This window comes from Phyllobates terribilis, unplaced genomic scaffold (assembly GCF_046119375.1).
Source record: "Phyllobates terribilis strain yellow unplaced genomic scaffold, ASM4611937v1 Scaffold_9__5_contigs__length_417890890, whole genome shotgun sequence".
NCBI classification, from domain to species: Eukaryota; Metazoa; Chordata; class Amphibia; order Anura; family Dendrobatidae; genus Phyllobates; species Phyllobates terribilis.
In genome coordinates this window covers 84,050,995-84,304,935 of record NW_027362769.1, presented here as the reverse complement: position 1 = coordinate 84,304,935, position 253,941 = coordinate 84,050,995, and the positions used below count along the sequence as shown (strand labels likewise).

The 253,941-nt window shown below is 44.1% G+C and overlaps 3 protein-coding genes across 17 annotated transcripts; 2 read left to right on the top strand and 1 right to left on the bottom strand.

The window, feature by feature from the left end:
* Positions 1-45,880: 45,880 nt before the first annotated feature.
* Positions 45,881-106,462, bottom strand: RAB17 (RAB17, member RAS oncogene family). The gene is made up of 7 exons (XM_073646678.1): positions 106,344-106,462; positions 104,029-104,169; positions 92,743-92,894; positions 86,095-86,220; positions 81,546-81,639; positions 71,983-72,107; positions 45,881-46,152 (listed from the first exon to the last, which is right to left on the bottom strand). Exons 2-6 carry the CDS (start codon positions 104,165-104,167, stop codon positions 71,986-71,988), a joined length of 633 nt encoding a protein of 210 aa, XP_073502779.1. The 5' UTR covers positions 104,168-104,169; positions 106,344-106,462; the 3' UTR covers positions 45,881-46,152; positions 71,983-71,985.
* On the top strand, positions 54,884-71,776 carry PRLH (prolactin releasing hormone). Its single transcript, XM_073646679.1, has 3 exons — positions 54,884-55,031; positions 57,569-57,610; positions 69,299-71,776. Exons 1-3 carry the CDS (start codon positions 54,884-54,886, stop codon positions 69,463-69,465), a joined length of 357 nt encoding a protein of 118 aa, XP_073502780.1. The 3' UTR covers positions 69,466-71,776.
* Positions 106,463-119,139: 12,677 nt separating the features above from the next.
* On the top strand, positions 119,140-238,631 carry LRRFIP1 (LRR binding FLII interacting protein 1). 15 transcript variants are annotated; one of them, XM_073646676.1, is made up of 27 exons: positions 119,140-119,862; positions 180,885-180,971; positions 185,579-185,596; positions 188,759-188,806; positions 190,571-190,615; positions 192,230-192,280; positions 196,139-196,195; positions 196,423-196,485; positions 201,670-201,753; positions 204,784-204,828; positions 204,957-205,016; positions 206,527-206,604; positions 208,309-208,413; positions 208,656-208,691; positions 209,383-209,508; positions 211,487-211,558; positions 211,752-211,922; positions 213,250-213,342; positions 213,639-213,731; positions 215,012-215,104; positions 215,948-216,059; positions 228,007-228,056; positions 230,688-230,787; positions 232,403-232,477; positions 234,640-234,719; positions 236,611-236,715; positions 237,440-238,631. In XM_073646676.1, exons 1-27 carry the CDS (start codon positions 119,773-119,775, stop codon positions 237,548-237,550), a joined length of 2,148 nt encoding a protein of 715 aa, XP_073502777.1. In that variant the 5' UTR covers positions 119,140-119,772; the 3' UTR covers positions 237,551-238,631. The 15 variants fall into 15 exon arrangements, with proteins under 15 accessions (XP_073502777.1, XP_073502778.1, XP_073502771.1 ...); XM_073646677.1 differs by lacking the exon at positions 232,403-232,477 and having other exon boundaries at positions 119,141-119,862; XM_073646670.1 differs by lacking the exons at positions 228,007-228,056; positions 230,688-230,787; positions 232,403-232,477; ... (1 more) ...; positions 236,611-236,715; positions 237,440-238,631 and adding an exon at positions 216,892-220,692 and having other exon boundaries at positions 119,153-119,453.
* The last annotated feature ends 15,310 nt before the right edge of the window (positions 238,632-253,941 follow it).

Sequence of the window (253,941 nt, the reverse complement as noted above, 5' to 3'; positions counted from 1 at the left end):
GGCTCAGTCACGAGCAAGGGACCAGCACCGCCATCGAGGAGCGGAGGCTATCAGAAGGCCCCAAGTCACCAGCCATACGGGTGAGCACCACACGGTACACTCAGGGACGTGGGCTACGTCCACTCGCTTACTGCAAGGTAGCCAGGAAGAGTGCAGATAGACGGGGAGGCCTACAACTCCACCTGGCCAGGGGAACTCCAGTTTGGTCACAGACTGACCAGGCCTCTTATGCTAGCCAGTACTCCCGGGAGGGTCTGCCCTATCACCATCAGTAAAGACCCTGAACTGCACTGCAAAGCCTCTGAGTCGTTCCTGCTGCGCTCGTGCACCATCACTCCCATCATCCACGTTCCCTGCCCTGAGGATATACTCTTCCCGTGGGGAGTTATCCCATCCTTTGCTGCGCACACCACACCAGCCTCAGCGGTCTGCCTCGCAGCGGCGGTACACCCTGACCGCAATCCACGGGTGGCGTAGTCGGACATTAAACCACAAAAACCCTATAAAGACTGCCACTGGTTTGACCACCCTGAGCCACGGGACCGGGTCGCCGCCACGGAGACTCCAACCCCCAGAGACCCGGCTCCGGGTAACCCACACACGTGCACACGCGGCCAAGGGGGCGCGTCATATATAATACACACAATTCATGGAAGAAGGGTAGTGTATACACCCTGTATCGGGTGTGTATTCTAAATTACCATTACATTTATTCACATACTAAACACTACCATTAATGGACTAAATAGACCCCATCGTCAAAAGGACATGAAGAGCACATAAGGAAAAAGGAAAGACGATAAAGGGGCCACTGGATTTGAAAAGATTATAGCAAAATTTATTTATTATAAATAGTTAGGCACACAACAGGGGTAAGTGCAGATACAATAGGTAAAGCTTTAAAAACAACCCACTCCACATGGCAATCTCCATAATAAGCCCTACATTATAAAAAATTAAGTCATTAGTTTCAGATATATAGGAACAAAGGGGATGTCACCATGGGGAACAGCAACAGGTAGCATCTCTATAAAAAATTCACAAAATATTATATTATAGTGCCCTTACAACATGGATGAAGTGATAAATTAATTATTACTATCACTCACTAGGTCTTGCATATATATATTCCCCAGAGCGCTCTCTGTATACATACCAGGGAAGTCAGACCCACGTCACGAAACCGTCAAAGGGCAGTCAGGATTAGAGGGACTAATTAGGAGGGCGCATATGTGGAGCGAGATGCCCCGACGCGCGTTTCGGTCTCCCTTTGTCAGGGGGCATGTAGGTAAGACAGATACATCTGATTTTATAGGCGCCAGGCGGCACCGTAAACAGGAAGTGATGCTGGTGTCACCATGAAAATCAAGACGCCGGCCGGCGTCCACGTGAACCGGAAGTGACGCATGCATCACCATGGAGATCAAGATGCCGGCCAGCGTCTGCGTCACATGATATCCGGCGGCGGGGCAACAAGCCCCGACGACGCATACCAAAAGAGACATAGAAAGCTGGCAGGCGCCGAGAACCCCACAGCATGCATGCGTGCCTTGTCCCAGCATTCCCCTACACGCAAGTACCAAAGCAGATAAAACTATTCAAAATTGTCATATGTAATTAGGATAACCAAGGATAAAGAGAAAGCACACAAGGGGGGACATTGAAAACACTGGTAGATCATGACATATTATATCCAGAGGATCACAGATGACATGATACAGAGAAGTTACATAATCAATTATGAATCCAATCAGGCCAAGTATATCATTTAGAACGGGCAGATAGTTGTAAACCCCATATGTTTATAGATATATCAAAAAGATGGATAAAGAGATAAATATGTACTGGGTCCCACTATCAATGAGAACACAGGATGACATATAGGGATAATAAATTAAGGGGCCACATAGAGCGACCTGGCTCAAGCAGATTACAAACATCTCTATTTTCCTGTGGATTACAACAGTATGCATTATACTAATCCGCAGGCATTTACATTAAAACACATAGGAATGCCATACAGAAATTAAATATAGTATACAAATATAAGTATGCATTATTCATTTCCATCTTAACATATCACATATTTTATTATATTGATATTAAACATCAAAAATATATATAATGTACACCATACCCACGCATAAATATATATGCAAACAACACAAAGCATAAATGCACACTGTTCTTTTAAAAATGTTCTTGTAGTATATGATCTTTTGTGGACTTTTTTGCAGATGGAACATTGTATATTCACAAAACCAGTGGAGAGGTCCCCAGTGAAAAGCGGGTAGGGGACAACCAGGAAAGAAGAAAATCCTAGATGGTGTACAAAAGAAAGAAAGCAAATAAGAATCAAAAAGGTAAGTAAAACAAATTAAAAACAAAGTATAAAATCAAAAACGCAGACCTATTGAACCAATTCAGATGAAATTGTATAAACGTGGTGGCAGGTCAGAGAAAGGGAGAGTAACTTATACTTTCATTTAATCCATTGGGATGTAAGGTGTTAACAGTCCAGATCCAATGGGACTCCAATTGGGTAAGTTTAAGCCCCACCTTGCCACCCCGTATATTGGGTACAATGCAGTCAATACCCCTTACTTTGAACAACGAAGCATCACAGTTATGATGGGTCTTAAAATGGCGTGGTATGGTTTTTAAAGTGGATGTGTCCGTGTGGTCAGCTGCAGCAATAATCCCCAACACATGTTCACGGATCCGTACTTTAAATTGACGGGTGGTCATACCCACATATATAAGTCCACACGGACATGTGGCAAAGTAGATCACATATTTTGTAGTACAAGTAATTGATCTATTAATTTTGTAAGTCTTGGACCCATCAGATTTAAAGAATGTGCCACTCTGTTCGACGTTTGGGTATGCTACACACCGACCACAGGGGACACATCCACTTTTCTTTGTCTGCCCATCCAAGAATGTAGTAACTAGTGTTGAGCCACCCCCGTAGTGTTCGAGTTCGGTTCGGTTCGTCGAACACCCGTGTGTTCGCCGAACTGTTCGTCGAACTGTTCGTCGAACACCTTCGAACACCGTTAAAACCAATGGCAGGCAAACAAAAACACATAGAAACACATAGAAAACACCTTCAAAGGTGTCCAAAAGCTGACAAACTGCTCAGAAGACACAACTAACACATGGAAAAGTGACAAGTACATATAGTCATGCGAAAATAAAAGAGGTGGAGGAGTAAAAGGAGGGGGAGACACAGATATAGGCATGTCATGCCCTTCTAAAATCCAAAAAGTGAGAAGCCGACACGGCCAGTCCGCTCCTGCCCGTGCCACCTCCGTGTCGCCGGGTTTGTGCCAGAGCCGCAGTGAACCCTGATGGCCAGCCCCCCTCTCCCAATACTGGTGCCTGTCCGCTGGTGGGTCGAGCGAGCCCCCCTGTGGTGGAGGCAGCTCTAAGCTTTTTAATTTAAATTGTCTCTCTAATTTGAATGAATACACTTTAAATCCATTTACAAGGATCTATTGGAGGGCAAGTCTCATGCCAGCAGCCGCGTAATTCCAGCTCCAGTAGCGTCCACTAAAGCTGCTGCAGTTAAAAAGCTTTTATAAGGATCGAGCTCGGCTGTCCACCGCAAGGCATCCTACTGCCAGTCCCAGCCCCTATGCCTTGGGGTGCCTCCTGATGCTCTTCACTGAGTATCCCATGGTCCCGAAGCATTTCCTTTGAAAAAATTAAGTGTCTAAACTACAGGTGGTGTAGCTTGCTTAACAGCCGGGATAATCCGCTGACTAGCAGACACTGCTACTAGGCACAAAGTATTTCCTGGGCTAGATGCAGTTAAAAATTTGTAATTAGATACTCTCGTTGGATGCTGAGAAAGCATTCCATAGAGTCTCCTGGCACGCCATATATGATTCTCTTAAAAAGCTTGGGGTAGGGGTCTAGGGGACCCTTTTATAGCCAAAATCACGGCCCTGTATCGCAATACGTCACCTAGGCTGAAGATAAATGGAACTGTAGCACCCTGAGGGCTCGGTTGCTACAGACGTATTGCACCTCACCCAAAGGTGTGATATCTCACTCTCAGGTAAGGATGGAGTGTGGATCAGGACCCGACACCTGCATGCATTACACCACATTGCCGTGGGGCAGGGCGACCAATATGCCCCTGAGATGGGCACGACAGTCCCTGTCCCTGGCTGGAGTGGGGGGAGGGAACACTGAGGAAGGGGAACCCTGTAGTGCAGGAGCAGGGAGGAAGCAGTTCCTGGGTGCATTGAGAAGGGAGTATAAAAGGTGGGCACCATCTTAGTTCAGTGCAGAGAAGTCTGAGCAGAAGTGGCAGGGAGCAGGGGCTCTGCATGAGCTCTGCTCCGGAGGCGGGCCTAGTAACAGAGGCCCAGGCCTGGAAGAGGGAGAAGGAAGGAAGAGGAGCGGAGAAGGCTCCAGGAACGAGGAATGAAGGGATCCCAGGGGTGCGGACGGGCGAGTCGCCACCGCACGCCCGAATCCACCTGCGTGGAGGGGTCAGGCCAAAGGGGGAGACCGGTCCCCGAACTAGTGGAGGCAGGAAACGACCCTCAGGTAGAAACCGGAGGCTCTGACATTTTATGTGGCGCAGCCCCTCGCTACACCCGCTAGGAAGGCACCACATAGGGTCAGGGAAACTGGCGCTAAGTTTACCAAGAGGAGGCCCGAGGCAGCCGGACAGAAGTGTTGGTAAGAAAGGCCAGACAAAGGACACACAAAGGGGGTCCTGTGAAGTGCTCCAAAGTTATCTGGGAGTTGTCTGAGCCCCTCACCTGGTGAGCACAGTACGACGTGGGCAGCCGTTACCTGCAGACGTGGTCTGGATAATAAGAACTGTGAGTAAAGGCCCTGGACTGCATCACTGACTCCGTGTCGTTACTGCTGCTGCCCTGCACCATCACCCCCATCCTCCGCATACACTGCCCTGAGGCTATACTGCTCCCGTGGGGAGTTATGCTACGCTCTGCTGCACCCACAACACCAGCCTCAGCGGTCTGCCCTGTAGCGGCGGTTCACTCTGACCGCAATCCACGGGTGGCGTAGTCGGACATTTAAACATCAAAACCACATAAATAGTTCCGCCACTGGTTTGACCGCCCTGAGCCACGGAACCGGGTCGCCGCCACGAAGACTACAACCACCAGCATCCACCAAAAAGGGTCCGGCTCCGGGTGTCCCAAGGCCCAGGGGGTGCGTCAGAACATTTTCATCACCTTTCACAATCACCAATGGGACAAGGCAGGGATGTCCTCTGTCCCCTCTCTTATACATCCTAGTGATGGAGCACCTGCTCTCATCAATTCGCCATAACCCCAATATTAGGTGGATTGAGGTGGGAGGCACCGAGTACAAGTGCTCTCTATTTGCTGATGATGTCCTAGTATATATCACTCAATCAGATATATCCATCCATGCTGTTATGGCTGAAATAGATCACTTTGTTACATGGTAAAATTTTAAAATCAATGCAGCGAAGTCTGAGGCCCTCGATGTCTCCCTCCCTAAATCCATATAGGATTCCATCCAGTCCAACTTTCCCTTTGCCTGGCCCTCACAGGGTATCAAATACTTAGGAATTCCTATTCATAGAGACCTCTCCCATCTATGTTATCTTAATTTTGGGCCCTTTATTGAACAATTCCATACAGACCATGGTTGGCAAGTTAGAACTGTAAGATTCACTACGTGAATCACTGGTGTTTTGTGGAAAAGCACATGTACACCGCGTTCCAAATTATTATGCAAAAAGTGTTTAGGAGTGATAAGGGAAGAATTTGTTTGTTTGTCAGTTAAACTCATTGATGGTGATGTGTGTCAGGGCTCTTTATATCACTTTAAGCAATTGCAGACACCTGTGCTAATTAGTTTGGCAGGTGTGTCCAATGAAAGGCAAGACTACTTAAGAAGGCTGTCTCACATTATTAAGCAGCCTACATTTTCTGCCAAAATGGGAAAGAAAAAGGATGTGTCGGCTGCTGAGAAGCATCCTTAACAAGAAGGTGGGCACTGCTATGAAATAATAAATGTTATGGGGTGCTATAGTAACCTGATATAGTTACATAATATAAGAAAGAAGAGAAAAGACTCAGGATATACAACCATGCACACCCAATATTAGAAAAATGAAAAAATCTTTATTACATGATTACAGACTGACAACACAGAAAAATAAAAACAATTAAAAACAGACAAAGCATAGCAATATTCATAGGGGAGGAATAATGTAGTGTTCCAAAGTAATAAATCCCCCTAAAGCCACAGGTATCATTTAATATAATATATTTACCATCTCATAATACAATAAGGCTTATTGACCAAGCTATGTCACCCTAATGAAGGGTGGCACAGTACCACTAAACCAAATATGAATAATAAACCACGTACTCCCAAATAATCGGACCATACATGATAATAAATAGATCAAAGAATAGAGGAATGAGTGGAAGTAGTAGTCTGCTTACACTAGGGGCCCTTGTAATATCAGCGTATGTCAAAACATATCATCCCACCTGGTATACGATATGGGATCATAAATGAAGGCCCTATATATAACCAAGCAGACACTCTTAAGTGGTCAAAGGAAAAGGTCAAAAATAATAAAGTGACATAGTTACCTGTTGGCACCAGAGACCCTACGCGTTACGCTGCTAGACCGCAGCTTCGTCAGGGCTGCTGAGAAGCAACAAATTGTGGAGTGTTTAGGTCAAGGCATGACTACAATCAACATTGTGCGATGATCAGGATGAAGTGTCTTGGCAATCAAGAAGTATGTAGCTGATTCACAGTACACACGTGTGCGTGCTGATAAGGGCAAATTGAGGACTCTTTCCTACAGGCAATTACGTCAGGTTGAAAGAGCAGCGGCAAAAAAGCCTTGTCATAGCAGCAGACAAGTTTTTGAAGCTGCTTGTGCCTCCAACGTCCCCCGAACAACAAGATGCAGGGTCCTTCAGAGGTTTGCAGCTGTGCATACGCCATCCTGTCGACCTCCTCTATCCACTTCACACAAGCAGAATCGGCTCCAGTGGGCCAAACATTACATGAAGACTGATTTCAAAACTGTTTTGTTCACGGATGAGTGCCGTGCAGCGCTCGATGGTCCAGATGGATGGAGTGGAGGATGGCTGGTTGATGGACACCCCACGCAAACACGGCTACAGCGCCAACAAGGAGGAGGTGGAGTAATGTTTTGGGCTGGAATCATGGGGAGAGAGATTGTCGGCCCCTTTAGGATCCCTGAAGGCGCTAAAGATGAACTCCATAATGTATGTGGATTTTCTCAAACAGCACTTCCTGCCATGGTTCAAGAAGAAGAACCGTGTATTTCACAGCAAGATCATTTTTCTGCATGATAATGCACCATCTCATGCTGCACATAAAACATCTGCATCTCTGGCTGATATGGGCATAAAAGGGGACAAACTTATGGTGTGACCCCCATGCTCCCCTGACCTCTACCCCATTCAGAACCTTTGGAGCATCATTAAAAGGAGTGTCTATGATGGCGGGAGGCAGTTCACATCTAAGCAACAGCTCTGGGAGGGTATTCTGTCCTCATGCAAAACAATTGAAGCAGAAACCATCCAAAACCTGACAAATTCAATGGACGAGAGAGTTCAGAAGCTCCTTTCGAACAAGGGGTCCTATGTGAAAATGTAACATCACCTAGAATAAAGTTTTGAGTTGAAAACTGTTTGATTTCAGTTTCTAACAACCTGCTAATGCTTATAATTTCAAAAATGACCATTTTTTTGGTCTTTATTAAAATGAAAAGGTTGATCGAAAAGTTTGGGGGATCTAAGAGTGTGGCAACCCAGTAGTCATGATTACTTCGAATTCTGACAATATGAGGGTCATGCTGCAGGTAGTGCAGCAAGAAGGCACTTATGTGTCTTGCGCATCTCGGAGCCCCAAAATTATTTTCCGGGCTAGATGCAGCTAAAAATTATTTTTAATTTTAAATCTGGTGGAGCTTATTATAGATGGCCTAATAGGATCAGTGCTGCACACTGCTACAAAGCCCAAATTATTTTCCAGTCAAGATACAGATAAACATGATTAGTAATTTGAAAGCTTAAAACGTTTGGTAGGGTGATTTTAACCAATCATCAAGCTTTTACTCTCCCCAGGATGACACAGGGGTAGAAAAGTCGTTTCGGATCCATGATTTGTTCATCTTTATGAACGTGAGTCTGTCTACATTATCAGTGGAGAGCCGCGTGCGCTTATCTGTCAGCACACCACCAGCAGCGCTGAACACACGTTCAGACAGAACGCTGGCTGCGGGGCATGACAAGATCTCCAAGGCGTAAGTGGCTAGCTCCGGCCATTTATCCAGATTGGAAGCCCAAAAAGAGCAAGGGTCCAGTGACACAGTCGTGGCTTCAATGTTTACTTGGAGATACTCCTGTACCATCGTCTCTAGGCGTTGACTATGTGTCAGACTTCTTGTCTCCTGTGGCCTTGCAAAGGATGGGCTAAAAAAGTGGTGAAATGATTCCGCAAAATTGATGTTACCAGCAGATACTGTGGTTCTGTTACGGTTTGAGTGCTGAACACTTGACGGTCCCACGGTTGGCAAGTTGGAACTGTGAGATTCACTACGTGCACCACTGGTATTTTGTGGAAAAGCACATGTAAGATTCTGCAACAGTCTCTGCTGATACTCCTGCATGCGTGCATCCCTTTCTATGGCAGGAATAATTTCTGCAAATTTACTTTTGTACCGGGGATCTAACAGTGTGGCAACCCAGTAGTCAGGATTATTTCTAATTCTCACAATTCGAGGGTCATGTTGCAGGTAGTGCAGCAAGAAGGCACTCATGTGTGTTGCGCATCCAGGAGCACCAAGTCCCTGTTGTGTTGGTGGCGAGGTAACAATCATGCTTCCTTCCTCTGTCCTCTCCCCCCAACCTCGCACAACAGAAATGTGATCAAGGTCTCCCTCATCTGATGAGTCTTCCATCAGTTCGTCCTCCACTTCTTCCTGGGCTCCTGCACCTTCCTCACTAGTTTGGCTGCTACCATGCGTCCTGGTAAAACCATCTCCCCCACCCTCACATGCCTGCCGCCTTGGTGCTGCCGACCTTCTGGACCTTGCAGATGTTAGCCCTTCCGCATACAACTCCTCCTCCTCTACTTCCTCCACCTCCTCTTGTGCCACCACCTGACTCTGAATTCTGTTTAACATGTGCTCCAGCATGTAAATCACCGGAATAGTCATGCTGATAATGGCATCGTCAGCACTAAACATCTTCGTCGCCATTTCAAAACTGTGCAGAAGGGTGCATAGGTCCCTGATCTGAGACCACTCCTCCAGCGTGATTTGCCCCACCTCTGAATCTCGTTGGCCCAGGCTATACGTCAGAACGTATTGCACCAGGGCTTGTCGGTGCTGCCACAGTCGCTGCAACATGTGCAGAGTTGAATTCCACCGGGTAGGCACATCGCATTTTAGCCGGTGAAGTGGCAGGCCCAACGACTTCTGTAGAGATGTAAGTCGCTGAGCTGCGGGATGCGAACGGCGGAAGTGAGCACACAGCGACCGTGCCCTCTGCAGAAGGCCATCTAGTCTGGGATAGTGGGCTAAAATTGGTGGACAACCAGGTTCAACACGTGAGCCATACAAGGCACGTGTGTGACATTGCCCCGGCGAAGGGCCGCACCCAGGTTTGCAGCATTGTCGCACACGGCCTTCCCTGGTTTCAGGTCCAGTGGAGACAACCATTCATGAAATTGGTTCTCCAGAGCTGACCACAACTCCTCAGCTGTGTGACTCACATTTCCCAGACATTTCAATGTAAAAACCGCCTGATGACGTTGAGCCCTACTGCCAGCATAGTAAGGAGGTGTGCAGGATCCCTTCTGCGCAGTTAGAAAGCTTGTGGCATGACCAGACAGGCTTTGGGTGCAGGTGGAAGACCGAGAGGAGGTTGAGGAGGCAGAAGCAGTGGAGGAACTTTGACATAAAGAGGATTGACGCACAACTCGTGGGGACGGCAAGACTTGGACAGCAGCCCCTTGTCCTGCTGTCACCATAGTTACCCAGTGCCCAGTCAGCGACATGTAACGCCCCTGTCCATGCCTACTCGTCCAAGTGTCTGTGGTGAAATGCACCCTGTCACACACAGAGTTTCTCAAAGAAGCGGTGATGTTGTGTGCGACATGCTGGTGGAGCGCAGGCACACCTTTCTTTGAGAAGTAGTGCCGACTGGGCATCTGGTACTGGGGCACTGCGACGGACATAAGGTCTCGAAAATCCTCTGTGTCCACCAGGCGGAAAGGCAGCATTTCTGTAGCCAAGAGCTTGCAGATGGTGAAATTCAACCTCTTAGCTTTCTCATGGCTAGGAGGAAATGGTCTTTTACTTGTCCACATCTGAGGGACCGAGGGCTGGCTTTTGTGCTTAGACGGGGTTGATAAGGGTGTCCCCGGCAAAATGCCGGTCTGTGAGGAAGATGCAGGCGGACATGTTAGGTTGCCTTAATCCAAAGGTGGTGCTATCGATGTCGGACAGCGCTCAACACCAGCTGGTGTTACCACCTCCAAAGAAAATGATGACCTGCCAATCACGCTGGCTGTTGCGGGTAAAGAGGTGGCAGGTCTGCGCCCCAAAACAGGTGTGACTGCTGTCCCCCCAGTCACAGAGGATGAAGAGGCCGCGGATGCACAAGATATGGCAGACGGTGGTTGGCCCGGCCGGCTAGGCCGCATTGTAGCACACTGAGCTTCCCACTGCAACTTATGCTTCATGTCCATGTGCCAGTTCATGCATGGAGTACTCAAACTATGTATTTTTTGGCCTCTACTTAGCTTTTGCTGACAAATGTTACAGATAACACGAGTTGGGTCATCTTTATCGATCTGAAAAAATGCCCAGGCTATGCAAGGCTTAGCACCCATGCGACCTGAAGAGCCACCACGACTTGTGGTGAGAGGCAGAGTTGTGTTTGAGGATGCAGTTGTTGACGTGCTTCCAGTACTACGTCTCTGTCCAGGAAGGCGCAACCTGACCTCGTCGTCACTAGCATCTTCCTCCACCTCCTCTGCTGACCTCATCTCTTGGCTGACTGTGGGTTGACAGTAAGTGGGATCTCCGACCTCATCATCATCACCCTGTGCGTTATCACACCCGTCGTCCTCAGAGCCAACCTGTTCCTGCCCTGACAAAAAACTAAAGTTGTCGCTCCAATCAGGTATTTGAGTCTTATCATCGTCTTCCTCATTGTCTCCACCAACAGGAGTTACAGTTTGGGAATGAGGGTCTACATTATGGTCAGAACCTTCTGCGTCTGGTCCTGGATCCGACTCATAAAGATTCTGGGCATCAGTGCAGATCATTTCCTCGTCTGGATTCACAGAAGCGCTGGAGTCGACCTCTGATTCCCAGGCTATAGTATGAGTAAACAGCTCTGCAGACTCAACCATCTGTTCTACCTCATACTCAGACGGGCAGCTGGAGATTTGGGAGCTGTGAGGAAGCAAGTGCGATTTGGGTGACACCTTTGAGGACTGGAGTATTTGTGATGTTGAAGTTGATGTGGAGGAGAGCCCACTTAAAGGAGCACTTGATATCCGTTGAAGCACCTGCTGTTTTTGTGCCTCATCTGGAATTTGTAGCGATTGGCGTGGCCGTAAGAAAGGGATCTTATCACATTGTCCGCTAAAAGAAGTAGACATTTTAGTTTGGCTGGAAGATGGTCTTTCTTCTGCAGATGTTACTGTTGCTTTAACACCTACCCCACGGACACAACCTTTTTTCCCCTTCCCAACACGCCTATTCCCCTTTCCACCAGCAGCAGGCCTTTTTCCACTCATTTTGGTGGTTAACTAATTCACAACTCTGGAGTTGTTTGCACAAAAAAACAATGGATGGTAACCGAGCAGAGCTGAGTGGCCAAACTGTGGTATTAGGCCAAAACTATTGGCTGGGTTAGATGCAGAAAAAAATTATTTTGAATTTGCAACCTGATGGAGGTCAGTATAGATGGACTAATAGAGAAAGTCCGACACACTACTAGAAGGCCAAATATTTTTTCAGAGGTAGATGCAGAAAAAAATATATTCAGTTTGCAACCTGATGGAGGTCAGTATAGATGGATTAATAGAACAAGACCCACACACAGCTAGAAGCCCAATATTTTTTCAGAGGTAGATGCAGAAAAAAATATATTCAGTTTGCAACCTGATGGAGGTCAGTATAGATGGACTAATAGAACAAGTCCCACACACTGCTAGAAGCCCAAATATTTTTTCAGAGGTACTGTAGATGCAGATAAAAATTAGTTTTAATTTGCAACCTGATGGAGGTCAGTATAGATGGACTAATAGAGAAAGTCCGACACACTACTAGAAGGCCAAATATTTTTTCAGAGGTAGATGCAGAAAAAAATATATTCAGTTTGCAACCTGATGGAGGTCAGTATAGATGGATTAATAGAACAAGACCCACACACAGCTAGAAGCCCAATATTTTTTCAGAGGTAGATGCAGAAAAAAATATATTCAGTTTGCAACCTGATGGAGGTCAGTATAGATGGACTAATAGAACAAGTCCCACACACTGCTAGAAGCCCAAATATTTTTTCAGAGGTACTGTAGATGCAGATAAAAATTAGTTTTAATTTGCAACCTGATGGAGGTCAGTATAGATGGACTAATAGAGAAAGTCCGACACACTACTAGAAGGCCAAATATTTTTTCAGAGGTAGATGCAGAAAAAAATATATTCAGTTTGCAACCTGATGGAGGTCAGTATAGATGGACTAATAGAACAAGTCCCACACACTGCTAGAAGCCCAAATATTTTTTCAGAGGTACTGTAGATGCAGATAAAAATTAGTTTTAATTTGCAACCTGATGGAGGTCAGTATAGATGGACTAATAGAGAAAGTCCGACACACTACTAGAAGGCCAAATATTTTTTCAGAGGTAGATGCAGAAAAAAATATATTCAGTTTGCAACCTGATGGAGGTCAGTATAGATGGACTAATACAACAAGTCCCGCACACAGCTAGAAGCCCAAATATTTTTTCAGAGGTACTGTAGATGCAGATAAAAATTAGTTTTAATTTGCAACCTGATGGAGGTCAGTATAGATGGACTAATAGAGAAAGTCCGACACACTACTAGAAGGCCAAATATTTTTTCAGAGGTAGATGCAGAAAAAAATATATTCAGTTTGCAACCTGATGGAGGTCAGTATAGATGGACTAATACAACAAGTCCCACACACAGCTAGAAGCCCAAATATTTTTTCAGAGGTACTGTAGATGCAGATAAAAATTAGTTTTAATTTGCAACCTGATGGAGGTCAGTATAGATGGACTAATAGAGAAAGTCCGACACACTACTAGAAGGCCAAATATTTTTTCAGAGCTAGATGCAGAAAAAAATTATATTCAGTTTGCAACCTGACGGAGGTCAGTATAGATGGATTAATAGAACAAGACCCACACACAGCTAGAAGCCCAATATTTTTTCAGAGGTAGATGCAGAAAAAAATATATTCAGTTTGCAACCTGATGGAGGTCAGTATAGATGGACTAATAGAACAAGTCCCACACACTGCTAGAAGCCCAAATATTTTTTCAGAGGTACTGTAGATGCAGATAAAAATTAGTTTTAATTTGCAACCTGATGGAGGTCAGTATAGATGGACTAATAGAATGATGCTATGCCCAAAAGATTTTACTTCACTAGGTGCAGTAAAAAAATTGGTATTCTATACACAGGTGGTATATCTTGCAACACAGATAGGCTACTCCACTAACTAACACACTCTGCAATAGGCCAAAAAGGATTAGCTTTGCTAGATTCAGCCAAATGCTGTGAAAAAAACTTGCACAGCACTGGCACAGACCTGCCTGGCAAAAACTGATAGGAACTGATGTAACCTAGTCCTGAAAAGGACTGCAATTACAATTAGTCTTTACTCCCACAACCTATCTATTTAAGAGCACAGACCTCCCTGATAAAAGTCGTAGGAAATGCTGTAACCTAGTCCTTAAAAGGACTGCAATCACAACTATTCCCTACTCCCAAGCTATCTGTATATTTGTGCGAAAATTGGCTTGAAATTAACAAGGTATAGCGCACACAGCAACAGCGGTGCCGTCTAACACGCAGCTGCAGCAGTGAGAAAATGGTGGCGACGGGGAAAATGGCTTGGTCTTATAGGGCAAGGACATGTGACATACACTGCCAATGACACATGCCCTTGCTTGTGTGAAAAAAAGCACTTCGCTCCGTGTGTGCGCTGCTGATAGGCTGACAGATTGCACCTCCCCACTGTAAATGCGGGAAAGAGAAAAAAAAATGGAGATCTTCATTGTTCCTGCAGAGATCCATCCCCTGCCCCTCCCCCCACCCCGCTGTACACTCAAACTGCGTATTAACATTAATTTTCATCATTACTGAGAAAAAATCCAGTTATGATTTTGGTGCACGAACAGTTATCGAACATAACCTCGAACAGCCGAATTTTTCTCAAATTGTTCGTGTTCGCCGAACGGCTCGAACACCGCCCAAAACAGCTCGAATTTGAGATTGGCGAACAGTTCGAGTAGAACAACGCTCATCTCTAGTAGTAACCGCCGAACCCTCATAGTGTGAACGCACCAGGTAATCACGAAGATTCCTGGAGCGTCTAATAGAAATGGACGGCCTATCTGGGATAAATCGCGATATAACATTGTCAGCTTTGAGAATATGCCGTGATCGGGCCAGAATGTTTCTCATATGAGAGAATTGACAATGAAAATTAGTGACAAACCGCACTTGTTCACTATCATCTCTTCTAGTTTGGCTACCATGTATTAAACTGTGTCGAGAAGAGAATTTTGCCCTATTATATGCCCTCTTTATCATGCGACGGCTATAGCCTCTAGTGTAGAATCTCTCTTTAAGTTCTGAGGCTTGCCTCTCAAAGTCGGCATCAGTGGAGCAGATCCTCTGGATTTCCATGGTGACACCAGTTTCACTTCCGGTTTACGGTGCCGCCTGGTGCCTATAAAATCAGATGTATCTGTCTTACCTACATGACCCCTGACGAAGGGAGACCGAAACGCGCGTCGGGGCATCTCACTCCACGTGTGCACCCTCCTAATTAGTCCCTCTAATCCTGACTGCCCTTTGACGGTTTTGTGACGTGGGTCTGACTTCCCTGGTATATATACAGAGAGGGCATATATATGCAAGAGCTAGTGAGTGATAGTAATAATTAATTTATCACTTCATCCATGTTGTAAGAGCACTATAATATAATATTTTGTGAATTTTTTATAGAGATGTTACCTGTTGCTGTTCCCCATGGTGACATCCCCTTTGTTCCTATATGTCTGAAACTAATGACTTAATTTTGTATAATGTAGGGCTTATTATGGAGATTGCCATGTGGAGTGGGTTGTTTTTAAAGCTTTACCTATTGTATCTGCACTTACCCCTGTTGTGTGCCTAACTATTTATAATAAAAAAAATTTGCTATAATCTTTTCAAATCCAGTGGCCCCTTTATCGTCTTTCTTTTTTCCTTATGTGCTCTATATATGTATATATCAGGGGAGCCCCGATCCAAATCTTGCACTGGGCCCATCAGACCCTGGTTACGCCACTGAGTGTCAGTGAAGTCGCCAAACAGGTGAGCGCACATTCAACTCTCCTGTCTGTGCACAGCTGAGTTTTGAGTTCAGACATCGTTGTCAATTAGCAAAGGCAAAGGGGAAGAATGGGTCAATGAAAGTTTAGGCCACACCAAGAGTGCATGGAACACCAACATTTGCATAAGGGTAAAACATCATTTTCTGTATAATCAAAGCCAAGAAAACTGAACAAGTGGCATGATTTTTGCATTGGCTAGTTCTCCTATATGACCATCTGATTAGTTTAAACTGACTTTTGGGCATGACAAACTCCCTTTAATGATTTTACCAATGACTAGATTCAGTCAGTGGCATAACTAGAGTCCTATGGGCCCAAGGCAAAATTTTAATTTGGACCCCCACCAGGATGTTGGTCAGATGTATAGGCCCCTGTAATAATATCTTCCGTCCTGACTCCTATCTTGTAATAACGCCCCCGTTTCAGGCCCCTATATTGTAATAATGTCCCCCTTCCTGTAATAAATTCCTCCATCCTGTAATAATGTCCCTAGTCCTGTAATAATGTCCCCCAGCCTAGGCTCTATCCCGTAATAATGTCCCCAGTTCTTGACCCTTACTGTAATAATGTCACCTGTCCTGACCCTCATCCTGTAATAATGTCTCCCATCCTGGTCTCTTCCTGTAATTATGTCCCCTGTTCTGGCCCCATCCTGTAATAATAATCTGGCGTTTTTCTCCAACACATTTAAATAAAATAAAATGATTCTTCTTATATGCTCACACTCCTGCAGCAAGCAGTGTCCTTTTATTACTCCACAGCCAACGGAGGAGGGTGAGGTAGCATATAGCAATGATGTCATGCACCACCCGCTGACATCAGCTGCCAGCCTCTGATTGAATAGCGGCCTGTATAGCTATTGCAGTGCAGGGAGCCGGTGGCACTCTGAGCTGCAAAACATTCCAAAGAGGTACTGTACATTCAGCTCAAAAGGCCGCTGGTGTCAGCAGGTTCCCTGTGTTGGCCAGTCATGGTCACACACTCTGTGACTGCGATCGTTACGCTCATGACTAGATTGTGGAGAAACTGCTCATTTGCATTCCATTTGAAAACGTCTGTACTAACAGTGGTTTGTTCACATTGTTACCCTCTTCCTTGTCTGAACTGCCAACTGTTGACAGCAGCTGTGCAGATGTGTTTTGATAATGGCAAGAATAGACTGAAGTTCAAACACAAGCCCAAAAACTGCAATTTAATTTTTTTCTATGATGTTGCTTTATTGACCCAGTGCACCAGGAAACTTCAAATAGGATTTAATTCATCTATAATATAACGCTAAAAGCGTCCCTCTGTGTGAAGCCTTTATAGACTGCGCAAGCGCAACACGCCTGCGCAGTCTGGCTCCAGACAGAAGAACGCATGGAGCCGAAACAGGTAAGAGGAGTGTGTGTGGCGCTGGAGATCGCGGTACGCGTAGACACTGAACGCATACCACGATCTCCGGCGCTATACTTACATACTTACCTGACCGGGAGGAGCGTTGCCGCGGCGCTTCTCTTTTCGCCGGAGACCGGGGCAGGAGTGAGGCGTCGGAATTAGCGCATGCACATAGCATTTGCAGTGTGTCTTCAGCAAAGTGGCGCCGGACAGCGCGGAAGGGGCACGCGCGTACTCCGGCGCCGCACTCCTCTCCCGGCCTCCGGCAGAACAGGACACAGCAATGCTAGAGCACAGGGAAGAAAGGTGAGTATAAGTGTTTTTTTGTATGTGTGCAGCATGAAAGGGATGAGGGGTGCCATACATACCAGGATTGGGGGGTGAGGGGGCCACACATACCAGGATTGGGGGATGAGAGGTACCATACATACCAGGATTGGAGGATGAAGGGTGCCATACGTACCAGGATTGGGGGGTGAGGGGTGACATGCTTACCAGGATTGGGGGCTGAGGGGACCATGCATACCAGAATTAGGGGGTGAGGGGTGTCATGCATACCAGGATAGGGCTGTGAGGGGGCTACACATACCAGGATTGGGGGATGAAGGGGCCACACATACCAGGATTGGGGGATGAGGGGTACCATACATACCAGGATTGAGGGGTACCAAGCATACCAGGATTGGGGGGTGAGGGGACCATGCATACCAGGATTGGGGGGTGAGGGGTGTCATGCATACCAGGATAGGGCTGTGAAGGGGCCACACATACCAGGATTGGGGGATGAGGGGGTCAGACATACCAGGATTGGGGGATGAGGGGTACCATACATACCAGGATTGAGGGGTACCATGCATACCAGGATTATGGGGTGAGGGGACCATGCATACCAGGATTGGGGGAATATGGGTGTCATGCATACCAGGATAGGGCTGTGAGGGGGCCACACATACCAGGATTGAGGGATGAGGGGGCCACACATACCAGGATAGGGGGATGAGGGGTACCATACATACCAGGATAGCGGGATGAGGGGTACCATACATACCAGGATTGGGGGATGAGGAGTACCATACATACCAGGATTGGGGGATGAGGGGTACCATACATACCAGGATTGAGGGGTACCATGCATACCAGGATTGTGGGGAGAGGGGACCATGAATACCAGGATTGGGTGTGAGGAGACCATGTATACCAGGATTGGGGGATGAGAGGTACCATGCATACCAGGATTGGGAATGACGGGTCATCATGCATACCAGAATTGGGATAAGGGGTCACATGCATACCAGAATAGAGATGAGGGGTGCCATGCATACCAGGATAAGTGATGAGGTGTCATGCATATCATGATTGGGGGATGAGGAGTTCCATGCATACCAGGATTGGGGTTGAGGGAGCCATGCATATCAGGATGAGGGATTGGCTGCCATGCATACCAGGATTGGAGGATGAGGAGGCCATACATACCAGGATTGTGGGATAAAGAGGCCATACAAACCAGTATTGGGATGAGGGGTACCATGCGTATCAGAATAGGGATGTGGCGTACCATGCATACCAGGATAAGGGATGGGGTGCCATGCATACCAGGATTGGGGGATGAGGAGGCCAAACATACCAGGATTGAGGGATGAGGGGGCCATACATACCAGGATGAGGGATGGGGTGCCATACATACTAGAATTAGGATGAGGGGTGCTATGTATACCAGAATGAGGGGTACCATACATACCAGAATAGGAATGAGGGGTACCATGCAAACCAGGATAAGGGATGGGGTGCCATAAATACCAGGATAGGGATGAGTGGTACCATACATACCAGGATGAGGGATGGGGTGTCATGCATACCAGGATTGGGATGAGGGGTGCAATGTATACCAGATTTGAAATGAGGGGTGCCATGCATACCAGGATTGGGGATGAGGGGTGCCATGCATACCAGGATTGGGGATGAGGTGTGCCATACATACCAGGATTGGGGATGAGGAGTGCCATGCATCCCAGGATTGGGGGATGAGGGGTACCATACATACCAGGATTGAGGGGTACCATGCATACCAGGAATGGAGGGTGAGGAGACCATGCATACCAGGATTGGGGGGTGAGGGGTGTCATTCATACCAGGATAGGGATTTGAAGGGGCCACACATACCAGGATTGGGAGAAGAGGGGGCCACACATACCAGGATTGGGGGATGAGGGGTACCATACATACCAGGATTGAGGGTTACCATGCATACCAGGATTGTGGGGTGAGGGGACCATGCATACCAGGACTGAGGGATGAGGGGTGTCATGCATACCAGGATAGGGCTGTGAGGGAGCCACAGATACCAGGATTGAGGGATGAGGGGGCCACACATACCAGGATTGGGGGATGAGAGGGCCACACATACCAGGAATGGGGGATGAGGGGTACCATACATACCAGGATTGGGGGATGAGGGGTACCATACATACCAGGATTGAGGGGTACCATGCATACCAGGATTGGGGTGAGGAGACCATGCATACCAGGATTGGGGGATGAGAGGTACCATGCATACCAGGATTGGGGATGAGGGGTGCCATGCATACCAGCATTGGGAATGACGGGTCATCATGCATACCAGAATAGGGATGAGGGGTCCCATGCATACCAGAATAGAGATGAGGGGTGCCATGCATACCAGGATAAGTGATGGGGTGCCATGCATATCATGATTGGGGGATGAGGAGTGCCATGCATACCAGGATTGGGGTTGAGGGAGACATGCATATCAGGATGAGGGATTGGCTGCCATGCATACCAGGATTGGAGGATGAGGAGGCCATACATACCAGGATTGTGGGATAAAGAGGCCATACAAACCAGTATTGGGATGAGGGGTACCATGCGTATCAGAATAGGGATGTGGCGTACCATGCATACCAGGATAAGGGATGGGGTGCCATGCATACCAGGATTGGGGGATGAGGAGGCCAAACATACCAGGATTGAGGGATGAGGGGGCCATACATACCAGGATGAGGGATGGGGTGCCATACATACTAGAATTAGGATGAGGGGTGCTATGTATACCAGAATGAGGGGTACCATACATACCAGAATAGGAATGAGGGGTACCATGCAAACCAGGATAAGGGATGGGGTGCCATAAATACCAGGATAGGGATGAGTGGTACCATACATACCAGGATGAGGGATGGGGTGTCATGCATACCAGGATTTGGATGAGGGGTGCAATGTATACCAGATTTGAAATGAGAGGTGCCATGCATACCAGGATTGGGGATGAGGGGTGCCATGCATACCAGGATTGGGGATGAGGTGTGCCATACATACCAGGATTGGGGATGAGGAGTACCATGCATCCCAGGATTGGGGGATGAGGGGTACCATACATACCAGGATTGAGGGGTACCATGCATACCAGGAATGGAGGGTGAGGAGACCATGCATACCAGGATTGGGGGGTGAGGGGTGTCATTCATACCAGGATAGGGATTTGAAGGGGCCACACATACCAGGATTGGGAGAAGAGGGGGCCACACATACCAGGATTGGGGGATGAGGGGTACCATACATACCAGGATTGAGGGTTATCATGCATACCAGGATTGTGGGGTGAGGGGACCATGCATACCAGGACTGAGGGATGAGGGGTGTCATGCATACCAGGATAGGGCTGTGAGGGAGCCACAGATACCAGGATTGAGGGATGAGGGGGCCACACATACCAGGATTGGGGGATGAGAGGGCCACACATACCAGGAATGGGGGATGAGGGGTACCATACATACCAGGATTGGGGGATGAGGGGTACCATACATACCAGGATTGAGGGGTACCATGCATACCAGGATTGGGGGTGAGGAGACCATGCATACCAGGATTGGGGGATGAGAGGTACCATGCATACCAGGATTGGGGATGAGGGGTGCCATGCATACCAGCATTGGGAATGACGGGTCATCATGCATACCAGAATAGGGATGAGGGGTCCCATGCATACCAGAATAGAGATGAGGGGTGCCATGCATACCAGGATAAGTGATGGGGTGCCATGCATATCATGATTGGGGGATGAGGAGTGCCATGCATACCAGGATTGGGGTTGAGGGAGACATGCATATCAGGATGAGGGATTGGCTGCCATGCATACCAGGATTGTGGGATAAGGAGGCCATACAAACCAGAATTGGGATGAGGCGTACCATGAGTATCAGAATAGGGATGTGGCGTACCATGCATACCAGGATAAGGGATGGGGTGCCATGCATACCAGGATTGGGGGATGAGGAGGCCATACATACCAGGATTGAGGGATGAGGGGGCCATGCATACCAGGATGAGTGATGGGGTGCCATACATAACAGAATAGGGATGAGGGGTACCATGCATACCAGGATAAGGAATGGGGTGCCATACATACCAGGATAGGGATGAGTGGTACCATACATACCAGGATGAGGGATGGGGTGTCCTGCATACCAGGATTGGGATGAGGGGTGCAATGTATACCAGATTTGAAATGAGGGGTGCCATGCATACCAGGATTGGGGATGAGGGGTGCAATGCATACCAGGATTGGGGATGAGGGGTGCCATACATACCAGGAGTGGGGATGAGGAGTGCAATGCATACCAGGATTGGGGATGAGCTGTGCCATGCATACCAGGATTGGGAATGAGGGGTGCCATGCATACCAGGAGTGGGGAAGAGGGGTGCCATGCATGCCAGGATTGGGGATGAGGGGTGCCAAGCATACCAGGTTTGGGGATGAGGGTGCCATGCATACCAGGATTGGGGATGAGGGGTGCTATGCTTACCAGGATTGGGGATGAGGGGTGCCATGCATACCAGGAGGGGATAAGGGTTTCCATACATACCAGGATTGAGGGATGAGGGGGCCATGCATACCAGGATAAGAGATGGGGTGTCATGAATACCAGGATTGGGGGATGAGGGGTGCCATGCATACCAGGATTGGGGATGAGCGGTGCCACACATACCAGGATTGAGGGATGAGGGGGCCATGCATGCCAGGATTGAGGGATTGGGTAACATACATACCAGGATAGGGGGATAAGGGGTGCCATACATACCAGGATAAGAGATGGGGTGTCATGCATACCAGGATTGGGATGAGGGGTGAAATGTATACGAGATTTAAAATAAGGGGTGCCATGCATACCAGGATTGGGGATGAGGAGTGCCATGCATACCAGGATTGGGGGATGAGTGGTGCCATGCATACCAGGGTGAGGGATACCATATATACCAGAATAGGGATGAGGGGTAACATGCATACCAGGATGAGAGATGGGGTGCCATACATACCAGGATAGGGATGAGGGGTGACATGTATACCAGGATGAGGGGTACCATAAATAAGAGAATAGGGATCAGGGGTAGCATGCATACCAGGATGAGGTATAGGGTGCCATACATACCAGGATAGGGATGAGGGGTACCATACAAACCAGGATGAGGGATGGGGTACCATGCATACCAGGGTCGGGGGATGAGTGGTGCCATGCTTACCAGGATGAGGGATTGGGTACCATACATACCAGGATTGGGGGATGAGGGGTGCCTTACATGCCAGGATGAGAGATGGGGTGCCATGCATACCAGGATTGGGATGAGGGGTGCAATGTATACCAGATTTGGAATGAGGGGTGCCATACATACCAGGATTGGAGATGAGGGGTGCCATAAATACCAAGATTGGGGATGAGGGGTTCCATGCATACCAAGATTGGGGATGAGGAGTGCCATGTATACCAGGATTGGGGATGAGGTGTGCCATGCATACCAGGATTGGGATGACGAGTGCCATGCATACCAGGATTGGGGATGACGGGTGCCATGCATACCAGGATTGGGGATGAGGGGTGCCATGCTTGCCAGGATTTGGGATGAGGGGTGCCATGCATACCAGGATTTGGGATGAGGGGTGTCATGCATACCAGGTTTGGGGATGAGGGGTGCCATGCATACCAGGATTGGGGATGAGGGGTGCCATGCATACCAGGTTTGGGGATGAGGGGTGCCATGCATACCAGGATTGGGGATGAGGGGTGCTATGTATACCAGGATTGGGGATGAGGGGTGCCATGCATGCCAGAATTGGGGATGATTGGTGCCATGCATACTCTGATTGGGGATGAGGGGTGCCATGCATACCAGATTTTAAATGAGGGGTGCCATGCATACCAGGGTTGGGGATGAGGGGTGCCATGCATACCAGCATTGGGGATAAGGAGTGCCATGCATACCAGAATTAAGGATGAGGGGTGCCATGCATACCCGGATTGGGGATGAGGGGTGCCATGCATACCAGGATTGGGGATGAGGGGTGCCATGCATACCAGATTTGAAATAAGGGGTGCCATGCATACCAGGATTAGGGATGAGGGGTGCCATGCATACCAGGATTGGTAATGAGGAGTGCCGTGCATACCAGGATTGGGGATGGGGGGTGCCATGCATACCAGGATTGGGGGATGAGTGGTGCCATGCATACCAGGATAAGGGGTTGGGTACCATACATACCAGGATTGGGGATGAGGGGTGCTATGCATACCAGGATTGGGGATGAGGGGTGCCATGCATACCAGGATTGGGGATGAGGGGTGCCATGCATACCAAGATTGGGGATGAGGGGTGCCACACATACCAGGATTGAGGGATGAGGGGGCCATGCATACCAGGATGAGGGATTGGGTACCATACATACAAGGATTGGGGGATGAGGGGTGCCATACATACCAGGATGAGAGATGGGGTGTCATACATACCAGGATTGGGATGAGGGGTGTCGTGCATACCAGATTTGAAATGAGGGGTGCCATGCATACCAGGATTGGGAATGAGGGGTGCCATGAATACCAGGATTGGGGATGAGGGGTGCCATGCATACCAGGATTGGGGATGAGGAGTGCCATGCATACCAGGATTGGGGGATGAGTGGTGCCATGCATACCAGGATGAGGGATTGGGTACCATACATACCAGGATTGGGAGATGAGGGGTGTCATACATACAAGGATGAGAGATGGGATGCCATACATACAAGAATTGGGATGAGGGGTGACATCTATACCAGGATGAGGGGTACCATACATACTAGAATAGGGATGAGGGGTACCATGCATACCAGCATGACAGATGGTGTGCCATACATACCAGGATAGGGATGAGGGGTGACATGTATACCAGGATGAGGGGTACCATACATACCAGAATAGGGATGAGGGGTACCCTACCTACCAGGATGAGGGATGGTGCGCCATGCATACCAGGGTTGGCGGATGAGTGGTGCCATGCATACCAGGATGAGGGATTGGGTACCATACTTAACAGCACTGGGGGATGAGGGGTGTCATACATACCAGGATGAGAGATGGGATGCCATACATACTAGAATTGGAATGAGGGGTGCCATGCATACCAGGATTGGGGGTGAGGGGTGCCATGCATACCAGGATTGGGATGAGGGGTGCAATGTATACCAGATTTGAAATGAGGGGTGCCATGCATACCAGGATTGGGGATGAGGGGTGCAATGCATACCAGGATTGGGGATGAGGGGTGCCATACATACCAGGAGTGGGGATGAGGAATGCCATGCATACCAGGATTGGGGATGAGGGGTGCCATGCATACCAGCAATGGGGGATGAGTGGTGCCATGCATACCAGGATGAGGGATTATGTACCATACATATCAGGATTGGGAGATGAGGGGTGTCATACATACCAGGATGAGAGATGGGATGCCATACATACCAGAATTGAGATGAGGGGTGACATGTATACCAGGATGATTGGGGGATGAGTGGTGCCATGCATACCAGGATGAGAGATTGGGTACCATACATATCAGGATTGGGGGATGAGGGGTGCCATACATACCAGGATTAGAGATGGCGTGTCATGCATACCAGGATTGGGATGAGGGGTGCAATGTATACCAGATTTGAAATGAAGGGTGCCATACATGCCAGGATTGGGGATGAGGGGTGCCATGAAAACCAGGATTGGGGATGAGGAGTGCCATGCGTACCAGGATTGGGGATGAGGAGTGCCATGCATACCAGGATTGGGGATGAGAGGTGCCATGCATACCAGGATTGGGGGATGAGTGGTGGCATGCATACCAGGATGAGGGAATAGGTACCATAAATACCAGGATTGGGGGATGAGGGGTGTCATACATACCAGGATGAGAGATGGGATGCCATACATACCAGAATTCCGATGAGGGGTGACATGTATACCAGGATGAGGGGTACCAAACTTACCAGAATAGGGATGAGGGGTATCTTGCATACCAGGATGAGGAATGGGGTGCCATACAAACCAGGATAGGGATGAGGCGTACCATACATACCAGGATAAGGGATGGGGTGCTATGCATACCAGGGTTGGGGGATGAGTGGTGCCATGCATACCAGGATTGGGGATGAGGGGTGCCATGCATACCAGGATTGGGGATGAGGAGTGCCATGCATACCAGGATTGGGGGATGAGTGGTGCCATGCATACCAGGATGAGGAATTGGGTACCATACATACCAGGATTGGGGGATGAGGGGTGTCATACATACCAGGATGAGAGATGGGATGCCATACATACAAGAATTGGGATGAGGGGTGACATCTATACCAGGATGAGGGGTACCATACATACCAGAATAGGGATGAGGGGTACCATGCATACCAGGATGACAGATGGGGTGCCACACATACCAGGATAGGGATGAGGGGTGACATGTATACCAGGATGAGGGGTACCATACATACCAGAATAGGGATGAGGGGTACCATACATACCAGGATGAGGGATGGTGCGCCATGCATACCAGGGTTGGGGGATGAGTGGTGCCATGCATACCAGGATGAGGGATTGGGTACCATACTTAACAGGACTGGGGGATGAGGGGTGTCATACATACCAGGATGAGAGATGGGATGCCATACATACTAGAATTGGAATGAGGGGTGCCATGCATACCAGGATTGGGGGTGAGGGGTGCCATGCATACCAGGATTGGGGGTGAGAGGTGCCATGCATACCAAGATTGGGGATGAGGAGTGCCATGCATACCAGGATTGGGGATGAGGAGTGCCATGCATACCAGGATTGGGGATGAGGAGTGCCATGCATACCAGGATTGGGGATGAGGAGTGCCATGCATACCAGGATTGGGGATGAGGGGTGCCATGCATACCAGGATTGGGGGATGAGAGGTGCCATGCATACCAGGATGAGGGATTGGGTACCATACATACCAGGATTGGGGGATGAGGGGTGTCATACATACCAGGATGAGAGATGGGATGCCATACATACTAGAATTGGAATGAGGGGTGCCATGCATACCAGGATTGGAGATGAGGGGTGCCATGCATACCAGGATTGGGGGTGAGGGGTGCCATGCATACCAGGATTGGGGGTGAGAGGTGCCATGCATACCAAGATTGGGGATGAGGAGTGCCATGCATACCAGGATTGGGGATGAGGATTGCAATGCATACCAGGATTGGGGATGAGGGGTGCCATGCATCTCAGGATTGGGTTTGAGGGGTACCATGCATACCAGGATTGCGGATGACGGGTGCCATGCATACCATGATTGGGGATGAGGGGTGCCATGCATACCAGGATTGGGGATGAGGGGTGCCATGCATACCAGGATTGGGGATGAGTGGTGCCATGCATACCAGGATTATGGATGAGGGGTGCCATGCATACCAGGATTGGGGATGAGGGGTGCCATACATACCAGGATGAGAGAAGGGATGCCATATATATCAGAATTGGGAAGAGGGGTGCCATGTATACCAGGATGAGGGGTACCATTCATACCAGAATAGGGATGAGGGGTACCATGCATACCAGGATGAGGGATGGGGTGCCATACATACCAGAATAGGGATGAGGGGTACCATACATACCAGGATGAGGGATGGGGTGCCATGCATACCAGGGTCGGGGGATGCGTGGTGCCATGCATACCAGGATGAGGGATTGGGTACCATACATACCAGGATTGGGGGATGAGGGGTACCATACATACCAGGATGAGAGATGAGGTACCATGCCTACCAGGATTGGGATGAGGGGTGCACAGTATAGCAGATTTGGAATGAGGGGTGCCATGCATACCAGCATTGGGGATGAGGGGTGCCATGCATACCAGGATTGGGGATGAGGGGTACCATGCATACCAGGATTCTGGATGACTGGTGCCATGCATACCATGATTGGGGATGAGGGGTGCCATGCATACCAGGATTGGGGATGAGGGGTGCCATGCATACCAGGATTGAGGATGAGGGGTGCCATGCATACCAGGATTGGGGATGAGGGGTGCCATACATACCAGGATTGAAGGATGAGGGTGCCATACATATCAGAATTGGGATGAGGGGTGCCATATATACCAGGATGAGGGGTAACATACATAACAGAATTGGGATGAGGGGTGCCATATATACCAGGATGAGGGGTAACATACATACCAGAATAGGGATGAGGGGTACCATGCATACCAGGATGAGGGATGGGGTGCCATGCATACCAGGATAGGGGGATGAGTCGTGCGATGCATACCAGGATGAGGGATTGGCTACTATACATACCAGGATTGGGGGATGAGGGGTGCCATACATACGAGGATGAGAGATGGGGTGTCATGCATACCAGGATTGGGATTAGGGGTGCAATGTATGCCAGATTTGGAATGAGGGGTGCCATGCATACCAGGATTGGGGATGAGGGGTACTATGCATACCAGAATTAAGGAAAAGGGGTGCCATGCATACCCGGATAGGGGATGAGGGGTGCCATGTATACCAGGAGTGGGGATGAGGGGTGCCGTGCATACCAGATTTGATATGAGGGGTGCCATGCATACCAGGATTGGGGATGAGGGGTGCCATGCATACCAGGATTGGGGATGAGGAGTGCCATGCATACCAGGATTGAGGATGAGGGGTGCCATGCATACCAGGATGAGAGATGGGGTGCCATGCATACCAGGATTGGGATGAGGGGTGCCATGCATACCAGGACTGGGGATGAGGAGTGCCATGCATACCAGGATTGGGGATGAGGGTTGCCATGCATACCAGGATTGGGGGATGAGTGGTGCCATGCTTACCAGGACAAGGGATTGGGTACCATACATAGCAGGATTGGGGGATGAGGGGTGTCATACATACCAGGATGAGAGATGGCATCCCATACATACTAGAATTGGAATGAGGGGTGCCATGCATACCAGGATTGGGGATGAGGAGTGCCATGCATACCAGGATTTGTAATGAGGTGTGCCATTCACACCAGGATTGGGGATGAGGGGTGCCATGCATACCAGGATTAGGCATGAATGGTGCCATGCATACCAGGATTGGGGATGAGGGGTGCCATGCATACCAAGATTGGGATGAGGGGTGCAATCTATACCAGATTTAAAATGAGGGGTGCCATGCATACCAGGATTGGGGATGAGGGGTGCCATGCAAACCAGGATTGGGGATGAGGGGTGCCAGGCATACCAGGATTGGGGATGAGGAGTGACATGCACCCCAGGATTGGGGATGAGGAGTGCCATGCATACCAGGATTGGGGATGAGGGGTGCCATGCATACCAGGATTGGGGGATGAGTGGTGCCATGCAACCCAGAATGAGGGATTGGGTACCATACACTCCAGGATTGGGGGATGAGGGGTGCCATACATACCAGGATGAGAGGTGGGATGCCATATATATCAGAATTGGGAAGAGGGGTGCCATGTATACCAGGATGAGGGGTACCATTCATACCACAATAGGGATGAGGGGTGCCATACATACCAGGGTCGGGGGATGTGTGGTGCCATGCATACCAGAATGAGAGATTGGGAACCATACATACCAGGATTGGGGGATGAGGGGTACCATACATACCATGATGAGAGATGGAGTGCAATGCATACCAGGATTGGGATAAGGGGTGCAATGTATACCAGATTTGGAATGAGGGGTGCCATGCATACCAGGACTGGAGATGAGGGGTGCCATGCATACCAGGATAGGGGGTGAGGGGTGCAATGCATACCAGGATTGGGGGTGAGAGGTGCCATGCATACCAGATTGGGATGAGTAGTGACATGCATACCAAGATTGGGGATCAGGGGTGCCATACATACCAGGATTGAGGGATGAGGGGGCCATGCAAACCAGGATGAGGGATGGGGTGCCATACATACCAGAATAGGCATGAGGGGTACCATGCATACAAGGACGAGGGAAGGGGTGCCATACATACCAGTATACGGATGAGGTGCCATGCATACCAGGATAGGGGGATGAGTGGTGCCATGCATACCAGGATGAGGGATTGGGTACTATACATACCAGGATTGGGGGATGAGGGGTACCACACATACCAGGATGAGAGATGGGGTGTCATGCATACCAGGATTGGGATTAGGGGTGCAATGTATGCCAGATTTGGAATGAGGGGTGCCATGCATACCAGAATTGGGGATGAGGGATGCCATGCATACCAGAATTAGGGATGAGGGGTGCCATGAATACCCAGATTGGGGATGAGAGGTGCCATGCATACCAGGATTGGGGAATAGGGTTGCCATGCATACCAGGATTGGGGATGAGACGTGCCATGCATACCAGGATGAGGGATTGGGTACCATAAATACCAGGATTGGGGGATGAGGGGTGTCATACATACCAGGATGAGAGATGGGATGCCATACATACTAGAATTGGAATGAGGGGTGCCATGCATACCAGGATTGGAGATGAGGGGTGCCAAGCATACCAGGATTGGGGGTGAGAGGTGCCATGCATACCAAGATTGCGGATGAGGAGTGCCATGCATACCAGGATTGGGGATGAGTAGTGCCATGCATACCAGGATTGGGGATGAGGGGTGCCATGCATACCAGGATTGGGGGATGAGAGGTGCCATGCATACCAGGATGAGGGATTGGGTACCATAAATACCAGGATTGGGGGATGAGGGGTGTCATACATACCAGAATGAGAGATGGGATGCCATACATACTAGAATTGGAATGAGGGGTGCCATGCATACCAGGATTGGAGATGATGGGTGCCATGCATACCAGGATTGGGGGTGAAGGGTGCCATGCATACCAGGATTGGGGGTGAGAGGTGCCATGCATACCAAGATTGGGGATGTGGAGTGCCATGCATACCAGGATTGGGGATGAGGAGTACCATGCATACCAGGATTGTGGATGAGGGGTGCCATGCATATCAGGATTGGGTTTGAGGGGTACCATGCATACCAGGATTGGGGATGACAGGTGCCATGCAGACCATGATTAGGGATGAGGGGTGCCATGCATACCAGGATTGGGGATGAGGGTTGCCATGCATACCAGGATTGGGGATGAGGGTTGCCATGCATACCAGGATTGAGGATGAGGGGTGCCATGCATACCAGGATTGGGGATGAGGGGTGCCATACATACCAGGATGAGAGATGGGATGCCATATATATCAGAATTGGGAAGAGGGGTGCCATGTATACCAGGATGAGGGGTACCATTCATACCAGAATAGGGATGAGGGGTACCATTCATACCAGGATGAGGGATGGGGTGCCATACATACCAGAATAGGGATGAGGGATACCATACATACCAGGATGAGGGATGGGGTGCCATGCATACGAGGGTCACGGGATGCGTGGTGCCATGCATACCAGGATGAGGGATTGGGTACCCTACATACCAGGATTGGGGGATGAGGGGTACCATACATACGAGGATGAGAGATGAGGTACCATGCCTACCAGGATTGGGATGAGGGGTGCAATGTATACCAGATTTGGAATGAGGGGTGCCATGCATACCAGCATTGGGGATGAGGGGTGCCATGCATACCAGGATTGGGGATGAGGGGTACCATGCATACCAGGATTCTGGATGACTGGTGCCATGCATATCATGATTGGGGATGAGGGGTGCCATGCATACCAGGATTGGGGATGAGGGGTGCCATGCATACCAGGATTGGGGATGAGGGGTGCCATGCATACCAGGATTGGGGATGAGGGGTGCCATACATACCAGGATTGAGGGATGAGGGGTGCCATACATACCAGAATTGGTATGAGGGGTGCCATATATACCAGGATGAGGGGTAACATACATACTAGAATTTGAATGAGGGGTGCCATGCATACCAGGATTGGAGATGAGGGGTGCCATGCATACCAGGATTGGGGGTGAGGGGTGCCATGCATACCAGGATTGGGGGTGAGAGGTGCCATGCATACCAAGATTGGGGATGAGGAGTGCCATGCATACCAGGATTGGGGATGAGGAGTGCCATGCATACCAGGATTGGGGATGAGGGGTGCCATGCATATCAGGATTGGGTTTGAGGGGTACCATGCATGCCAGGATTGGGGATGACGGGTGCCATGCATACCATGATTGGGGATGAGGGGTGCCATGCATACCAGAATTGGGGATGAGGGGTGCCATGCATACCAGGATTGGGGATGAGGGGTGGCATGCATACCAGGATTGGGGATGAGGGGTGCCATGCATACCAGGATTGGGGATGAGGGGTGCCATACATACCAGGATGAGAGATGGGATGCCATATATATCAGAATTGGGAAGAGGGGTGCCATGTATACCAGGATGAGGGGTACCATTCATACCAGAATAGGGATGAGGGGTACCATGCATACCAGGATGAGAGATGGGGTGCCATACATACCAGAATAGGGATGAGGGGTACCATACATACCAGGATGAGGGATAGGGTGCCATGCATACCAGGGTCGGGGGATGCGTGGTGCCATGCATACCAGGGTCGGGGGATGCGTGGTGCCATGCATACCATGATTGAGGATGAGGGGTGCCATGCATACCATGATTGGGGATGAGGGGTGCCATGCATACCAGAATTGGGGATGAGGGGTGCCATGCATACCAGGATTGGGGATGAGGGGTGCCATGCATACCAGGATTGGGTGATAAGGGGTACCATACATAGCAGGATGAGAGATGAGGTACCATGCCTACCAGGATTGGGATGATGGGTGCAATGTATACCAGATTTGGAATGAGGGGTGCCATGCATACCAGCATTGGGGATGAGGGGTGCCATGCATACCAGGATTGGGGATGAGGGGTACCATGCATACCAGGATTCTGGATGACTGGTGCCATGCATACCATGATTGGGGATGAGGGGTGCCATGCATACCAGGATTGGGGATGAGGGGTGCCATACATACCAGGATTGGGGATGAGGGGTGCCATGCATACCAGGATTGGGGCTGAGGGGTGCCATACATGCCAGGATTGAGGGATGAGGGTGCCATACATACCAGAATTGGGATGAGGGGTGCCATATATACCAGGATGAGGGGTAACATACATACCAGAATAGGGATGAGGGGTACCATGCATACCAGGATGAGGGATGGGATGCCATGCATACCAGGATAGGGGGATGAGTCGTGCGATGCATACCAGGAAGAGGGATTGGCTACTATACATACAAGGATTGGGGGATGAGGGGTGCCATACACACGAGGATGAAAGATGGGGTGTCATGCATACCAGATTTGGAATGAGGGGTGCCATGCATACCAGGATTGGGGATGAGGGGTGCCATGCATACCAGAATTAGGGATAAGGGGTGCCATGCATACCCGGATTGGGGATGAGGGGTGCCATGCATACCAGGAGTGGGGATGAGGGGTGCCATGCATACCAGGATGAGAGATGGGGTGCCATGCATACCAGGATTGGGATGAGGAGTGCCATGCATACCAGGATTGGGGATGAGGGGTGCCATGCATACCAGGATTGGGGATGAGGGGTGCCATGCATACCAGGATTGGGGATGAGGAGTGCCATGCATACCAGGATTGGGGATGAGGGGTGCCATGCATACCAGGATGAGAGATGGGGTGCCATGCATACCAGGATTGGGATGAGGGGTGCCATGCATACCAAGATTGGGGATGAGGGGTGCCATGCATACCAGGATTGGGGGATGAGTGGTGCCATGCATACCAGGATGAGGGATTGGGTACCATACATACCAGGATTGGGGGATGAGTGGTGTCATACATACCAGGATGAGAGATGGGATGCCATACATACTAGAATTGGAATGAGGGGTGCCATGCATACCAGGATTGGGGATGAGGCGTGCCATGCATACCAGGATTGGGGATGAGGAGTGCCATGCATACCAGGATGGGGGACGAGGAGTGCAATGCATACCAGGATTGAGGATGAGGGGTGCCATGCATGCCAGGATTGGGTTTGAGGGGTACCATGCATACCAGGATTGGGGATGACGGGTGCCATGCATACCATGATTGGGGATGAGGGGTGCCATGCATACCAGGATTGGGGATGAGGGGTGCCATGCATACCAGGATTGGGGATGAGGGGTGCCATGCATACCAGGATTGGGGATGAGCGGTGCCATACATACCAGGATGAGAGATGGGATGCCATATATATCAGAATTGGGAAGAGGGGTGCCATGTATACCATGAGGAGGGGTACCATTCATACCAGAATAGGGATGAGAGGTACCTTGCATACCAGGATGAGGGATGGGGTGCCATACATACCAGGATAGGAATGAGGGGTACCATACATGCCAGGATGAGGGATGGGGTGCCATGCAAACCAGGGTCGGGGGATGTGTGGTGCCATGCATACCAGGATGAGGGATTGGGTACCATACATACCAGGATTGGGGGATGAGGGGTACCATACCAGGTTGAGAGATGAGGTACCATGCCTACCAGGATTGGGATGAGGGGTGCAATGTATACCAGATTTGGAATGAGGGGTGCCATGCATACCAGCATTGGGGATGAGGGGTGCCATGCATACCAGGATTGGGGATGAGGGGTACCATGCATACCAGGATTCTGGATGACTGGTGCCATGCATACCATGATTGAGGATGAGGGGTGCCATGCATACCAGGATTGGGGATGAGGGGTGCCATGCATACCAGGATTGGGGATGAGGGGTGCCATGCATACCAGGATTTGGGATGAGGGGTGCCATACATACCAGGATTGAGGGATGAGGGTGCCATACATACCAGAATTGGGATGAGGGGTGCCATATATACCAGGATGAGGGGTAACATACATACCAGAATAGGGATGAGGGGTACCATGCATACCAGGATGAGGGATGGGGTGCCATACATACCAGAATAGGGAGGAGGGGTACCATACATACCAGGATGAGGGATGGGGTGCCATGCATACCAGGATAGGGGGATGAGTCGTGCGATGCACACCAGGAAGAGGGATTGGCTACTATACATACAAGGATTGGGGGATGAGGGGTGCCATACACACGAGGATGAGAGATGGGGTGTCATGCATACCAGGATTGGGATTAGGGGTGCAATGTATGCCAGATTTGGAATGAGGGGTGCCATGCATACCAGGATTGGGGATGAGGGGTGCCATGCATACCAGAATTAGGGATAAGGGGTGCCATGCATACCCGGATTGGGGATGAGGGGTGCCATGCATACCAGGAGTGGGGATGAGGGGTGCCATGCATACCAGGATGAGAGATGGGGTGCCATGCATACCAGGATTGGGATGAGGGGTGCCATGCATACCAGGATTGGGGATGAGGGGTGCCATGCATACCAGGATTGGGGATGAGGGGTGCCATGCATACCAGGATTGGGGATGAGGAGTGCCATACATACCAGGATTGGGGATGAGGGGTGCCATGCATACCAGGATGAGAGATGGGGTGCCATGCATACCAGGATTGGGATGAGGGGTGCCATGCATACCAAGATTGGGGATGAGGGGTGCCATGCATACCAGGATTAGGGGATGAGTGGTGCCATGCATACCAGGATGAGGGATTGGGTACCATACATACCAGGATTGGGGGATGAGTGGTGTCATACATACCAGGATGAGAGATGGGATGCCATACATACTAGAATTGGAATGAGGGGTGCCATGCATACCAGGATTGGGGATGAGGCGTGCCATGCATACCAGGATTGGGGATGAGGAGTGCCATGCATACCAGGATGGTGGACGAAGAGTGTCATGCATACCAGGATTGAGGATGAGGGGTGCCATGCATACCAGGATTGGGTTTGAGGGGTACCATGCATACCAGGATTGGGGATGACGGGTGCCATGCATACCATGATTGGGGATGAGGGGTGCCATGCATACCAGGATTGGGGATGAGGGGTGCCATGCATACCAGGATTGGGGATGAGGGGTGCCATGCATACCAGGATTGGGGATGAGTGGTGCCATACATACCAGGATGAGAGATGGGATGCCATATATATCAGAATTGGGAAGAGGGGTGCCATGTATACCAGGATGAGGGGTACCATTCATACCAGAATAGGGATGAGGGGTACCTTGCATACCAGGATGAGGGATGGGGTGCCATACATACCAGGATAGGGATGAGGGGTACCATACATACCAGGATGAGGGATGGGGTGCCATGCAAACCAGGGTCGGGGGATGTGTGGTGCCATGCATACCAGGATGAGGGATTGGGTACCATACATACCAGGATTGGGGGATGAGGGGTACCATACATACCAGGTTGAGAGATGAGGTACCATGCCTACCAGGATAGGGATGAGGGGTGCAATGTATACCAGATTTGGAATGAGGGGTGCCATGCATACCAGCATTAGGGATGAGGGGTGCCATGCATACCAGGATGAGAGATGGGGTGCCATGCATACCAGGATTGGGATGAGGGGTGCCATGCATACCAGGATTGGGGATGAGGGGTGCCATGCATACCAGGATTGGGGGATGAGTGGTGCCATGCATACCAGGATGAGGGATTGGGTACCATACATACCAGGATTGGGGGATGAGTGGTGTCATACATACCAGGATGAGAGATGGGATGCCATACATACTAGAATTGGAAGGAGGGGTGCCATGCATACCAGGATTGGGGATGAGGCGTGCCATGCATACCAGGATTGGGGATGAGGAGTGCCATGCATACCAGGATGGGGGACGAGGAGTGCCATGCATACCAGGATTTAGGATGAGGGGTGTCATGCATACCAGGATTGGGTTTGAGGGGTACCATGCATACCAGGATTGGGGATGACGGGTGCCATGCATACCATGATTGGGGATGAGGGGTGCCATGCATACCAGGATTGGGGATGAGGGGTGCCATGCATACCAGGATTGGGGATGAGGGGTGCCATGCATACCAGGATTGGGGATGAGCGGTGCCATACATACCAGGATGAGAGATGGGATGCCATATATATCAGAATTGGGAAGAGGGGTGCCATGTATACCATGAGGAGGGGTACCATTCATACCAGAATAGGGATGAGGGGTACCTTGCATACCAGGATGAGGGATGGGGTGCCATACATACCAGGATAGGGATGAGGGGTACCATACATGCCAGGATGAGGGATGGGGTGCCATGCAAACCAGGGTCGGGGGATGTGTGGTGCCATGCATACCAGGATGAGGGATTGGGTACCATACATACCAGGATTGGGGGATGAGGGGTACCATACCAGGTTGAGAGATGAGGTACCATGCCTACCAGGATTGGGATGAGGGGTGCAATGTATACCAGATTTGGAATGAGGGGTGCCATGCATACCAGCATTGGGGATGAGGGGTGCCATGCATACCAGGATTGGGGATGAGGGGTACCATGCATACCAGGATTCTGGATGACTGGTGCCATGCATACCATGATTGAGGATGAGGGGTGCCATGCATACCAGGATTGGGGATGAGGGGTGCCATGCATACCAGGATTGGGGATGAGGGGTGCCATGCATACCAGGATTGGGGATGAGGGGTGCCATACATACCAGGATTGAGTGATGAGGGTGCCATACATACCAGAATTGGGATGAGGGGTGCCATATATACCAGGATGAGGGGTACCATTCATACCAGAATAGGGATGAGGGGTACCGTGCATACCAGGATGAGGGATGGGGTGCCATACATACCAGGATAGGGATGAGGGGTACCATACATACCAGGATGAGGGATGGGTTTCCATGCAAACCAGGGTCGGGGGATGTGTGGTGCCATGCATACCAGGATGATGGATTGGGTACCATACATACCAGGATTGGGGGATGAGGGGTACCATACATACCAGGATGAGAGATGAGGTACCATGCCTACCAGGATTGGGATGAGGGGTGCAATGTATACCAGATTTGGAATGAGGGGTGCCATGCATACCAGCATTGGGGATGAGGGGTGCCATGCATACCAGGATTGGGGATGAGGGGTACCATGCATACCAGGATTCTGGATGACTGGTGCCATGCATACCATGATTGAGGATGAGGGGTGCCATGCATACCAGGATTGGGGATGAGGGGTGCCATGCATACCAGGATTGGGGATGAGGGGTGCCATGCATACCAGGATTGGGGATGAGAGGTGCCATACATACCAGGATTGAGGGATGAGGGTGCCATACATACCAGAATTGGGATGAGGGGTGCCATATATACCAGGATGAGGGGTAACATACATACCAGAATAGGGATGAGGGGTACCATGCATACCAGGATGAGGGATGGGGTGCCATGCATAACAGGATAGGGGGATGAGTCATGCGATGCGTACCAGGATGAGGGATTGGCTACTATACATACCAGGATTGGGGGATGAGGGGTGCCATACACACGAGGATGAGAGATGGGGTGTCATGCATACCAGGATTGGGATTAGGGGTGCAATGTATGCCAGATTTGGAATGAGGGGTGCCATGCATACCAGAATTAAGGATAAGGGGTGCCATGCATACCCGAATTGGGGATGAGGGGTGCCATGCATACCAGGATGAGAGATGGGGTGCCATGCATACCAGGATTGGGGGTGAGGGGTGCCATGCATACCAGGATTGGGGGTGAGAGGTGCCATGCATACCAAGATTGGGGATGAGGAGTGCCATGCATACCAGGAATGGGGATGAGGAGTGCCATGCATACCAGGATTGGGGATGATGGGTGCCATGCATACCAGGATTGGGGATGAGTGGTACCATGCATACCAGGATTGGGGATGACTGGTGCCATGCATACCATGATTGGGGATGAGGGGTGCCATGCATACCAGGATTGGGGATGAGGGGTGCCATACATACCTGGATTGGGGATGAGTGGTGCCATGCATACCAGGATTGGGGATGAGGGGTGCCATACATACCAGGATGAGAGATGGAATGCCATATATATCAGAATTAGGAAGAGGGGAGCCACGTATACCAGGATGAGGGGTACCATTCATACCAGAATAGGGATGAGGGGTACCTTGCATACCAGGATGAGGGATGGGGTGCCATACATACCAGGATAGGGATGAGGGGTACCATACATACCAGGATGAGGGATGGGGTGCCATGCATACCAGGGTCGGGGGATGTGTGGTGCCATGCATACCAGGATGAGGGATTGGGTACCATACATACCAGGATGAGAGATGAGGTACCATGCCTACCAGGATTGGGATGAGGGGTGCAATGTATGCCAGATTTGGAATGAGGGGTGCCATGCATACCAGCATTGGAGATGAGGGGTGCCATGCATACCAGGATTGGGGATGATGGGTGCCATGCATACCAGGATTGGGGATGAGTGGTACCATGCATACCAGGATTAGGGATGACTGGTGCCATGCATACCATGATTGGGGATGAGGGGTGCCATGCATACCAGGATTGGGGATGAGGGGTGCCATGCATACCAGGATTGGGGATGAGAGGTGCCATGCATACGAGGACTGAGGATGAGGGGTGCCATACATACCAGGATTGAGGGATGAGGGGGCCATGTGTGGCACCCCAGGGGTCTGGTTTCCACAGTAACAGCAATGTTATGTCTGAGAGCAGGTGGGAGGTCTCTTGGTCAGGAATCCTATGCATGCCACACCTCCTGCCCAGTCCTGGGAGGGGAAGAACTTCCCCTATATAAACCTGGGGCTGAGGCAGGGTTAGAGAGTTCAGAGGGAGAGTGCAGCCAGGAGGGCTGACAGGGAGCTGTGGCTCCGGCTGGGCCCAGCTCCTTGGCCATGCCAGGAGTAGAGAAGAAGTAGAGAAGAGAAGCAGCATAGGAAGAAACAACAGGAGCTCTGTGGGAGCAGTGTTACAAGGAGTCAGGGGCTGGCAGCTGCAGAGCTCGCCCTGACTGAGAAGATTTCTTACCGGACCCGGAGTCCGAGGCTGTGGGGACTAACTCCTACCCAGCAGCAGAATCCGTCAGGCAGGGGATTTCAGGTCCTCTGGCCAAGAAACCCGAAGGCACGGTCACACGCATGGGACCAGCACCGCCGTCATGGAGCGGAAGCTACTAGAAGGCCCCGAGTCACCGGCCATACGGGTGAGCACCACACGGTACACTCAGGGACGTGGGCTACTTATACCCGCCTCTAGCAAGGTAGCCAGAAGAGTACAGTCAGTTTGGGAGGCCTACAACTCCGCCTGGCCAGGGGAGATCCCATCTGCTCAAGGACTGACCAGGCCCCGATCGCTAGCCAGTACTCCGGGAGGGTCTATCTTTGTCACCAGTAAAGACCCTGAATCACACCGCATCGTCTCTGAGTGATTCCTGCTACCCCCATCATCCACGTCGGCTGCCCTGAGGCCATACCCCTCCCGTTGGGGGTTATACCATCTACGCTGCACTATCCTACCACCGGCCTCAGCGGTCTGCCCTGCAGCGGCAGCTCCATAGCTGTACTCAACGGGTGGCGTAGTCGTCCAACATCTACTGCTAATAGACTCGCCACTTAGTCTGACTCCCTGGGCACGGACCGGGTCACCGCCACGAGACTACAACCCTCAACAGATCCGGCTCCGGGTAAGCTCCCGCGTGCGCAACGCTGCGCGACACAGGCCCAGGGGTGCGTCACATGCATACCAGGATGAGGGATGGGGTGCCATACATTCCAGAATTGGGATGAGGGGTGCCATATATATCAGGATGAGGGATAACATACATGCCAGAATAGGGATGAGGGGTACCATGCATACCAGGATGAGGGATGGGGTGCCATACATACCAGGATAGGGATGAGCGGTACCATACATACCAGGATGAGGGATGGCGTGCCATGCATACCAGGATAGGGTATGAGTGGTGCCATGCATAACAGGATGAGGGATTGGGTACTATACATACCAGGATTGGGGGATGAGGGGTGCCATACATACCAGGATGAGAGATGGGGGGTCATGCATACCAGGATTTGGATTAGGGGTGCAATGTATGCCAGATTTGGAATGAGGGGTGCCATGCATACTAGGATTGGAGATGAGGGGTGCCATGCATACCAGGATTGGGGATGAGGGGTGCCGTGCATACCAGGATGAGGGTTGGGGTGCCATACATACCAGAATAGGGATGAGGGGTACCATACATACCAGGATGAGGGATGGGGTGCCATGCATACCAGGGTCGGGGGATGTGTGGTGCCATGCATACCAGGATGAGGGATTGGGTACCATACATACCAGGATGAGAGATGAGGTACCATGCCTACCAGGATTGGGATGAGGGGTGCAATGTATGCCAGATTTGGAATGAGGGGTGCCATGCATACCAGCATTGGAGATGAGGGGTGCCATGCATACCAGGATTGGGGATGATGGGTGCCATGCATACCAGGATTGGGGATGAGTGGTACCATGCATACCAGGATTGGGGATGACTGGTGCCATGCATACCATGATTGGGGATGAGGGGTGCCATGCATACCAGGATTGGGGATGAGGGGTGCCATGCATACCAGGATTGGGGATGAGAGGTGCCATGCATACCAGGATTGAGGATGAGGGGTGCCATACATACCAGGATTGAGGGATGAGGGGGCCATGCATACCAGGATGAGGGATGGGGTGCCATACATACCAGAATTGGGATGAGGGGTGCCATATATATCAGGATGAGGGATAACATACATGCCAGAATAGGGATGAGGGGTACCATGCATACCAGGATGAGGGATGGGGTGCCATACATACCAGGATAGGGATGAGCGGTACCATACATACCAGGATGAGGGATGGGGAGCCATGCATACCAGGATAGGGTATGAGTGGTGCCATGCATAACAGGATGAGGGATTGGGTACTATACATACCAGGATTGGGGGATGAGGGGTGCCATACATACCAGGATGAGAGATGGGGGGTCATGCATACCAGGATTTGGATTAGGGGTGCAATGTATGCCAGATTTGGAATGAGGGGTGCCATGCATACTGACGCGCCCCCTGGGCCATGTTTGGGGAATACCCGGAGCCGGATCTGTTGGGGGTGGTAGTCCTCGTGGCGGTGACCCGGTCCGTGCCCAGGGTGTCAAACTAAGTGGCGATGTTTTTAGTGGCAGATGTGATATTGTTCGACTACGCCACCCGTTGAATGCGGTTACGAAACCGCCGCTGCAGGGCAGACCGCTGAGGCCGGTGGTACAGTTGTGCAGCGTGGGTAGTATAGCCCCCAACGAAGGGGTATGGCCTCAGGGCAGCGGACGTGGATGATGGGGATGGTAGAATTGCACGCAGGCACCAGGAACCACTCAGAGACGGTGCGGTGTAGTTCAGGGTCTTTACTAGTGACAATGATAGACCCTCCCGGGAGTACTGGCTAGCGGTCGGGGTCTGGTCAGTCCGTGAGCAGACAGGATCTCCCCTGGCCAGGCGGAGTTGTAGGCCTCCCCAACTAACTGTACTCTTCTTGGCTACCTTGCTAGAAGCGGGTAAAAGTAGCCCACGTCCCTGAGTGTACCGTGTGGTGCTCACCCGTATGGCCGGTGACTCGGGGCCTTCTGGTAGCCTCCGCTCCACGACGGCGGTGCTGGTCCCTTGCGTGTGACCGTGCCTTCGGGTTTCTTGGCCAGAGGACCTGAAATCCCCTGCCGGTCGGTTTCTGCTGCTGGGTATGGAACAGTCCCCACAGCCTCGGACTCCGTGTCCGGTGAGATCTCTTCAGCCAAGGCGAGCTATCTAGCTTCCAGCCTCTGGCACTCACTCCTGCTCCTACAGGGCTCCTGTTGTCACTTTCCCTGCAACTGCTCCACACCAGACCAGACTGTGTCTCTGTCTCTGTCTGTGTTCTTTTCTAACCCCACCTCAGCCCCAGTTTATATAGGGGAAGTTCTTCCCCTCCCAGGACTGGGCAGGAGGTGTGGCATGCTTAGGATTCCTGACCAGGAGACCTCCCACCTGCTCACAGACGTAATATTGCTATTACTGTGGTAACCAGACCCCTGGGGTTCCACACATACCAGGATTGGAGATGAGGGGTGCCATGCATACCAGGATTGGGGATGAGGGGTGCCATGCATACCAGGATTGGGGATGAGGGGTGCCGTGCATACCAGATTTGATATGAGAGGTGCCATGCATACCAGGATTGGGGATGAGGGGTGCCATGCATACCAGGATTGGGGATGAGGAGTGCCATGCATATCAGGATTGGGGATGAGGGGTGCCATGCATACCAGGATTGGGGGATGAGTGGTGCCATGCATACCAGGATGAGGGATTGGGTACCATACATACCAGGATTGGGGGATGAGGGGTGTCATACATACCAGGATGAGAGATGCGATGCCATACATACTAGAATTGGGATGAGGGGTGACATGTAAACCAGGATGAGGGGAACCATACACACCAGAATAGGGATTAGGGGTACCCTGCATACCAGGATGAGGGATGGGGTGCCATACATACCAGGATAGGGATGAGGGGTGACATGTATACCAGGATGAGAGAAAAAAAGCAAAGGGTAGAGCAGGCACCAAGCATAGTAAATAATGAAATATAGAGGCAGTGTATTGAAAACATTGTAGAAATTTTATTATAGAAAAGACATACAGCACCACTTAATTAAAAAGTACAGTTAAAAAACATATAAGACAAGAAAAAACAAAAAAAACGCATGGACAAAAATAACCCTCTAGAGAGTTCTAACATGTGAATCCAATATAATGTGCATACAGATATATACATCAGAGAAAATATGGCACAAATATAATGTGAGATCCAATGATCCTGGTAGTACAAACAAACTGCTATAATAAGCCCTCTGGATGATCTGTATGACGTAGGTATAGTATAATATAAGATTCAATGCGAACAGATTACTATGATGAGCCCTCTAAATAATGAATAGAAATGTCACTATAATAATGAATTCTAACCTCAGGGAAGAATATACCCTCCCAAAAATAAGTGCATATCTATCAGAAAAAAATCTAACAGAGAGGCTACATGAATCAATCAAAAAGTATGATACTAACCATGTAGGTTCACACTGGAATACAGGGGATGTCGCCGATGCGTAACCCTACGCGTGACGCCATTAGGTCCTGGCTTCCTCTAGGGTTACGCATCAGCGACATCCCCTGTATTCCAGTGTGAACCCACATGGTTAGTATCATACTTTTTGATTGATTCATGTAGCCTCTCTGTTAGATTTTTTTCTGATAGATATGCACTTATTTTTGGGAGGGTACATTCTTCCCTGAGGTTAGAATTCATTATTATAGTGACATTTCTATTCATTATTTAGAGGGCTCATCATAGTAATCTGTTCGCATTGAATCTTATATTATACTATACCTACGTCATACAGATCATCCAGAGGGCTTATTATAGCAGTTTGTTTGTACTACCAGGATCATTGGATCTCACATTATATTTGTGCCATATTTTCTCTGATGTATATATCTGTATGCACATTATATTGGATTCACATGTTAGAACTCTCTAGAGGGTTATTTTTGTCCATGCGGTTTTTTTGTTTTTTCTTGTCTTATATGTTTTTTAACTGTACTTTTTAATTAAGTGGTGCTGTATGTCTTTTCTATAATAAAATTTCTACAATGTTTTCAATACACTGCCTCTATATTTCATTATTTACTATGCTTGGTGCCTGCTCTACCCTTTGCTTTTTTTCTCTCATTTATTTCTCAGGGACTTTGGCACAGGTGTATGTCTTATCATAAGGTGGTGCTGGGTCTTATATATTTTTCATGTATACCAGGATGAGGGGTACCATACATACCAGGATGAGGGATGGGGTGCCATGCATACCAGGGTCGGGGGATGTGTGGTGCCATGCATACCAGGATGAGGGATTGAGTACCATACATACCAGGATTGGGGGATGAGGGGTACCATACATACCAGGATGAGAGATGAGGTACCATGCCTACCAGGATTGGGATGAGGGGTGCAATGTATACGAGATTTGGAATGAGGGGTGCCATGCATACCAGCATTGGAGAAGAGGGGTGCCATGCATACCAGGATTGGGGGTGAGAGGTGCCATGCATACCAGGATAGGGGATGAGGGGTGCCAGGCATACCAGGATTGGGGATGAGGGGTGCCAGGCATACCAGGTTTGTGGATGAGGGGTGCCATGCATACCAGGATTGGGGATGAGGGGTGCCATGCATACCAGGATTGGGGATAATGAATGCTATGCATACCAGGATTGGGGATGAGGGGTGCCATGCATACCAGGATTGGGGATGAGGGTTACCATGCATACTAGGATAGGGGATGAGGGGTGCCATATATACCAGGATTGAGGGATGATGGGGCCATGCATGCCAGGATGAGGGATGGGGTGCCATACATACCAGAATTGGGATGAGGGGTGCCATGTATACCAAGATGAGGGGTACCATACATACTAGATTAGGGATGAGGGGTACCATGCATACCAGGATGAGGGATGGGGTGCCATACATACCAGGATAGGGATGAGGGGTACCATACATACCAGGATGAGGGATGGGGTGCCATGCATACCAGGATAGAGGGATGAGTGGTGCCATGCAAACCAGGATGAGGGATTGGGTACTATACATACCAGGATTGGAGGATGCCATACATACCAGGATGAGAGATGGGGTGTCATGCATTCTAAGATTGGGATGAGGGGTGCAATGTATACCAGATTTGTAATGAGGGATTCCATGCATACCAGGATTGTGGATGAGGGGTGCCATGCATAACAGGATTAGGGATGAGGGGTGCCATGCATACCAGGATTGGGGATGAGGGGTGTCATGCATACCAGGATTGGGGATGAGGGGTGCCATGCATATCAGGATTTGGGATGAGGGGTGCCGTGCATACCAGGATTGGGGATGAGGGGTGCCATGCATACCAGGATTGGGGATGAGGGGTGCCGTGCATACCAGGATTGGGGATGAGGGGTGCCCTGCATACCAGGATTGGGGATGACGGGTGCCATGCATACCAGGATTGGGGATGAGGGGTGCCATGCATACCAGGATAGGATGGGGGGACAGGATAGGGGCAGCACAAATACCAGGATGGGGGGCAGCACATACCAGCATGGGAGACTATATACCAATAAAAATGCTAGCCACCCGGGCGTAGAACGGGTTCAATAGCTAGTTAATGTAAGAAGATGGACATAATGCCTTGTTCTCCCTTGGAGACATCAGTGCTGTGTACAATGTAAAGTGTATTGTGTGAGGGTTATGTGTAATGTGAATTGTGTTGTCATGAATTGAAGTGTTTTGCACTGTACTGTTAGTAAACTGAGTTCTGCCCAGCAACAGATAGTGAGTAGGGTAAGACATAGTTAAGTGTTGGTGTGGAGGTTTCACCAATTTAGGATACACTAGGTAACTGCTCTCCTCTAAATTAAAGATGTCCGAGTGCATGCATTGAAGCTAATTAACCAAATCTGCTAATCTGGTTGAAAAACTTCTCTCAGAGACTGAACCATCAAAATGGCATACTTTATTACGTATACATGGGGTTATATAGTATTCTTCTTCTAGGTGGGATTAGTATAATTCATTGCTCTTTCTGATAACTCAGCACACTGCAATTTGCTCATCCATGTATCTCTTGGTCTCAGTAACGCCTTAGGAATTCCGATGGGAGGGGTGAGTTTGTCTCTCAGCGCCATCTTTGCCAACTCAACACAAATCTCTCTGTTATCAGCCATGCACATGGATACGTCATTCCCAGGAAATCATTTAGTTGTTCGTGTCTACAATAAAAACAGAAGCTGTTAGTTATATATTCATTAACTATTAACATAATTCATGTGCAAATACACATTTGCATACATACATACACATAGATTATTCCATCATCTCTATATTAATTCACACTGATTAGGTAATCTATTAAAAGAAACTAATTGATTTTCTATAATATATATATTTTACCTTGACATTGGTACTAGCCCAGAGAGGGAGGGTCTATATAGCAGGATGAGAGAGGACTTCCTGGTAGTGACTCAAACAGGGCCTAGCTTGCCGCCAGAGTAGGCATTTGGTTTGGTCTGAGTGCTCAGAAAGGCCACATGCAGTATGTGTTTTGTGGTAAGAAAGAACGGAGATTCAGTCGCAGAACCACAGGAAGTGGAAATGACTTTCACAGACTGTACTGTGGTGTTAAGCTGGTTAAGGTGGTGAAGGAAATGAGATCAGTGGAGGCAGGAATGTGTGAGGCAGAGGAAGTAATGAGACTGTGTATTGAGATACTTTGTATTAATGAAAAAGTGTACAAGACATTTGTTACTCGCTATTCTGTGTACATAGTTGCCACACAATGGCTGCTAAGTACAGCTTCATTTGTTAAGAACATCTAGTCCTGGCAAACCAGCGTCATTGGTTACATGCGGCCTGCATGGGCGTCCTGCCCCTATGACAAGTCCACACACACAGCCAGGTCCTTCATCTTCATGTAATGTGCCAGTGCAAAACAGACGAGTACTTCACCCACGGCTACCGCCCCGCGCCACGTTCAATGTGCACCTACCAAAGCTGTCGTCTTCTTTGTTATCAAGTAGGAAACTACCCGTCAACACTACAAACTGCCTCAAGAAATACTTAGCACCTGACTGTGCAAATAACTTCTTCAGTGACGAAAAGGACAGGAACTCTTGTGCTACCTATTGGATGTAGCAATCCTAAAAGTCAATATCAAGTCTAAAGGGCCTTGCACACACTTAGTTTAAGAAACCAAACCAGAAACTCCATTTGCAGACGTGTTTTGAAGTGTTTGTCCCTCATTTGCACAAAGTCGGAGGTCTGCTTTGACTGGGTGAGAGTCCCTCTGACAAGGGGTCTAAGGAGTGAAGTTTCTCCTTGACAAGTTGGTAGCAAAAGGAGTAGTGATGAGCAAACATGCTCGGATAAGGGGTTATCCAAGCACGCTTGAGTGCTAACCGAGTATCTTTGGCATACTCGCAAAATAGGTTCACGTCGCCGCAGCTGTTAGACTGCTGCAACACATGCAGCGATTGCCTGTTTGTCAGGCAATCCCTGCATATCTCGCAGCTGAAAAACAGCCATGAATCATGCAGCTGCGGCGACGCAGAAGAAAGAAGTACAAGAAAGTACAATCCTAAAAGTAAATATCAACCCTTTAACAGGCTTTGCCACATGACTTAGAATACGAAGCCAAACATGTGGTAGCTTCAAGCAACTTTTTTACGTTTCTCTACTGCTGGATTTGCAGCCACACTGCTAAGTACTGCTGTATAATATCTGATACTTCTGTCTGTGTGCTACAGAGAAAGAAGAGCAGCACCTAATCTCTCTAGACCTAGATTTATAATAAACTTAGAAGTTACCATTACCCAAAGCATCAATCCACAATCCACAGTGAAGGAACCTGTTACACACCGGTTCTGGGGTTTAGGTTCTTCTTACACCCCAGTCCACTGAACTTTCTTGTGCTCTACATTGGGCTTTGCAAGTAGCCTGGCTTCTCCCATGTGTTGAACTAAGTAGGCCTATATAAGGCCTCCCAAGGCACACTCCTGTGTCTTGATATTAAGACTTTCTAGTAACACTTTGTTTGTCTGTGCACAGTTCCTGTCCACAGGCTTCAGGATGTGTCCTGGCTGCCTGTGGTTTCCAGTCCCTGAGTTACTTGTCTGCGACTTTCAGTACCACTGCTAGCTGGCTAGTTTCTCCTGGATATCTCCTATCTGCCTGCAGCTTCCATGATTTTCAGACTTTATAGTTACTCCGGAGGTTTGCTATCTGTTGCCTGTTTTCTAGGACCTCTGCTGCATGTTTGCCGGCAGTTTCCAGGATGTATCCTAGCTGCCTGCGGCTTCAATTATATTTAGACTTTCTTGTTACTCCGGAATTTTGTCTGCTACCTGTCTGCGGTCTCCATGATGACACCAGTTTGTCTGCAGCATCCAGTCCTTAACTCTGCAATCTGCCTATGGCTTCTAGTAACTCTGCTGTCTGCGGTTTCCCAGATGTCTCTGGTCAGCCTGGGGCTTCCAGTAACCCTGCTACTTGTCTGTCTGTAGTTTCCAGTTACTAATTCACCTGTCTGCTGCCTTCAAAACCTCTGCTAACGGTCTCCTGTCTGCTATCTGTGCGTGCAGAGATGTATCTAGGTCTTCTAGCACCCGGGGCAAGAATTCAGTTTGGCGCCCCCCCACAAGCACATATGCGATTTGCACACTTAGTCACATGGCGAGGAGCTGCTCTCCCTAATTCTCTCTGAAAGAAGCAGGAAGAGGAGCTAGTTGTCATGTGATCGTCAGTATGAAAATCGCATATGAGTGAAGTGGCCATGTGATGACTGATGGAACCTGCAAGCAGAGCTGAGTCCTGACAGTGAGTATATTACACTTGGATTGGCATGCTACAGGGCTTCATTTTATAATTAAAGGGCTTGTCGAGGTTTGAGATGAAAGTCTGCAGTCACTTAAGGTGACTGCAGGCTTCTGAATTCTCACAGCACATGCACTGCACACTTCTAGGATTCTCCCTTGCCGGTGGCAAGAGTGGACAGTCACGTCAGCACAAGTATGCGATTTGTATACTTCTGGCCACATTCCGACTAGACGTGTCCAGCCTAGCTCAATTCAACTTCATTGAGTGAGGCCACGCATGTCTAGTTGGCATGTCAACACATGTATGTAAATCGCCGGCACCAGAGAATCCTGACAGCGTGCAGTGCGCACTGTGAGAATTCAGAAGCCTGCAGTCACATAGAATGACTGCAGACTCATCACAAACCTGGACAACCCCTTTAATGCTCCTAACATAAATAAAAACATGAGTATTAGTCAGGAACACAAAAAAAATTTCCATCCAGGTACGTGATAGATGAGGTCTCTAGAGTCGTTCTCTTTCTTCTTCATCTTGTCCAGACACCATGATGACTTTTCTCATCCACAGCCCATCTCTGCAGACTTCCATCTTTTCCGGTCTTCTGCAGCACATCCCCACGCGATGACGTTAACCCCTTTATGACCTTCATTTTGCTACCCTTCTTTCCAGAGCCAGAACTTTTTTATTTTTTGTTCAATATGGCCATGTGAGGGTTTATTTTTTGTGGGACGAGTTGTACTTTTAAACACCATCACTGGTTTTACCATATCGTGTACTGGAAAACGGGGAAAAAAATCCAAGTGCGGTGAAATTGCAAAAAAAAATGCAATTCCACAGTTGTTTTTTTTACCACGTTCACTGAATGCTAAAACTGACCTGCCATTGTTATTCTCCAGGTCATTACGAGTTGTACATACCAAACATGCATAGGTTCTTTTTTATTTAAGTGGTGAAAAAAAATTCCAAAGTTTGCTAAAAAAAAAAAAAAATGGCGCCATTTTCCGAGACCAGTAGCATCTACATTTTTTGGGATCTGGGGCCAGGTAAGGGCTTATTTTTTGCACGCCGGGCTGACGTTTTTATTGATACCATTTTGGGGTAGATCCAATGTTGTGATCGCCTGTTATTGCATTTTATTGCAATGTTGCGGCGACCAAAAAAATTTAATTCTGGCGTTTGGAGTTTTTTTCTCGTTACACCGTTTACTGATCCGATCCGATTAATTCCTTTTTTGTATTGATAGATCGGGTGATTCTGAACGCGGAAATACCAAATATATGCATGTGGGGTTTATTTTTTATTATTTTATTTTGAAGGGGGCAAAAGGGGGGTGATTTAAACTTTTATATTTTTTTAAGATTTTTAAAAACATTTTTTTTTACACTTTTTGCTTGCTTCAATAGTCTCCATAGGAGACTAGAAGCAGCAATTACCTGATCGCCTCTGCTACATAGAGGAGATGAGCAGATCGCCTCTATGTAGTAAGAATGCTCCTGTGCTATGAGCGCCGACCACTAGGTGGCCCTCATAGAAATCTTTACATGACAACCACAGGGGTCTGCTGCAGACCCCAGGTTGTCATACCCACGCATAAGTGACCCACGATCATGTGACAGGGTCACCGACGGGCGGGGTAAGCAGGGCCGGCATCAGCACCCGGCGAACCCGGGCAAGTGTCGGGGCCCTGGACCATCAGAGGGACCCACTCGCTGTTGGGGCCGGGCTTCTCCCCTGGCATCTGTGCAGCCAGGACCACCAGCACTGCTTGATTGCCGGCACTTTACCAGACATGGCTGCGCGCAGTGCTCTGTGCGGCTGTGTCTGGTACTAATGACAAGGCAGGGGCGACACTGCCCCTTTAATTTTGCTTGTGTGTCACCCCTGTCGCATCATTGGTAGCAGACACAGCCTCACAGCGCACCGCCATGTCTGAAGTGCCGGCAATCAAACACCGCCGGAGGTCCTGAACAGATGCGGGGGGAGCACCCCGGGCCCCAACGGCGAGTGGGCCCCCCTGATCATCCAGGGCCCTATGTCTGTGACACGCCAGCGGCCCTGCACAGATGAGGGAGAGCAGCCCGGGCCCTGACAGTGAGTGGGCCCCTCTCTGATGGTCCAGAGCCCTATGTCTGTGACACGCCGGTGGCCCTGCAAAGATGAGGGGGAGCAGCCCGGGCCCTGACAGTAAGTGGGCCCCTCTCTGATGGTCCAGAGCCCTATGTCTGTGACATGCCGGCGGCCCTGCACAGATGAGGGGGAGCAGCCCGGGCCCTGACAGTGAGTGGGCCCCTCTGATGGTCCAGAGCCCTATGTCTTTGACACGCCGGCAGCCCTGCACAGCCACATGGCAGAGGAGCTCAACTGGAGACAGGACCGGGGGCAGGTGAGCGAGGCTTGTTGCCAGCTTTCCCAATCCCCATATTAAAAATATTTCTAATGTGTGTGTGTATGATGTAAATGTCTGTGTATGTCAGTATGTATGACTGTGTATATATATTTATGTCCGTTTTATATATGTTTTTAAGAATTTGTTTTCAAATATGTATGTATGTCTGTATGTGTATATGTTTGTGTATGTGTGTGTCTATATATTGTATGTGCGCATATCTGTGTACCATGTGCATGTGTGTATGTGTGCATATCTGCGTACTGTGTGTGTGCGTGCATGTCTGCATATATGAAGGAAGAGGGGACAGCTTGTGTTAAAGGGGCCCACTGAGACTCTTTCGCCCAGGGCCCATGAAAACCTGGAGCCGGCCCTGGGGGTAAGTGACGAGCTTCCGGCATTTAACTAGTTAACAGCCACGGCTTGATCGCGCTTCCACCCGCGGCTGTTGCGGGCACATGTCAGCTGTATAAATCAGCTGACATGTGCCCGGTTCAGTGCGGGCTAAGCGCCGGAGCCCGCGCTGAACAGGGGGTGCCGACATGGTGCGTAGCAGTGTCATTATAATGCTCCTGAATAAAAATATCTGCCCTGCGCCGAGTCCCTGAACAAATAATTGCCACTCACTATATTCCCTGCACAAAATATGACCCACACAATGCTGTCCCTCTTAGGATATGTGCAGACTATCCGGAGCTGACTGCGGAGGAGCCGCCTCCGGCTTCAGCTCATTATGCAAATGAGCGCCGGCCTCTTTTTTTGTTTCTCACATGCAGACTTTCCCCATAGAGATTAGGTCTATGGGGAAAGCCTGCATGCGGACCCGCAGGAGTAATTGATATGCTGCGGTCTGGAAAGACGTGCCGCATGTCAGTTTACATGGGTGTGCCGCGGACGCATAATGGACATGGGATTTGTAGAAATCCCATCCACTATGCTGTAACATCTGGACGCCGCGAATTGCACGTGCAGATACCCTTATTGTACATGCCCTCCACACTGCCCTCTCCTTTCCATACTAGGCCCCCTCTTCACACTATCCTCTCACACTGTGTCCCCCTATAGGGCCCAGTCTCTATACTGTGCCCCCTCATCATGCTCCCCCTCCTGGCTGTGACCTTACATTGTCCCCCCATGCTACCCGCCCCACTACTCAGTCTTTATTCTGTGCCCACTCACACTTTTCTCCCCTATACTTTTTCCTCACACTATTCCCCTCAATAGTCTCCTCTTACGTCCCTTCTGCTAACCATACTGTCTCCTCACATATTTACCCCCTCGCTCTCCATACTTTCACTTCACCCATCGTCCGACTCCCCATACAGTGTCTGCACACATCCCATCACCATCGCCGCTCCCCATACTGTGTCTGCACACGTTCCATCACCCTTGCTCCCCATACTGTGTCCGCACACATCCCATCACCCTTGGTCCCCATACTGTGTCCGCACATGTCCCATCACCCTCACTCCCTATACTGTGTCCACACACATCCCATCACCCTTGGTCCCCATACTGTGTCTGCACATGTCCCATCACCCTTGCTCCCCATACTGTCAGCACATGTCCCATCACCCTTGCTCCCCATACTGTGTCAGCACATATCCCATCAACCTTGCTCCCCATATTGTGTCCGCACACATTTTTCCCCTTGCTCCCCATACGGTCTGAACCCACCCCCCACTTGCTCCCCACAGAATAAATTTCCCCCAACCACACAGAATAAATCCCCCCCTTCACACTGAATAAATATCCCCCCTCCACACTGAATAAATAATTGCTCATTAATACCATGAGATGAGAAAAGACCTGGCCTTTCCCTTTCTTTATTAAGAACTAAATGGAACTTGAAAAGATAAGAGTCATATGTGAGTCATTAAAAGACACTGCTTCAGTTGGTTAAAAAAAAAAAAATTAACATAATGGATTTCAGGCACTAGGTAGGTGAGGGGAGGATGCGAGTGCTGATAGAGGGGCAAGGGGCGGCTACTGACGTCAAGCCACACACAGCTAATATAACTAGATTAGAAGGAGAACAGGCACCAGAGAACAGCTGGGGAGAGAGTCCCCTGCCACGAAAAACTGTGAGTATAACGGATTACCACTTGTCTCATTGGAGGGCATGCAGTCATTTTTACCTATATAAACATTTACCAATACTCTATGAGTTATTCACTCAGATAAAATAGCAACATTGGTAATAATAAGTTAATAACATTAATATTTAAATCTGAATCAAGTTTTCTTATTATCATTTCATCCAGTGCATTTAACCACTGAGCCGGTTCTTTCCAATGTGTGATGAGTAGGAAGTTACCAATCTGACTGAGTATGTGATGAGCAAGAGACCAAAGAGAGGATTCTAACAGTTGATACAAACTACGCTTGGCACTGAAACTGCTAAACTTTGCACTGTACAGCTACTTGAAACGTCTTCCCTGTGCCGAGATTGTGTGAAGCATCACTGTATGGATGTATATGTTGTTATGCACATGCATATGTATATAGAGTGCTGCGAGTGGGTTCTCACATCTGTATTATTTAATATGTAATTCATCTCATTCATTTTTATATGCTAGGAAATAAAAATTCAGACGCATGCAGCTCCATAATAGAAATGTAGCAGCTGAGAAAAATGTTTATACCAGTGGGAAAGCCACAGGCTGACCCTGATATCAAGAAACAATATTTATTATTTATTCATTTTTGTTCATTTTAATTATTTATTATTACAAACATATTTGACAGAGCCTTACAGACAGACATTATCAATATCTACACAAACAGTTATAGGTTGCTTATACTTAATGTATATTCTCAAAATCAGTTTCTCCACAACTTCAACATATACTTATGTGAATTATCTACATCACAATAATATGATCAGTATGAAAGATTTACAAACCACGTTAAGGGCTCAGACATCAGTGACATTTCCCCTATGCAAAAAAACAGCCCGGATATTAACAGTCTTTTTGTTCAGAATGTGAACACAGTTTGGTCAGTGTCAGATTTTACCATCAGAATTTTGTAAGAGTTTCCTCAGTTTTTCTCGGATGAAAAAAAATTGATGGAGGTTTCTCTAGCTTCTACCAAACAATCTGTGGTATCTGAGCGCTGTCCGATAATTTCATGGATCCATACACTTGCATTGGCGAGTTTGATCCTACACTTAGATCAATTTCGGACAAGTCTCCATGCTAAGGAAAAAAATCGTGAGCTATCCCATAGGCAGTGTTTTCCAACTCCAGTCCTCAAGAGCCACCAATAGGTCATGTTTTCAGGATTTCCTTAGTACTGCACGGATGATAATTTAATCACCGGGGTAATACTAAGCAAATCCTGAAAACATCATCAAATGGGGGCTCCTGAGGACTGGAGTTGGGGAACACTGCCGTAGGCAATCATAGGTTAGAGTCCTATCCGTTAAAAACACAGATAACACTCATACAAGAAAACCTGATGCCTGCTTGAGCCATACCTGGGAGTAAGTCTCATCAGGTCTTCATGGAATTTACTGTATAAAATATATATAATATATTCTTCATTTGACCCACTGATACATTTGTAGAACATGCATATTGCCAGTGTATGTCTCTAGTCTCTAGAATATGTATAACGACAATGTTGAGTGACATTCAGATCTGCTGCTGGATTCATTTATGATACTTCTTGTGTGTACTAAAATCTAGAACAAGAGTCTGTATGTGATCTAGAATTGTATTCCCCTTGTAGACTGCCTTATGCCCTGCTTCTCTTCCCCAGCAGTCAGTGGGTTCAAGAAACATAGAATGAAACTGGTGTGTGCCTCTATCTCCTGCTTGTTGCTGCTGTGCTTGGCCATACCCGAGACTCACAGCCGAGTACTGCAGCCGTCCCTCGACATTCGAAGTGAGTATCCACAATAAGATGAGGCAGCTGTATGCAACATGGTCTGTACTAATATTATGAGATTATTATACTAGTTTAAAAAATCTTAAAGGGAACCCGTGTTTGAAGCATTTGATCCTCTGCTCTTTCTGGGATTTTCAGTCCAGCGGGCGGTCCTATCAGTGACTGACAGCCATCTCTGTGTGCACACTTCTTCATAGAGAGCCGTCAGTCCAGATAGGACCACCCACTGGACTGAAAATCCCAGAAGGAGCAGAGCTTCAAATGCTTAAAACACAGGTTATACTGAATCTTTTCTCACAAAACTAAATATCAATCTACTCAGATCCCTCTGCTACATAATATGATGCCTGCAGGTTGGACTGCATTTTCACAGTGACAGATTTACTTTAAACTATATCTGATTATGCCACAAACAATTTGATAACATTTTAAATTGCTTTCACTGTTCATTGATTGATGATGATGATGATGATGATGATTGCACACCATCAAGTTGAAACTATAAAAAAAACATGCTATGTGAAAAAACGTGCAATGTTTAGGTTTTTTATAGACCATTATTAGTGATGAGCGAGCGTGTTCGTTTAACCATTTCACCGAGCACGCTCGGGTGCTTTCCGAGTATCTTCGGCGTGCTCATATATTAAGTTCGAGTCCCTGCGTCTGTATGACTTATGACTGTTAGTCAGCCTCAACACATGGTTGTCCCTAACAAACAGGCAATCTCAGCATGTGTTGAGGCTGACTAACAGTCGCAAATCATGCAGGCACAGGAACTCGAGCTTAATATACGAGCACGCCGAAGATACTCGGAAAGCACCCGAGCATGCTCGGGGAAAGGGTTAAACAAACACACTCGCTCATCACTAATCATTATCCAAAAGTTTAGCAGAGTATTGGTTTCATGTGATATCCTAGTAACAAGTATATAATGATACTTTATGCTACTTTACCATAAATTTGGTTTTAACAGTTTATTAAGCATTCATTTCATTATAGACCTGGGCTGGGCATTACTCCTCTTTGCATTGCACCCTATGCTTAGGGAGCCCCTTGCTAGAAATGAAGTCTAGGTAATGACCAGGTACCACCAGAAGAGTGGTATCCTAACAGCGCTGCAGTTACTGCAATGAAAGCATATCATCAAATAAACCATTTTGTACGCATGTATAAATGTAAGGACCGAAATAGCTCACAAGTCTCGATTTATTTGCTGATTTTCATTATCTTACAAGAATCTGGCAGGCTAGTAAGCAGACACCTTGAACAGTCTTCTGTTCTGAGATTTGAAAGAAATTCATAACATTTTTATATGTAGCTGGTTTGAACTATTAAAGGGAATCCTGTATACAAATCAAAGAGTTTGTATAGAATGCAGTCATAGCAGCTTGTACGTGTTCACGTTTGCTTCATCCCATTAGGCTGAACGGGTGCTAAACCATTTTTGTTTCTTTTTAATTAAAAACTGACCATGTAGCTCTGCAGGTGATAAAGCAGCAATAAGACATAACTAATTTAATTTTCAAATCTATTCCACCATTGCCCCTAAAAAAAACTTAGTTACAATATGCAAATAATGATGCACAGTGCACCCTTGGTGTGGCTAAATGTCTTGGTGCTTTGTTTTACCCACTTATTTAGCATGCCACGGTCTTCTCTGTTGATTGACAGCAGTGTTTTTCCCACAGCCAGTAGTGTCTGATGATAAACCTCCACTACGTGCGTATGCACACATCACTCTCTCCTCTCTGCTGATATCCATCTAGTGCAAAAATGAGTCACACATCACACTCTCCTCTCTGCTGACATCACTGGTACACTGGGGAGTAGGAATACTAAGCACCCCAATTTACACATTGCAAAAACAGTTCTTTTTGTTGCGACGAAGAAAAGGATTTGAAAACTCAGAATTTTTTTGTTGCTCCATTCCCAATGACACTATGTGGTCAGTTTGAAATGAAAATTCAGACTCCCTTTAAGGAACTATATTGCAGGCAGAGCATAAGGTGCAAAGATGTCAGTAATGCAGGAGAGCAAGTTTTCTATTGCTTCTGATATCTTAAGTTTATGCCCAATATCAAAATGAGTTACCCAAGTTGGGGTGGCAAGGGCCCTCCAGTAACATTCACTATAGAGGCCACTGTTCACTTACATGAAAATATTACATTACACTCTATTCAGAAATTTCCCTCTGCTTCTATATATTAACAAACTAGGTAGTTTGTAAAATGAATGATGAGATGCTGTTTCTATATATATATATAGCGAATCAAATGTATTGAGCCAACTACTGTTCATATTTGGGGGTAAGTGGCTTACACATGCACGGAGGCACACCAGATTCATCTGTCCCCCGGTGGGCGGCCTGTCCAAGCCTGCCCAAGTTTAGAACGTATGTAACTAACATGATGATGCATTCTCCATGTTGTTCTTATTCACTCCTAGCCATGCTACTTATTAGCAAAGTGACAAGTGATATTCAGAACTCCGCTCTGATTAACCATTATTTCTAACTAGATTTCTAACTTCCATAGGTCTATTCCCTAAAATGGCCACAGCTGCACACAGGAGAAGTGGTATGTCTGTTCATATATGTGTGTTTGTGATGCCTGTTAATGTATATGCTTTTTTTCTGTATTTGTTGCAGGTATTGCAGATAAATATGACACCTGGATGTGGATTATGTGTATATTATGAATTGACAAAAAGATCAAAACTAAATGAAAATTAAATATCTATATATATAATTGTCTTATCCCGTCTGTCTGTCTGTCTGTCTAGGAAATCCCGCGTCGCTCATTGGTCCGGCTGCTGTCTGTCCAGGAAATCCCGCGTCGCTCATTGGTCCGGCCGCGGCTAATCAGTGACGCGGGATTTCAGTAAAAAGATGGCGGCCGTTAGCGGCTCATCTGCCGGACGGAGTTCAGCGGCGATGCAGCCGGGAGATGAGCGGCGCTAGCAGCAGAACTACCCCAACCGGCGGCGCCGCGGTCCTCCATGCGGCTAACGTCGGGAGATCAGCGTCTAGGACCGCTGATCTCCCGACGGCAAGTGTGAATGGAGGACCGGGGAGCGGCGCTGACGGTCGGGATACTTCTGCTGCGAGCAGCTGCTCATCTCCCAGCTGCTCGCAGCGGAAGTACCCGCACAGGCAGCGTCGCTCCCCGGTCCCCGCTAATACGACGCTGATTGGTCGCAGCTGCCGGCCGCGACCAATCAGCGATATGGGCGGCAAATTTAAACGCCACTCTGCTGATTGGTTGCGGCCGGCGGTCGCGACTAATCAGCGAGATTGGCACCAAATTTAAACAACGCTCTGCTGATTGGTCGCGGCCGCGACCAATCAGCTAGATTGGCGCCAAATTTAAACAACGCTCTGCTGATTAGTCGCGACCGCCGGCCGCGACCAATCAGCGAGATTGGCGCCAAATTTAAACACCGCTCTGCTGATTGGTCGCGGCCACCAGCCGACCGCGACCAATCAGCGAGATTGGCGCCAAATTTAAACACAGCTCTGCTGATTGGTCGCGGCCATCGGCCGACCGCGACCAATCAGCGATTTTGGCGCAAAATTTAAACACCGCTCTGCTGATTGGTCGCTGTCGCCGGGCGCAACCAATCAGCATTATTGGCGCCAAATTTAAACCCCGCTCTGCTGATTGGTCGCGACCGCCGGCCGCGACCAATCAGCGATATTGGCGCCAAATTTAAACACCGTTTTGCTGATTGGTCGCGGTCGCGACTAATCAGCGATTTTATCGCCAAATTTAAACAAGCTCTCCGGTCCTCACTAACACAGTTAGCTGATTGGTCGCGGGTGGCGACCCGCGACCAATCAGCGATTTTGGCGCCAAATTTAAACAACGCTCTGCTGATTGCGCCCGGTCGGCCGCATACATATTCTAGAATACCCGATGCGTTAGAATCGGGCCACCATCTAGTAAAAATATAAATGTAATTAAATATAATAAGTTTGGAAGCACAATAATTGCACTAAACTGAACCATCGTGTTTCCAGGTAATTTTTCCCACAAAATAAATGCAGTAAAAACAAAATTAAGCAGAAAAAAATGAATATTTCCCTGGTCACTAAAGGCATATTGCACTTTAAGAAAACTGGTCCCCCAAATGTTCCATGACTAACTCACCCTCCCTAGGTCCAGCGCTAGCTCTCCACTGCTGTTCTTGTCTCTGTGTGTTGGCAGCAGTGGTGATGACACGCCCCCTGGGCCTGTGCTGAGCAGGGGATACCCGGAGCCGGATCGCTGGGGGTTGTAGTCCTCCGTGGCTGTGACCCGGTCCGTGCCCAGGGCGGTCAAACCAGTGGCAGTCTTAGGTAATAACAATGTCCGACTACGCCACCCGTGGATTGCGGTCAGTGGGGACCGCCGCTGCGCTGCAGACCGCTGAGGCTGATGTAATTTGCGCAGCCGAGTATGGAATAACTCCCCACAGGAGAAGTATTGCCTCAGGGCAGCTAATGTGAGATGATGGGAGTGATGGTGTAAGCGTCCCAGTACTGATGGTGCTGGTGCGGCGATGAAACACAGAGACGTGTGGTGCAGTTCAGGGTCTTTACTGATGGAATAACGCAGACCCTTCCGGGAGTACTGGTTAGCAGTAGGGGCCTGCTCAGTCTGTAAGTGACGCGCCCCCTGGACCATGTTTGGGGAATACCCGGAGCCGGATCTGTTGGGGGTGGTAGTCCTCGTGGCGGTGACCCGGTCCGTGCCCAGGGTGTCAAACTAAGTGGCGATGTTTTTAGTGGCAGATGTGATATTGTTCGACTACGCCACCCGTTGAATGCGGTTACGAAACCGCCGCTGCAGGGCAGACCGCTGAGGCCGGTGGTACAGTTGTGCAGCGTGGGTAGTATAACCCCCAACGGGAGGGGTATGGCCTCAGGGCAGCGGACGTGGATGATGGGGATGGTAGAATTGCACGCAGGCACCAGGAACCACTCAGAGACGGTGCAGTGTAGTTCAGGGTCTTGACTGGTGACAAAGATAGACCCTCCCGGGAGTACTGGCTAGCGGTCGGGGTCTGGTCAGTCTGTGAGCAGACAGGATCTCCCCTGGCCAGGCGGAGTTGTAGGCCTCCCCAACTAACTGTACTCTTCTTGGCTACCTTGCTAGAAGCGGGTAAAAGTAGCCCACGTCCCTGAGTGTACCGTGTGGTGCTCACCCGTATGGCCGGTGACTCGGGGCCTTCTGGTAGCCTCCGCTCCACGGCGGCGGTGCTGGTCCCTTGCGTGTGACCGTGCCTTCGGGTTTCTTGGCCAGAGGACCTGAAATCCCCTGCCGGTCGGTTTCTGCTGCTGGGTATGGAACAGTCCCCACAGCCTCGGACTCCGTGTCCGGTGAGATCTCTCCAGTCCGGACGAGCTCTACAGCTTCCAGTCCCGGACTCCTTTTATCACTGCTCCCACAGAGCTCCTGTTCTTATTTTCCCTGTAACTGATCCACACCAGACCAGACTGTGTCTCTGTCTCTGTCTGTGTTCTCCCTAATCCCACCTCAGCCCCAGTTTATATAGGGGAAGTTCTTCCCCTCCCAGGACTGGGCAGGAGGTGTGGCATGCTTAGGATTCCTGACCAGGAGACCTCCCACCTGCTCACAGACGTAATATTGCTATTACTGTGGTAACTAGAACCCTGGGGTGCCACATTCCCCCCTAGTAAAATTTAGTACTCCGGGACTAAACATATTTTTGAAAACATAACAGGGTATAAACAGGAACAATACAATAAGGAAAAACACGTTAGGGTGGTTACGGAGTGTCCGCAACCGGGTGCAATTTTTGAAGCAAAAGGGTGTCCATTTCACCAAAGAACAGGGAGCCGTAACCAGGTAGGGGTCTGTTCTGCCCCGAGTCTTTAACAGTCTTTAGTCCGTTCCTGGGTTACGCTCCAAACATATATACAATAAAGTTCTAGTAAATCCACAAAAGATACCTATAAAATAACTGGAAAAACATAATTATTTACAAGCAACAGTAAACAGGTAAATACCAATAAAACAGTCTAAATCACTTTAAATCCTCCAACGTACGGGCAACTGGCCTCTAGTGGCCATAGTAGACCTACGGAGCTTACTGACCAGTCCTGAGCTACAGGGTGTAGGAGCTGTTAAAGGTAAGCTGGGCAGCTGTCTACGGACTCTTTGGCTCACTAGGGGCACGGCAGGCTCATTATAAGCAGAGGGTCGATTCTCCTGGTCTGCTTGTGTGGGGTCTTCTGCCTCCTGGACCGGCTGCTCTTCCAGCTCTACCTGTTTTTCCGTAGGCACTTGGGATGCTGGCTGGAGGAAGGTGAGGACGGGTACCACAACAGCGCCATTTACCTGTGTCCAAGACCGAGGGAAGTCTCCGAGTACAGTACTGACCATCTCTTCCCTTTCCTCTGCGGGTCGAGGGTTTTCTTGATCTTCTTCAGGGTTTCGTAGCTGCTCGGGACACTTCTTCAGGTGATCTCGGGAGACAATGGCTGTGGTTTCTCCTCCATCCTTACTGATTGTGCAGACTTTCGGGTTTTCATGGCTTGAGGGCAGTACGGTGTACGGGTCCTTCTCCCACTGGTCGTCCAACTTGTGGAGCCGTCTTTTCCTCTTCAAGACCTGCTCTCCAGGTACCAGGGGAACAGCGGGAGCATACTGGTTATAAGTCTTCTCCTGTCTTTCTCTTGCTTGACGGAGACTTCGCTCAACGCTCTCCTGTACTTTCCGGTACTGCTGCTGCCTCTCTGTGTCCCAGTCTGCTTCTGGTGAAGTGTCCTCGGGTGTCAGGACTCCCATATCCAGATCAACAGGCAGCTTACCAGGTCTTGCTCTCATTAGGTAAGCCGGGGTACAGTTGGTAGAACCTACAGGGATGTGGTTGTATAGGTCCACCAGATCAGGCAGTTTCTCAGGCCACAGACTGCGTTCTTCCAGGCAATGTTTTCAGAAGGTCTATCACCACCTGGTTCATCTTCTCGCAGAGTCCATTGGTTTGCGGATGATAGGGTGTTGTTCTTATCTTCCGGCAGCCATACAGAGTGCAGAACTCCTGGAAGACTTCCGCTTCAAAGGCAGGTCCTTGGTCCGTCAGCACCTGCTCTGGGTATCCGTGTGGACGGCAGAAGTGCTTCTGGAAGGCTCTAGCTGCTGTTTGAGCCGTTAAGTCCTTGACGGGGACTACAACCAAGAACCGGGAGTAGTGATCCACGATGGTTAACGCATAGACGTAGCCACTTCTGCTGGGGGTCAGTTTTACATGGTCCAAGGCTACCAGTTCCAACGGCTGCCTGGTGACGATGGACTGCAGGGGGGTCTTCTGGCTGGCACGGTCCTTCCTTCTTAGGTTGCATGGGCCACAGTCTCTGCACCACCTCTCGATGGTTCCTCTCATGCCTACCCAGTGGAACCGCCCGCGCAGCAGGAACTCCAGCTTCTTCCATCCGAAGTGCCCAGCTCCGTCGTGGTATGCCTCCAGTACCATAGCCGCGTCTCTTCTTGGCACCACTACTTGCCAGATCAGTTCATGCGTCCGGGAGTTAACCATTCTGCGGCACAACTTCCCCTTGTAAAGAAACAGTCGACTCTTCTCAGCCCACAGTTGCTTGGTCTCCTCCGGAGCGTCTGGGTCAAGGCGGGCATCTGGCTGAGTCAGCATCTCCTTCACCCGTCGGACGGCAGGGTCACTGTCTTGCGTTTCTGCCCAGTTGTAATGAGGTAAGGGGTTGAACGTAGCGGATTGCTTACCCCTTACACGGTGGGAATACTGGGTAGTCCCATGACGGTGAAACGCGGGGAGTTCAACTTCTTCCAGTTCTCCTGGATCTTCCCCTACGTCCGGTAGGTTTGGCATTCTGGACAAGGCATCCGCGTTGGTATTGGAGCGTCCTGCCCGGTATTTGATCGTGAACTCATAGTTGGACAGGTGGGCCATCCATCTCTGCTCCAGGGCACCGAGTCTTGCAGTGTCCAGGTGTGTCAACGGGTTGTTATCCGTGTACACGGTGAACCGGGAAGAGGCGAGGTAGTGCTTAAAGCGTTCGGTGACTGCCCACACCACTGCCAGGAACTCTAGCTTGAATGAGCTGTAATTCTCAGGGTTTCTTTCGGTGGGTCGCAGTTTTCGGCTGGCGTAAGCAATTACCCGTTCTCTCCCCTGCTGGATCTGGGACAGTACGGCTCCTAGCCCGATGTTACTTGCGTCAGTGTAGAGGATAAAGGGCTGGCTGTAATCAGGGTACGCCAGGATTTCATCCACCGTGAGGGCCATCTTCAGCTGGCGGAAGGACTCTTCTTCCAGCTTCTCCCATCTGAAGGGCGGCTTCTGGTTCTTGGCCTTCCTGGACTGGCCTATCAGGAGGTCCTGCATAGGAGCTGCCTTTTTGGTGAAACCGGGAATGAATCTTCGGTAGTAGCCTACCAACCCGAGGAACTGCCGCACTTCCTTTACGCTGGAGGGTCTTGGCCATTCCTTAATCGCGGTGATCTTATCAGGGTCGGGAGCCACTCCGTCAGCACTCACCACGTGTCCCAAGTACTGCACCTTTGGTTTTAGCAGGTGACACTTCGACGGTTTCACCTTCAGACCGTAGTTTGCCAGGGCTTCAAACACTTCCGCCAGGTGTTTCAGGTGGTCCTCGTAGGTTTTGGAATAAACTATAACATCGTCCAGGTACAGCAGGACCGTCTCAAAGTTCCGGTGTCCCAGACAGCATTCCATCAATCGTTGGAAGGTTCCTGGTGCGTTGCAGAGTCCGAACGGCAGGCAGGTAAACTCGCTAAGTCCCATCGGGGTGGTGAATGCGGTCTTCTCCCGGTCCGCCTCTGCTACATGAACCTGCCAGTACCCGCTAGTGAGATCCAAAGTGGAGAAGAAGTTAGCAGATTTTAAAGCAGCCAAAGACTCCTCTATCCTTGGTAAGGGGTACGCATCTTTGTGTGTGATACGGTTGATTTTCCGGTAATCTACACACATTCTCATAGTGTTGTCTTTCTTTTTAACCAAGACTAGTGGAGCTGCCCAGGGGCTACAGCTATCCCTGATTACCCCAGCCTCCTTCATGTCTCTAAGCATCCCCTTGGCGTGTTGGTAGTGTGCAGGGGGTACGGGACGATACCTCTCCTTTATGGGAGGATGGTCTCCCGTGGGGATGTGATGTTCCACTCCCTTCACTCGCCCGAAGTCTAGCGGGTGTTTACTGAACACTCTCTCGTATTCCTGGAGCACCCAGTAGACTCCCTGCTTTTGGTGAGCGGGTGTGGAGTCAGTACCCAAATGCAGTTGCTGACACCAGTCCTCCATTTGTTGTTTAGAGCCGTTACCTTCCTCTGGATGAGATGGAGGCAAGGGTTCCACGGACTGTACAGAATTTTGGTTGATGGTATACAATTTGGCTAGCGTAGCATACCGGGGCAGGTACACTTCCCTCTTCCCGATATTTATTATGCGAACGGGCACCCTCCCATGGCGTACATCAACCACCCCCCGTGCCGTCAAAATGGTGGGCCTACTATCTGAGTAGACTGGTTCTACCATTGCCTGGTAATCTCTACCTCTCAGACCAATAGCTGCCCGGCACCAAATCATCATTTCACTTTTCGGGGGCATGGCAATAGGGAAAGGGTCACACATTCTCACGCTACCAATCTCACCACCGGAGAGTTCCACTTGTTGCCGTCGCATCAGTGCCCGGATCTCTTTTTGGAGCACTCGCTGCTGGCCGGAGCTGGCGTTCTTGGCAACCTGCTGTAAAATGAGAATCACCTCTGCAAGACAATTTTCAATCACATTAGTTCCTAGAGTTATCTTTGGGTGACTCTCGCGCTTGTCAATGTCTACAATGATCAGTCCCTGTGCTGCCAGTTCGACTTTACCGATTTTAATGGTCATCTCTTTAAATCCGATCTGTGGCACGGGCTGACCATTGCTGGCGATGATACTCAAGTCGTCGTCTGGGTAGCGGGTTATATCCGAGTCATTCCAGTACTGCTTGAAGAGCACGTACGGGATGGTGGTGACCTGTGACCCGGTGTCAAGTAGGGCACTCATAGGAATGCCATCCAGTACTACAGGCAAGACTGGACGTCCTCCCACGTATTTGTCACGCCAGTTCGATGGGCCTGGTGATCTTATTCCTAGGGGTTGGCCCTCTACCCCAGGTTGTGCCAGTTTAAAGGACAGTACCTTGCCATATGTCCGGGTTGATTGCAGCGGCGGCAGATGGGTTGTCCGTCCTCGTTGTATCGGTCGCTGGGTCTTCCTCTGGCCGGTGGGGTCCTCCTTGGTCGGCGCCACGGGATATCCTCCGGTCCGGATGCCAGCTGGATCTTCCCTGGAGTAGAAACCTGTAAAGACTGCACAGTTCGGGTTAGCGCGGCAACGCTTTTAGTTAGCTCTTGGACCTGATGGTGCAGGTCTGTAGCCGGGTCATTGTTTAAAGCCTGCGCATCAGCTCCCACAGGCCCTGCCGACAAGGGTGCCGCCTCCTGGTGGTAAGTGGTAGCAGGGCGTTTGTGGGTCACAGCGCCACCTGGTGCCGGTTCTCGGAGCACCCGGATGGCTCTGTCCTTGAACTGTGCAAAGTCCAGATGAGGGTCCTGTAAGGCCATTGCTCGCAACTGGGTTCGGTGGGCATTGCAATGTAGACCCTCTATAAATTGTTCAGTCAACAACTTGTCTTCGTTTCCCACGCCGTCAGGGTCGGCCTGCTTAATGGCTCTCAGGGCCTCTTGTAGGTTTAGTGCATAGTCCCTTATATTCTCATGTGCTCGCTGCTTGCACCCGTAGAATCTAAGCTTGATCTCGGCTGAGGTACGGGTATCAAAGGTGTCCTTCAGCCGGGCTAGTATCTCTGCGACAGTCCTCCTCCTCCCAAGTGGCCAGGACTTTACCTCCCTTTGGGCTACCCCTGTTAATTGAGCCACCAGGATGCTCACTTTTTGCTCTTCTGTGAGGGGGTACACCTGGAAGAGGCTATCCAGCCTTTCTCTGAAGTCATTTAGGGTATGTGACTCCCCTGAGTACTGGGGTAGCCAGGCTGCCCCCGGGATGTAGGGCATGGTGAAAGGCATGACCGCAGCAGCGGTGGTGCTGGCGGTGGCTGTAGCAGTGAAGCTCTCCTCCGTATCCGACATCCTCCTCCCCCCTAGTGGACCGTGGCCTACCTTGCGATGATCCTCTTCCGTAGGCCGCGGCTCCGCAGTGGATCATCAGGGTTGAGGACCTTCCGTCGCGCTCCTGTGACGTCGGCGTCTGCTGGGCTCCTTCCAGGACCTTACGCAACGTCCGGAAGTGAGGCAGGGCTTCAGTTCTCGCGCGCTTTCGGAGTCCACGCCCCTCTTCTTCCCGCGCGGCGTCCTCGAGATGGCGTCCAATGGCGGGAAAACTCCACGGATGGCGGGAAGAAGGCAAAAGATGGCGTCGGATGGCGGGAAAACTCCACGGATGGCGGGAAGAAGGCAAAAGATGGCGTCGGATGGCGGGAATCTTCACCACAGGTAAGTTTAACAGTCTTTTTCAGGCACGCAGTACCCGGTGGTTGCGGGCACGGGATCCTGCCGACTACGCCAAAAGTTGACGCGCCCCCTGGGCCTTGTTTGGGGAATACCCGGAGCCGGATCTGTTGGGGGTGGTAGTCCTCGTGGCGGTGACCCGGTCTGTGCCCAGGGTGTCAAACTAAGTGGCGATGTTTTTAGTGGCAGATGCGATATTGTTCGACTACGCCACCCGTTGAATGCGGTTACGAAACCGCCGCTGCAGGGCAGACCGCTGAGGCCGGTGGTACAGTTGTGCAGCGTGGGTAGTATAACCCCCAACGGGAGGGGTATGGCCTCAGGGCAGCGGACGTGGATGATGGGGATGGTAGAATTGCACGCAGGCACCAGGAACCACTCAGAGACGGTGCGGTGTAGTTCAGGGTCTTTACTGGTGACAAAGATAGACCCTCCCGGGAGTACTGGCTAGCGGTCGGGGTCTGGTCAGTCCGTGAGCAGACAGGATCTCCCCTGGCCAGGCGGAGTTGTAGGCCTCCCCAACTAACTGTACTCTTCTTGGCTACCTTGCTAGAAGCGGGTAAAAGTAGCCCACGTCCCTGAGTGTACCGTGTGGTGCTCACCCGTATGGCCGGTGACTCGGGGCCTTCTGGTAGCCTCCGCTCCACAACGGCGGTGCTGGTCCCTTGCGTGTGACCGTGCCTTCGGGTTTCTTGGCCAGAGGACCTGAAATCCCCTTCCGGTCGGTTTCTGCTGCTGGGTATGGAACAGTCCCCACAGCCTCGGACTCCGTGTCCGGTGAGATCTCTCCAGTCCGGACGAGCTCTACAGCTTCCAGTCCCGGACTCCTTTTATCACTGCTCCCACAGAGCTCCTGTTCTTATTTTCCCTGTAACTGATCCACACCAGACCAGACTGTGTCTCTGTCTCTGTCTGTGTTCTCCCTAACCCCACCTCAGCCCCAGTTTATATAGGGGAAGTTCTTCCCCTCCCAGGACTGGGCAGGAGGTGTGGCATGCTTAGGATTCCTGACCAGGAGACCTCCCACCTGCTCACAGACGTAATATTGCTATTACTGTGGTAACCAGAACCCTGGGGTGCCACATAAGCAAGTAGGATCTCCCCTGGCCAGGTGGAGTTGTAGGCCTCCCCGACTATCTGCACTCTTTCCTGGCTACCTTGCTCTATGCGGGTAGAAGTAGCCCACGTCCCTGAGTATACCGTGTGGTGCTCACCCGTATGGCCGGTGACTTGGGGCCTTCCGTTAGCCTCCGCTTCACGATGGCGGTGCTGGTCCCTTGCTTGTGACCGTGCCTCCGGGCTTCTAAGGCCAGAGGACATGGAATCCCCTGCAGGTTGGATTCTGCTGCTGGACCTGGATGTTCCCACAGCCTCGGACTCTGTGTCCGGGTTTAGTGTCTTCAGCCAAGGCGAGCTATCTAGCTTCCAGCCTCTGGCACTCGCTCCTGCTCCTACAGAGCTCCTAGTTCTTGCTTTCCCTGTGTCTGCTGTCCTCCAGACCTGACTGCGTCTCTGTCTGGGACTTCAATCACTAGGCTCTGACTGCTCTGCTTGTTCTGCAGGCTCTGTCTGTCCTAATCCCGCCCCAGACCCAGTTTATAAGGGCAGATTCCTCCCCTCCCAGGTCTGGGTGGGCCGTGTTGCATGCTTAGGGCTCCTGACCAGAGAAACCTCCCACTTGCTCTCAGACATATTTCTATGACTGTGGCAACCAGACCCCTGGGGTGCCACAGTGACATCATGACTACAGCACACATAACCGCTGCAGCCAATCACTAATCTCAGTGGCTCTGTCAATATAGTTGGCACAGGTCTAGAGCAGCTGCGAGGAACCATCGCTAGACAGGGGGAGGGTGAGTACTATCTGGCTTTGTAATTTTACAAGTCAGCAAAACATTTGTGGACTACTTTTCCTAAAGTGAAAAACCGGAGTTAACAAGAGCTGCAGTTAATTGTAGAACTGTTTCCTACGTCTGAATGTCATGGTCAGGGGTGCCAGCGAGAGTCACCAGAAAGCCATCTTGCCTTAGCCAAGGTATGGCGACAAAGGGACAAGGCAATGAACTTTTGCTTCGGCTAAAGGAAAGTCTAGGTGCCGCTGTGTTCATAGTTCTAGAGATATTTGGCAAGGGATGATTAATCAATTTCCATAGTAAATTCCAAGGATTAGTGTTAGTCCAATTCCTCTGGACACATTTATTACCCATCTAATATCTTATTTAGCTACCGGCTAAAATGAAACAATAAATGACATTTGGGCATGCAATGGTTACTTTTCCCCACTATCATTTGCTATTACCTCCATTCCCTTTCAGAAATAATCAAATGATTAAATGACTTTTAAGGATAGAAACTAGAAATGTTCTTTGTTATGTCCTATAACTGGTATTTTGATTTCAGTCTAGAAATAAGTTCAGTTTGAAGAATGGCCTGGGATCTATGATGTAACAATCGTGCATTAGGATAGATATTCATTACTCCCAGCTTTTTGCCTTCCATGTGCCTAATGCTGCCATGTCCGAACAATTGGAACAAGACTTATCAAGTCAATATATGACATTGGGCATAGTTTTGGATGATATAAGAACTTTGGTCACCATAAGTTCCCTTCTTTTCCATTCATTTTACATTTCCCATCATTACTCCTATAACTATTTCTATATGATCAGGGACATTCAGAATCTCACCTATTATACCACATTAAACTTACTGAATGCATTGTTTGGAACATAAAATGTTCTTCCTAATTTTTTTCTGCAGACCCCGATATTGACCCATCATGGTACACTGGCCGTGGGATCCGTCCTGTGGGCCGGTTTGGTAGGAGGGGCACTACCTGGGAAGACACTCAGAAGTCCATGTACAGATCACTGGGACAGACGTGTGTCCCGATAGAAGACAGCGCTGAGCTGAATGATGACATGTAAAACTGCATGTGTGAGGACGTCATATCACCTTTCACCTATGTACTGTATATATATTTAGGAGTTAAAATCTATCTTTCAATTGTTCTATCACCCATTAGACGTCTCTGTCAGAGGCATCTACATAACAATTTGGAAGCATATATCCATATTCTGGGTTAGTTTAGCTTTTTGTTACCAACTAATTTATAGAATATTTATTAGTTTTTTTAATTACCGTAATAACTTAGAGGGAACCTGTCATTTCGGCAATTGATTCTGATCTCAAGGCCAGATGTTATAGAGCGGCTGGAGCTGATCAAATTGATATTCATTTTTGTGGGAAAAGTTTCAGTAAACCATGCATCTTATTTATTGAAATCCCTGGTGTTTGCACACATGTGAGTCCAGTGGGCGGTCCTACTAGTGATTGACAGTCTTCCCTTTATGACGGTGTATGCAGCTGATAGCTGTCAATCACTACTAGGACCTGGGATTTCAAAGAATAAAATACAAGTTATACTGAATCTTTTCCCACAAACCTATATATCAGTCTGCTCAGATCCTTCTCTATACCAGGCTGTCCACAGATTGGATTGCATTTGACAGGTTCCCTTTAATAACCCAGTATCAATAACATAATAAAATAGTACAGAGAATTTAGAAGACCTATGGGAAGTGGTACACTATATACAGATATTAAAATATAGATATGATTGGAAATATACTCACAAATTAAACCTGATAGACATATATTCCAATCATAATATAAAAGCACTAAAACCTATGTCAGGTTATTAATTATGTCTAAATTGTATTAAACTAATGCAAGCCCCTAGCTGGTTATCTGTGCTACAGTGTACATACATGGCCTCATGTGGTCTTCCCGCCTGTGATTGATAGAGAGGCTTTTATAACTTTCATCATCTCAGGATCAGGATCCTTCTTATATTCGTATCACACAATCCTATACAGGTAGAATTTGTGCCCCGATTAATCATCCTTGTTTCTCCTCTTTTCTGGAGTAATTTCCTCTTTTTTAGTGGCTTTTGTATTTTTGCCTTATTCTATATACATTTCTCAACACTTTTTAAGTCATCTTTCTTTTTTTTATGTATCTTTTTTATTTTTCCTCGACAACTTTACTTATCCAGATGTTTTAGACAGATTCATTAAATGCAACTTTTTCCAAATATATCCTTTTTTCCCCGTATCTCACACCAGCGTTCCAACAGAGTAAGGTTTCTGGAAGATTTTTCGATTTGGCGTATTTTTGCAACTTTTTAAAGAATTGCAACTTTTGGGGCTAAAAAGTTGCAAAAACTGGTTAAGGGAATATGAACACATTGCAGTTCTGCTGCATTTTTATTATGATTTTTTCTGTGCAGATTTTTCACAAAACCTGAAGGATTTCCTGATGCCAGCAAAGTGAATGAGAATCCGGAAATCTCATGCACTCGCTTATTTTTGACTTGCAGCATGTCAATTCTTTCAGTGTTTTTGCTGCAGATTTCACCCATACTAATGAGGGGGGGGGGGATCTGCAACAAAACGGCATGTAAAAACGCATCAAAAATGCATAAAAAATGCACCTATTTTACGCTACGTAAGAGATGTAGAAATAGTGCAGAAATTTCTACACCGAATACTTAATGAGTGCACATACCCTAAAGATGAAGATAAAAAAAATTTAGATTTTTCTTCCAATGAATCAGATGCGCCATTTTGAAAAATTTGGTGCCAAAAATTTCAGCAAATACCACAAAGCAAAAAAAGAAAAGTGACTTAAATAAATTACAAATGATGAATTGGGGCCTTAAAGTTTATCTGAAAAGTTAAACAGTTTCTCAACTGCAGGAAAGCAGCATAGAAAGTCACAGGGGCCTGAGAACATAAACCTACTTTGTACCTTTAACCCAGGTTTTATCAAGCATATGAATATTTTACAGATCATTAGGATCTGAGCCTTCGCCTTCTTAAAGGAACCGTGACAGCTAAACATAGAAAAAATAAATTCTGCAGTCACATTGACTGGCTAGTATTAGGGTCCATCAGGTTTCTTACATGGTCCTCGTAGATCTGAGGACATTATAGACTACTTTATTGTTGGCCGTCACAACCACAGGAACCTCGATAGAACACAGAATAATGCCAATGTGAACACAGCCCTTGGCTGAAGTCTATAGCTGATTTCTCAGATTGATATGGATGTACCATAGTCTTTTCCATACATTTTCTATTTTTCTCACATTTATGAAAATTGTAAAAATAAATGCACTCGGTTTTTTCCTTTAAAATGGAATATTTTATAAAAAATAAATAAATTGATTTAAAAGACAGGTTTTAATGGCACTATGGGTTTTCTGCTGATGTTAGTTGAGATGTTTCTGTCTCTTATTATAATATAATCTCATATTCTCTAGAAATTAGATTTTATGTTCTGGTTTCTTATTCTACTTCATCTTCTTATTATATACATGTATTCTTTAATACTTGTTTTGGCTACAGATACTATGTCACTTATACGTTGCTGCGACTGACCTTTTATTGGAAGTCGCAGCATCTTTGCCTTACACTGGTGGGATGTGTTTCGACAAGAGTAATGTGGGAGTCCCTTCGGTGTTGCTTATCCTCCTTTTGTTGCTCCAAAGTCAGTAGTTCGTTGGCTGCAGGTAGATAAAATAGAAATTGGATCAGTAAGATTACAGGAAGCATCTGACCATTAAATATGAATGAGCATTAAGTGGTAACATCACAGAAAACAGGGGAGTGTAGAGGATGTGCTTGGCGTGTAATGTATGAAGAGATCCTGTGCAGGGACATATAAAGTGGAGAAGTGAATGATGGAGCTTAAGATTAGAGATAAAACGTCCCTGAGGAATGCAGTATAACATCCATCTTATCATTCCCTCCATTACACACCACAGTGATCGCTGCTATCATGCTCTGTTTAATGTTATACCACACAATGTACAACTGAGTATAAAGAGAAAATGCAAAGACTTCTAAAAAATTATAAATGAATAGTATAATGTGTTGTTAAGCTCCAAAAGTAAGAACTGTCAATATACAGTGCAAAAGTCTTAGGCAGGTGTGGAACAAAAACTGCAGAGTAAGATGCTTTATAAAAAAAATAAAAGTGTTAATAGTTTATTTTGATCAACTAATGAAATGCAAAGTAGATGATCAAAGGAGAAATCAAAATCAAATCAATATTTGATGTTTCAAACATCTATGAGAACTAACCACAGATCTTCTGTGGATGTAGGATTGCACAAATTCTTCTGTCTCTTTGTGTAATCCCAGACAGGCTTGATGATGTTGAGATCAGGGAAATATCATCACTTCCAGGACTCCTTGTTCTTCTATATGCTGATAATAGTTCTTAATGACTCTCTACTTCTGTATGCTTTGGGTCGTTGTCCTGATAGAAAATACATTTGGAGCTAGTCAGATGCTTCCCTGATGGTATTGTATGATGGATAAGTATCTGCCTATATTTCTCTCCATTGAGGACATCAAAAAATGGGCGACGTTAAGATAGTAGACAAGTGGCCAGCCAAGAAAACAGATGAAAAAGGTATCCTGCTTACTTCCCTTTTGAAATTGGAAGACGCCCAGAAGAGTCATCAGCTCAGAACAGGCAACAACCAATGGGACCTAGTTACAATCCACTATTGTTTGGACAAGTCTGGCCAGAAGTGGTCTTCATGGAAGAATTGCCACCCAAAACCACAGAAAAAAGTGACTCAACTATGCACAAAAACATAGGAACTGGTAGGCAGGAAACTGCCAGAAAATGCTATGAACTGAGGAGTCAAAATGTGAAATGTTTCACTGTAAAAGAAGGCAGTTTATTTGCAGAAGGGCTGGAGAGCAGTATAATAATTTGTGTTTGCAGGGAGCAGTGAAACATGGTGGAGGTTACTTGCAAGTTTGGGGCTGCATTCAGCAAATGGATTTGGAAATTTGGTCAGGATTAATGGTGTCCTCAATGCTGAGGAATACAGATAGAAACTTATCAATTATGCAATAGAATCAGGGAGGCGTGTGATTGGATCCAAATTTATTCTGCAACAGGATAATGACGCCAAACATACAACCAATGTCATTAAGTACTATCCTCGCATAAAGAAGAACAATGAGTCCTGGTCGTGATGACATGGCCTCCACAGAGGCCTGATCTCAACATAATCGAGTCTGTTTAGGATTACATGAAGAGACAGAAAAATGTACTCAAGTCTACAACCACAGATGATCTCATATGTTTGAAACAACCTCCCAGCCGAAATCATTCAAAAACTGTGTGCAAGGGTACCAAGGAGAATTGCTGCAATTTGGAAGGCAACAGAGTGGTCTCTCAAAATATTGACTTGATATAGATTCTTTTTTTTTTTGCTCATTCGCTTTGTCTTTTCTTAATTGATAAAAATAAGCTAGTAACCAGGGGCATAACAATCGCGGTCACAAAGAGTGCGAACGCAACCCGTCCCGTACTGGAGGGGGGCCTGCCGACCCCGGGGCCTACTTCAGCTGGATATACGTCTGATTACGCACATTCATGTGAAATGTATTGTGGCGCAGAGATTCCTGTGCCATAACACACACCACCAGCCAATCAGAGGCCAGAAGCTGATGTCGGCTTGCCAGGTATTGGCGTCGCATGGCAGTGACGTCATGCGTCGCCCTAGCAGGCAAGTCGATGTCAGCTGCCGACCTCTGCGCTGGACACAGCAGAGAATGCCACATGTCGTGGGAGCGGAGGAAGGTGAGAATGGGTTTTTTTATGCCGAGGCAAAACAGAGGATATATATACCAGGAAGGGGCCCAGGATGGAGGACATACATACCAAGAAGGGGAATATATATACCTGGATGAGGACATATATAGCAGAAAGGGCCCTCAATGGGGGACATTTATATATCAGGAAGAAGCCCAGGATGGGGGACAAATATACTAGGATGGGGGACATAAATACTAGGATAAAATACATATATACCAAGAAGGGGGACATATATACCAGGTAGTGGCCCAGGATGGGGGACATACAGTACAGACCAAAAGTTTGGACACACCTTCTCATTTAAAGATTTTTCTGTATTTTCATGACTATGAAAATTGTACATTCACACTGAAGGCATCAAAACTATGAATTAACACATGTGGAATTATATTCTTAACAAAAAAGTGTGAAACAACTGAAAATATGTCTTATATTCTAGGTTCTTCAAAGTAGCCACCTTTTGCTTTGATGACTGATTTGCACACTCTTGGCATTCTCTTGATGAGCTTCAAGAGGTAGTCACCGGAAATGGTTTTCACTTCACAGGTGTGCCCTGTCAGGTTTAATAAGTGGGATTTCTTGCCTTATAAATGGGGTTGGGACCATCAGCTGTGTTGTGCAGAAGTCAGGTGGATACACAGCTGATAGTACTACTGAATAGACTGTTAGAATTTGTATTATGGCAAGAATAAAGCAGCTAAGTAAAGAAAAACGAGTGGCCATCATTACTTTAAGAAATGAAGGTGAGTCAGTTCGAAAAATTAGGAAAACTTTGAAAGTGTCCCCAAGTGCAGTTGCAAAAACCATCAAGCGCTGCAAAGAAACTGGCTCACATGAGGACCGCCTCAGGAAAGGAAGACCAAGAATCACCTCTGCTTCTGAGGATAAGTTTATCTGAGTCACCAGCCTCAGAAATAGCAGGTTAACAGCAGCTCAGATTAGAGACCAGGTCAGTGCCACACAGAGTTCTAGCAGCAGACACATCTCTTCAACAACTGTTAAGCGGAGACTTTGTGCAGCAGGCCTTCATGGTAAAATAGCTGCTAGGAAACCATTGCCAAGGACAGACAACAAGCAGAAGAGACTTGTTTGGGCTAAAGAACACAAGGAATAGACATTAGACCAGTGGAAATCTGTGCTTTGGTCTGATGAGTCCAAATTTGAGATCTTTGGTTCCAACCACCATGTCTTTGTGCGACGCAGAAAAGATGAACGGATGGACTCTACATGCCTGGTTCCCACCGTGAAGCATGGAGGAAGAGGTGTGATGGTGTGGGGGTGCATGGCTACCACAGCATCTTGCAGCGGCATGCTATTCCATCCGGTTTGCGTTTAGTTGGACCATCATTTATTTTTCAACAGGACATTGACCCGAAACACACCTCCAGGCTGTGTAAGGGCTATTTGACCAAGAAGGAGAGTGATGGGGTGCTATGCCAGATGACCTGACCTCCACATTCACCAGACCTGAACCCAATCGAGATGGTTTGGGGTGAGCTGGAACGCAGAGTGAAGGCAAAAGGGCCAACAAGTGCTAAGCATCTCTGGGAACTCCTTCAAGATTGTTGGAAGACCATTTCCGGTGACTACCTCTTGAAGCTCATCAAGAGAATGCCAAGAGTGTGCAAAGCAGTCATCAAAGCAAAAGGTGGCTACTTTGAAGAACCTAAAATATAAGACATATTTTCAGTTGTTTCACACTTTTTTGTTAAGTATATAATTCCACATGTGTTAATTGATAGTTTTGATGCCTTCAGTGTGAATGTACAATTTTCATAGTCATGAAAATACAGAAAAATCTTTAAATGAGAAGGTGTGTCCAAACTTTTGGTCTGTACTGTATATAACAATATACCAGGATAAGAGACATATACAGTGCTGGCCAAAAGTATTGGCACCCTTGCAATTCTGTCATGTAAAACTCAGTTTCTTCCTGAAAATGATTGCAATCACTAATTCTTTGGTATTATTATCTTCATTTAATTTGCTTGCAAGGAAAAAACACAAAAGAGAATAAAGCAAAAATCAAATCATTGATCATTTCACACAAAACTCCAAAAAAGGGCCGGACAAAAGTTTTGTCACCCTCAGCCTAATACTTGGTTGCACAACCTTTAGCCAAAATAACTGCGAACAACCGCTTCCGGTAACCATCAATGAGTTTCTTACAATGCTCTGCTGGAATTGTAGACCATTCTTCTTTGGCAAACTGCTCCAGGTCCCTGATATTTGAAGGGTGCCTTCTCCAAACTGCCATTTTGAGATCTCTCCACAGATGTTCTATGGGATTTAGGTCTGGACTCATTGCTGGCCACCTTAGAAGTCTCCAGTGCTTTCTCTAAAACCATTTTATAGTGCTTTTGGAAGTGAGTTTTGGGTCATTGTCCTGCTGGAAGACCCATGACCTCTGAGGCAGCACCAGCTTTCTCACACTGGGCCCTACATTATGCTGCAAAATTTGTTGGTAGTCTTCAGACTTCATAATGCCATGCACACGGTCAAGCAGTCCAGTGCCAGAGGCAGCAAAGAAACCCCAAAACATCAGGGAACCTACGCCATGTTTGACTGTAGGGACCGTGTTCTTTTCTTTGAATGCCTCTTTTTTTTTCCTGTACACTCTATGTTGATGCTTTTTCCCAAAAAGCTCTACTTTTGTCTCATTTGACCAGAGAACATTCTTCCAAAACGTTTTAGGCTTTCTCAGGTAAGTTTTGGCAAACTCCAGCCTGGCTTTTTTATGTCTAGGGGTAAGAAGTGGGGTCTTCCTGGGTATCCTACCATACAGTCCCTTTTCATTCAGACACCGACGGATAGTACGGGTTGACACTGTTGTACCCTCGGACTGCAGGGCAGCTTGAACTTGTTTGGATGTTAGCCGAGGTTCTTTATCCACCATCCGCACAATCTTGCGTTGAAATCTCTCGTCAATTTTTCTTTTCCGTCCACATCTAGGGAGGTTAGCCACAGTGCCATGGGCTTTAAACTTCTTCATGACACTGCGCACGGAAGACACAGGAACATTCAGGTCTTTGGAGATGGACTTGTAGCCTTGGGATTGCTCATGCTTCCTCACAATTTGGTTTCTCAAGTCCTCAGACAGTTCTTTGGTCTTCTTTCTTTTCTCCATGCTCAATGTGGTACACACAAGGACACAGGACAGAGGTTGAGTCAACTTTAATCCATGTTAACTGGCTGCAAGTGTGATTTAGTTATTGCCAACACCTGTTAGGTGCCACAGGTAAGTTACAGGTGCTGTTAATTACACGAATTAGAGAAGCATCACATGATTTTTCAAAGGGTGCCAATACTTTTGTCCACCCCCTTTATTAGGTTTGGTCTGGAATTATATCCAATTTGGCTTTAGGACAATTCTTTTTGTGTTTTTTTCATTGAAGACAAATTAAATGAAGAGAATAATACCAAAGAATTTGTGATTGCAATCATTTTCAGGAAGAAACTGAGTATTATCTGACAGAATTGCAGGGGTGCCAATACTTTTGGCCAGCACTGTATACCAGGATGGGCAACATATACCTGGAAGGGGCCCAGAATGGGAGACATATATGCTAGGATGGGCCCTGGGTGGGAGACATATATACCAGGAAGGGGGACATACAGTCATGGCCGAAAGTGTTGGCACACTTGAAATTGTTCCAGAAAATGAAGTACGGTATTTCTCCCAGAAAATAATTGCAATTATTATTTCTTATTATTATAGCGCCATTTATTCCATGGCGCTTTACATGTGAAAGGGGTATACATAGCAAAAACAATTGCAATAATCTTGAACAATACAAGTCAGCAACTGGTAAAGGAGGAGAGAGGACATGTTTTGTTATGCACGCTTATCTACTTTGTGTGTATTGGAGAAAAACAAAAAAAACAGGGAAAAAAAAGGCAAATTGGACATAATTTCACACAAAACCCCAAAATTTGGCCGGACAAAATTGTTGCACCCTCAACTTAGTATTTGGTTGCACACCCTTTGGAATAAATAACTGCAATCAATCGCTTCTTATAACCATCAACAAGCTTCTTACACCTCTTAACTGGAATCTGGACCACTCTTCTTTTGCAAACTGCTCCATGTCTCTCATATGTGAAGGCGCCTTCTCCCAACATCAAGTTTAAGATCTCTCCACAGGTGTTCAATGGGATTTAGATCCGGACTCATTGCTATCCACTTCAGAACTCTCCAGTGCTTTGTTTCCATCTATTTCTGGATGCTTCTTAAAGTATGTTTGGGATCATTGTCCTGTTGGAAGACCCATTGACTTAGGACACAAACCCAGCTTTCTGACACTGGGCAGTACATTGCAATCCAAAATTCTTTGGAAATCTTCAAACTTCATGATGCCTTGCACACAGTCAAGGCAGCCAGTGCCAGAGGCAGCAAAACAACCCAAAACATCTATGAACCTCCACAATATTTAACTGTAGGTACTGTGTTCTTTGTAGGGCTTATTCCGTTTTGGGTAAACAGTAGGATTATGTGCTTACCAAAAAGCTCTATCTTGGTCTGATCTGTCCACAAGACGCTTTCCCAGAAGAAGTTTGGCTAACTAATGTACATTTTGGCAAACTACAGTCTAGCTTTTTATGTCTTTGTGTCAGCAGTGGGGTCCACCTGGGTCTCCGGCTATAACGTTTCATTTCATTCAAATGCCGAGGGACAGTTTGCACTAACACTGCTGCACCCAGAGTCTGCAGGACAGCTTGATTGGTGCTGTTTACCCACCATTTGGACTATCCTGCGTTGAAACCTTTCAATTTTTCTCTGTTGTTCACGTCCAGGTAGATTAACTACGGTGCCATGGGTTGTAAACTTCTTGATTATGTTGTGCACTGTCATCAAAGGAACATCAAGATCTCTGAAGATGGACTTGTAACCTTGAGATTGTTGTTATTTTTCAATAATTTTGGTTCTCAAGTCCTCAGACAGTTCTCTTCTCCTCTTTCTGTTCTGCATGCTTAGTGTGGCACACACAGACACACAATGCAAAGATTGAGTCAACTTCTCCCCTTTTTATCTAGTTTCAGGTGTGATTTTCATATTGCCCACACTGTTACTTGCCACAGGTGAGTTTGAACGAGCATCACATGCTTGAAACAAAGTTGTTTACCCACATTTTTTGGACAGGTGCCAGCAATTTTGTCCGGCCCATTTTGGGGGTTTAGTGTGAAATTTTGTCCAGTTTGCCTTTTTCTGTTTTTTTGTGTTGTTCCAATACACACAAATGAAATAAACATGTGTATAACAAAACATGTGTAATTGCAATCATTTTTGGGATAAATTTTTCATTTTCTGGAACAATTTCGAAGTTGCCAACACTTTCGTCCATGACTGTATATAACAGGATGGGGAACATATAAACCTGGAAGAGGCCCAGAATGGGGGACATACAGCTCTGGCAAAATTAAGAGACTACTGTAAAATTTTCATTTTCTCTGATTTTTCTCTTTATAGGTATATTTTTGAGTAAAATGTACATTGTTGTTTTATTCTATAAACTACTGACCTCATGTCTCCAAAATTCAAAGCTACAAATTTTGTATTTATTTGCAGCAAATGAGAAATCGTCAAAATAATAAAAAAGAAACAGTGCTTTCAGAACTCAAATAATGCAAAGAAAACAAGTTCTTATTCATTTAGAAACAACAATACTCATGTTTTAACTCAGGAAGAGTTCAGAAATCAATATTTGGTGGAATAATCATGATTTTTAATCACAGCTTTCATGCGTCTTGGCTGCTTTCCATCAGTCTTTCACACTGCTTTTGGGTGACCTTATGCCACTCCTGGCACAAAAATGTAAGCGGTTCTTCTTAGTTTTATGGCTGGTGACTATCCATCTTCCTTTTGACTACATTCCAGAGGTTTTCAATGGGGTTCAGGTCTGGAGATTGGGCTGGCCATGACAGGGTCTTGATGTGGTGCTCCTTCATCCACACATTGATTGACCTAGCTGTGTGGCATGGGGCATTGTCCTGCTGGAAAAAACAGTCCTCAGAGTTGGGAAACATTGCCTGAGCAGAAGGAAGCAAGTGTTTTTCAAGGAAAACCTTGTATGCGGCTTGATTCATACGTCCTTCACAAAGATTAACCTGCCCAATTCCAGCCTTGCTGAAGCATCCCCAGATCATCACTGATCCTCCACCAAATTAAATAGTGGGTGCAATACACTGTGGCTTGTATGTCTCTCCAGGTCTCCGTCTAACCATTAGACGACCAGGTGTTGGGCAAAGCTGAAAATTAGACTCATCAGAGAAGATTACCTTACTCCAGTCCTCTATGGTCCAATCCTTATGGTCTTTGGCAAACTTCAGCTTGGCTCTCCTTTGCTTCTCATTGATGAAAGGCTTTTTTCTAGCTTTACATGACTTGAGGCCTGCCTCTAGGATCCTGTTATGAACTGTTCTTGCCATGCACTTCACCCCAGCTGCCATTTGCCATTCCTTTTGTAGGTCACTTGATGTCATCCTGCGGTTGCGGAGTGACATTTGAATAAGATGTTGGTCATCCCGGTCAGTGGAGAGTCGCTTTCGCCCTCTGCCGGTCTGTAGCTTTGTTGTCCCCAATGTCTGCTGCTTTACCTTGTTGTAATGGACTGCCGTCTTCGAAATTTTAAGGATGGAGGCAACATGATGCTCACTGTATCCCTCTGAAGGAATGCCAGAATTGAGCCCTTCTTTCCCTCAATCAAAACTTTTCAACTCCTTTGGCATGGTTAAAAGTGATTTTTTCATTCAAATTACTTTTGGGCTATTCCTAGCACATGTTTTGCAATCCAGCTTGTCCTATTGCAAGAGGATTGTGAAGACCACAGCAGTGTTTTTTATACTTTCCCTCTTTACATAAGATTTGGTTCAGGTGATCACCTAATCAGAAGCACATTAAGTAGAATGAGGTGGACTTTGGTTGGAGTTCAACAGACACTGGAATGGAATGGCTGTCAGACATGTAGAGATGGTGATTTTTAGAAAACTGTGCAGTGGTCTCTTAATTTTTGCCAGAGCTGTATACCAGGGAGAGGACATATATACCAGGAAGGGTTCCATGTTTGGGGACATTTGACCAACATGCAGGGGGGAGGCCCAGTTACAAATTTTGCACTGGAGCCCATCGCACTTTAGTTACGCCACTGCTAGTAACTCTTCTATTTTTTAAAGCATTCTTACATTTTTTCCACACTTGCCTAAAAGTTTTGCACAGTACGGTGTACATATGTATATAACTTTTCAACTTCTCAGTTGAGGAGTCTTACATTTTGGACCACGTATGTACACTTTTGTTGAAGTCATATAAAATAAGTAAACTCACCTACTGCTTGAAAAACCTCTTTCACACCATTCCCTGTCTTCGCAGAAGTTTCCATGAACAGAAGTCGTTTTTGTTCAGCAAAAGCTTGTGCATCCTGAGAGTTAAATATTTCATAGGAAAAGGTCAATGATGAAAAAGTGACACAATTTCTGCCTAATGATTGGAATTTGACTTTTGCGTTCCATATCTGATTTGATTTCATGTTCCAATATCTTTTGAGAATATTTTCAGGCTAAAGCACTATTCTTTAGGATGTACTGAGTATTTCTGTGCAGTTTTCATGTGCATGTCAAATTAAAAGGAAGATCCACTTAAGGCTATGTGTGCACGATCAGGATTTGAAGCAGAAATTTCCTGAGCGTTTCTGCATCTCTTTGGCAGGAAAAACACTGGTAGTTTTTGATGCTTTTTTGATGTGTTTTTGACGGGGTTTTGAAGCGTCTTTGTACATCAATGAATGCTTTTTGGAGCTAAATAAAGTTATTTGGTGGGACATTGCTTGAACCCTTGAATTACTGTCAGAACTGGGGTGAGTATATTGGTTAATTTGAATGATTAACGAATGTGTTTGTTGTATTTCAACTAAAGTGTTTGCTCTGTGTCTGTGTGTTTATTTAACTCTTTACTTTACTTTAATTAGTTTTGGTCATGAAAAGGTCTGATTGACACCTTGTCATCACCAAACAAAAGAGCTGGGTGTCAGCTAGTCCCATTCACCCAATCTTCATTAGTATTTCTATTCATGTAATTTATGCGGCTGCTGTGAGCCGGTATTTTTAGCCTGGGAAGGTGCCATTTACAAACATGGTCCCTGGCCATTAAATAACATCTCACAGCTGGTTCATTAGCCGCTACGTCCCCCTGATCAGCAGTCACCAGTGCTTTGGACGCAGAGCATTTTTGTTGCATCCAAACGTGGTGTTCTAATGCCACACTTTTGTTGTCAGTACATATGAATCCACCGCATATAATGACACTTCAATCGGTCAAAATCTGCAACGGAGACTAGCGTGTCCGCTACAGAAATTGACATGCTGCGGGCGAGTTTGGGTACGTGGCCATGGTCAGGAGCCGCTGCGGGTTTATACAGTGTCAAACCTGCAGTGTCCAGATGTTAGTATAAAGTGGATGGTATCGCTAGAAATCCCATGTTCACTATGCATGCATCAGAGGCTGCGGATCACCCGTGGACACTGACATGCAGCGTGTCTTTCAGGACCGAAGCATGTCAAATTCTCTTCTGGAGTTGCTAGTCTCCGCAACAGAAATTTAACCACTACAATGTATAGAATGCGGTAAATACGCATGGTTCAGTGAACACAATATGCATTCAATAGAATGCAACGTTTTGGAAGCAGCAAAAAATATGCATTCAAAGTGCTGCTACGTCCGGATCGTGGGCACAGCGACTAAAATTTAAAAAAAAAATAGCGTGGGTTCCCGCATCATTTTTATAACCAGCAGAGGGAAAGCCAACCGCTGGGGAAGAGACCATTAGGCAATAATGTTCCCTGGCTATTAATATCAGCCCACAGCTGTTTTTTTAGTCTTTATTGGTTTAGATTACAGGGGGAACCCAGAAAAAAATTGACGTGGGGTCCCCTTATAAAATCTAACCAGCAAAGGCTAAAATAGACACCTGCAGGCTGATATTAATAGCCAGGGAAGGGGCCATGGATACTAGCCGCCTCCACGGCTATTAATATCACCCCTCAGCAGTCCCAGAAATGGCACATCCATAAGATGCGAAAAATCTGGCGCTTAGCCTCCGCTCTTCCCACTGCCCTGTAGCGGTGGCGAGTGGGGTAATGGGGTTGGGGTTATTGTCAGCCATGTATTGGCAGCAGACGTGAAGCCCAGGTTAGTAATGGAGGGCGTCTATAAGACGACCACATTACTAACTGCATGGAAAAATGGTCGCCGCTTTTTCAATAAAAGACATGGCCAGAGTAAAGTATTTTAATTAAATAAAAAACACATGGTTTTAATATTTTTTTTTATTGCACTCTGTCCACAAAGCCTGAAAAAAAAGTAAAAAAAACAAACAACCATATCCCTCACCTGTCTGCCGTCAACGACGTAGTCCACGTACCACCAGCGATTATCCCACGACGATCCGGGTCACTTCTACAGCAGTGACATCAGCCATCACTGATGTCACTGCTGTAGAAGACAGTGAGCTTACCACCCTGGGAACATTCTTGCGTGCCCTCTTCCCGCAGTATACCGCTGGCTGCCGGGGAGATGGCATCGCCGGGGACCAGGAGGACACCGGGGGCCACCGGACAGGTGAGTATAAGGTTTATTTATTTTTTTTATTTTTTTGACTGTGGGCATGCGGGCTGGGTAGAGCAGACTGCTGCTCCTCCCATCCACGCCGCTCTCGCTGTTATCAGTGAGAGTGGTGGTCGGATGAGAAGAGATGTAGTCCTCCTCTCCCGACCCGGGTACCAGAGCGTTTCGGGTGCGATTTCGCGCCTATTGACTTTCATTGAAACGCAGCATATCTGCAGGTATAGATATTATACCTGCGGGTTTGCTGCGATTCAATGTAAGTCAATGGTCGCGAATTTGCGGTGGAAACGCCCAAACAATGATCATCCTGCGAATCTGTAGCAGAAATTTTCGCATCATGTGCACAGCATATCCGGATTCATATTGCAGTACCTGTCAGACCTATTACAAGCGTTTTCATAGTGTTTCCACGGTGGGGAAAACGCCTCAAAAAATGCATAGTGTGAACTTAGCCTTAAGTTGTTGCACTCCAGTTTTATGATTGTTTCAGTTTAAACTTTTGTGCGACAAATTCTTTGTGTAGCCCTATCCTCATGCATTCTGTATACATGGTAAAGAAAACTGCGACACTGCTGGATCATTATGTGGATACAGAGTAGTCACCTATCTCGCTTGATAACTTACCAATAAGGGTCCTAGAAATAGAAGAAAATATTTATTAATCAGTTATGCCCATTTTGGGCTCAGACTTAACCCCAAAATTCTCAAATTATTCAAAAGGTTTCAAAAAGTTTAAAAAAGTCACAAAGTGCACAAAAAGTTTTACGCTTTGCAATGGGCTTGTCACAGGTAGAATCTCATCTATATTGCTGTTACGGTATTATACTGCAGATTGGCTACTGGATAATCTAACACATGGATAGGGAAAATAGCACAAACTTTGTCACAAATCAGTTCCTAGTCATAGATTTCATAATAGTCCAAAATCCACCAACTTTAATGAGAGGTGTGCGACTTTTAATAAGAAAATTGAGCATTACTCAAGGAGTTTGTATGTTCTCCCCGTGTTTGGGTGTTTTTCCTCTGCGTTCTCTAGTTTCCTCCCACAGTCAAGGGAGATACTGATAGGGAATTTATATTGTGAGCCCCATTGGGGACAGTGCCGATAATGTCTGCAAAGTGCTTTGGAATTAATGGGCTATATAAGTGAGTAAAATAAATAAATCTTGGTCAGAATTTTCTGTGTGTATTTTGCTTATGTTTTCCTTACTGATATAATTAACAAACGGTTTATGTGGTGCTACAATTGAGTTTTGTATTAAAAACTTCTAGGAACAACTGCACTAGAACTGAAGCAAACGAATACATGAAATATGTCCTTTTTGTATGAATTTGGATACTTTGGTGTTCAGAGACCTGAATTGTTTTTGAAGGACGTTTTGTGACTTTTTTTTGTGCAATTTTTATTGACAAGTGTAGCCAAACTGCAATAACTGTTCCAAAAACATTTTTCTGTATTTTTTTTTTTTTCCTATTTTTGCTAGCTGTGAAAATGGCCTAAAAGAGCAGAAAGCCTCTGTGCTGCCACCTGCTGGTTATATTCATTACATTCTCCAAATATATAACATTCACAGTACCGTCAACCCAACTACCGAAAAGCTCATTGAAATACTATTTAGGCAGGTTGACGCTTATAAAACATACCAGATTGCAAAAATAGCAGTGTGATCTGCCGAGCATGGCTCTATGCATCCGGTTGCTGCTCTGTGCTGCTATATAAATTAATTTGGTTGTATTACAATTTAAAGAGACCATGCCAAAGAAGACTGAGAAGTGTTGGGCAGGAGCGGACATACCATTGATGCAAACTATGCAATCACACAGGTGTCCAATAAGTAAAGGCCTGCATTATGTGTCTTATGTACTACAAAGGGCCCATATACAGTATTTTCACAGAGGCACTCTTCTGTCTGTGTCCACCCTTGGTGATGGGTAATAGCCTTCTGCACAATCCTCTGTGTATTCTGACTACAGACACAGCTTTAACATCAAAGCAATAATGTTTGTCGTGTTCCTTACTTCTAGCATTGGCAATGAATTGTGTGTAAATATAAATGACCATACCCAGTTCTCTATCCCTGTAAAGGCCTCCAAACTGGAGCAATGTACTTAGACATGTGCTGATACCAGCTACAAACAAATCTTTGATTAATTGAAGCCTCTATAGCATTTTGCATGTCGTCCTTTACAGGTCCAATGTGACATTTTACAAAGTAATCTTACAATAATTAGACATGACAGGATTCTGCTGTACCTCTGCTGAAACCTTTCTATCATCTTGAAGGTCACTTTTGTTTCCTACCAATGCGATAACCATCTCTCCGCTGCAGATGTATTTTTGCAATTCCTGAAGCCAAATTTGAGCTCTGGTGAAAGTCTCCTAACAGAGAAAAGAGAAGAAATGTCAGCAAGGAGAACAGATGATATCAAATCAGAACAAAGTAGATGTTCATGAGATTCAAGAAGTCTTACCCTCACCTGTGCACGCCTAGTATTTTGCTTTCCTACAATTTTCATATCAGTTTTCTTCTATGTCCTAAGCAAATCTTTCCTCAATTTTGCTTCAAAGCAACCCTCCAACCTGGCATTGAAAAGCGACTATCCATTTGTCATGTATTGTCCAGCTTCCTCATGCTCTGTTTGCCTCCCATTGCCTTCTCCACTGAGATGGACTTGATGGTCCTGTTGCATCCATGATGACTGCCATAGTGGCATAGATAGCACTGGCAAATTTGAATCACATCTCCTAAGCACATGTGAGGCATGGGACACATTCTTCAGACTTAAAATTGTCCCCATGCCATTGTTTCGGCCATTTGTTATGAAGCACGACATTTGTTCACTTAGATAATGGCCAACATTTATCAAGAAGGTGATGAGAGTTTTTGGTTTAAACTAAGGTTCCGTTTATACAGACCATCCGTCGGCACGATACAATCGCCAATCGATCAGCAAACTTTTACTGATCAGCAGTCGTTTACATACAGTACAGACCAAAAGTTTGGACACACCTTCTCATTTAAAGATTTTTCTGTATTTTCTTAACTATGAAAATTGTACATTCACACTGAAGGCATCAAAACTATGAATTAACACATGTGGAATTATATACTTAACAAAAAAGTGTGAAACAACTGAAAATATGTCTTATATTCTAGGTTCTTCAAAGTAGCCACCTTTTGCTTTGATGACTGCTTTGCACACTCTTGGCATTCTCTTGATGAGCTTCAAGAGGTAGTCACCGGAAATGGTTTTCACTTCACAGGTGTGCCCTGTCAGGTTTAATAAGTGGGATTTCTTGCCTTATAAATGGGGTTGGGACCATCAGTTGTGTTGTGCAGAAGTCAGGTGGATACACAACTGATAGTCCTACTGAATAGACTGTTAGAATTTGTATTATGGCAAGAAAAAAAGCAGCTAAGTAAAGAAAAACGAGTGGCCATCATTACTTTAAGAAATGAAGGTCAGTCAGTGCGACCAAAGTAAACGATGTGCACTGAGCAGCCTGTAATAGATTGCTCAGTGCGCATACGCTGCCATAGTTCTGGAAAGTGCGAGTCCAGTTTCTACAAAACTGCACATTCGAGAGTGATGATCTTTGCGCTGCGCAAAAGATCATTTCACCTGATCAAAAAGCATCGGGCTCATTTATCGAGTGATCGTCTGCCTGTTTACATGGCAAAATAATTGTGAAACAAACGTTTCTAACCCCTTCACAATGGGACGAATTTCTGTTTTTGTATTTTTGTTTTTTCCTCCTCTCCTTCCTGAACCAGAACGCTGTTATTTTTCTGTCTACATACTAATATGAGGGCTTGTTTTTTTGCAGGACGAGTTGTACTTTTGAATGACACCATTCATTTTAACACATAGTGTACTGGAAAGTGGGAAAAAAATTCCAAGCGGGGAAAAATTGTGAAAAAAAACACAATTTTGACATTGTTTTTTTTTTTTGGAAACTGTATGGTGTACGTTTTGTGGTAAAAATGACCTTCCAGGAAGGAGACCAGGGTGGGACACCTTAAACCAAGGAAGGGGCACAATATCCCCAAGGAAGGAGACCAGGATGTGGCACATTAACCTCAGGAAGGGAACTAGTATGGGGCACATTATCCCCAGGATGGGGCACATTAACACTAAGAAGGGGACCAGGATGGAGCACATTATCCCCAGGATTGGGCCCATTAATCCCAGGATGTGGCACATTAACCCCATGAAGGGGACCAGAAGACCAGTCCATTAGCCTCCTCTTTTAGAAAATAAGTTTTCCCATGCTCCATCAGGCGTCATTTCAGTTTACATCTAACAAGAGAGGACGATATGTAATAAAGGACAGGGCGCTATAAAGAACAAAAATAACAAGAGGAATCAATATGTAAGGAATGGTGCTGTACATAACAAGGGAGGGCACTGTGTAATAAAAGACAGCAATATACATAATGAGAGTAGATTATATATGTTGCTTGGTCGCCATAAAAGGAGGGGGGCCTAAACACATTTCTTGCACAGAGACCCAAAGCTGTCAGTGTCTTGTGTGTTGGGACAATTACCATTATTAACTTTTTTGTCTTTTAGGCTGTGTGCCCACTATGCGTTTTTTAAGCGTTTCCGCAGTGGCAAAAACGCTGCAGAAACGCTTAAAAAACGCATGGTAGAAGGCCTGCCATGTTCCCCAATGATAATCCGCATGTGCTTTGCGCATGCTGCGGAAATTTCCGCTGCGGATTATCATTGCGGAAAAAAAACGCAGCACTACCAATTATTTTGCGGAAGCGCTGCGTTTTTGCCTCCATTGACTTGCATTGGAACGCATGGATTACGCATTACTGTATATGTAGATGCGCATTCCATGCGTTCCAATGTGCGGATGGTGTAAAGATGTGCGGTTGTGGATTTTAATAATCACCTAGGCAGGTTATCGATGCAATTAGTTTTATTCCTTCCGACCATGATGAACAGAAATTCCAGGTAAATGTCCAACAGGCAATTCTCTTAGTCTTTGAGTTTCCAACCTGGGATCAGTAGTTCCACTGCCCCGTACCAGGTGATACCCACTGTCCCCCAACTTTTGGTTGGCCCACAGCTTTTTGTATCTCCCGCCAGTATATTGGCAGCATATGCTCCTTCGGATGATGGATATCATGACCGAAGCCCGTGATACCACCCAGGTCTCAGTCCGACTAGCAATGAATCTTCTCTTTCTCCTGCACAGGGTTCAGCCTCCTGAATCAGCAGAAGAGCTCATCCCTCCCTCCCCCAGCTAACTGTGCCTTAGTGGAGATATTTTCTCAGGTGGAACCCATCCCCTGGGTTTGCATGTGAGACTACCTGTGGTGACGGAGAGAACAATGGCCCAAGGTCTCGGAGATATGGTCACTGAATGGAATAGATACCTGAGGTTGAACAGATGAGCAAACAAATCACTAACAAAACACAGCAAGCAAATTTCTAACAAAACACAAAATTAAGATTGACGAAAAGGGGTGCTCAGTGCTGGAAAAGTATTTAGAAAGTGGCCAGGTCCTCACAGATGGTACCCGGGTTTGGAGGACAGGAGACTCTCCTCCGGACCCGGGTACCATAGAACCTGTGAAAAAAAGAATAAAATAAAAAATAAATGTTATACTTATCTTCTGATGACCCGCGGTGTGCTTCATTCACTTGCCGGCAGCTCGCGATGGACTGGAGGACCTGCGCTGACGTCATAGTCATGTGACGGATCACGTGATGCTGACGTCGGCAGGTCCTTCAGTGTACCGCGATCTGCCAACAAGGGAGAACGGAGGGAAGCAAGACTCCGGGGGCCATCAGAAGGTAAGTATAGATTTTTTTTTTTATTTTTAACCATTCTTTTACGGTCACACTATATAAATACATGCCTTTTGCATGGCTTTAGGCTATGTGCCCACGTTGCGGACCTGAAGCATATTTTTTACGCTTCTCCCTGGCGGGAAAATCGCATGCGGATATTACATGCGGTTTTCCCGCCAGGTAGAAGCGTTTGTGAGGCGTCTTTGCATGCATTTCCGCATGCGGGTTATCAAGCACTTCTCCAAGCATCACTTGGAAAAGTGCTTGACAACTTGTTCAGAATGGTAAAAAATAAAAAAATAAACTTTATACTCACCTTCTGATGCATCCTCTGCCCCGTCCGGAGGCTTGAGCGGCTCACGCTGTTGTGTGCAGGACCTGCGGTGACGTCATTGAGTCATGTGGTGGGTCACATGACTCAATGACGTGGCAGGTCCTTCAGACAACAGCGCGACGGAGGGAAAACATCATAAGATAAGTATAAACTTTATTTTATTCTTTTTTTTACAGGTTCTTTGGTACCCAGGTCTGGAGGAGAGTCTCCTCTCCTCCAGACTTGGGTACCATCCGCACATTGATTCCGCTGCGCTTCCGCAAAATTAATGAACATGCTGCGGATTTTTGACTGCAGCATATACGCTGCGGAAAAATCCGCAGCATGGGCATTGACATTGCGGAATGCCATTGGGGACCATGGGGTGCGGATCTACATGCGTTTTTCAAGCGTTTACGCTGCGGAAATTCCGCAGCATATACGCTTGAAAAACGCTACGTGGGCACACAGCCTTATATAGTGTGACCAAGTTGACAAGCACTTTCCAAGTGATGCTAAAATCGCTTGGAAAGTGCTTGTCAACCAGAATGCGGAAATGCATGTGAAGAACGCTTCACATCCGCATGTCCCTGGCAGGAAAAACGCATGTACAATCCGCATGTACAATCCGCATGTACAATCCGCATGCATTTTTTCTGCCAGGGAGATGCAGAAACGCTCAGGAAAAATCCGGAGCATTTCTGCATCGTGGGCACATAGCCTTAATCATTTTTTGCAATAAAAGCTATTTATTATTTTGATTCATGTTTCCCTGTTCTTCACTTTATCATTATTGCTCTCTGCTAGATGCATGTTAAGCCTCAAAAAGATGCAATTTGTGTAAAAGAAGACTTGCAAAAAGTTAGTGATAGCACCAAAAGTTGAAAAGTGGGAATCAGGAAGAGTAAATGTATCCCAATCTATACAATAGTTCTGTATTTTAGTGTATTATGCCTATCATTATAAGACTAGCAGGTAGCCTAATACCATAAGTGCTGCCTCCTGACTAAAAAACAAAAGTTTACATTTGTGCTAAATACTCCTATAAGGCTGAAGTCACACATGCATCTTGTGTAGCATTTTTTGTGGAAAGTTAGAGGATTAAAAGGAATGGGAATTATAAAGGAAAGTCATATACTTCTCCCATCCTGCTATATCCTTTTCTAGTTTTGACCACAAAAATTGCATTAAACTACCAATGTTGTTCACAGATGTTGCTTTTTTCCGCACATTTTATCTGCCGGTGTCTGAACCAAAATAAGCAATCAGCTCTGAGTATTGCATTTTTCTCTTTTCTTGATTTGTTTTTGGTGCAGAACTGACACAATGTTTAATTTTATGCAACTTTTGGAGTAAAACACTGTTCTGCACTTAGAAACGTAAATACTTTTTACATGGATTTAGTCGTGCTCCCCATTGAAGCCTATAGTAAAAAAAAACCTATAGCAATGACACATTTGAACATACCCTCAGCCAGGAACCCCACAGGCAATTTTTTTTTTCAGGCTAAGCAATGTGATGGGATATAAAAAGGAAAGACTGGTACTTCTTTCTATTAGATTAGATCTACTTTTGATTTTGGCTCAAAAATCTATGGGATTGCAATACTAAGGATTATTTTCATGACATTGGCCAAAATAATTGTATCTGAAGCTTCAGCCACGCTGTAGATGCTTCACCTAATCTTAGAAAGGATCCACAGTTCTAACTATATACTTGATGTAATACAGTGAACTTTGCCAGAACTCTCCACACTTGCAAAGGATTATATTGTACTGTTATATTGGGAAATTGTTCAGCACAGGAAAAGAAAATGATGTTGTAGGTTTAGTTAATAGTTATGCTTATTGGTCTTGCTCAAAAACTTGCAAAGGAAAACAAGTCTTGGAGCTTGTTCACATGTTGCATTTTTGCCACAAAAAACAACAACATATTTTTACAGTACTAGCAAAGTGAATGACATCTCTGAAATCTCATGCACATGCTGCATATTTTTTCATTGCATATTTGAACCGCAAGTCAAATCTACATGTCAATTCTTGCAGAATTTTTGTGCCGTTTTTTCACCTAAATCAAATTAATGTAAAAAAAAACAAGTAAAAACACGTAAAAAATGTGCGCATTTTACAAAATGTTTTCCCTGTCAATACTTTGGTTTTTTGCAGCAGATTTTTCTACAAATACAAAACGTGTGGACATACTTTAAGTCTACACATACACATCAGAGAAAGCTTTCTACAATTTAAAGGGGTGTTCCCATAGCCAAGATCCTATCCCAATATGTAGTAGGTGTAATAATAATAATATTAGTAAACCCCTCCAGTTAGAAATGTAGCATAGTTCTTCTGATTCGCTATGTTGCTTACTCCATGTGCAGGGCATTGCAGATATCCATGGTTATGACCACTCATATAATGACAGTTAGTTAGCTGTATAGTGGTCGTAACCATGGATACCTAAGCTACTGCAATGCCCTGCACATGGGGTAAGCTACATAGCGTATCAGAAGAACTATACTGCATTACTAATTGGAGGTATTTGCTAATATTATTATTATTATTACACCTGCTAAATATTGGAATAGGATCTTGACGATGGGAATACCCCTTTAACTTATGTGTTTGGGGGCTTACAGACGCTGCCCCAACTCTTGATGATGGAGAAAAGGAGGAACCTCAATGCTATTTCACAAAAACAGTGCATTGAACCTCAAAAGATTTATTATGGTTCATATTCTGACAGCACTCATTACAAAAATGTCATTAAGCGCTGATTTACCTTGGAACTAATGTCATAAACCAGCAAAGCTGCACTGGCACCACGGTAGTAAAGATGGCACACACTGTGGTATCTCTCCTGTCCAGCAGTGTCCCAAATCTCAAAGTCTAGAGCTTTGCCTTGTAGATAAACTCTTTGTGAGAAAAAGGCACCTGTTGCACAAAAATGAAAATTAGACATTGAAAACCATAACACCAAGATATAAAATATTACTGCAGCCAACATTTTTATGTACAGTTTAAAGGGATTTTACGGTTTCAAAACACCTCTGTCTCCAAGCACAGTTTGCATTTAAAGGGGTGGTCTGGTCCAAATCGATAAGTCTGCAGTCACTCTGTGTGACTGAAGACTTATGATTCCCCCCAGCACACAGACACTGTGCAGTGCGAGGATTCATTGATTTTAGACCCGGGACTGGAGGGTATGTATGAGTTATACATACTGCCGGCCAGTGGGCGCATCCTCACTCCATACAAGTATATTGAAGCGAGGCTGCGCCTACTGGCCGGCAGTATGTATAACTACTCACACTCATGGTCCTGGATCAGAAACCGGTGAATCCCCGCAGTGCACAGTGCATGCGATGGTGGGGTGGGGGTGGGTAATCAGAAGTCTGCAGTCACACAGAGTGAAGAAACTGTTCTTTACTCACCCTTCCCAGGCTCCAACACTAAGGGTCCAGTCACCGCAGCTGCTCCCGATGTCTTTTATTGTCTGCAGCACTGGCATCACTTTCATAGCGCTGCAGCCAATAAGCAAACTCAGCAGCGCTGCCCAACTAGACGTCACAAGCCGCTTAGAGCTCTTGAGCTCACTAATTTGCTGCAACACTATCAACATGATGTCAGCACTGCAGACAATAACAGACACGGAGAGCTGCAGCTGAGACTCAGAACTTCAGAACTAGACAAGAGGAGGGTGAGTAAAGGATGGTTTGTGATGCCTATCACAATTCCACCACTCACTGTGTCCTGGACGCAATGATTGACAGTTCAGTCACCATATAGAATCAGGGTCGTGCTAAGCTGTCAGGGATGTGCTGGATTTCTTCCACGTGTCTGCCATTCTGGGCTATTACCTGGCTATTTAGCATGCTGTCAGTGTCTGATTATTGACAGTTGTAGCCTTAGCTCGGTGGTGTGTGTGTTCCTTATTTTCCATTGCTCTTTTTCTGATCTTTTGCTGCCTGACCTTGGACCTTGCCTTTGACCATCCGCTTGCCTAGCCCCTTTGTCTTGATCCACTACCTTCCTGGAATTCTGACCTCGGACTGTGACCTGACTACGCCTTTATCTTACTCTGTTTATGATGAGCTCACTTGGTATCTGATCCCGGACCTCTTGACTACCCTGTCTCACAGCTTGTCCGTGAGTGGTGACTCAGTGTCACAATGCCTACTAATGATCACACATAAGGAAAATATCTGTATCCTTGTTCTACTTTTTGCCATTGTTATTAAAGCTTTGTGCTATTTATGCAGCATGCCAGTCTGGACACATGCGGGGTATATCTGGAACACACATGAAAATAAACAAAGAAAAGTTAGCTTGTCTCAGATGATAGCAAAATGAAATGCAAAAATAAACGTTAAAGGATTCCCGTCTCATAAATTGATTGAGTCTAACTAGCATATTACATCACTTTATAATTATATCTCAGGGACCATTCCTATTAACTCTGATTTCCGATCATCAGTCTGTCTAATCAGGCCATTAATCACAGGACGAATAAACCACTTCTTTGTCATGTGAAATGATTTTTACGCAAGCTTAAAAATCATTACAAATCATTGTCGGCATCACATCATCATGTCTACACAAGGCACGTGCTGCCGAGAACATTATGTTCTATGTGCACAGAACGATTGTATTAAAAATCATTGTGTATGCATGGAAGTGTGGTTGGTAGGTGTGAAGAAAATGAAAGATAACCCATGTCAATCACTGTGACCTGCTTGGCCGGTCTTAGGGAGATCTCATGCACAGTGTAATCCGACTCCTTTGAATACCTTTTGCAGTAAGCAAAGGGGGGTGAGAACCCCCCATCCCCAGCAGATGCAGCTGCTGACCGGATGTCCCTTTGTTTGATCACTAACATGTGCTCTTTTGTTAAGGTACTATATTTCAATATCGAGATGTGAAAGAACTATATGTCCCAGCTCTTCACAAAATGGATTTTCTAGCTCAGGGGGAGATGGCGAATGCCAGACTGCATCCAAGCCCAATCTAGCGTGTAGGGACAAGGAGATACACGTCCCATCCTTTTGGAACCTCCTAGGACCAGTGTGTTTGGTCTCCTCGCGTAGCAGGGGCCCGGCTGCGTCCATTGACACCAGAACCGATTCCCTGGGACCATCCAGTAAGAAGGTATAGCCCATTTTAGTTTTTGGAGTCTCTTAGCTAAGAGGGAACACAGATGGAGACTTGGGCTTGAGCAGGGGGCAGTAGGGGGGAGTAACCCAAAGAGTTTAAAACCTCCTGCAGGTCTCCTCCCACCTGTCTTTGTTCCTGGGGAGCCCGTGCCAGCAAGATGTTTGGGACCACACAAGTCCAACAACAGAGTGAGGGCCTACACTCTCCTCATGTGGTCGCCCTCCCCCCACATGCCAGGCTGTCCATCTAAACTGGTAACTGACTTTAAGATCTGCTTAGCTTGATGTACCATGCATTTGTATTTGTAACCCTAATGTATATAGTAGATTGTTTAGTGAGCCCTTATGGCAATTAAATATATAATTTAATCTTGGGCTGTTCTTTTATTTCGACCCCCAAACCTTACGTCTGTTGTTTGGTCTAACGAACACGCTACAGGACTGGTCTCTAGCCTGATATAAGTCTGTTATATCAAATAGAGACTAGTGGCAGCTCTACCAGGCCGACAGGGCTCTGATTCACTGGAGTAGTGAAAGAACTTCTCAGCCTGTCAGGGGTGTGAGTGAGTGTGGGGCCACGTCAGTGTCTGAGTGGACCACCTTTTCTCTCTCCCTGGTGCCTCTCTGTACCCGTGTGGACAGGAGGTGATGGTGCAGAACTGTACCAATCTGACCTTACGCGCCCTTAAGGGGAGTGCGGAACGTCACGTTGGAACAAAGGGTAGAAGTATCACGTGCTCCATCTGGCAAGATAATAGTGTGTGAGTGTTTAACACATACTCACAGACACTAAGGACTGCCAGTAGTAGCTTTTGCTGCTGGGATTCTAAGATTAACTCAGCGCTAGACAGTCAGAGTACAAATACTGTAAGGTGTGTGTGCATCAGGTTGCAGTTCAGTGTCAGTGACTGTAGCGTACAAGGATGGCCAGTGGCGCCAGGAGCAGAACCAATGAGATGTGCAATGCTCAAGATGGTAGGGAGGAGGTGAAAGTCCATGATGCTCCAGAAGGAGGGGAGTCCCGCCCAGGCACCTGAAGGAGAGAGTCGCTAGCAGTTGACCCCACAGGGGACCGCCCACCATCGGACCTTCAACTCAGGCAGGTGGCTTGGATGACCTTGTGCAAGCTGCCCTGGCCAGTCTCATAGCTGGAGACAAGGCCACCTATGAGACCTTCACAGCTGCAGCGGAACGTCTCGAGGTAGCAGCAGCACGTCACAAGGCAACAGCCGCAGCAAAACGGCAGCAGGAACATGAGCACCAGGAAAATATGCTTCGGCTCCAGCTGCCGGTCCCAGGCAGTCCCGAGTCACCTGGGATCCGAGTCCCGAAGCTATGGACGGAGGACTTCCCCCTGCTGGACAAAAGAGGGGACTTGGACACTTTTTTGCTGGCATTTGAAAAAATCTGCCGTCAGTACCATCTGCCTGAGGACCAGTGGGTCCGGTTCTGGACCACTCACCTTAGGGGTAAAGCCCTGGAAATCTTCAGGTACCTGCCCAGTGAGTCCACCCAGAGCTACGAGAACATCAAGCAGGCTCTGGTCTGGCAGTACAACCGGACGCCTGAGTCGTACCGGAAGAAGCTCCAGAATCTGCAGCGGGGTCCTGCAGACAGATGGGTCAATCACATGCGTGCCCTACTGAGAGCCATTGACCAATGGACCACGGGACTGGAGCTCACCACCGTCCAGCAGCTGAAGGAGCTCATCGCAACTGAGCAGTTTCTGTGGAATTGCCTGGAGGACATCCAACAGTACCTCCGTGACCGGAAGCCAAAAGGGGCCTCTGCAACAGCGATGTTAGAACCTTGCTGTTAGGTTTTTTTTCCTTTGCTGGTCACATGACCTTGTTGGCCTATTTAATCCTGCTCCGCCCTTCTGGCTTTGCTGGACTTCATTGTATATCTACTTTCTAGCTAGCCTGTGCTCTGTATCTAACTCTGTTAGTTTGCTTGGTCTACGGACCTCTATGTTCTATCTATTTTGTTTGTTCGTCTGTCTGCTACTATTTCTGTTAGGAGGTGTCCCATATTCCTCCCAGTCCTTAGTACTTGTAGGGATTCCCTCCTCACATCTATAGGTCTCCGTACAGACTAGATTAGGACTTTAGCAGGTCTGATCGCAGGATCAGGTTCCCTGTTACATCGTAGGGATTCAGCTGAGTCTTATAGTAGGGACAGATCTCCTCTCTTTCCTTAGCTTTGGTAGCAGAACATAACAAGCGACACTTGCTGGCGAGTACTCCAACAACAGGACTCCAGAGGCCAAGAAACTTGCTGGCTGGAGCAGGAGTAATTTGAACGCGGTGCCTGATGTCCCTGCCCCCATGCCCAAGGGGGCACCTACCCATGCTTCCCTCTCCACGCCGGTAGGGGAACCCCGGCTGTGTCACCTTTGCAGACAGCTGGGCCTCTTCAAAGCCATGTGTCCCCAGTGTCAGAAGTGCCCGTCCCCGTCCCAGAAACCGCCCGCTGTTTTTTGTGTGAGTGGGGGTAGTGGGAGGTCCCTTGACAACCTGCAAACTGTCACCATAGGCCAGGCCAGAGGCGTAGGACTACGAGACACCGGCGCTGAGATGACTCTGGTGCGGCCTGAACTGCTGTCATCCCAGAATCTGATACCTGGAAAAACTCTCGCCGTCTCCAGGATTGGAGGCGTCAAGCTGGTGCTGCCCGTCGCCAAGGTGTATTTGGACTGGGTCCGTACGTCTGTTGTTCGGTCCAACGAACATGCTACTGGGCTGGTCTCTAGCCAGATATAAGTCTGTTATATTAAATAGAGACTGGTGGCAGCTCTACCAGGACGACAAGGCTCTCCTTCACTGGAGTAGTGAAAGAGCCTCTCAGCCTGTCAGGGGTGTGAGTGAGTGTGGGGCCACATCAGTGTCTGAGTGGACCACCTTTTCTCGCTCCCTGGTGCCTCTCTGTACCCGTGTAGACAGGAGGTGATGGTGTAGAACTGTACCAATCTGACCTTACGCGCCCTTATGGGGGGTGCAGAACGTCACGTTGGTGCAAAGGGTAGATCTGTATCACGTGCTCCGTCTTGCGTAGTGTGACGTCAGGCGGGTTGCGGGGTGTGGATCCACCGCAAGAAGCGGCAATAGCGGGATTCTGCGGGGCCCCCCTGGTGCCGTTTCTTCACAGTAGGATATTAAAGACGACATGTAAGTCGATCAGTGGTCGTTACATGGCCATGGATGGCCTGTCTACATGGGCCTCAGGTTTTCTCTGCACTTCCAGCTGTTTAAATGTGGCCATGCTGCAGTTCCATGCACTGTATTGTGCTGGGACAAATATTGTTGGAGGTACTGCACTAATTCAGAGATCAAACTCCACCGATCCCATCAATAAGTTAAAGGAACAACTCTTTAATGAATGCAAGAGTGGTTTCACATTGCATTACATACATAGTGATAATAATACCCGAATATATATTCTGGACATAGAATCATAGAATCATAGAATGGTAGAGTTGGAAGGGACCTCCTGGGTCATCTGGTCCAACTCCCTGCTCAAAGCAGGATTCACTAGATCATCTCAGACAGATGTCTGTCCAGCCTCTGTTTGAAGACGTCCATTGAAGGGGAACTCACCACCTCTCGTGGCAGCCTGTTCCACTCATTAATCACCCTAACTGTCAAAAAGTTTTTTCTAATATCTAATCTGTGTCTCCTCCCATTTAGTTTCATCCCATTGCTTCTAGTCTTTCCTTGTGCAAATGAGAATAAAGATGATCCTTCTACAATGTGACAGCCCTTGACATATTTGTAGACAGCTATTAAGTCTCCTCTCAGTCTTCTTTTTTGCAAGCTAAACATTCCCAAATCCTGCAAACGTTCCTCATAGGACATGGTTTGCAGACCAGTCACCATTCTGGTCGCTCTTCTCTGAACTTGCTCCAGTTTGTCTATGTCTTTTTTAAAATGTGGTGCCCAAAACTGTACACAGTATTCCAGATGAGGTCTGACCAAAGAGGAGTAAAGACCGATAATGACTTCACGTGATCTAGACTGTATGCTTCTGTTAATACATCCCAGAATTGTATTTGCCTTTTTTGCTGCTGCATCACACTGTTGACTCATGTTCAGTCTATGATCTATTAGTATACCTAAGTCTTTTTCACATGTACTGTTGCTTAGCTCTATTCCTCCCATTCTGTATATGCTTTTTTCATTTTTATTGCCCAGATGTAGTACTTTGCATTTTTCCCTGTTAAAAACCATTCTGTTGGTTGCTGCCCACTGCTCCAGTTTATTTAGGTCTTTTTGAATCCTCTCTCTCTCTTCTCTAGTATTAGCTATCCCTCCTAGCTTTGTGTCATCAGCAAATTTAATCAGTTTACCCTCAATTCCTTCATCTAAATCATTGATAAAGATGTTGAACAATACAGGTCCCAGGACGGAGCCCTGTGGTACCCCACTTGAGACATTCATCCAGCTGGATGTGAAGCCATTTACAACCACCCTTTGAGTCCGATCACTAAGCCAGTTATGAATCCACCTAACAGTTGCCTGGTCCATTGCATACTTGGTCATTTTTTCAATAAGGATGGTGTGAGATACTTTGTCAAATGCTTTGCTGAAGTCAAGATATACTATATCTACAGCATTTCCCTGATCCACCCAGTCAGTGATTCTGTCATAGAAGGAAATTAAGTTAGTCTGACATGACTTGTTAGTTACAAACCCATGCTGACTCTGATTAATCACTTCATTCTTATCCATGTACCTACATACATGTTGTTTAATAATTTGTTCAAAGATCTTTCCTGGTATAGAAGTCAGACTCACCGGCCTATAGTTCCCTGGGTCCACCTTCTTCCCCTTTTTGAAAATAGGAACAACATTTGCTCTTCTCCAGTCTTCTGGGACTTCTCCTGTTCTCCAAGAATTTTCAAAGATTATGGAGAGTGGTTCTAAAATTTCTTCTACGATCTCCTTCAGTACTCTGGGGTGTAATTCATCTGGACCTGGAGACTTGAACTCATTTATGTTAGCTAAATATTCCCTCACAATCTTTCTGTTTACAGATAACTTGGATTCCTCTATTCCTTTAAAAGGACAGTGAAGATCAGTTGATGTTACATTTTCTTTCTGAGAGAAAACAGATGCAAAATAGGAATTAAAAAGTTCGGCCTTCTCAACATCCTCTCTTACCATTTCTCCATTTTCATCCTGTAAAAATCCTATAGCATCTTTGACTTTTCTTTTACTTTTGACATACCCCCAAAATCCTTTTTTATTGCTTTTGACATCTCTTGCAAGCCTTAATTCATTGTCAGCTTTAGCTAACCTGATACGTGCCCTGCAGGATCTGCAGACTGCATTATAATCTTCTTTAGATATGCCTCCCTCTTTCCATTTAATAAACATTTCTTTCTTTCTTTTTAGCATGTGTTTAAGTTCTGTGTTCATCCATCCTGGTTTCCTTAAATGCTTCCCATTCTTCCTACTTTTCGGGATTGTTAACGATTGTGCTTTGAGAATCTCATTTTTAAAAATTTCCCATCCTTCCTGGACATTTTTGTCCTTAAGGACATCCAGCCATTGGATCCCTCCTATTCTCTTTCTGAGTCTCTTAAAATCTGCCTTTCTAAAATCTAACCTTGAAGTTTGAGTCTTCACATGTCTTCCTCCTCTAGTTATCCAAAATTCTATAACAGCATGATCGCTGCCTCCTAGGGTCCCAGCCACCTTTACCTCCTCAACCATTTCCTCCCTGTTTATAAGGATTAGATCCAAAGTAGCAGATCCCCTTGTTTTCTCCCCTACCTTTTGGAAGATAAAGTTGTCAGCAAGAGAGGATAAGAATTTGCTTGACCTGTTAGTTTTACTTGAGAGAGATTCCCAACAAATGTCTGGATAGTTGAAATCTCCCATGACCATTACGTCATATTTTTTGGAGAACTTGGTCATTTGATACATAAAGAGTTCATCCATATCTTCAGCTTGCCCAGGTGGCCTGTAGTAAATGCCTACAATGGTGTCCTTTCCGTTGTTCTCTCCTTGTATTCTTACCCAAACAGTTTCCACAGAACTCCCAGTCTCTGAAGCTTCAATCTCTGTGCAGATATACGCTTTTCTAACATACAATGCAACACCTCCTCCTCGTTTATCAAATCTGTTTCTTGCAAATAAGTTGTATCCTTTTAGCCTTTTATTCCAATCATGTGTATCGTCCCACCAAGTTTCAGTGATTCCAATGACATCATATTCCTTTTCCTGCATTAGTAGTTCCAATTCTCCTTGTTTGTTGCCCATGCTTTGTGCATTTGTATAAAAACATTTTAGTTTGTGATTGGTTTCTCTTCCTCCCATATTTTTATTATTTAGATTTTTTTGTCTTTGTTCTTCTTTTCCACTTCCAGTAGCAGAGATCTCAATAGTATTTGTCAGCTGTCTGGCTTTTTCTGGCCTTTTGCTTCCCTTCCCACATTGTTCTAGTTTAAAGCTCTTCTGATGAGTGTAGCAAGGCGACTTCCAAATACATGTTTTCCAGTCTTCGTAAGGTGCACCCCATCTCTAGCAAGTAGTCCATCGTATAGGTAATTCATTCCGTGATCCAGAAATCCAAATCCTTGTTGACGGCACCATCGACGTAGCCAGTTGTTCACCTGTAGAATCTTATTCCACCTCATTGTTCCATGGCCATCCACTGGGAGGATGGATGAGAAGACCACCTGCGCTCCCAATTCTTTCACTTTCTTGCCTAAGTCTTCAAAGTCACTGCAGATGGTTTCCAGGTCTTTTCCTGCGGTGTCATTTGTCCCCACATGTATTAGCAGGAATGGGTAGTGATCTGTAGGTCTGAAGAGTCTTGATATCCTGTCAGACACATCTTTAATTTTTGCTCCTGGAAGACAGCACATTTCTCTTGAGGTTATGTCTGGTCTGCAGATAGCGGCCTCTGTTCCTCTTAACAGGGAATCCCCCATGACCACCACGCTCCGTTTTTTCTTCACAACATTCTTCTTTCTCCATCCAGGAGGATTCTGAGGGCTTACAAGGTTATTCATTGCTGGCAAAGTCTTATCTTGCTGTATTTCTTCAAGGTTCTCCTGCGTGAGAGCCTGGTACTGGTTCCTGAGCAGTATGGGTGCTGACTGCCTCTCGATCCTCCTGCTTCTGTGGGTCACATGCTTCCATTCCTCTGTTTCCTCAGGTGCAGTTCGAATTTCTTCTCTTTCTGAATCATGAAGAGATAATTCTGCTCTGTGTAAGAACTCTTCACCTTCCTTAATGATTTTCAAGGTAGTTAACCTCTCTTCTAGATTTCGCAACTTTTCCTCCAACAGGGACACAAGCTTGCATTTCTGGCATGTGAAGTTTTGCTTTTCCACTGGCAAGTCTGTGAACATGTAGCAGGATATGCAGCTCACCAAATGGCTCCTGGACTCTTCCATGTTCTTATTGTTAATGTTCTGAAAACAGTGAAAAAAGCTTAAAAAAAAAAAGCTTCAAAATGCGGTTTACCGATGTCCTCTTTTCAGCTACAACAGCCAAAATCCAGTGTTTTTTGAGCTCGCGGAGACTCTTCACTTACCCCAAAATGCAGTGGGAATATGCAAATTATCTCCTCAGGACTCCTCCCCTGGTTTTCCCCCATGTAAGCAGGGAAATTAATCCATAAGTATCAAGTAATTCTGTTGTATATTAGTTACTGGTACATCATATACAGTATAGTTTCCCTGTCTTTGGTGCAGGCTCTGTAGCGGAGCTTATATTTTTACCCACAGATGATGGCTTTGTTATTCAGCCATCATCTGCCTGTAATAGCTGAGAGTACAGCTGAGCTTCGGCCCTTGCTGTTAATTTGTTAAACGTCGTTGTCAATCCATGACAGCATCATTTAAAGCGCGTTGCTTTAGAGGCGCACCATTCTAATCACCTACTGGCCCCATCGCAACACGAGCCTGAAGTGCCAATGGGTTACCATGGCAGCTGAAGATCTGCTGAGGACCTCCATGCATGTCATGATGGCGTTTCGTTAAAACACCGCCTGTGGCTAATGTTCATAGGATATGTGATGTTTGATCGTTACAGCAAGACTGGGCAATGCCATGAAGAGGCCTTCAGGAGAGGACAAGAAAATATCCCATCAGCCGTTTTTCAACACAATGCCAGGCTCCATGTTGTTCTGTTACTGTGACCAGCCTGTGGTGTGGTCTAAACATGCTACCATAGTCTGCAGCATCTCCGGACCGGTCTCCTATTGAGCAGATCTGGAATTGGTTGGCAATTACAATAAGAGCTGTCAGCAGCGGATCTTGATGATTTCTGACCCAAGTGCATTCAGCGTGGCAGGACATTCCTCAGACAGCCATTAATAACTTCACTGATAGCAACTAAGGTGTGTAAGTGCCTGAATTTCTGCATGTGACTCATACTCGATAGTGAATAAATCGAGATGTTTCGAAAATGTTGTTTATTTTTCATCATTTGCAGATCATTAACATGTCTATCCATCATGTGATTTAGGTAATTCCACAACTTTTCCTTTTTGTGGTTTCTAATTTCAATGTTGAAGACTAGAGACTATTTTTGTCAACATTTCACAATTATAATTTTTTTTTCTAAAAAAAAAATAATATTTAAGACTTGCTATTAATTACCTGTATTGCATCTGGATGTTAGGCTTCTTTCACACAAACATATTTGTTATGTCAAAATATTGATTGGCAATACAGAAGTACAATGAAAAAGGATGCATCGGTATTTATTCAGTTTTGCATTTTTGTTTCTATTTATTGGATTCTATTCATTGATATTCTTTTTACTATTGAGTGAAAATTGATCTCTTCTTGCAAAGTAGAAAATAATATCAATCAAAGAAAATATTTTATTTTAGCTGATCACCTAGTATTTATTTATTTATTTAAATCCACCATGCGGTTCCATATTCAGATAACTTACATCCCGTTGTAGAAACGGTTTCCCGAAAATCGTCTCTTATATACCGGAGAACCAGGCTAGATTTTCCCACATCAGTGCTTCCCAGTAACACCAGTTTGAAGACTTGTCTCTCGGAGGTTGGCTCCAGAGCCAGGTCCATCTCTGTAACATGACACAGCAAGGGCACAGTTAGATACTGTACAGTAAATAGTACAGTATGAGCTTAAAGGGAACCTGTCATGTTGAAAATTGTATCTGATCTGCAGGCCGGATATTATAGAATTTATAAGATTGAAGACATTAAGACATAAGACATTTTTTAATTTTAGCGATTTGCGGGCTGCGCTCACGGAACACATGAGGTCCGGAGAGTAAAAGCAAGGTTTTGTACTCACACCTTGTGTGAATAAAAAAACTTGCTTATACTCTCTGGATCTCATCCTTTCCATGAGCGCAGCCCGCACATCGTGATAATCTCCGCTTTGCCAAACTGCTATCTAGATTATACTCTCCTCCAGCCATGGGGCTGCAGCAACAGCATATCAGGCTTCTACAGGGGTTGTTTCCTTACACAACCCTTACAGGTGTGCGCTACCATCACCCTTACCCTCATCTTGTTACTTACGGTACTGCCCTATCTGTGCACATTTGTCCCATCCAGACCTTCCTATTTTTTAATTTTAGAATTTCCTCTACAGTTGGCGAGGCTCAGACATCATCATTGTCTGTCTAATGAGGACTGGGCATTTTCTTGGTATGTCTTACGAGGAATTAGTAGAAAAAGACTGAGAATCCCTGGTATATTTATTGTGGCTGCTGAACAAAAAGTTTATCGCCGACCTACCAAAAAGTTAGTGTGTAAATAGTTCATTTATATTAAGTGTATATTAAAGTACACACTGGTAAAATCAGAAGAAAATACTTATAGGGAACTGTCACACAGAGGAAGGGAGGGGCACATATACTTTTCACTATAGAATATGTCATTGTGTAATAGTTTACGTACCTTTAGGTGATCTGTACTCACAGTATCTATAGTGTTATATGAATGTGCTTAGTCAATAGAAAATGCACTGTGTATATAGATTCAAAAAATATTCCTCACCGGGCATTTCACATTATTGTGAATACTAAACCGCTCTATATTTCTCAAGCACCCATTGATAATACAGCATGTTAATAAGGGATGGTTAAATGTCCATTAAAACGTGGCTGCGTGCAAACTGAGGCTGAACGATTGTTATTCTAATTGTCCATCATTTGCATTATTGTCAGCAGCACATACCCTGCTTACATGTGGGAAAGTGCTGCCGCCAACAAATAATGATTTATATGTCAACATAAAGATGGGGTAACACGGCGACTTTGGCAGCGATGTAGGTTACATGGACAAAGATCAGTGCATGCCGCTGATACATCTCAGCATAGTGGAAGAGAATGGGGTCACATTGCAATCCGCAAGGGATGGAACTGAGACAAGCAATTTCCTACTTTATAAGACTTATTTATCGTGGTCACGGTTCCTTGTGGGTTGCAATGTGACCTCATTCACTTGCATTATGCTGCGATGTGCCAGTGGCATAAAGAGATCTTTGCCCGCGGCCAAGGTCGCCGTGTAACTACGGCCGAAAAGATGACATAGAAGCTGATAATTGTGCATGTGTTCACTGGGCAATGACTAGTGGCCAATCATCAGCCTGTGTTAAAGAGAACTTGTCACCATGAAAATGCAGCCCCATCCACAGGCATATTATACAGAAGGGGGGGAGATGAGCAGATTGATATATAGTTTTATGAGAAGGGATTTAGTATAACCTGTGTTTTAATCCTTTAAATCTCTGCTTTTTCTAGGATTTTTTGTCCAGTTGCCGGTCCTATCAGTGACTGACAGCTATAGGAATGCTCACTTATGTCAAGAAAGCTGTCAGTCACTAATTGCACCGCCCACTGGACTAAAAATCCTAGAAAAAGCCATGGTTTAATGGATTAAAACACAGGTTATACTCAGGATCTTCTTTTTCATGGTGACAGGTTCCCTTTAATAGTCAATTTTTGATTACTGGATGTGCAGTTACTAACATAAAAGGCATTCATACACGTTTAGAAACCATTTAGTACATGTTATGGTTAGTTAATATATATTAAAATCTGAGAAAATCTTGTGGGTAAGCTGAGAGGACTAATGCCTCAATATGACAGCTGTCTGCCGGGACAGAGTCTCCTGCGTGTTACTTTCCCAGCAGTGAGGCACACCTTTACTGTGCTGCATATGTATTGATGAATGCTTTTGTAGAAGCAATAGTAAAAGACCCGGCTTGTAGTGATTGTCAGCTCACCTGTGCCAGTGACCTGCTGCCCTCAGTGCATTGTGTCGTGGAATAGTTTACGTCTCAGAGTAAACTCATCAAGAATTCTGCAGAGTGTGACAGGTATAAAGTCCACAGAGGGAGGTACCAAGAAATTGTACTTTTTACTGTATCTGTATGGGCAGTATTTCTCCATGGTGAAGCATGCTGCATAATCCTTTTCCAAAGGATTTCCATAAAACCATATTCCTGCCTAGTATAAAAGCGTAATAATTCATATATGTGCAAAAGGGGTCAAAAAATATACTACTCCATCCAATGTAGCCGTTTCGTACCCCCCAAAGAAGTGTGGTGCAAAACGGCGAAGGGGGTTCTGTGAGATCAAGATACATCAAGTGATTGTCTTTTATCTACTCTACCCAACTAATCACAGATATTTGGGATTCAAGTTTCCTCTTTACTCTCCAAATCACACTTCACCCAATCCCGTCCCACCTTATCCCTAACCTTACCACAGTCTTCATCCCAACCCTAACCCACCTCTTCAACCTGTCACTAACAACTGGCGTCTTCCCCTCATGTTTCAAACACGCCTCAATCACACCCATCCTCAAAAAGCCCTCCCTCGACCCATCCTCTCTGTTTTGCTATTGCCCCATATCACTCCTCCCCTATGTCTCAAAACTACTGAAACAACACATCCACCTTGAACTGTCCTCCCACCTCTCCTCCTGCTCCCTCTTCGACCACTTACAATCAGGATTCCGACCGCACTACTCCACTCCACTGAAACTGCCCTGACTAAAGTCACCAATGACCTACTAAATGGCAAATCCAAGCGATACTACTCTGTCCTTCTCCTTCTGGACCTGTCATCTGCCTTTGACATATTAGACCATTCCCTCTTACTACAGACTCTCTCATCTCTTGGCATTACAGACTTGGCCCTATCTTGGATCTCTTCATACCTAACAGATCGGACATTCAACATCTCCCACTCACACACAACTTCCTCATCTGGCCCCCTATCTGTCGGTGTCCCCCAAGGTTCGGTCCTAGGGCCCCTGCTCTTCTCCATCAACACCTTTGGCCTGGGACAGCTCATAGAGTCCCAAGGATTTCAGTATCAACTCTGTGCTGATGACACACAGATCTACCTCTCCAGACCTGATATCTCCTCCTTACTAACCAGAATCCCACAATGTTTATCCGCTATTTCATCCTTCTTCTCTGCCAGATTTATAAAGCTTAACATGGATTAAACTGAATTCATCATCTTTCCCCCACCTCACTCAACCCCCCATCTGACCTATCCATCAAAGTTAATGACTGCCCACTCTCCCCAGTAACACAAGCTCGCTGCCTCGGTGAAACCCAGGACTCTGATCTCTCCTTCAAACCACGTATCCAAGCCCTCTCCACTTCCTGCCGACTCCAACTCAGAAATATCTCCCGGATCCGCACATTCCTCAGCAAAGACTCTGCAAAAAGACTAGTGCATGCCCTCATCATCTCCCACTTCGACTACTGCAACCTCCTGCTCTGTGGCCTCCCTTCTAACACTCTTGAACCCTCCAATCTATCCTAAACTCTGCTGCCCGACTAATCCACCTGTCCCCCCGCTATTCCCCGGCCTCTCCTCTCTGTCAATCCCTTCACTGGCACCCCATTACTCAGACACTCAAGTTCAAGACCCTAACCTTGGCATACAAAGCCATCCACAACCTGTCTCCTCCATACATCTGTGACAAAGTCTCCCGGTACTTACCTGCACGCAACCTCCGATCCTCACAGGATCTCCTTCTCTACTCCCCTCTTATCTTCTCCTCCCACAATCGTATACATTTCTCCCGTGCATCCCCCCTACTCTGGAACTCTCTACCCCAACATATCAGACTCTCGCCTACCGTGGAAACCTTCAAAAGGAACCTGAAGACCCACCTCTTCCGACAAGCGTACAACCTGCAGTAACTGACGCGCCCCCAGGGCCGTGGGGTACTCGGCAGCCGGGCCTATGGATGCCGGTATGGGGGATATCACGGTGGCTGGCCTGGTCCGTGACCCAGGGCGGTCAATAAAAAGGGGAATTATTTATAGGGAATTTGGAAAGTTTGTGACGCCACCTGTGGAATGCGGCAAAAGGGGGGCCGCCTCTGCGGAGCAGTCCTCTGAGGCAGATGGTAGGGCAGCTTGTGATGGAACGGCTTCCCACAGGTAGAGCGGGCCTCAGGGCAGCGTGGGATGTAATGGGTGGTGGTGCAGGGGAGAGAGACGGCAGTACGGTCCCGGAGGAAAGACGGACACTCACATGGGGGTAAGCTTCAGTACCTTTACTGGAGAAGATGCAGGCACAGTCCAGGGTACTCCGGACAAAGGGCGCACTTTTGGACTCTCCCCAGTGAGCGGGTATAGGGCCTCCTGATCCGTGGTTTTACTCGCTAAGCTTCTGACCTGCCTGGAGCTAGGCCTAGCTTGATTACTGTCTCTCTCTAGCACCTGCTGACCTGGTGGTAGGGCCTTCTCTTTGGAGATCACTCTCCCTGGTCGCTGGGGCCCCTGTGACTTCTAGCCCTGATACTGTAGTCAGCGTTTGTTAAACCTGGGACCTCTAGTCCTCCAGGGGTTCCGGTAGTCCCTACTGGGTATAAAGGACCCCGTAGGCGCGGACCCAGTGTCCGGTATATATCTCGGGGTGAGCCTGGTATGCTCCCCTGCCCCCTCGCTACTTCTTCCTTCTCCTCTCACCTTCGGCCACACTCAGGGCCCTCACTAGGCCTTCACTCGTGCTGTAGGCCTTGGCTCGCCTAAGCACAGTAGCCAGCGTGCTGCCTCTTCGCTGCTCTCTGAGAGTCAGCACGCTCTCTCTCAGTCTGAGAGACTAACAACTAACTGAGCTGCCTGGCTCCACCCTCCATATATACAGTACAGACCAAAAGTTTGGACACACCTTCTCATTTAAAGATTTTTCTGTATTTTCATGACTATGAAAATTGTACATTCACACTGAAGGCATCAAAACTATGAATTAACACATGTGGAATTATATACTTAACAAAAAAGTGTGAAACAACTGAAAATATGTCTTATATTCTAGGTTATTCAAAGTAGCCACCTTTTCCTTTGATGACTGCTTTGCACACTCTTGGCATTCTCTTGATGAGCTTCAAGATGTAGTCACCGGAAATGGTTTTCACTTCACAGGTGTGCCCTTGTCAGGTTTAATAAGTGGGATTTCTTGCCTTATAAATGGGGTTGGGACCATCAGTTGTGTTGTGCAGAAGTCAGGTGGAAACACAGCTGATAGTCCTACTGAATAGACTGTTAGAATTTGTATTATGGCAAGAAAAAAGCTGCTAAGTAAAGAAAAATGAGTGGCCATCATTACTTTAAGAAATGAAGGTCAGTCAGTCCGAAAAATTGGGAAAACTTTGAAAGTGTCCCCAAGTGCAGTTGCAAAAACCATCAAGCGCTACAAAGAAACTGGCTCACATGAGGACCGCTCCAGAAAAGAAAGACAAAGAGTCCCCTCTGCTTCTGAGGATAAGTTTATCCGAGTCACCAGCCTCAGAAATCGCAGGTTAACAGCAGCTCAGATTAGAGACCAGGTCAATGCCACACAGAGTTCTAGCAGCAGACACATCTCTTCAACAACTGTTAAGAGGAGACTTTGTGCAGCAGGCCTTCATGGTAAAATAGCTGCTAGGAAACCACTGCTAAGGACAGGCAACAATCAGAAGAGACTTGTTTGGGCTAAAGAACACAAGGAATGGACATTAGACCAGTGGAAATCTGTGCTTTGGTCTGATGAGTCCAAACTTGAGATCTTTGGTTCCGACCACCGTGTCTTTGTGCGACGCAGAAAAGGTGAACGGATGGACTCTTCATGCCTGGTTTCCACCGTGAAGCATGGAGGAGGAGGTGTGATAGTGTGGGGGTGCTTTGCTGGTGACACTGTTGGGGATTTATTCAAAATTGAAGGCATACTGAACCAGCATGGCTACCACAGCATCTTGCAGCGGCATGCTATTCCATCCGGTTTGCGTTTAGTTGGACTATCATTTATTTTTCAACAGGACAATGACCCCAAACACACCTCCAGGCTGTGTAAGGGCTATTTGACCAAGAAGGAGAGTGATGGGGTGCTACGCTAGATGACCTGGCCTCCACAGTCACCAGACCTGAACCCAATCGAGATGGTTTGGGGTGAGCTGGACCGCAGAGTGAAGGCAAAAGGGCCAACAAGTGCTAAGCATCTCTGGGAACTCCTTCAAGATTGTTGGAAGACCATTTCCGGTGACTACCTCTTGAAGCTCGTCAATAGAATGCCAGGAGTGTGCAAAGCAGTCATCAAAGCAAAAGGTGGCTACTTTGAAGAACCTAGAATATAAGACCTATTTTCAGTTGTTTCACACTTTTTTGTTAAGTAAATAATTCCACATGTGTTAATTCATAGTTTTGATGCCTTCAGTGTGAATGTACAATTTTCATAGTCATGAAAATACAGAAAAATCTTTAAATGAGAAGGTGTGTCCAAACTTTTGGTCTGTACTGTATATCCCTGATGGGCTCCCTCTCTGGTCTGAGGTGGTAGGGTGGAAGTGTGTGAATGTGTGAGGGCCTCTTGTGGAGAAGTCCATCCATGCACCCCTCTGTGTTCTGTAGCACTAGTGCGTAGCAGGGCGCCACATAACGACCGCTCCACCATACCGCTGCACGACCAGCCCTACCCCCACCTACTGTATCCTTACCCATCCCTTGTAGACTGTGAGCCCTCGCGGGCAGGGTCCTCTCTCCTCCTGTACCAGTCACTGACTCGTTTTGTTCAAGATTATTGTAAGTGTATTTGCTATGTATACCCCTTTTCACATGTAAAGCGTCATGGAATAAATTACACTATAATAATAATAATTTGGGATCTTTAAGTAATTAATTCTTTATACAGGCACTTTATATATGAATGGATGACATCTACTGGTATGCAGTTTTGTTTATCTGCAAGAAAGTCTCTATGATTGCACTACTGGCACTTTAAAGTTTACATTTGATTCAGATATCACCATACCTTTTTAAGTTCATTATACTTTGCTGATAGTTCTATTTACCTGTGTGGCTGTCTTGTCTGTAGTTATTATATTGCGATACAATTCAGCTTTACTGTGGATCTCTCTGCATTTGGAGGTTTCTTGTTCCTACTTTTAATCTTATTGTTGTTATTTTTTTTAATGAAGTATGTATTAATAAAATAGATTTTTAATGAGCTAGAGTCTGTTATCTGGTAGCATAAGATTAGGCTACATTGGATGGAGTAGATACTAGTATAAAAGCTGCATTTTTTCTCTGCATTTTTTTTTTTATACAGAAAAACTGATGCGTTAACAGTTAAAAAAAAAAAGTTATTGTTTTCATGAACACTTGTGCCCACTGTGTGTTGAAAGACACTGTTGAACTGTGAGTTTTTAGTGCTTTTTCTTCCCTATAGGCTTTTATAGAAAGCCTGAAAAAACGCAATTGCATTTTTAAGTGCAGAATCCCAGCATTTGTTAAATAAAAATTTAACTGTAAGTCTGCACCAAAATGCATAAAAAAAAAGCGAAAACACAGTAAAAACACAATAATCAGAGCAGATTTCTATTGTGTATTTTGATACAGTCATCTGCAGAAAAAAACGCAGCATAAAAAAGCATGGCCTAAGACGGCTTTTTCTTGCTAGTAAAGTTAGATACGTCATCACAAAAGAAATAACACGCTCCTGAAATTATTTGTTCTCAAACAGTTGCCCTTCCTATTTATTTGTTGACATTGTGATGTGTCTGTAATTAGTTAGGGCTTAGGCCTCATTCACATGTCCATATTTAGGCTGTGTGCCCACTATGGGTTTTGTTAAGCAATTCCGCTGCAGAAACGCGTAAAAAACGCTTGGTAGAAGGCCTGCCATGTTCCCCAATGATAATCCGCATGTGCTGTGCACATGCTGTGGAAATTTTCGCTGCGGATTATCATTGCTGAAAAATCCACAGCACTACCAATTATTTTGCGGAATCGCAGCGTTTTCGCCGCCATTGACTTGCATTGGAACGCTTGGATTACGCATCACTGCATCTGTACATGCAGAATCCAAGCGTTTCAATGTGCGGATGGTACCCAGGTTTGGAGAAGAGGAGACTCTCCTCCGGACCAGGGTACCATAGAACCTGTGAAAAAAAGAATAAAATAAAAAATAAATATTACACTTACCTTCTGATGGCCCCTGGTGTGCTTGTCTTCACTTGCCGGCAACTCGCGGTAAACTAGAAGGACCTGCGGTGACGTCATTTAGTCATGTGACGGGTCACGCGACCGCTGACATCGGCAGGTCCTTTAATCTACCGCAAGCTGCCGGCAATCCAAGACAAGGACACCGGGGGCCATCAGAAGGTAAGTATATATTTATTTTTTATTTTTTACCATTCTTTCGGTCACACTATATAAATCCATGCCGTTTGCATGGATTTATATAGTGTGACCAAGTTGACAAGCACTTTCCAAGTGATGCTAAAATCGCTTGGAAAGCACTTGACAGCCCGCATGCGGAAATACATGTGAAGAACGCTTCACATCCGCATGTCCCTGGCAGGAAAAACGCATGTACAATCCGCATGTACAATCCGCATGCGTTTTTTCTGCCAGGGAGATGCAGAAACGCTCAGGAAAAATCCGGAGCATTTCTGCATAGTGGGCACATAGCCAAAAACACGTACGGGAAAAAAATGGTACCGGTGTCATCAGTGTTTTGGATCAGTGTGTCATCAGTGTAGTGTGTGTTTGTTTTTCCTATCAGTGATTTTCACAGATGGATAAAGATATAAATAAAATGACAAATCTTCTATACTTTGCATTGTTAAATATATACAGCACATGGACTGTACATTGACGCCATTCATGTGCTGTAGGTTTTTTTTTACGAATCCATAGATTTGTATTGGCCCTTTTCAGCCATGCTGCCAAAAAAAACAAAACAGACATGTCTCTGTGAGGCTTGCACTGACACATAGTCCATGAAAAAAAACATGTACATGTGAATAGCACCACAGATTATAATAGGCACGTGCTGTATACGTGAAAATAAAAACGGTTACAACACATACATGCAACGTGGATGTCTGAATGAGGCCTTACATGTATATTCTGTCCTCACAAGCAGGAGAATTACTAATGATCAAAAGCTTATTAGAAGTCCTGCTCCTGCAATTATTTAAATTGTTGCTAATTGGAATAATTGCATAGTGTTTGATAATTGTCATACAGTGTAATGCAATGTTACATGGCAGAAGTGTGCGGACCCTTCATGTGTCGGCCGCATGCATCCCTAAAGCCTTCCTTACACATTAGACGACCATCTGCTGAACTCCCCGATATCGATGGGTTCTGCTAACTGTCTAATGATTATGGGGGCCCCCGACTCTCCCCAAAAGATGACATTGGGGAAGATATGGATCTGCTATGTCTGATTTCACATTGCTAATCCTTTTGTTCTCAAAGAGATAAGCCACTGCCAGAGATGTCTGGCAATGTCTCTCTCAAAGAGGACACTTTTTATTTCACAATTGCAGAAATTCTGCAATTAATAATGCAACTGCGATTTTGAATGCATTTTTTTACCATCTACATAGAGTTCTATAGAGTAAAAAAAAAGCACCAAAAAACTCCCTGTACTACAGTGACTTTTAAACGCACAGTGAATTTCAAAGAATTATTACTGTACAAGATACAATTTAATGCAAAAGTGATGATCCTTTATTGTGAATAAGGGTATGTGCACACGTTCAGGAATTGAAGCAGAAATGAACTGAGACTTTTTGCCTCTCCCTGACAGAAAAAAAATGCAATGCGATTTACATGCGTTTTTGACGAGTTTTTACATGCGTTATTTGAAGCGCAGAAACACATAAAGACCGCATCGTGTGAACTGAGCCTCACACTCAATTCACAGTGATGTGTACCTGAATATCTCAGTAGGAAATTATCTTCAGTGACAATCTCAGCAACAGACGTTTCAACACTCCTGAGTCTTTATCATAAACATCGCTATAAATCAATGGCTTAATATAGTGAGTAAATGTGCCATATATGCACATAAATATATATATTTACATAGCTACAATATTTACATATAATCAGATGTCATTGGAGATACATGTGCATCTCACTAAATTAGAATATCATCAAAAAGTTAATTTATTTCAGTTCAATACAAAAAGCGAAACTCCTATATTATATAGAGTCATTACAAACATAGTGATCTATTTCAAGTGTTTATTTCTGTTAATGTTGATGATTATGGCTTACAGCCAATGAAAACACAAAAGTCATTATCTCAGTAAATTACAATACTTTATAACAGCTTGAAAAATGTTTTTAAAATCCAAAATGTTATCCTACTGAACTGTATGTTCAGTAAATGCACTCAATACTTGGTCGGGGCTCCTTTTGCATCAATTACTGCATCAATGTGGCGGTGCATGGAGGCGATCAGCCTGTGGCACTGCTGAGGTGTTATGGAAGCCCAGGTTGCTTTGATAGCAGCCTTCAGCTCGTCTGCATTGTTGGGTCTGGTGTCTCATCTTCCTCTTGACAATACCCCATAGATTTTCTATGGGGTTAAGGTCAGGCGAGTTTGCTCGCCAATCAAGCACAATGATACTGTGGTTTTTAAACCAGGTATTGGTACTTTTGGCAGTGTGGACAGGTGCCAAGTCCTGCAGGAGAATGAAATTTCCATCTCCAAAAAGCATGTCGGCAGAGGGAAGCATGAAATGCTCTAAAATTTCCTGGTAGACGGCTGCGCTGACTTTGGTCTTGATAAAACACAGTGGACCTACACCAGCAGATGACATGGCTCCCCAAACCATCCCTGCTTGTGGAAACTTCACACTAGACCTCAAGCAGCTTGGATTGTGGCCTCTCCACTCTTCCTCCAGACTCTGGGACCTTGATTTCCAAATGAAATGCAAAATTTACTTTGCATTTACTTAGTGTCAATGACTGCCTTCTGGACATCTGTCAAGCCCTAGTCCAAAACTGTTCTAAGCCTGAATATGGCAAGAACCACTCAACTAGTCAATCTCTATGATGAAATTGGTTCTTAAAAGAATCATTCCAGGAAAGGAAGACCAATAATTACCTTTGCTGCAGAGGATAAGTTCATCGGCCTCAATAAAACACAAATGACAGCATGTCAGATAACAGCCCTCATAAATGATTGACAGAAATCAAGTAGCTAATACAGCTCAACATAAACTGTCTAGAGTAGACTATGAAAAGCAGGCCTTTATGGTCAAATTGCTGCAGAGAAGTCATTGCTGAGGACCTCGAAGAGACCTGCTTGGGGCAAGCGACACAAGGACTGGACATTAGATCACTGAAAATCTGTACTGTGGTCTGATGAGTCAAAATTTGAGATTTTGTGATGTGTTTGTGAAATGTAGAAAAAGTAAGCAGATGGTCTCTACATGTGTAGTTCCCACTGTGAAGCATGTAGGAGGAGGTGTGTAGGAGTGGGGTGTTTTGCTTGTGATGCTGTTGGTGATTTATTCCAAATTCATGGCATATTTACCCAGCATAGCTACAACAGCATTCTTCAGCATCATGCCATCCTATCTGGTTTGCTCTTAGTGGGTCCATAATTTGTGTTGCATCATGACAATGACCCAAAACACATCTCCAGGCTATATAAGTGCCAAGAACGGGAGGGATAGAGAATGCGACAGATGACATGGCCTCCACAATTGCCCGACCATAACCCAATTGAGATGGTTTGGGGTGCGTTGGACAGCAGAGTGAAGGTAAAGGGCTCAATAATTGGGATCAGCAGGAAGAGACTAGCTCTACTGGACTGGATCATACATTGTGTTCGTGCAAGTGCCACTTCTTTTTATCCTTTCCTATCCCTAGGTTGGAATTGATATATATTTATCTGTTTTTAACGGTATTAACTATGTAACCTCTGGGAACCCCTAGAAGACTGCTGGGCAGCCATTACAGGTAAGTACCTTAATCTATAATGTGCACAGTCCAGTAAAAGCAAAGAAAACCATTACATCAACATGTGCGTCCAAACTTTTGACTGGTAACCTATATATACATAGACAGTATACAGAACGGCTCCAAACTTATATACAAATTTGGAGCTAGTCAGATGAATCCCTGATGGTATTGCAAGATGGATAAGTATTTGCCTTTATTTCTTAGCACTGAAGACAGCATGAAATAAACAATGTTGAGAACTGTAGATGCAGTGGTCAGCCAAGGAAACCTAGTACAGCAGATACGAGATACATCATGCTTACTTCCCTTCAAAATCGGAAGATGTCCAGCAGTGGCATCAGCTTAGATCTGGAAGCAACCAGTGGGATCCAACTATATCCACTACTGTTCTAAGAAGTATGGCCACAAGTGGTCTTCATGGAAGAATTGCAATTAAAAAACAAACCTTAAACATCAAAACAAGGCCAGATGACTGGGTTATGCAAATAAACTAGTGAACTGGGGTGCAGAAAAATGTCAGCAGGTGCTTTGGACTGATGAGTCAAAATGTGAAATATTTGGCTGTAAGGCTGTGTGCCCATGATGCGTTTTTTAAGCGTTTCCGCAGCGGCAAAAATGCTGCAGAAACGCTTAAAAAAAACACATGGTAGAAGGCCTGCCATGGTCCCCAATGATAATCTGCATGTGCTGTGCACATGCTGCAGAAATTTCCACTGCAGATTATCATTGCGGAAAAAAACGCAGCACTACCAATTATTTTGCGGAAGCGCTGCGTTTTCGCCGCCATTGACTTGCATTGGAACGCATGGATTCTGCATCACTGTATATGTAGATGCGCATTCCATGCGTTCCAATGTGCGGATGGTACCCGAGTGTGGAGGAGAGGAGACTCTCCTTCGGACCCGGGTACCATAGTACCTGTAAAAAAAAGAATAAAATAAAAAATACATATGTTATATTTACCTTCCGACGGCCCCCGCTGCGCTCGTCCTCCCATGCCGAAAGATCGCGGTGGACTGAAGGACCTGCGCTGACGTCATAGTCATGTGACGGGTCGCGCAATGCTGACGTCGGCAGGTCCTTCAGTGTACCGCGATCTGCCGGCAGCCAGGACGGAGCGAAGCAAGACTGCGGGGGCCATCGGAAGGTAAGTATAGATTTATTTTTTTAATTTTTAACCATTCTTTGGGGTCACACTATATAAATCCATGCCGGTTGCATGGATTTATATAGTGTGACCAAGTTGACAAGCACTTTCCAAGGGATGCTAAAATCGCTTGGAAAGTGTTTGTCAACCCGCATGCGGAAATGCATGTGAAGAACGCTTCACATCCGCATGTCCCTGGCAGGAAAAACGCATGTACAATCCGCATGCACAATCCGCATGCATTTTTTCTGCCAGGGGAGATGCAGAAACGCTCAAGAAAAAATCCGGAGCATTTCTGCATCATAGGCACAGAGCCTAAAGGCCCCGTCACACTTAGCGATGCTACAGCGATCCCGACAACGATACGACCTGTCAGGGATCGTTGCTGCGTCGCTATGTGGTCGCTGGTGAGATGTCAAACAGTCCAATCTTCCCAACGACGCAGCAACGATGCGGCGACCCGTAGCGACCTGTATAATGATGCACGCCTATGTATTTCTGTGTCTGAGTCGTTAACAAGGTCGTTGGTAAGGTGTCAAACACACCGATGCATGCTACCCAGCGGGGCTTCAACGATCAAAGAAATGTCCAGACCATTCCAACACGACCAGCGATCTCACAGCAAGGGCCTGGTCGCTGCTAAGTGTCAAACGTAGCGAGATCGCTACTGAGGTCGCTGTTGCGTCACAAAACTTGTGACTCAACAGCGATCTCGCTAGCGATCTCGCTTAGTGTGATGGGGGCTTAACAGTAGGCAGATTGTTTGTCAAAGGGCTGGAAAGCAGTGCAATAATTAGTGTCTGAAGACAACAGTAAGGTATGGTGGAGGGTCCTTGCAAGTTTGGGGCTGCATTTCAGCAAATGGAGTTGGGGATTTGGTCAGTATTAAAGGTGTCCTCAATGCTGAGAAATAGAGGGTGATAATGATACATCTGAAAATGCCATCAAGAAGGTGTCTGATCGGCTCTACATCTATTCTGTAGCTGGACAACGAATCCAAACATACAGCCAATGTCATTAAGAACTGTCTCCAGCATAAACAAAAACAAAAAGAGACCTGGACGTGATGATACCAGCCCCACAGAGCCCTGATCTCAACATTGAATCTATCCGGGATTACATGAAGAGACAGAAGAATTTATGAAATTCTACATCCATGGAAGATCTGTGGTTAGTTCTCCCAGATGTCTGGAACAACCTCCCTGCATAGTTGCTTTGCAAACTGTGTGCAAGCGTACCTAGAAGAATTAATGCGGTTTTGAAAATAAAGTGTGGTCTCCACAAATATTGATTTGATTTAGATTTCTCTTTTGTAAAATAAACTATTAACACTTTTATTTATTTGAAACATTCTTACTTTGCAGCATTTTTCCACAACCACATATATATTACACATTATATTTTGATAAGATATGTTAATGTCCTGTTGTATTACTATATTGTAATGTATGTTCAACAGGGATCATGCGAGTCTGAATTTGGTTTGTAAACCAAGAGGACCAAACACCAGTGATCAAGGAGCTTCAAGGTCTCTGCACACATCCCTGTGGATACATACAGTAGATAAAAAAACTAATAAATCAATGAGCTGCCCAATGGATAAAGTCAGATTGTGTGCATTGTGTATCAGTCCTCCCCCTGCACTGTCCTTCATCCACTCCCTCTGATGTCAGCTGCAGAGCTTAGGGGGAGAGGAGAGAGATGAGGAGGTGAGAGAAAGAGGAGGGAGAGAAAGGAGGGGAGTACCCTGCAGAGAGGAAGAACATCTGACCCATTTCCTTTTACAATCTCGAAACAGTAGCTTGAGAGGGATAATGTAACAAGAGTGGGCTTATATTTGGTGTAATTAGGAGACATGACAGGCAGGTATCTGCATACAGAGCTGAGCAAACCCTAATCAGCATCCGCAGGATCAGTGGAGGACACACTGAGGCAAGGACAAGAGAGGCAGGGGCACATGTATCCAGGCAGTAAGTACACTGTATGATGACACACGCATTGCTGTAAGTAGCGGTAATTCCATTAGGACATATGCTGGGATTCCACATTCTAGAGAAAATTCAGCGGGATACGCTGACGCATACACAGCCTGCAGGTAAAAGCATTAGAAGATAGGAAAAATAGACATCACAAGGTGGGGAGATTGTTAGGGGGAGGCCAGCAGGACCATCTGCAATGCTACCACTACTGTAGTGGACAGCTCTCTGAAGCTTCACCTGGAGGAGGCTGCATGTGGAATTTGGATTGATACCTTCTACTTTTTCCAACGCTGATACCTCAAAGAGAAAAATGGGTACCCAGGGCCCTGGTAGGAAAAGACACCCCAACAGGGAAAAACTGTCTGCCGAAGACAATGCTTTAAACCAGATCGCTCGAGAGGTGAGTGAAGGCTGTTATGGATACTTTCGGAGAGTATATTGATTTGATAATGGTAGGTGTATAAACACTTGGCTATGTTGTACAATGCGCTTGTGTGATAATGATGATCTAGCCAATACAACGATTTATGGGTACAGACTGCAATTAATTCTTGTTAGAATTTAACATAATGTATAAAATATGGCGGGGGCAGACATCATTGGTGCAAACTGTGCGGCCGCATGGGGGCCCAAGAGGTAAGGGGGCCCATTTCTGCCTCCAAACCAGGTGCAATTTTGCATTTTTAGGCGCTCTTGGGTTGCAAAGGGCCCATATATTGTTCTTGCACAGAGGCCCTTTTCTGTCTGCGTCCGCCAGTGATATATGGCATAGGGATATCAGAAACATACATGCACGTCCTTGGCAAATATGAGGTTAAAACCGTATACAAGGAATAAGTGAGCCCCTGGAGAGGTCTCTCCTTTCTTTCCCTGTCACATATCCAAAGCCAGGGTCTCTCAGCTGTCGTGTCACCTGGCGCTGCTGTCAGGGACTGAGATGCCCTAAGCCTTCTGTCCCCGATAATAAAGCCAAGTTACCATTTGTTTGCTTATTGATTCCGCAATCATCTCTAGTTTCAACAATAGGGTGTGAGAAAAGAAAGTCCAAGATCAACTCTTACAAAGTTGCTTTAACCAGAGAAATTGTTATGAAAAAAAAAAAAAATTACCAACAAAGTTTTCTGAACCATGATGGCTATGTGACTGGTACATATCATAAATAATATATATTCTAAAATATTGTTCAATTATCCAGGAGCATTGCTCCAGGGCCACAACCTCTCCTTGCTTGTCATGCACTATATATAAATATGTATTAATAGTTAGACTGCGGATCAAAACTGTAATCTAGTGTAGAGACCTAGGTTTTATAGTGGGTCGCCCAAAGTCCTTCCTGCTGAGACATAGCCTAAAATAGCCTGCTCTGGAAAGCAGCTCTGGGTTAGGGCAGATGGCACATGAGCATCTCTCTATAAAGTCTGATCTGTATCATCAATCTGATTTAGTAGATCTGACAACTTAACTAACTACAGTTGAGACTTATACAGCTGCTACAGCATGGAATTAAGACTATGATCCAGTGTTATTCCATCCCGCAGCAGTATTTTTGTGTGCCGTTCTATTTTTTTTTTCCTGGGTGAGCATTTTCTGGTTGCTCTAGGCTGCACATATATCCTGCACCGACTTGGTAAAAATTAAAATATACAATGTGGATTCAATAAAACTACAATCAGAACTTCGTCCCATTTTCCTGTAATATTTAGAGTCCAGGGATAGGAGGTATTTCCTGTCTCCAGTAATTCTAGCTTGTCATACACCAGGATTATGCTAGCTTACTATTTTTGGATATAAAGGAGTTTATTCTTCTAATGTGCTGATGTAAATCTACTACGTGTTAGAAGGAACATTGACCCACACTCATCAATCAGTTTATGCTAGTTTTTAGAATAAAAGTCAAAAATTGTCCCAAATACTCGCACTTTGGATGGAAAGTTGCATACTGTTAAACTTCTTTAATACATCTGTGTTACACAAAGTTTTAAAGTTATCACTTATTGATAGAATAGGGGATAACTTACTGATTGCTGGGGTGGAAAGACCACTGGGAAGCACAGCAATCCGGAAAATGAGGCATCTGTATGTCACCTATCAAACATGAAACGTGAACAGCACACGGACGGCATTGGGGAACTATCCGTTTTTTTCACAAGCTCATAGACTTGCTTTGGGGAGTTTGATCCAGGACTTGGGTTTAAAATCAGACATGCTTCCATGTTTTGGTAAGGACCACTTAGTCTGCAAAAGCACAAAAGATATGTGAACAGACCTATAGACGATAATAGGTACAAATTCTAGGAGTGAAAAACATGGATAGAACACGTACAGGAAAAACTGAAGCCTGAATGAGCCCTTACAGTTTATTTCAGAGAGTAATATTAAATGCATATAGATGTCAAGCTGTATGTGCAGCTATTTTACCTGCCCTTGTTTAGGTCATTTTGCTAACACTGTATATGATGTGTCCTATAGTCGCTGTATCTAATCTTATCTGTCTGTATTACATAGGTCCCTGTCTTCATGTACCACGTTCATACTGGGACGTTCCTATGTGGTTTAATCAATCTATTGGATTCACAATAAGGGCTGGAACTTGTTAGACTCTTTTTCCAAGCATCCATATTCATGAATGCAGTATATTAAGAGAAATGTATGGATTTATAATTTTACATGGGTTTAGGGATTTTCACTATAATCGAAACTTCCAGTATAAAGCCTCATGCACACAACACATCTGTGCGTAGAGAGACTGTACAGTGAATCCATACTACAAAGTCGTAAGCATTTCTTGTACCACAAGACGGTGCATGTAGACAGTGCCATCTAATGGAAATATTGGGCAGCACGGTGGCTCAGTAGTTAGCACTGCCGACTTGCAGCGCTGGGGTCCTGGATTCAAATTCCACCAAGGACAACATCTGCATGGAGTTTGTATGTTCTTCCCGTGTTTGTGTGGGTTTCCTCCGGGTTCTCTGGTTTCCTCCCACACTCCAAAGACATACTGATAGGGAATCTAGATTGTGAGCCCCAATGGGGACAGTGCTGATAATGTCTGTGAAGCGCTGTGAAATTAATGGCACTATATAAGTGAGTAAAATAAAAAATAAATAAATATTCTTCCCTAGAAGTTTTTAAGGGACAATATCTCCAAAAGTTCAGCCTCTAATGGAGACTGACAACTTTTTAAGAAAAAAAATACCATATAAATATGATAATAATAGTGCCTCTACAGACACTGTATTAGGGATTAAAACTTATTCATGCCCAAAATACTCTTGTGTATATGGGCCAGAATTGTGCAAAGTGATCAATGCAAATGTGGAAAATAAAACATCTTCGCCAGAAGGACTAAAAAGTAGGGCACCAAGTAAATTAAAGCTCCTATCCCAATATGCAGTAGGTGTAAGAATCATAATATTAGCAAATACCTTTAATTAGAAATGTAGTATAGTTCTTCTGATTCGCTATGTCACTTACCCCATGTGCAGGGCATTGCTGTAGCTTAGGTATCCATGGTTACGACCACTCATATAGTGACAGTTAGTGGTTAGTGGTCGTAACCATGGATAGCTAAGATCCTGCACTGCCCTGCACATGCGGTAAGTAAAATAGCTTATCAGAAGAACTATACTACATTTCTAATTTGCTAATATTATTATTACATCTACTATATATTGGGATAGGATCTTGGAGATGGGACTAATCCTTTAACTAAGTAAAATTTGTACTGTAAACCAGAAGGCCACTTTAAATTCACCTCGATTTGACCTATGTATATACAGTATAACAACATGTCACTATGTATTTTGGGTTTGGCATGAATTATAATCCTCTTATATTGAAACATTAACCTTACAATAGTTATTATCTGTAATACATTGATATAAAGCTAACAAAGTGTTACAAAAGTCATATTGCATAAGGACATAATTTATACTTTTTACATTATCCCAACAGAACAGTGACAGTTACTTGTTCTCCAACTGTTGAGGATTTAAAAATGACCATACGCATTAGATGAACACCAGCCGAACTTCCTAATTTCGGTAGGATGGACTTGCATGTAATTTGTGGTAGCGGCTTTTCCCCCTGTACTTAGAATGCATGCGCTCACAGCCGTCCGGGCCTATGTACAATCAGAGGGAGAGGAGCAATATTATTGGTGCGGGCCCATGTTAAAAGCTTTTCTAGTACTTGCCCTTCTGTAGTTGCTGGAAAGCCACTGAATCTGATACAACATCATGCACTAGTACAGCTTGCACTGGCCATTTATGCGGTGATTACGGTAGGCTTCAGTCCCGCCAGCTTGAAGACCTCTTGGACTAATAAGGTAAATGAACAGAGGCTGGACATTGAGCTATGCATGGTATGTACTGATAGGGACAGCTGGGCCTCACTCAGTGTGTCCCCAATGACTAAGCAGGAACACAAGGCTCACTGCTAACATATAGTTTTATAATGTATATATTGTACAGAAAGGTTTACATTTTCATCACTTACATCCAATATTAATGCAACATAGTAATTTTACAAATAAAAACAAGAAAACAGTTCTCCCAATCCAATATTTCTCTCTTTTGTTATTTGCTAGTCTACAGTTACATGTGTTGAACAAATTGCAGTCTCCTTCCGCAGCAGAGACTGGCAGTAAATGCTATCCCAAAACTTTCAAGAATCTGCATTCCTATCATTGGTGAGGTCTATGACAATGGCAGCAGTACATAAAGTTCCTAACATGCATGGAAACAAACGAATTTGTTTAAGAATAAGCAATTGTAATGGTTTCAAGAAATCCACAGACCATTGCTCTTTCTTAAAGTACCCACATACATGAGATAGCGTCTCTCCCAACCTCCCTCTACACATGTATCACTTATAATCTTTACAAATCATTATGTTGTCGGTCTGATTTTTGAATAAATTGTACAGAAAAAATAAAAATTCAGCTTAGTGACCCTCCCTGGCGGCTTATTTCCCCTTAGAACAAAAGAATTGGCTGTTTAAATGAAAACTGCCCAGTCCTTCTCTCCGAGACATCATATTCTGGGTGACGCCCATACACATTAGGTTGCCAGATGGTTCTGCCAAACGCTGCAAGTTTGGGCGATTTTAGTCTATTGGCCTTTAGGGTAGTCAGTTTTCCATTTTATGTCACATACAGATCATGTAGTGAATTTGCCCGATGGTGGAAGAAAGCAAGTGAGTACAACTTAAAGGGAACCTGTCACCAGGTGTTTCCCATATAGAGTAGGGCCAGCACCGGTCAGCCCTATGTGACAGCATTCTAGAATGCTGCATATAAGTCCCCAATGCGATCTCCATAAAATAGAAAAAGAGCTTTTACTATACTCACCTACAGGGCAATGCAGTCCGATGGGTGCCTCATCTCTTCTTGCATCATGTGCATGATACGTTCTACGTCACCCACACGGAGTCCTCCATCACGCTCCTGCGCAGGCACGGTTCTCGGCCCTGCCGAGGGCAGAGCAAAGTACTGTAGTGCGCGTGTGCTGGCGCTCTTTGGCCTTTCCCGGCACATGCCTATTACCGTACTGTATATAACTTTTTTCTTAAATCACTTTATTTCCTAGTGTTACGTATTATTGTACGATACCTTATTATTACTTTCCTCATGGCTATGCATTTTTTGTGATGAGGACCTGGCGATGGCCATATCCCAATGTACTATCCATGTCATGATTAGGTTAACGTGCTGTTGCACACTGTATATACAGATACACTGGGGGTGGGGTGAACAGGGGAAAATCAAGCCCATGACATATGGCACATGATTGGGTGCATTGCTTAAAGCGAATCATCAAGTTTTTGCTACCCCATCTGAGAGTAGCATAATGTAAAGGCAGAGACCCTGATTCTGGAGATGTGTCACTTACTGGTCTCCTTGATGCAATCACTATTTTATCTGCTGTAGACCTAACAGTTCTCTGAATGCTGAGCTCTGTATAACCCCGCCCACACAACTGATTGGCAGCTTTCTTTGTACACTGTGCATAGGCAAAAAGCTCCAAGTCAGTGGTGAGATTATACAGAGCTCATGAATATGGAGGACTACATGACAGCAGGTTTACTAGTCCTCTAGTGATAATCTCCTGCTGATAAAACTGTGATTTTATCAAAACTACACTAAGCAGCCGAGTAAGTGACACATCGCTGGGATCAGGGTTTCTGTCTCTACATTATGCTGTGCTCAGATCTGGTAACACTGTGGCAGATTTCCTTGAAAAAAAGAGGAGAAAGCATCACATGGCGAGAATGGCAGCTCAATTAGGATATGAATAATAAGACACATTAAAATTTACAAAACATTAGGAAATATTAAGATTTGTATAGATTCTCTATATTAGCCAGTTATCTCTATCTTCCAGGATATAAAATAATTCTAATAAGTATGGACCATACTACAGCATTTCCCTGTGTGACAGCCATAATACTCTTGTGTATAAGAGGACAATTCAGTCCAGTTTAGAGTTACCCATGCTAGTCACATAGTTCTATTTAAGTGCCAGGAGGCATTTCCAGAGAGGTGATAGTGAGTTGCACCATGCACACACTAAGCACAAAAGTCCAAAGGGCTAAAGATTTCCCTTTAATAAAGTTAGTAAATTGAGAACTTATTTTATCTGTGACTTTTAGAACTTTTTTTTCCATTGCATTTCTAAGATATTTTGCAAGCAAAAGCCGTATAAGTTTTCTATATTTTCTCATCTGTATTAGCTGCCATGTTTTGAGTGTGTATGGTAATCCACAAATAGAGAAATGTATCATTCCCTGTTTGACCGTTGTTTGGACTCTTTTAGATCAACAAATTTATTATAATTTGCACCAGAAATTGGCTTACCTTATAGCACAAATATACAACTGCCCATGAATAGGTTTGCCTTACTGGCGCTCAGACGGATTATTTCCAGTGTGCATCTGTAATAAATTATCAAGCTTTATATTATTAAGACTGGTGTATAAAATGCTGGTTCTAATAATTTTTTCCAGAATCCCTACAGTTTCATACAACAGAGCCATAGATAATCTCTTTGGCATACGATGGAGCGTAGCAGTGTCTGTATGGGCATACATACTTCTGTTATTTATTTACTTACTTATATAGCGGCATTAATTGCACAGCGCTTTACAGACATTATCATCACTGTCCCCATTGGGGCTCACAATCTACATTCCCTATCAGTATGTCTTTGTAGTGTGGGAGGAAACCGGAGAACCCGGAGGAAACCTACGCAAACACGGGGAGAACATACAAACTCCTTGCAGATGTTGTCCTTGGTGGGATTTGAACCCAGGACCCCAGAGCTGCAAAGTAACAGTGCTAACCACTGAGCCACCGTGCTATACAATGCATATATAGATATCTACACTCCCAAATATCACAAGGGCCTCTTTCAGACGTATATGATTCCTCTCGTATGTAAAAAATACAACCGTTGTTCATCAGTGTTTTGGATCCGAGTTTCCTCAGTGTTTGGTCAGTTTTTGACCTCAGTGTTTCTTCTGTGATTTTTCAGTGATGAGAAGGTAAAAAAAAATGCAATGCTTCTCCTACCCATTACAACGTCAGCACATGCATTGCACATGGTTGTCGAGTGCTGTCCTTAATTTTCACTGACCCATAGACTTATGTGGGTAATTTAGATCCATGACTTAGATCAAACATGAACGCCTCCGTGATTTTTTGTGGACAGCTCAGTCCGCAAAAAAACATGGACATGTGAACAGCCCCGTAGACTATAATGAGAACGTGTTCTGTCCTTGAAAAACACAGAACACGTACTTGACTCAATGATGTCTGAATGAGGCCTTACGTGTATATTACTGCAAGCCGTTCTTATTGTGCGCAAATTAGAAGAAATCCTTAAATAATTATACCTTTTTAGCTCAAAATATACTTGCATAAACAAGTCTGAAATAATATATAAATGTTTTAGAAGATACTTTTTATAGTTACAAGTCATTGTAAGCAGCCAAAAATGAAAATCTTGTATTTTACCTCTTTCCTAAAAATGAAGAAAAGGGAGATTGGAAGGAGAGAAGAAAAATGTAATTATTCATAAACATCATTTCACTTTTCTTTCTAATCCTACCAGGAAAGGTATATTACCCATTTGTATACAATATTAGCCATTATTAGACAGTAGTTATTATGTAGTGAAGACTGCATTTATCATATAGTTATAATTATCAGTATTGATCCAAAAATGCAAATCTTTTCATTTGCCTCTTTCCTAAAAATGAGAAAAAGAGGAACAGGGAGGAGAGAAAAAGAAAAATGTAATTATTCCGACATATTGTTTCACTTTTCTTTCTAATTCTACCAGAAAGGCCGTATTATCCATTTGTGTACATTAGTTATTAGCCGCTAATATACAATGGATACGGAAAGTATTCAGACCCCTTTAAATTTTTTACTCTTTGCTTCTTTGCAGCCATTTGGTAAATTCTAAAAATTTAATTTTTTTTCTCATTAAAGTACACTCTGCACCCCATCTTGACTGAAAAAAACAGAAATGTAGAAATTTTTGCAAATTTATTAAAAAACAAAAACTGAAATATCACATGGTCATAAGTATTCAGACCCTTTGCTCAGTATTGAGTAGAAGCACACCTTTTGAGCTAGTACAGCCATGAGTCGTCTTGGGAATGATGAAACAAGTTTTCACACCTGGATTTGGGGATCCTCTGCCATTCTTCCTTGCAGATCCTCTCCAGTTCCGTCAGGTTGGATGGTGAACGTTGGTGGACAGCCAGTTTCAGGTTTCTCCAGGGATGCTCAATTGGGTTTAGGTCAGGGCTCTGGTTGGGCCAGTAAAGAATGGTCACAGAGTTGTTCTGAAGCCACTCCTTTGTTATTTTAGCTGTGTGCTTAGGGTCATTGTCTTGTTGGAAGATGAACCTTCAGCCAAGTCTGAGGTCCAGAGCACTCTGGAAGAGGTTTTCATCCAGGATATCTCTGTACTTGGCTGCATCCATGTTTCCTTCAATTGCAACCAGTCGTCCTATCCCTGCAGCTGAAAAACACCCCCATAGCATGATGCTGCCACCACCATGTTTCACTGTTGGGATTGTATTGGGCAGGTGATGAGCAGTGCCTGGTTTTCTCCACACATACCGCTTAGAATTATCACCGAAAAGTTCTATCTTCGTCTCATCAGACCAGAGAATCTTATTTCTCATAGTTTGGGAGTCCTTCACGTGTTTTTGAGCAAACTCTATGCGGGTTTTTATATGTCTTGTAATGAGGAGAGGCTTCCATTGGGCCACTCTGCCATAAGGGCCCGACTGGTGGAGGGCTGTAGTGATATTGACTTTGTAGAACTTTCTCCCATCTCACTACTGCATCTCTAGAGTTCAGCCACAGTGATCTTGGGGTTCTTCTTTACCTCTCTCACCAAGGCTCTTCTCCCGCGATTGCTCATTTGGCTGGATGGCCTGGTCTAGGAAAACTTCTGGTGGTCCCAAACTTCTTCCATTTTAAGGATTATGGAGGCCACTGTGCTCTTAGGAACCTTGAGTAATGCAGAAATTCTTTTGTAACCTTAGCCAGATCTGTGCCTTGCCACAATTGTCTCTGAGCTCCTTGGGCAGTTCCTTTGAGCTCATGATTCTCATTTGGTCTGACATGCACTGTGAGCTGTGAGGTCTTATATAGACAGGTGTGTGCCTTTCCAAATCAAGTCCTATCAGTTTAATTAAACACAGTTGGACTCCAATTAAGGAGTAGAACCATCTCAAGGGGATTCACAAGGAAATGGACAGCATGTGACTTAAATATGAGTGTCTGAGCAAAGGGTCTGAATACTTATGACCATGTGATATTTCAGTTTTTCTTTTTTAATAAATTTGCAAAAATGTCTACATTTCTGTTTTTTTCAGTCAAGATGGGGTGCAGAGGGTCCATTAATACCCACTGTATTCTTCTGCAGAAAAGTCTGCTTTCATCATATTTTCTATTCATTTATCTAACACAGGTTAGATCAATTGTGTATAATTGCTAAAGCCAAATATGCCTCTGGATGAAACACAAAAGCACAAAATCATGGGTTAAGGGTACATTTTGTTACTATTTTTTTTGGTTTTGATCTAAAAGAAACACTGTGCCTGAAACTTTACTGTAAAAGGAATAATTCTAAGAATATCAAATTCTTCCTCCCAGTCCAAATCTCATCTTTGATTTACAAGTTGAAGTTTCCTAAAAACAAAAATAAAACCAACACTAGTTACATAGTTTTCTTCTGTTGTTTTTCTGCATTACCAAAAAAAGAACAAAAGAATGACATAAAAAGTCAAAACGCCAAATAATAAAAGTTGGGCTTGTTTAGCTTAGAAAAAAGGCGTCTCAAAGGGGATCTCATTTATATGTATAAATATACAGTACAGACCAAAAGTTTGGACACACCTTCTCATTTAAAGATTTTTCTCTATTTTCCTGACTATGAAAATTGTACATTCACACTGAAGGCATCAAAACTATGAATTAACACATGTGGAATTATATACTTAACAAAAAAGTGTGAAACAACTGAAAATATGTCTTATATTCTAGGTTCTTCAAAGTAGCCACCTTTTGCTTTGATGACTGCTTTGCACCCTCTTGGCATTCTCATGATGAGCTTCAAGAGGTAGTCACCGGAAATGGTTTTCACTTCACAGGTGTGCCCTCTCAGGTTTAATAAGTGGGATTTCTTGCCTTATAAATGGGGTTGGGACCATCAGTTGTGTTGTGCAGAAGTCAGGTGGATACACAGCTGATAGTCCTACTGAATAGACTATTAGAATTTGTATTATGGCAAGAAAAAAGCAGCTAAGTAAAGAAAAATGAGTGGCCATCATTACTTTAAGAAATTAAGGTCAGTCAGTCCGAAAAATTGGGAAAACTTTGAAAGTGTCCCCAAGTGCAGTTGCAAAAACCATCAAGCGCTACAAAGAAACTGGCTCACATGAGGACCGCCCCAGGAAAGGAAGACCAAGAGTCACCTCTGCTTCTGAGGATAAGTTTATCCAAGTCACCAGCCTCAGAAATCGCAGGTTAACAGCAGCTCACATTAGAGACCAGGTCAATGCCACACAGAGTTCTAGCAGCAGACACATCTCTACAACAACTGTTAAGAGGAGACTTTGTGCAACAGGCCTTCATGGTAAAATAGCTGCTAGGAAACCACTGCTAAGGACAGGCAACAAGCAGAAGAAACTTGTTTGGGCTAAAGAACACAAGGAATGGACATTAGACCAGTGGAAATCTGTGCTTTGGTCTGATGAGTCCAAATTTGAGATCTTTGGTTATAACCACCGTGTCTTTGTGCGACGCAGAGAAGGTGAATGGATGGACTCTACATGCCTGGTTCCCACCGTGAAGCATGGAGGAGGAGGTGTAATGGTGTGGGGGTGCTTTGCTGGTGACACTGTTGGGGATTTATTCAAAATTGAAGGCATACTGAACCAGCATGGATGCAACAGCATCTTGCAGCGGCATGCTATTCCATCCGGTTTGCGTTTAATTGGACCATCATTTATTTTTCAACAGGACAATGAACCCAAACACACCACCAGGCTGTGTAAGGGCTATTTGACCAAGAAGGAGAGTGATGGGGTGCTGCCCCAGATGACCTGGCCTCCACAGTCACCAGACCTGAACCCAATCGAGATGGTTTGGGATGAGCTGGACCGCAGAGTGAAGGCAAAAGGGCCAGCAAGTGCTAAGCATCTCTGGGAACTCCTTCAAGATTGTTGGAAGACCATTTCTGGTGACTACCTCTTGAAGCTCATCAAGAGAATGCCAAGAGTGTGCAAAGCAGTCATCAAAGCTAAAGGTGGCTACTTTGAAGAACCTAGAATATAAGACATATTTTCAGTTGTTTCACACTTTTTTGTTAACTATATAATTCCACATGTGTTAATTCATAGTTTTGATGCCTCCAGTGTGAATGTGCAATTTTCATAGTCATGAAAATGCAGAAAAATCTTTAAATGAGAAGGTGTGTCCAAACTTTTGGTCTGTACTGTATGTGTGGTCAGTACAAAGGACTAGTACTTATTCCTTCCAAAGACCATACTAAGGACCAGGGGGCACTCATTATGGGTGGAAGAAAGGAGATTCCGGCAGCTAAATAGGAAAGGGTTCTTTACAGTTAGAGCAGTCAGACTGTGGAATGCCGACCACAAGAGGTAGTGATGGCCGACACTATAACAGCTTTCAAAAAAGGGCTGGATGATTTCCTCGATTGTGGGTTATAGACAAATTAGAGGTAATATGTATAATTTGGAGAGGAAGGTTGAACTTGGTGGACCTTCGTCTTTATTCAATCAATGTAACTATCTATAATAGATGTTCTGTGACAAAGTCCTGGCCACTTAATTTTGCATAAAAATGCAAACTAAGTTTAAAGGGGGTCTGTCAATCCAAAAACTCAAATTGAACTTTTTAGACATTCATATAGGAACTTAAGCCCCTATAAAATCAGGCCTGTATTGTACATTTTACTAATTTAGTTTTATATAAAAACTGTTTTATTAAATTATGTAAACGAGGGGACTTTGGTACATCATTGGCGTGGCCAAGGAATCAATGCACCATTCTGCCCCTTCAACTACCATCCTCGGCACCTACCCTTATGGCGCGATTGACAGCACTCGATTTTGTGTGCTTCCGGATCTAAATCCCTAGTCTTGCATGCACTGACACTGCAGTGTTAGTGTGTGTGTAGGTGCATTCTCACCTCTCCCCTGTCAGTGTGTGCTCGTGCTCTCATCTCTCTCTCTCCTTTCAGCATCGGCCACCCAATGCTGATTCTGTGTGCTGGAAGTGGCCACCACCCACAGGAGATTAGAGTGCTCACACACTGACACTGCAGGAGCCAAGAACTTGCATACAAAGTGTCAATGTGTGCACATTCTCACTTCCCTCTCCTCTCAGCATGGCTTACCCACTGGTTTATGATCCTCTATGCAGCGAGTGGCAGCTACGTACAGAAGAGGAATGAGAACGCACCTGTTTGCGGTGACACTGTGCTTTCGGCTCCTTCAGTGTCAGTGTGCAGGGCTAGGGATTTAGATCAAGCAGCGCTCCAAAGCAAGTGGCGACAATCATTGTAAAGGGAGGTATGAAGGATAGTAATTGAGGGGGGCAGAACGATGCATTGAGCCCTTGGTCTGTCATGCTAGGTATGGGGAGAACCCATTGTATAACGACAGGAAAAGGGGAGGGAGCCCTACAACTAGGGAAAGGGAGAGTGGAGACCCCTAAACAGATCTAACGACAAACTCTGACTCCTATATAGACCCTAAATAGGTTCTGCCCCTATCGCTGAGCATGATACCTGGCGCTATCTGACCCTAAGGCTAGGCCCTAAGTACGGAGCAGCAGGGGTGAGCACTAAGTCAGCCCCACTACAAGGTAAAGTACACACAGGGGAAACAAACAAGGGAATACACTTAGCCACTGGAGAAAGAACGGCAACAATCCATGAAGGAACTCCAAGGTAATTCTAGTCGGCTACTAGAATCCCAGGCCTGAATAGGTATAACACACTATCACCAGCAACTATCTGAGGATCTGAGTGTAATTAAGGACATAGCAAGGAAGTGCTGATTAACTGCAGAAAGGTCCTAAAGGGAAAGGTATAATCCCCAAGCAAGGTGAGGGTCACCACTGGGTCCTAAAGAGAGAGGAATAATAAAAGGATCAGGGAGATGTTTGTAAGGCCAAACGCACCAACTTTCTACAGCCGGACACCGTATGACTGTTTGTTAACCCCGACTTACCCGTGACATGGTCGTGCTAAAAGGTGCACCAGTACCCCCTCATTTACCATATCCAATAAAACTGATTTTATATAAAATGAAATGAATAATATATACAATACAAGTCTGATTTTTATAGTGATTAAGTCCCCTATATGAATGTCTAAGTAGATCAATTTGAGTTTTGGGGATGACAGACTTCCTTTAATCAAATGTCCAAAAATTTGGTGAGGACAAGGTTGGCATCCTTAAATCCAAGAACCCAAGCCCATGAGTTAGATCTGTTCCCAGCAGTTAGCGGAGCCTTACTGTACATTCACACATCCGTTTCCATTTACTTATTTACAATTGAATTATTATTTTGTTTTATCCGCGTGGAATCTGTTTTGTTTCCACTTTGAATCAGATTATTTTTCTCACCAGGTTTAAAAACTGAAAAAGGTAGATTATGGCAGGACCTGAGACCCTCACTGATCGCTCGTAATCTTCCAATACATGCTGCAACCCTGCTATTCCTCTGTTCCCGGTGTCGGTGCGGGGCGGATGTGCTCAGTTGTGGACCTACGCAACACAGCTCCCTCAACTGAATAATGGCCAGGACTGGGTACTGCACATCCGCCCACTATTCAAATTAATATGGGGCGGATGTGCAGTAGATGGCCACAGCCACAATGTAGTTGATGGAGCTGTGAAGTTCTGCTTCACAACACAACACATTCCACGGCTGCTGGGACACAGAGAAATGCTGATCAACAGGGGTGTTGGGTGTCACACCCCCCACTGATCAGATAATAATGACCCATCCTAAAGATACACCATTAATGTAAAAGTCTCAGACAACCCCTTTAAATGTAGGCCACTTTTCTGTTGCTAGCCTCTGACCAAGATTTCTTGATGCTGTAGGGCAGGCCATCTGAAAACTCATAGGTCGTGATTCCTCAATAGAAAGACATAGCAATATTGTTTGTAAAACAATTAGACATGGATTGTAACCACGTAAGTGTATGGAGGAATGCTTATGAATCACTGTTGCATACCTTCACTGTAAGTCACTGTCTGTCTCATTAAGTATACTTAGAAGATGACATATTATAGCTATCTGAAATTTTCATCTATGAAGAAATAATTTTCACTCCTTCAGAAATTGCAAGAATAGAGCAGAGTGACTATGGTTAGTAAAGAAAAGTGTCATTAATACAAGCTCACTGGAACAGACTTAATTAGTTATTGACCAAATCAAAAACAGTCTGGTTAGCCTAAGTTAATAAAAAGTAGTTCTCTGACTCAGAGATCAGATTTATGTCCAGACATGAATGGAATAGGAGGTTCGCCAGCATTCTCCACATGGATCCTGCATACAAGAAATACATACAAATCAGGGGATTTCACTCTCATGTTAATGTAGCTCTATCAAAGACAAGTTCAGAAATACCTTTACATGGAGATTCCCCCTCTACTGAGAAATCAGCCTTTGAATTTATGTGCAAATTAGGCTGAAACACTATTGTAGATCTGGAGCCTCTGTCACTCCAGCTCTATCCTCCCCCAGAGCTAACTCCTCGTGCTTGACTGACAGCCTCTAGGTTGTGTGACTTCAGACAAAAGAGCCATCATTCAAGCAGGAGACAGTACTAGGAAGGGAATAGAGCTGGAGTGACAGAGGCTTCAGAGCTATAGTAGCTCTTGTGCCTAATTTGCATATCAAGTCAAACGCTAATTTCATAGTAATGGAGGAACAAATTTGTCTTTGAAAATGCAAAATTTACAAATAAGTAGCTTAGAGGGAAGAGGTAAAATTCTGCTTACAGATTCTCTTTAAGAACCCTGTGAACAGAGCTTTAACAGCAGTGCAGGGCAGCCTCTATCCAACTCTGTGTGTTCGGAGCAATTCCATCTAGTGAATAATACCTCTTAATATAATGTCCAATGGAGCAGTCCACCTTTTCTTAAAAAAAAAATTGGATGCATACAGAGGATTCATGCCTATGGCAGCTCTGTTATGGTTCCATACAAAATAGAGCTATAATACTGTAGCGAGCAGGAGATATAAACCTGTCCTGATCATGTGAAACGGATACAAGTGAAGGTAGACCTCTAATACTCTAAGGAGTCTTAGGGTGGGGTCCAACGCTGCAGCTGTCACATTTGACTGAAAGTCACGTCCTCCTGGGAGGGCAAATGAACATTGGGAGTGGCGTTACCTGCTGACTCATGCACTCCTTTGTCCTAGGAGATGGGAATGGCTTTTGGCCAACCATGGCAGCCAAACGTTCAGACCCCATCCTCATGCTCTAAACTGTGGCCACAGAATGTCTACAGCAATAAAGGAAATCTCTGCAGATCTGTTACATAGCTGAAGACCCTTTATGTGCTACAATATTGTGACTCTGAATGGCATCATATTTTTTTTATCAGCAGCAGCCATACTGATACAGAATATCTTGATGATATGTAATGCAGCGGACCATCCCTTTTTTTTCTTCTAACAAATCTGTGTGATATACACGTCTACAAAATAAACCTACAATTATAGAATGTGCATGTAAGGCGCTGACATTCTAGTGCCAAGATTGAAGAATGGTAAGAATTATATTAAAAACAAAATCATCTCCCTTCCCCAGTATGTGATGCGGAAGGAAGGTTAACAGCCGACAAAACAGAAGCCTAAGCATCACAAATATATTTTACAACGGCCACATTCCCATTCATGCATTGCCTAGTGGGTTATTAAAATCAAAAGGTCAATTGTTTCTCTGCTGTTCTTTCTCTGCAATTTAATAGAGAATCATTGCAGACAGCGGACAGTGAGCAGCAGAGATGTGTCACCATCAGATGTTTCTCTAACTGTTCGGAGTCATTTTAAGGCCTATTAGATTATTTGTAAAGACCTAATTACATTGATAACTTGGTTAAATTACATTTAGCCATTTTCTTTGAAGTGTTCTTCTAATGATGCTGCACTCCCCTGAGCCATATTAATAGTTTATAACTTCAGAGAGTTTCAGATTGTTCCTTCCTAATACTAGCTAATGACCTAAATGATCCTCCAATCTTGATACTATAACAAAGCGCAAACACGGTAATAAAATGGAAATTCTAGTCAAAATAAAATATAAAGGGGTTGTCCCACAAACAAAAATATGACCTGTCTACACAATGGGGGTCCAAAAACAAGGAGAGGGTCGCAAAGTTTTCTGTGTAAATGGAGCCATTTACGTAGAGTACTTTGAGCCCCGGGTTCCAAGGGTTGGTGATGGTCTTTGCAGCCAGACCCCCAAGTACTATAACTATTATCATAAATGTTAATAGGGCAAATCCTCTAAACAAGGGATGTCAAACTCAAACATGCAGAGGGCCAAAATGAAAACCTTGGACAAAGTCGCGGGCCAACCAGTATACAGTATAATGGGTCCCACATAGTCCTACAAACATTATAATGGGCCCCACTGTCACGCAAGGTGTGGGAAAGACTAAGTGCAGCACAAAGGGAAGAGGGAAAGGGAGCCCAGACTCTAGGGAAAGGGGGAAATGGAGACTTCCTAGGTTGATCTAGTGTTACCCTGTCTCCACTAACGTCCCTATATTGGTTCTTCACCAATCGCCGCACGCATACCTCGCCCTGTCGTTTACTGGCATTAGGCTCAGGCTAGGGAAGGGAGGGGATGAGCAGTAGTCGATCTCCACTAAACACTAAAGACAACAAGGGGGGACAAACAAGAGAAAATCGCTTAGCTTTAGTTGACAATTGCGCACACGTCCTGTAGCACCAGAGAGGATGAAGTACTGCTCTTGCTCTAACCTTCACAAGGAGTAATGAATATCCCCGGCAGCTCCCTCTGGTACACAGCAGGTATTTATACACCCAGGCCAGGGTGTTAATTAGCCAGAGGAAGGTAGCCCCTGGGTCCTAGAGATACAACTTCTAAGAAGTTGTCTGTAATGCGAAATAAAGAGATCTCCTGCAACCAACTGCAGGGCGACTGTCTGTCACTTCTGACACACCTGCCAAATATATTCACCTTGCAGGCCAAATCTGGCCCACGGGCCTGAGTTTGACATGTATCCTCTAAATGGAATCTGTCACTAGGTTTTTGGTACACCATTTGAGATAAGCATGATATAGGGGCAGAGACCTTGATTCCAGTGATATTTTACTTACTTGACTGCTTGCTGCAGTTTTGATAAAATCACAGTTTTATCTGCTACAGATCTAGCTATTCTTGAATGCTGAGCCCTGTATAACCCCGCCACGGCCACTGATTGGCAGCTTTCTGCGTACACTGTGCATAGGCAGAAGAAAGAGACAATCAGTGGTGCGAGTGGAGTAATACCAAGCTCATGAATATCTAGCAAAAGGTTTACTAGTCCTCTAATGATAATCTTCTGCTGATAAACAGGTGAGTTTATCAAAACTACAGCAAGCAACCCAGTAAGTGACACACTGTCAAATCGGGGTCTCTGCAAGCACCTACATTATGCTGCTTTCAGATTAGGTGGCAAAAACCTGGTGACTATTTCCCTTTAAAGTGGTATTCTGACCACAGATATATCCTGTAATTATTCTCCATTCTTGATAAATGTATTGATATATAAATTCCCCCAGTGTGTTTAAGGCTGTGTTCACATCACATTAATATTATACACATTTTGAGAGTATATCCCAACGTATTCCTCGGACACAGGTTAGTGTAAAGAAATACAGTGGCATACATGGGACATTAGCCACAAAGGTAAAATGCGTGCTATGCGGTATACTCTTGTATTGGCACAATGTAACTGTAGTCTGCTGTAATTTCCTGTATGGTACAAACTGGTCTGCGAGCTATTACCACCCAAGAAAAGCCAAAAATAGTCTTTTTGCTTCCATTGTGTGTATTGTGGTTCTTTGTCTACACTCGGTATAAGCATATGTTACTTTTATTTTAGGAGATTCTATATAACGCCTATCACAGTAAAACAAAATAACAGTCTCAGTGGTCAGAACCATAATGCTTTTTTACCTATCCTGTCACTCTATTTATTGACAAAATTATTTTATAAAAACCTTTGATGTAATGCTCATTTTAGGAGACTCAAAAATGTCTCTAGAAAAAAATAAAAAGAGATGCTCATGGTACTTGGTAAACTATCTGTGATTATGTACTCAGTTGTCCAAAGAATTAGATCCTTTTAGCACCTACAGTTAATATTGGCTATTTATGGACATAGCAAACTAAACTTTCAATGCTTTGATACATATTTGTGTGTAACATAGAATGTGTGTGTCACATAGAATGTGTGTGTCACATACGGAGTTTGTGTCACATATTGTATGAATGTTGCATCCACAATTATAAACACTGGCAGCACAGACGAGAAGTAACGATTCTGTTGTCGGGTATCCCGGGGCCAGGGGCTCCTTCCCTGTCCCTAAAGCTAGGCGCGCCCTAACTATCCCTGCTCCCCAGATTACTTCTAATGGTGAAGATGCCAGGGCCATGTACCTTACTGAGCTCCTGAATCTGCCCTTATCTGTCCCCTCCCCCACCCAGGAAATTGGGGAGTAGTAGTGTATAAGAATACACAAACCAGATTATCAAGGGAAAACGTACAGGGATAAAGGAAAATACCAATCAAACAAATATGCTCTCATAAACAACAGAGGTAAACACCGGGGAGTGAAGGAAGGGGAAAAAAACTAAAGTAGGAGAAGGAGAGGATTTTTACACAACCAAAACCAAGCAACAGTCTTTAGATAAATCCACCAAACGCCTCCTCAAACAACAAAACTCCACCAACTCCTGAACCATGCAGCATGAAGCTAACTCTGGCAATGATTGCTTGCCAGAGTTCAGTATATATAGGAGAGAGGAGTGGTCAACACTGAAAAGCTGAGAGCATCAGCCAGGAAAGCTTCCAGGAGTTCTCAACTGAACAGATTAACCCCTGCACTGCTAGAAGAAACCTGCACCATTTAATATGAAGAAGTGCTTCTAGTCAGTGCAGGAGTAGGAGAAATCAGACAGCGTGGTCTTCTGGCTCCTCTCTGTCACGATAAACCCATTATTCTTCATCAGCCGGTGTAATGAGGCCAGTAAACAAGCGCCGAACGACTTTAATATTGTCGATCGTGCTTATTTAACGGACTGAACTCAGCGCATGTAAATGCAACCGAAATGTTTGAGTGTGATGGTACAATATGTGGGTCCCACTTTAAACATTTGTTCACTTATTGGTGTATGAATACAATTCTCTGTAAGAACTGGAGATGTATAACCTTTTCTTTAAGGCTCATGCAATGTGTGAGCCCATGTGAGAGATACCGTCATATGTAATCCCTATTAGTGGATTCCTTTCTTGGCACAGAATCTGGCTTAGCAATGCATGCAAAAACTGCTCCAAGTCTGTATCCATGGTGTACATAAGGTAGATACTTTATTATGCTTTGCTTATAAAGCGCTATCATATTCTGCAGTGTTTTATATATTTTCATCGCTGTCCCCATCGGAGCTCACAATCTAGATTCCCTATCAGTATGTCTTTGTAGTGTGGGAGGAAACCGGAGAACCCGGAGGAAACCCACACAAACACGGGGAGAACATACAAACTCCTTGCAGATGTTGTCCTTGGTGGGATTTGAGCTCAGAACCCCAGTGCTGCAAGGCTGCAGTGCTAACCACTGAGCCACCATGCCGCCCCGGTCATACAAAGTTTAACAGCAGTTTAAATAGAGTGTATGACTTGCACTGTATGGCTGCTGTAAAAACTTCATGCACAAGGTTTTGTCGTGTGCAAGTGACATTAAATTGAGCACACAGTATAGAGGTAATGGATATAGGTATAATGTATAGGGACAAATAAACATACTGAATATTCTATGAAGTGAAACACGAGGAAATATTTTTGATACAGGGCTGTGAGAGGCAATTAGCTGATCTGCATCTGACAAACACTTTATAGCATAGCAGCTGTTGACCTCAGACTGGATAAGTAACCTGATTCTTTGCACTGCATGAAAACCTGTCCATGAGCGTTGGCATCAACCATGATGTCATAAAGAGATCATCTTGCATTGAGGAACGTGGCCGCATAGTAAAAGATTGTAAACCATACACTACTTTTCATGTCCAGGAAAAAGGTAACACAAGGTTAGAAACACAATACTTCTAAATAGGCTTGTGACTGCAACTTATTCACACATGACCCCTATCCATTACAGGATTGTAAGGGTAAGCAGAACATACATTGGTGTGATCTAGAACCTTGGAGCATAGAATAAAATCATCTCTTGTTTAAATTAATTGTCCAGGAGTAAGACATGTTAGGAAATAATTCTATTATGACAGGTCTGGGGAATGTGAGGGCCAGTCAATAGGATCAATTCCTTTGTCATCCAGGAACGGTCTACACATTCTGGCCAGGTATTGTCCTGCGTCTGGGAGACCCCAGGGTCTACTGCACCAGCGTGAGGTCTCATGGATTGAACTCGTACCATTCACATGTCCGTGTATTTTTGCAGAACAAATGGACCACACGAAAACATGTCTGATTTTGATCCGAGTCATGGATCAAGCTGCCAATGCAAGTCTGTGTCCGTGAACAAAAAAAATAAAAAAATCGGACAGCACTTGGATGTCATCTGTTTTTGATAGGAGAAATTTGCATATGAGAAAAACTGTTGAAACTCCAAACTAGAGATGCTAAAAACTGACACCGACCAAGCCTTGATCAAAATCTGTTCAAAAACGCTTATTTTTTTGCATATGAGAAAAATGACTGACGTCTGAATGAGTCCTAACCAAACAGATTGATATTCCTGAAATTTAAATGACTTGGGGTTATACTGTGAGGTGCAAGTGTTCCCTTCATTTTGTGAGCAGTGTACATAACCCATAACTGATCAGCATTTTATCGGTTTATAAAAAATATACATTTTATTCCTTTAATTAACTGGAACACAACATCACATGTAAATCAGTCAATAATACCGCAGTGGTAGTGAACTAGATGGCCAAGAACCACACAAGAATACCCACATTATTGTACAGGCGAATCTGTGATACAAGCTACTTATACACTGGCGCATTGATACTAAACTGCCATCAGAGGGTGCCAGAGAGTCATTGTGCAAAGATTAGAATTCCGTGGACACTTCTTACTATATGTGCTACATTTTCTGCCATCCCTGTTTTCTCAGATAAAAGGCTACAGATATTTGGATATGTGTCCATACATTTCCTTTTACCATAGACTGACATGATTTGTAAGCTCAGAAGCATTTGCGGTTGGTACATTTTTTCACCATTTCCATACAGATGTTTGTAGAGAAGGAATGCTAGGTGGTGACACGGGAACAAACATAAGTATTAAGCCCTGGAGTGTGATCTCATGTGTATGGTTTGTTTTCACTTCTGCTCTGGGTGAAGGGAATTACACGTTGCTAAAAGGTAGATTATCTACACGTTTGTACTTACATTTAGTAGATTGGCAAAACAGATCGATTGGGGTATGGATAGTAGCATCATACTATACAGGGTTTGTTTACAGTCTGTAACCATGGAGATACATAGGTCCGCATAGAGGCTGCAGACACAAATAATTAGCAGATTAGTAATTAAGAGAATTTGCAAAGTTGCTTCTTATTAATGCATTTAAAGGGAATCGTTCAGCAGGATTTCACTCATCAAACTATGTATACGAGCATAATACGCTTTCAAAGACAAGCCCCGCAATAACTTTACATGGCCTGCCCGGAGAAATCAGCGTTTGAATTGATATGCAAATGACTATATTAGATCTGAAGCCTCCGTCAGTCCAGTTCTACTCCCCGCCTAGCACCACATCCTCCTGCCTGACTGACCATTCCTTTGCCTGAAGTCACACAGCATAGAGGTAGTCAATCAAGCAGGAGAAGGCGGCTCAGGGCAGGAAATAGAGCTGTAGTGACAGAGGTTATAGACCTACAAATAGCTCTTCAGACACATTTGCATATCAATTCAAACTCCAGTTTCACAGTAATGGAGGAAAGGACTGGTCATGTAAAGGTATTGCTGGACTTTGAAAGAGCTATATGCACATATAAATAGTTTGAGGGGAGAAATCCTGCTGATTCCCTTTAAGTAACTGAAACATGTTTTAATTGGTGAACATATCCTTAAAGGCTAAGTGCCCACGATGCAGAAATGTTGCATATTTTTTCCGCTTCTCCCTGGCAGGAAAAACGTATGCGGATTTTACATGCGTTTTTCCCGCCAGGTAGAAGCGTTTGTCAAGCGTTCTTCACATGCATTTCCACATGCGGGTTATCAAGCGCTTTTCCAAGCGATTTTAGCATCACTTGGAAAAGTGCTTGACAACTTGATCACACTATATAAATCCATGCAACCGGCATGGATTTATATAGTGTGACCAAGTAATAGTTTAAAAAAAAGAATAAAAATGGTAAAAAATAAAGATTATACTTACAGTACCTTCCGATGTCCCCCGGTATTTTCTCCGCTCCGTCCGGTCTGTTCTATGGGTCGCGGTGGTGTGAAAGGACCTGCGATGACATCATTGAGTCATGTGACCGGTCTCGCTGACGCGCCCCCTGGGCCGTGGGGTACTCGGCAACCGGGCCTCTTGTGGATGCCGGTATGGAGGAATATCACGGTAGCTGGCCCGGTCCGTGACCCAGGGCGGTCAGTAAAAAGGGGGAAATATTTATAAGGGATTTAAGTGTTCGTGACACCACCTGTGGAATGCGGCTAAGGGGTGCCGCCGCTGCGGAGCAGTCTTCTGGAGCTGGTGTTACGGCAGCAGGGATGGTGTGGCTCTCCACAGGTAGAGCTAGCTCCAGGGCAGCGTGGGGTGTAATGGATGGTGGTGCAGGGGAGAGACGGCAGGACGGTCCCGAAGGAAAGACGGACACTCACACGGGGGTAAGCTTCAGTGCCTTTACTGGTGATGTTGCAGGCACGGTCCAGGGTACTCCAGGCGAAGGGCACACTTTTGGACTCTCCCCAGTGAGCGGGTATAGGGCCTCCTGATTCGTTGCTTTATTCTTTAAGCTTCTGACCTGCCTGGAGCTAGGCCTAGCTTGGTTACTGTCTCTCTTTGCACCTGCTGACCTGGTGGTAGGGCTTTCTCTTTGGAGATCACTCTCCCTGGACGCTGGGGCCTCTGTGACTCCTAGCCCTGGTACTGTAGTCAGCGTTTGGTAAACCTGGGACCTGTAGTCCTCCAAGGGTTCCGGTGGTTCCTACTGGGTATAAGGGGTCCCTGTAGGCGCGGACCCGGTGTCCGGTATATATATATATATATATATATATATATATATATATATATATATATATATATATATATATATATATATATATATATATATCGGGGTGAGCCTGGTATGCTCCACTGCCCCCTCACTACTTCTTCCTTCTCCTCTCGCCTTCGGCTCACTCAAGGCCCTCACTAGGCCTTCACTTGTGCTGTAGGCCTTGGCTCGCCTAAGCACGGCAGCCAGCTTGCTGCCTCTTCGCTGCTCTCTGAGCGTCAGCACGCTCTCTGCTCAACTCTGAGCTCTGTCCCTCTCTGTCTCTAAGCAGGAACTAATCTGAGCTGCCTGGCTCCACCCTCCTTATATATATCCCTAACGGGCTCCCTCTGCTGGTCTGAGGTGGTAGGGTGGAGGTGTGTGAATGTGTGAGGGCCTCTTGTGGAGAAGTCCATCCATGCACCCTTCTGGGTTCTGTGGCGCCAATGCGCAGCAGGGCGCCACATTCCCCCCTAGTAAAACTCAATACTTCTGGACTGAAGCATTTTTTCAAAACAGGTTAAACAATAACATTTCTTCCCTTTATGGGAGGCACTTTGCTTGAATGTTACAGGTAACATTATAATACAATAATAACAATTATAAATAACATTAGTTCAGTTACAGTAAGTCCCGTAACCTAGTGTCCATTTCACCGATGAAGGAACATGAGGGAACCGCCTGAAAACCCTCAACGTAGGCCCTGGGCGTGGCTACAGGGCATAGGTGATCCAGGTGCTGGACCACGTCTTCCGCCACGCCAAACGGGTTTTTGTTCCGTGGTCACTTAAGGGGCACTCCAGGGAGTGCAACTATGTACATGACAGTTTTTGGGCTGCTCACAGTCCTCAGCCTCCGAGTCCTTTATATATACCCTTACGGGTAACTAAATGAACACATATATTTAATTTCAGTTTATACAATAAACATTATGCAATATCCTACTGGGTAACTATTTATACTGTCAGCGTTCCTCTGTTTACTCTCTATACCTGACAGGGGTCTGGCCTTTTGCGCTACGTGATGACCTACGTAGTACTGGAATGCGTGTAGTGTGGATGCTTGCGCTATTTTCCGCTCTATGTGTTGGTGGACTGCAAGACTGCTTTAACCTCTCGATGGGACTGGCAAGTACACTGGTTACTGTGCCTACTGGCTCTGCTTCTACCGGTGATCCTTCTTCCGGGGATTCTTCCTGAGCAGGCTCTTCTGGGGCACTTACAGGTCCTACTTGCAGAGGAGAGTCTTCTGGCTGTTGGTAGAAGTGTAGCACAGGTATTATTACCGCTCCATCCAGTTGAGGCCAATCAGCCGGGAAATCTCCTAAGACAGTATGGAGTACTTCTTCTTTAGGCTCCTCCGGTACGGTGAGAGGCACTTCCTCTTGGGGCTTCATCGGACTTGGGCACAACTTCAGATGGTCTCTCGATACTGTTGCAGCTGTTCTTCCTCCGTCTTTGCTAATTAGACAGGTTTTTCTATTGTCGAATCTGGAATTCAACACAGTGTAAGGTTTCCTTCCCCACTGGTCGTCAAGCTTGTGGCTTCTTCTCTTTCGTTTCAGCACAACTTCTCCAGGTGTCAAGGGTTCATCTGGTGCACTCTTATTGTACTGTGCTTCCTGCTTATCTCTCACCCTACTTAGACTGTCTTCGACACAGGCCTGTACTCTCTTGTACTGCTCCTGTCGCGTCACATCCCAGTCTTCAGTGGACATATCTGCTTCTGGCTCTACCACTCTTAGCTCCAGGTCCATGGGCAACTTTCCGGGTCTTGCTCTCATGAGGTACGCTGGAGTACAATTGGTGGAACTCACAGGTATGTGATTGTACAGATCTACCTGGTCACGTAGCTTGTCTGGCCACTGGTTTCTTTCTTCTAGAGGTAAGGTCTTCAACAGGTCGATGACTATGTTATTCATCTTTTAACATAACCCATTGGTTTGGGGGTGGTACGGTGTAGTCCGGATCTTCTTACACCAGTACAGATGGCAAAACTCTTTGAACAGCTCGGCTTCAAAGGCTGGGCCTTGATCTGTCAGCACCTTATCCGGGTATCCATGGGGCCTGCAGAAGTATGCTTGAAAGGTCCTTGCTGCAGTTTCTGCCGTCAGATCCTTGACGGGGGCTACCACCAGGAACTGGGAGTAGTGATCCACCATGGTCAGGGCATAAGAGTAGCCTGACCTGCTGGGTTACAGCTTGACGTGATCCAGAGCGACGATTTCCAGGGGCTGAGTTGTCTTAATGGACTGCAGGGGTGCATTCTGGCTGCTGTAGTCTTTTCTTCTGAGGCTACAGGGTCCACAATTCCAGCACCACCTCTCTATGGAGCTCCGCATTCCAACCCAATAAAACCGACTCTTCAGGAGGGTTTCCAGCTACTTCCAGCCAAAGTGCCCTGCTTGATCGTGGTAGGCCTCCAACACCATCTGGATGTCTGTCCTGGGCACTACGATCTGCCATACCATCTCATGGGTCCTGGGGTTAACATACCTTCAGCACAGCTTCTCTCTATAGATGAACAGCCGGCTTCTCTCATTCCACAGTTGCTTGGCTTGTGGAGAAGCGTCCTTCTCCAGGGAGGAACCTTCCTGGGTTATCAGTTCTTTGATACGGCTGACAACCGGGTCCTGTCCTGGGTCTCCTTCCAACTGTGGTGAGGTAAAGGGTTTAGTGTCTTACCACGATACCTCCTGGAGGTGCGCTGCTCGTGGACCATCCCATTTTTGTAGAAGGCATGTAGCACAATCTCCTCCAGGTCATCCACTTCTTCTTCAGTATCCGACTGGTGAGGCATTCTGGATAGGGCATTGGCGTTCTTGTGGCCTGCCCGGTACTTGATGGTGAACTGATAGTTTGACAGTCGGGCCATCCAACGCTGTTCCATGGCTCCCAACTTGGCTGTCTCTAGATGTGTCAGGGGGTTGTTGTCAGTATAAGCCGTGAACTTACTGGAGGCCAAGTAGTGCTTGAATCATTCAGTGATGGCCCAGACCAAGGCCAGGAGCTCCAACTTGAAGGAGCTATAGTTTTCTGGATTCCTCTCGGTAGGACGGAGCTTCCGGCTGGCATAGGCAATCACCTTCTCTTCGCCATACTGCTTCTGGCTTAACACAGCTCCTAGTCCCTCGTTGCTGGCATCAGTGTACAGCAGGAATGGTTGGCTGTTGTCAGGGTAGGCCAGGATGTCTTTGCCAGTCAGGATCTCTTTCATCACTGCAAAGGACTCAGCCGGCTCTTTACCTCACTGGAAGGGGGGGCTCTTGCCTCTGTTGGACTGTCCTACCAGGAGATCTTGCAAAGGCGCTGCCTTCTTGGTGTAGTCCTTTGCAAACCTCCGGTATAACCCGACCAGTCCCAGGAACTGACGTACCTCTTTGAGATTCTTCGGTTCTGGCCATTTCTGGATGGCAGTGACCTTCTCCGGGTCTGGTGCTACTCCTTCTGGACTGACAATGTGCCCCAGGTACTGAACCTTCTGTTTGAGCAGGTGGCCCTTGGAAGGCTTCAATTTCATCCCATACCGGGACAACACTTCAAATACCTCCGCCAGGTGCTTCAAATGGTCCTCATACGTCTTGGAGTACACTATCACGTCATCCAGGTATAGCAGCTCGGTCTCGAAGTTACGGTGTCCCAAACAGCACTCCATCAATCTCTGGAACGTTCCAGGGGAGTTGCAGAGTCCGAACGGCATACTGTTGAACTCACAGAGTCCCATCGGGGTAGTGAAGGTCGTCTTCTCCCGGTCCTCCTCAGCAACTGCTACTTGCCAGTACCCACTAGTGAGGTCAAGGGTAGAGAAGTAATTTGCAGACTTTAGTGCAGCCAGGGATTCCTCTATACGGGGCAAATGGTATGCATCTTTATGTGTTATGCGATTTACCTGTCTGTAATCTACACACATCCTCATGCTTCCCTCCTTTTTCCTGACCAGGACCAGGGGAGCTGCCCAGGGGCTACAGCTATCTCTTATTACCCCTGCCTTCTTCATGTCATGCAACATTTCCTTCGCTTTCTGGTAGTATGCTGGTGGTATGGGCCTGTAAAGTTCTTTGATGGGTGGATGGGTGGTGGGTATATGGTGTTGTACCCCTTTAATCCTCTCAAAATCAAGTGGGTGTTTGCTGAATACCTGCTCATATTCCTGGACCACCCTGTATACACCTTGTTTTTGATGGACAGGAGTGGCGTCAGTCCCAACATGGAGCTGTTGACACCAATCCTCCAACTGAGCTTCGGAGTCATTGTCCTCCACTGTATCTGGTGGGGTCAAGGATTCCACCGTGTGTATGGCATCATCATTCACGGTATACAACCTGGCAACAGTGGCGTATCTTGGTAATTTAACTTCATCCTCCCCACAATTTAGGAGACGTACGGGTACCCTCCCATTGCGTACATCAACCACCCCTCTAGCAGTTAAGAGTGTAGGTCTGTGCTCTGAGCTAATGGGCTCCACTACTGCCTGGTAGTTCTGTCCTTTGAGACCTATTGCTGCCCTACACCAAATCAGCATCTCACTCATTGGGGGAATCACAATGCGTATCGGGTCTGTCATCCGTACATAACCAATTTCACCATCTGTTAGCTTTACCTGTTGCTGGTACTGGATGGCTCGTATCTCCCTCTGGAGCACCTTCCTCTGCCCTGGTTTGGCGGTGTCAGCAATCTGTTGGAGCAAAAACAACACAACGCTTCTCCCAAACAGTTACTGACAATATTTGTACCAAGTATCATATACAAGTCTGTATCACCAGAATTAGACTCCACTACAATCAGTCCTTGGTCCTTTAGTTCCACTCTCCCCACCTTCACTGTCACGTCCTTAACCCCTACTAGGTTAAGAGGAAGGCCGTTAGAGGCATACACGGAGAGGTTCGGAGCTGGCGACTGGAGTTCATCTATGGACTAGTACCTTTTGTAGAGGACATCAGGTATGATGGTTACCTGAGATCCAGTGTCCAGCAGGGCAGGTGTCGCGATGCCATCCAGCACAATGGACAGGAAAGGTCTTCCTCCCACGAACCGATGGTACCAGCTTGATGGGCCTGCTTGATTTACTCCTGGGTGTCGGCCCTCGGCCCCAGGGTTTGCTCGTTTAAAGGACAGTTCCGCGCTGTGTGGCCTGCCTTCTGGCAGCGGTAGCAGATGAGTTCTCCTGGAGGGCGACTTTGATCGTTGGTCCTCCCACGGGGTGGCGTTGTCCTCCTCCGGGGTGGCGTTGTCCTCCTTCTTCTTCTCATCCAGGGGACATCCTCAGGGCTGTCGGCGAGTAGTATCCTTCCTTCCGGCTTGGGCTCCTCCTGTAGCTGCAGGGTGCTCAGGACAGTGGCCAGGGTTTTACTTAACTGGCGTACTTCAGAGCGTAGACTGTCCAGCTCGCTAGGAGGCACTGTTTGCATCTTTGTTCCAGCCGTTAATGAAGGAGCAGTGGGTGCTGCGGGCACTGGGATGGCCCCACCCTGGTAACGCTGGACAGGAGTATCTGATGTTTCCAGGGGCTGCAGCCCCTTTATAGCCATGTCCTTAAGGGTGTCAAAGGTGGCATCTGGATGGTCTAAGGCCCACCACCGTACAGTCCTGCTCTCCTCCTGGGACCTCAACCCCCGGATGAACTGTTCCGTCAGCATTTTATTTTCATTTTGTATGCTAGCTGGACTAACCTGTTTCAGGGCCCGCAGGGCTTCCTGTAAGCGCCAGGCGTAGTCCCGGACACTGTCCTCAGGTTTCTGGACACAGTGGTAGAACCTCATCCGGATATCTGTCTCAGTGCGGTTTTCAAACCCAGTTTGCAGTCTCTTAAAGATGACGGATACTGATTCCTGGTCTGCGGCTGCCCAGGTTTCAACTTCCCGCTCTGCGGCACCACTCAATTGTCCCAGCACAACAGCGGCTCTCTGTTTACCGGTCATAGAATACATGTCCAGCACACCGCATATTTTTCTCTTGAATCCGGACAGGGTGTCTGGTTTGCCATTATACTGGGGAAGCCATTTTGCTCCAGGGATATACTGCAGGGCCATGGGTATCAACGGGGTCACGACCCCTGCTGGTGGAGCGGCCGCTCCGGGTGCAGGTTGGGCATCTGGAGAGTTAACCGTTGCTCCGGCGGCTTGCTGGTCGTCGGCCATGGTTGCGCCCCCCCTAGCGAACCGGAGCCTACTTTCTTCACTTTCTTTATCAGGTAGGCCGCAGCTCCGCGGGCGACCGTCTTCCTCCAGGACCTTGCGTCGCTCGCGTCTGACGTCAAAGCGTCCTCTGGGCTCCTTCCAGGACCTGACGCTTCCTGGTTCGACATCAGGGGCGGGGCGTGTCCCGGGCTTCGCGCGCTTCCAGCGCTTACGCCTCTCCGATTCCCGCAGTTACGCCCCTCTTCTTCCCGCGCGGCGACAGGAAGATGGCGGACAATGGCGGGAAATCTCAGGAATGGCGGGAAACCTTCACCACAGTGAGTATTACAGTCCTTTAAGGCGCACAGTACCCAGTGGCAATGGGCACGGAATCCTGTTGGTGATGCCAAGGCTGACGCGCCCCCTGGGCCGTGGGGTTCTCAGCAGCCGGGCCTCTTATGGATGCCGGTATGGGGGAATATCACAGTGGCTGGCCCGGTCCGTGACCCAGAGCGGTCAGTAAAAAGGGGGAAATATTTATAAGGGATTTAAGTGTTCGTGACGCCACCTGTGGAATGCGGCTAAGGGGTGCCGCCGCTGCGGAGCAGTCTTCTGGAGCTGGTGTTACGGCAGCAGGGATGGTGTGGCTCTCCACAGGTAGAGCTAGCTCCAGGGCAGCGTGGGGTGTAATGGATGGTGGTGCAGGGGAGAGACGGCAGGACGGTCCCGGAGGAAAGACGGACACTCACACGGGGGTAAGCTTCAGTACCTTTACTGGTGATGTTGCAGGCACGGTACAGGGTACTCCAGACGAAGGGCACACTTTTGGACTCTCCCCAGTGAGTGGGTATAGGGCCTCCTGAACCATAGAATCATAGAATCATAGAATGGTAGAGTTGGAAGGGACCTCCTGGGTCATCTGGTCCAACCCCCTGCTCAAAGCAGGATTCACTAGATCATCTCAGACAGATGTCTGTCCAGCCTCTGTTTGAAGACGTCCATTGAAGGGGAACGCACCACCTCTCGTGGCAGCCTGTTCCACTCATTAATCACCCTAACTGTCAAAAAGTTTTTTCTAATATCTAATCTGTGTCTCCTCCCATTTAGTTTCATCCCATTGCTTCTAGTCTTTCCTTGTGCAAATGAGAATAAAGATGATCCTTCTACAATGTGACAGCCCTTGACATATTTGTAGACAGCTATTAAGTCTCCTCTCAGTCTTCTTTTTTGCAAGCTAAACATTCCCAAATCCTGCAACCGTTCCTCATAGGACATGGTTTGCAGACCAGTCACCATTCTGGTCGCTCTTCTCTGAACTTGCTCCAGTTTGTCTATGTCTTTTTTAAAATGTGGTGCCCAAAACTGTACACAGTATTCCAGATGAGGTCTGACCAAAGAGGAGTAAAGACCGATAATGACTTCACGTGATCTAGACTGTATGCTTCTGTTAATACATCCCAGAATTGTATTTGCCTTTTTTGCTGCTGCATCACACTGTTGACTCATGTTCAGTCTATGATCTATTAGTATACCTAAGTCTTTTTCACATGTACTGTTGCTTAGCTCTATTGCTTAGATTTATTCTTTAAGCTTCTGACCTGCCTGGAGCTAGGCCTAGCTTGGTTACTGTCTCTCTTTCCACCTGCTGACCTGGTGGTAGGGCTTTCTCTTTGGAGATCACTCTCCCTGGACGCTGGGGCCTCCGTGACTCCTAGCCCTGGTACTGTAGTCAGCGTTTGGTAAACCTGGGACCTGTAGTCCTCCAGGGGTTCCGGTGGTTCCTACTGGGCATAAGGAGTCCCTGTAGGCATGGACCCGGTGTCCGGTATATATATATATATATATATATATATATATATATATATATCGGGGTGAGCCTGGTATATCCCTAACGGGCTCCCTCTGCTGGTCTGAGGCGGTAGGGTGGAGGTGTGTGAATGTGTGAGGGCCTCTTGTGGAGAAGTCCATCTGTGCACCCTTCTGGGTTCTGTGGCACCAATGCGCAGCAGGGCGCCACAACGCGACCACCGACGTCAGCGGTCGCGTGACCTGTCACATGACTAAATGACGTCAAGGCAGGTCCTCACACCACCGCGACCCATACAAACAGACCGGACGCATCGCTGAGGAGACCGGGGGCCATCGGAAGGTATGTATAATCTTTATTTTTTATTTTAAATTCTTTTTTTAACAGGTTCTATGGTACCTGGGTCTGGAGGAGAGTGTCCCTTTCTCCAAACCCGGGTACCATCCGCACATAGAAACGCATATTATCCGTGTGTGCAAATGTGCTGACATGGATAATATGCGTTTCAATGCAAGTCAATGGCGGCAATTACACTGCGTGTCTGCAAAATTAATGGACATGCTGCGTATTTTTCCGCAATGATAATCTGCAGCGGAAATTTCTGCAGCATGTGCACAGCACATGTGGATTATCATTGGGGACCATGGAGCATGTATTACCAAGCGTTTTTTAGGCGTTTTCGCTGCGGAAATTCCGAAGCAAAAACGCTTGAAAAATGCATAGTGGGCACGCAGCCTAAGGGTCCGTGCCCACGATGCAGATTTAATGCGTTTCCGCGGCTGCATTTCCACCTCGAAAAACACTTTAAAAATGCATGTTAAGTTGTCTGCCATGTTTCTCAATGATAATCCGCATGTGCTGTGCACGTGCTGCGGAAATTTCCGCTGCGGATTATCGTTGAATCCGCAGCACGACCATTAACTTTGCGGAATCGCAGCGAAATCGCCGCCACTGACTTGCATTGAAAAGCATAGCATCCGCATGATTACACGTACACATGCGGATATTATGCGATTCAATGTGCGGATGGTACCGGGTCTGGAGAAGAGGAGACTCTCCTCCAGACCCGTGTACCATAGTAACTGTAGTTAAAAAAGAATTAAAATAAAAAAAAAAACATATACTTACCTTCTGATGGCCCAGTCTGCTCCCGGCTGTGCTGCTGGTTCTTCGGCTGCTTGCGGTGGTAAAAGGACCTTCCTTGACGTCATTTAGTCATGTGACAGGTCACGCGACCGCTGACGTCGCGTGACCTGTCACATGACTAAATGACGTCATGGAAGGTCCTTGAACACCACCGTGAGCAGCCGAAGACACCGGACGCACCGAAGAAGGAGACCGGGGGCCATCGGAAGGTGAGTATAATGTTTGGGTTTTTTTCAACATTTTTATTCTTATTATTACTATTGATTCTACATTTGCAGCATCGAAAGTTGGTCACACAACATAAATCCATGCCGGCTGCATGGATTTATATAGTGTGACCAAGTTGTCAAGCACTTTTCCAAGTGATGCTAAAATCGCTTGGAAAAGCGCTTGACAACCCGCATGCGAAATCACATGTTCAAAATGCTCCAACCTGGCAGTAAAAACGAATGTAAAATCCGCATGCGTTTTTTCTGCCAGGGAGATGCAGAAACGCTCCGCAGCATTTCTGCATCGTGGGCACTTAGCCTAGTGTAGTAATTCATACTCACAGGTGAAATCTGACCCCTGAATTTTAATCTCAGGGTCCACACCTCTTGAAAAGGTGAAATAGCACGACACTTATTACAAGTGCTCTGATTAGCAATATTAGAAAAATCTTGTGTGGGTATGATTTGATATCCAGGTTTAATATTTCCATACCTTCCCCAGTACAGTATGGTGTATATTTATGGTGGATACATAAACTTATAGCCTGACATCATTTTCACTCATTTACAAGATATGATGTATAAGACTGGTTTTACATGTGCGGCAGTCATCGTCTGAGTACAGATCGCAATGTCCTGACCGGCTGTGAGTCACCTAAGCAGAGTTCAGGAGGAACATATATGCTTATCAGGCTATTGATTTCGGGTCAGTAGATTTGGGTCCTATTCGGACATCGTGGACTGTACTGAGACTGTGATTGTTGGAATTGTCAAACCAACCTATGTTACATATAGTTGTATAGGTTGGAAAAAAAGACTTAAGCCAATCAAGTTCAATCTTCCTCCACCAGTTATACATTCTCTAAGGCTATGTCCGCATGATCAGTATTTGAAGCAGAAATTTCCTGAGCGTTTCTGAATCTCCTTGGTAGGAAAACGCTGCAGAAAAAACGCTTGGTTTTGACTCGTTTCTGTACATCAATGAATGTTTTTTTGGAGCTAAAGTTATTTGATGGGACATTGCTTAAGCCCTTGGATTGCCATAAGAACTGGGTGAGTATATTGGCTCATTTAAATGATTAAACAATGGGTCTGTTGTATTTCAAATAAAGTGTTTACACTGTGTCTGTGTGTTTCTTTACTTTAATTAAAGTTTGGTCATGAAAAGGTCTGATTGACACCTTGTCATCACCAAACAAAAGAGCTAGGTGCCAGCTAATCCCATTCGCCCACTGTCATTAGCATTTCCATTCATGTAATTTATGCGGCAGCTGTGAGCTGCTATTTTTAGCCTAGGAAGGTGCCATTTGCAAACATGGTCCCTGGCCATTATTAACAGCTCACAGCTGTTTCGTTAGTTGTTACGTCCCCACGAACAGCACTCATCAGCGCTTTGGACGCAGCGTATTTTTTCAGCGTCCAAAACGCGGTGTTATAATGCTGCACTTTTGTTGTCGGTACATGTGAATCCATCGCATGCAATGAAACTTCAATCGGTCAAAATCTGCAGCGGAGACTAACGTGTCCGCTAAAGAAAATGACATGCTGCGGGTGAGTTTGGGTATGTGGCCACGATCAGGAGCCGCTGCAGGTGTGACGTGTGTCTATACAGTGTCATATTCGCACCGTCCAAATGTTACAGCATAGTGGATGGGATCTCTAGAAATCCCATGTCCACTATGCGTGCATCAGAGGCTGCGAATCACCCGTGGACACTGACATGCGGCGTGTCTTTCAGGACCGCAGCATGTCAAATTCTCTTGCGGAGTTGCTAGTCTCCGCAACATAAATTTGACCACTACAATGTATTGAATGCGATAAATACGCATCGTTCAGTGAAGACACGTGGATTATCTGCGTTCAATAGAATACAACGTTTTGGACGCAGCAAAAAATAGGCGTCCAAAGTGCTGCTACATCCGGATCGTGGGCACAGAGCCTAAAATTAAAAAATAAGATGACGTGGGCTCCCACGTCATTTTTATAACCAGCAGAGGGAAAGCCGACCACTGGGGGCTCATATTAGTAGCCGGGGAAGGGGCCATTAGCCAACAATGTTCCATGGCTATTAATATCAGCCCACAGCTGTTTGTTTAGCCTTTACTGGCTAGATTACAGGGGGACCCCAGAAAAAAATTGACGTGGGGTCCCCCTATAAAATCTAACCAGAAAAGGCTAAACAGACAGCTGCGGGCTGAAATTAATAGCCAGGGAAGGGGCCATGAATACTAGCCCCCTCCGCGGCTATTAATATCACCCCTCAGCAGTCCCATAGCCACGGCTATAATTTAATTGAAACGCAGCAAATCCGCTGGTATAAATACTATACCTGCGGATTTCCTGCGGTTCAATTCAAGTCAATGGGCGCGAATTCACGGCGGAATCGCGCAAACAATGGCCATGCTGCATTTTTTTACGCAATGGTAATCCTGAACGGAAATTTCCGCATCATGTGCACAGCACGTCAGGATTACCATTGCTATAGCTGGCAGACCTATTAACAAGGGTTTTCACAGCGTTTCCGCCGCGGAAACGCATTAAACATGCCTTGTGTGCACATAGCCTAACGCTAGATTACCGGTATTTGTAAAACACAATGTCATTTGTTGCGAGAAAATCATCCAGCCTTTTTTAAAAGCTGTTATAGTGTCTGCCATCACTACCTCTTCTGGTCAGGCATTCCACAGTCTCACTGCTCTGACTGTTAAGAATCCTTTCCTATTTAGCTGCCGGAATCGCCTTTTTTCCACCCATAATGGAATGCCCCCTAGTCCTTTGTAAGGTCTGTGTGTTGTGTGTGAACATGGAAAATTAAAACTACAGATACTAATAAATCATATTTTTTCTGCATATTATCTTTGCAGTTATTACTTATAATATAGTAGCCACCAAAATATAATATTACTTCCCTGCTTTGCACATTGAGAATTTCAGAGACATGTTTGTAATTTGCAGTCAAATGCCAGGCAGTCCTACAAGGGTTAAATCTGTTCAAGTCGCAGGCAGCATCTAGCTAATGCCTTATGGACCATTGCCAGGATAATCTGTCCCTTCCAGGGCTGGCGGCTCGGAGCTGTGATCGCTCTAATGTTTATGAACAGCTCCTAAGTTGGCCTTATACGGTCACACACATGACATCATGAGAAGCAGCTATGGAAACGGTGTGACCTCACACATGACAAGCGTTCTCTTCTCAATGCCCAAATGTAACTAAAGTTGCCAATCATAAAGAACAGAGACACAATAGTCTCATACATATTCTTCATCTTCTACAGAACAAGGTTGCCAAGACATTTGTCATTGGAAAGATTATAAAATTTCATAAGAAAATTGTATTATTTCCTTAGTCTTCCACATTTTTTCTATGAATGATATCAACATATAACATTCATCTGACAATTCAAGGCAAAGGGGTGTTTCAGAAACGTGACTGCAATAATCAGCAGCGGGGGATATTATTAAAGAGGATCTTTCAATTGCCATAAATTTGCAATTTTTTTTTAACTGCTGCTGTTCTCCCAAATTTAACATCCCCAGTGGTTTCTTCTATCCTGGCTCCCATAGACTGACATGTCCCTCACTATAAACAAATATAGGAAGAGACTTGTCAATCAAAATGTGCAGTGTGGGGAGAAGCCACTAGGGAATGAATCCTGGAGTAAATTGCTTTGAAAAGTTGCAAAACTTTGGAGCAATTCAGAGTTGCGCAAAAATTTTGAGACTTTTGGTATTTTCATGCCAGTTTCTCCCTGCCCTGATATGACGCCATAGAAATCTAATTCATGATGGGCTATGGGGTTCCCTATGCTAGAAATCTTACTCCAGTTGGTGACTGGAGTAAGACTCCTGGCATTGAGCACAGAGGCGAACGCCACTCATCAAACGCTCTAGATTCATGACGCAGCTATTAGTCATTTAGGCTATGTGCCCACGATGCAGAAATGCTGCATATTTCTCTGCTTCTCCCTGGCAGGAAAAACGCGTGTGGATCTAACATGCGTTTTTCCCACCAGGTAGAAGCGTTTGTCAAGCGTTCTTCACATGCATTTCTGCATGCGGGTTATCAAGCGCTTTTCCAAGCGATTTTAGCATCACTTGGAAAGTGCTTGACAACTTGGTCACAGTATATAAATCCATGCAACTGGCATGGATTTATATAGTGTGACCAAGTAATAGTTAAAAAAAAGAATAAAAATGGTGAAAAATAAAAAATAAAGATTATACTTACCTTCCGATGGCCCCCGGTCTCCTTCTCCGCTCCGTCCGGTCTCCCCGGTGTCTCGAAGGACCTGCGATGTCGTCATTGAGTCATGTGACAGGTCACGCGACCGCCGACGTCAGCGGTCGCGTGACCTGTCACATGACTCAATGATGTCATGTCAGGTCCTCACACCATCGCGAGCCGCCAAACACATCGCACGCATCGCTGAGGAGGCCGGGGGACATCGGAAGGTAAGTATAATCTTTATTTTTTATTTTAATTTTTTTTTTTACAGTTTCTATGGTACCTGGGTCTGGAGGAGAGTCTCCTCTTCTCCAGACCCAGGTACCATCCGCACATTGAATCGCTTCATATCCGCGTGTGCACATGTAGTGATGCGGATATCAAGCATTTCAATGCAAGTCAATGGTGGCAATTACGCTGCGTGTCCACAAAATTAATGGACATGCTGCGTATTTGTCTGCAATGATAATCCGCAGCGGAAATTTCTGCAGCATGTGCACTTCACATGCGGATTATCATTGGGGACCATGGGGCACGTATTACCAATGTTTTTTAAGCGTTTTCGCTGCGGAAATTCTGCGGCAAAAACGCTTGAAAAACGCATAGTGGGCACACAGCCTTACAGTTTCCTATGTTACAGAATTGCAATGTATCCGTACAAAACTGATGCTGTACTGTGGCTCCGTATGGCATCTGATTTTTCTTTGCGCACCGGTAGACTTGAATGGGTGGGTCTCATCCCATTAATGGAAAGAACTAGTGCATGTTGCGATTTCTTTTCACATGCAGATTCGGTCAGAGAAAAAAAAAATAAAAAAAATAGCTCATCAACACTGCCCCATTGAATAACATTGGTTTCAGATTGAAAATATGGTCATATGAACGAGCCCTTGTATGTAGTCTTTACATGGGTAGGAACTCACAGTTTCCTTCTCCTCCCTGACTCTTTTCCCAGCCTGCTTGTGAAGAGGTATATATAAAAATAGCCGGGGTCGGGTGTGTCGGTGGGAGTTCTCCATACTCCTCTGCCTGTCTCCGAATATTATAAATAGAATTCTTTGGCTGGCAGCATACTGTACAGTAATGAGGCAAACTGCATCCCTGTCTGTGTGCTACAGGGTGACATAAAGCAACATGGCTTCCAAGGGTGGATTCATATGTAATTATTTCACTGAAAATGTTGAATACAAATAATTACAACGTATATAGTCAGAGCTAATGCATTATATCATTACCTGTCTTATGAAAACTGAACTGATCCAGTTTTACTATGATCAAAATATATAACTGCAACAAACAACTTATTATTGGCTACAGTAATTCTTATTGGCTACAGTGAGATAAACTCAGCTCAGTTTGGAACTCTAATACAAGTGAATGGAGACAGCCACGCATGTGGAACTTAACGTGCCCGATTCTTGAGATAGGTGCACTCTGCATGTAATAGGCATCGATGGCATATTCTGTGGATAATCCATAAATGTCTACCATGAAAATACCCTTTTAACCAACCAGCATTCAGAAAATAAGAATCTAAGGAACCTTAAACGGGTGGTCTACTAATTAAAGGGAACCTGTCACCAGGTGTTTCCCATATAAAGTATGGCCAGCACCTGTAAGCCCTATGTGATGGCATTCTAGAATGCTGTATATACAGTACAGACCAAAAGTTTGGACACAGCTTCTCATTTAAAGATTTTCTGTATTTTCAAGACTTTGAAAATTGTACATTCACACTGAAGGCATCAAAACTATGAATAAACACATGTGGAATTATATACTTAACAAAAAAGTGTGAAACAACTGATAATATGTCTTATATTCTAGGTTCTTCAAAGTAGCCACCTTTTGCTTTGATGACTGCTTTGCACACTCTTGCCATTCTCTTGATGAGATTCAAGAGGTAGTCACCGGAAATGGTTTTCACTTCACAGGTGTGCCCTGTCAGGTTTAATAAGTGGGATTTCTTGCCTTATAAATGGGGTTGGGACCATCAGTTGTGTTGTGCAGAAGTCAGGTGGATACACAGCTGATAGTCCTACTGAATAGACTGTTAGAATTTGCATTATAGCAAGAAAAAAAGCAGCTAAGTAAAGAAAAACGAGTGGCCATCATTACTTTAAGAAATGAAGGTCAATCAGTGCGAAAAATTGGGAAAACTTTGAAAGTGTCCCCAAGTGCAGTTGCAAAAACCATCAAGCGCTACAAAGAAACTGGCTCACATGAGGACCGCCCCAGGAAAGGAAGACCAAGAGTCACCTCTGCTTCTGAGGATAAGTTTATCCGAGTCACCAGCCTCAGAAATCGCAGGTTATCAGCAGCTCAGATTAGAGACCTGGTCAATGCCACACAGAGTTCTAGCAGCAGACACATCTATACAACAACTGTTAAGAGGAGACTTTGTGCAGCAGGCCTTCATGTTAAAATAGCTGCTAGGAAACCACTGCTAAGGACAGGCAACAAGCAGAAGAGACTTGTTTGGGCTAAAGAACACAAGGAATGGACATTAGACCAGTGGAAATCTGTGCTTTGGTCTGATGAGTCCAAATTTGAGATCTTTGGTTCCAACCACCATGTCTTTGTGCGACGGCGAAAAGGTGAACGGATGGACTCTACATGCCTGGTTCCCACCGTGAAGCATGGAGGAGGAGGTGTGATGGTGTGGGGGTGCTTTGCTGGTGACACTGTTGGGAGATTTATTCAAAATTGAAGGCATACTGAACCAGCATGGCTACCACAGCATCTTGCAGCGACATGCTATTCCATCTGGTTTGCGTTTAGTTGGACCATCATTTATTTTTCAACAGTACAATGACCCCAAACACACCTCCAGGCTGTTTAAGGGATATTTGACCAAGAAGGAGAGTGATGGGGTGCTACGCCAGATGACTGGCCTACACAGTCACCATACCTGAACCCAATCGAGATGGTTTGGGATGAGCTGGACCGCAGAGTGAAGGCAAAAGGGCCAACAAGTGCTAAGCATCTCTGGGAACTCCTTCAAGATTGTTGGAAGACCATTTCAGGTGGCTACCTCTTGAAGCTCATCAAGAGAATGCCAAGAGTGTGCAAAGCAGTCATCAAAGCAAGAGGTGGCTACTTTGAAGAACCTAGAATATAAGACATATTTTCAGTTGTTTCACACTTTTTTGTTAAGTATATAATTCCACATGTGTTAATTCATAGTTTTGATGCCTTCAGTATGAATGTACAATTTTCATAGTCATGAAAATACAGAAAAATCTTTAAATGAGAAGGTGTGTCCAAACTTTTGGTCTGTACTGTATGTCCCCAATGTGCTCTACATAACATGAAAAAGAGCTTTTATTATACTCACCTACGGGACAGTCTGGTCCGATGGGCGTCACTGTTCTTGGTCCGGCGCCTCCTCTCTTCTTGCTTCGTGTGGATGATGCGTTCTACATCATCCACACAGTGTCCTCCATCGCACTCCTGCTGCCTTCCTTCACATTTCATCTCTGTGGAAGAAACCCTGTTATTTTATTATTATTATTTGTCCACCTACCTGGGCCATTGACATGAGGATTTCTCTGTCCTACTTTAATAGATTACACTGACTGTATACAGGCAGGCAGAGTACCAAGACTAAGGCCTCGCTCTCCCCTTCCCCTATTACATCACTGCTCTGGCCCTCCGCTGGACATATTCCAGGGTGCCATATGAGGTAGGAATCCAACTCAGCTACCGGTGACAACAAGCTGAATGGAGAAGTGCAGAGGTCAGCCACATGATGGCTGCAAGGATCTCCAGCTCTGCGGGATATTTTTGTCACTGTACATTGATTACAAAGCATGACTGCTTATCAGAATGCAGCAAACCTTATAAATTGTCTTATAGCCCACCTTGACCATTGCAGTGGGATGTCATCTGTCTCTTACTAGACAAACACAGTAGGGAAACAGAGCGCACCAGACCATAGGGTGATGCCTTTATAAAAAGATATAAATCCAGGTAATCTGCTCAGCGAGTTGTGTAGGCTCAACACCTGTAACGATTGCTGCTGCCCCTCATCTGCCTCTGACTGTCATCTCCGGCTGCTGAAATCCTGATTATTATATCACGGGGTTAATTAGCAAAATGCACTTGAACTTGTTCAAAAACTGCAGTGATACATTTAATGTGTGTATTAGGCCAAATTCAGATGTCTGTGGAACATGGGCAAAGCACAGACCGTGATGTACGCATGGGACGAGTTTCTCCAAAAGCTACAGTCTTGTATAGGCCTATGTGCTGACAAGAAAAAGGGATAAACATGTCGCCTCCTGGCACAATTACTTCAAAATGGGTTTGTAACCTCAGGCTAGTGGAAACCCACCCCAGAACTGCTCCCCATAGGACAGTGTTCCCCAACTCCAGTCCTCAAGAGCCACCAACAAGTCATGTTTTTAGGATTTCCTTAGTATTGCACAGGTAATGGAATTATTGCCTGGTGCAATACTAAGGAAATCCTGAAAACATGACTTGTTGGTGGCTCTTGAGGACCAGAGTTGGGGAACACTGCCTTAGGAGGTTGTGCGGGGAGCAGGGACAACACTGCGGGTCAGCAGATGGTGTAGACCCAAGTGCAGCAGGATCCAAATGCAGACATCACAGACTTTGATATCTGCATTGATCAAGTCTATCCTGACCTGGACTCAAGAGGCTCATATGTCTATGAGCAGTGTCGGATTGGGGTGCCAAGGGCCCACCAGTAGTATCAACTCTGGAGGCCCACTGTTCAGCTACATACAAGTATTTCATTACCCTCTTTTACCAAATTTATGTAATAATATGCTGGGTAGTTTGGTAAATGAATGAGGAGTTCATGCCTTTGTCTGGACATAGTAAATGTGTAGTGTATTGTGCCAAGAACTGCTCATATAGGAGGCCCATTAGTGGATTCACCTCTTCCCCGGTGGGCCAGTCCGAGCCTGCCTACGGGACTATTGAGCTCGGGTAAGGAGCTGCGCTGCCAGTCTGGACATCACAGTCTGTACTTGGACCATATTTCATGGACGTCTGATTCGTTTTATCTTTACAGTTTTTAAAAGTTTCTACAAAATTAGGTGTAATTGGAGGAGTCATGTAATGTGCCACATTTAATACAGTGCAATGTTTTGTGCGATATTGTTCTTAGTTGGACATAAGGCGGCATAAAAAGCTTTCCTGCCATGTTTTCACTGTATTTGACATTGTTGTTAAAAATTCATATGAAGACATCATATGCTCATACCCTTGAACTCTAAGAAGATGTCTTCTGAACATAATTTTTCATTTCCTAAAGCTTTTAAAGAAAAATAAATAGATTTTAAATCTGTTTTGGTGTATGTTCATACTGCATCTTTTTTAGCATTTTTGGGGGTTCTGCCCCTAAAAACACCTGAAAAAAGCGTTCCCAAAATTATCCAAAGAAAGCGCCCTATTCATTTCAATGGAAAAACGACTTGCTGTTCATATGTTCAGGCTTTTAAGTGTCTTTGAAATGCTTCAGGCTTTCAAAGCCACCAAGTGTTTATAAGAAGTGACGTCCATTCTTCAGGGTGCAGTCAGGCGGCTGTATAACTTGAACAAGGACTGCAATGCAATTCTCGGACTGACCGGCAGCTCTCCTGACCCGAGCGTAACAGCTGCATAAAATACATATTGTCACGCTCAGGTCAGGAGAGCAGACGGACAGTCCGAGCATTGCGTTGCGATCCTCGTATAAGTTATAAGGCCGTCTGACTGCGCCCTGAGGCATTTCCCTCTAGACAGACTCTCCATACTACACAAGAGAAGTCAATGAATAAGCTGTACAAAATAAAGACGCCCAGGCATCTTTTTGAGAATTTTCTAAGTGTCTTCTCCTGGAAAATAAAATGCTAGCATTTAATTCAATGCTAAGTAAATTTCCGCCCCCCCCCCTAAAAAAAAACACACTAGAAAAAAAGCAGTGTGAACATATCCGTGACGAGTCTTTTGAAGTTTTTTTTTTTTTCCAGCATTTTGAGTTGACTGTGCCTAGTTTCAGCTAATTCCACAGGGAATCTGCCTCTAAGGCAATGTTCAAAAATGATGAATCTTTCTGATGGAAACCACTTCAGGGAATGCTGCTTTTTTAGGGAGTATGTGGATGAGATTTTCTTTTCCTGAAGCAGTTTTGAAATGTTTTGGAAGAGATTTTGGTAGTTTTCAGAGGATTTCCCATTTCCTGAATTTTGAAGCCTTTTGTTTTTACAGTGCCTGGTTTGGAGCAATTTTCCACCACACTGTGGTTCAAAACATATGAACAGCAAAGTGGTTTTACGATAAAACTGAACAAGGAGAATGTTTCAAGCATTTTTGAAGCAATTTCTCAGGCATTTTTTTAAGAGGCCTTGCTTCATAAAACCTTGGTGTGTACAAACACTCTAACATGCACACTGCACTCATTAAGGCTATGTTCACACATGTGTTTTTTTTCTGCAGCTAAATCTGCTGACAACTTGTAGACATGGAATTGTTTCCATCAGACAGTTTTTTTTTCCCCAAAACCTCTTCAAGTAAAAAAAAAAGGGAAACAAAACCCTCCTAGGATGAACAATAGAACTTTTCCCAGAGAAATGAATAGAAACATTTGTTTTTTTAAAGTGGTGATCCCTTCCAAAAAAAGTTATTCAAAGAACCCAGTGTGAACATAGTCTCATAGTGCCCACCTCAGTGTCCTCTCCCCTCAGCCTGCCCTGTGCATGTGGTGGGTGCAGCACACAGGTCGTCAGTGGCAGCCTGCCCTGTGCATGTGGTGGGTGCAGCACACAGGTCGTCAGTGGCAGCCTGCCCTGTGCATGTGGTGGGTGCAGCACACAGGTCGTCAGTGGCAGCCTGCCCTGTGCCTGTGGTGGGTGCAGCACACAGGTCGTCAGTGGCAGCCTGCCCGTGTGGAGGTGGCAGTCTCCAGCATTGCCGGGTGCAGCACACAGGTCGTCAGTGGCAGCCTGCCCGTGTGGAGGTGGCAGTCTCCAGCATTGCCGGGTGCAGCACACAGGTTGTCAGTGGCAGGAGCCTGTGCTGCCGCCCCGGGAGCTGTGCTGTGCTGTGCTGCTGTCGTCTCCAGTGTGAGGGGCGGGCGCACAGTCACACGGAGGAAATTGCCGCCTGTGCACAGTTCCTGCACCTCCCTGCACTGTGCGGCCGCCCGGGTCTCGGCTGACCTGTTACCTGTGCAGCCTGTGCGGCAGAGCCCGGCCTGCGGTGCGAGGAGGCAGCGAGTCACCTGTCCGCTCCTATGAGCGCTCCTGCCCGCTGAGAGAAGAGCCGCTCAGCCCCTCCACCTGCCCAGAGCCCGGGATTAGCAGCTGATCCCTGGGAGGCTTCTTACAAGGAGACAGCAGAGAGGACGTGGACATGCAGGACATCTCCGACTGCCTGAGCCCCGAGGCGCAGAATGTGGTAAGAGCCTGAGAGCAGCCATGACCCCCCTGCAGGGTCTGCCGCCCCCTAATAGGAGCCCAAAATATACCTGGAGGAGCCACTGCCCCCAGAAAGCCCCGTGTAGACCCTGCTAATCAGGAGGACGTTCTTACAGATCACACTGGTTGCTTTCTGATAACTTTCCAGCTGATGAATTCTCTACCACTTACATTTGTTATTTCCACTTATTATTATTATTATTATTATTAATATGGGAATGTCGCTGACTACAGTCTGCTCTGGTTTCTTGGTCACCGTCCCCTCCTCCTTACTCCCATGACTTTACTTTGCTGTGGTCTTGTGATTTTGGCACTTTCTTCGTCCTGTTTCCGCAGCGTCCGCTTGGAGTGTTGTCCTTATCCACCTGGGGGGGTTGTGTAAATGAATCCCCTTTTGTTAGATACTGCGATATTTCCTCTTAGCGCTTATTCACACGACCTGTTATTTCAAGGTTAAAAACATAGCTGCACTGCAGTGAATGAGACTTCTCGCGCACACGTTGCTTATTTTTTCCTTGCAGATTTGAGCCATCAAAGCTTCTTTTTCAAATCTGCAGCGTGGCAATTCTCTAAGCGTTTTTGCAGCGTTTTTCACCCTTCAAATTAATGTGGAAAAAATAAATAAATAAATAAAAAAGTTTCAGGAACGTGCGTTTTACTCAGTGGTTTTCCTGACAATATTCTGTTTTGTTTTGCAAAGAAAAATCTGCAATTACTCGATGTGTGCACATACCCTAACAGATGGTGGCTGCACACAGTCCTGGTGATCTGGGGGCAGGGGGTTCCTATGGAATCCTCATAATGGAGGATGTTGTAGTTTGCAGGGTGGGACATATCGCCGCTCCAACAGTAACAGTCATTTCAGGGGTTTTGCCCAGAGTCTCTCTTTTACTTCACTTTAATATATTTTTTACATGTTTTGTGGTTTCTGCTATAAGATCTTACTTCATAGTTTGAGTAACAGGAAATTGTGCCTGCAGCAATGTGCATGTACCGGATAAGCCGGCTCTGTGCTCGGCGCTGTACTTTTCTGCATGATGTGTCCTGTTCTCTTCCATAGATGTCTTACAGTTGACGCTATTTGTCTAGACCTCCACACGGAGGTCAGCGTCGATGCAGCCGGGAGATGACCGGCGCTAGCCGGTCATCTTCTGGCTGCTCGCAGCAGAAGGACCCCGACCGGCGACGCCGCTGACCTCCATGCTGCTACCGTCGGGAGATCAGCGGCTAGGGCCGCTGATCTCCCGACGGCATGTGTGAAGGGAGGACCGGGGAGCGGCGCCACTGGTCGGGATACTTCTGCTGCGAGCAGCCGGTCATCTCCCGGCTGCTCGCAGCGGAAGTACCCGCACAGGCAGCCCCGATCCTCACTAATACATTGGGGCGTTAATTTAAAGTAGTGCACAACCCATTTAAACACTGCTTCGCTGCTTAGTCGCGCCCGGTCGGCCGCATACATATTCTAGAATACCCGATGCGTTAGAATCGGGCCACCATCTAGTATATATATATTTCAGGGAAAAAAGACTTCAGGGGAAGAAAGGCTATGTTCAGATGCTGTTTTTGAATTTTTTTATTTTTTTTTGAGCAAGGTTTTGAAAACATGACTTGTATTTTGAGGCTGAATTTTTCATGGAATTTGATCTAAACTTCAGAAAAATCTGCAAAAAAAAAAACTTGTGTGGGGGCTGCGGTAAAGCTTCTAAAACCTTTTTAAAATCACTTGAGAACATTTATAACAAAGGAGCGTTCTCCATAATAGATTTTCCTTGAGAAATTTGTCAGATTTTTCTGCCTCTAAAAACCTCTGTGTTGTCCTAACCTTACTACTATTTGTCTGATGTAAAACCGTCCATAACATGGCACCACGCACGTGGCGTTACCTGTAATATAGTTTGTCATTAACTGTAGCAGTGCTGACTGCGTGTACCCACCACTGTAGTGCCCCAATAACACAACAGGCCTTTCTTCTCCATGGTCGTGTACTATTTCGTTCTTCTCAATCAGCTGCCACATCATTGTAGCTGTCACTTCATTTGCTAGTCTCTGGGTCAGAGTTTAGGAAAGGCAAATCAAAGAGATGGGGGGATTCGCAGATGCTTTGGGTATCGGTGCAGTGTGTAAAATAAATAAATAAAAATCCTGAACACCCTTCCAGAATCCTGAGCGCTTGTTCGGTTTGTGGGTGCAGCTTTTTCACAGCAGATTCAACCCCTTTAAATGAATCTACGTTGCGTGCCTACCGCCAGCCTAAATTGCGCATGTTCAAGATTTAAAGGAAGACGACATTTCCTTATAGTGTGGTCTGTTCTCTTTATTTTGCTGTATGTAGCTGTGTAGCCTGAGTTACGGGTGACGGCACACGTGTATAAAGCGTCTCTCGGCTGTAACCGGCTGGGTGGAGTACTGTTGGCAGAACTATTTAGTATTAGCTTCTATAAAATGACTGAATCATTGTAGAATCCTGACGAGGCTATTATTACTTTATAATAACTATGAAGCTAATGTAAAAGTAACATTCTGTATTTTTTAATCATCGTTACAGTATATCCATTAGAGGAAGCAGCTTGCCCTTAGTCATACTAGTTGTCAGTCAGGTTCATGCAGGTTTTTAACAATTGTCTGTGTAGTTACTTGTTTTGTCTGGTTTTCTGCCTATGCTAGGTTGCCATTACAGGGTATTGTATGTAGAGAGAAAAGATGAATATTAAGTAGCGAGGAAAAATATCCCAAATTTTCAGGTTCCACACAAGATCTTTTGGAGGCTAATACACAACTACAGCTACTTAAGGAAATGAGATTTCTTTTTGTAATGACAGATAATCAGTTCCATCAAACACACTTCTCACCTGTTCACAATGTCTGATCATTGAGGGTCTTGGCATCAGGACCCCCCACAACCACTAGAATGGGGGTCTCGATCCCTCATTCCTCTTCTCTTGGGTTGAGTTTGAATGGAGCGGCGAGGTCCCACTTGCACATATCCGATCCATTTACTGTATAGGACTGACAGATGGACATGCAGAACTAGTTCTTCTTTCAGGATAGGTAAATACTATTGTATCCAGTCTGGGCAATTATATGAGGGCTGAATACACCCAACACCACAGATCTATCCCGCCTTATGTGTTGTTCTCACGTGCAGGATGTGATGAGGTTTTCATCAGATCTGCTACCATTCTACATACAATGCTGGCGAATAAGTCATTTTGTACCCCTAAACATGCAGGATAAATAAATAAATTACAAAGCTTCTCATATACTTTGCAGTGTTAATCACGGACTGTACACTGATGCCATCCGTGTGCTGTACGTGTTTTTCACAGACCAATAGACTTGTATTGTCCCTTGTCATCCATGGTACCGGAATAAAACAGATATGTCTGTATAATAACACGGACATGTGAATAGTACCAGAGATTATAATGGATATGTGTTGTATCTGTGAAAAACACAGAACACGTACATGCAACACCGATGTGTGAATGAGGCTTAAGGCTGGGTTTAGACTGGGTTTAGACTGGGTTTCACTGCCTGAATGCTGAATGTAACGACTAGACCAATCATTGGTCTGTGCAAACTCAACAGCCTCATGAACTATGAGGTCGGGTTAGGAGACATGCTGTCAATTTGGTTATTGTGGTCCACATACGGACTGTGATATACAGAAGTCTGAACCCTTCCTAACTCATTCATTTACTGTTTTTCATGCACTTAAAAATTAGTACCCGTGTCACCATTGTTTGATCAGTATGTCATCGGTGATTTTCACACATGGATAAATAAAGTACAAAGCTTCTCCTATCCTTTGCAATGTTATATACGGACTGTACACTGATGCCATCTGTGTGCTGTACGTGGTTTTCACGGACCCATAGACTTGTATTGACCCTTGTCATCAGTGCTACCAGACAAAAAGCAGACCATATGTCTCCGTGGACATGTGAACAACCCCATAGACTATAATGGATACATGTTGTATCCGTGAAAATCACAGATAGAACACGTATGTGTGAATGAGGCCTAAGATGCAGGTCTAATCGTCACCATAGGCAAACACTGAAATAATGAGCATGATCTTATCACTTACCACTCTATATCAGCACATATAAAATGTATTACCCATAAGCTCATATTGTTTAGCTCATAAATCAGAATCTAGTCTGGTTATATTTGTATCTACCCCTCAGCCGTCTGTGGGTCTTTTTACAGTTACCTGCCAGTGAAGAGACAAATCGCTGCACATGTTAGGCCTCATTCATAGATAAAATACTCACCCAACATAGTCTGAGTCTGTTCACACATCCGTGGTTTTTTTTTTTCTTTTTTTTCAAACCGGAGATGTGTCCGTGTTGGATCCGAGTCACCGATGGAAAAACCAGAGTCCAAGAAAATCAGACAGCACACGGATGTGATCTGTGTGTAATCTGTGTGCCGTTTGTTTTGAATATTTTAATGGGTAGGAGAAGGTTGCTAATTTTTTTGACAAAAGCAAAAATCACTGATGAAACATGGACAGTAAAAACTGTTGCATAGGTAAAAATCTGATTCAAAACACTGATGAAGATCTGTCCTTTTATTTAATGTACGAGATTAAAAGGGACGTCTGATCGAGGCCTTAGGGTAAGTTCAGAAGTGCGGATTCTTTTGTCCGCGTGGACAACAGGTGAATGTAGCCTTACCAATTTTCCTCTGTATTCCATCTGCTTGGCTTCCCCGTAGTATTTTTGCCAGTGTGGCCTCCCCCTGGTATTTTTGCCTGCGTGGCTTCCCCCTGGTATTTTTGCCTGCGTGGCTTCCCCCTGGTATTTTTGCCTGCGTGGCTTCCCCCTGGTATTTTTGCCTGCGTGGCTTCCCCCTGGTATTTTTGCCTGCGTGGCGTCCCCGTAGTATTTTTGCCTGTGTGGCTTCCCCGTAGCATTTTTGCCTGTGTGGCTTCCCCGTAGCATTTTTGCCTGCGTGGCTTCCCCGTAGTATTTTTGCCTGCGTGGTTTCCCGTAGTATTTTTGCCTGTGTGGCGTCCCCGTAGTATTTTTGCCTGTGTGGCTTCCCCGTAGCATTTTTGCCTGCGTGGCTTCCCTATAGTATTTCTTGCCTGTGTGGCTTCCCCGTAGTATTTTTTGCCTGTGTGGCTTCTCCCTGGTATTTTTGCCTACGTTGCTTCCCCGTAGTATTTTTTGCCTGCGTGGCTTCCCCGTAGTATTTTTTGCCTGCGTGGCTTCCCCGTAGTATTTTTTGCCTGCGTGCCTTCTCCCTGGTATTTTTGCCTACGTGGCTTCCCCGTAGTATTTTTTGCCTGCGTGCCTTCTCCCTGGTATTTTTGCCTACGTGGCTTCCCCGTAGTATTTTTTGCCTGCGTGGCTTCCCCGTAGTATTTTTTGCCTGCGTGGCTTCCCCGTAGTATTTTTTGCCTGCGTTGCATCTGCAGTTTGTCCATGTCTGCATCTTTTTTTCCTTTTTTTGTGCACCCATAAACTTGAAGGGGAAAGTCTCATCTGAAATATGGGAGAGGATAGTGTCATCTATCAGCTCTATTGAATTACATTGGTCAGTGTGTTGTCTAAATTTTACATGGACAGCACACACCTCCTCCTTATAATGTGCTTGTCTGAACAAGCCCTTAGGCCAAGTGCAGATGAGAGCTGAACATATCAGGCCACTCCTGTCCGTGTGCAACTTTGTGCGCTTAGAGCGGACGGGTACAAGAACCGCCTGCTATTTACATGCACTTACATAGGCATCAGTTAATATAAACTAAATAAATGTGTGCTTGTAACAGAATGTTTCTCCATGATACTTGTGCTGACCTGGACTTAAGATGGGATTTTTTACTTCTAATCTAAATGTGTAAACTTGTTCTTGTGTGGATCCTTTCCTCCTTTGTATTTTTGGTGGAGAGGTGGACATCATGTGGCCAAGGCCAATGAAATAGTGGAACTTTCATATCTCCTCAGTTGTCTGACCTTTCTTTTTTTATAAATATGATGGATGTTGCACAGCTGTAACAGTTTCTACAAATGTGCTTGTATCATGTTGTTAAATAGCTTTCATGTGACATATTACCTGTGTGTGCTTCCTAAAATGTTGCAGGGGCACGTATTGGGGCCTAGCTACCAATAATACTGTACAACCGTCAGGATGGAAATGCAGTATGCTAGTGCTCACCAAATCTTTAAAGGAAATCTGTCAATCCCCCTAGGAGTTATCAGACCTCTATTATGGCCATACAGGTTATAGAAAAGTAAATCTATGCTTACCTGTATGGCCCATAGCAGAGGTTTGATTGCAGAGAAATGTGTTTTTATCCACTCTGTATTCCACAGGCTTGGCATCCCCCGGATGCCAAGAAATCCCCGCCTAACTGTTTATTATTCCCGGGAATCCCCCCCTATATGCTTAGTTACCATATTCTCCCCCTTCCCTCCACCCTACAGGGCCCTGTGACGTGCTCTGTGCTCCCTGACTCCCCGGGCATAGACAAAGCGCCGCTCACATAGAGCTCACATAGAGCGCGCTTTGCTTCATCCCGGCCCCATCTGCCTGTGCTCTGCGCCGCAGGGTTCTATTGCGCAGGAATAATAAACAGGAGGGGATTTCTTGGCGTCCGGGGGACACCAAGCCTGTGGAAAACGGAGTACATAAAAAGACTTTTCTCTGCAATCAGACCTCTACTATGGGCCATACAGGTATGTATAGATTTACTTTTATATCACCTGTATGCCCATAGTAGAGGTCTGATATCTCCCAGGGGGTGACAGATTCCCTTTAATGAGTTGCATGCTTCTGAAGAATGCTGCATGAAAGCAACACTCCATTGTTGGAACAGGGGACTTTATAAAGTTTCTTTATATTGTTCCAGTTTTTTTAGTGAAATTACAGTTAAATATTGATGTAAACTTTCACCATTGAGATACAATTCTGAGGAATTCAACCATGGCACAATGGTTCCTGCCATGTGGCAAGTGGAGAGCCTGGTGAACTGTGCATTTTCCATCCAGGCGTAGTTTATGTGGAAAGTTGGTGTGGAGACCGCAGTGTATGGTGCCCCTGTCAGTGTTGGTGAGTTGATGCAGTGGGTAAGAGGATCCAGCTGTCTGTATGTGGATCTGTTCACCATCAGAGCAGATTGTACCAGTCTCCAGAAACTGGATTAATAGTGTTTGGATTATGTGTGAAAATAATCTCCAAATGTTTTTAAACAAGATCTTGGCATGATTTGGGGTTGTCTATACAGGGCTTAGCCTTTCTATTGTACCAGGGTCATATTTAAGATTAATCTTAAATCAGAAAATATAAGTTCCTAATCATTGAGCTCCGATGTTGAACAGTGGCAACAGGTAGCGCTGGACCAGGGGAGAGTGAGTAAAGCTTGAGTTTGATATTTTAATCATTGCTGAGGAAGAAAAAACAGATGAAAGTGGACAGCCCCTTTTAAATAATGGTGTTAAAGAATCACTCCCACCAAACTTTTTATTGCCTAAAGCTGTGTAAGTGTGGTAATATACTCGGCTATCACCATCTTCCCCAGTTTGTAATGCCGCTCTGGTCCTCTTCTACGTCACGTGGCGGCTCACACTGCGGTCTATGTGTAAGTAGGAAGTCACTTTATAATGCAAGTCTGTAGAGTGTCAGGCCGAGGCTCCATCGACTACTTTGTAAAACAGACTTTTGGCTCACACACAGGCCCCGGAATCATCGATATATATATATATATATATATATTTTTTTTCCCCCGCTTGTATTGATGAGGTGGAGTCGGACAAGTGACATGTAGCTACATGCGCTACGCCAATGATTACTCCGAATTATTACTCCAGTCAGGTATTGTAGTGAGATTTCTGGCATATACATAGCCACAGCTCGTCATTCCCCCCTACCCGCTGCGCCCATTTCGATCGAGCTGGGAAAAACTGGTGGGAAAATGGCAGAAGTTGCAAAATTTTGGCACCACTCTGATTTGCAACAAAATTTTGTGACTTTTTCAAAGCTTGTGCTCACTGCACTTTCTTAGCGTAAAAGCTTTGATAATTCGGGGCCGTAGAGCACAGTGTGATCCCACAAGGCAAAATAGCTGTCACGTAAGAGAAGATGACTGGAGCAGTGCTGGAAACTGGGGAAGATGGCCATCGAAGAGTATATTACCACGCACAATACTACATCTACATTTACTCAGGTTTAGGAAGCAAAAAGTTTGGTGGGAGTGCGTTTTTTAAGAAGCATTCAAGCCAGATAGTGGCCAGAACAAACCTATTTCTACCTGGGGGCGTATGGTAAAGTATACACTGGCATATACTATCAGCTAAGTGCAGGAACGGAGTGGGCACTTTGCCTTACCCAGCTTCTGCAGAAAGTTTCAGCTGGAAACTTTTGCTTTGTTGGTTTCTATATGCTGTACCAAGCAGGGGTCACCTCTCCGTGCCGAAGATCCAAACAGCCTTAAAGGAGTTGTTTTACTTTGCTTATGAATGCACCTAGTCTTACACAACTTTTGCCGAAATAGTTAGAACTGAATAGTTGAAAAGAATTCTGATTGCTGGACGGAATAGGAAAGCTGAGGACTTGCTATATATGTACTACTCTTTAAGTAGTAGTCCTGCATACATAACATATACGGTAATTACTGCAGCAATGAAATGGAAAAGGTTTATCCCTTCCCATTGTGCTTTCTGTTAGGGGTAGCCGCGGTTATTCTGAGGTTTCCTGTGTTAGTAAAATGTGTATGTTAATTTAGTTGTCTTCCTTCCTATGGGTTGTTATACGAGCCATCAGGGGCGTCTCCGGCCGCACGTCTTCCTTCTCAATTTAACCTTTTAGAGAGATCCATTCTTAGGCCACGGCCCCCTATCAGTATTTGGTCAGTATTCTGTCAGTATTTTTTCTCAGGAGTGGGAGACAAAACCAGGAGTGGGTGATAAATGTAGAATTGGTGACTTGTTTCTATTATACCTTTTCTCTGATTGTTTCTCACCTGGTTTTATCTTCCACTCCTGAGAAACAATACTGACTGAATACTGATAGTGGGGCCGTGGCCTTAATTGTAAGATCTATGAAAGCCTAATGAAGCGAATGAATGCACAAGGTGAATCCTCCTTGTGGTGATTCGACATGTCAAAGGTTCACTTTTAAAACTGGCACAAAAATCATTCACAAATTAAAATATATTGAGGAATCCCAACACCTGTGTTAAAGGGAATCTGTCACCACTTTGGAGGTATCAGACCTCTACTATGGCCATACAGGGTATAGAAAAGTAAATCTATACATTCCTGTATGACCCATAGTAGAGGTTTGATTGCAGAGAAATGTGTTTTTATAAACCCTGTTTTGCACATGCTTGGCATCCCCCGGACTCCAAGAAATCCCCTCCTAACTGTTTATTGTTCCCCGAAATCCCCGTACGCAAGGGAAATGACAGTGACTCCCTGGCGCCTGCGCAATTGAAACCTGCGGCGCAGAGCACAGAGAGACGGGGCCGGGGTGAAGCAAAGCGCGCTCTATGTGAGCTCTATGTGAGCGGTGCTTTGTCTATGCCCGGGAAGTCAGGGAGCACAGAGCACGTCACAGGGCCCTGTGACGTGCAGGGGAGGTGGGGGGAAAATGATAATTAAGCATATAGGCGGGGATTTGGGGGAATAATAAACAGTTAGGAGGGGATTTCTTGGCGTCCGGCAGACGACAAGCCTGTGCAAAGCGGAGTTTATAAAAACACATTTCTCTGCAATCAGACCTCTTCTATGGGCCATACAGGTAAGTATAGATTTACTTTTCTATACCCTGTATGGCCATAGTGGAGGTCTGATAACTCCCAGGGGGTGACAGATTCCCTTTAAGGCTATGTTCACACAGGGCAGGTTTTCTGCAGAAACACGCTGAGAGTTTGCATTAGGGCTCACTCACACCAGCGTTTTTATTAGATGAGTGCTATCAGTTTTTTTCTTTTTTTTTTATCGGCTAGCACTCGGACCAGTGTTGTTCAATGGGGTAGTAGTGATGTCTGATTTTTTTTTTTCTTGTTTTTTTTATTCACTGACAGAATCTGCATGCTGCAATTTCACTTTGAAATCAGAGGACACTCACCTTTTCAAGTCTATGAGTGCGTGAAAAACATTGGGCTGCGCTCGGATGATATCCGAGCGCAGTCTTAATTTCTACAGACTCACAAAATTGAGAAATGTTGTTCTCCGTCTTCTGGCAATGTTCTCCAATTCTCACATCCAAGAGAATCAGATCACATTATGCTGACGTTCTGACCAAACTCTGACCAGAGTGTTATTTGTCAGAGTGAGAATCTACAGCCGTGTGACTGTAGCCTTAAAATCAGATTTGGTTTTGGTACAGATTTGACTGCAGATTTCACTTTTTGAATTTACAAGGATGAAATCTGCACCTGCAGAATGGAGTACAGGCTCTACCATGTCATTAGAATGAACTTGATATTTGTTCCAATAAGGTGGCCTTACACATTGGAATAATGTCACCTGAATCCAACAATTTCCATAGAACAGGATCACAAACTAATATGAAGCCGTTCCTAATTTTGTAGCCATGTGAAAGTGGTTTTGGCACGGTCATGGGTGCCCAAGGCTCTAGAAGTGTATCTAGGTTTTCTGGACCCTGGGGCAAGAATTCTGTTTGGCTTCTCCCTCCACCTTCCAAGCACATATGCAATTTGCACACTTAGTCACGTGCCGACTAGCTGCTCTCCTTATATCTCTCAATGTTCAGTGAGAAACTGAGAGAAGCAGGAAGAGAAGCTCTTTGTCACGTGGCCGTAAGATTGAAAATTGCATATGAGTGAAGTGGCCATATGAAAACCTGCAGGCAGAGCTGAATCCTGACAGTGAGTATATTGCACAGTTAGGATTGGCTACAGGGCTTCATTTTATAATTGAAGAGCTTATCCAGGTTTGAGATGAAAGTCTGCAGTCTCTCTGTGACTGCAAGTGTCACACACCGTGTGGGAAAGACTAAGTGCAACATGAAGGGATGAGGGGAAGGAAGCCCAGACACTAGGGAAAGAGGGAGTGGAGACCCCTAGGCTGATCTAATAACACCCTGCCTACCCTACCTTCCCTATATTGGTTCCACACCAATCGCCAAGCATGAAACCTAAGCCCTGTGTATCCCTAGAGCTAGTCCCTTGATAGGGAGGAGGAGGTGAGCGCTGGTCAGTCCCCACTATAAACTAAAGACAACCAGGGAGACAAACGAAGGGGGAAAACTTAGCTTGAGCCGATAGCAGAGAGATAACACCAAGCGTCCTCCAAGGGCACCAGAGAGGAAGCTAGCCGACTGCAAAAGCTCCAAGTCTTCACAAGGGAAAATGTGAATATCACCAGCGACTCCCTGCAGCAGACTGAGAGTTTATAAACACCCAGACCAGGGTGTCAATCAGAGCAGCATGGAGGTTGCCGCTGGGTCCAAAAGTGAGAAGGATTAAGAAGACGTCTACAATGCCAAACGCAGCACTGACCTTCTGCAGACAGATGCACAGCGACTGTCTGTCACATCTGACACACCCGTGACAGCAAGCTTCTGAATTCTCACAGCGCATGCACTGCACGCTTTTAGGATTCTCCCTTGCCGGTGGAAAGAGTAGACGGTCATATGAGCACAAGTATGCGATTTGTGTACTTCTGGCCACATTCCGACTAGACGTGTCCGGCCTCGCTCAATTCATTTTCATTGAGTGAGGCCACGCATGTCTAGTCAGCACGTGACGGCATGTATGTAAATAGCCAGCACGAGAGAATCCTGACAGCGTGCAGTGCGCACTGTGAGAATTCAGAAGTCTGCAGTCACATAGAATGACTGCAGACTCATCACACACTTGGACAACCCCTTTAATGCTCCTAACATAAATAAAAATATCAGCATTTGTCAGTATCGCAAAAAAAAACATTTACATCCAGGTACCTGATAGATGACGTTGTCTCTGGAGTCGCTCTCTTTCTTTTCTTCTTCATCTTGTCCAGACTCCATGATGACTTTTCTCATCCACAGCTCGTCTCCGCAGACTTCCATCTTCTCCAGTATTCTGCAGGACACCCCTACACTAAGCCTTTAAAGATAGCAGTGTCATTATAATGCTCGTGAATAAAAATATCTGCCCTACGCTGAGCCGCTGAATAAATAATTGCCCCTCGCTGTATTCCCTGCACAAAATATATCTCCAAACTGCCTACTCACACATCCACCCACCCCCAACTGTGTCTGTACCCATCCCATCACCCTTGCTCCCAATACGATGTCCGCACGGCTCATTCTATGATAGGTGTCCATACAGACAGTGCACCGTTTTCTACGTTGCGGGATAAGTAGCCACCCACCACATGTCCATGCTGATGCCTTTCCACCATTGAAAGCTCCTACAAAGGGCTAAAGAGCATCAGAGTTGGAGCATTGAGCACCTGAGGGAGGTAGTAGGTAGCCTGGTCTAATAAATCACATTTTCTTTCACCACATTCGTTCGTTATGTGGATGGCTGGGTGCGTGTGCGACCTTTATTTGGAGAACAGATGACACCATGTTGTACCCTGGTTAGTGGTTACCTTTATTCATTTTCAGACACTCTGATAAACATTTTGCACATTGATCCAACTTTCGTATTTTTTTTTCTTTTCGGCGTGTCCCTGTTAGGTTTCTTTTTACTCGTCCGTGTGACACATCCTAGTGCTGTCCATCTTCTCTCAGACAGCGCACTGACCCATAAACTTTTATTAATCCACAGGACTGCTAGTTTGACCACGCCCCCTCCTGTGATAAGCAGCTCACTGTTGATAGACAATGTGCATAGAGAGCCTGGTGTGGGCGGGAGAAGCTTTCTCAGCTCTGCTTCACGCTACATCTAAGTGATACATCACTGGATTCAGGGTCTCTTCCTACATTATGTTGCTCTCAGATGAGGTAGCAAAAACCTGCTGAGAGATTCCCTTTAACGTAGCATTTAGGAATCAAATGAACTATATTTTAAAAAAAATGTACATAGCCTTTAAGGGAGTATAGGGAGAGTTAGCCGACAGTTATCAAGTATATACAGTACAGACCAAAAGTTTGGACACACCTCATTTAAAGATTTTTCTGTATTTTCATGACTATGAAAATTGTACATTCACACTGAAGGCATCAAAACTATGAATTAACACATGTGGAATTATATACTTAACAAAAAAGTGTGAAACAACTGAAAATATGTCTTATATTCAAGGTTCTTCAAAGTAGCCGCCTTTTGCTTTGATGACTGCTTTGCACACTCTTGGCATTCTCTTGATGTGTTAATTCATAGTTTTGATGCCTTCAGTGTGAATGTACAATTTTCATAGTCATGAAAATACAGAAACTTCTTTAAGTGAGAAGGTGTGTCCAAACTTTTGGTCTGTACTGTATGTCAGGTTTAGTTTTCTGCTTTTGTGGTAGAAAGATGCTTGGATCACAGACAGCTGCAATAATCCAGAAAGCAGCCACAGGACAGTGTGATAATAATGGGTTTGGCATTGAAAATCCACAATTGTAAAACTTACTGGTCAGATTTCTACCACAATATTCGTGTATATACTTCTCTTTCATAAAGCGTTGCATGAATGTAAAAATACAACTTTCATGTATAATGTGGAAAGCTCTTTAGGATGTAATACTATTAACAAAGCAAAGCAAACAGCGCCACAAATTCCTTGTTGAGTGAAGTGAGAAGCTAGGGGCCTCCCTGTATGTGTCTATAATTGTGTTATGTCTCTGCTATTCTCTGTACGTGCTCCGTGATGGGTCCCCTTGGTAAACTTTGCTGTAAAATATTAAAGCAGATTCGTTAGAAACTGTATAGATTGGTAATTGGATCTTTTCGGCCTGATGAAACTTGTGTGCTTACTTTGAAAATCCTTGTCCGAATGGCTGTAAAATCCTTATGAAAATAAAATTTCCACTGTTCAGTACAAGCTTCACCCGTTAGACCTAAGATACACACTGACGTTTTGTAGCACTAATGATTTATTTTAACTAAGTGGCAGCTGCAGTCCTCTCAATCTCATACCACTCAATGTATTGCTTTAGACTGTAGCTACTGTATATAGTTAAAATCAATCAGTAAGCACCGCATAATGGTGCAGTGCAGCCCTTGCCTTAGACTGGGCACAGACTAGATTGGACTCATGAAATGGTCAATATCAGGATTGGATAACCATTCAGACATGTATTTTCAAAGTAAGTACATCCTCCTCCTCAGGTCTAAGGGATTGGTTTGGAAATGTATGCTGTTTTTAATGTGAAATTTGGAGACCGATCTGATTGAAGCTCTTTACCTTCCGGGGGAGACAGGTTATTGGTGCATAGTACTGGGATATGTGGGATTCTTTATTCTGTGTTATGTTAGCAGGCAGCCTGCACACTCCTGAACCTATGTGTGCCTCTCATTTGCACACAAAATTGGTTCCTAATTTGGTCCATTATAAGGTTACGTTCACACAACCATACTTTCGATCCGCTTGTGGAAAAAAATTGACCTCACGCAGGCAGGCCTCGGACCAATATTATTCAGTTAGACTGTTTTTTTTCACTGGTAACAAAAGTCTGCATGAAATAAATTGCAGCATGCACTAGTCTCTTCCGTATTTTTCAGATGAGACTCGCCTATTTAAGTCTATGGGTGTGGGAAAAAAATATAAGCCAAACAGGCAAACTGTATAGCATTTTATATGGATACATTGCAATTGTTAGTCTGTCACCACAAAATGACTGTTCAAACCAGGTACAGGCGCTTGGTGCACAAATGATGAGGCCAAACATTTAAATACACCTTCTAAATAAAAAAGACTTGGGGTCCCCCCTATTTTTAATAGCCAGCTAAGGCAAAGCAGACAGCTGGGGGCTGATATTATTAGGCTGGGAAGGTCCATGGATATTCCCTTCACAACCTAATAAGACCAGCCTTCAGCCACCCTAGAAATGGCGCAACCATTGGATGCGCCAATTCTGGCACTTAGCCTCGGCTTTTCCTGATTGTCCTGGTGCGGTGGCAATCGGGGTAATAGTTTTGGGTTGATGTCATCTGTGTAATGTCAGCTGGCATCAAGCCAAGGTGTTAATAATGGAGAGATGTCGATCAGATACCCCATTACTAACCTCATATTTAAAAATAAAAGGACACACACAGGAAAAAAAAGTTTATTTGAATAAAGACTACCCACACATTCCCTGGTTCACCCATTTATTAAAAAATCATCCTAGCAGCTTTGGCGTAATCCATTGTGGTTCCCACGACGACCAGCGATGATTCTCTCCTGCAACCTATGGAGCGTCGTTCTGAGAAGGACACTTCATAGGTTACTCGCGGTCATGTCTCATGAGTGTTGATGTCAATAACATCATCGCCCGTGAGACATGACGGCGAGTGACCTACGCAGCCTAGAGAACAGGATAATAAGACCAGCTCACAGCTGTCTGCTTTCCCTTGGCTGGTTATTAAAAATATTTTTCATATTTTTCATTTATTAATAAGTACAGTAAACTACCCACGCCAGGCACTGCTCCACTCCTCCACTTGGATCTCTGCCTCTTGGTTCAAGATTATTGTTTTTTATATATCTTTTTATTCTATGTTATTTTAAGTAATTTCCCTATCCACATTTGTTGCAGGGCAGTTGTCCTGCTCTTGTCCCCATTTTGCTTCCTTTTACAGCCTCATAGCCCTTAATACAACCATTTTACAGCACCAAAGTTCGGGACCCCATTGGCTTCTATGGGGTTTGTGTTTGGGGTCGAATTCTGGTACCCGAACCGAACTTTGGACTCAAGTTCGGCCGAACCTGAACTTCCACAGGTCTGCTCATCCCTACTGCTGATGTGTAAAACGAAATGACAATCCAGATGAAAAATCATGTGTGTTTTGTGGATGAAAATCAGACATTTTTTTGTTATATCTGAACAATGAGTCCTTCTTCAGGTTTTACGTGTGTTGTTGGTTTTTTGGGGATACATTCCAAAATTGTATTCACACATGCCATTTTGCAATTTGGTTCCAATTTTGCTGTTTTTTTAAGAATGTTATTACGTTTTATGTTTAATGTTACTTGTAGCAAAAAAGGCATAAAAATGTGAATAAATCTTTATCTGCATCTGGACCATATCATTCTTGCGAAAAACAGAAGCAGGTCCCGTGATAAACTTGGCCTTCTCACAAGATAACAGCTGATTAGCAAATTCTAAACACAAGCCATGATATTTCTTATAGATTAGGTAGGTAATGTTCTCACTTTATCTTTATTTAGACATTAGTGTTCTGTGTATGTTCTTGTTATACCTGCCTTATGTACTGTGATACAATGGCACTGTGTGTATATAATAACTGAAGGACACTAAAACCAGTTCTAGGAGAATCAATATGGACAGTAGACTAATTACTGTTGTTACATCTTTTTGTGTTTCATGCCAAAAATATTGTGTATTAAGTTTTCTTATGTTCATGGTTTCGCAGGCAGAGGCGCGGTTGGCGGCCAAGCGAGCGGCGCGAGCTGAAGCCCGAGAGATTCGTATGAAGGAATTGGAAAGGCAGCAGAAAGAGGTAATAATATATCATAATATAAAACCCATGATAGGGCTGTAGGCAATAAGAACTATAAGGAACTTCAAACTAAAAAGACTAGGTGTCTTATACCTGTAATGTTCTATGTGAATAGTGTATGCTTTCATGTTCTTATAAGATAATGACTCAATGGACATTGCTATTCACTTAATGAAACTTTCCATAGTAGTCGCAAACATTGGGTATAGATTTGAGTATATATTTTGTCCATAAATGCCTGAACTAGAGGATATTGTGCATGGTCAGTTCTGATCTTCCTGAAATGAGGCTAAATATGTTATTGATAATTATATAGTGTACACTGGAGTGGTATACCTAGAATAAAATACAGTACATCATTACTAAAGTGAATCCCCATATGTCCAACAGCATGTAATAATAAGTTTGGGTGGTGCAGCTAACTATGGGACAGCTGCAGTGTTGGATTTGAACAAACCCATCAGTCCCCCTCTCCGTAAGATAATATACTGGCAGTTGTCTTGTTGATGGATCATAGTCCTCCTACCTCTCAGCCAACTTAAGTGTACATGATTTAAGGAAGCCCATGCAAATAGTGGTGAGCAGGACACTCATTTGGCTGTTAGATAGCTCATATTAGAGGAAATGTCACACATTTTATTTCATTGCTCAAGAAGATTGCAACGTTTTCCCTGACTCATGGAATTCCAAATAGCATATTCCTCATTGACATAAGTGTCACGCTCTATGGTTTTTCACCCTTTTTAGCTGGCCATGGTCATAATGTGCAATCCCGACCATGTTAACCCAGATTGTTTATGATTCACCAACCATCTAAAGCAGGGAAGTCAAACTGAAACATGCAGAGGACCAAAATGAAAAACTTGGGCAAAGTCGCAGGCCAACTTGTATACAGAATAATGGGCCCTACATAGTCCTCCATGCAGAATAATAGGCCCCACATAGTCCTCCATGCAGAATAATGGGCCCCACGTAGTCTTTTCTCCATACAGAATAATGGGCCCCACATAGTCCTCTATACAGAATAATGGGCCCCACATAGTCCTCAATACAGAATAATGGCCCCACATAGGGGTGGTGGTTCTGGTGTCGCAGGCCAATGTCTAGGACTTGCTGTAAAATTTTGTAGAACTTTCTAAATGCCATGCTTCTTTAGATATTTCAGTGCTTCTTCATGATGTTGATGGCAAATACTGGAATGTTCCTGCTTTATGCTTACATGTCTCTTCTGAAGTAGTCCTCTACCTCTATACAGCCTACCAGAAACACTTAAGGACTAGGGAGAAGGCTTTTAAGTGACATTAAGTATAAAACAAAATGTGGTGAATGGCATAAATCAACAAGAAATTCTTTCAAGTACTTAATACTGAAGTGAGAGCACCATGTAAAAAATGAACTCAACAAACCTGCAGTAGGAAAGTTGAAAGTTCCATTAGTTTTCTACTTTTTACATATGAGGCTTTCAGTCCTTAAAGGTTTCGTCCATTCAAAATGGGGAAAAATAGACTTGACTGCAGGTAGTGTAAATGTGTCTATCTGTTGGTCGAAATTTAGAGTCCACCATACACAATATCACTAGATGGATGGCTGATCCCAATGAAATTAGCGGTTTGGTTGACAATTCCCGTATCTAGTGTGTATAGGGGCCTTATGGAGCACTTTTATAATTTCCATACTTTCTGAATTAGTTGTTACAGATAATGTATGTAATCTGCAGTGCATCTCATTCTCAGCTACTGGACCATGAGACTTGAGACAAATCCGTATGGCATATCAAAAGATGGCATTGACGGACGCCAAGTTCCTTTATTGGCTACTGGAAAGAATGAAGTGCTGCACTTTTCAGAGACATAATGGTTCTCTAGAAAGTGAAGCAAAGAAATGCCAAAATGGCACAACACTGTGACAAATGTAACAATGACCATCAGAGAGCGTCCTTCTCTGGCATTATCTTCTGACACCCAAATGCAAGTCCATGGGAAAACAGAGCCGCCAGATGCAAGATTAACCCAGGATAGGAGCTGCTCAAATATAGAAAAGCATTACTGTGTATTTAGTTTTATTCAATATGGTTCCCAATGCTATCCAAAAATAATTCTCTCTTGCACACTCTGGGTGTGCACTGCAGGAAATTTCAGGCGCCCATGTCGGAATATCCAATTCATGGGTCATCAATGCAATTTTACAGCTAGGTTTTGGAATAAGTCGGTAAAGAAAAAAAGTTTGACGTTGTTTCTCTTCTGCCCTACTCAGAAGAGTAATGATAGCATCCAATTTCAGATACAGAAGCAGCAGCATTTGCCGAATGCTCATAAATGTGTTAAAGGGAATCTGTCAACGGGTTTTTGCTTTGTAATCAGAGGACAGTAACAGCTGAGAAACAGCGATGTCCCTTATTAGGCTGTGTGCTGTTGTTTCCATACAATGAAGAACTTATCACCAGGAGATTATCACTGCCTAGACTACAGCTTGCGTGAACCCAGGTCCAAACATGCCCACTCCTCTAGTTATCAGCTTTCTGTTAATGGACAATTTACATAGAGAGCCTGGTGAGGGCGGGGGCAGATTTTTGAACTCTGATAGTGTCACAACTGCTGCACCCAGTAAACTAAGTGATCCGTCGTTGAATTCAGGGTCTCATTGCCTACATTATGCTGCTCTCAGATGAGGTAGCTAAAACCTGCTGACAGATTCCCTTTAAGGGTCGAAAGTTTCTCACTTTTGTATCAGTTGTAGCAGAATAAAGGCAATCCACTGGATGCAGTCTCTAATCTTTTTGAACCCGTTTTTTGCCATGCCTGCATCAATATGGCATGACTTATAGTAGCACTATTAGCAACTATTATGCCCCATGGCTGAATTGTTGGGCAACATATCCCTATACACATTGGGATCTATTGCAGACATCTGCCAGAAATTTGTTAGGAGCTTTTTCCAGCTGTTACATCACATTGAGGTCATTAATGTGAATGAACAGGGCCTCCTCGGACACAAGTTGCGATTTTTCATCTGACAACCCCTCCCATACAGACCAGCTTAAGTGATTAGCTGAATCCCTGCATACACATCTAGACAGGTAACTCTGCCCATACTTGTGTTTATCTCCTGCCTTAAGGTCAAGAACTGCTCTTTTACTATGACCTAAGTGCAGAGACCAGTCTGTGTTTAAAATTCACTATATGAACAGCATTGTAATATGTGGCCTATTAGGAGCAGTCGGTAAATTTTTCCTGCAAGGATACATTCTGCAGTTAGAATTGGAGTATTTGTCCTTTTTATCGGATCATGAAACCCTTATTACCAGCCCATAAACAGGAATGCTGCTAAGTATTTTATCATTGTGAGCGGATGCGTTGTAAATAAATTTAGTGGAAATAGCCTATTTGAGCTGAGCCACCAATCCTGCTCTTACGTCCCAAACTTTGGTTCGAGGCTCCGAGTAGTTACAGCTGCTCGGTGATATGGTTGAATCGCTCCCGTGTGTATGATTTGCGACTGTTTGACAGCTTTATTACATGTGAGGGATGTGTAAGAAATAGACATTCCTCACATGTAATAAAGCTGTCAAACAGTTGCAAATCATGCACAAGGGAGCGATTCAACCATATCACCGAGCAGCTGTAACTACTCGGTGCTCGACCCGAGCATACTCGGAACAGAACATACTCGCTCAACACTAATAATCTTATAAATGTGCCTTTGCTGTGTACTGTATAATGGCTGGGTCTCACCATGCAGGAACATGGTCTGATCATACCACAGCTCCTGGGCAGAGGGGAAGTAAGAGAGTATACAGACAGGACATCATGGGATCGCAGCTGATTCTTTTTTTTTTTTCCCTGCCTGTTTTTAAACAATGTTTTACCTCAAAGAAAGATCCCATACTGTAATGTCTGTATACTCTTTTGTCCTCCCCCCCTGCCCAGGAGCTGTGGTATGATCAGACCATGTTCCTGCACGGTCAGACACAGCCATTACACAGTACACAGCAGGGGCACATTTATAAGATTATCTCAGCACAGGGACATTTTATTTAAACATCCAATTGTGAATATTATTATTATTCCAAGATCTATTGATTAAAATGTATTTTAGTTTGTGGGAAAACCCTGTTAAGTCACAGACATGGTGGAGTATTCTAGGTATGTCATGTGCCAGCCTGACCTGGATTGTCCTCTAGATGCTGCCAATCCTTGTGAGTGTGTGAGGCTTAGGCTGCTCACCTCGTCCAGCCTTTGGCTTATATGTATAAATGTCTCGGCTTCTCTGCAGGGTTCCTGCACTCGCCAGTGTTCAATGAGAAGCTGTACTGTGCAAAGATGTAACCTATAACACAGTTTTTAACGCCAGGAAATCGGTTTATATAAGATTGTGACTTTATTTGACACTGAGAAATCTCGTTAACTTCACTGTTGGTGTAATGTGTAAGCTCATCTGATATAAGACACTGGAAACGCTGTGACGTTCTGTGAGTGATCAGCTAAGCCCTTATGTAATGGTGAGGTATTATCGCCACAGGAGCCTCTTCTCGCCGCTCTGTCATGTTGTATCTGCTTGCTATTTTTCTTCTCTCTTCTGATGGTCGCTTTCTCTTTATTTTTGTACAGATTTACCAGGTTCAGAAGGTAATGTTGTTGTGTGCAATTAATTCCTTGCATGGTTTTTGCTTCACTTATCTGTATGTCAAACTCTATTTGTTTCTATTTATTTTTGTTTTACCTACCTGGTTTTGGATCTTTGTAACCAGACTGGGCAATTTTTTGCATGATATTGGCCAAAGAATAACTTTAAAGGGGTATTCCCATCTCCATGATCCTATCCCAACATGTAGTAGGTGTAATAATATTAATATTAGCAAATACATCAATTAGAAATGTAGTATAGTTTTTCTGATTTGCTGTGTCTCTTTCCTCATGTGCAGGCATTGCAGGACCTTAGATATCCATGGTTACGACCACTGATATAGTGACAGTGGATACCTAAGGTCCTGCAATGCTCTGCACATGAGGAAAGAGACATAGCGAATCCAAAAAACTATGCTACATTTCTAATTGGAGGTATTTGCTAATATTATTATTATTATTATTACACCTACTACATATTGGGATAGGGATCTTGGAGATTGGATTTCCCCTTTAAACATCCATATTATGGCTACAATGCCTGAACCCTTGTAATTCTACTAAACCTTATTTACTTCACCATGGCTTTTATGATGACCTGAGTTTGGTTCAGTAAAATGCTTAAGGGGTGCGGTTTGGACACATAATATAGCCCCAATAGCAGGGTCCACTCTGGAATTCCTCTGTTCCTCTAACTTTCTATTAGAGGTTTTTCTGGCAGGTAAAAGAGAATCTGTCCGCAGGATTTCCCTTCCCCAAACTATATGTGCATGTAGCTCTTTTATAGATAAGTCTAGCAATACCTTTACATGACCTGTCCATTCCTCCATTACTGAGAAATCAGCTTTTTTGAATTGATATGCAAATGAGGCTGAAGAGCTATTTGTAGATCTGACGCCTCTGTCACTCCAGCTCTATTCCTCACCCAGCTTCGTCTCCTCCTCCTTGACTGACGACTCCGTAGCCTCTATGCTGTGTGGCTTCAAGCAATCAGTCAAGTAGGAGGAGGCAGCGCTAGGCTGGGAACAGAGCTGGAGTGACAGAGGCTTCCGATGTATCATAGTCCTTCCGGCTCATTTGCATATCAATTCAAACCATGATTTTCATCAATGGAGGAACAGTCCACCATGTAAAGGTATTGCTGGATTTGTCTTTGAAAGAGCCACAGCCACAGATACATAATTTGGATGGTGAAATCCTGCTGACAGGATCCCTGTAGTTTGTCTCCATCACATTTTGTTTCCTTTCCTAGAAGCATTCTCTCCTCTAGATGCAACAGAAGATGTACAACCCATGATTCCATAATATTGACCTAGTGTACTTTCTTACAGTTGCCTTTTAAGCTCCCAGAAGGTGAATCTATACTTTGAAAGTTTATCTGGGATTTTGCTTATGTTTTTCATATGGGTCTAAGGACCAACATGTACTGTTGGTAGTTGCTAACTACTTTCCTGTTCTGCTCGGCGGTTAACTCTGCCAGCTCAGTCATGGACTGCTCCTGCCGGCGATTCACCTGCTTCTGGTGACATCACATTGACAACAGCTTCATCGCTTGTACTCTACTCTGTTGATGGGGTATCACTGATGAAATCCTGCTGATTGACTGCTGGCTCCCTGCTGCCTAACTGCGGGGAGCTGGCTGTCATTTAGCATAATGTCGACAGTGACACCCCGTCAACAGTGGAAAAGGAAGAGCTGCTCTAATGATGTGATGTTAAATGAAGCGGCTGAATCGCCGGGAGGAGCGGTCTGTGACCTCTCTGAGCCAGCAGACATCAGCACTGGGCAGAATAGGCAAATAGTTAGCAACTACCTGCCTGTAAGATCTTAGCCCTCTAGCAAAAAAAAAAAAAAATGCAAACTCCTGGATAGCCCCTTTAATGGACGAAGCCAGCCTGTTACACTTCAGTATTTTCATAATGGTGTGATTGCCCTAAGGATTGCACAACTGAGATTTGACATTGAGCACTGTCCCTGTACCGGTTCTACCGCAGGTCTGTAGGTGGCCTCTCCCTGCTGTGTAATAAATAGACTGAGTCATCTATATAACCACTGCTGTTATAGCAAGTTAAGATATGAGCAGATTTTATTGTGTTAAAGGGTGTATGTAATAATGTGCAAATGTTTTAAAGACACATTTATTCTAAAGACTTAGGCGGATTGTCCACTACACTTTTTTGGTTTAAAAATTGACCCATCATAGTCCCAGAATTTTAAATAAAAAAAACCAAACATATTTTTAAATCCATTGATAGTACTGGTTCATTTTTTACAATCAGAGCAAATACTATGAACTATATTGAGGGAGTGGGCGCAGTATTCCTTCATTGCAAACATTTCCTACAACTGCAGCAAGTCATATACGTCACTCCGTAGAGTGGTGCACGAGTAGGCTTCCAATCTGTAGATCTAGAAGTATAAAAGACTCAGCACTCGAGGATATGCAGATGAAGTGGATTTTTTTTTAATTTGTGCAATCCACAAATAAGCAAAGCAATATTTACTTTTCTGTCCAACATCAGGACCATCATCAGAATGGTGCAGATTGCTGTGAGAGAAGCCACTGGCGACCGCAGGAGTGCCGCAATTATACTTGCCCTTCTCTCACAGAAATTCGCACCATTCTGATGGAGGTTCTGATGTTGGACTGAAACATCAATATTGCTTTGCTAATTTTTGGATTGAACAAGTAAAAAAAAAAATAATTTCCACTTCATCTGCCGATCCTCGAGACCGAGTCTTTTATACTGTTATTCCCTACAACTGCGTCATAAGGCCAGTTTTTATGTTTCACAAGATTTTGTGGTCTGCACGATAGTCTACGAGGTCTTCTATGCCCGTTCAGCTGAGCTATTCCAAGTACGTAACACAATTGTGTTTTATGTCACTAGTCTTTGGGGATAATAAAATTATGCTCGTTTTCTGCGGACTTCTCATACGTCAAAAGTGTACAGATCCACTGGTGCTGATGGCGGACAGATGCAGATGTATAATGGCTGTGTATGTACAGTAGACATCTGGACCTGTCTGAAGGCAAAACAAGCCGGCCTGCAAATCGCTGACAACTTGGGCAACTTTGTATTAACAGTAGTTGTGTATCTGACGTGCTCATTTCTGCCGTGTGCCTGTCCTTCTGATCTTTTTCTTTTTTTCTTCTTCCTTCAGAAATATTATGGTTTGGATACCAAGTGGGGCGACATTGAGCAGTGGATGGTAGGAGTTTCCCAGTGTAGCCCTCCATTCTAATTCAAGTCATTCTTGTCCCAAGTCTTGGTCGCTTGTGTCACGTTTTTGTCCTGTTTTAATTTAAAGAAACATGTCATCCTTACTAGGAAGAGAAGGAAATTATCAATCCACATTTGATACTACAGTAATACACAATAGTAACTCAATACTGCGTTAGACAGTACAAGGCTGTACTGTTTGTTAGATCTGGCTGCCCATCTCCTCCTACACAGTAATTACATACCATAGCTCATCATATCTTTACACTTATAGGTATATTGTTTATATTGTTTTTTTTTTTTTAAACTTGTTGTTACTCGCTGGTGTGAAGTTGCCCTCTTACGTACATTTATATTTGTAAGCATGTTAAATAACGAGTGAATATTTCCAGACACACATCATTATTGTTAAACTTCAGAAGATATTTCTGAATTTGAGAGAATTCTTTATTCGGTCCAGTTATTTCCATTTTCCCTTTCCTGTTATTATATGCTTTACATTACAATATGTGCATGGGCCCTGACAGAATGTTAACGTGAACCTAGATGAAGACTCCCCTATATCACTATAGAAGTGAACACTGGCATAAAGCGTGAATTTTATTACACTGTGTATATTGGGGTCTGGTAAAGGGGTTTTCTAGTTTCAGAAAAACCCTTTTCCCTGGCTGCATACTGTTTAAAATTGCTTTTCTCTCCCTTTCCAGGTCCAGCGCATGGTCTCCACTGATGTTCCCAGAGTCTATTATTGTCTGCAGCGCTGATGTAACATCAACAGCACCGCAGCCAATAAGTGAGTTCAGCTGCTCTGGCCGAGTTGACTGCATGAGCTCAGAGCTGCTGAGGCCACTGATTGGCTACAGAGCTGTCAACACTGCAGACAGTAACAGATACCTGGAGAAGTGGCGGAGACTCTGCGCCTTACTCACCCTCCCCAGGTTTGGTGCGATTTTATTTTATTTTTTTTAATAAACTGAAATTGGGGGACAGGAGGTTTTCTGAAATCATAAAACCCCTTTAAGAGGTTGCTACAGTTTTAGATATTTATTTTTCCATGGTTCAATTGTTCTAGAAAGTGTAAGTACTGGGCACATTTATAAGGTGTTAGGCTACATACACATTGGCCGCCCGCTGAGCTATTTTATTTTTTACATCAAAATGACAGATACATTGGCAGAGCTGGACCCATCCTATGTCATTGTTGTCTTGGCTTTTGCATAGTTTGTAGTGTCCCTTGTAGGATTTCCTGACATCTGTCGCCGTATAGTCATTCAGTGGCATTTGTCATCCATATTCTCATATACAGAACATAAAGGGATAGCGTAAAGTACACTTTTTCCTCTTTATTAGATGCCTCTGTATTGACTAGGGCAGTAAACTGCTCCTTTTCATACAGCACAGAAAAAGGTACGCTGACATTTACCACCGTGATGGAAGGAAAAATTAAGCTTTAGCCTCGGTCAGATGAATGGGGGCTAATGGAAATATTTAACATCTGTCCGCTTTCCCAACACACAAGGCAGAGACACTACAAAGAGTGATGGCTGCCTCCTACTTCACACTGTGTGACCGTTTTTATACGTGTCTCTATGGGTTTCCCCTTCAGGCTCTTTTCTGTGTATTTCATCCATCTCATGGATGGTTTCCTCTGTCCCTCTCCTTTCCTGCGCCCTCTTATATGTTGAATGTCTCCTTTCGCTCCTTGATCTCTGCAGCTTTGTGTTATTCTCTTTTTCCCTAAATGCATTTCCAGGAGGACAGTGAGCGGTACTCACACCGACCACGGAGAAATCTCCAGGTCAGTCATTCATCCAGTGCGACGTAAGGACAACGTCCGGATCTCTCTGATAATTAATGGGATAATTGTGTGTAAATGCCGTATGTTGTGCAGTGTCTAATTAATACTATAGACCATTCATCCCATAAAAACATTTGTGACAGGTGTCATTTATTGACTAACCCTATGGACATCTTACAAGAGTTCAGCAATACTTTTTACAACCAATGATTATAATAAAACACTTTTAATAGTAAAAACCTCCTAGGCTTATTTGTCTTGTCTTAAAAGTACATAATTTATGGTCGAGAAATGGTTCCTAAATATTGTGAAGCTTCTAGATTATATGTAGGCCTCATACCCTGTTTCCCCGAAAATAAGACTGGGCCTTATATTAATTTTTGCTCCAAAAGATGCGTTGGGGCTTATTTTCAGGGGCTGTCTTATTTTTCCATGAAGAACAATCTACATTTATTAATACCAGTACGGTATGTTTCTTGTTCACCTGTTTACATACAGTACTGTACCCTGTACTGTTGTAAATGGTAGATAGATCCTTCACCCAGAAAAGCAGACACCCCCAAAAGAATCACACTCAAAAAAACCCCCACAAGACCCAAAACTAGGGTTGGCAAGTTGCCGGGCGCTCAAGCACAGGTTGGGTAGTCCTGCTGGCGTCACTCCTGTCACAGGCGCGTTACATGCTATCAGGTCCCTTGGCGTTCCAGTTGCTCTCTTCGGCGTTTCACTGCCGCCAAGTGTAGTGGTTGGCTCCCCATGGTGACCAAAGGCAGCCACAACAGTGGAGTGACGCTAGCAGGACTACCCGACCTGTGTGTGAGAGCCCAGAACTTGCCCATTCTTGTTGTTTTGAATCTCGTGGGGTCTTTTGTGATTATTTTGGGGGTGTCTGTTTTCTTTGGTGAAGTGTTTCTGTCCTTCTGCATTCTATTGCCCATTGATTTTACTTTTTTACATGTATAGCTGCCTGGACACTATTTAAACTGACTTTTTATGAACTGTAACTAAGGCTTATTTTTAGAGTGCGGCTTATTTTTCGAGCAACCTCAAAAATACTGAAAAATCATGCTACGCTTATTTTTGGGGATAAATGGTAGTGTCATTAGTGTTAGGTCAGTATTACTTTTTGCCATCAGTATATCGGCAGTAATTTCATGTATAAAAAAATAATAATAATTAGTTACAAAGCTTCCTCTCTCCACTGCAATGTTAATCACGGACAGCACACAGATGACATCCGTGTGCTGTGATTTTTCCCAGACCATTAGACTTGAATTAGTATTTTTTTCATCGGTGAAAAAACAAACTTTTCTCTCTGATTTTTGCACGGACGCAGGGTCTGCAAAAAACACAGATATGTGATCAGCCCCATAGGCTAATCAGTACATGTTTTATCTGTAAAAATCATGGATAAACCTCGTATGTTAAAAACGGACATCTGAATTAAGCTTAGAGCTAGCTTTTCAGGTAATTTGGGACCATCCATCAGTAATGACCCCGGTGTACTACTAAGACAAAACAGAAGTAAATGCACCCTCTCTATCTCTAGTCCTGTCTGTGTGCTTTGCTTGTGATCTCTCTTGCTTATTTCTTTTTCCCCTCTATCCTTTGAAGGCTTCTGATGAAGATGATGTTATGTCTGTGACTAGCAGGAGCAGTCTAAGGGTCAGTAACCTGTGCCATATCCTCTGCGTGCATAAACCTGTGTGTTGTGTGGTGCGGTCTTACTAACTTGCACTGAGTACACAAAACATAATTTTCTAGTAATACTGAATTACTGATCTATCTCATGTAGGACGCAGTATTGTTTGGCGATCACACCAGGCGCGGCACACCCTGAGTGTCATGTGCATTGTGCAGAAAGTCACAAGATGAACTTCCAACTGTGTGACCTTATAATAGTTGTAAATCACTTAATATGCAGGACAATAAGAATTAACCACGTTTGGTGCAGTCAATCTGAATATGAATATAGGAGAACTAATATATATATATATATATATATACACACACATACAGTACAGACCAAAAGTTTGGACACACCTTCTCATTTAAAGATTTTTCTGTATTTTCATGACTATGAAAATTGTACATTCACACTGAAGGCATCAAAACTATGAATTAACACATGTGGAATTATATACTTAACAAAAAAGTGTGAAACAACTGAAAATATGTCTTATATTCTAGGTTATTCAAAGTAGCCACCTTTTGCTTTGATGACTGCTTTGCACCCTCTTGGCATTCTCATGATGAGCTTCAAGAGGTAGTCACCAGAAATGGTTTTCACTTCACAGGTTTAATAAGTGGGATTTCTTGCCTTATAAATGGGGTTGGGACTATCAGTTGTGTTGTGCAGAAGTCTGGTGGATACACAGCTAATAGTCCTACTGAATAGACTGTTAGAATTTGTATTATGGCAAGAAAAAAACAGCTAAGTAAAGAAAAACGATTGGCCATCATTACTTTAAGAAATGAAGGTCAGTCAGTCCGAAAAATTGGGCAAACTTTGAATGTGTCCCCAAGTGCAGTTGCAAAAACCATCAAGCGCTACAAAGAAACGGGCTCACATGAGGACCGCCCCAGGAAAGGAAGACCAAGAGTCACCTCTGCTTCTGAGGATAAGTTTATCCGAGTCACCAGCCTCAGAAATCGCAGGTTAACAGCAGCTCAGGTTAGAGACCAGGTCAATGCCACACAGAGTTCTAGCAGCAGACACATCTCTACAACAACTGTTAAGAGGAGACTTTGTGCAGCAGGCCTTCATGGTAAAATAGCTGCTAGGAAACCACTGCTAAGGACAGGCAACAAGCAGAAGAGACTTGTTTGGGCTAAAGAACACAAGGAATGGACATTAGACCAGTGGAAATCTGTGCTTTGGTCTGATGAGTCCAAATTTGAGATCTTTGGTTCCAACCACCGTGTCTTTATGCGACGCAGAAAAGGTGAACGAATGGACTCTACATGCCTGGTTCCCACCATGAAGCATGGAGGAGGAGGTGTGGGGGTGCTTTGCTGGTGACATTGTTGGGGATTTATTCAAAATTGAAGGCATTCTGAACCAGCATGGCTACCACAGCATCTTGCAGCGGCATGCTATTCCATCCGGTTTGCTTTTAGTTGGACCATCATTTATTTTCAACAGGACAATGACCCCAAACACACCTCGAGGCTGTGTAAGGGCTATTTGACCAAGAAGGAGAGTGATGGGGTGCTACGCCAGATGACCTGGCCTCCACAGTCACCAGACCTGAACCCAATCGAGATGGTTTGGGGTGAGCTGGACCGCAGAGTGAAGGCAAAAGGGCCAACAAGTGCTAAGCATCTCTGGGAACTCCTTCAAGATTGTTGGAAGACCATTTCCGGTGACTACCTCTTGAAGCTCATCAAGAGAATGCCAAGAGTGTGCAAAGCAGTCATCAAAGCAAAAGGTGGCTACTTTGAAGAACCTAGAATATAAGACCTATTTTCAGTTGTTTCACACTTTTTTGTTAAGTATATAATTCCGCATGTGTTAATTCATAGTTTTGATGCCTTCAGTGTGAATGTACAATTTTCATAGTCATGAAAATACAGAAAAATCTTTAAATGAGAAGGTGTGTCCAAACTTTTGGTATGTCTGTCTGTCTGTCTGTCTGTCTGTCTGTATGTATGTATGTGTATATATATATAATATATATCATACCATTTTCCTAGTATATTATTTTCATATCACTCCCTTAATCCGTGGGAGTGTTTCATTATTATCCACTGGATTTGTGCAGCAGACCAGACATTAGCCTTACACCGGATCTCATCATAGTCCATGGCAGCTTCTGGATTTGTAAATGAGAGAAAAGTGACATTTTTAGCTTATTATTGTTACAAAGGTCTAAACCAGGGGTGTCAAACTCACATACACAGAGAGGCCAAATGAAAAACTTGAACAAAATCGCAGGCCAACCAGTATACTGAATAATGGGCCCCACATAGTCCCCCATACAGAATAATGGGCCCCACATAGTCCTTCATACAGAATAATGGGCCCCACATAGTCCTTCATACAGAATAATGGGCCTCACATAGTCCTTCATACAGAATAATGGGCCTCACATAGTCCTCCATACAGAATAATGGGGCCCACATAGTCCTTAATACAGAATAATGGGGCCCACATAGTCCTTAATACAGAATAATGGGGCCCACATAGTCCTTCATACAGAATAATGGGGCCCACATAGTCCTTCATACAGAATAATGGGCCCCACATAGTCCTCCATACAGAATAATGGGCCCCACATAGTCCTCCATACAGAATAATGGGCCCCACATAGTCCTCCATACAGAATAATGGGCCCCACATAGTCCTCCATACAGAATAATGGGCCCCACATAGTCCTCCATACAGAATAATGGGCCCCACATAGTCCTTCATACAGAATAATGGGCCACACATAGATCCCCATACAGTATAATGGGCCCCACATAGTCCCCCATACGCAATAATGGGCCCCACATAGTCCTCCATACAGAATAATGGGCCCCACATAGTCCTCCATACAGAATAATGGGCCCCACATAGTCATCCATACGGAATAATGGCCCCACATAGTCCTCCATACAGAATAATGGCCCCACATAGTCCTTAATACAGAATAATGGGGCCCACATAGTCCTTAATACAGAATAATGGGGCCCACATAGTCCTTAATACAGAATAATGGGGCCCACATAGTCCTTCATACAGAATAATGGGCCCCACATAGTCCTCCATACAGAATAATGGGCCCCACATAGTCCTCCATACAGAATAATGGGCCCCACATAGTCCTCCATACAGAATAATGGGCCCCACATAGTCCTCCATACAGAATAATGGGCCCCACATAGTCCTCCATACAGAATAATGGGCCCCACATAGTCCTCCATACAGAATAATGGGCCCCACATAGTCCTTCATACAGAATAATGGGCCACACATAGTCCTTAATACAGAATAATGGGCCACACATAGATCCCCATACAGTATAATGGGCCCCACATAGTCCCCCATACGCAATAATGGGCCCCACATAGTCCTCCATACAGAATAATGGGCCCCACATAGTCCTCCATACAGAATAATGGGCCCCACATAGTCCTCCATACAGAATAATGGCCCCACATAGGTGTGGTGGTTTTGGTGTCGTGGACCAAATAAAACCACCCTGCGGGCCAGAGTTTGCCATGTATGGACTAAAGGCAGCAGTTGTTCAATAATGTATACACATACGTATGTATAGGATTTCTCAATACTTTGTCTATTTTCATGGCTTCCAAGGTGAAACCACAGTGCAGTATTACATTATACTCTGGCTGATATGGGATGTTGGCAGAACTTTTGTCACACCTATAATGATCGCTTGTCATGTGGGTTTAGTGATTGCACCCATTGCCTTGCTGTCCGGTGTTTTGGCATGCTCGCTTGTCTTGCCTCGTGCCGGTGTGGATTGTGTGACTGGCCGCATACACATCACTCAGCCCTTCTTTCTCTCTTTCTAACAGACCAATGGTTACGAGGATGAATTGCTTGGAGCAACTCAGTATAGGAAATCCAGCAGGGTTAGTGGAGAGCTGAAGATTGCCTGTGACAGCCGGACAGGCTGGGCATATGTTCAGCTACAATAATAATGGTGATCTACAACATCCTCTGACTGGGGCTATTGGTAACACTTTAGCAAATGATCTGTTACATGAGTAAACAAAGGCCTCAGTCTCTTATGTCACAGTGTGGCCACGACTCCACGTGTCGGATGATGTGAGTTGTACTGTTTTTGGTTTCCCTTCAGAGCTCTACAGGCAGTGGAGATACCATCCCGTCCTCCCGGGGACCCCCCAGGGATGAGGCCATGGTTGGTTCAGTGCTCGGTGTTTTATCTGACACTGTGTGGAGCTTGTGCATGGGTACTGCAAGCCCCTAACGGATGGCCAATGTGTGCTGGACTACAATGCCATTAATATGTTTGTGCTATCCTCTTGGGGGTTTTGTCATAAGTTGACATATAATAATAATGATAATAATAACCATATGTAGTGACATGAGCAATTATGGATTTGTAGCACCATAGTGGTGTTGGCCAATTTCTTATCTTTGTAATTGATTTACCTTGTTGTAGTTTTGATGGAATTTCTACGCCTGGAGTTACAATAATCTGGTGCCGTTCTTCACAGTTAGAGCAATGTTGGTATGAGGCCAGCATCATGGATGGACCATCTTTATAGTCCAGCTGTTACTGATCCACAACATCCACAAGAGACACTGACGTGTTCTGCAAAACACCAAATGCTTATAGGGAAAGGGTGGTCCTATTCATGAGCTCATGTGTCCTTTTATTAGACACATTTCAAGTTCTTATACCATCTTTTTTCTATTGCTGCAGTCGCTGTATACACCATATGCCTTTCTATAGGCAAATATAGTGGCTATAGGGGGACCTGAATGCTTTACAGGCCTATTTGTAGACAAATATGCAGGTATGTCCCCATGGGAAGTATATACAGTGGATTTGCTTAGCAGCAGAGAATATCCACAGGGGAAGCTTGTCCAGCGATGTATAGTAGAGATAATGAGTCTGCAGAATGAGTTTGTGAAAATCGGTCAGTAAACTACTTCTGATGAGAAAGTTCAATACTCTTATCTGTCATCTTTTTTTTTTTTAAGCTGCATAAAACAAAAAAAGCCTTTGACTCACCAAAGCGATGTCTCCACTACCGCATATTAAAACACAGAGATCCAGCTAGCCCATCAGTCAAAGCAGGCAAATGGTCCATGAAAAAAAGGAAATGCCTGTAAACTCCATAAAATTAGTTGCTTTATTTCAATTCCATTAAAAGAATTTCGTAGCAAATCAGTAGTAAATGCTATTGTGTTTCGACTAAACCGTCTTAATCGTAACCTGTTTCCATATACTATCAGATCACTTAAAACTCCAACAAACACTCCCCCCTATGACACCAATAAGTAGCAAACAGATCCATCAGTAAAAAAAGGGGCCAAGAGACCAGAGTTATAGCTGAACCAAATGACATATTTTATTAGACATGAATACAAATAATTAAATACCTCATAGTACCATAGAAAGAGGACAACATTACACAAAGTCCAATTGAGTATCATGAGACCAGATTATTGCACTAAAGAAAAAAATAAATAAATGGCAAAATGGTTGCCATAAAGTGACAAGTGCTGTGTTGCATCAGAGAAAGAGGAACAATTTGGACAAATGTCAATGATTTTTATGGTAGGTCCGTTATACAGCCCAACACCTGTACTAAATGAACAGTATAAAGTGGCTAGTGCATATAATAGGTCAGGGCAAAATAAAAACAGTACCTATATCAACACTCAGCCTTGTACAGCATATTCCATATAATGTTGTTCCCTATGGATACACATTAGTTACCCCTGGCAAATGCCCTCAGGTGTACTTACAATCAGAACAGTGATGAGTGGAATGGATGCCTCCTCGCCCCAACGCACGTTTCGCCCTTTCATCGTCAGGGGGCGTGACACCATACAATTAATTATTTAAATATATACAACAGATGAAGTGATCATGCAAATGGCCCTAAAATAAAAAGTACATATACTGGACTATAAAAATAAAGAAAGATCATTGCGAAATTAAATTCATAATCCACTGCGCTTCATTTTTCAAAAGCACTTTCCTCCCGTTGCCCCCACGCTTTGGTTTATTGACCCTAAAGAAATCAAAAAAAGTAAATGATTTTATACTACCATCATGTTGTTCCGAAAAATGCTTTCTTGTGCTTCTTGATATTAGCAGGAAGAAGATTGCTATGACAATCTTTTAATGGAATTCAAAATAAAGCGACTAATTTTTTGGTGCTCCCAGCTTTTTCCCTTTTTTCATGGACTTTTTTTTGTTTGTGCTCCTCAGCAAAGATGTCCTCTGAAGAAGGACATAAAGTACAAGCTCACTGGCAGATCCTCAGTAACCCATTCTGCAGCCAGCAATAGACAGTGCATCACTCAGGATGTAGAAGGCTGTAACCCCAAAACTGAAACTGAACAATTCTGGCCTTCATATATTGGACTTAACACCTATGAAAATCATACTGGTGCTGTGCATTTTAGTAAATGTGTTTTAGAAAAAAATGATTTCATTATATATGTAAATGGGGGGGTGGGGGGACTTCAGAGTACCCTCGGCATGGCCAAGGGCTTGGAGCACTTTTCCACCCTCTCAATTACAATAGTTCACCACTCCCTCATGGTGATTGGCAGTGTTTGCTTGGGATCGCTACCTGATCTAACGCCCTGCATGTACTGATATTGGAGCGGCTGAGCGCGTACACACACAGTGTCAGTGTGCAAAGGCCAAGTTCTCATCCCCCTAATACTGGAAAGGGAGATGGGCGTGCAGAGTGTCCGTGTATGTGCACTCTCATCTCCTGTGCATAGTGGCCACATGCTGCTTTGTGATCCTGCTATATACATAGGTGAGGGGATGAATACTTGGCCCCTGTACACACTGACTGTGTGTGCTCGGCTGCTTCAGTGTCAGTGTGTGCAGGGCTGGGGATTTGGATCAGACCCCACTCCCAAGCGAGCACTGCCAAACACCATAAGGCCTCATTCTCACATCCATGTTTAAACACTTGTGTGAAAAAAATCAACTTTTTGGATCAGTGTGTCATCCGTGTGTGGTCCGTGTGTCCGCTTTTACCATCAGTGTGGTCATCAGTGTTTTTCACGGATGGATAAATAAATTACAAAGCTTCTCCTATACTTTGCAATGTTATACATGGACAGCACACAGACTGTACACTGATGTCATCCGTGTGCTGGACGTGTTCACACGGACCCATAGACTTGTATTGGCCCTTGTCATCCGTGATACCGGGAAAATAACGGACACATCTCTGTGTGTTTTGCATGGACACACTGTCCGTAAGAACACGGACATTTGAATAGCACCATAGATTATAATGGGTACGTGTGGTATCCTAAATATAGTCTAGTAGCAAAATCTCACAGAAGTAGCACTAATGTTCTCGAAAATGACCCGACTTTCTAGGAAAGTCCGGCCCAAACTTCTGGGTTGTGGGATCCTGGCATGCAGAGCTGGAACTTACAACCCTCTGTGGCCGTTCTCGCAGTGAAAAATCTTAAGAAAAATTACCAATCTGGGGCTGCCCACTTGTTTTATTAAATAAAAGACAATCTCAGATTAGTGCAAGAAAAAAATTGCCCTTGCAGGCGTCAGAAGTTGTCCATTTCTTCTAAAATGTTCTGTGGATCTGTCATTAGGCAGGTGGTCAGCATGCTTATGGCTTCAGTACAATAACCTCCACCATTGCTGTATAGTAAACGTTAGTATTTCTTGCTTTATATAATTCTCTATGTTAGTTTGCTTCTTCTGTGTTTGCTTTTGACCCTTAATTTATCAAATCCCAAAAGCCTTTGTTAGCCTCTGTTCACATGTCCAGGAATCATCAGTTAGAACGGATCCAGCAGCAATCCGTTAACAAAAACCTTGGGCAGACACAACTTTTATGTCCATTAAAAAAAAAATTATTTCAACTGGATCCGCTTTGTAACATTGAAGTCTACAGAAAACAGATCCTGTTAAATAGCCATTGCTTTGTTCCATTTGAAACTGATCCAATAAGCGAAAATTGGATCCTTTTTAAATGAAAGAAAAACTTATGGCTATTTAGCGGATCCATTTTCCATAGACTTCAATGTTAAAAAAAACAAAACAAAAAAAACATGGATCCAGTTGAAATCAGTTTATTTTAGCCAGAGGAAAAAAAAAGTCTGTACAACCTTTTTGTTAACGGATTACTGCTGGATCCGTTCTAATGGATGATTACTGCACATGTGAACACAGCCTTAGAGTACAATACACATAACAACAATTATTTTTGAACAGGAGGGGGGGTAACTTTATTCTGTCGGTGAGGCTGATAAATGGGGGGCACTCGGCCTTTACGGATGCTACCCATGTAGGTATCAGTAGGGGATGTCTCCATATCCTAAATCTAACAGTGCGAACAGTGTATTCCTTATACCCAAAAGATGCTGAATGAACATTTTCTGTATAAGGCATCAGCTTTATGAATTCAGTTATTCTGTTCTGTATTAGGGGGGCGTATCTATCACACTGACCCCATTGGACTCAAGAGGACCCCATTGACTTATTATAGGGTTTATCAGGTTTCCATTAGAATATCAGTATTTTTTTTTTCCAGAAAAAAGCGTAGCATAGCACTCTTCACTATTTGTTCCAGTAGAAATGAGTAAATCTGTAATGTAGGGAAACAGAACATAGGGTGATACCTTTATAAAGAGATATATTAAATCAGGATTACGTAGGCACAACTCCTGTGAAAGCTCAATAATGGTTGCTGCTGCCCTGTAGCTGGAGAATGAGCTCCGCCAGGATGATTGAAGGAAAAGACAATTCACGGTTTTGGGCAGCGCTAACCGAAATGATGATCCTTGATCCGATATATAAATAAGCAGTTTTTATTCCACAACGCGTTTCCACGCCAGACTGGCGTCTTTCCCAAGTGTAAAAACCAACTGTACCAACTGGAAACGCGTTGTGGAATAAAAACTGCTTATTTATATACTGGATCAAGGATCATCATTTCGGTTAGCGCTGCCCAAAACCGTGAATTGTCTTTTCCTTTAAAATCTGTAATGTGGCCTTCAATACAGATACGAACCCAATGTAAAAAAAAAAAGTTTTTTCCTAATTGCAGTCTAAAAAAAAAAACAAACAAAGGAAACCAAACCTGAGGCTTGGCATTCAGGCTGATTCTACAGGCACTGAATGTTAATGGGGCTGTATACAGTTAGTAAGTAATGCAAAAACTGCTAATGTCATTAGCGGCACAAACTGCACAATAGGATTTCCCATTCTTGTCATTTCCTTCCAGACAGTGGAGATGAATGGTAACTGCTTGCAGGAATGTCCGTCTGCTGTGGAGCTGTGAGGGTGACCCTGTGTATAGTCTGTGGACTGCTTCTATCTCTCATGCTTCTTCCTGTCTCCCCTGTATAGAGCGCTTATTACTCTGACCTCAGCCTGGCCAATGCTCCGCTCACAGCCAAGTCACAGCAGCAGTCTGTACACAACGGAAATCGGGTCTGTTCCTTTCCACTCTCTTCTCCTTTCTGGTTGACTTATGAATAGTGCATAGTTATTGTATTGCCTACCTGGGTGGGATTAAAGAAGCCCTCCTCCTCCCACCATCAAAAACTGTATCCTCTTAATATATTTCAGTCATCATATTATATAGCCCTGTGTACTTACAATTCCTCATTTTGCCTTTCTACCCAGCTAATTCTTCTCTTTTCCATTAGGTCTATGACATCACATGGTTAAAAACTGACTAGCTGAATCCTTCTAAGCTCTATGTAGAAACAGGAGGTCAATTATCCCTGTATGAGTCATCACTGCAAAGTCCCTGGCAGGAGGGAGGAGAGAGCAGTAGGGTCGGGGGTTAAAGAGGGGGATGACTCATGCAGGGAAAAGAGACTTCCTGTTTCTACATAGAGTAAAGAGAAGAATTAGCTGGGTTAGAAAGGCAAAATGAGCAATTGTAAGTACACAGTGCTATATAATATGATGATTGCAGTATATTAGGAGGATACAAATTTTGATGGGAATGCTTCTTTTACATTGCTGTAATCTGCTACAAGATGAGATTTTATTTTTGATGTAGTTTGCCATGTTGGAGGATCTTGTATATGTAAAGTTTACAGTTCATTGATTCAGTGACAACTTGTAAACCAGACTAGTTTGCAAACATGGGTCTCAACGATAAGACTACAAACAAGCTCTGCATAGTCCGACCTTCCAGTCTTCTCCCTTCATCTGTCCTATATTTCTTGCAATCGTACATTCGGTAACTTAAAGGGATTGTCCACTATTGGACAATATCTTATTAATTGACCCAGGGAAGTGAACAAAGAAACAATACTGTATTCCCAGACTGGCACTACTTGTCCTTTTTCAGCACAGAGTCCTCTGTTGGTCCCCTGGCATCAACATCTGATGGATCTTTAAATGAGTGTCATAGTGTTTCTTCTCCTTAGACAAATAGTGAATGCTGCAGCCAGTCAGCTGCCACTGATTGGCTGCTGCACTCACGCGACTTCCAGGAGACCATCGGAGGATGCATTGCTAAGTACAGATGAGTGAGTGGCTCCGGTCGGGGAATTCAGGTATTTTTTTTTGCTTTTTCTTAGGTCGTTAATCAGTTAATAGCACTATGGCGTACATTTTCGTCATAGGTCGCTAAGCAAAGTATGAAGCGGGATCAAGAGCTGAGCCTGTCCAAGGAGGTGCCGGCTGTGCTACATATCCAGCATCTGCTTGTAATTACAGCCAGCTGAGCGTGCACCGATTTCCTGCAGTTTAACTATTTAAATGCTGCTGTCAGTCTCTGACAATGGCACTTTAATGATGTTGTAAGCATAAAGGCTTCAAATAAATAACTGTTGCACTTGTAGAATAGTATACAAATGCTTCTTTAGAACATATTCAATAATGTCCATTACAATAGGATGACATCATATATAGACAAATAATCACCTACGTGTTTTTCCAAGGAATTTTCCTTTTTCCACAAGAGTTTACAGAGTTTGCAGAGACGCTTAAGTCGGTTTAAGCCAACTCTACTGTAGCAACATTTCAGGACTTGCACCTTTGTCAAGCTTGTGGGTTCCTAGTTCATTATGGGTTTAAATAGTGAAAAACTATATGATCACTTCCACCACTAAAAAATATTCCAGATAATTATAGACTAATCATTTTTAACAATATACATATAAATATATAATACTAGAGAAAACCTACAGTTTTCGAACAGTACTACCATAGTGATATTATTTAATATATTTATGTAATAATCCTAATGTATTAATAATATCACTACGGTAGTACTGTTTGAAAATGTCGAAATTGTTTAGGGTTTTATTTTTTTTTTTTCTATTCATTAAATATTAAAATAATTGGTGTCATTCAAAACTACCACTCGTCCCACAAAAACCAAGCCCTTATATAACTATATCGATGGAAAAATACTAAATGATGGCTCTTGGGACAAGAGGAGAAAAAAAAACCTAAAGAGCAAAAATGAAAATTTTGTTGGTCACTAAAGGGTGGACAGATGGAAGGGAGTAGGACTACCAAAGGTAGACTTATTTATGAGGCGATGCACACAAAGCCCCTGCGGTTATATAGAACCACCATACTTTGAGCTGGATAAAGCTTTGTGTTCTGCATTCAGTTCACTAGAACCGCAGGGCTCCGAATCTTCCCACAGATTGGGTACAATATGGCCATGACTGAGGCCTTACCAAACCTCATTTGAGCTTGTGTTCTCCCTTTAGGACCCATTGGTTAGCTTTCATATAGTATTCTTTATACATACTCTGCTTGTTTCCAACCCACATTATAATGGTATATACCCAAAATTTTAGTAATTGTATGGAACCTCTTCGGATCACATTGCCATCTAGTTGCTGTAATATTTGATATATTGACATAGAAATCCCCTTAAAATCTATATGTTTAATTGATATGACCCCATACAAAGATAAAGTGACACCGTGCAGAAATCAGACGTGCCCTTCTACGTACATAGGTTGATCACCAGAGGGCTACATGTCCCTATATAATAAACCTTATTGTATACCTGCCTAACCACAGAGGTTGGCACCCTACAATGATGATGGCAGTGGCGCCCCCGCTCCTCAACGACTGGCCCTAGGATGCCCTATAGATAAATAAATGAATGTGATAAAGGACCATGTAAAACATTGGTGCTGTGGGCAGGTAAATAAGGTGAAACAGAAAAGCAATAATTATCCATATGACGCTACTTTCATTGCCTCGACGCGTTTCCCCATAAACAGGTTCCTCAGGAGGCCGATAATAATGACATCTTGATAAAGTAGCAAGCCCAGCATGGTCAATTAAACATAGATTTTAAGGGAATTTCTGTGTTAATATTTGATTGTTCCCTGAGCAATAGGCTTTTTTTTTAACAATATGTATGATATAGCATCATGTCTACATTTATATTGAAGCTCATCTTGTCAATCATTGATACAATGACAAAGTTATTTTTCTTTTTTTCTTTTCTTACACTTTCATCCTCTTTTCCAGCCATCACTATTGAACTGCAACTCTCTACCTTCCAGATCCCAGCGGGTGGGTCACTTCTCAGTCCACAACTTGTTTTTTTGTTACATTTTCCCACATAACTTCCTTTTTGTTTCCTTCTCTTATCTGTTCTTCAACCTCAGCTGACTGTCTGCTTTCTGTTTTCTTGCTGGTAGGGATCTCTGTATGATGATGGTGTCACCAGCAGTAGCCGTCGATCTTCAAGTTCACGACCTGTGAGATTATTTTCCTTGCTCAAGTTCTTCATTTACTATAATCAGTATATGATATATAAAATGCTCCAGTTGTGATGTATGGTTTTTGTCACATTTCTCTACTTTAAAAGCCGTTCTAAAAAAAGTGGTACAGTGGAAACAAAAAAGGGGAGAGGTATGATAAACACATCACATTTCTATCATGCTATGATGGGTATGATGTGATAGGAAACTAAAACAAATCCTGCAATAGAAGAACTGCAGGCATCCCCAGTGACATTATACATAGGAGCTCTGTATATAGTGTCAGTGTACAGGTAATACAGGGATCACCAGTGACATTATACACAGGAGCTCTGTCTATAGTGTACAGGTAGTACAGGGATAACCAGTGACATTATACACAGGAGCTCTGTATATAGTGTCAGTGTACAGGTAATGCAGGGATCACCAGTGACATTATACACAGGAGCTCTGTCTATAGTGTACAGGTAGTACAGGGATAACCAGTGACATTATACACAGGAGCTCTGTATATAGTGTCAGTGTACAGGTAATACAGGGATCACCAGTGACATTATACACAGGAGCTCTGTATATAGTGTACAGGTAATAATACAGTGAACACCAGTGACACTATACACAGGAGCTCTGTAAATAGTCATTGTACAGGTAATACAGTGATAACCAGTGACATTAATACAGTGATAACCAGTGACATTATACAGAGGCGCTCTGCATATAGAGTCAGTGTACACGTAATACAGGGTTCCCTAGTGAACACAGGAGCTCTGTATATAATGTATAGTGTCTGTGTAGACGTAATACAGCGATCACTAGTGACAAATCCTGCAAAGCAGTTTGTAAATAAAAACGTCATTTATATGTATGATACCAATTTTGCTTTTCGACAGAGTGTGTTTGTGAAGCAGGCCTTATGTTAATATAACAATCCCAAAATTGATGATAAGCTTCTGATCAGGTTTTTAAAGGCAATTTTAATAAACTGTAGGTATTAGTTTGCTCTGAGCATTGTGTGCATGCACCATTGAAGATTAACATAATCCCACTGTTAAAAGAAGGACTAATCCTATAGTTTTTATCTTCACTAAGATGAAGTTCAGAAAAAATGTCCGCCCTCATGATTACCATTTCACTGCAGAAACATTTTTATACACATGAGAACTAAATTAGTCGCTTTGTACTTAAGATGCAGTGGGCCTGAAACTAAGCAGCGTAGTTGTACCCTCTTCTCACATTGCTGCGCACACATTGTATAACAGAGCAGGCCAATATAAGGAATGTTTGTCTAAGGTGTATTCCTGAAGACATTTTGACCATTTGGTTATTTTTAAGGTGGCTCTTAGCAGACCTGTGCACAAAGAACAGGCGGTTCCCATACCTTGTACTGTATCTTTTATGGGGATCCATATTCAGATTCACTATATTTTTTTATTCTCCTATTTCTGTATCTTTTTCTGTCATGCTAACGTTCTCTTCTTTACCTTTCTCTGCTTCGTGATTTTGGAAGCCCTCTGAGTACAGTTGTTACCTGGGCTCTGGGTCTCGTGCCTCCTCTCGTGCCAGCTCTGCCCGTGCCAGCCCAGTGGTGAGGACTGCTCTTACTCTGTCCTTTTCTTTAATGCCTTTTTGTAAAATGTTTTGTCTAAAGTTCTGTTAACTTAATTTAGTTTCAGAAAAATCATTCTTGTGACAATCAATGGGAGCTGGGGGCATTAGAAAATGAGCATGTCAGGGCTTGTTCACACGTTACGTTTATGCCTTTTGAAGAAATGCAACGTTTTACAGTACCAGCAAAGTGAGATTTCAGCACATGCTGCTTATTTTTGCCCTCAAAGTGTTTTTTTTTTTTTAATCTGCAGCATGTCAATTCTTTCAGCGTTTTTGAAGCGTTTTTCACCGATTTCAAATGAATGGAGACAAAGAGCACGCAAACAAAAGCATATATTTTACACAGCATTTTTTTCTGCTAACATTTTCGTTTTTCCAGCAGAAAAATGTGCTGGACATATTAGCTGTGACGAGTATGCAAGATAGTACGTTGTTATATTTATGTCACAATGGAGCATATTTTTGCCAAGCTAAATGCGGCAGAATTCTGGCATAATTTGCACTAAAAACCTGCCTTTCATGACTTGTACCATATTTATGAGGTGTTTTAGAGATTTTTTTTACAATGACTATGATGGACTATGGAGCATAGCTTTGGTGAAATCTAATTTAACATATTATACACCAAAATTATGGTGCACATTTCTGGCACAAAGTAAGCCAACTAATGACAAATAGTAGTCCAGCACTTGGGGATTAAAATTTCTTGTAACTTCATTCACATAGTTATAAAACACTTCATATTGGCATTCATAACATGTGCAAAAAAACTGCCAATGCGTTTTGGGCTTACAGTAGCACTTGTTCACAGCATATCAAGGGCTACTGGAAGCCCGAAATGCGTTGTAGTTTTTTGCAGGACTGTGGAGTCGGAATAAAATGGACCAATGGACTCCTACAATATATAATAAATTGGGTACAGTAGTTCAATGCAGTTTGTCGGGAATATTTTTTCATAAGAATTTGGGAAAGTTATGAAATGTCCTATAAATGTCTGTCCTATTCCTGATCTAAGGGTCTAGACTTTTAGCTGAGATGAATCTGTGCTGCAGTAAATTTATCACTTAAACATGAGCCAAGTATGAGGGAGTCGGAGCCGGTGTCGTGGAAATTGAGGAGTCGGAGGTTTGGTTTACCGACTCCACAGCCCAGTTTTTTTGCACATGTTATAAAAACTTCAGATTGGCAATTATGACAATGTGAATGAAGTTACAAGGAATTTTAATCCCAAAGTGCTGGACTACTGTATTCTCTGTTGCTGTGGACAAGCAATGTCCGTGCACTGGGCAATATTATGTGGACCTTACCTACAAAGCACGTGGTAAGCACTATCTCCCTTCAGATTGTTATAAGCCAACTAATAGGTTGGGTAAACTTAATGAAATTAGGCAATCTACATGACCCACCATGATAAATTTGTTGCATTGTAAGACTGTTAATCTAAGTTTTCCCCCATCCCAGAACTACAATTTTGATAAATATACCCCATCATGTTATATGAGATATTAATTCTCATTTTTTTGTGTTTGCATAATTATCATTAATATAAAATAGTAAATATCACTTGTATGAGCTGGGATACTCAAGTGGCTGATTTATGTATTCATTTAGTGTGCGCTTACGTCTCTGATTATTAGTGATTTCAATATCACACAACCTGAAACATTTGCTCTTTAATCAGTCTTCAGAGCCCACAGGACCTCCTTTATTTCGCCGGGGGTCCACCGGTGCCAGTGTCCATTCACAAAGTCATCTTGAAGATGTGTCTGCTCCTTCAGGAGGCAGAGTGAGTGTGTGTGGGCATGAAATGCATTGTGTGGCTGTTGCTTGTTGATCTACAGAAGATTTCTAACGCTTCCAGCATTTGTGTGGATTACTAAGCCGCTAATGGAAAATTCCTTGATGAAAAATAAATTCAGAACAGGCTCCATCTTTTACAATAGATGTTTGTTAGTACTGAACTAATGCACCCAGGATTGATACTTTTCTCTCCAGAGTTTAATGTATTTTTATTTTTTAACCTTACAGGTAGAAGAAAGGTCTGACAAAGACTTTGCAGAAAAGGTATTTATTTATTTATTCATTTATTTTTGCTCCTAATACATGAACCTATTGCATGTAGTTTTCTTTACCATCTTTGCTGGATACCATAAGGTAAGACCTCATTGCACAATGATTTTCACGTACGAGTGCTATCCATGTTTATCACGGATAGCACTCATACCTGAGAGAGTCTATGGTGCCATTCACATGTTCATCATTTTTCGTGGTTTGAGAGGCCCACGGAAAACCTCGGAGACATGTCTGATTTTGATCCGAGGGTTAGATTAAAGTCAGCAATGCAAGTCAATGGGTCTGCACTCGGGTGACATCCGAGTGCAGTCCAATTTTCACAGACTGTCAGTATGGTGAAAGTAGAGAATTTTTTTTTCCACGTACTAGAAAATAGGACCAGAGTCTGATCAGAATAATCGGTCTGTTTTTCTTGACTTGTGAATGAGTCCTAAGGCTTAGATAGGGGAGAAGGTTTGGCTTAATCAGGGGACATGGCTTTCAATAATGACAAAAAAGCGCAGAACTACTGATGAGTACATCATTCTAATTTGGCAGTATTCCTTCTTCCCACAAATTTGTAAAGCATGTACAAAAAAAAATGTACAACTCCTTTAGGCCTTTTTGGCATAATAATGTACTATAATGTTTTGTAAGAGCTTTGAAGTATTACATTACCAATTTCTCTTACCTTCTGTTCCAGGGCGGCCGACCAGTCTCTGGTTTATCTGCAGCTACTCTTGCTTCGTTGGGTGGGACATCCTCTCGTAGGGGAAGCGGAGACACCTCCATATCTGTTGATACAGAGGCATCGATTCGAGAAATAAAGGTGAGTGTGCAAACACAACAGTTTCATCTGTCTATTCACTAGATCTCTCATAGTAAGGTCATACCTAGAAGATATGATACTGCGCTAGATATAGTATTTACTATAGAAGAGTTCTACTCGACTATAAAGCAATATTTGCCGCCTCTGCAGAACAAAGGAAACTTTCTTTAATTGCCCATTCGTTCTAGAACCTGCTTGTGTTTGTTCTTTCTTCCTGTCTTCATTCAATTCTTTTTCTTTTTAAAATCTCAAATTACCCAAAACTTGTTGTCTGTGAAAGCCCAAGACACCTGCTCGCTTTGTGTAGGACACATATTTTGTTACACTCTACAAGATTGTTTACTTTGTTGAATTGTTGCATTAGACGCAGCAACAGCAGCTGAACCCGTATGATGGACAAAGATGTGTTTTTTTGTTTGTACTCGCGATATTAAAGGGAATCTGTCAGCACAGTTTTGATGTTTAATCTGAGGCTAGCATAGCATAGGGCAAAAAACCCTGATTACAGTGATGTGTCACTTACTAGGCTGTGTGTTGCTGTTTCAATACAATTAGTATTTTATCAGCAGGAGATTATCGCTACAGCACTACATCTAGAGTGCCAGGCAGTCGGGCTAATCAGTGTAACCCCTCTCCCACAACTGATTGGAAGCTTGATTGACGATTCAGTATACTCAGAAAGCTGCCAATCAGTGGTGTGGTTATACAGGGCTTGGCATTCAGAGAACTAGTGGGTAGCATGTTGGCTCAGTGGTTAGCACTGTTGCTTTGCACCGCTGGGTTCATTTACATAAAGTGATAAAAGATAATTTCTCAACAGCAAGGCATCTGATATGAGGCATACAAATAGGATTTTTTTCAGCAGTCTATAACCTGTATGCCCATATTAATAGTTTAGATAGGTCAAATGTGGTGACAGTTCCCTTTTAAACCTTCACACGTTCAGTATTTGGTCAGTATTTTACCTCAGTATTTGTAAGCCAAAACCAGGAGTGGGAGAAAAATACAGAAGTGGTGACGTGTTTCTGTTATACTTTCCCTCTGATTGTTCCACTCCTGGTGTTGTCTTACAAATACTGGTGTAAAATACTGACCAAATACTGATGTGTGAACGTGACCTAAGGCTTGTTCACGTGTCTCATTTTTACAGTATTTTTTTTTTTTTTTTTTTAAGTTTTTTGCTTGGAAAAAATGCCATGCTTTACTTAAGAAGCAAAGTGAATGAGATTTCTGAAGTCTCATGCACAAGCTGCTTATTATTTTCTTTGCAGATTTGAAATGCATGCAAAAACGTGTGTGTATTACGCAGCGTTTTTCCTTCCACGAGACATGCTTTCGGTGCAAAAATATTTGCTGTAAATACTTCATGTATGCACATACCATTAGTCATGCAAAAAAGAAACGCATAGCTTTTAGGTACAGAGTCTTATCACAAAATTGCTTAATTATATTTTGTCCTTTCATTTTTTTTTATTGGAGATATTCCCTTTTTAACGGGAGTGATTCTTGGTTTTGTTTTGTGTTTTTGCAACCATATACTTTTATGATTTTCGTCCTAGTTTCTTTCTCATTAAGTTTGTATATCAGTAGTTTTGTATAAAACAGTAATTGGATTGTATTGGTTATAAATAATGTCCATTTTTTTCTGAAGTCTTTGTAACAGCAAATGTTGTAGGTTTAGGAGTACTTAGGTTCTGAATATTTGGAACATCCTCATTTTGTCCTGATGTCATTCCGGATTAGGGAGTGCCTGGACTATGTAGGTCTTCTGTAGGGGCTGAGCTCTGTCCCAGCTGTGCGCAGCTGTCTTGCCCCCAATCTGCTAATCTTTCTGCCACTGGTTGAATATACATGTGACGTTCTGTCTAATCCCCAGCAGGAATGCTACATCATACAAGACGTGTGCTTTCTTCTATATTGTTCCATTCTTTGTATGATCTGCTGCTTTATTCCTATGCATTCTGTGTCCCTCTGTCAGGAGATCAGTGAGTTAAAGGAGCAGATTGAGGATGTAGAAGGCAAATACATGCAAGGGCTGAAGGAGATGAAGGTACTGGTCTGCGTGACACTAATCTTTGACAGGGGCATACCAGACATATGGTGTGCTGCCAAGCAGAGCTATTAAACCTTCATCTAATATCCCTGGACTACTAATTCTTTTTTCACTAATAGCCCACATTTTATTTTTTGTCTTTTAAACATTTGCTGTTGTTATTTCTATTAATATTTCTATTGTCTTTCAGGACTCCTTGGCAGAAGTGGAGGAGAAGTATAAACGGTCTATGGTGACAAATGCCCAGCTAGACAATGAGAAAACATCCCTGCAATATCAAGTGGACACTTTACGGGAGATTCTGCTGGAGATGGAAGAAGAAGTGGCCGAATCCAGGCGTCAGCATGAAGACAAACAGAAAGTGAGTTGTGGAGACTGCTATAGCAGTTCCTGACAGAAGACCCCTTTAATATGGGGGCCATGTGATCGGACCACCAAGACAAGTACCAACAAGCTGATTTTTACAACCATAGATGATATTCGGGCAATGAAGGTGGCACAGTACTGTATACAGTTTTAAGCAAGTACTTAGTTTGCTTTAAATCTATAATTATTCTTATTTATTTTACTTCCCCCCCCCCCCTCACCTTCTTCCAAGAAATGTATTTCTCTGTCAGCATAGCTATATGAGGGCTTTTTTTGTTTTTTTTTTTACAGGTTTAACTGTAGTTTTGAAATGCACCATTCATTTTACTATATAATGTACAGGAAAATAAATTGTGGGAAAAAAAACAGTAATTTTACCTTTTTTTTTCGGTTTTGTGTTTTACGATGCTTACGTTGCTGTAAAAATTACTTAACGGCAAAGTAAGTAGCTTTTTTAGTTTTTCATTGATAAAGTTGTATGTCAGTAGGAAAAGTTTTGATATTATTCATAGCACTTTTGATAGAGGATGTGACCAAAAAAACCAGCAAATCTGCCATTTTGATGTAGTTTTCTTGCTGGCTGTATAGTGTAAACATTAGAATTATTTTTTTTTTCAGTTTGGACAATTACACATACAGTGATACCAAATATGCTATTTTTATAGATTTCACAATTTGTTTTGGTAAAGAGGGGTGATTTCAACTTTTACATTTATGATTGATTTATTTATTTTTTTATATTTTTTAACATATTTATTTTTTATTTTTAAGTCGCCTTGGGGGACTTGAACATACGATCTCTTGATCGCTTATGCAATCCACTGTAACACTGTAGTACTGCAGTCTGCTATATAATTCTGGTCTCCTATGAAGCCTAAGCTAGGAAGTGGTGGAGAGTCTCCACCCCCATACTCTGGACCTCTCTACCCCAACATATCACCGGCGAAATCCTGGAGAAATTATGAGGGGCAGATGAGACTGAAGCATTTTTAGGGGTGGATGAGACTGAAGCTAAGGAGGTCTTGTGAGGATCACGACACATGAACAATGAATGATTGCATCATACACTATTGTATATAACCAGATTTCGTTAGAATTGCCTAATGCCATTAGTCCTCGTTTTTCGAGCTCTCTCCTTCATTTCTGTTTCCTCTTTTACATGTCCCAGACATTGCCCTCATCTCAGATTCGTGAATTGTATTGTGCACGAATGGTAAACTGATTTCCCTATAGTAACTTTGCAGCGCTTACATGTAATTACAAGGATAACTTTGCACATTTTTGGGTTTCTGTGTGTTTAATGCCACTTGTTTTCTTGCCAGGAGTGCGAGCGGCAGAAACACGAGCAGGGTGTCCTCCGTTTTCAACTTGCGGAGATGAAGGAGGCTTTGGAGCAAAGAGAGGCTCTGATGACGGTGAGGAAGGAATATCTGAATTAATTGGTTAAAATAGCTCAGGTTTTATTCCTCTTCTCGTAAAGTTTTATTTGTCTTTAAGAAAAAATTGTAATGTAGCATTAGAGAATAAGAAAGCTTTCAGTGATTGCCTAATGAATATGGTGAGCAGCCTTAGATGGATGGAGTGCTAGCCTCTTTGCTCTGTTGCTGATTCCTGTTTCTTCTCTTTCTTGCCAGTTCTGCCTTTTTTGCTTTTTCTTGAATTTTCTATCTTTTTTTTTTTCTTCTTTTTGCTGCCCTTTGCCAATCATTAGGAAATTCGCCAACTGCAACAGAAACAAGAAATCGGTGACCGTGAGATCTGTGACCTCAAAGAAACCATAGAGTGGAAGGATAAAAAAATAGGGGTACGATTCCTTGTTAAGGGTGTCTGTTAGCTGCTACGAGATAAACAGCTGCCACAAGAACAGGGAATTTACTTGACGGTTAATGAGTTCCCAATGTTGTAAAGAATCTAGACTGCATGTGAACACGGTCTAAATACTGTGCTCCCACCAACATAATATATATATATATATATAATAATAATATTTTTGTGCAAAAATGTATATTTCGTGAAAAAAAAAAAAATTGGATAAGACATATTTTTGTTGGGGAAAGATTTTTTTTTTTTAAATATATCATTACAATAATATAATGGGCACTTAATTTAAAATGCATAACTTTTCAAAGTGCAACTTATTAAAAGCTCTTAAAATATAGTGTGGCCTAAGCGGGGATCAGAGCAGCAGACATTTGTCTGGACTTCCTGACGTAATACTATAGAGGAACAATACAGAAAGCCCCTTTCAGGCCAGAGGTAGCTGATAACAGGAAACAATAGAATGCCTTTAACCAAACACCAAATGTCAATTTTCTTTAGATGTACCCTAGATGCACTTTAAAGGCCCCTATAAACATTAGTATAACTTCTTTGGGATTTTTCGACCATCTGATCTGTTAAAGGACGTCCCGACTCTTCCCTGACCGTGTCGGGAAGACAGAAGGATTTTACAGTTGCTATTTAATGCCAATGATCCTTTTGCTTTCAGGGAAGATAAGCTGCCAGAAGAGCCTGGCAGAGGCTTTCTCCTCTCTCCATGTTGAAAACTCATAAATATTCTACTGAGCCAAGCATTCATGTATAAGGGGAATCAGGGGAGATCGGTCAATAGTTTTCTTATTTGTACGGCTAATTTAGTTAGCTGGGGGACGAATCGCTCTTTCTACCACATTCCCCATACACAAGAATACTCATTTATGTGTTCCCTATGTGGAGAGCAGAGCAATCCATGGCCGGGGAGATCTAGCAACAGCTTATCCAGCAAGAGAACGAGTGGATGGGCATTTGAATCAACACTGCACACTCCTTACCTCCCCAACGGAGAACATTGGGGGCCCCTCATACATATCAGATATTGGGCGGATTCTGCTGAAATCATCGCATTTGGCTTTAATGTGTTTGTGGGCTTTAAAATTTCTATTAACCAAGTTGAATTAAAACCTGTTGTCAAATATGTAAGACTTTATCTCTAAACCCTGCACACTAAATTTGCATGACTGTTCCCATGCAATTTTTCCTACTTGTGTTTTTACCTTTTTCAACATCATCTTGCATTTTCTTTCTTTCTTAACCCTGGAAGTGCAGGCTCTGGAGAGACAAAAAGAGTTTTTTGATCCAGTTCGGAGTGAACGTGATGCCCTCAGGGACGAGGTGACCCAACTAAGGGAGACATTAAAGGTACAATGGATGTTCTTTTGCCATGTTTTATTGTGTATAGCATTGTGAGGTCAGTCCATATGATATAACGAACACCATCGGTAAAGGAGGGCTCCAAAAGAAAAAAAGTGAGTTTTCTATTGATATCTGATATCTGCCTTCTAGACTGTTAGAGTAGCAATCGGCTGAATTCTGGTGATGGTTGGTGGTTGTACCAGAATATTAATATTGCCACCAGGAGACGCAATGTAAAGGATGGACAGCCATGGATGCACTATACAACTTATGAAACCTCCTTTGTATAAGCAGTTTTGCAGATTGACCACATTGTACCATTGTCTCCCAGCTGCAATTTTACGTTTGCAGCAGAGGTGCCGACCACTGCAGAAGAATGATCATGAGCATTTGCAATAAAATAGATTCTTTCTAGGCCATCCACTCACATTGCTGTAAAAAAAAGTGTCTTAAGAAGGAAAATGCTGAGATAGTAGATAAGTTGACCTTTAACAAGAAATATCTTGTGCTGTCATACTTCAGACTCCCATAGCTTTTCCCATCTATTGTTGGCAGTCGCAGAGTAAATTATTTTGTCCGTTTTTGAGATTTAAGTAAAAAAAAAAAATAGTTCCAGAACATTGCATGCCTAACTATGTGGTATACAATAGAGAGACAAATGTTATTGCTGTTTTACATTGGTGATTAAAAAACGTGTGTAATAAATTGCAGCAACCACCTGTTTTCCTTTCAGAATTGCAGTTTATGCTCATTCCTATCCTGCTGGAAAGGCTTTCTCGCTAACTGTATCCACCACGTGATTTGTCATTTCTTCAGCAGCTGACTTGTAGTTAATTCTGTTGCATTTAGAAACACGGCATCGTGCTGGACTCTGACGGTACCCTGAACGGCGACTCTTCAATAGAAAACCATGTCAATTCTGATGGTCCGCCAGATCCTCCTGTCCGGGCCGTGTCAATGGGTAAGTGATAGTGCGAGCTTTTCTGCTTTTCTTTTTCAAGCCTCTCTGGCAACAATCTCTGAGCCGTTTCTCTTTCCACTAACCCTGCATGCCGTGCTTTGTATAACGTCTGCTGCCTATTACCTTGTAAGGGTATTCTTCATCCAAAACAGACTCCCTGTTCCAAAGTAAAAGTAGACTGCTGTATAAAGGCGAGCTAGGCTATAAAACAAGTATCAGATGTAGACTGCAGCCGTTGTTCTCACCTGGATGGAGCTACATTAATCTGGTAATTATTAGTTATTTGTGGTTTGTAGTCTTTCCCGTTCTGTACATGAATCGGCCACAGTCTTGTGTGTGATGAGGCACGGGATTATCTGAATGCTTTAATCTTTGGCACTAGCTGTAGAAGATCTTGACCTGGTTACCTTGTTCCTCAAAGTGCCTTAAATACTAAAGGAAATGTTTTTCTAATCCCAATCAACATTTTTTTTAACCTAGTTATCTGGAGGCAGAAGATCACCACATGTATACTTCACAGGTCTTGCTGATGTAGCAATAAAGTTTTACTGTCATTTTAAGTATTTCGCAGGGAACTGAACCCTTCCAGAGTAGAATGAAGAATCTCTTTTCAGATTGTAAAAAAAATCCGCTTTGCTGTATGTTTCTTCTCTTCAGCAACCATCTGGGCTTCAAACGGTGGGTTGTATATCTCTGCACTATCCAACCTGTTGCTTTTCTACCTACTCTCGAGCAGAAAACATTCATTCCCTGTCTTTTTCTGATCTCTGCTGGGGATGTGGCTTTAGAAAAAATGGTGGATTCTTTATTCTTTTGTCCGTGGTTTTTATAGGAATCACAGAAGAAACAATGGAAAAAAAGGAAACCACCTCAGTGGTGGGTGAAGGTCCACCTTCTCAGATTGAGCAAGATGGAGAGGAAGTTGCACAAGATGCTCAGAAAGAAATTCAGTTGCACCCAGAGGGTGGAGATGTAACACGTGAGAGCAATGAGAAGGAAAATAGCAACACTATTGTGGAAATGGAACCTGTTGATATCTCTAGCCATCAGAAATCTGAAACCAACGTGGATGAGCAAAAGGGAGAAATGTCTTATGACACAAGAGAAGATCTGCAGAAGATGTCACTAACTGAAGTTTTGGAGAACTTTTCAGAGGTAGATGGTGTCACAGCATTAAAGCAGAGTGATGTAAGCCCATCTGGAAGTGATGTCTTTCAGGATGCTATAGATTTTGTTGATGATCCTTCCAGTACAATGAGTGCATTTTATGAAGACGACGCAGGTTGTTTAAGTGATTGTGAAAAAGAGGAACCCAAAAATAGCCAAGAGGAGAACATCCGTAAAGCTAATGATCAGTTCCCTATGGGTGGAGCGGCTGAAACTATAAACGATCCTGTCAATATCTGTAAGAATGACGAAAGCTCAGATTTAGAGGATAAACAGGACAGTCATAAAGCTAGCGGCAATCTAGAAGATCTTAGTACAGAGTTGTCAGAAAACCTAATTAATGATAAAAATGTAGATGCAGAACATGTAGTAATTCTGGAAGGAAAGACCGAACCTCAGCTGTCTCCTCCAGAAGAATCTGGGTCACAGACTATTGTGGATCAAAACCAAAATGCTGAAATATTGTCTGCTGCTGAGAAGAGTGAAGTTATCGATCAGAGTGAGATTATTTCTGCAGATGAACAACCATCAAAAGACCCACCGTTACCAAACACCGATTTAGTTGCACAGGTAGAAAGTGAAAATAACAAAACATCAGACGTTTCAGAGTCTTGTGCTGTTAGCAAAAGCAGTAGTGTAACGGAGGAAGCGTCTAGAACAGACTGTGTCATTCCAGGGGACAGCGGTGACCAAAATGTGCGTAAACCTATCCCAGAGGAAGAGAGACAAGATGTGTCTTTGGAAAGGGAAGATCTTAAGGTAGAGGACCAAAGAGAAGATGACTTAATGCCTCATGACCCAGATGGTGACAACATCCAGAATGCAGATGATACACTGTCAAACACAGCCGAATCCCCAAAAGAAATGGTTCCACCTGAGGTTTTCAGTAGTGAAGGAGAATCCACACAAGACGGTGACGAAACAGAGGATGATGATGAAAAAGATAATGATAACGTGAGAAGTGAAAAATACACCGGAGAGAGTGAACTACCCTGTGCATCATTAGGATCGTCGGTGGACAGACAATCTTTAGAAGATATTCGAATGGAAGGAGACTCCGATAAAAGTCCAAGGAGAGGGAAAGGCAAAAATAAAGAAGACTGTGTGGTTTCCTGATGACATGATCTATTATTCTGTAGATGTATATGTGGCACTGCTGAATGTTACGGAAAGTTTATGCTTTTGCACTAGTACTACCATCAATTGCTTCCAAAGAGGCTGTTTATCTTGATACTAAAATACAGACTGGAGGTGTTGCCCTCGATATAGTTTTCTAGTTTTTTTTTTCTCGTAGGCTCCTGTTTGTGAAGTTTGTATTTTGGGGGTGAATTTTAAGTATTTGAATATTATAGCAAAAGGCTTTTTTTCACATATTTTAACTGGGGCTTCACCATTGTTTGAAGTCCATGCCAACATTGAAAATGTATTTGTACTCCTCTTATTTGTTTCTGTATCCAGTATAGAATTGAAATGAGCTTAATTTGAGTGAGGCCGGCCTCACAGTCTAAAACTACTGCTCTCGAGGTGAAAGTTACCCAAGGGGAATTTTTATCAAATGTTGCTACAGGCCATATTTACTATATAGACGAGTATATCTAGAACTGCCTGAATTAGATTGCATTTGCACTTCCTTTCCTACCAGTGATAGGACATATGTCTATTTTGTGTTCTGAAATAATTTCATTTCACCCATTATTAGACACAGTTCTAAGTAAAAAAAACTTTATTATCTAATTTATTGACGTATTGCTGATTACTGCACTGTTCCTCTAAACAGATCGTTTTCATTCTTGAACCTCATTCAGATGTTTCTACTCTTCAACCAAATCACAGAAAAGAAACAATGTTATAGTTTTATAGATGGCACGTATAGTTTTATGACAGAAAATATTATTTATTTCTCTCGTCACTGGAGTTGCATGATTGGAGCTCACATTCCATGTAAAGTCTAGTATGAATGCTCAAGAAAGTAAGATGGGGAAAAAAAAATCATTCCTTATTGTATGTGTCCGTCCTGTAAGTTGTAGATGCATACACAGTTGTAATGTTTCTTTTATTGAAGTACAAAATATTATGGTGAAAGATTCTGTTGCACAGCATTTTGACTGATCTAAAATAGAGAAATAGAAAAAATATCAGCTCACCGTTGTAAACGGCGGAAATGCGGAATCCATATGTTGATGCACGGTAAAAATAGGGCCAGCCTCCCCGGTGTAGAAACCACAAAAAAATGCATGAAAAAATATTCCAGCACCAAAAAGTAAAAATGAAAAATTCCTTATTAATGTAATAAAATAGTCATAATTACAATAAATACAAAAAAGGTGGGGGGGGTGAAGGAATATGGCGAAAAAAGCTTAAGCGTTTTGGACAGGTATACCTATGACCAAGGACACGTTTGTCCGAAACGCGTAAGATTGTTCCACCTATTCCTTCCTGATTTTCGTTCCCCCCTTTTTTTTATATTTAATAATGTATTAAAATAGTCATAATTATACTAAATACAAGAAAAGGGGGAGAAGGAAAGCTGGAAGGAATAGATGGAAAAAACCTTGTTTCGGATAAATCTGACCTTAGTCATAGGTGTACCTGTCCGAAACGCGTAAGGTTTTTTTTTTGCCCTATTCCTTTACAATTTTCCTTCTCATCTCCATTTTTCTGTATTTATTGCAATGACAACTATTTTATAAAAAAAAAATTCAGTTTCATTTTTTGGTGCCGGAATATTTTTTCGTGTATTTTTTGTGATCTAAAATATAACTCGACCTGCCTGTTTTTGAAGAAGTTATACAGAATATGTATTCCGTCTTTTCTTTTTTTTTTTTTTTTTTCAAAAGTTTGAGATCTGTGATATCAGGCAAGGTTAAAGAAGAAATTTAGGCAATTTAATGTTGACAATTTAGCTTTTAAGGCAGAGTGACACTGAAACCTCGAGGAGTTGAATATCCGCCACTTACCTATTACAAACTTCTAACTTGTCATAGATCATTATAACAATTTCACCTAATTGTCAGCTGAATTACAGCAACATATAATCCTAAAATTGAGTAGCAATCCCACAGTCAGCGAAGACATAGACCTTATTTGAACTCCGCGCCTTTATATTACTATACAAGCAGAATTACCCAATCTTGTAGATTTTTAGAAAGCCAATTCGTGGATTATGGCTCCAAATATTTATAAAGGCGAGGTGAGTGATACTTTTCCTGATCTGAAATATATACAGATGAATGAAAATTATTTGAATTCTAAAATGCTACAAGTGGAAAGTTTTGGCTTTTTTTGGTAAAATGTTTGTGCATACACCTCTCATAAGCTTGACATTATAAATATTAGATACTTGCCTGCTCAGATCCTACAGGAATACACTACCTTAGTTGCTTTATGGCACTGAATGCTCGTTCAGCAGTACCGCATTGCCATCATGTGGCAGATCGAGGACACTGTATTATCTGGGTAACATGAAGTTACTTTTTTAGGTTATGTTCTTGTGAAATGTATGTGACAAATCTGCTTTGCATCTATGCGTTCATTAGAACATATAAGACCTTTATGATACATAATTTAAAATATTTCTTGTAGCCCTACTATAAACGTTTTCTACGTGCCACTTACTGTGTGTTTGCTACTTGATGCGTATATAGTACTTGGGCTGTATCATTTTTTTTTACTTTTCAACACATTGGCATTTCGACAGCTTTACTTTCAGATACACAACAGGTATAAATACGGAAATACTGTCTTATAAATTTACATTTCCTGCTGAAAATAATAAATGGATAATATCTAAAGGTAATGCGAAAGGAAGAAGATTGTTTAAAAAAATTTTAACTGTATATCATGGAAATAAACTTTAGTTCTGAAAAAAAAAACAGAGAATATATCCTGATTTATTCACAACTGAAAATGAATTTCTTTCTTAAGTGGGATTCACCTTTTCAAAAGTTATATGGACTAGCATTTAACAAAAAAAAGTTGTCTTGAAGGTTTTTTTTTAATAAATATATTTAACACATATATGTGTGTATATGGTGTACATGTATGTATGTAAATATATGTGCGTATGTATGCATATGTGTGTGTATATATACTTGCGTGTGTGTATATATATATATATATATATTGCTCAAAAAAAATAAAGGGAACACTTAAACAACACAATGTAACTCCAAGTCAGTAACACTTCTGTGAAATCTACCTGTCCAGTTATGAAGCAACACTGATTGTAAATCAATTTCTCCTGCTGTTGTGCAAATGGAACAGACAACTGGTAGAAATGATAAGCAATTAGCAAGATACCCCCTATAAAGGAGTGGTTCTGCAGGTGGCGACCACAGACCATTTCTCTGTTCTCATCCTTTTTGGCTGTTGTTTTGGTCACTTTTGTATTTTGTCATTGCTCTCACCCCTAGAGGTTCAGTAGCATGAGGCGGCGTCTACAACCCACAGAAGTTGCTCAGGTAGTGCAGCTCATACAGGATGGCACATCAATGCGAGCTGTGGCAAGAAGGGTTGCTGTGTCTGTCAGTGTAGTGTCCAGAGCATATACCAGGAGATAGGCCAGTACACCAAGAGACGTGTAGGGGGCCGTAGGAGGGCAACAACCCAGCAGCAGGACGACTACCTCTTCCTTTGTGCAAGGAGGAACAGGAGGAGCAGTGCCAGAGCCTTGCAAAATGACCTCCAGCAGGCCACTAACATTCATGTGTCTGCTCAAACTGTCAGAGACAGACTCCATGAGGATGGTATGAGGGCCCGACATCCACAAGTGGGTATTGTGCTTACAGCCCAACACCGTGCAAGGCAATTGGCATTTGTCAGAGAAAACCAAGATTGGCAGATTCCACATTGGCGTCCTGTGTTCTTCACGGATGACAGCAGGTTCACACAGAGCACATGTGATAGAGTCTGGAGACGCCATGGAGAACATTCTGCTGCCTGCACCATCCTCCAGCATGACCGGTTTGGCAGTGGGTCAGTAATGGTGTGGGGAGGCATTTCTTTCGAGGGCTGCACAGCCCTCCATGTGATAGCCAGAGGTAGCCTGACTGCCATTAGGTACCAGGATGAGATCCTCAGACCCATGTGACACAATATGCAGGTGAAGTGGACCTTGGGCTCCTTCTGATGCATGAAAATGCTAGGCCTCATGTGGCTGGAGTGTGTCAGCAGTTCCTGCATGATGAAGGCATTGATGCTTTGGGCTGGCCTGCCCGTTCCCGAGACCTGAATCCGATTGAGCACATGTGGGAAATCATGTCTTGTTCCATCCACCAATGCCACCACAGACTGTCCAGGAGTTGACTGATGTTTTAATCTAGGTCTGGGAGGAGATCCCTGAAGAGAACATCCACCGCCTCATCAGGAGCATGCTCAGGTGTTGTAGGGAGGTCATACAGGCACGTGGAGGCCACACACACTACTAAGCATCATTTCCTTGTCCTGAAGAATTTTCCACTTTGATTTTAAGTATCATTCCAAATCTAGACCTCCATGGGATATTAAGTTTGATTTACATTGATCATTTTTATGTTTTACTGTTCTCAGCGCGTTCCACTATGTAATGAATAAAGATTTGCAACTGGAATATTTCATTCAGTGATATCTACAATGTGGTATTTTAGAGTTCCCTTTATTTTTTTTTGAGCAGTGTGTATATGTGTGTGGGTGTTTGTGTATGAATATATATATGTTAGACACACATACGGCGGGTGAAATAAGTATTGAACACGTCACCATTTTTCTAACTAAATATATTTCTAAAGGTGCTATTGACATAAAATTCTCACCAAGTGTATGTAATAACCCATTCAATCCACACAGGCGAAGAAATAAAACTATAGCGGTCTATAAATTGTGTAATAATGAGAAATGACACGGAAAAAGTATTGAACACGCTTGCTGAAATTTAATTAATGCTTTGTACAAAAGCCTTTGTTAGTGATGACCGCTTCAAGACTCCTCCTGTATGGAGAAACTAGTCACATGCATTGCTCAGGTGTGATTTTAGCCCATTGTTCCACACAAACGCTCTTTACATCCTGAACGTTCTTTGGGCTCCGTCTATAAACTCTGAGCTTGAAATGACTGGGAAAGTATTGAACACATGAAAGGTGCAAAAAGCCATGGAAAATCATGACACCAGCTGAAATCAATCAGTAATTAGAAAGCAATCCTGCCACTTAGTGAAAAATAATATCAGCTGGCTCAAATGATGGCCTATAAAAAGGTGTCTCATTACCAAGGTGCCACACACAAAACATCTCATGATAGGTAAAACCAGTGAGCTGTTTCAAGACCTTCATAACATTATTGTTGAAAACATACTGATGGCAATGATTACAGAAGTATTTGTAAACTACTGAATTATCCAGTGAGAACTGTGTGGTCATAATCCAGAAGTGGAAAGAACATAATTTCACCATAAACTGGCCACAACCAGGTGCTCCCTGCAAGATTTCAGACAGAGGAGTGAAAATATCAGAAGAGTTGTTCTAGAGTCAATGGCCACCTGTGGAGAGCTACAGAAAGACCTGGAATCAGGAGGTACAATTTTTTCAAAGCAGATTATAAGTAATGCACTCAACCTGTATGCATGCTCACCACTCAAGACTCCATTGCTGAGCAAAAAGCATGTTCAAGCGCGTTTTACAGTTTTCTCAACGTTTAGACAAGCCTGTGAAATACTGGAAGAATATAGTTGGGTCAGATGAGACCAAAATTTAAGTCTTTAGATGCCATAATACCATGTATGGAGGCCAAAAGGCACTGCATATCACCCCAAAAACACCATACCAACAGTGATGTCTGGAGGCGGGAGCATCATGGTGTGGGGCTGTTTTTCAGCATACGGCACTGGCAAACTTCATATTATTGAAGGAAGGATGAATGGACAAATGTACCCAGACATTCTTAATAAATATCTGCTGCCATCTACCAGGATGATAAAGATGAAACGAGGGAGAGCATTGGGATCATTGCCTTGCTGAAAACACACAGCCAAGGAAACTCTCAATTGGTTTCAGAGAAAGGAAATAAAGCTGCTAGAATGGCCCAGCCAATCACCTGACCTGAATCCAATAAACAATGTATGTAATGAACTAAAGCTCAGAGTTCATAAAAGAAGCCCACGGGAACTTCAGGCTGTGAAGAGCGTTTGTGTGGAAGGATGGGCCAAAATCACACCTGAGCAATGCATGCGACTAGTGTATCCACATAGGAGGCGTCTTGAAGCAGTCATCACCAACAAAGGCTTTTGTACGACGTATTAATTTCAGTAAGCGTTTTCAATATTTTTCCCTGTGTCATTTCTCATTATTACATATAACTTCACTTAATTTATGGACATTTATGATTTGATTTCTTTACCTGTGTAGATTGGATGGGTTGTTACTGACATCTGGTGAGACTTTCATGTCAATAGCACCTTTTAGAAATATATTTACTTAGAAAATTGGTGACATGTTCTATACTTATTTCACCTGCTGTATACATACTGGAGGAGTCATAAATGTATGATCACCAGGGTACCAACCTAAGGGGCCACCAATAATCATGAGAATGCGTATCCTGAAGTCCCCCATGTGAATGACGTGGTAGGACGTATGTGTGACAACTCGATTTGCTGTCTATGTGAGTAATCCAGCTAGCCAAGCTCTGTCCCATACATAAAGGGCACAGAGGTCAGGCATGTGTGCACTAAGCGCTGTTCAAACAGGGAACTTTATCACTCCATGTTCTCATGATCAAAAGGGGGTCCCAGCTGTCCCTAACATTTATACATTTATTACCTATTTAATGTAAGAACCCATTTAAAGGGAACCTGTCAGGTCTTCCATGCCCTCCAACCCAGCAACATTCACCTATGTATCTGCAAATTCCCTGCCTAACCAGCCCTTTATAACGTTATTGAGTGAAAACAAGATATAAAAAAAGCATTTATAATGTCACCGTTTCCTATACTAATGAGGGCTTTTTTATACCTTGTTTTCACTCAGTAACGTTATACAGGACTGGTTAGGCAGGGAATTTGCTGATACAAAGGTGAATGCTGCTGGGTTGGAGGGCATTGGGGACCTGACAGGTTCCCTTTAAAGTGAGTTAATTTTGCATTTTAATTAGAATATTTGTATGAAAACATTATTTGACGTGCCCAGCTTTCATGTAAATGGAATCAGCCGGCTTCCAAACTTGCACATTTTGAACTACTTAAAAGCCAGAACCAAAGAGCCATCAGATTGTCCACAGATCCAGGACTTCTTTTCTTTTTTTTTTTTCCCAGGAAATAGGAGGGGCAAATATCATTAAAAATTAAAATTGAAGAACTCCAAAGCAAAATGTAGACAAAATTGCACCACAATTTTATGTGAAAATACCCAAACTGTGAATGTGGCCTAAGAGCATAATCCGACAAGAACCAACGTTACAGCCATTTTTTTAAAATTATTTAAATGAATACCGACAAGTTACAGTATATACAAGAAGAAAATAAGGCTCTCTGCTTTAATATAGATCTTGAGAAGGGTCTTCCTTTTCTGTCATGTTTATAGACCCTAATAGGGGACATTCCAGGGCTCCATCTTTTTGAGACCATGCCTTTTAAGCATATAACACATTTTTATTTTCAATGTCTCTAGTTCCTTTATTATTTATTGGTATGAACATTGTTGTCTCCCTATTGCACTGTAAAATTCTCAATCTGCCATATACAGGCTGTAAAACAATATTCCAAGATTCCATTAAAGAGAACTTGTCGACGTGATTTTGTAATGTAAGGTAATGATATGGCTGTGATGGTGCTGTGATACTGATTTCATTGATACCTTTTCTGAAGAAATCCACTTTGTTGTTCTTCTGTAATCAGCATTTGAAGTTTTCTTATAATTAGATTTCAGTGCACTCGGGATGTACTGTGCACTGTGTCTTCTCCTCCCTGTATGTGATCTCCCAGTCCCTGCCTCCGGCATTTGAATGATAGGTCACTGCTGAGCTTTCCATCAGAGAAGGCCAGCGGAGGGGCCAGAGAATATCAGACAGGGAGGAAAAAGACCCAGTGCACAGTCCGGCCCCTGTGCACCGAAATCTAATTATAAGAAAACTTCAAATGCTGATTACAGAAGAACAACAAAGTGGATTTCTTCACCAAAGGTATCAATATAATTTGTATTACAGCACCATCACAGCCATGTCTTTACTTTACTTTATAAAACCATGCTGACAGATTCTCTCTAGTGGGATATTTGCAGTGTAACACCAAAGTGTAAATTAGTGGTAGATTCTACTCCTGACGAGTTGCCTAGTGTGTTAATATAAAATGTGCATGAAGGTTTATTGGCATGAGGTGTGTGTGTATTGTATATAATATTTTAGGGGGGTTTCCCTGGTCTTGGAAGGCTTTTGTTTTGCACAGGTTATCAATATCCGATCAGTAGAATACTAAGGGTTCATCTACACGAGCAGATAATCGTTTAAACAATGAGCAACTCGATTGTAACTCACGACAAGCAAACAATGTCAGACAAATCTTTATACAGGAATAGAATCGTTAATGAAATGGTTGAATAGTAGGGTTGAGCGAGTATGTTCTGTCCGAGTATGCTCGGGCCGAGCCTCGAGTATTTACAGCTGCTCGGTGATATGGTTGAATCGCTCCCGTGTGCATGATTTGCAACTGTTTGACAGCTTTATTACATGTGAGGAATGTGTAAGAAATAGACATTCCTCACATGTATTAAAACTGTCAAACAGTTGCAAATCATGCACACGGGAGCGATTTAACCTTATCACCAAGCAGCTGTAAATACTCAAGGCTCGGCCCGAGCATACTCAGCGAAAGGGTTAATAGAACATACTCGCTCATCACTATTGAATAGCGACCGTGACATTGGAACACAGAACCTCGTGCCCTGTGTTCACGCAGATAAATGACAATCTGAAGTACAGTTGGGTTCAACGTTCAAATCCCATCAGTGATTCTATTTATATCGAATACGTTCATTCATGAAGTATTATAGAAACATTTTTGCTGATCCTGTACACAGAAAATGTAATTGAAGTGGCGAGACAAAAGTTTTGATAATCACAGATATGTATTTGTTCCAATGCTCCTGAATTACGTATTGCATTGGAACACTATCAACCCGATTTAGGACTTCAATTTTCACTCTTTTTTGTTGGTCAGATCATTGAATTTTCCGCTCACGTTACACAATTTTCGAAAGCTGAATGAGAATTTTTTTGCTCATCTGAACAATCTTATGCACGATGAACAAGCGTTTTTGGGCACAATGTTAAGTCGCTGAACCCATTCACGTTACACAATTATTGAGAACTATGGGTCATTACCATTAGAATCTGATGGATTATCTACCAGTGTCAATGCAGCTTAACTCCTGACACTTCCCACCGGTCTTTCAGCTGGAGTGTCTGTGGCACGCTAATGTTTAGTGGAGAGAGCTCCTTACATTTTGTAGCAGATGTGGCTATTATTACCGTACGGTCCTATTCGCTTAAACGGGACTGAGCTGCATAGCACTGATCATGAAGTTAAACAATGGAGAGCGAGCACCCTCACCGGAGTCCTCTTTCTCAGTCAGCTAATTAGTGGGGTTCCTAGAAGTCAGACAACCCATATTGATAACCGATCCGAAGGAAGTCCTGGAAAACCCCTTTAATTATTTAGATACTGTCTTTATTCACTTTTCTCAACATTTCCTTCTTTCTGTCATCTGAACTCATTCACTTCTGTCTTTGACTCATTTTCTAAACTTTCTTCTTAAAGAGATCAGGCTGAAGAAGCTGATGGATGAGAGGGAATCCTTCCTGGAGCAGGTAATGGAAGGTGCTGATATGTGTTTAGCTTTGGTTTGTTTAGAAAAGTTTACAACAGAGAAATTTCCTGTTTGTCTCAGGTCCAGCTTGCTGAAACTTGGGGTAATATGTTATCCTTAGAATTTTAGATTATTTAACACCTTGTTTATTTTAGGTAAGGTCCCCATGAATACAGTGCGCAGTTGAGCACTATGTCTAACTTTGTCAGAATCCCAGAAAAACTGAATTTGTCTGGACCCTGACATAGCCTCAATGCAGCAAGTCACTGTGGATACTGTCTGCCCTCCATCATGGCAGTATTTGTCTTTTTCAGACATGTACAAAAATGGGGTTTTGCGTCATGCAAGTAAATGGCTCCATCAGTGTGCCTGTCCAATATAGTCTTTTGGCTTTGACAGGAACCCCGATGTAGTGCTCAACAGAGAGCACTGTATTAACCCTTTAACAGTCATGAAGCTGGGGTCATGTAGAGCAGGCTCAGGAGTGGAGTCGGTTCCATATGAGGCAGTTGCTGGCTAAATTAAATAGCTGGAATCTGTGTCAAACAGCCACGGGCACTTATTAACCATTTACATTCAGCTATCAATCTCTAAAAGCAGCATGTAAATGGAACGCGCGCCGGTGTTTGCACGCATCAACCTTCATCGGCCCACCACAAAGCGGTCATGGTGCCAATGGGTTATCCTGCCAGACAGGTAGTCTGCTGAAGGCCCCCATCGCAGCCATTTTGGTACTCCTAGGAGACCCAAGATTTTCACTATATAGTGCAATACTGAGGTATCAGATAATTGCAGGTTCAAGTCCCCCGTGGGAATAAAAAAAGAATGAGTACGTTTTTTTTAAAATATAAGAAAAAATGCTAAAATTCAAATCGCCCACTTTTTCCTCCATTAAAAATACATTTTAAAAATTAAACATCTGGTATTGCCGCATCAGTAAGAGTCAGGTCTATCAAAATATAAAATTACTTAGCCCTTAAGTAACCACCGTAAAGAGAAAAATAAATCAAAACTCCTGAATTTCATTTTTTTTGGGCCACCATACTTCCTTCCAAAAAAAAAAACAATAAGAAAAGATCAAAACGTTGTATCAATAAAGACTCCTATAGCTCCACAGAGGGAAAATGAAAAAACTTTACAGGTCTCGGGAAATTACAAAACCAATTTCTTTTTTTTTTTTTTTTTTTACACCACTTAGTACCAAACCTGACTATTATTATTATTTTTTTTTATTGTAAGTCAATTGACCTAGAGGATCATGTTTCCAGGTCATTTTTATCGCACAATGAACACTGTAAAAAAAAAATGGTAGAATTGCACTTTTGTTTCATCATTTTCATCCCATTTGGAGTTTTTTTTTCTCATTTATTTAATACTTTGTATGGTAAAATGTATGACATTCAAAACTACACCTCATCCAGCAAAAAAAACAAGCCCTTGTATAGCTGTATAGCAATGTTGACAGAAGTATAATGTTATGGATCTTGGAAGAAGAAAATGAAGGCACAAAAAATGAAATATTGCCCAGACGTTAATATGAACCTAGCTTTAAACTCTTAAGCTAATTTTTTGGCAATTGCATGATATTGTACAACTGCTTACAGCTGAAAGTTTAATTGATCAGTGCTTACAAGTGATTTGATTGGTGGTTGTTCCACTTTCCTACCAATAGTTCTGAACATGTTTATTAAAACTAGTGCCTAGGAGATGTTGAATTGCATTTATCTTATCAAGACAGAAACCAAACTTTAGTTCCTACAAGTTATACTTTCATTTTTCTGCTGCACTACTTTTGGTGAATCGCCCAGATACACAGCGCTAAAGGCCAGTGTTGGCAAACGCTGACAATGGCTTACAATTGGAATAAAACATTATTGTATTGAGAAAATAGTACAAATAACTTGCATACAAAAACTTAGCACAAATACAATATGGCTGGATAGACGCCTCCGTGTTTTGGTAATGCACTGACTGGCCACGGGTCTCCTGACCCGAACTCTACAGCCTCAAGGATATTGAGTTTGGGTCAGGAGATCTGCAAAAAGTCTATGCATTTGGGTCCAAGTTACACGGATGTGTGAATCCAGCCTCACTTGGTTTCCTATTTTAAGCCATAACTTTTAGACATTACAAACTTAGATTAGACCACCTTCAAATGCACCAAATTTATCACGGTAGTTCATGCTTTTAGATAAATGTTGCAGATCTCCAGTACAATGTGCTGCTTAGAACCATGAATTTTAAACTAGCTTAAAAATCACTTCACCTGACGAACGAGCATTTTGCTTGTCCGTCCATTAATTAGCGGGCTCTTTACACAGGCTGATAATCGTGTAAATGTAAATAGCCCTGAAGTTTACAAGCGTCATGGTCATTTACACTACTGATATGTTGGGGCTGGTTTCACAGCAGGTGGTGTTTCGGTCTACTTGAGGCTGCAAGTTCCAAATAATTATTACGTAGTAATGCAATGTACATACTCAATAAGCAGTAGGCCTCCGGTATGACTGTAGTCAATGCATTGTGTGGCCACTTTGCTGGTTTTGTTCTGGGTGCTTATTTTTTGTGATCTTTTGGATATTGTGCACAGTTATGTACTTATATGCCAATCCCAAATATTATCTTGTCTCAGATTAAGAAGCTGAAAGGCCAGCTGGGAGAGAAAAGCTCCAGGAACCAAAGTCCGGAGAATCCAGACAATGAAAATATGGAGAATGGCACTGATGTGCAAAGTGAGCAGGGTTTAACCTACCTTGTCTATAAAAATGGAGTACCAGGATATCTGATCAATTGTGTATTCATTGTGAAGAAAGTTAACTCACTGACTAAGTATCTGCATGACTATGAGGACATGTTCATCGCTTTATCCAACTATATGTGTGTGTGCTATGATAATTCAAAGGAAGCAAGCAAATATATCAGAGAGGAGTTTAATTATATGGAGCTAGAGATATATAACAGTGCTTGGATCATAATACCTGGCCTGGTCAGATCCGTGTTTCCCAGACGTTAAGGTGCCCATACATACAACTTAGGCGAGTATTGATGAGCGCTTGTTTGGCCAGCAGCTTTCTCTTCCCACTTCTCCATGCTGAAGTACACTTAGTTTGGCCAAGTATTCACATGTTTCAATGAGAAGAGTGCAGTAAGCTGCTGCCAAATCTCTCTACTGGCTGCTGTTCTCCATGGAGAACAAAAGGATCAGGTGTTAAAATTCAACAAGCCTGATCCTCCTCTCTACCACCTATATTGTCTATTGAGAGAGTCCAGAGGCCCCCATATACATTGGATGGTTAGTGTCTCCTGCCGAAGTCGGCATGTTTGGCCATCTTATATCTGATGGCTATGTGGATCTTCAGCCTTCAAATATTTATGGATGATATCCTGTCCTGTACGATCAAGAAAACATTGGGTGAGGTCACTTCAATACACATGGCTCCTGCCCAAAATCTAATGTACATTCAGTCAAGTGAATGATGCATTAATAATGTTTAGCCACATTTGCCTTTATGCACAAATTACATGGTTATTTTTTCCACAATCCCTTCATAGTACAGTGATGTGGATGCAGCACCCAGGAGATATCTGACAATATTGCTGATAGGGCTGAGGAAGGACCAATGGCGGAACATGGCAAAAGAAACATATTGGGGTCATGAGTAGGGTAAAGAAACACTTTAAGAGTAGGCTGGAGAAACAGTTCTTGCTGCTATAATTGTAGAAAGAGGTTTTTCATATAACAACGCATTTCGACACTGGATTGACGTGTTTTTTTGTTTTTTTTTTTTCAACTTAAAAACTTAAAAAAAAAAAAAAAAAAAAGACAGGTTGCGGTCGGTTTTTTTGATCTTGAAAGACTCCAGGTCGGTGTTGAAATGTATTATATATAAAAAAAAACCTGTTTCTACAATTATAGCAGCAAGAACTGTTTCTCCAGCCACGCAGCCTACTCTTAAATTCACCGGTAGGGTAAAAAAAACACTTTATCTGGGGGATCCCCCCCCCCAGCCATGTGACAGCAGCGACTGTGACTTTAAGTGGGATACCCCTTATCCCTCTAGGTGCGCAGTACCATTTCATGGATATATTTTTTCCTCTAATAGGGTCACCCTATTGTTGTGTGCTTTCTTTACCTCCACAGCGCCTCTTGAATATTGGTGTCATCAGCATTCACTTTAAACCTACAGTTCAAAATTAACTAATTGTAATTTCACTTGCTTATGGCTTTCTTACAACCGTCAGACCGTAGGTTGATTTATGACAGGTCTTCACCATGCCCCAGTTACAGCACTGGACATTATGTTAACATTCAAATTACTGTATATATTCCTGCTCCCATTGTTGTAGACATGTATAGATGTACACAGCTCTACAGATCCAGGGACACAGTGACGCCATCACTCCAGGAAACATTTTTGACAGGTTTGTTTTAAAACGTGCTAATCTTAATTCACTTCTATGTCTGTGTATGTTTATGACCTGATATTAGATGAGGTATTAAAGAGGACCTGTCTCTTGCCATAAAAATGCAGTTTTTTTTTTACCTGGTTTAAATGCTGCTGTTCTCCTGAATCTGGTGCAGTTTTTAATTTATTCCTGCTCCAATAAGTTCCTCTTCATTGCCACATTACAAACCGTTTTCCGCCAGAGTGCTAATGAAAACTGTTTGAGGAATCGGCCCTTTAGTCTTTTTTTGTCAAGTGGGTGTGATCCTTAAATCTTCTTTATGGAAGTCTTTTTGAGGACCCTGACCACTTGGCTAAAAAGACTACATTTCTGTTCAAGGACGAATCACCTGAGAAATAAAGAGGTGCAGGAACAAAAAAATAACTGAATTTTTAGGAGAACAGCAGTGAAAAAAACTAAGTTTATTGCTAGTGATGGGTCCTCTTAAAATCTTTACTTTGGGGGAAAAAAATCCAATACAAGATCCGAAATTCAAGACTTTTTCTTACACTGGTGATAGCATATGTTCCCATGGGTTCTTCAACCTAAGTTTTTCCAGGCAAAGCGTTTTTAGGAAAACATCAATGGTCTTTTTCCTGACTGCTTCGCTGGCAGCTTTGCCGTCCTTTTTTGCAGCCAGCATCTTTTCTCTTCTTCGTACACTGTAGTGTCCAAGCGACTTCCTAGCAGAAACCACCTAATGAATGAGTAGGTTACATTTTTTTAACCTCTTCTCGGGTTCCCAACCCTTAAGTGGTTAAAGTTACAACAAGTAACAAAAAAATAAACCAGTGCACAGCAGTGTCATTTTTACACTGCTGTGCACCATGTTCATTTTTAGCCGTGGTTTTGCATTGCTTTTTCAGGTTGGTTCAAGGCAGAATACACCTGAAAAAGATGTGTACATATAGCCATATTTAAGTTTTTAGATGAGAGCGGGGATTTTCACACCTCCTTGAGATATTAGTACATGATGCCAAAAAACTAGGCTCCAATATATCAAGGTTGGCATTTTTCAGGCCAATCTTGATGAGGCTGCGGGTTGGAAGACGAGGCACCTGATTCATTAAGAGGAACATGTCTCTTAATGAATGGGGTGAGGAGTGGTTCACCACAAATCTTATTCCAATCAGTAATGTTTCTGGTGTAAGATACACCACGTCTCGTCATGCATTCAATGAAACTGCCTAAAGTCACAATTTTTTTGCGCAAGTCCATGTTGTACAAAAATCTGTTAACCTGATGGGAAGGCAAGAACACTTTCCCAAAATGACTATATTTGAACTTGAAAAATATGAGCTTTGGACTCATATACAACCCCTGAATGGTGTGGAGTCATAATATTCTACCCAAAAATTTCTACGGAACTCCTACACTTCTCTTAAAAGCCTCCAATTTCACATGGATGAACCTGATGAATATGGCTTTGTACTATAGAGCTGTTATATGGTCACATTTTTACATACAACCTTTCAATTATTTTCTTTAACAGAAATATAACCTTTACATTTAAAGAGTATGCCTTACCAATCTAACATTGGTTCCCTATTGAAGGTGTCCAATCAAATTTCTTAAGCGGTTTCTCTGGAAATTTTCCTTTAAACATTAAGATTTTTACCGTTCTGAATGTCTGGTCCTTCGGTGGTGATCCTGACCAATAAAGCTAACTGTAGCTTTGCATTACATGGGAGGCCATGTCATTGGGTGCATGTAGTGGAAGCGCTAAATTATGTATTTTAACCTGTTAGATAAGACAAGACCCTTATGTAATCTTGCAATGTTAGTTATTGAAAGGAAAAGACCCTTACATTGCAAATAATATACCGTATGTATATCAGTAAGAGAACACCCAAAAAAAGGATAATTTTGGAGGAATTTAAAGGGCCTCGTAAAATTTTAGATGACGCTGGCTGCAGAGTTAATATAGTACGAGTTTGTTTCGATGTCTAAATGATTTTCACAAGGAGGGCAACTGGCAGAGGGTCAGGTTACTTAGCATTCATTAGTTGGACAGGTTCACAACTGATTTTATGTACAAATATAAGCTATATAAAATAGTTCTCTAATTTTTCTTTCATACCTGAAGTCTGTATTCCTGCCTACTTTCTGTTAGAGCCTTTATTTCTTATTTTTTTTAGGAGATGCCAATAGACAAATCAATGATCTCAAGTTTAAACTCACCAAATCCACCCAGGAGATAACCGCCCTGGAACAGAACGTGAGTTATTACACCGACTGCATGAAACGTGGTTGTACGGTCTATGTCTCTAACTCTGCTGTCAAAGAAGACATGACCTTTAACATACGTAATTTTTTAGGTTTTTCCACTCACGTTGTACAAACAAAAGAAAAATTGTCCCTTTACCCCAACAATCTCTCTTCCCTCTTTATGCTTCTCCCAAATTTTTTACAATTAAGTGAGCGTATCCAGAAGATGGTAAAAAGCATCATAGTACTGTACAAATAGGTATATTCAGATAATGAGCAGATGCAAGGAGTTGATGGTTAAAGAATGTTCATCAGAGGTAGTTGCATTAATTTGTATCACATCTTGGTGAAGATTTTTATTTAACATGTTGTGCTTCTCTGTCTGACCTCAGAAACATTTGTAACATCTTCATCCATTGATCGGGTTCTTTAGGTCACATATCGCCTTTCCATTTACTCCTTAGTTGGGATGGAGATTTTTTATGTGAATTCAGAAAAAAGATGTTTATAGAAAACTGAAATCATAGATACAGTCATGGCGGAAAGTGTTGGCACCTTTGAAATTGTTCCAGAAACAAAGTATTTCTCCCAGAAAATTATTGCAATTACACATGTTTTGTTATACACATGTTTATTTATTTGTGTGGAGAGATCATTGGTGTTGGGAGAAGGCGCCTTAAAATATGAGAGACCTGGAGCAGTTTGAAAAAGAAGAGTGGTCCAAAATTCCAGTTAAGAGGTGTAAGAAGCTTGTGGATGGTTATAGGAAGCGATTTAATTGCAATTATTTATTCCAAAGGGTGAGCAATCATATATTAAGTTGAGGGTGCCAACAATTTTGTCTAGCAAATTTTTGGGGTTTTGTGTGAAATAATGTCCAATTTGCCTTTTTTTTCCTCTTTGTGCTGTTCCAATACACACGAAGGAAATAAACATGTGTATAACAAAACATGTAATTACAATAATTTTCTGGAACAATTTCAAGGGTGCCAACACTTTCGGCCATGACTGTAAGAGCTGACTTTATCTACAATATCTGACACTAAATTTTGTAGCATTTGTTAGTATGTTACATTCATGGCCTAACTATGCATACTTATAGAATTGAACAAGAGGTAATCACTTTAGTTCTGTATTCCCCAGTAATTGAGCTATACTTTTTTTTTGCTTAATCATGTATCAAAACCTTCCAGAGAGTTTAACTTGACCCTGTGATCTTTAATTAGTTTGACGTAAGGATTTGATGGAGTGCATCTCCCAGAAATGTATGGTAAACTTGATCTAGAAAATGTGGCCAATCTTATAATACTACATGGCTCTTGCAAAGGAAATGTATGCCTGGCCGGAGCTTCCCTTGGCCATAACCTGTGATAACCCAGGTTTCATATACTGAAGCAACAGAGGCCAGATTTTTCTGCAGGCGCAAAAAGCTTGTTTAAGGGCACATTCAGACGTCCATTTTTCACATATGAGTTGTATGCATGTTTTTCATGGATAGAACTCAAACCTAGTATAGTCTGCGGAGGCATGTTAGATATTGATCTGAGTATGGGATCAAAATGGGCAATGCAAGTCTATAGGTCCGTGAAAAAAAATCAGATGCCATCCATGTATTGCCCATTTTTCAGGGACTGCTAGATAGGAGAAACTGAAGAAACCTTTTTTTTTTTCGTCATCTGAAAAAAATTGATTAAACTCAGGCCAAACTCTAAAACTGTCTGTTTTTCTCGTACGTGGAAAAATGAACGTCTGAATGATGCCCAAGAATAACTCATCAGACAAATATTGATGAAATTCAGAAGAAGCTCTCAACAGAATTACTAATGAAAGTAGGAGTGTTTTTCATTGATGTCTGAATGAGCCCTTAGTGTAATTGTTTTTTGACTCTCTCACCCTTTTAGATTATTCGACTTGAGAGTCAACTAACCCGGTATAAGTCTTCAGCAGAAAATGCTGAAAAAGTAGAGGATGAATTAAAAGCTGAAAAAAGAAGATTACAGCGAGAGGTGAACACTGGTTGCGTCTGCATAAATACATGTATTATACCTTATTTTTTCCTATTAATAGTATAAGGCTGTGTTCCCCGTCTGAGTCACCGATTCCATCATATTTGATGAAAATAACCAAGCTGCATATAATATTTTTTCTCTCTCAAAAGAAGATACCTTACAGAACTGGACGAACCCTAAGGTGATAAATTACCATTTTGCCTCACATCATAGTCCTAAAGTGGGCTGCACTAGGACTAACTGGGATAGAATAATGTCCCCGCACAGAGGGTAGTTGGCTATCAGATTCACTGCACATCTCTTAAGACATGGACTATGTTTAAGAAATCGCCCATTGTGGCGGTCTCCAACCTTGGGTCAGTAGATCTTTGCTGTGCGGATACCAAAGACAAACTGAACTCCAAATGCGTTAATGCCGTCAGTCATGGGACCAGTATATCCACCTGACTGCCTTCTTGGTTTTGCGGGAAGAACAGCCTTTGATCTAGTCATAGAGGTTGACAGGTGTTAGAAAAATTAGGCTTTGTTCTTTGAAACATTGCACCACACCTGTCTGCAGATTTAGTGGTATTGCAGCTGCTCAGCTTTTTATGAGGGTTTTGTTTTATTCTTTTCTATTCTTAAGAGTATTCTTGCTTATAGCTGTAGTAGTAATTTAATTCAATGATTTCTGCCATATCTGTGGTCTGAGATTAATTTAGCCTGTTTCTCTTCTTTGCAGCTTCGTGCAGCCTTGGATAAAATAGAGGAGCTTGAAGTAGGCAATAGCCATTTGATCAAACGACTGGAGAAAATGAAAGCTAACCGAAGCGCTATTCTGTCTCAGCAGTGAGCCCCGCTGGTATAGTGGTCTATAAACTGTGTGCATATAGGAAGGAGCACAGGGTGCGCCACTTGTCCATGCGATTGAAGTCTCAAGAGTCAGCCGTATGTACTATAGCAATGATGCATAATGGATGGAAGGGTCTTTTTTGCCTATACATCATCTGTTGAATCTTTTCCATTTTTGAGGAAGAGAAAAGTAACATGCATCTTAGGATCATGATGATGATAGCGCATCTCCTTTGATACCTCCAGGAAGGGAGCACATAAGTATGCTGAAGCGCGTAACTCCAGCAGCACCGAGTGGCGGAGAAAACAGAGTCTAATCACCGACTGGAAAGGTGGTTATGTCCTGTAATAATAACTCTCATTGCAAGCTCCTCATGTCCTATGAATGCAGAAGTCCTGTTACCTTGAGCATCTTCTAAAACCAGCTATTCCATTTCCCTAATATTTAAACCCAGCATAGGTTAGACAATTAACTTGGCAGGAAATGGCTCTGATTTGTGGATCTTCCTCGGAAACTATGCTGAATTTTGCTGTTTCCAAAAAAAAGCACAATGTAAACTGGGCAAAATTTTATTAAACGTTTGTGTGGAGCAAAGCTGTGTTATCTAGAAGCAAAAGGATGTCCGTCCCGCATGTTAGTTATCCGCCAGCATCTCTTGTCTCGCAATGATCCCATGCTGGATTCATATTGTTGAATATACTTATTATGTAGGTTGCCCTCATCTGCCTTGAGCCTTTTTCAGACAATTGGAATGTTTTTTTGACTTTTTTTTTTTGGTGGGGGTAGCCCTCATCCGAAAACTACTGAAAATGGAAGGCACCCAAAGATTTCTGAATGTGAGTGTTTGTACAAGTGTGTTGTTCATTTTCTGGACTCACAAGCCATTGAAACACAGACTTATGTGGTATGATGTGTGCATTCCCAATGCCATACGTTTTTTGGAGGAAAGTGGCCTTACTTGACTTGTGCTGGACTCTACATTAATGAGCATGAAGCTACAGACCTATCACGTCTTCACTGGAGTTTTCTCTTTCAGGTTTAATAAAAAAAAAAAGAAATATGTTTCACTGAATAAAGGAGGAGGCTGAAACTATGAAGTTGCATCTTTACTTTTTTTAATTTCATGCCGAAAACATATCTTACAGTATAAACGGGGTAAAAAAGCTATTGGAAAGGCTTCCTGACTACACGCGACATGGTGGAATTCTATTAGGACAGATATTCAGGCGCTTCCAGATGACTCCTTGCTTCTAAAGTCTCCTAGACATAAGGAGAAGTAGAGCTAGCAAAAGGATGGAGGGGCAAGTGGCCAGAAATGTCATCCGGCCTCCATAGTTGCAAGGGAAACTATTGCAGCTGCAATGGTGGAGGCTGACTGACATTTCTTCATCGGCCACCAAACTATGGGCTTAGGTGCCATCTATATTGGACAAAAGGGTGACCGAGCAAGGAGGAGATAATTTCAGAAGTAGAGAGTACGGAGCGGAACTGCAAAATGAATGCATCTGTAACCAGGGTACAATATTTAATTACCATAAATTGGTTTATATTAATAATGAAGTGGTTAATTCCTTTATCAGCAGCAGTAGAAAGCTACACACTTAGCTTCTGGGCTACACAGACTGACGACTACAGGCCAGGCTGCATGTAACACAACTGACAACTGGTTATATGCCAGGGTATGGCCTTAACAGTATCTGACCCTGATATGGTCTGAATTTCAGGGTTTGGAATTATTATGGGAGCTAGGATCAAAGGTAGTATCCCTGATTTAAAGGGGTTTTCCCACAATCAAAAGTTGATTTTAATCAATAGATCTTGGAATAATAATAATTTCCACAATTGGATGTGTGTAAATAAAATGTTCCTGTGCGGAGATAATCTTATAAATGTGCCCCTGCTGTGTACTGTGTAATGGCCGTGTCTGACCGTGCAGGGACATGGTCTGATCATACCACATCTCCTGGGCAGGGGAGGAAGCAAAAGAGTATACGGACATTACAGCAGGGGATCGCAGCTGATTCTTTTTGTGAGGTAAAACATTCCCCTGCCTGTTTTTATACAATGTTTTACTTCAATAAAGAATCAGCTGTGATCCCCTGCTGTCCTGTCTGTATACTCTTTTCCTTCTTCCCCTGCTCAGGAGATGTGGTATGATCAGACTATGTTCCTGTACGGTCAGGCACGGCCATTACACAGTACACAGCAGGGGCCCATTTATAACATTATCTCAGCATAGGGACATTTTATTTAAACACATTCAATTGTGGAACTTAATTTTAATCAATAGATCTTTGAATAATAATAAATTTTGTTCATGGGAAACCCCTTTTATAAAAATATCCCAGAAAATGGCGCTCCCAACAAGATAAATGGAAAATTCCAAAAAATTGTTGAAAGACAAATAATAAAAAAAAATGAAATATGAGGGTAAAAAATGTGCGAGAAATGTGTTCAACAGCAATAGTTTATAAAAATAATAAGTATAAAGACCCCAATGGGTATAAATACACAACGCATTTCAGCTACAACAAGCCTTCCTCAGGTGTATCCAAAATGCGTGGTGTTTTTATACCCATTGGGGTTTTTATACTTGCCTTGAGATGTTGGAACTCCACGGAAAGATTCATCCACTGTTTACCGTATTGTCTGCAGCCCACAATTCAGACCACCTACTGAAATTACTCAATTCTAGAGTTGTGCCTCAGTTAGCACAACTCTTCCACGTGAGCATACACTTTATTCCTCACCTTTATTATTGACCTAATACTTTGTCTACTACTCTCAGGGCTCTTCTTTCCCTATATCCTTAAGGAAAATTCTCATTCAGTATCCTTGCTTTAAAACTTTATAGGGAATATGTCACCAGGTTTTGCTATATAATCTGAGAGCAATATGATGTAGGGGCTGAGACCCCGATTCCAGCGATGTGTTACTTACTGGGCTGTTTGCTGTTATTTTGATAAAATCCCTGTTTTATCTGCTGCAGATCTAGCAGTTCTCTGAATGCTGAGCTGTGTATAACCCACCCACGCCATTTATTGGCGACTGTGTACATCCCCTTGCCCTCCTCCCCAAAAATGTGTTCTTTTAAAGGTTGCACCATAACAAGCCACAAACGCATGAACCACACCCTGTTAGAGCCAAAGTGTCCCTAGGAAATAATGTTCAAATGTTGGTAAGTAACTACATTGTACAAGGCTGAAAGAAGAAAAAAAGGTTTTGGTACCATATTATCCAGTTGAAAATAAAAAATAGCTTTCTCTCAGTAAGACCTCATTTACAGGTCAGTTTTTTGTGTATACTGATAGCCCTCGTACTTATGATAGTCTATGGGGAGGTTCACATGCCCAATTTTTCCTTAGGACCGAGTGGTCTCCATAAAATGACGGAGAATTGTCTGATTTTTGATCTTGCCAATGCAAGTGTATGAGTCTGTGAAAAAAATTCAGACAGCACTCGAATGCCATACATGTGCGGTCCATCCTTCTTGGACTGTTTGATAGGAGAAGCTTTAGAAACTTCCACTTTTTTGTTTTTCATATGCGAAAAACTGGTGAAACGCTGATGGTGAAAACTGACACACGGACCCAACTCCGATGAAAAATCTGATCTAAAACACTTTTTATGGCTGAAGGAGGCCATAAAGAAACAAATGAATAGCCATCTTTCAGGACTACTTGGGTCTCTTCTCTTTAGGGCTGAAAGAACTAGTTAGTTCTACATGATTTTGCAATAAGCGGACTAGAAAGTAGAGTCTGAGGATGAGATACGAGAAAAACAGACAAACTGACCAAAATCAGATGAAAATTGGAGCCAGCGCACACATGAAAAATGTTTTTTTTTTTTTACAAGAAGCAAAGTCATTCATGTGCATATGGCCTCACCCACTCCATCATAGCCCAAACTAACAGTGAGATGGCTACGTAATAGTCATATGTAGTGAGCTCAAGAATTATGCATTACACTTCTTCAAGACCAAATTTTTCATATTTAGTCAATGGTATTGTAAAAATCTGAGATTGCGGGTTTTAATAATCACCTATGCAAGTTAACAATGCACAATATTTTATTTCTCACATCCATGGTAATACAGCAATTCCAGGTAAATGTCCAAAATACAATTGTCTTAGTCCACAAGATACCCTTCCTAGGATGGTAGTTCCATTGTTTTTGTGCCAGTATAGACTGTAGTCACAGTCCCGATCCTCCAGACGACAGGTAAAATGATGGAAGCACAGGTATCCAGTAGCAACAATCCTTAAAGAAAATTTAAATCCAAACGACAGATCCCACAACTGTAGCATGTTTATCCAGCCCAGTCGGTAACTGATCTCCAACACTCCATATGCCATGCATCCATCCATCCTTCCAGGTCCTCAGCCTTGATCCTATTCCTTTGATGTCATTTCACCAACTCTGCCCTAAACATGTGGCTTCTTTTCTCCTTCACTGGGATCAGCCCCCTGAATGGGCAGAACTGCTCTCACTCTCACCCTCCCCACCAAAGCTAAGTGTGCATTAGTGGAGGTAATTTCTCAGGTCGAACCCATCACCTGGGTTTGCATTTGAAACTCCCTGTGGTGACGACTCCACAGGATCTTCTTTGAACACTCACACAATGGGCCTAGACACTATTTGAACAATGGTTTAAGGCTTCTGAGATACCGATGAGATTACTGGAATGCTGCACGCTTTACAAGTAAAATTAGTGTACATAAACTGATGAGCAAGCAGAACATTAAAAAAACACAGCAAGCAAATCTCTAATAAAGCACAATAATAATATCGACGGAAACGGAGCTCCGTGATGGAAAAGTCTCGTAGTCTTTAGTATGTGGGCAGCTCCTCACATACCTCCCCCACTTTTTCAGCACGGACACGAACATAAGAGGTTTCACCTTTATGAGAACGAAACTTTGTATCATCCAGTTGTCACGGGTGTGTCAGAGGTGACAGTCGCTCTGCAGTGGTTTGCAGGATATCTCCACATTTGGCAATGCAGACAGCAGCCCAGATAAGGAGGCTGTGTTTAGGACCCAGTGACTACCTCCCTTTAGTCTGGGTGTATATACCGCGTGCAGAATTATTAGGCAAATGCGTATTTTGATCACTTTGATACTTTTTATACATGTTGTCCTACTCCAAGCTGCATAGGCTTAAGAGCCAACTACCAATTAAGTAAATCTGGTGATGTGCATCTCTGTAATGAGGAGGGGTGTTGACTAATGACATCAACACCCTATATAAGGTATGCTTAATTATTAGGCAACTTCCTTTCCTTTGGCAAAATGGGTCAGAAGTGAGATTTGACGAGCTCTCAAAAGTCCAAAATTGTGAGAGGTCTTGCAGAGGGATGCAGCAGTCTTGAAATTTCCAAACTTTTGAAGCGTGATCACCGAACAATCAAGCGTTTCATGGCAAATAGCCAACAGGGTCGCAAGAAGCGTGTTGGCCCAAAAAGGCGCAAAATAACTGTCCATGAATTGAGGAAAATCAAGCGTGAAGCTGCCAAGATGCCATTCGCCACCAGTTTTGCCATATTTCAGAGCTGCAACGTTACTGGAGTATCAAAAAGCACAAGGTGTGCGATACTCAGGGACATGGCCAAGGTAAGGAAGGCTGAAAAACGACCACCTTTGAACAAGAAACATGAGATAAAACGTCAAGAATGGGTCAAGAAATATCTTAAGACTGATTTTTCAATGGTTTTATGGACTGATGAAATGAGCGTGACTCTTGATGGGTCAGAAGCTGGATTAATAAAGGGCAGAGAGCTCCACTCCGACTCAGATGCCAGCAAGGTGGAGGTGGAGTACCGGTATGGGCTGGTATCATCAAAGATGAATTTGTGGGACCCTTTCGGGTTGAGGATGGAGTGAAGCTCAACTCCCAGACCTACTGCCAGTTTCTGGAAGACAACTTCTTCAAGCAGTGGTACAGGAAGAAGTCGGTATCGTTCAAGAAAAACATGATTTTCATGCAGGACAATGCTCCATCATATGCATCTAACTACTCCACAGCATGGCTGGCCAGTAAAGGTCTAAAAGAAGAAAAAATAATGACATGGCCCCCTTGTTCACCTGATCTGAACCCCATAGAGAACCTGTGGTCCATCATAAAATGTGAGATTTACAGGGAGGGAAAACAGTACACCTCCTGGAACAGTGTCTGGTAGGCTGTGGTGGCTGCTGCACACAATGTTGATGGAAAACAGATCAAGCAACTGACAGAATCTATGGATGGAAGGCTGTTGAGTGTCATCATAAAGAAAGGTGGCTATATTGATCACTAATTTTTTTGGTTTTTGTTTTTGCATGTCAGAAATGTTTATTTCTAAATTTTGTGCACTGATATTGGTTTACCTGGTGAAAATAAACAAGTGAGATGGGATTATATTTGTTTTTTATTAAGTTGCTTAATAATTCTGCACAGTAATAGTTACCTGCACAAACAGATATCCTCCTAAGATAGCCAAATCTAACAAAAAAAAACACTCCAACTTGCAAAAATATTAAGCTTGGATATTTGAGTCTTTTCAGTTGATTGAGAACATAGTTGTTGATCAATAATAAAAATAATCCTCTAAAATACAACTTGCCTAATAATTCTGCACACAGTGTATATACCTGGTGTGTCTAGGTGGGCGTCGCCGGTTATAGTCATTTCTACTTGGAACTTGGCTGAAGCAGCACCATGTCCTCTCTGGAGTCTTGAGGCCATGTGCACTGTTGGAGTTCTTCTAAAGCTAATTTATTATTTCCTCGTGTTGTCTTCCCCTTTTGTCTTTAGAGTGCTAGTGGAGGTTGACTAGTGCTCATCTCCTTCCACCCCCAGTTGTATTAGAAAAGCAATGGGGTATTGTTGGAACCACTTATAAATCAGTATAACACAGCAGAGAAGTGGTGAAGAAAAGTTAAAATATAACCTTTATTAATATAGCTAAAATAAATCAGAGACTTGATAAAAAGGTCACAAGGACCATGAGTGCAAAAATTATCTGCCAACCTATTATGGGACCTACACCTCCCTAAGTGTTAGGGGTGTAAATAATGTTAAGTGACACAGATGGACACCTATGTACAACTCACCCACCAAATTAGCTGACAGAAGGATGGTCAATAACAATAGACCAGCTGAGAGAAGCAACCAGCTGAGAGAAGCAACAACATGGATATGACATATATTGGTTAAGTTGGAGAGTCACTATTATGAAAAATAATGGAACAGTCTCACCACTTGGATGTCAGTAATCTCCAGTGTTCTCATCAGCTCACAGACCAGGGCTCTTTAAATACTCAGCCTCCAGTCGTGCAATAGACTCACTCCCGACGCGTTTCCTCACATTGGTGGATCATCAGGTGAGATAAGTGTTGGTGTGTCAAGGTCTGTCGCCGATTCTGGCGTGCGGCGCAGCTCATAGACAGCATCTAACCGTTTTATATTAAGCCGCGCTCCTAGGCGGACGATACGTCACTTCCGGTTGGTGGGCGAGTTGTACATAGGTGTCCACCTGTGTCACTTTACATTGTTTACACACCTAACACATAGGGAGATGTAGGTCCCATAATAGGTTGGCAGATAATTTTTGCACTCATGGTCCTTGTGACCTTTTTATCAAGTCTCTGATTTATTTTAGCTATATTAATAAAGGTTATATTTTAACTTTTCTTCACCACTTCTCTGCTGTGTTACACCCCCAGTTGTAGCCTTACACCAGGGATAGTAGGGCGAGGCACGTGATCGGCGACAGCTGCGGAGGCTGTATAGGTATGGTAGGGGAAGACAGGGTGATGCTAGTCCAGTTTAGGAGGTCACCCTTCCCCTTTCCCTAGTGTCTGGGCTCCCTTTACCTTTCCCCCCAGTGTGGCACTCACACCTGGCGTGATTCTCTGTGTTGCACTCACACCTGGCGTGACACCAGTTCCCTCAAAGCATATTCCATGTCATCCTTGTGAATACACTCCACAGTCCCCATTCCACCCTGGTATACATCAGCATAGTAGATCTCTCCAGATTCTCTCATATGATCTCTCAGATCCTGCCAACTCCCCGATGGTGAAGCCCTGAGATGAGGACTCTGTATTTATTTTGCTGGGACAGAGGTCTGTCCTTCCCGCGGGGTCCTCCATATCCTCCCCCTGATTCCCGGTTAGTTCTGGGAAATTCCACACGTACCCGATGAGAACCAAACTTGGTATCAATTGCGACAAACCCCAGTGTGCTGACCCCAAGCTACGGGGATGGTCACTTGGTGGCCAGGTAAATAGTATTCTGGGGGAAACAATATCTGGGTTGAGCAGGGTGATGGTAGAACCAGTATCCCGAAGTCCCTGGGCCTCCTCCCAGATGTAATTTATCCCGTCCCAGGTTACATTCCTTCATGGTAACAGTCATTACATTTTGTGTATTATTCACCACTGGCAGGGGGTTAGTCATCGGACTGTTGAGATTGCTCCTTTCCCTCTGGGCTGATGCAGGGTGAAACGGTCCTTGGCTTCGGGTTACAACATTGGCCCAGTGGCACATCAATCCTGCTCCCAGATTGTTTCCCAGCAACACATCTATTGGTAGATGCCGTACTACTACTTCATCCACCATTCCATGACTGTGACCCCAATCTAAATGTAGTCGGGCCCTCCAAATGTTCCAAGCTTCTCCTCCGGCTATGTTGACTAACATACGGCTGCTAGGGACAATACATTGCTATGGTACTAGATAGTCTTTTATCAATGTGACTGAGGCTCTGGAGTCACGGAGCCCCACAGCCTCCACACCCTCTACCCAGAACCGGCTGCAGATGCTGGTTAATGGACTCTGAGGTGTCCCATCTAGTATGAGACACTTGTCCTTGTACCACATATGTCTCTTCTTCCGGTCGAGGTAGCAGGATCTGCTCTCCCTCAGCATTCGAGCCCCATTGCAGCACAGTGTTTACAGGCTGGGGACGTGGATGATGTGGGCTAGAACGTTCCCGGCATTCCCTTCCAAAGTGTCCCATGCGTCCACAGTTATGGCAGTTTAGCCCTCCTCACCCCAATGCGGGCCATACTTGGGGGCTTGGGAAACATCTCCCTCTTTGTGAAGTCTGAAATCTCTGCAGTTCCTCCTCTGGCCAGGCCATGGGTCTTGCTGGCCTCCCTGTAAGCTCCTGTTCCCGACTCGCTGGGGCTGTACTTCCACGTAGCCCTGGTCGGTTAGCAGACCAATCATCAGCCAATCTTGCAGCCTCATGCAGGCTGAGTGGTTTTCTATCAGCCACCCATTATTATTTTAAGTCACCTGGGAGTTTGGACATTGTTCCAGCATGAATATATCCACGTTTTGCTTCCCGAGCCCCCAGACCTTCTATCCACCGAGTGCATGCCGTACGTAGTGTGTTAGCAAACTCCTGATGCGTGTGTTCACAGAGCTTGTCAGTCTCCTGAAACATCCTCCGGTAGGTTTCAGGCGTGACGGCTTATCTCTCTAGTAATGCGCTGCGAATGGTAGAGTAACATCTCTGATCCTCGGAAGACAAGTTTATTAAAAGCTTCTCTTGCTTTTCCGGTCAGGCCAACTCTCAAAAATCTTGGCCAGTCACTGACTGACACTTCATGCAGAGGTTCTCAAATAACCGGAGATGTTCATCAATATCTGAGGTGTCCTCCTTAAACTGTGGTATATCCCGGTACCTTAAAGATGCAGGCCCCTCTCTCCAGTTATCCACTGTCCTCTGCGCTGGGGCGGGTGGGGGTACCGCTACATGGCACGCCCAGAAATTTGCTTATCACTGCCGCCCGCTCTATCTCCGTGGCCCCCTGTCCTAGTGCGTCCATTATCCGTCTCACCTCAGTCGGTCTATCCTCCGCCATCTGGATGACAGCCCTGTGCTGTTGTCCCTCATCCACGTCTGAACTGATCTCATGCGGTTGCTCACGGTCCCAGTCGTTCAAGCATTGCATTAGGGTCGCCCGATGGTCCTCTTGCAACCACTCTAGTTCTCTCTCAGAGCAAAGGGCTTTCAGCTCCTCCTGCTTGAGCCTCTTGTAGATGGAATCTGCCATCTCTTATGCCAAGTCACCTCACAGTAACTTTCCCTGGTATGCTGTCCAGAGATAGGTGATCCCACCTGCTGCAACCACTTGTAAAGATCTGAGATTGTGGGTTTTAATAATTACTTAGGCAGGATAATAATGCAACAATAATTTATTCACCACATCCATGGTAATACAGCAATTCCAGTTAAATGTCCAAAATACAATTGTCTCAGTCCACAAGATCCCCTTCCCAGGACAGTAGTTCCACAGCCTTTGTGCCAGTATAAAGACAAAGAAATAGTCGGCACTCCGTAGTCCTCGTTAGTAATAGTGGTGCACGTGCCAGTATAGTCTGTAGTCACAGTCCCCAATCCTCCAGGCGATAGGTAAAACGATAGAAGCACAGGTATCCAGTAGCAACAATCCTTTAAGAAAGTTTAAATCCAAAACGAGCGATCCCCCAACTGTAGCATGTTTATCCAGCCCAGTCGGTAACTGATCTCCAAAACTCCATATGCCATGCATCCTTCCAGGTCCTCAGCCTCAATTCTATTCCTTCGATGTCATTCTACCAACTCCCCACTAAACATGTGGCTTTTTTTCTCCTTCACTGGGATCAGCCCTCTGAATGGGCGGAACTGCTCTCACCCTCCCCCTAAAGCTAAGTGGCATTAGTGGAGGTATTTTCTCAGGTCGAACACATCACCTGGCTTTGCATGTGAGACTCCCTGTGGTGACGGCTCTGCCATATCTTCTTTCAACACTCACACAATGGGCCTAGACACTATTTGAATAATGGTTTAAGGCTCCTGAGATACTGATGAATACTGGAATGCTGGACGCTTTACAAGTAAAATTAGTGTACATAAACTGACGAGCAAGCAGAACATTAATAAAACACAGCAAGCAAATCTCTAATAAAGCACAATAATAACATCGACGGAAACGGAGCTCCGTGATGGAAAAGTCTCGTAGTCTTTAGTAAGTGGACAGCTCCTCACAGGTATACAACCCCTGGCAAAAATTATGGAATCACCGGGCTCGGAGGATGTTCATTCAGTTGCTTAATGTTGTTGAAAAAAAGCAGATCACCGACATGGCACAAATCTAAAGTCATTTCAAATGGCAACTTTAGGGCTTTAAGAAACACTAAAAGAAATCAAGATAAAAAATGTGGTACTCAGTAAGGGTAATTTTTTTCAGACCAAGCAGAGGGAAAAAATTATGGAATCACTCAATTCTGAGGAAAAAATTATGGAATCACCCTGTAAATTTTCATTTCCAAACCTAACACCTGCATCAAATTAGATCTGCTCGCTAGTCTGCATCTAAAAAGAAGTGATCACACCTTGGAGAGCTGCTGCACCAAGTGGACTGACATGAATCATGGCTCCAACACCAGAGATGTCAATTGAAGCAAAGGAGAGGATTATCAAACTCTTAAAATTAGGTAAATCATCATGCAATGTTGCAAAAGATGTTGGTTGTTCACAGTCAGCTGTGGCTAAAATCTGGACCAAATACAAACAACATGGGAAGGTTGCTAAAGGCAAACATACTGGTAGACCAATGAAGACATCAAAGCGTCAAGACCGGAAACTTAAAGCAATATGTCTCCAAAACAGGAAATGCACAACAATACAAATGAGGAACGAATGGGAGGAAACTGGAGTCAATGTCTGTGACCGAACTGTAAGAAACCGCCTAAAGGAAATGGGATTTACATACAGAAAAGCTAAACAAAAGCCATCATTAACACCTAAACATAAAAAACAAGGTTACAATGGGCTAAAGAAAAGCAATCGTGGACTGTGGATGACTGGATGAAAGTCACATTCAGTGATGAATCACGAATCTGCATTGGGCAAGGTGATGATGCTGGAACTTTTGTTTGGTGCCGTTCCAATGAGATTTATAAAGATGACTGCATGAAGAGAACATGCAAATTTCCACAGTCATTGATGATATGGGACTGCATGTCAGGTAAAGGCACTGGGGAGATGACTACCTCTTGAAGCTCATCAAGAGAATGCCAAGAGTGTGCAAAGCAGTCATCAATGCAAAAGGTGGCTACTTTGAAGAACCTAGAATATAAGACATATTTTCAGTTGTTTCACACTTTTTTTGTTAAGTACAGTACAGACCAAAAGTTTGGACACACCTTCTCATTTAAAGATTTTTCTGTATTTTCATGACTATGAAAATTGTACATTCACACTGAAGGCATCAAAACTATTTATTAACACATGTGGAATTATATACTTAACAAAAAAGTGTGAAACGACTGAAAATATGTCTTATATTCTAGGTTCTTCAAAGTAGCCACCTTTTGCTTTGATGACTGCTTTGCACACTCTTGGCATTCTCTTGATGAGCTTCAAGAGGTAGTCACCGGAAATGGTCTTCCAACAATCTTGAAGGCGTTCCCAGAGATGCTTAGCACTTGTTGGCCCTTTTGCCTTCACTCTGCGGTCCAGCTCACCCCAAACCATCTAGATTGGGTTCAGGTCTGGTGACTCTGGAGGCCACATCATCTGGCGTAGCACCCCATCACTCTCCCTCTTGGTCAAATCGCCCTTACACAGCCTGGAGGTGTGTTTGGGGTCATTGTCCTGTTGAAAAATTAATGATGGTCCAACTAAACGCAAACCGGATGGAATAGCATGCCGCTGCAAGATGCTGTAGTAGCCATGCTGGTTCAGTATGCCTTCAATTTTGAATAAATCCCCAACAGTGTCACCAGCAAAGCATCCCCACAGCATCACACCTCCTCCTCCATGCTTCACGGTGGGAACCAGGCATGTAGAGTCCATCCGTTCACCTTTTCTGCGTCGCACAAACACACAGTGGTTGGAACCAAAGATCTCAAATTTGGACTCATCAGACCAAAGCACAGATTTCCACTGTTCTAATGTCCATTCCTTGTGTTCTTTAGCCCAAACAAGTCTCTTCTGCTTGTTGCCTGTCCTTAGAAGTGGTTTCCTAGCAGCTATTTTACCATGAAGGCCTGCTGCACAAAGTCTTCTCTTAACAGTTGTTGTAGAGATGTGTCTGCTGCTAGAACCCTGTGTGGCATTGACCTGGTCTCTAATCTGAGCTGCTGTTAACCTGCGATTTCTGAGGCTGGTGACTCGGATAAACTTATCCTCAGAAGCAGAGGTAACTCTTGGTCTTCGTTTTCTGGGGCGGTCCTCATGTGAGCCAGTTTCTTTGTAGTGCTTGATGGTTTTTGCAACTGCACTTGGGGACACTTTCAAAGTTTTCCCAATTTTTCGCACTGACTGACCTTCATTTCTTAAAGTAATGATGGCCACTCGTTTTTCTTTACTTAGCTGCTTTTTTCTTGCCATAATAGAAATTCTAACAGTCTATTCAGTAGGACTATTAGCTGTGTACCCACCAGACTTCTGCACAACACAACTGATGGTCCCAACTCCATTTATAAAGCAAGAAATCCCACTTATTAAACCTGACAGGGTACACCTGTGAAGTGAAAACCATTTCCGGTGACTACCTCTTGAAGCTCATCAAGAGAATGCCAAGAGTGTGCAAAGCAGTCATCAAAGCAAAAGGTGGCTACTTTGAAGGACCTAGAATATAAGACATATTTTCAGTTGTTTCACACTTTTTTGTTAAGTATATAATTCCACATGTGTTAATTCATAGTTTTGATGCCTTCAGTGTGAATGTACAATTTTCATAGTCATGAAAATACAGAAAAATCTTTAAATGAGAAGGTGTGTCCGAACTTTTGGTCTGTACTGTACTCTGTGTATACATCACATAGAGTGCAGAGGCTGCTGTACATACATCACATAGGATACACTGAGACTGCTGAATTTATCCCACAGGAGGCTGCGACACAAGGTGAAATAAAGAGCGGCACAGAGCATGCTAACACTGCCCACAAAGAAAGCCATGACGCTGGAACAAGCCAGCATCCAGACATAATCCAGCAGTGAATGCTGCTTGTATGACTGCATACTCTAGAGAGAGAAGAATTAAAAGGGCAGCACTACCCTGCTACAAAGTGATGAGACCATCTGATTTGTCTTTACTTGTAAAACTACAATTCCCAGAATGCCTTGCGGCTGTCACTTATCACACCACCACAAACTATGAAAGGGTTAGATGTGCTGTGCCATAGTGTGCCCCCCTCCATCAGTGATTGCACATGATGCCCCCTCACCTTCTGTCACACACTATTAAAGTGCACCTGTCAGCAGAATTGTGCTTAGTAAACCACATACAATATCAGGTGGGTGCTGTTACACTGAGTAAAATGATGCCTTTGTTGATGAATTCGTGCTGTGGTTCTTTTATAATCTTTATTTTCATTTCTGCCATAATGAGATGCTCGTGTTTTGGGGTGGCCTTTGGGGAGGGGCTATAACTGGTGCTCTGCTTATGCATTCATACTTCTGTCTTCTGACAGGTCACTGTGCTTTCAGTGACCTGCCTACTATTTTACATACTGCCTTTGTAATTTCTGTGGCAAACATAAAATTTACATACAACAAAATGGCCCCCGCCACCCGTGCATGCGCAGTAGCATATTTCGGTTGCCGAAAGATGCTACTGTGCAAGCGCGGAGCCATTTTGCTTTTGGAAAAATAATTTGGGTGCTGTATTTAAAATAGTAGGCAGGTCACTGAAAGCACAGTGACCTGTCAGAGGCCAGAGATAGGAATACATAATGAGAGCACCAGTTACAGCCCCTCCCTAAAGTCCTGCCCCAGAGCACGAGCATCTCATTATGTCAGAAATGAAAATAAAGATTATAAAAAACCACTGGATGGATTTCATAAACAAAGGTATCATTTTACTCAGTGTAACTGCGCCCACCCGAAAGTGTATGTGATTTACTAAGCACAATCCTGCTGCCAGGTGCACTTTAAGGTATGTTCACACATTTTTTCAGGTGGGTGAAAACGACAATGTTTTCTAGAGGAAAATACTTCAGGAAACAATGATTTTTTTTAAACCTGAAATGCCTTTTCTTACAAATTTGTTAAAGGGAATCTATCAGCCAGATTTCACCCCCTCAAACTATTTATATGCACATGTAGCTTTTTCTAAGACAAGTCCAGCGATACCTTTATATGACCAGTCTGTTCCTCCATCACTGAAAAATTGGTGTTTTAATTGATATGCAAATGAGGCTGAAGAGCTATTTGTAGATCTGAAGCCTCCATCACTCCAGCTCTTTTCCCCTCCAAGTGCAGCCTTCTCCATCCTGACTGACACTTCCTTTGCCAGATGTCACATGGCATAGAGGCTGTCAGTCAGAGGAGGAGATGGCGCTGGGCGTGGAATAGAGCTGGAGTGACAGAGACTTTGAATCTACCATAGTCCTTCAGCCTCATTTGCATATTGATTCAAACACTGATGTCTCAGTAACAGAGGATGAAACCGGCCATGTAAAGATATAGCTGGGCTTGTCTTGGAAAGAGATATGTACTAGTATAAATAGTCTGGGGGAGTTGAAATCCATCCGATAGATTCACTCTAATGTTTCTTGACGACTTCTTATTGGTGTTTTTGGCTAGTGTTTTTTTAGCACATTTCAGGCAGTTTTCAGATATCTTTAACATCTATTCATCAATGAACAAAAAACAAGCTTTTTCTGATGCAAAAGCGCTGACAGCCCACGCTCACAGAAACGCTCGGACGTCTTCATGATGTTTTTAGTCTTTCTATTGTTCTAATGCAAAGTATGGAGCGGCCTCATAGCGAAAAACACCTAAGGCCACGTTCACATGTTCAGTATTTTCCATCAGTATTTGTAAGCCAAAACCAGGAGTGGGTGATAAATACAGAAGTGGTGACGTGTTTCTATTATACTTTTCCTCTGATTGTTCCATTCCTGGTTTTGGCTTACAAATACTGATGGAAAATACTGACCAAATACTGAGCGTGTGAACGTGTGCACGTGGCATCAGGTTATTTGCACTCGAGGCCTTTTACACGCTGGCGGACCGTCTAGGTGATGCTGCTTCAGGAATAGGTGGTCTTTCTCCTGAAGTGACTTCGCTGTCGGCATTTCAGGAGCGTTGAGGATACGTTTATAGTCTGGATCAGAATTAAAGGAGTTGTCCACGACATGGTCAGCCCCTTCTTCTGTGACACAATGTCCCATGTATAATAAAACCACCTTAGCCTCAGTCACCTCCCAAAGGGCCGGTGTACAAGCCATGGTGGCGCTGTCTACGGGCACTTGTGTCACATATTGCCACTCGAGATTCCTCAGAGACAGCTGCCATAGCCGAACCAGCGCCTATGCAGGAGGCAAGCAACTGCTCTCTTTAATGGAATTTAAAAAGGGCTTGTGGTGGACAACCCCTTTAAGTGAAGGGTTCTTTAATATAAGCC

Coding starts and splice junctions, on each gene's coding strand:
- LRRFIP1 (XM_073646662.1), top strand. CDS start 119,773: ATGGGTACCCAGGGCCCTGGTAGGAAAAGACACCCCAACAGGGAAAAA. Junction 215,105..215,947: donor AACTAAGGGAGACATTAAAG/GTACAATGGATG, acceptor TGTTGCATTTAG/AAACACGGCATCGTGCTGGA. Junction 216,060..216,891: donor TGTCCGGGCCGTGTCAATGG/GTAAGTGATAGT, acceptor TGGTTTTTATAG/GAATCACAGAAGAAACAATG.
- RAB17 (XM_073646678.1), bottom strand. CDS start 104,167: ATGGACCTGGCTCTGGAGCCAACCTCCGAGAGACAAGTCTTCAAACTG. Junction 92,895..104,028: donor AACCGTTTCTACAACGGGAT/GTAAGTTATCTG, acceptor TTTGTGCAACAG/GTGCCTTTTTCTCACAAAGA. Junction 72,108..81,545: donor AGAGGTTTTTCAAGCAGTAG/GTGAGTTTACTT, acceptor ATCTACCTGCAG/CCAACGAACTACTGACTTTG.
- PRLH (XM_073646679.1), top strand. CDS start 54,884: ATGCCCTGCTTCTCTTCCCCAGCAGTCAGTGGGTTCAAGAAACATAGA. Junction 55,032..57,568: donor GCCGTCCCTCGACATTCGAA/GTGAGTATCCAC, acceptor TAACTTCCATAG/GTCTATTCCCTAAAATGGCC. Junction 57,611..69,298: donor AGCTGCACACAGGAGAAGTG/GTATGTCTGTTC, acceptor TTTTTTCTGCAG/ACCCCGATATTGACCCATCA.